Below are 288,358 nucleotides of genomic sequence, written 5' to 3'. Positions count from 1 at the left end.
ATCTCCAGACGAACGAGGTTTCAAAGATAGAAACAATTTACAATTATTCCTAAAATTCCTAAATTTAAATCGATCTCCAGAGAACAGCTCAGGAATAGGTATCTTAGGCTCTGACATAGGACTGCTAACAACAAAATCCTGAATGCCCTGCACACGTGCAGCAAGCTGATCCACACTAGTAATCAAGGTCTGAACATTCATGTCTGCAGCAAAGTTTCAAGCCACTCAGAGATAAAGGGGAAAAAAAAAACAAAACAAAAAAAAACTCAGAACTTCTTTTCTTTTAATCCCACTTCAGCAATGCATTAACTATTTATTGGCCTGGCATACTGTTATGGTCCCAATGGCAGGGGACCTCAGAGATTACCGCAAATTCTGCAAAACATAAATACTCACTCTTAGGGAAGTGGTAACTAGGCTGACCATATACCTGATCCTAGCGCAAACACTAACAGCAGCCGGGGAACGTGCCTACATTGATCCTAGACGTCTCGCACCAGCCGGAGAACTAACTAACCCTATCAGGGAAAATAAGACCTCTCTTGCCTCCAGAGAAAAGACCCCAAAGTAATACAAGCCCCCAACAAATAATAACGGTGAGGTAAGAAGAAAAGACAAACGTAAGAATGAACTAGATTTAGCAAAGAGAGGCCCACTGACTAATAGCAGAATATAGTAAGAAGACTTATATGGTCAGCAAAAAACCCTGCAAAATATCCACGCTGAATATCCAAGAACCCCCAAACCGACTGACGGTGTGGGGGGTGAATATCAGGAATCACATTTTGTACAAGCTGGACAAAAATAAGAACAATGCAAATGATCAAAAGTACGAAAGCAGGACTTAGCTTATCTTGCAAAGAACCAGGACCTGAAGACAGGAGCAAACAGAAGTGAACTGATTGCAATGATGCCAGGCACTGGACTGAGAATCCAGGAAGTTTAAATAGCAACACCCATGGTCTAACGAAGCAGGCGAGTACCAACCTGGTAAAAGACAATCCAAGTGCCAAATCACTAGTGACCACAAGAGGGAGCCAAAAGGTATAGTTCACAACACCTATCCTCTTACAATAAATTTACAAGGCTATTTATAATTTGTCTCCCCCTTCAAAATGATCTCAGGATTCTTCCCCACACACAATCTCTGATCCTCACAAGACTTCCTTCTTTACTCCGCTGTCGTATGTTCCTAACACAATCGCCTCCAAGATTTTTCCCGAGCATCCCCCATCCTCTGTAATTCAGTGCCTCAGCAGGTCTGATTGTCTCCCACATTTGGAATTTTCAGATGTAGCATCTCTTCATGAAGGCCTACAACCTTCATGAACCCCGCTGTCACCTAACTGCCACCGGAGCTGCTCCTATCTCCCAACCTACTGTCTTCTTCCCCATTACCTTGTTGATTGTAGGCCTATGTGGGCAGGGTGCTCTCCCCTTCTACACCAGTCTTTAAGTTTGTTCACTTAATTTTATACATGTTCTATGTATATTATATATTTTTAACCCTTTTCACATGAACAGCACCCTGGAATTAGTGGTGCTTTAAAAAAAAACAAACAACTAAATATGATAGTAATAATAATAAGTAACATGTCAATGATTCTTTGAGTTCCATAATTCCACGACTTTTAGCTTTTGGTGATTCAGTTTCAGTGCTGAAGAGTGCATGCACAAAGCGTTAATAAACCGTACACATATTCTGTATAATGAGACAGACAGAGTCCAAAATCTACAACTTTGCGTTCCATTTGGCATCAATTACAGAGGTGTCCATCTTTTTTGGCTAACACAATAGAGTAGTTACACTATTGTGTCTCCATCTGCTGTGCAAGTTAAAAGTGTTGCCTGGGCTTTTATGTAATGATGCTGGGTGGCTTGAGTTTGGTAAAAAATATGAAAATCATTGCTACTTACTTGCTGTCATACGCCTGAATGTTATATTGTGTCATTTTAACTCTCTTACTTTCAATTGATTAATTCTGAAAAGTTGCTACAGTCTGTATTAGAGATGAGCGAATTTGGATAGGTCCCTGCTTATTTGGCAAACTATAGTGCTTACCGAATAGGCTACAGTGAAAACCCGGATACATGGAGCGCGCCGGCTGATCAGCTGTTCATCACTGCAGGTGCATGTGAGGCATACAGTTATACCTGTCCCCAGCATTCTATAGCCTCTGTTCCCATATTAATAGTTTAGAAAGGTCAAATGTGATGACAGATTCCCTTTAAAACAATAAACATCAGAACATTTTTATGGATACTGAGGGCACATTCAATTCTCCTTGAATGTATTCAATGCAAGTTTTATTTTCCAGCTAAATTTGAGCAAATCTGCTGAATTAAAAATGGTGTTAAAAGTTACTTTTAAAGTCTGCCTGCCACATTAAAATAGTGTATTATCTTCAAAGTTAACTGTCTGAATTATTTAACCCCTGACTGTTAAGAATGAATTAGTTAAAACAAAAGTGTTGCTATGTTTCCTGGCACCTAGGTCAAGAATTCAGTTTGGTGTCCCCATAAGACAGTTTGTGTAGTCTTCATGTGACCAATCGTTGTGCGATTTGCACACTGTGGTGCAGTAACCAATGTTGCAGCCAGGGGGCGCTGTGTGTGTGTGCTTCAAGATGCGCTTGGATGCATAAATGTGATGAGACAAAGTCCGGCAGTAGTGTAAATGGCCGGTGTGTGTGTTGCAGAGGAAGACACTCTGTGCTGTCAGTCTGAAGTTAGGTTGGTGTGCTGGGACCTGTAGTTCCACAAGGAATTGTGTAGTTCTAATGGGAGACTGGCAGGGCTAGTTATGAGAGATGGGAGGGTCAAACTAGCCACACACAACGACACTCCCACCCAGGGGAGTGGTTACACCTAGATAATGTGACCAGGGTGTGGGTCACATGGTCAGACTGCATGGATCTGTTGGATCCATGTGCAAGGTCCTGGATGGTCGGTGTTGGAGTCTCCTGGTATGGAGAAGTCTGGAAGCACCTGAGACCGTGGACCTAGTGGACGGTCAGTGTTGGAGTCTCCTGGCAGTGGAGATGTCCTAGAAGCACTGAAGAGTGAGTCCTGCAATAGCCTGTGTGTTGGATTGTCCTGAAGTGGGCTGGACTCCTGGAAGCACTGCTGAGGCTATGGACTGAATGCTTGGGGTGTTGGATTGTCCTGCTATGGACTGGAGTCCTGTAAGCACCTGGTAAGAGTAAGTCCTGCAATAGCCCATGTGTTAGATTGTCCTGAAGTGGGCTGGACTCCTGGAAGCACTGCTGAGGCTATGGACTGAATGCTCGGGGTGTTGGATTGTCCTGCTATGGACTGGAGTCCTGTAAGCACCTGGTAAGAGTAAGTCCTGCAATAGCCCATGTGTTAGATTGTCCTGAAGTGGGATGGACTCCTGGAAGCACTGTTGAGGCTATGGACTGAATGCTCAAGGTGTTGGATTGTCCTGGTATGGGCTTGAGTCCTGCACGCACCTGGTAAGAGTGAGTCCTGCAATAGCCCATGTGTTGGATTGTCCTGGGATGGACTGGAATCCTGGAAGCACTGTTGAGGCTATGGACTGAATGCTAGAGGTGTTGGATTGTCCTGGTATGGGCTGGAGTCCTGCAAGCACCTGGTAAGATCATGGACTGATGGCCTGTGTGTTGAAAGTGCCTGTGATTGGACTTCCTGGAAGCGCATGGAAAGGCTGCATCTACAGAGCCTGAGACGGTTTCTGTGTTGGGGAAGCTACAGTTCCTACTGTGGGTCTGGACTATCTGAGGTGCCCTGGTCACAAGAACTGTGATCCCAGTGAGGCATTTTCCCTATGGACCAGCACTGGCAGGAGTCAGTGTGTGGAGCCAGAGCTCCTGAGAGGTAACCCCTGGTATGGGAAAAACCTGTAATATACGGCAGAGACGTATCTGCCATTGGAACAGACTGCTGGTGGTTAATATGTTCCGTTGATGCATACAATGAACTGTAATGAACTGTGCAGTCACCTGGTGACTGAAGAGATAAGGCGTGACTATTGAATGCTTCGTAAAGTCACACGTGTTAAAGTAACAGACTATGTGTAAGCTGGTGATGTACAACCTGACTTACGGTGCGGTTTATGATGCTTTAATAAACCGGAATGGACTTAATTGTGTGAGATATCGTGCCTGTATGTGTTATTCCCGTGCAAAGCGAGTGTCCCCCAAGACCCGAAGTAAGGGAAATGCTACAACACTTACAGCTGCTCTTCATAATTCTCTTAATGTTCATTGAAAAACTGAGATAATTTGGAAGAAAAACTAGTAGTCCCGTGATGATAAGAATGAAAATTGCATATGATTGAAGTTGCCATGTGATGACTGCTGGAACTAGTAAGGAGAGCTGAATCCTGAGTGTGAGTATATTGTGCTGTTAGGATTGGCATTCTACAGTGCTTCATTTTATAATTAAAGGGACTGTCCAGGTTTGAAATGAAAGTCTTCAGTCACTCTAGGTGACCGCAGGCTTCTTAATTCTCACAGTGCATGCACTGCACACTTTTACGTAGCTCCCTTTCCTGTGACAAGAGTGGACGGTCATGTGAGCACAAGTATGCAATTGTTATACTTCATGCCATATTCCAATTAGACGTGTTCATTCTCATTGAGTGATGCCACACATGTCTAGTTTGCATGTGACCGCATCTCTGCAAATCGCATACTTGTGGTTTTGTGACCTCCCACTCTCACTGCTGGGACCAGAAACCCTGACAGCATGCAGTGCACACTGTGAGAATTCAGAAGTCTGCAGTTACATAGAATGACTGCAGACTCATCACAAACTTGGACAACCACTTTATTGCACCGAACATTAATAAAAACGTAGTCACTTGTCAGACGGTACAACACTTTATTAATCAAGTCATGTATCATATAATTTTATGGATTGTTACATGTGCATAGGATCAGAACCAAAACCAGCACAAGAAACCATCACCAGAACCACCATCAGTACAGAAATACATCACTCTAAGCCCCATCATTACAGAAACACAGCATCACAACCCTCATCAGTTCAGAAATGCATCAGCAGAACCACCAGTAGTACAGAGATTTATCATCAGAACCACGGGTAGTACATACATTCATCATCCGAACCACCAACAGTACAGAAATACATATGTATAACCCCCATTAGTACTGAAACACAGTGTAATACTATTGTAGGAACTCGAGGATTCTGGTAGCGTGGGGCAATGAACAGACAGAGACGGGTTTCTTTAGTGCAAATAGTGTATTTGTACCACAGCAATAACACTCAAAACAATATACTGATTACCCGCAGTGACCTGCAATAAAACAAGTCCTTGAAACATAAACAGCAAATCGGCAGAGTTCTTAAGGCAGAGTCCTCGGCAAGGTGATCAAAAGGTGAGTGTGACAGGTGACGTGGTGCAGATCCAAAACACTGTCGGTGCAGAAAGAGTCAAATCCAGGTATGTAGTAAACACAGGGAAGTCCAGAACAAGTCCACAGGTTAATCCCAGGTGTGGCATGAACACGGGTAAGTCCAGAAACTAGTTCACAAGTTGATCTCAGTTGTGGCATAAACACGGGTAAGTCCAGAAACAAGTTCACATTAAAGTATTATACTGGTGTTGTTTCCAACAGCTCCCACCGGTGGGAGTAAATGAAGGATTAAATAACAAAACACAGTGCAGCAACTTAGTTCAAAAACACAGTTCAGAAACAGAGTTCTACCAGGAGGAGTGAACCAAGGGTTAAGTTTCAAGTCAACAGACTAAAGATAACTTAGAGAGTGTAGCTTACATATGCAGAGAATGTCCAGAGCAACGGGTAGAAGCTAAGCTTTAGGGGAACGGAAGCAGGATACTCCAGCAAAGAAGCTGACACCTGAGCCGGGTTTTAAACAAACGAACAGGAAATAGGGCAGACAAAAACAGCAAACTCCATCTTAACAAAGGGCAAGATTATTCACAAGGTGACTTGGAAAACCCGGAATACTGACATTACTCCCCCCCCCTAGAAACGGCCTCAGGACGATCCTGGACCAGGCTTGTCTGGGTATCTATGATGAAACTGAGCAATTTTCAGGGGAGCATTGATGTTACTTACTGGTTCCCAATAATCATTTTCAGGAGAGTAACCCTGCCATCTAACTAGATACTGAAGCTGGTTCCTATGAAGTCTTGAATCAATAATGTCCCGTACCACAAATTGTTCTTCACCATCAACCAACACTGGTGGAAGAGGAGGTACTTCTGTCCCAGTTTCTGCGAAGGAACACCCAATCTTAGATTCTAGGTGGACAACCAAACCGAGTCTCCTACCTTATACAAAGGTGCCGGTTTCCGGAATCTATCGTCTGACTTCTTGTAACGCTCCTGTGCTATGGTAAGGGAGTCTTTCAAAACTTCAAGATTATGTTGCAACACTGCCACTCTGTCTTGAACTGCCGGTACCGAAGTAGCAACCGGAGACCTAGGCAAAATATTTGGATGATATCCCAGATTGGCGAAAAATGGCGTTACCTTCGTGGAACTGCTCTGTGAGTTGTTATACGAAAATTCCGCTAACTGAAGTAGCTTCAGCCAATCATCCTGCAAATGACTGACGTAACAGTGTAGATATTGCTCCAAGGTTTGATTGGTCCGTTCAGTCTGCCCGTTGGTCTGAGGATGGTATGCAGAAGAGAAGCAAACATTAATGTAGAGCGCAGAAAAAAATCCTTTCCAAAACCTAGAGGTAAATTGTATTCCCCGATCAGAAATAATCTCATCTGGTACTCCATGCAGCCGGAAAACATTCTGGATAACCAGATCCACTGTCTCTGTAGCTGAGGGAAGACCAGTACAGGGAATAAAATGAGCAGCCTTCATTAAATGGTCCACTACCACCAAAATAGTATTTTTACCACCAGAGGTGGGTAACTCCACAATAAAGTCCATCGAAATAGACCCCCAAGGGCAAGATGGTACGGGTAGCGGCCTAAGAAGGCCAGTAGGTGAAACACGAGGAACTTTGTACCGGGCACAAACCTCACAAGAGCGGACATTGTCATTCACATCTTTCAAGCAGGTAGGCCACCAGAAAAAACAACTTAAAAATTCCTGCCTCTTCTGTACCCCCTGATGACCAGCCAATACGGAGTCAAGGACCAATTTGAGAATTTGAAATTTCACAGCCTCAGGGACATAAATACATTGATCTCTAAGCCATACACCATTCTGAAAGACAAGATTCACATTGTCAGGTGGGGCAGCAAGAAACACGTCACCATCATAGGCCAGCTTGATCTCCTCCCACAAGTCCCGTCCTGGAGCACTCCTATGAAATTGGCATCAGACAAGATGGTCTTAGACGGGGTCGCAGGCATGGAGTCCATTGTGTGGATTCGGGATAATGCATCAGCTTTCCCATTACGTGAACCTGGGTGGTACAAGATAATAAAATCAAACTGGTTCTAGCTTGTCGAGGAGAGAGACATCTGGCGGACTTAAGGAATTCCAAATCACGGTGATCTGTGAGCACTGCTACCTGTTGAGTTGCTCCCTGCAAATGATGTCTCCATTCCTTAAAGGCGGAAATGATTGACCAAAGTTCCTTATCTGCAATATCATAGTTCAGTTCAGCAGATGATAACCTGCGAGAAAAGAAGGCACACGGGTGCAGCAAACCTTTGTCTCCGGTTCGTTGTGAGAGGATTGCTCCCAGTGCACAGATCAGAAGTGTCCACCTCCACGACAAAAGGCAGTGCAGGATCCCGGTGTGTCAATATCGAAGCCATGGTAAAACAAACCTTGAGGCGGTCAAAGGCTCCCTGGGCTTGTGAAGATCATACAAACTTCTTCCCCTTCTTAGTGAGGAGAGTGATGGGACGGACAACTTCTGAAAAATTCCGGATAAAGCGTCTATAAAAGTTAGCAAAACCAATGAATCGTTGTACCTCTTTGATGTTTCCTGGTACCGGCCAATCTATGATCACCTGGATCTTGCTGGACTCCATATTCAATCCCTGGGGAGAAATAAAATAGCCTAAAAATTGAATTTTGGAGCAATGAAATTCACACTTTTCGAGTTTGATGTACAAATGATTATCTCTCAAACGTCTGAGCATGGTCTTGACATGTTCCTGATGTTCCTTTAGGGAATCAGAGAAAATCAAGATGTCATCCAGGTAAATTACTACATAATGATCCAGTAAATCCCTGAAAATATCGTTGGCTAAGTGTTGGAAAGCAGCAGGAGCGTTACAGAGTCCGAATGGCATCACTAAATATTCAAAATGTCCTTACCGACATCTGAAAGCTGTCTTCCATTCATTTCAGGGACGTATATGGAGTAAATTATATGCCCCACAAAGATCTAATTTGGTAAATATTTTAGCTTGACATACTCTCTCCAACAATTCAGGAATTAGCTGCAACGGGTACCTGTTACAAACGGTTACCTTATTTAGCTCCCGATAGTCAATGCAAGGTCTTAGAGTCCCATCTTTCTTCTTTACAAAGAATATGGGGGCTCCCGCTGGTGAAAAAGATGGTCGGATAAATCCCTTGGCTAAATTCTCATTTATATATTCTCGTAATGTCTTTAATTATGGAGCTGCCAATGGGTAAACATGGCCGAAAGGAATCGCTGCCCCAGGAAGCAGTTCTATGGGGCAGTCATATGGTCTATGTGGAGGGAGTTGGTCTTCCTTCCACTTGTCACAAATGTCTGAGAATTCCTGGTAAACCAGAGGGAAAGTAGATACCTGTATTGTTTCCTCCAAACTCTGGGTAACTGGAGCCGTTACCGTTGGACTGATGGTAGGACTACACTTTGGGAGGAAGGATATCTCCTTGGTTTCCCAATTGATGTTTGGATTTTGTGACCGTAACCAGGGAATTCCTAAAATTACAGGAAAATGAGGAGAATATATTAACATAAATGAAAGGGTTTCCTGATGGTCTGGTTCCATCTTACACTTCAGAAGCACCGTCTCCCGGTCTACTGGTCCGGAATCTAATGGAGAACCATCCACCTTTTCCATGGTGACTGGTGAGGCTCTTAGTTGTGTCTTAATACCATGTTCCCTGGCAAAAGAAGAATCCATGAAATTCCCGCCTGCTCCAGAGTCTATCATAGCAGAACTTGATATCCACTGTCCTTCCCACTAAATCTGAACAGGAAGAGAACAATGTGAATATTTCTCCCCTTGATCTTTAGGGGAAGTCGACATCACTGTTAGGGGAACCACAGCATCTAGATGTAAACTGGTCTCCGAAACCTCTGACTCAGTGTCCGTATTGTCATAATCCCCTACTGCCGCCAACACCTTATTAGGTCGCCTGGGACATTTAGGACAATTAATGAGGAAATGATCCGATTGACCACAGTAAAAACATAAGCGCTCACGAAAACGATATTCACGTCGTTCATTACTCTCACATTTTTGTAATGAGTCCACATGCATAGGCACCTCCTCAGCCTCCCGCGGGTTCTTGCTGGTAGTTTCCCTAGACGGAAGAGTAAAATTAGTGATGCGATTTAAAGCTGCCTATTTCTCTTGTCTGCGTTCAGTTAGGCAGATATTAGTATGCACACAGTGTTGTAAAAATAATTCAAACTCTTGTGCAGACTCTGAGCGAGCTAGCTCATCCTTGATTGTACTGGACAACCCTTTCTTAAAAATTGGTAATAAGGCATTGTTATCCCAATTGGTATCCACTACTAACCTCTTAAATTCAGTAATATATTCTGACTGAACATTTCCCCTGGCGTAAGGAAAGCAAGGCAGTTTCAGCGGATTCACGGCGGTTGGGATCATCAAACATTTGCGCCATAGCTGCCAGAAAATCATCCAAATTATTTAGATGGACATCGCGACTTTCAACCATAGGATTTGCCCAAGCCAGTGCCCGTGATGTCAACAACATAATAATACATAGTGCCTTAGATCTATCAGACTGATAGTAGGAGGCATGAACATCAAAGTATAATATGCACTGATTAACAAACCTGCGGAATTGACTTCGGTCACCATTAAACCGGAATGGAGGCAATTTAGGCATACTGGTGAGTGGTGTATGCCGAGCAGGTGAGGTCTCCTGAGCTTCTATCAAAGTACACAAATCTTGGAGAGCCTGACCAAACACCTGCACATTCTGGCCTGCCCGGGAGTCCATTTCTTTAATCTTATTTTGTACAGCCTCCACCTCCTGCTGCAAGGAGTTTGCAGGGCCCCAGAGACCTGGTCGTTGCAGTAAAGTCGCTCTGCCGCTAAGGGGAGTGATGGTACGTCTGATTTCACTAAAAGAGTTCACCTGACCAGGTATCACAGTCACACACTACACTTCACACTCCACCAGGGGGAGCAAAAGGTTCTATGTATTAGGCCACTCCTCACACTCTGGTAAAACTGGGGGTTGGATAGGAAGTTATGGAGAAGCTGACTGGGTTTTGCCCAGGTAACATCTAGGGAGAGAAGAGGTTGCTTGGGAAGATTCAGGGGGGTCCCTGTCAGGGGTGGGATCCTGACAGAGGCCTAGCAAAAGGACAGATCGTTACGGAGCCGTGCCTGCACCTCATTGCGGCGGCATCTTAGGAAAGGACACGAAGCGAAGGATATTGTGGAGAAGTGAGAAACGAGATCACAGCACAAAGGCGATAGAACCAGAAGGAGTCGTGCCCCGAGATCGGCAACATCCTTCTGAGGCGCGTAGCCGGCGGCCGGAACGCCGAGGAAGTAATAGACTCTACGCATTACTTTGAACTACGGCAGGGCGGTTAACTCTAGGTTGGCTGTCTCACCTTTTACACCTAATGAAGACAATGGAGGCAATTGTGGGAGAGGGGCGTCTCTAGGGTCCCTATAAAATAACTCCAGGCCTACCCCGTCATCCTATCCACATCATCTGGGGGACGGAGAGAAAGAACAGAAACATACACGACAGTTGTGAGGACTATCCCGTGGTGCACAGCAGGGAAGTACTACAACACCCAGGCGCTAGTAGGTAGGCTACTGATTTCCACCTGCAAAGGGAACTCTGGATGTGCCTTCGGACCGGCCGGTCTCAGCCAGCCCTGTTATCAGTGCTCTGGATTGCGGATGCCGAAGCCTTCAGTAAAGAGGTAAAGAGACTGCAACCCTGTGTCCTTGTTATTTACTGCGACCTACACCGTCACCTACATCTTTAATTGTTATAGATTAACTTGGCACACACGTGATGAAATGCAAGTGAGGTTTAATTCAGGAGTAGTGTTGAGCATTCCGATACCGCAAGTATCGGGTATCGGCCGATACTTGCGGATATCGGAATTCCGATACCGAGATCCGATACTTTTGTGATATCGGGAATCGGTATCGGGATTAATATCAATGTGTAAAAGAAAGAATTAAAATAAAAAATAGGGATATACTCACCTCTCCGACGCAGCCTGGACTTTACCGCCGTAACCGGGAGCCGTTGTACCTAAGAATGCGCGCTTGAAGGGCCTTAGATGAGGTCACTGCGCTCTGATTGGTCCGTAGCGGTCGCGTGACTGCTACGCGACCAATCACAAAGCCGTGACGTCACCTAAGGTCTTTCAAGCGCTTGAAATACCTTAGAAGACGTCCGCAGCTTCTGATTGGTCACGTAGCGGTCGCGTGACCGCTACGCGACCAATCACAAAGCCGTGACGTCACCTAAGGTATTTCAAGCGCTTGAAAGACCTTAGGTGACGTCACGGCTTTGTGATTGGTCGCGTAGCGGTCACGCGACCGCTACGAACCAATCAGAGCGCAGTGACCTCATCTAAGGCCCTTCAAGCGCGCATTCTTAGGTACAACAGCTCCCGGTTACGGCGGTAAAGTCCAGGCTGCGTCGGAGAGGTGAGTATATCCCTATTTTTTATTTTAATTCTTTCTTTTACACATTGATATGGATCCCAGGGCCTGAAGGAGAGTTTCCTCTCCTTCAGACCCTGGGAATCATACAGGATACCGTCCGATACTTGGTTTCCCATTGACTTGTATTGGTATCGGGTATCGGTATCGGATTAGATCCGATACTTTGCCGGTATCGGCCGATACTTTCCGATACCGATACTTTCAAGTATCGGACGGTATCGCTCAACACTATTCAGGAGAGTACATACAATAGACGTTTCGGTCATAGACCTTCATCAATGTACTAAATAAAAAGAAATAATAACAAAATAAATAAAGTATTTACAGTAGATTATACAACTATTGGTCTGATAAAGGTTTCAATAGCTAGAAAATAACGTACAACTTCAGGATTAACCGTATAAGGAATATAGCAATGTTTTGCAAGGTACATTATCATAAATGTCCTAACAATCATGCACTAGTAGTGTCTGTCTCAATGTAGTGACAAGGTGGCTATTTAATTGTGACTGTTGGGGTGAGATATGGATAGTTCAGAAGGTGCACTGAGAATTGGAAAATGAGGGGAAAAGGAAGACCTACCCTCTCTTAGAGAGATAACTTGTAAATGGATTTTAGGAGATTAACCTGGAAAAGTATACGTAAAATATACTCGGGTTATGGGTTGCCCTATGGAGTACAGTATTCTGTAGATAAAGAGGGTGAGGATTAACATACTGAATCGGTCTTATCACCCATCTGAAAATACCTCGAGAAAATCCTCACACCCCTAATTAAACAAACTCCCTCCTTCCTACTGGATACGGGAGCTTTTCTGAAACTCATAGATGAGCTTAAAATCATTCCAAAAGAAGCTTTTCTCGTCACGTTTGACGTAAAGGACCTATACACGTCCATACCCCATGAAGAGGGCATCACATCGGTCAGAAAGTTACTTTTGACTTCTGACTTAGACCCAGATCAGGTCAATCTCTGTTGTGAGTTACTCTCCATAGTACTCACCAAAAATTACTTTCTTTTTGAGGACAAATTCTACCTACAAATAAGGGGTACCGCGATGGGTAGTAACGCTGCGCCACCTTACGCAAATTCATACATGGCGGATTATGAAAACAGCACCATCTACGTCAATGACCTTTTTCGCACACACGCTATGTTGTGGAAAAAGTACATTGATGATGTATTCTGCATCTGGAATGGCCCACAGATAACATTGGAAACCTTTTTTGAATTCCTCAAGACATCCTGGCCAGGCCTGGATTTTACTGGAATGACTTATGACCAGCTTAGGATAAACTTTTTAGACACCATAATCATTAAAAATGAACAAGGTGAACTCTCCACAGATTTATTCATTAAACCAACAGATCGCAATAGCCTCCTCCACTATGACAGTTTTCACCCCACAAAAATGAAAGATTCAATTCCAAAATCACAGTTCCAAAGGGTCCATAAAATAGTCTCTGATGCTAAACTACAGGAAAAGCGATTAGAAGAGATGCGGACAAAATTTCTTGAGAGGGGTTATCCCCCCCATACTCTTGATGTCACTAAAATGAATCCTTCCGGAAGTCCGAGGGCAAATACAAAAGAACACATCCCTTTCGTTCATAACTACCACCCTCTAGCATGCCTACTCCACAAGTCCATACGACGCCACTGGCACATCCTTGGGTCAGCACACCCAGGGATTAAGGAATTCAACGAACCCTTTCTTCCATGCTTCCGTAGACCGCGCAATATACGTGACAAACTAGTTAGGGCAGATATAGGTAGTTCACAACCTACATCTAGACAACGTTTCCTCACCAACCCAAAGACAGGCACATTTCCATGCCTACAGTGCACACAGTGCAACAGCGTACAGAGAGGCACGACCCTTTACCATCCACATAATGGAAAGGAATATCCTATCAAAGGTTTCTTCACGTGTGATTCGGCATACGTTATTTACGTAATCAAATGCCCCTGCGGACTTTACTATGTAGGAGAAACAACACAACCCATCAAACAGAGGATTTCTAAACACAAATCCACGATAAGATGTAAAAATACTTTGTTACCCATTCCCCACCATTTTATAACCCAGGGCCATACCATTGCCCAATTAAGATTTCAAGTAATTGAGCAGGTGACACCATTACGCAGAGGGGGCGACAGGATATGCCTCCTGAAAAAGAGGGAGGCGTACTGGATACATGAACTACAGACTCTATCCCCAAGGGGCTTAAACAGAGACTATGATATCCAGTCCTTCCCATCCTAACTGGTGACATTACCGGAGAATCACTGCTACAACTGTCACATTGTATTATGGTTTTTACATGACCCTCTTATGATGATTGTAATGTCATTTACTGTATATGATTCTAACACTCATATCTCACTTTACAGAACCGTCTATATTAACATTGTCTGGGACCCACACCACTTCTATTGTCCCACAGATATCGGTCACCCTGGACAATCACTTATCACCACGCTTCTTCGTCTGAGCAACCTATCACCACTCTGAAAGCTAACATGCTGATTACGCACCGAATGAACTGAGTTGCATCCTTCACAGCGCATGCCCGAAGTGGAACGCATAGTCCCACCCACTTCAGTACAAGTGGAACGCACCATAGTCACACCCACATCGCATAGTCACTTCCGGATCTAGCACTTCCGGAAGCGCATCTCATCGCATTCAGCGCGCCCTTATAACTCCACTTCCACCATGGCCCTACCACACTCAGGACGAGCGATGGATACCGCGTCCAGACACCATACCTGTAGGTAAGCGACGCACTTCTCTGCTCACTGAGCACTTGGAGGATACTGTCCGTACCATTAGTATACTTATACCAGACCTGCCTTTATCCCCACAGTGCCACATTTTGGCGTTTATACTGAGCTGTACCTGATGACTAAACGGGGTATGTTAATCCTCACCCTCTTTATCTACAGAATACTGTACTCCATAGGGCAACCCATAACCCAAGTATATTTTACGTATACTTTTCCAGGTTAATCTCCTAAAATCCATTTACAAGTTATCTCTCTAAGAGAGGGTAGGTCTTCCTTTTCCCCTCATTTTCCAATTCTCAGTGCACCTTCTGAACTATCCATATCTCACCCCAACGGTCACAATTAAATAGCCACCTTGTCACTACATTGGGACAGACACTACTAGTGCATGATTATTAGGACGTTTATGATAATGTACCTTGCAAAACATTGCTATATTCCTTATACGGTTAATCCTGAAGTTGTACGTTATTTTCTAGCTATTGAAACCTGTATAAGACAATAGTTGTATAATCTACTGTAAATACTTTATTTATTTTGTTATTATTTCTTTTTATTTAGTACATTGATGAAGGTCTATGACCGAAACGTCTATTGTATGTACTCTCCTGAATTAAACCTCACTTGCATTTCATCACGTGTGTGCCAAGTTAATCTATAACGATATATGGTTTGGGCACCTACTTGTGCACCACCCTTAATAGTAGTGCCTACAGCTATCTTTCATATACTACATCTTTAATTGGGCGCCCCTTAGCAAGGCCACAGACCGGGTCAGGCCACCGTGACATCCCCAGAACTGAGAGACCCGGTACCGAGTACCCCGCTGCCATGCGTTTGGGGGCCGCTCCAAGTTAATCATAGCAAACAGTTTGTCTACCCGTGTCTTAGTCATTGTCCCAGCAGAATCCTCTGTAGGTTGGAGTATCCTGTAATACTATTGTAGGAACTTGAGGATTCTGGTAGCGTGGGGCAATGCACAGACAGAGACGGGTTTCTTTAGTGCAAATAGTGTATTTATACCACAGCAATAACACTCAAAACAATATACTGATTACCCACAGTGACCTGCAATAAAACAAGTCCTTGAAACAAACAGCAAATCGGCAGAGTTCTTAAGGCAGAGTCCTCGGCAAGGTGATCAAAAGGTGAGTGTGACAGGTGACGTGGTGCAGATCCAAAACTCTGTCGGTGTCAAATCCAGGTATGTAGTAAACACAGGGAAGTCAGGAACAAGTCCATAGGTTAATCCCAGGTGTGGCATGAACACGGGTAAGTCCAGAAACTAGTTCACAAGTTGATCTCAGTTGTGGCATAAACACGGATAAGTCCAGAAACAAGTTTACATTAAAGTATTATACTGGTGTTGTTTCCTACAGCTCCCACCGGGGGGAGTAAATGAAGGATTAAATAGCAAAACACAGTCCAGCAACTTAGTTCAAAAACACAGTTCAGAAACAGAGTTCTACCAGGAGGAGTGAACCAAGGGTTAAGTTCCAAGTCAACAGACTAAAGATAACTTAGAGAGTGTAGTGTTATGACCCCAATGGCGAGGGTCTCAGAGGAACGTGGAAGTCTGCAGAATAAAAAAATCCAGCTCATAGGGCAGTGGTAACTGGGTTGACCATATATCTACTCCTAACGCCAACACTAGAAGTAGCCGGGGATCATTCCTACGTTGATTCTAGATGACACGCGCCAGCCGGAGAATCTAGCTACCCCTAGTAGAGGAAAACAAAGACCTTTCTTGCCTCCAGAGAAGGGGACCCCAAAGCTGGATAGAAGCCCCCCACAAATAATGACGGTGAGGTAAGAGGAAATGACAAACACAGAAATGAACCAGGTTTAGCACAGAGAGGCCCGCTTACTGATAGCAGAATAAAGAAAGGTAACTTATAAGGTCAACAAAAACCCTATCAAAATCCACACTGGAAATTCAAGAACCCCCGAACCGTCTAACGGTCCGGGGGGAGAACACCAGCCCCCTAGAGCTTCCAGCAAAGGTCAGGATATAGATTAGGAACAAGCTGGACAAAAATACAAAACCAAAACAAATAGCAAAAAGCAAAAGGCAGACTTAGCTGATATAACTGGAACCAGGATCAGTAGACAAGAGCACAGCAGACTAGCTCTGATAACTACGTTGCCAGGCATTGAACTGAAGGTCCAGGGAGCTTATATAGCAACACCCCTAACTAACGACCCAGGTGCGGATAAAAGGAATGACAGAAAAACCAGAGTCAAAAAACTAGTAACCACTAGAGGGAGCAAAAAGCAAATTCACAACAGTACCCCCCCCTTAGTGAGGGGTCACCGAACCCTCACCACGACCACCAGGGCGATCAGGATGAGCGGCATGAAAGGCACGAACTAAATCGGCCGCATGAACATCAGAGGCGACCACCCAGGAATTATCCTCCTGACCATAGCCCTTCCACTTGACCAGGTACTGAAGCCTCCGCCTGGAGAGGCGAGAATCCAAGATCTTCTCTACCACGTACTCCAACTCGCCCTCAACCAACACCGGAGCAGGAGGCTCAGCAGAAGGAACTACAGGCACAATGTACCGCCGCAACAAGGACCTATGAAATACATTGTGAATAGCAAACGACACAGGAAGATCCATACGAAAAGATACAGGATTAAGGATTTCCAATATCTTGTAAGGCCCAATAAAATGAGGTTTAAATTTGGGAGAGGAGACCTTCATAGGAACAAAGCGGGAAGAAAGCCATACCAAATCCCCAACGCGTAGGGGCGTGGCTATGTAAACCAAGAGAGAGGACACACTTCGTGAGAGCTCCGGCCATCCTGAACATAATTCTGCCATAAAACCCCCTGACTCACCGATTGCACCGGCTGGAACGGTGCTCTTGGGACCTCAGGAGACCGGCGATCCCCAGAAATAGCGGTTCTGGAGCCCTGAGACGTCGGGCGGTGAAGCGGCCTGGACGGGCGGTAAAAAGCCCCTGGGCTGCGGTGGCCATCTTGGACGCGTGTGCCAGCAGGCAGGACGAGGTGCCGGCGGTTATCGGAGCCGGGTGCATTCCCCCTGCAAGCGGCGGAGCGTTCCCTCTGGAGGCAGCGGACAGCGGCAGATACCGATACAGAGTGGGAGCGCTGTGGAACGCTGAACTACAGGTGCTGGGTCTGGGGTGGCCGACGGCGCCTAGGGAGACGGCAGCCATCACTGCAGCGCATTCTCCAGCAGCGAGGAGAGCGGCGCTATACAGCAAGATCGCAGTATAACACAGGAGGTGATTACATTATTGAAATAATAAAGGGGTAGTGCGGTGTGATGCCCTGGAAGATTGGGCCCTGCACCCCCCTTATGTGAAAAACTCCTGTCTGTACCACAAACTTTGAAGGGATTAACCCCTTCCTCCCTGCTGCTCTGCCTGTGGAGGCTGTGGGCTGCTCTGGGGCACAGTACCTAGGTGGATCCTGAGCTGCTGCTCCTGTGAATATCTGCTGATCCCATTGTCTGATTGGTGATCTCTCTGGGATCTACTCCAGTGTTTAATTTTGCCTTCTGTACCGTGGACTCTAGGGGGATTGACCCCTTCCTCCCTGCTGTGCTGCCTATGGAGGCTATAGGCTGCTTTGGGGCATAGTGCCTGGGTGAACCCTGAGCTGCTGCTTCTGTAAATATTTGATAATTCTCTTATTTGACTGGTGATCTCCCTAGGATCTAACCCTGAATTTAACTTTACCAGATCGGCTACTGGAGAATAGACTAGCTATAACTATAACTGCGTAATCCTTCTGAGGGGTCCTTCTGCTAACCGCCATGCAACACTCTAAAGGAGCGGGGGCTGCCGAGAAATTAAAGAAATATTCCAGAGAAAGCACCCCTGATAATGTGCGCACTCTCAGAAATAATTCCACGCAACACCAACGGAAAAACTGGTCACCTGGCAGTAATGAGGAGGGAGAGCAGGACGAACTAACTCTCAAACAAGCGTCTGAGCAACTGATGCAGGCCATTTCCCTCACAAGATCCTCTCTTACTGAGAAAATAGAGGACGTGCATACTGAAGTTGGTCGCTTGCGACATGACATGCAGGCTATGAGAGGGCGCATCTCGGAGGTTGAAACAAGAGTGTCTCAGATAGAGGACACCATTTCCCCTATGGAAGCCAAGTTATCAAAGGCCACCGGGTCCGTGAACGCATGGAAACAAAAGGCAGATGATTTGGAAAATAGACTGCGCCGTAATAACATTCGAATAATTGGCCTGCCGGAGCGCACGGAGGGCCAGCAGCCTGAACAATTTCTAGAAGACTGGCTGAAAACCTCCCTGGGAGATGGGTTCTCCTCAACGTTTTCTGTGGAGAGGGCCCATAGAGTACCAACGAGGCCTCTCCCCGCTGGAGCCCCACCCCGGCCATTCTTGGCGCGTCTTCTTAACTGCAGAGACAGAGATGCGATACTCCGCCTGGCGAGGCAGAAGGGCCCTATTAAATTCAATAACGCCACTATATCAATTTTTCCGGATTTCTCTATGGAGCTCCAAAAGCAGCGAGTTCGATTTGTGGAAGTTAAGAAGCGGCTAAGGGATAAAAACATCCTCTATTCCATGCTCTACCCGGCTCGGCTCCGTGTTGTCCATGGGGGCTCTTCCCTGTTTTTTACAGATCCGGCGGAGGTAACCGAATGGTTACGTACATACAAGGTGTCTAATGTGCCGGACTCCTGAGCAATTTCTGTTATCCAATGGCAATACAAAATGGAGCTCTCCGTACGAGGTGTTGAGCTTACCAACAATACCGAACGCTGATTCCAGTGAGGGTATCCCCTTTTCTGATTGACTGTAGGAGTGACAGATTAAACTCCTCTACTGTTCAAGTTTTATTTTACTTGGGTTGTTATACCAGTTTTGACTTTTTGATGTGTTTAATAGTCGCCATTGATGATTCTGTGCTCTGCATGGTGTCCCTGATCTCTACACGAGCTATGGTGTATAATATTCCTTTTCTCAAGTGTAGCTATGGGGTCTGAGATTGTGTGTATGACTTGGAATGTGCGGGGAATTAAGACTCCCCGTAAAAAGATCAAGGTATTTTCACAAATTAAGCGATATCACCCCCATGTTGTAGCACTTGTGGAGACACATCTGACCAGGGACACAGCTAAGTGTACGCAAAAGCCATGGGTGCAGTGGTCCATTCATGCATTTCACACCAGCTACTCAAGAGGGGTTTCTTTGCTAATCCATAGAAATGTTAGATGGGAGGCCAGGGAGGCAAGACGAGATCCCGAAGGTCGCTTTGTTTTTGTTCACGCTTTTATTAACACGCGGGAATACGTGATACTGTGTATCTATAACCCACCCCCAGCTAATATATCGGTTCTCCGTATGGCAATGGGATTCTCCCTAAATTATCCTGACGCTAGTATTATTTGTATGGGAGATTTTAACTTAGTCATGGATAGTTCCTTGGATAAATTGAGACTGGGGGAAGGGATGTCTGGAGGTCCGTCTATTCAATCCTCTTCTCCATTGGCACTGTTTATGGGTGGTAGTGGATGGTTGGACTTATGGAGAATTCGTCACCCTGGGATAAAGGATTACACTTGCCATTCATCAACTAGGCGGTCTCTGTCTCGTATAGACTATATATTTGGGTCTAGTGAGTTGGCATTATGGGTAGATAGTATTGAGCATGGCAATAGGGGGATATCGGACCACAGTCCAGTTATTCTTAAACTTAAATATGGTCAACCAAATAATTTTATACCCTGGAAATTGAATCCCTTCTGGCTGAAATTAATAGATTCTAGCGATAGAACGGTGGATCAGCTGAACTGTTTCATCCTTACCCACCCAGATCCCTCAAATCTTGGTTTGTTTTGGGATACCTTGAAAGCATATCTAAGGGGATGTCTGTCCTCCACTATTTCTTATATTAAAAGAATAACGGCGGAAGGGGATGATGAGATGGAGCGACAGTTGAAGGAATCCGAGGCCGCCTATGTATCCAACCAAACTAGTGGCAACAGGGTAGCATGGCTCACTTCCCAAAGGTTATATACCCAACATATAGACACAAAATCCAAACGTAAATTGTTTTTTACCCGTCAATCATATTTCGAATTGGGGAATCAAGCCAGTAAACTATTGGCCTTTTTAGTACGCCAACACAACACATCCAATACAGTATTGCAGATTCGGGCACCTGATGGTTCATTGGTATCCTCTACTGAGGAGATCCTCCAGTGTTTTCATGATTACTATAAATCTTTATACAAGTCTGGTAGTGGTTTGGGTGTTACTGAATGTGTAGACTATTTATCGGACATAACATTCCCTTCATTAAGTCCAATTCAGCAAGCCTTTATGGAAGCTGAGTTTACTTTGGAGGAGGTTGAGCAAGCTATGGTGGACATGGCCACCGGGAAAGCCCCTGGACCTGATGGGTTCCCTATTGAGCTGTATAAGAAATATCGAGGTCAATTGGCACCACTTTTATTGAAAGTACTTAGGAGTATATGGGATGGAGAGACGATGCCCGAAACATTCTATGATGCAAACATTATTGTACTTAAAAAAGAAGGGAAGGATCCTCTGGAGTGTGGATCGTATCGCCCCATATCACTAGTAAACGTAGATTACAAAATTTTCACTAAAATATTGGCCACTAGACTAAATACGCTAATATTGGACCTTATACACCCAGATCAAACTGGCTTTATGCCCGGGAAAAGTACTTCTATCAATATCAGGCGAGTCCAATCGGTGATTCAGTACAGCTCTCTAGAGCCGGACAATAGTTGGGCACTGGCATCGCTGGATACGGCCAAGGCATTTGACTCTCTCGAGTGGCCTTTCCTGTCCGCGTGTCTGCAGAAATATGGTTTTGGAGAGAAATTTATTAGGGGGATTGACACACTGTATAGGAATCCCAAGGCGCGTGTCATCGTAAATAATTCCATCTCTGATTCTTTCACATTACACAGGGGAACCCGACAGGGATGCCCTCTATCCCCAGCTCTCTTCGCTCTTGCGATAGAGGCTCTAGCAATACGTATAAGATCTTCCACGGATATTAAAGGACTAAATATTGCAGATCGTACGGATACCATTGGCCTATATGCTGATGATATGATAATATTTATGGATAAAATAGAAGAAACTCTGCCTCAGGTGATAGCAACCATAGATAAATTTAGCAAATTTTCCGGCCTATATATAAATTGGGATAAATCTGCCCTGATGCCTCTATCCCATACTTCGGCTCCCTGTCTCGGGATTCCTACGTCGCTACCTGTGGTTTCCAAATTTAAATATCTGGGTATTTATATGTCTCAATACAGTCGGTTAGACCTACAACAAAATATTTCCCCACTGCTAGATTTGGTCAAGTCTAAATTTATAACCTGGAGTAGACTCCCCCTCTCTGTCGCAGGCCGCATTAATTTAATTAAGATGATACTGCTTCCCAAACTCAATTATTGCTTTCAGCATAGTGCTGTACCAATTCCCAAGTCATTTTTCGCAAAATTAAATTCCTTAATCACATCCTTTATATGGGGAAAGGCCAGGCCCAAACTCAAACTATCTATTTTACAGAGACCCAAAAAGGGGGGTGGGGCGGCTTTACCAGACCTCTATTTATACTACCTTGCCGGGCAGGCTAAGGCGATAAGTAAGTGGATGCCTAATAGTTCCCTACCTAATTCTGAGAGTCACTTAATTCATTCTGCCCGGATTGACTGCCCACTGGGATTTTTAGAGATGGAGAAAGTTGGTACCTGTCGTCTGTTACCTATGCTCAGGCTGGCGAGATTAATATGGCGACAATTAAAAAGAATTATTAAATTTATGGATGTCATAGCCGAGATGCCACTGTGGAACAATGGTTATATACCTGAATTACTAAATCACCCATCCACTGATTTCTGGGTCTCCCATGGTGTTCTCTCGGTAAGCGATGTGCATAGCCAGGGGATTTTTGTATCCTTTGAACAACTACGAAATAATCACAACATCCCTAGGTCTCAATTCTTCAGGTATTTACAACTAAGGTCAGCTTTTCAGTCACACATACGAAGTGTAGGTACGGATCGGGCGATCTCTTCTTTGCCTTTAATAGGTATCCTTAAATCGCAGGGTCCTCAAGGACTCATATCCTCTCTATATACATATCTTATATCCATGGGAGATGGGTCTGTCATCAATTCTGTCAAGGGGAAATGGGAGGAACTCCTTCCCGATGTACTGGGAGAGGAATGGGAGGATATTCTTGAGTCTTCAACTAAAGTGTCCCCTTCAATCAATAATAGAATGACCCAGTTATATATCACATATCAGGCCTATTTAACCCCGACGCGACTCTTTAAAATGGGCCGCTTACATTCGTCAGATTGTTTGCGTTGTCATGGGCCCGATGCTGATTTTCTTCATATGATTTGGAGGTGCCCTGTAGTTCTTCATTATTGGAAGGAAGTAACAACATTACTAACATCGTTATTGTCGATCCCTGTCCCGCTTGAACCGTTAACCTGTTTGTTCGGGGTGTGGGACACGGAGATCTGGGATCATTATACTGGGATCTTTCTCCGAGAGACGCTCTTTTTGGCAAGGAAGGTATTGGCGTTAAGATGGATGGGTGGCTCCCCCCCGACCCTTAGAGTTTGGATTGATCTGGTGAATTCAATTATCCCATATGAAAAAACAATGTATCAAAATAGAGGATGTCCAGGTAAGTTTGAGAAGATATGGGGCAGATGGAACTCTTCTTGCCATACTCTATAGTCTGCACTGACTGGACATCTATATAGGAGGATGGGCTCGTGGTTTTGGGGACATTGCTTGTAGAGCGGGATTTAAATGTTTTCTTTTGGCGACTTACTGTTACTGTTAGTGGTTAAAGTTGTTAAGTTGTATGATAGATATTTTTCTTATAAGGAACTGATGATTTACCATGCACATTTCATTACCTTTGTAACTTCTGATATGATGTCGTTTTACAACTATTTGTACTTCGTGGTATAATTGATGATAATTACCAATGTGTGCATTGTTTATCTATACTGAACTAATAAACGAATTTAAAAAAAAAATCCCCAACGCGTAGTCGGGGACCCACACCGCGGCGGCGGTTGGCAAAGCGCTGAGCCTTCTCCTGTGACAACTTCAAGTTGTCCACCACATGATTCCAGATCTGCTGCAACCTATCCACCACAGAATCCACCCCAGGACAGTCAGAAGGCTCCACATGACCCGAAGAAAAGCGAGGATGGAAACCAGAGTTGCAGAAAAAAGGCGAAACCAAGGTGGCGGAACTAGCCCGATTATTAAGGGCAAACTCAGCCAACGGCAAGAATGTCACCCAATCGTCCTGATCAGCAGAGACAAAACACCTCAAATAAGCCTCCAAAGTCTGATTGGTTCGCTCCGTCTGTCCATTAGTCTGAGGATGAAAAGCAGACGAAAACGACAAATCAATGCCCATCCTACTACAAAAGGATCGCCAGAACCTGGAAACGAACTGGGATCCTCTGTCTGACACAATATTCTCAGGGATGCCGTGCAAACGAACCACGTTCTGGAAAAACACAGGAACCAGATCGGAAGAGGAAGGCAGCTTAGGCAAAGGAACCAAATGGACCATCTTGGAGAAGCGATCACATATCACCCAGATAACGGACATGCCCTGAGATAGCGGAAGATCAGAAATGAAATCCATGGAGATATGTGTCCAAGGTCTCTTCGGGACAGGCAAGGGCAAGAGCAAACCGCTGGCACGAGAACAGCAAGGCTTAGCTCGAGCACAAGTCCCACAGGACTGCACAAATGACCGCACATCCCTTGACAAGGAAGGCCACCAAAAGGACCTGGCCACCAGATCTCTGGTGCCAAAAATTCCCGGGTGACCTGCCAACACCGAGGAATGAACCTCGGAAATGACTCTGCTGGTCCACTTATCCGGGACAAACAGTCTGTCAGGTGGACAAGACTCAGGCCTATCAGCCTGAAATCTCTGCAACACACGTCGCAGATCCGGAGAAATAGCTGACAAGATAACTCCATCTTTAAGAATACCAACAGGATCAGCGACTCCAGGAGCATCAGGCACAAAGCTCCTAGAAAGAGCATCGGCCTTCACATTCTTTGAACCTGGTAAATACGAGACAACAAAATCAAAGCGGGAGAAAAACAATGACCAGCGGGCCTGTCTCGGATTAAGGCGTTTAGCAGACTCGAGATACATCAGATTTTTGTGATCAGTCAAGACCACCACACGATGCTTAGCACCCTCGAGCCAATGACGCCACTCCTCAAATGCCCATTTCATGGCCAACAACTCCCGATTGCCCACATCATAATTTCGCTCGGCAGGCGAAAACTTCCTAGAGAAAAAGGCACAAGGTTTCATAACAGAGCAACCAGGGCCTCTCTGCGACAAAACGGCCCCTGCCCCAATCTCCGAAGCATCCACCTCAACCTGAAAGGGAAGTGAGACGTCAGGCTGGCACAAAACAGGCGCCGAAGTAAACCGGCGTTTCAACTCCTGAAAAGCCTCCACGGCAGCAGGAGCCCAGTTAGCTACATCGGAGCCCTTCTTGGTCATATCCGTCAAAGGTTTCACAATGCTAGAAAAATTAGCGATAAAACGACGGTAGAAGTTAGCGAAGCCCAAGAACTTCTGAAGACTCTTAACTGACGAGGGCTGAGTCCAATCAAGAATAGCTCGGACCTTGACTGGGTCCATCTCCACAGCAGAAGGGGAAAAAATGAACCCCAAAAAGGGAACCTTCTGTACACCAAAGAGACATTTTGAGCCCTTGACAAACAAAGAATTTTCACGCAAAATTTTAAAGACCAACCTGACCTGCTCCACATGCGAATCCCAATTATCAGAAAAAACCAAAATATCATCCAGATAAACAATCAAAAATTTATCCAGATACTTCCGGAAAATGTCATGCATAAAGGACTGAAAAACTGAAGGCGCATTGGAGAGCCCAAAAGGCATCACCAAGTACTCAAAATGACCTTCGGGCGTATTGAATGCGGTTTTCCATTCATCGCCTTGCTTAATGCGCACAAGGTTGTACGCACCACGAAGGTCTATCTTGGTGAACCACTTGGCACCCTTAATCCGGGCAAACAAGTCAGACAACAGCGGTAAAGGATACTGAAATTTGACAGTGATCTTATTTAAAAGCCGATAATCAATACAAGGTCTCAAAGATCCGTCCTTTTTTGCCACAAAAAAGAATCCCGCACCAAGAGGGGAAGAAGACGGACGAATATGTCCTTTCTCCAGAGACTCCTTGATATATGAACGCATAGCGGTATGTTCAGGTACCGACAGATTAAACAGTCTTCCCTTAGGAAATTTACTGCCTGGGATCAAATCTATAGCACAGTCACAGTCCCTATGAGGAGGCAGTGCACTGGACTCAGACTCACTGAAGACATCCTGATAATCAGACAAATACTCAGGAACTTCCGAAGGCGTAGAAGAAGCAATAGACACAGGCAGGGAATCCCCATGAATACCACGACAGCCCCAACTTGAGACTGACATAGCCTTCCAGTCCAGGACTGGATTATGGGTCTGTAACCATGGCAGCCCTAAAACAACCAAATCATGCATTTTATGTAAAACCAGGAAACGTATCACCTCGCGGTGTTCAGGAGTCATGCACATGGTAACCTGTGTCCAATACTGCGGTTTATTTGCTGCCAATGGTGTAGCATCAATACCCCTAAGAGGAATAGGATTTTCTAATGGTTCAAGAGTAAAACCACAGCGCTTAGCAAATGAGAGATCCATGAGACTCAGGGCAGCACCTGAATCTACAAACGCCATGACAGGATAAGATGACAGTGAGCAAATCAAAGTTACAGACAGAATAAATTTAGGTTGCAAATTACCAACGATGACAGGACTAACAACCTTAGCTATACGTTTAGAGCATGCTGAGATAACATGTGTAGAATCACCACAGTAGTAGCACAAGCCATTCCGGCGTCTATGAATTTTCCGCTCATTTCTAGTCAGGATTCTATCACATTGCATTAAATCAGGTGTCTGTTCAGACAACACCATGAGGGAATTTGCGGTTTTTCTATCACATTGCACCGAATTAGGTGTCTGTTCAGACAACACCATGAGGGAATTTGCGGTTTTGCGCTCCCGCAACCGCCGGTCAATTTGAATAGCCAGTGCCATAGTATCATTCAGACCTGTGGGAATGGGAAAACCCACCATAACATTCTTAATGGCTTCAGAAAGGCCATTTCTAAAATTAGCGGCCAGTGCACACTCGTTCCAATGTGTAAGCACGGACCATTTCCGAAATTTTTGGCAATACACTTCAGCCTCGTCCTGCCCCTGAGACATAGCCAGCAAGGCCTTTTCTGCCTGAATCTCAAGATTGGGTTCCTCATAAAGTAAACCGAGCGCCAGAAAAAACGCATCAAGATCAGCCAATGCCGGATCTCCTGGCGCCAGCGAAAAAGCCCAATCCTGAGGGTCGCCCCGTAAGAACGAAATAACAATTTTTACTTGCTGAGCAGAATCTCCAGATGAACAGGGTCTCAGGGACAAAAACAATTTACAATTATTCACGAAATTCCTAAACTTAAACCTGTCTCCGGAAAACAGTTCAGGAATCGGTATTTTAGGTTCTGACCTAGGATTTCTGATAACATAGTCTTGTATGCCCTGCACACGAGTAGCCAGCTGGTCCACACTTGTAATCAAGGTCTGGACATTCATGTCTGCAGCAAGCATAGCCACTCTGAGGTAAAGGGGAAGAAGAAAAAAAAAAACTCAGAATCTTCTTTCTTATAATCCCTCTTCTGCAATGCATTAAACATTTAATACAGGCCTGGCAAACTGTTATGACCCCAATGGCGAAGGTCTCAGAGGAACGTGGAAGTCTGCAGAATAAAAAAATCCAGCTCATAGGGCAGTGGTAACTGGGTTGACCATATATCTACTCCTAACGCCAACACTAGAAGTAGCCGGGGATCATTCCTACGTTGATTCTAGATGACACGCGCCAGCCGGAGAATCTAGCTACCCCTAGTAGAGGAAAACAAAGACCTTTCTTGCCTCCAGAGAAGGGGACCCCAAAGCTGGATAGAAGCCCCCCACAAATAATGACGGTGAGGTAAGAGGAAATGACAAACACAGAAATGAACCAGGTTTAGCACAGAGAGGCCCGCTTACTGATAGCAGAATAAAGAAAGGTAACTTATAAGGTCAACAAAAACCCTATCAAAATCCACACTGGAAATTCAAGAACCCCCGAACCGTCTAACGGTCCGGGGGGAGAACACCAGCCCCCTAGAGCTTCCAGCAAAGGTCAGGATATAGATTAGGAACAAGCTGGACAAAAATACAAAACCAAAACAAATAGCAAAAAGCAAAAGGCAGACTTAGCTGATATAACTGGAACCAGGATCAGTAGACAAGAGCACAGCAGACTAGCTCTGATAACTACGTTGCCAGGCATTGAACTGAAGGTCCAGGGAGCTTATATAGCAACACCCCTAACTAACGACCCAGGTGCGGATAAAAGGAATGACAGAAAAACCAGAGTCAAAAAACTAGTAACCACTAGAGGGAGCAAACAGCAAATTCACAACAGTGTAGCTTACATACACAGAGAATGTCCAGAGCCACAGGTAGAAGCACAGTAGAACAAGCAGCTGAGCTGAAGGGGAACGGAAGCAGAATACTCCAGCAAAGAAGCTGACACCTGAGCCAGGTTTTAAACAAATGAACAGGAAAAAGGGCAGACAAAAACAGCAAACTCCATCTTAACAAAGGGCAAGATCATTCACAAGGTGACTTGGAAAACCCGGAATACTAACACACAGCATAAAAATCCTCACCAGTGCAGGAATACATCCCAAGAACCAACATCAGTGAAGGAATACATCATGAGGACCACCATCAGTACTGGAATACATCACAAAAACCACCATCAGTACAGGAATATATCACCAGGACCACCATCGATACATGAATGCATCACTGGGATCACCATCAGTACATGAATTCAGCACCAGAGCAACCATCAGCACATTGTACATCAATTGTAATGTCAGTTCAGATCCATATACATTTGTATCACATCAACCTACAACATCCAGTATGTCCTTAACAATGCTAAGGACCTACTGGGAGTTGTATGTATCAGTCATCATCAGACTGCAGATCATACAGGAACCACTGTACCGATGAGAATTAGTCATTATCAGAAATAAACATTTATATCCAGGTATCTTATAGACGAGATTGTCTCTGATTGGAGTCGTTCTATTTCTTTTCTTCATCTTATCCAGAAACCATGATGACTTTTCAATGCCCAGCTCATCTCTGCAGACTTCCATCTTTTCCCGTCTTGTGCAGAACATCTCCCCACAATACCCGTAAAATCAGCAGTGTCATTATAATGCTTCCGAATAAAAATATCTGCCCTATGCTGTGTGCCTGAATAAATAATTGCTCCTCATTGGGTTCCCTACACAAAATATGACCCACACACTGTCCTTCTTATCATACATACCCTTCACACTACCCTTTCCTTTCCATACAGGACCCCATCTTGACACTCTCGTCTCGTACTGTGTCCCTCTTTACTGCCCAGTCTCTATACTGTGCTCCCTCATCACACTCCACCTCCTTGGCATTCTCTCCACTGCTTGCTGTGCCCTCACTCTGTCCCCTCCATGCTACCCCTCTCCATACTGCCCCCTCACACTTTCCAAACTTTATTCTGTACCCCCTCACATTTTTCTCATTGCATACTGTCTCCCCGCATTATTTCCCTCAATAATCTACTGACACATCCTCCCACTTGCCATACTGCTTCCAAAATCATCACCCTCTCGCTCACCATACTGTGTCCACACCCATCCCCTTCACTCCTCATATCATGTACACACACTATCCCTCCAACCTCCCCCAAACTGTCATACAGCTCCCAATACTATATCATCAAATTTATGCTCTCATTCCCCATACTGTCCTCAAATTTCTCATTCCCTCACTCGCCATACTGTATCCGCACCCATCCCCCTTGCTCACCATACTGTGTCCATACCATCCCTCACTCAGTGCCCATACTATGTTCACTTCCAATCCTCCCTCACTCTTCATACTGTTTGCACACATTCTCCCCTTGCTCCACAAAATGTGTCAGCACCCATCCTGCCCCCTCGCTTCCCATACTATATCCTCAAATTTACCCTCTCACACCCCATACTGTACTCTAATTTCTCCCCCCCTTGTCCACCATATAGTATTTACACCACTCCCCCTCTCTTATCATACTGTATCCATACCAACCCCCCTCGCTCCCCATACTGTGCCCTCAGAATTCCCCTCGCTCCCCATACTGTCTCCTCGCTTTTTTCCCCCTTTTGCTCCCCATACTGTGTCTACAGGTGCTCTCCCTTGCTCCCCTTACTGTGTCTGTATACATCCCCCACATCCTCTGTCCCCTTATAGTATATTTAAATGTCTTCCCTTCTGCCTCAATTACAATAAATCTTCGGTGTCTTCCGCTCCATTGGAGCACTTGTCACACCAAACTTTTGCTGCATATGTCGCGCCAAGGAGCGACATCAGCAGTGTGATCACATGCCCTGATCACACTACTGATGTTGGCATGACACGAAAATGCCGGCAGTCAGGGCTTCAATTCTGCTTGCGCCTGAAATTGTAATTATAGTTGCATAGTTACATAGGTTGAAAAAAGATCTACATCCATCAAGTTCAACAACTCTCCACCAATTTAACATTTTTTATTAAATTAACTAAAATCCATAATGAGGAAATCATTCAGCCCTTTTTTAAAGGCTGCTATTGTATCTGCCATTACTACCTTTTGTGGTAGGGCAGCCCACATTCTGACTGCTCTAACTGTAAAGAACACTTTCCTATTTAGCCACCGGAATGACCTTTGTTCCACATGTAATGAGTGCCCCCTGGTCCTTAGTATGGCCTTTGGAAGGAATAAGTCATGTGCCAGTTCCTTTGTACTGACATCTATACATGCAATGAGATCTCCTCACATCTTTTTTCTAAGCTAAAGAAGCCCTACTTTTCCAACCTCTCATCATATGAGAGGCATTCCATAGTTATGACCTAATGTACTCATTACACGAGATTTCTCGAGCATGCTCGGGGGTCCTCCGAGTATTTTTTAGTGCTCGGAGATTTAGTTTTTCTTGCCGCATGATTTACATCTGTTAGCCAGCATAAGTACATTTGGGGGTTGCCTGGTTGCTAGGGAATCCCCACATGTACTTATGCTGGCTAACAGATGTAAATCATTCAGCTGTAGCAAGAAAAACTAAATCTCCGAGCACTAAAAAATACTCGGAGGACCCCTGTGCATGCTGGAGGAATCTCGAGTAACAAGTATATTTGCTCATCACTAGTGAGCACAACTGCGCAAACGAGGGTTTGCTGCTGTACTGAGACAGGGTGGAGTAGGGTGAACATGACAAGCTGCTGGACTGTGAAAGAGGTGCAGGCAGAGATGTTACGTTGCATTGAGAAAGATGGGATGTGCTTGGTATGTAACATCAGTCAAAAACAGCAGGCGTGTCCAATTCCATATCAGCTGACAGGCTTTTAGTCACCCCAACTGTAGGGGGTAAACAAGTGGAGGTTCTTCGGCCACTTGTGTGACAGCACTTGCCACGGTGAGGGAGGAGTAAGAATCAGAACATGCAGTTGATCTGGTGGATGGTGGTTGGCGAGACCCGCTAGTCTGCATTTTAGCACAGTGACATTCCCAGATTAACGCATGTTGATCGCCCATGTGCCAGGTCATGCATGTAGTACTGAAATGATTTCATTTTTTTTACTCTACTAGGTTGTTTTTTAAAAAGTTGACAGATAACATGATTTTTTAGATTTCTGCCTGAAAAAAGACCCAAGAAAGGCAACTGCAGAACTGCAAAAGCTGCTGTCCACTGCCAGAGTTGGGCCTCAGGATGCATTGGTTGTTGTGGTTGCATAGCTCTGTGTCTATGTAGCCTCCTCATCTTCCTCCTCCTCCTCCTCCTCTGCTGAGCTACTCAGCTGCTTGCCTCTAGGTTTACACCAAGTATGATCTACTACCTCATCGTCATCCTCTCTGTTCTCCCACTCCTCGCCTTGAGAGTCACTCTCCTCCTATTCCTGCCTTGACAGCACAGTACAGTCCAAGTATCTGAGTCTCGTCACAAATGGATCACCTTCACCCAATGGGGTTAATGTCTGTTGACGAGGGTTTGGTTTATGCTTGGACCAAACTTCATACAGCCATGGGTCAAAGTGAGAAATAATTTGGCGATCAGTGCAGATGATTTCCTCCTCTTGACTCTGTGAATCTTTAGAGTAAACTTCCTATGTCCATGTTATACAATGTATGAAGAGATCTGCAGATTCAGCCATCTGTGGTTCCCAACAGTCATATGGGTGCTTGGAGAGTTGTGCTGTGAGGGGAGAAAAGGGTAATTGGGGTGCCACCACTGAGGACTGTATCGTGTGTGATCTACTGGAGCACATGTTCTTTCTGGCCCTCATCTACAAAGCGTACCATTGTACCAGCTGCCAAAGAAAGGGAGCAGAGTTGCCCGTCCAGTAACAGAAGTTGTAAAAATGCTGCGCAAAATCTGACTGCAGCAAAACAAAGCAACTTCTCATCCCCAATATCATACCTGTCTCACAACCCTAAACAGCTATTCAGTACTTTAAATCCTTTCCTGTGTCCACCAGCTCCCTCTCCCTCTCCTCTCATCTCAGCTGCATATTTTCCTCACCATCTGTGAACTTGACACAATAATGTCCCACCTCATTCCAAACTTTACCACAGTCTTCATCACAAGCCTAACCCACCTCTTCAACCTGGCACTAGCAACTGGTGTTTTATATCCTGATTGCAACATACCTCGATCACACGCATTTTCAAAAAGCCCACCCTTGACCCATCCTCTGTGTCTAACTATAGCCCTATATTTTTACACTTTTTAATATATTTTTTTCTCTATATTACATTATCCCATCCTGGGACATCACTAGATCATGTCAGATCGCTGATCTGATACTCTGCGCTGTAGAGTATCTCATCAGTATCTCACAGGCAGGGAAGGAGACGTGCCATCGAGAGCAAGCACTCACAAGCCACCTTCCCTGCAGGACCCCGAAGGATCCTGTGGCAACCTTGTGGCCGAGGTTCTCCATGGAGACCATAAAGACAATGCAATCACATTGCATTGTCCTGATGGAAGCGTGCAGGGAACTGATTCCCTGTGTGATGCTCCTCTACGCCGCTGTCACTATTGAGAGTGGCATCGGAGGGGTTAATTGCTAGTGTAACACCCCAGGTTCCGAGTTGTTACAGTGGCATTGCTTTCCTCATGGGAGAGAGTGATGTCACGCTTTTAAGCAAGGAAGGATCTTTCTTATCAGGTAATCATAAGCATGCAACATGTTTATACTCCAGGCCAGAAGGGGGAGCTCTGATCCAGCTTGTGGGTGGCTCCCTTATATATATTCTGGTCTGGAGGGAAAGGAGGTCAGTCAGTCTGTCAGGGGGACAGAGGAGAATGGATGAGAGGGGCCGTGCAGCCACAAGGGTGCTGCAGTTCCTGGAAACGGCAGAAGACGAAAGCACAACAGATTGTAGTGAGCGTGTAGGGGAAGTGAAGCGCAGGAGAGTGAAGAGCTGGGGGTTAGCTGCGACTGAGCTACCTCCCTACTGAGCGAGATACCGGTAGCCAGAAGATCGAGATGGTGAAGGACTACACGTCTCACAGCAGAATCTGGCAGGACAGCTGGATAACAAGTCACCTGTCCGAACTTACACTTGAGGACACAGTATCGCATAGAGTCCGTGTCGTGATAGAGACCCTGTAAAAAGGCTCGAGCTACCTGTCGTATGGGTAGTGTCCTACTAACCTGGAGGACAGAGAGAACGTGAGAACCTTTGAGAGGCTTAAGGCAGCAAGGGACTACACCACAGCACTAGAGGGAATGCTTCTAACCCCACCTGGTAAGGTGGACTCCCAACTCGCTTCCAAGCCAGCCAGACCACACCTGCATCCATAATCTGGTTCCCTGGACTGTGGCTGCCTGAATTCATCAGTAGACCAGGTAAAGAGACTGCAAACCTGTGTCCTCCGTTTCTTGCTACACCACCCACCATCTTTATCTATACACCGGGGCCTGGGGACCTGGCTTCACCTATGGACAGCCATACCATCCCTGCTGCCGTAGCATCCCACCAGAGGACCTCTTTAAGCAGTGTTGGTCACGCCTGACCGAGTACCTCATGTGGCGTCACAAACAAAGTTTATTCACAAAATCCCTTTAGAGACATTCCCTTTTACTTGGGCGCCCAAGGCCATAGACCAAGTCGCCGCCACCATGACACGTCCCCGTTAAGTACCAGACCCGGTACCGAGTACCCCTAAGCGCTGGTGTTCCACTAGCACTGATCATGGGTGTTGCTGCAGGCTGTCAGCTCTCACACATAGCTGATACCTGCCCCCGATCAGCGCAGCGCTGTACGTGAGCCAGCGCGATTATGCATATACTGCTGTTTGCAGGAAGGCAGCTCCAACAGTGCAGTATATGTTTGGCGCATGTTGGGAAGGGGTTAAATGGGGATAAACAGTACAGATAATGGCCAACTCCCACTCTAAGGGCAGCAAAATGCTGGCTGTAACATGGGCAAATGCCTTGACTGCCCACGCTAGAAACGCCCCTGGTTAAAAACAGATGAAACTTGGATGGTACACTGACTAATGGACCAGTCTGATCCGAGAATTGAATGAGGAAAGGACATGATCTGAGTCTCATGGATCGGCCACATATATGTGTGTATGGATTAGTTAAGCTCTGTGGGTTACTGTGTTTTTTAAAGAAAAAATACTACACACAGTACACGGATAGCCTTATACTGAATCTTTCCCACAACCCAATATTTCAAACTCCTCAGCTGCTCCTGCTCTATAATATGCAGCCTGTAGATTACAAAATATTTTTGAGCTGAGAGATTCCCTTTAAATGGCTGACAACTTTTTCCATATTTTATTTTTAGTACAGAGCAGAGCATATATAGATATATATAGGTAGTAAATTCAAACCTTTGCTACTGTGAAAAGGTTATACTGGTCTTGGGAATCCACCATTTATTTCTGTGTAAAGACCAGGAAAAGCAGCTTAGAGCATTTCAGCAATAAGCTGAGCACGGCATCTCAAGGGACACTGGGAATGAGGGAGGCAATGTATTTATGGCACTATCTGTCAGTCAGCGGACAGCTCTACAAGCTTCCCATAAAAATAACTCTGCTTTTTTCACTTCGCCCCAGGCTCTAAATTACCATTATTTGACACTGAATTTCATGATAGGCAACAGAAAAGTTCAGTCTAAAAACTTGAGGTTTTGCTCTATCTACCTATATTTCAACTTAATTTAAACGAGATGCCAACTGCTGCTCTTAATGGCTGACAGTGGCTAATTAAGAATGTAGATAACACAGTGGGAATAAAATCATGACTCTTAACAGATATACTGTGAAAATGACTTTCGCGTTTCATGGCTTTCAGTGAGTGACATGACAAACAGATGCTGGCTTTAGAACATGTTCCTTTGTTTTAGTAGCTTAACAATATCAATTTTAAGACACTGGTTAATATTTTTATGCACCTCTTAATATAATGTTTTGAGGACTGATGTGTATGATATTAGAGAGGTTGTTCCTCCTAGAAATCCTTTGTCCACATACCACATTAGGGCCCTTGGTGTCTGCTTTTATAGATCCTGTCACTAGTTCAATAGTGGCCAGTTGTTGCTTTTATTTTATTCCTGCTGTTTCCCTGAGTATTCCCTTTTTTTTAAAGAAAAAAAACATTATATGGTTCCACAGATGTGGTCTTTTTTATTTTGTGCTAATTAGACTTGATTGAACATTATGGAATTTGAGCAACTTGCGATTTGTTTCACACGATTTGCAAAAATTGTGCATCGCCATTTTAGACATTGCAGAAAGTCACAGAAGGCTGACATGACCATGGCTGCACAGGCTTCCTTCTAATGCCTTGTGGTTATCACATCACATGGTGTAGAGCAGCCAATTAGGAGGGACTATCATAGCCTGAATAAAAACCTAAGCAGGGATTGCAGCAGCCATTTTTGAGTGATTTTAGAGCTTACCAATAGAGACATGAAGGCAATCTCGAAAGCACTGAATAAATGCTCCTGTCAGTAATATGTAGAATAACTGTAAGAAGATGAGAATAGTAATCTGCAATTCAGAGTTGTAATCAACAGTGAGAGAGAGAGAGAGAGAGAGAGATAGGGCAAATAGCAATAGTAGTGCCAGTGTACTTGATTAATGATATTTTGTATCTGATAGATATTCTGATATATTTCTATTCAAATTACACACGATTTTCATCCTTCTTGCAGCAAAAAGCAGCACAATGTGCTGGGTGTCTATCTCTCCCTCTCTCTTTTTCATAACCAAATAAACAAATTCCGATACAGGGGTAGCACTGCTGCAGCCAGGCATGTCCTCTGAAAGCCGGAGGAGTGACTGCTCCAGTAAGGAGGGAAATAGGAGAGCAGGGCAGGCCAGACAGGTGCTGGTAGTGGGGGACTCAATTATTAGGGGAACAGATAGGGCAATCTGTCACAAAGACAGGGATCGTCGCACGGTGTGCTGCCTACCTGGCGCTCGAGTCCGACACATCGCTGATCGGGTGGACAGATTACTGGGAGGGGCTGGTGAGGACCGAGCGGTCATTGTGCACATTGGCACAAATGACAAAGTTAAAGGTAGGTGGAAGGTCCTTAAAGATGATTTCAGGGAATTAGGCTGCAAGCTGAAAGCAAGGACCTCCAACGTGGTATTTTCCGAAATACTGCCTGTACCACGTGCCACGACAGAGAGGCAACGGGAGATTAGGGAGGTTAATAAGTGGCTCAAGAATTGGTGTAGGAAGGAGGGGTTTGGGTTCCTGCAGAACTGGGCTGACTTCTCAGTTGGCTACAGGCTCTACGCTAGGGACGGGCTGCACCTCAATGGGGAAGGTGCAGCTGTGCTGGGGGAGAAAATGGCTAGAAGGTTGGAGGAGTGTTTAAACTAGGGATTGGGGGGGAGGGTATTCATTTTATAGGAGGGGAAGGTAGTGCAGATAGAAACCTGGGCACAAATAAGGAAGTTGGGGGTGGCGGTGGCATGGGGGGTGGGGTTAGAACAGTTAGTAATTTAAGAAAGAATAGAGGTACAGAGAGGAACATCAAGTGCATGTATTCTAATGCTAGAAGCCTCGCCAACAAAATGGATGAATTAGAACTAATGTTGTTGGAACATAATTATGATATGGTGGGGATATCTGAAACATGGCTGGATGAGAGCCATGACTGGGCTGTTAACTTGCAGGGCTATAGCCTTTTCAGAAATGACCGTACAGATAAGCGAGGGGGTGGGGTGTGTCTGTATGTAAAATCGACCTTAAAACCCATCCTGCGTGATAACATATGTGAATCTAATGAAAATGTAGAGTCCCTGTGGGTGGAGATAAGGGGAGGGGGAAAAAATAATAAATTACTAATAGGGGTTTGTTATAAATCTCCGAAAATAATGGAAGCAATGGAGAATATCCTCGTAAAGCAAATAGATGAAGCTGCGACTCAAGGAGAAGTCATTATTATGGGGGACTTCAACCACCCTGAAATAGATTGGGGAACAGAAACCTGCAGTTCCAGTAAAGGTAATCGGTTTTTGACAACTATGAGAGACAATTACCTTTCACAACTGGTTCAGGACCCAACAAGACGGGGGGCACTGCTAGACCTAATATTAACGAACAGGCCAGACCGCATATCAAATATAAGGGTTGGGGGTCACTTGGGGAATAGTGATCACAAAATAATAAGTTTTCATGTCTCCTTTAATAAGATGTGTAGTAGAGGGGTGACAAGGACACTAAACTTCAGGAGGGCAAATTTCCAACGGATGAGAGTGGATCTTGGTGCAATTAACTGGGACGATATCCTGAGACATAAAAGTACACAAAGAAAATGGGAGACGTTTATTAGCATCCTGGATAGGACCTGTGCACAGTATATACCATATGGGAATAAACATACTAGAAATAGGAGGAAACCAATATGGCTAAATAAAGCTGTAAGGGGTGCAATAAGTGACAAAAAGAAAGCATTTAGAGAATTAAAGGAAGTAGGTAGTGAGGGGGCATTAAATAAATAAAAAAAATTAAATAAATTCTGTAAAAAGGAAATCAAGGCAGCAAAGATTGAGACAGAGAGACTCATTGCTAGAGAGAGCAAAAATAACCCCAAAATATTCTTTAACTACATAAATAGTAAGAAACTAAAAAATGATAGTGTTGGCCCCCTTAAAAATAGTCTGGGTGAAATGGTGGATGAGGATGAGGAAAAAGCCAATATGCTAAATGACTTTTTTTCATCAGTATTTACAAAAGAAAATCCCATGGCAGCCAATATGACTAGTGATAAAAATTCCCAATTAAATGTTACCTGCTTAACCCAGCAGGAAGTACGGCGGCGTCTAAAAATCACAAAAATAGACAAATCTCCGGGCCCGGATGGGATACACCCCCGAGTACTGCAGGAATTAAGTACAGTCATTGATAGACCATTATTTTTAATCTTTAAAGAGTCCATAATAACAGGGTCTGTACCACAGGACTGGCGTATAGCAAATGTGGTGCCAATATTCAAAAAGGGGACAAAAACTGAACTCGGAAATTATAGGCCAGTAAGTTTAACCTCTACTGTGGGTAAAATCCTGGAGGGCATTCTAAGGGATGCTATACTGAAGAGGAATAACCTCATGACCCAGTATCAGCACGGGTTTACTAGGGACCGGTCATGTCAGACTAATTTGATCAGCTTCTATGAAGAGGTAAGTTCCGGACTGGACCAAGGGAACCCAGTAGATGTAGTGTATATGGACTTTTCAAAAGCTTTTGATATGGTGCCGCACAAAAGGTTGATTCATAAAATGAGAATAATGGGGATAGGAGAAAATATGTGCAAGTGGGTTGAGAGCTGGCTCAGGGATAGGAAACAAAGGGTGGTTATTAATGGAGCACACTCGGACTGGGTCGCGGTTAGTAGTGGGGTACCACAGGGGTCAGTATTGGGCCCTCTTCTTTTTAACATATTTATTAATGACCTTGTAGGGGGCATTCAGAGTAGAATTTCAATATTTGCAGATGACATTAAACTCTGCAGGGTAATCAATACAGAGGAGGACAATTTTACATTACAGGATGATTTATGTAAACTAGAAGCTTGGGCTGATAAATGGCAAATGAGCTTTAATGGGGATAAATGTAAGGTCATGCACTTAGGTAGAAGTAATAAGATGTATAACTATGTGCTTAATTCTAAAACTCTGGGCAAAACCGTCAATGAAAAAGACCTGGGCGTATGGGTGGATGACAAACTCATATTCAGTGGCCAGTGTCAGGCAGCTGCTACAAAGGCAAATAAAATAATGGGATGCATTAAAAGAGGCATAGATGCTCATGAGGAGAACATAATTTTACCTCTATACAAGTCACTAGTGCGACCACACTTAGAATACTGTGCACAGTTCTGGTCTCCGGTGTATAAGAAAGACATAGCTGAACTGGAGCGGGTGCAGAGAAGAGCGACCAAGGTTATTAGAGGACTGGGGGGGTCTGCAATACCAAGATAGGTTATTACACTTGGGGCTATTTAGTTTGGAAAAACGAAGGCTAAGGGGTGATCTTATGTTAATGTATAAATATATGAGGGGACAGTACAAAGACCTTTCTGATGATCTTTTTAATCATAGACCGGTGACAGGGACAAGGGGGCATCCTCTACGTCTGGAGGAAAAAAGGTTTAAGCATAATAACAGATGCAGATTCTTTACTGTAAGAGCAGTGAGACTATGGAACTCTCTGCCGTATGATGTTGTAATGAGTGATTCATTACTTAAATTTAAGAGGGGACTGGATACCTTTCTGGAAAAGTAAAATGTTACAGGTTATATATATTAGATTCCTTGATAAGGCGTAGATCCAGGGAACTAGTCTGATTGCCGTATGTGGGGTCGGGAAGGAATTTTTTTCCCCATGGTGGAGCTTACTCTTACCACATGGGTTTTTTTTGCCTTCCCCTGGATCAACATGTTAGGGCATGTTAGGCTATGGGTTGAACTAGATGGACTTAGGCTACTTTCACACTAGCGTTAACTGCAATCCGTCACAATGCGTCGTTTTGCAGAAAAAACGCATCCTGCAAAAGTGCTTGCAGGATGCGTTTTTTCTCCATTGACTAACATTAGCGACGCATTGCGACGGATTGCCACACGTCGCAACCGTCGTGAGACGGTTGCGCCGTGTTGTGGCGGTCCGCCGGGAGCAAAAATCGTTACATGTAATGTTTTTTGCTCCCGACGGTCCGCTTTTTCCGACCGCGCATGCGCGGCCGGAACTCCGCCCCCACCTCCCCGCACTTCCCCGCACCTCGCAATGGGGCAGCGGATGCGCTGGAAAAATGCATCCGCTGCCCCGTTGTGCGGCGGAGATAACGCTAGCGTCGGTGACCTCAGCCCGATGCACTGCGACGGGCCGAGCCCGACGTTAGTGTGAAAGTAGCCTAAAAATCTTCCTTCAACCTTAATAACTATGTAACTATGTAATGATGATTCACCATGAATTGAAATTTTTGTGAAAAATTTCAAATTTCAAAATATTATCATCTCTAATGCCAATTTTTATGGTCTTTATTATGGAGGCATTGCTCACAGGATTCTCCAGAGGTGTACCTTTAGGCTGCTTTACATTATGACCCTGTGAACAACACCCACCTGGAAAAGACCATAAAAATTTGCATATTGGGTACACAACAAGACCTGTAGCTTTGTAACTGTATGGTGGATTTTTAAAAAATGGAGTATTCAGGGGAGCAGTAAGAATAAATGAAAAGCAAAATTTGGCCACTTTTGATCAGGTGACAGGTCCTTTTTAAGTTGAAATGAGAAAAATGAAGCCCTTGTCATGCTACTAGTTATTAATTATGATATTGTTTTCACACCATTTACATTCAAAGCTTACATATAAATAATATGTATACCATAGTGTTACATGTTTACCATAGGGTGAAGGGGATATCAATACTAAGATTAAAATTTTCGCAATCTCCTTGTATAATTTGATGATTTGCTTTTCGAAGTTAGTGGAAAAATACTGTAAGTGTAAGGGACATATAATATTATAGATTTAAAAACAATTTAAAATATCATTTTAATGTTTAAGTGGAATGCACTGACTCTCCTTCACTACTATGCAACATCTGGTTTCTGTAGAAATTATAGTAAAAGAGCAGCACAGTCAGAAAAAAAAAGAAAAAAACACAGTTTGCATGCAAACATTTGGAAGACCGGCCCATCATCTTCAAGCCTAGTAAAAAAATTAAATAGAAGCTATACTCCAATAGTCATCTTAAATTTCCTGGAGTGTTGGTTCCACCTCCTTTTATGACATATTTATCTTGAAAACTGGGGCCCATTGATCGCTGTGTCAGAATTGTTTCCTCTGCTTCATTAGGTATACTTTTTCAAAGTCAAAATAGTCAAAGTCAAAATATCTTTATATGTTCTTGATACTGCATTATGAAGCTAGTGTCTTTACAGACTTGTACCTGCAGCGCCCCAGAGTCCTGGTCGTTGCAGTACTGTTGCTCCGCCACTAAGGGGGGCTATGGTACGTCTGATGGCACTGAAGGAGTTCACCTGACCAGGTATCACAGACACCAATACACTTCACAGTCTGGCCTCCAGGGGGAGCTAAGGGTGCTATGTATTAGGCCACTCCTCACAGTCTGGTAAAACTGGGGGTTAGATAGGAAGTTAGGGAGCAGCTGACTGGGTTGGAACCAGGCAACATCCTGTGGCAGAGGGTGTTGCAGGGGAAGATTCAGGGGGGTCCCTGTCAGGGGTGGGATTCTGACAGAGGCCTAGCAAACAGAAAGAATGTTACGGGACCGCGCCTGCACTTCATTGCGGCGGTACCCCAAGAAAGGACAAGAAGCGAATTTTATTGTGAAGAGTGAGAAACGAGATCAACGCAGCAAGGAGAAAACACCAGTAGGAGTCGTGCTGTAAGATCGAGGCAACATCCTACTGAGGCGCGTAGCCGGTGGACGGAAACGCCGAGGAAGTAATGGCTCCAAGCCTTACTTCAAACCAACGGCAGGACAGTCAGTTATAGGCGGACTGTCTCACCTAAATCACCTAAGCAGACATAGGGGGCAACAGTGGGAGAGGGGAGACTCTAGGGTCCCGGAAGAACTCCAGGCCTACCCGTCATACGGGTGCGTCCTAGCCATATCATCTGGGGGACGGAGAAGAACATCAGAACCAGTTGTGAGGGAACATTAGAAACAGACACAACAGTTGTGAGGACTATCCCGTGGTGCTCAGCAGGGAAGGACTACAACACACAAGCGCTAAAAGGAAGGCACAGATTTCCACCTGCAAAGGGAACTCTGGAGGTGCCATCGGACCGGCCGGTCTCAGACAGCCCTGTTAACCATACTCTGGACTGAGGATCCTGAAGCCTTCAGTAAAGAGGTAAAGAGACTGCAACCCTGTGTCCTCGTTATTCATCGCACCCTGCACCACACATCAGCACTCTCAACTTTTACTGGACGCCCCTTAGCAGGGTCTCGGACCGGATCTAGCCACCGTGACAATCCCAGAACTGAGACAGAGAGGCCCGGTACCGGGTACCCCTCGGCCCTGCGACAGTGGGGGCGCTCCAGTACCCATCTACTATTAATAGCATTACCATTTTGGGGGGGGGATTTTAATATCTGAGTGTGAGCAAAATACACTCTGTTCTATGCCTTTCAAACTCCAAATTAATGAGATTTATTTTGCGAGTGCTTGGTACATACAGCACAACCTTGTATGGTGTACTCAGGATTTCTGCTTTTTTTAAAACTTTGTTTTTACTTATTGAATAAAGCCTCTTATTTGGAAAAGTTAATTTTAAAATTAGATAGGCCATTGTATGTATGGAAACCTGTCTTCAAGTTTGGGAGTGAGGTGGCCGGTTTATTAATAAAGAAAAGCACATCATCTGCACAGGCTGTAATCTTGAATTGGGATCCGTGAGTACAAGGGCCCATAATATTCATGTTGGACTGGATTCTTCTCAGGAACGGCTCTTATGTTAGTATGAAAATTAAAGGAGATAGTGGGCTGTTGTGAATTCCGTTCTGGAGCTCCCTCCTGTGGTTGCTAATGGTATTTTTGTGAGTTCTACCCTTGGGCTCCCTCTGGTGGTTTCGAGTGGAACTGCTGCTCCTTTAGGTAGCTGTAGCAGCTGCCTTCACTAATCGCCTTGCCTGGGTTTGTTATTTAAACCTGCTCTGGGCTTTAGTTCATGCCAGCTGTCAATGTTCTTGGTTGGATTTGGTTCTCTCCTTGGATTTCTCATATGGCCTGTCCTTGTCAGCAAAAGATAAGTTTTTGCTAGTTTTTGTTTGTCCATTTGCTTGGACTCTATTGCTCTGCAAATATGTCTCTTTTTGTCCAGCTTGTCACTATGTCATATTCAGGCTAGCTGGAAGCTCTGGGAAAGCAGATTTGCCCCTCCACACCGTGAGTCGGTGTGGAGTTCATTTTTGTAAACTCTGCGTGGATTTTGCAGTTTTTAATACTGACCGCACAGGATCCTTTTCTCTCTGTCTATCAAGTTTAGTATTGGCCTCCTTTGCTGAATTCTGATTTCATTTCTGTGTATGTCATTTCCCTCTCCACTCACAGTCAATATTTGTGGGGGGCTGTCTTTCCTTTTGGGGTATTCTCTGAGGCAAGATAGCTTTCTATTTCCTTCTTTAGGGGTAGTTAGTTCTCAGGCGAAGAGGTGTCTAGGGAGAGTCAGGAACATCCCACGGCTATTACTAGTGTTGTTGTTAGGATTAGAGACTGCGGTCAGTAGAGATACCACCTTCTCAGAGCTCGTCCCATGTTGCGTTTTAGCCACCAGGTCATATCAGTGTGGCCTCTTAACCACCAGGTCATAACAGTACATCTGGCCCATAATGTGTTAAATGCATCTCAAAAGAGGGAAAAGAAAGTTCTGAGTCATTTTTTTTTCCTTTGTAGCTTGTTTTGTCTTTTTTTTCCCCTTAATCTCTGGGTGGTTCAGGATTTTGGTGCTGATATGGAGGTTCAGGGTCTGTTCTTGCACGTGGATCAACTCGCTGCAAGGGTAGAGAGTATTCAAGATTATGTTGTCCAGACTCCGGTATTAGAGCCTAGAATTCCTATTTCTGATTTATTTTCTGGGGATAGATCTAAATTTTTGAACTTTAAAAATAATTGCAGATTGTTTTTTGCTCTGAGACCCCATTCCTCCGGTGACCCCATTCAGCAGGTGAAGATTGTTATTTCTTTGCTGCGTGGCGACCCGCAGGACTGGGCATTCTCCATTGAGCCAGGAAATCCTGCATTGCTCAATATTGACGCATTTTTTCAAGCGCTCGGATTGCTGTATGACGAGCCTAATTCTGTGGATCAGGCAGAAAAAACTTTGCTGGCTCTGTGTCAGGGTCAGGAAGCAGCAGAAGTATACTGCCAGAAATTTAGAAAGTGGTCTGTGCTCACAAAATGGAATGAGTATGCCCTGGCAGCGATTTTCAGAAAGGGTCATTCTGAAGCCCTTAAAGATGTTATGGTGGGGTTTCCTACGCCTGCTGGTCTGAATGAGTCAATGTCTTTGGCCATTCAGATTGATCGGCGCTTGCGCGAGCGCAAGGTGGTGCATCATATGGCAGTGTCCTCTGAGCAGAGTCCTGAGCCTATGCAATGTGATAGAATTTTGACTAGAGCAGAAAGGCAGAAATTCAGACGTCAGACTGGCCTGTGTTTTTACTGTGGTGATTCTGCTCATGCTATTTCTGATTGCCCTAAGCATACTAAGAGGGTCCCTGGGTCTGTTACCATTGGTACTGTACAGCCTAAATTTCTCTTGTCTGTTACCCTGATTTGCTCATTGTCGTCCTTTTCTGTTATGGCATTTGTGGATTCTGGCGCTGCCCTGAACTTAATGGACTTAGAATTTGCCAAGCGCTGTGGTTTTTCCTTGGAGCCTTTGCAGAGTCCTATTCCCTTAAGGGGGATTGATGCTACACCATTGGCCAAGAATAAACCTCAGTACTGGACACAGTTAACCATGTACATGGCTCCAGCACATCAGGAAAATATTCGCTTTTTGGTGTTGCATAATTTGCATGATGTTGTTGTGCTGGGTTTTCCATGGTTACAGGTACATAATCCAGTGCTGGATTGGAGATTTATGTCTGTAACTGGTTGGGGTTGTCAGGGGATACATAGTGATATTCCTTTGATGTCAATTTCCTCGTCCCCTTCTTCTGAAGTTCCTGAGTTTTTGTCGGATTTTCAGGATATATTTGATGAGCCCAAGTCCAGTTCCCTGCCTCCTCATAGGGACTGCGATTGTGCCATTAATTTGATTCCTGGCTGTAAGTTCCCTAAGGGACGACTTTTCAATCTGTCTGTGCCAGAGCATGCCGCTATGCGGAGTTATGTAAAGGAGTCCTTGGAGAAGGGGCATATTCGTCCGTCTTCGTCACAGTTGGGAGCGGGATTTTTTTTATTGCCAAGAAGGATGGCTCCTTGAGACCCTGTATAGATTATCGCCTTCTCAATAAGATCACTGTCAAATTCCAGTACCCTTTACCTTTACTTTCTGATTTGTTTGCTCGGATTAAGGGTGCCAGTTGGTTTACTAAAATCGACCTTCGAGGGGCATATAATCTCGTGCGTATTAAACAAGGTGATGAATGGAAAACAGCATTTAATACGCCCGAAGGCCATTTTGAATATCTTGTGATGCCATTCGGGCTCTCTAATGCTCCATCGGTATTTCAGTCCTTTATGCATGATATCTTCCGGAATTATCTGGATAAATTCATGATTGTGTATTTGGATGATATTTTGGTTTTCTCCGATGATTGGGAGTCTCATGTGAAGCAGGTTAGGATGGTATTTCAGGTCCTTCGTGCTAATGCGTTGTTTGTGAAGGGGTCTAAGTGCCTCTTTGGAGTTCAGAAGGTTTCTTTTTTGGGTTTCATTTTTTCTCCCTCGGCTATTGAAATGGACCCTGTTAAAGTCCAGGCCATTCATGATTGGACTCAACCTACATCTGTAAAAAGCCTTCAGAAATTTTTGGGCTTTGCCAATTTTTATCGCCGCTTTATTGCTAATTTTTCTAGTGTGGTGAAGCCTCCGACCGATTTGACGAGGAAGGGCGCTGATGTGATGAATTGGTCCTCTGCGGCTGTTGAGGCCTTTCAGGAGCTTAAACGTCGTTTTACTTCTGCCCCTGTTTTGCGTCAGCCAGATGTTTCTCTCCCTTTTCAGGTTGAGGTTGATGCTTCTGAGATTGGGGCAGGGGCCGTTTTGTCTCAGAGAAATTCTGATGGCTCTTTGATGAAACCATGTGCTTTCTTCTCCAGAAAGTTTTCGCCTGCTGAGCGTAATTATGATGTCGGCAATCGGGAGTTGTTGGCTATGAAGTGGGCATTTGAGGAGTGGCGACATTGGCTTGAGGGAGCCAAGCATCGTGTGGTGGTCTTGACTGATCATAAGAATCTGATTTACCTCGAGTCTGCTAAGCGGTTGAATCCTAGACAAGCTCGGTGGTCTCTGTTTTCTCACGTTTTGATTTTGTGGTCTCGTATATTCCGGGATCTAAGAATGTGAAGGCTGATGCCCTTTCTTGGAGTTTTTTGCCTGATTCTCTGGGAGTTCTTGAGCCGGCTGGGATCCTCAAGGAGGGGGTGATTCTTTCTGCCATCTCCCCTGATTTGCGGCGGGTACTTCAGGAGTTTCAGGCTGATAAACCTGACCGCTGTCCTGTGGGGAAACTGTTTGTTACTGATAGATGGACTAGTAGGGTAATTTCTGAGGTTCATTGTTCGGTGTTGGCTGGTCACCCTGGGATTTTCGGTACCTGAGATTTGGTGGCTAGGTCCTTTTGGTGGCCTTCCTTGTCGCGGGATGTGCGTTCGTTTGTGCAGTCCTGTGGGACCTGTGCTCGGGCTAAGCCTTGCTGTTCCCGTGCCAGTGGGTTGCTTTTGCCTTTGACTATTCCTGAGAGGCCCTGGACGCATATTTCCATGGATTTTATTTCTGATCTTCCTGTTTCTCAGAAGATGTCTGTCATCTGGGTGGTTTGTGACCGTTTTTTTAAGATGGTCCATTTGGTACCGTTGCCTAAGTTGCCTTCCTCCTCTGATTTGGTTCCATTATTTTTTCAGCATGTGGTTCGTTTGCATGGTATTCCGGAGAATATTGTGTCTGACAGAGGTTCCCAGTTCATTTCTAGGTTTTGGCGGTCCTTTTGTGCTAGAATGGGCATTGATTTGTCTTTTTCTTCAGCATTCCATCCTCAGACAAATGGCCAAACGGAGCGAACCAATCAGACCTTGGAAACCTATTTGAGATGCTTCGTGTCTGCTGATCAGGATGATTGGGTGACCTTTTTGCCATTGGCCGAGTTTGCCCTTAATAATCGGGCTATTTCGGCTACCTTGGTTTCGACTTTCTTTTGTAACTTTGGTTTTCATCCTCGTTTTTCTTCGGGGCAGCTTGAGCCTTCTGACTGTCCTGGTGTGGATTCTGTGGTGGACAGGTTGCAGCAAATTTGGACTCATGTGGTGGACAATTTGACATTGTCTCAGGAAAAGGCTCAACGTTTTGCTAACCGTCGTCGGTGTGTTGGTCCCCGGCTTCGTGTTGGGGATTTGGTCTGGTTGTCTTCTCGTCATGTTCCTATGAAGGTTTCTTCCCCTAAGTTCAAGCCTCGCTTTATTGGGCCTTATAAGATTTCTGAAATTATCAATCCGGTGTTTTTTCGTTTGGCCCTTCCAGCTTCCTTTTCCATTCATAATGTGTTCCATAGATCCTTGTTGCGGAGATATGTGGTACCTATGGTTCCCTCCGTTGATCCTCCTGCTCTGGTGTTGGTTGAGGGGGAATTGAAATATATGGTGGAGAAGATTTTGGATTCTCGTTTTTCGAGGCGGAAGCTTCAGTATCTGGTCAAGTGGAAGGGTTATGGCCAGGAGGATAATTCTTGGGTTGTTGCCTCCGATGTTCATGCTGCCGATTTGGTTCGTGCTTTCCATTTGGCTCGTCCTGATCGGCCTGGGAGCTCTGGTGAGGGTTCTGTGACCCCTCCTCAAGGGGGGGGGTACTGTTGTGAATTCCGTTCTGGAGCTCCCTCTTGTGGTTGCTAATGGTATTTTTGTGAGTTCTGCCCTTGGGCTCCCTCTGGTGGTTTCGAGTGGAACTGCTGCTCCTTTAGGTAGCTGTAGCAGCTGCCTTCACTAATCGCCTTGCCTGGGTTTGTTATTTAAACCTGCTCTGGGCTTTAGTTCATGCCAGCTGTCAATGTTCTTGGTTGGATTTGGTTCTCTCCTTGGATTTCTCATATGGCCTGTCCTTGTCAGCAAAAGATAAGTTTTTGCTAGTTTTTGTTTGTCCATTTGCTTGGACTCTATTGCTCTGCAAATATGTCTCTTTTTGTCCAGCTTGTCACTATGTCATATTCAGGCTAGCTGGAAGCTCTGGGAAAGCAGATTTGCCCCTCCACACCGTGAGTCGGTGTGGAGTTCATTTTTGTAAACTCTGCGTGGATTTTGTAGTAATTTTAGTAATTTTGTGGATTTTGTGTGATTTTAGTAGTTTTTAATACTGACCGCACAGGATCCTTTTCTCTCTGTCTATCAAGTTTAGTATTGGCCTCCTTTGCTGAATTCTGATTTCATTTCTGTGTACATCATTTCCCCCTCCACTCACAGTCAATATTTGTGGGGGGCTGTCTTTCCTTTTGGGGTATTCTCTGAGGCAAGATAGCTTTCTATTTCCTTCTTTAGGGGTAGTTAGTTCTTAGGCTGTGAAGAGGTGTCTAGGGAGAGTCAGGAACATCCCACGGCTATTACTAGTGTTGTTGTTAGGATTAGGGACTGCGGTCAGTAGAGATACCACCTTCTCAGAGCTCGTCCCATGTTGCGTTTTAGCCACCAGGTCATATCAGTGTGGCCTCTTAACCACCAGGTCATAACAGTGGACATCCCTGACGTGTGCCATTACGAATAGCAAATTCCAAAGACAAAACCTCAATTACCTTTACCCTGGCAGTCGGTTTTGTTTACAGAGCAGAAATCCATTGAAGCATATTTGACTTTACGCCTATACTGCAGACTGTCTCATTCATGAAGATCCAGATTATCCTATCAAAGACCTTTTCTGAGTCAGTAGACGTAAGCATAAGTGGCTGAGTATTTACTTTTGCTCTGTGTATAAGGTTCTATGCCTTACTGGTATTATCTCTAGCCTCTCTCCCTCAAGAAGTTGCGCTTTTGTCACGACTCAGTTGTCAGGTGACCCGGTACCAGGGGCTCCTACCCTGCCCCTAACACTAGGAGGCACCCTATCTCACCTTATTCCCCGGGATACTTCTGAAGGTGAAGATGCCAGGGCCACCAACTTTGCCTTATCACCTGTATTCACCCTCCGTCAGTTCCCTTCCTTCACCCAGGAAAGAGTGGAGCAACCCGTGCACAGCAGCACACCAACCAGATGAACAAGGCAGCACATACAAGGTCAACTGAAAATACCAGGAATACAAATATTCACTCACATATAACAGGAGGAATGCACCAGGGAGTGGAGGATGGGGAAAAACCAAAGTAAGCAGAGGAAAGGGAATTATCACTCTTACAAACCCAAGCAACAGTCACAGATAAATCCACCAAACTCTTTCTCATATAACCACCAAACAACTCTCCTTCAAGCCATTCTGCATAAGCTAGCTCTGCCGATGTGTCTCAGTCAGGATCCAGATTATAAAGGGAATAGGGAATAGTGGCTAAATGTGCTCAGTTGAGAGCTCAGACTCCCAGAGATCCAACTTGGCTGATTAACCCATGTACTGCCAAAAGAAATTAACACCATTTTAAAAGAAGGTGAAGTGCTTCTTTTCAGCGCAGGAGCAAACAGACGCAGTAGTCTTCTGGCTCCTCTCTGTTGCATTAACCCCGTGTCAGCTTTGTGCTGACTTGAATTGAGGTAAACGTGACCAGTAGTGTTGAGCGATACCGTCCGATACTTGAAAGTATCGGTATCGGAAAGTATCGGCCGATACCGGCAAAGTATCGGATCTAATCCGATACCGATACCTGATACCAATGCAAGTCAATGGGACACCAAGTATCGGACGGTATCCTGTATGGTTCCCAGGGTCTGAAGGAGAGGAAACTCTCCTTCAGGCCCTGGGATCCATATCAATGTGTAAAAGAAAGAATTAAATTAAAAAATAGGGATATACTCACCCTCCGACGCAGCCTGGACTTTACCGCCGTAACCGGGAGCCGTTGTACCTAAGAATGCGCGCTTGAAGGGCCTTAGATGAGGTCATGGCGCTCTGATTGGTCCGTAGCAGTCGCGTGACCGCTACGTGACCAATCACAAAGCAGTGACGTCACCTAAGGTCTTTCAAGCGCTTGAAAGACCTTAGGTGACGTCACTGCTTTGTGATTGGTCCGTAGCAGTCATGCGACCGCTACGGACCAATCAGAGCGCCGTGACGTCATCTAAGGCCCTTCAAGCGCGCATTTTTAGGTACAACGGCTCCCGGTTACGGCGGTAAAGTCCAGGCTGCGTCGGAGAGGTGAGTATATCCCTATTTTTTATTTTAATTCTTTCTTTTACACATTGATATTAATCCCGATACCGATTCCCGATACCACAAAAGTATCGGATCTCGGTATCGGAATTCCGATACCCGCAAGTATCGGCCGATACCCGATACTTGCGGTATCGGAATGCTCAACGCTAGTGACCAGGATTTCTGCTTTATCAGCACATGTAGGCACTTTAAATAGACATAGGAAAAGTTCCCTCTGAACTATAAACTATGAGCCTGCTTAATCCCTTTAACCACTGCAAAAGGTCTTTTAAATACTTCCCTCTTTTCAAGAGACATGTTAAACTGCTCCCTAATGGATCCCTTATTTCATTCACAAAAGCAGTTCCCAACATGTGTCTCTCGGGTCTATTGGTCTATTCAATCTACAAGCAGATAAAATATATTTCTATCATCTCATATTTTTCTGATGTACATCATTTAAACTTTATGGATTGTTCCCTTAACTTTGTCACACCCTAATGTTACAGGATTTTACAGTACTCTTCCTCGGAGTTTAACTAATATTCTATCCCACATCTACTAATTACTAATTAGATATTCTTTTGATTGTCCCATTTACTACTGTAGTAATATGTGCAGTTACGTTTTTTTTCTTTTGCACTTGTCAATTCCTCAAGGTCTTCAACCTGTGGAATTACACCTGACCTGCAACTGTTGGGTGTCTGATAAAGGAAAACATGCTTCTTATCATTTTCTTAAACCGTTTTAGTATAGTTAATTCATTATTTAGTACTCAGTCATAGGGTTGAGCGACTTTCATTTTTTTAAGATCGAGTAGGGTTTTGGGAAACCCGATTTTGTCCAGAGTCGAGTCGAGTGCAGTCGGCCGATTATCGCTAAAAATCGGGGATCGACCGAAACACGAAACCCAATGCAAGTCAATGGGGAAGCATAGTCGGCAGTGAGTGGAGGCCAGGAAAACACCTACAGTGCCCATTTTAATGCCAAAAACATCCATTCTTGTTTCTGAAGCTTGCCAATCTTAATTAACTGTATAATAATAGTTGGGCATAGGGAATTGGGGGAAAGTTGTGGGGGGAGTAGGGCTGGCTCAAGTTTTTCGTGGGCCCAGGAAATGCGGACTACGTCACGGCGGTGTTGCAGGGAAAGGTAAGTATTTAAAAGTTGCAAGTGCTGTGATCCTGAGCAAGCAGGGGGGGGGCCCACTCGTTCGCATTGCCACTGGCACAGGGCCCCTCAAAGTACGGCGGTGTGTTTGCATGGCGGGGGCGCCTCCCACCAGCAGCGACACTTTTGCGTACTCTGAGGGGCCCTGTGCCAGTGACGTCGCCAACGAGTATGCCCCCCCACCTGATGAAGGAACCTGCACTTTCATCTGCACCTTCCTCTTTGTCCCTGTGTAAGGTGGTATAACATGCGGGAAGGGGAACCTTACTTTCAGCAGGGACAGATTCTGGCTGTGTAGAGTACAAGGGGAATGTAGTGGTCTAGGTCAATGTACCAGCAGACTCATTTAGCAGTGGCTGGGCAATGGGCAGGATGAGGAGGAAACAGATATAGGGCCAAAGAATAAAGTAGGCTACATGCAGTTCAAAATTGGTAACAGGACTAAACAGGCGGCATTGCTTTGTTCAGTGGAGTAGCAAACCCAAGAGCAGCAGACACTGTTTCAAGGGCCTAACCACACTAGTAGGCCAAATGCAGTTTAATATCTGATAGTATAGGGCGAAAGCCAGAATGTGGAAGCTCAGCTTTGTTCAGTTGAGGACAACACCAGGGAGGGGCAGACACCTTTAGTAGGCCGGAAAAGCCTATTGCATTTTTTAAAATGGTAATTTGGAGCAGAAGGTTGAAGCTCAGCTTTATTTAGTTGAGGGCAACACCAGGGAGGGGCAGAAGCCGTTAGTAGGCCCTAACCACCATTTTTTTTTTTTTTAAAACCACTTAATGAGAGCCGGAAGGTTGAAGCTCAGCTTTATTTAGTTGAGGACAACACCAGGGAGGGGCAGAAGCCGTTAGTAGGCCCTAACCACCATTTTTTTTTTAAAACCACTTAATGAGAGCCGGAAGGTTGAAGCTCAGCTTTATTTAGTTGAGGACAACACCAGGGAGGGGCAGAAGCCGTTAGTAGGCCCTAACCACCATTTTTTTTTTTTTTAAAACCACTTAATGAGAGCCGGAAGGTTGAAGCTCAGCTTTATTTAGTTGAGGACAACACCAGGGAGGGGCAGAAGCCGTTAGTAGGCCCTAACCACCATTTTTTTTTTAAAACCACTTAATGAGAGCCGGAAGGTTGAAGCTCAGCTTTATTTAGTTGAGGACAACACCAGGGAGGGGCAGAAGCCGTTAGTAGGCCCTAACCACCATTTTTTTTTTTTTTAAAACCACTTAATGAGAGCCGGAAGGTTGAAGCTCAGCTTTATTTAGTTGAGGACAACACCAGGGAGGGGCAGAAGCCGTTAGTAGGCCCTAACCACCATTTTTTTTTTTTTTAAAACCACTTAATGAGAGCCGGAAGGTTGAAGCTCAGCTTTATTTAGTTGAGGACAACACCAGGGAGGGGCAGAAGCCGTTAGTAGGCCCTAACCACCATTTTTTTTTTTTTTAAAACCACTTAATGAGAGCCGGAAGGTTGAAGCTCAGCTTTATTTAGTTGAGGACAACACCAGGGAGGGGCAGAAGCCGTTAGTAGGCCCTAACCACCATTTTTTTTTTTTAAACCACATAATGAGAGCCGGAAGGTTGAAGCTCAGCTTTATTTAGTTGAGGACAACACCAGGGAGGGGCAGAAGCCGTTAGTAGGCCCTAACCACCATTTTTTTTTTTTTTAAAACCACTTAATGAGAGCCGGAAGGTTGAAGCTCAGCTTTATTTAGTTGAGGACAACACCAGGGAGGGGCAGAAGCCGTTAGTAGGCCCTAACCACCATTTTTTTTTTTTTTAAAACCACTTAATGAGAGCCGGAAGGTTGAAGCTCAGCTTTATTTAGTTGAGGACAACACCAGGGAGGGGCAGAAGCCGTTAGTAGGCCCTAACCACCATTTTTTTTTTAAAACCACTTAATGAGAGCCGGAAGGTTGAAGCTCAGCTTTATTTAGTTGAGGACAACACCAGGGAGGGGCAGAAGCCGTTAGTAGGCCCTAACCACCATTTTTTTTTTTTAAACCACATAATGAGAGCCGGAAGGTTGAAGCTCAGCTTTATTTAGTTGAGGACAACACCAGGGAGGGGCAGAAGCCGTTAGTAGGCCCTAACCACCATTTTTTTTTTTTTTAAAACCACTTAATGAGAGCCGGAAGGTTGAAGCTCAGCTTTATTTAGTTGAGGACAACACCAGGGAGGGGCAGAAGCCGTTAGTAGGCCCTAACCACCATTTTTTTTTAAAAACCACTTAATGAGAGCCGGAAGGTTGAAGCTCAGCTTTATTTAGTTGAGGACAACACCAGGGAGGGGCAGAAGCCGTTAGTAGGCCCTAACCACCATTTTTTTTTTTAAAACCACATAATGAGAGCCGGAAGGTTGAAGCTCAGCTTTATTTAGTTGAGGACAACACCAGGGAGGGGCAGAAGCCGTTAGTAGGCCCTAACCAAAGTTGAAGGCCAAATGCAGTTTAATTTCTGATACTATAGGCCGAAAGCCAGAAGGTGGAAGTTCCGATTTAGACAGTGGAGGACAATTTGAATTAGGGACTGCAGACAGACTTAGTAGGCTGTCCCCTGTGGACCATGCATCCACCACATTAACCCATTGCGCCGTAATGGACACGTAATCTTCCGTGGCCATGCCTACAGGTCCATGCGTCTGTTGTCAGGTGCACCTTTGTACTCACAGATTGCCAGAGTGCATGGACAATGCGGTCTTCTACATGCTGGTGGAGGGTTGGGATGGCTTTTCTCGCAAAAGAAGTGTCGACTGGTTAGCTTGTAGCGTGGTACAGCGTAGTCCATCATGGCCTTATTAATAGTAAATAAAATATATAACTAGGCTCTATGAACTTTTAAATAGGTTCCAGGGGTACACGGGCAGCATTGGTGTGGTCAGTGGAGGAGTATTGCAAGTAGGGGCTGCAGACAGGCTATCAAAGGCCTAAAATAACAAACAGTAGGCAGTCATGGCAGTTTTACATCGGTTACATGGATACACAGGCAGGCACTCCAGGCAGCATTGTGCTCAGTGGAGGAGTATTGCAAGTAGGGGCCGCAGACAGGCTATCAAAGGCCTAAAATAACAAACAGTAGGCAGTCATGGCAGTTTTACATCGGTTACATGGATACACAGGCAGGCACTCCAGGCAGCATTGTGGTCAGTGGAGGAGTATTGCAAGTAGGGGCCGCAGACAGGCTATCAAAGGCCTAAAATAACAAACAGTAGGCAGTCATGGCAGTTTTACATCGGTTACATGGATACACAGGCAGCTAGGTGGTGAGTGGAGGAGTATTTAAAGTAAGGACCGCAGACAGGCTATCAAAGGCCTAACATAACAAACAATAGGCTCATGGCAGTTTTACAGCGGTTACATGGATACACGGGCAGGCAGCTTGGTGGTGGTGAGTGGAGGAGTATTTAAAGTAGGGACCGCAGACAGGCTATCAAAGGCCTAACATAACAAACAATAGGCTCATGGCAGTTTTACAGCGGTTACATGGATACACGGGCAGGCAGCTTGGTGGTGAGTGGAGGAGTATTTAAAGTATGGACCGCAGACAGGCTTCGAAGGCCTAACACAATAAAATGGGCTGGCTGTAGGCACTTTAAAATTGGTTCCAGGGGTACACGGGCAGCAGTGGTCTGGTCAGTGGAGGCCTAGTGGAAGTATGGACCGCAGACAGGCTTCGAAGGCCTAACACAATAAAATGGGCTGGCTGTAGGCACTTTAAAATTGGTTCCAGGGGTACACGGGCAGCAGTGGTCTGGTCAGTGGAGGCCTAGTGGAAGTATGGACCGCAGACAGGCTTCGAAGGCCTAACACAATAAAATGGGCTGGCTGTAGGCACTTTAAAATTGGTTCCAGGGGTACACGGGCAGCAGTGGTCTGGTCAGTGGAGGACTAGTGGAAGGAGGGAGCGCAGAAAGGCTTCAAAGGCCTAAAATAACAAACAATAGGCTCATGGCAGTTTTACAGCGGTTACATGGATACACGGGCAGGCAGCTTGGTGGTGGTGAGTGGAGGAGTATTTAAAGTAGGGACCGCAGACAGGCTATCAAAGGCCTAACATAAAAAAACAATAGGCTCATGGCAGTTTCACAGCGGTTACATGGATACACGGGCAGGCAGCTTGGTGGTGGTGAGTGGAGGAGTATTTAAAGTAGGGACCGCAGACAGGCTATCAAAGGCCTAACATAACAAACAATAGGCTCATGGCAGTTTTACAGCGGTTACATGGATACACGGGCAGGCAGCTTGGTGGTGAGTGGAGGAGTATTTAAAGTATGGACCGCAGACAGGCTTCGAAGGCCTAACACAATAAAATGGGCTGGCTGTAGGCACTTTAAAATTGGTTCCAGGGGTACACGGGCAGCAGTGGTCTGGTCAGTGGAGGACTAGTGGAAGTATGGACCGCAGACAGGCTTCGAAGGCCTAACACAATAAAATGGGCTGGCTGTAGGCACTTTAAAATTGGTTCCAGGGGTACACGGGCAGCAGTGGTCTGGTCAGTGGAGGACTAGTGGAAGGAGGGAGCGCAGAAAGGCTTCAAAGGCCTAAAATAACAAACAATAGGCTCATGGCAGTTTTACAGCGGTTACATGGATACACGGGCAGGCAGCTTGGTGGTCAGTGGAGGAGTAGGGACCGCAGACAGGCTATCAAAGGCCTAAAATAACAAACAATAGGCTCATGGCAGTTTTACAGCGGTTACATGGATACACGGGCAGGCAGCTTGGTGCTGAGTGGAGGAGTAGTGCAAGGAGTGTCTGTCCCAGTACTCCCAAAATATAAATAGATGTTAATGTCTCGCAAAACAACCAAAACAAAAAAAAAGATGGCATACTTAGGTACAGGGGTGGGCTCATCTGCTGTGTTTCTGACATAGTAATTTGGCAGTAACTATTTAATGGTGCCAATATAGGACACAGACACAGACTACTTTAAGTTGCATCATAGATGTCTACAAATTTGTATTGTCAGTGCCAGACATTGAATGATGTCAGCGAATAGACTAAAGATTGGTGGAGCTGTGCGACATAATTTTGCACGTAGTAGAGCCCAGTTTGAGCTGGGGTAGGGGGGAACTCTCTTGAGGCCGGCGGGACCGCCCCAGGGCCACTCATGTTACAACGGTGTGTCTGACGTTGGGTGCGCACCACCACCGCCAGAGACACTACATTGTACTATGAGGGACCCAGTAGCAATGCCGTCAACCAAAAGCGAGCACACCCACCTCTTCAGACAAACAGCAGTCTCACGGGTGCTTGCGCCAAGTCGCGATACCACGGCCCCGTGTGGGGAGTTTGGCCATTTAGGGAGGTGTAAACATGTCGTATGCTGTACAATCTGCAGCAGCAAATTAGACATTAGAAAAGTAATTCACAGGCAAGAGCTTTTCATAGGAAAGCTAGGTGTCGGCCGGGCAAGGTGGGGCAAAAGATTTTGAAATCCAGTTGTGGTTCATTTTAATGAATGTTAGATCGTCAACATTTTGGGTAGCCAGACGAGTCCTTTTTTCGGTTAATATTGACCCTGCAGCACTGAATACTCTTTCTGATAGGACACTTGCTGCCGGGCAAGCAAGCTCCTGCAATGCATATTCTGCCAATTCTGGCCAGGTGTCTAATTTGGAGGCCCAGTAATCAAATGGGAATGACGGTTGAGGGAGAACATCGATAAGGGATGAAAAATAGTTAGTAACCATACTGGACAAATGTTGTCTCCTGTCACTTTCAATTGATGCAGCAGTACCTGTCCTGTCTGCGGTCATAGCAAAATCACTCCACAACCTGGTCAGAAAACCCCTCTGTCCAACGCCACTTCTGATGTGTGCACCCCTAACACTCCTAGTCTGCTGCCCCCTGGAGCTCGTGTGAGAACGATCACGTGCGCTGTGTGCTGGGAATGCCTGAAGCAAACGGTCAACAAGAGTTGATTGTTTGGTTGCTAATATTAGTTCCAAGTTCTCATGTGGCATAATATTTTGCAATTTGCCTTTATAGCGTGGATCAAGGAGGCAGGCCAACCAGTAATCGTCATCGTTCATCATTTTCGTAATGCGTGTGTCCCTTTTTAGGATACGTAAGGCATAATCCGCCATGTGGGCCAAAGTTCCAGTTGTCAAATCTCCGGTTGTGATTGGTTGAGGGGCAGTTGCAGGCAAATCTACGTCACTTGTGTCCCTCAAAAAACCAGAACCCGGCCGTGACACGCAACCAATTTCCTGTGCCCCCGTGAAAGTTTCCGCATTAAAAATATACTCATCCCCATCATCCTCCTCGTCCTCCACCTCCTCTTCGCCCGCTACCTCGTCCTGTACACTGCCCTGACCAGACAATGGCTGACTGTCATCAAGGCTTCCCTCTTCCTCTGGTGCAGACGCCTGCTCCTTTATGTGCGTCAAACTTTGCATCAGCAGACGCATTAGGGGGATGCTCATGCTTATTACGGCGTTGTCTGCACTAACCAGCCGTGTGCATTCCTCAAAACACTGAAGGACTTGACACATGTCTTGTATCTTCGACCACTGCACACCTGACAACTCCATGTCTGCCATCCTACTGCCTGCCCGTGTATCCTCCCACAAATAAATAACAGCACGCCTCTGTTCGCACAGTCTCTGAAGCATGTGCAGTGTTGAGTTCCACCTTGTTGCAACGTCTATGATTAGGCGATGCTGGGGAAGGTTCAAAGACCGCTGATAGGTTTGCATACGGCTGGCGTGTACAGGCGAACGTCGGATATGTGAGCAAAGTGCACGCACTTTGAGGAGCAGGTCGGAGAACCCAGGATAAGTTTTCAATAAGCACTGCACCACCAGGTTTAAGGTGTGAGCCAGGCAAGGAATGTGTTTCAGTTGGGAAAGGGAGATGGCAGCCATGAAATTCCTTCCGTTATCACTCACTACCTTGCCTGCCTCAAGATCTACTGTGCCCAGCCACGACTGCGTTTCTTGTTGCAAGAACTCGGACAGAACTTCCGCGGTGTGTCTGTTGTCGCCCAAACACTTCATAGCCAATACAGCCTGCTGACGCTTGGCAGTAGCTGGCCCATAATGGGACAACTGGTGTGCAACAGTGTCATCTGCCGATGGAGTGGTTGGCCGACTGCGTTCTGTGGAAGAGCTGTAGCTTCTGCAGGAGGACGAGGAGGAGGAGGAGGGGGTGCGAACGCCTACAGCCAACTGTTTCCTAGACCGTGGGCTAGGCACAACTGTCCCTAAATTGATGTCGCCTGTGGACCCTGCATCCACCACATTCACCCAGTGTGCCGTGATGGACACATAACGTCCCTGGCCATGCCTACTGGTCCATGCATCTGTAGTCAGGTGCACCTTTGTACTCACAGATTGCCTGAGTGCATGGACGATGCGCTGTTTAACATGCTGGTGCAGGGCTGGGATGGCTTTTCTGGAAAAAAAGTGTCGACTAGGTAGCTCGTATCGTGGTTCAGCGTACTCCATCAGGGCTTTGAAAGCTTCGCTTTCAACTAACCGGTAGGGCATCATCTCTAACGAGATTAGTCTAGCTATGTGGGCGTTAAAACCCTGTGTACGCGGATGCGAGGATAAGTACTTCCTTTTTCTAACCAGAGTCTCATGTAGGGTGAGCTGGACTGGAGAGCTGTAGATCGTGGAACTTTCGGGTGTGCCGGTGGACATGGCAGACTGAGAGACGGTTGGAGACGGTATTGTTTCCGCCGGTGCCCTACATGCAATATTTCCTCCTACAAAACTGGTGATTCCCTGACCCTGACTGCTTTTGGCTGGCAAAGAAACCTGCACAGATACTGCCGGTGGTGCGGAAAATGGTGGCCTTACAGTGACGGAAGGGATGTTGCGTTGCTGACTAGCTTCATTGGCCGAGGGTGCTACAACCTTGAGGGACGTTTGGTAGTTAGTCCAGGCTTGAGAATGCATGGTGGTTAAGTGTCTATGCATGCAACTAGTATTTAGACTTTTCAGATTCTGACCTCTGCTTAAGCTAGTTGAACATTTTTGACAGATGACTTTGCGCTGATCAGTTGGATGTTGTTTAAAAAAATGCCAGACTGCACTCTTCCTAGACTCGGATCCCTTTTCAGGGATTGCAGACTGAGCTTTAACCGGATGGCAACGCTGTGCTCCAACAGGTTTTGGCTTTGACACGCGTTTTGGGCCAGATACGGGCCCGGCAGATGGAACCTGTTGCGATGTTGATGCCTGCTGCGGCCCCTCCTCCACCTCCGCTTCTGAACTACTGCCGCCTGCACCCTGTTCCCCCAATGGCTGCCAATCGGGGTCAATAACTGGGTCATCTATTACCTCCTCTTCGAGCTCGTGTGCAACTTCGTCTGTGTCACTGTGTCGGTCGGTGGTATAGCGTTCGTGGCGGGGCAACATAGTCTCATCAGGGTCTGATTGTGGATCTGTACCCTGAGAGGGCAATGTGGTGGTCTGAGTCAAAGGAGCAGCATAGTACTCTGGCTGTGGCTGTGCATCAGTGCACTCCATGTCAGAATATACTTGTAATGGGCATGGCCTGTTAAATGTTTCACTTTCTAAGCCAGGGACGGTATGTGTAAAGAGCTCCATGGAGTGACCCGTTGTGTCGCCTGCTGCATCCTTCTCTCTTGTTGTAGTTTTTGCTGAGGAGGACAAGGAAGCGACTTGTCCCTGACCGTGAACATCCACAAGCGACGCGCTGCTTTTACATTTACCAGTTTCGGAAGAGGAGGCAAAAGAGCTAGAGGCTGAGTCTGCAATGTAAGCCAAAACTTGCTGTTGCTGCTCCGCCTTTAAAAGCGGTTTTCCTACTCCCAGAAAAGAGAGCGTTCGAGGCCTTGTGTAGCCTGACGACGAAACTGGCTCCACAGCTCCAGACTTAGGTGGAATATTTTTATCCCCACGACCACCTGATGCTCCACTACCACTACCATCATTACCAGCTGACAATGAACGCCCACGACGACCTCTTGCACCAGACTTCCTCATTGTTTTAAAATCTTAACCAAAGTAACTTTATTTGTTGCTATCAAACAACTTACACGGTGAGCTATAACTTCAGTATGATTTCAATATCCCTTAACAGGTTGGTGAGACCACAAGGAAAATCAGGCACAATGTTACACACTCTGTTTTCTGTGGCACAAAATCACAGAGATGACACACACGCAGGACTGTCACTCAAGCACTAATGTCAATATTAATCTCCCACCTAATTTATTTATTTTTTTTTCTCAGGGAGACTTTAGAAACCAAATAATATTAAAAAAAAAAAAAAAAAAGGCTTTCTATGGCCCACAATTAGAGAGAGAGAGGTGGCACAACCAGGAGTCAAGACTGGCGCACAAGCTGAAAGGGCAATATTACTCTCCCACTGTTTTTTATGTTTTTTTTGTTTTTTTCAGGGAGACTTTAGAAACCAAATAATATTAAAAAAACCAAAAAAAAAAAAGGCTTTCTATGGCCCACTGAATGAGAGGGAGAGAGGTGGCACACCCAGGAGTCAAGACTGGCACACAAGCTGAAAGGGCAATATTACTCTCCCACTGTTTTTTTAGGTTTTTTTTTTTTTTTCAGGGAGAATTAGAAACCAAATAATATTAAAAAAAAAAAAAATAGGCTTTCTATGGCCCACTGAATGAAAGGGAGAGAGGTGGCACACCCAGGAGTCAAGACTGGCACACAAGCTGAAAGGGCAATATTACTCTCCCACTGTTTTTTTATGTATTTTTTGTTTTTTCAGGGAGACTTTAGAAACCCAATAATATTTAAAAAAAAAAATAAATAGGCTTTCTATGGCCCACTGAATGAGAGGGAGAGAGGTGGCACACCCAGGAGTCAAGACTGGCACACAAGCTGAAAGGGCAATATTACTCTCCCACTGTTTTTTTAGGTTTTTTTTTTTTTTTCAGGGAGAATTAGAAACCAAATAATATTAAAAAAAAAAAAAATAGGCTTTCTATGGCCCACTGAATGAAAGGGAGAGAGGTGGCACACCCAGGAGTCAAGACTGGCACACAAGCTGAAAGGGCAATATTACTCTCCCACTGTTTTTTTATGTATTTTTTGTTTTTTCAGGGAGACTTTAGAAACCCAATAATATTTAAAAAAAAAAATAAATAGGCTTTCTATGGCCCACTGAATGAGAGGGAGAGAGGTGGCACACCCAGGAGTCAAGACTGGCACACAAGCTGAAAGGGCAATATTACTCTCCCACTGTTTTTTTAGGTTTTTTTTTTTTTTCAGGGAGACTTTAGAAACCAAATAATATTAAAAAAAAAAAAAAAAAAAAAAAAATAGGCTTGCTATAGCCCACTGAATGAGAGATAGCACACACAGCAGTGGCACACAAGCCCTGACTGAGGCCAATATTTTTCTCCCACTGATTGATGTAGTGTTTTTGTGTTGAGGTAGAATTTAGAACACAAATCACGGAAAAAATAAATAGGCTTTCTATGGCCCACTGAATGAAAGGGAGAGAGGTGGCACACCCAGGAGTCAAGACTGGCACACAAGCTGAAAGGGCAATATTACTCTCCCACTGTTTTTTTATGTATTTTTTGTTTTTTTCAGGGAGACTTTAGAAACCCAATAATATTTAAAAAAAAAAATAAATAGGCTTTCTATGGCCCACTGAATGAGAGGGAGAGAGGTGGCACACCCAGGAGTCAAGACTGGCACACAAGCTGAAAGGGCAATATTACTCTCCCACTGTTTTTTTAGGTTTTTTTTTTTTTTCAGGGAGACTTTTGAAACCAAATAATATTAAAAAAAAAAAAAAAAAAAAAATATAGGCTTGCTATAGCCCACTGAATGAGAGATAGCGCACACACAGCAGTGGCACACAAGCCCTGACTGAGGCCAATATTTTTCTCCCACTGATTGATGTAGTGTTTCTGTGTTGAGGTAGATTTTAGAACACAAATCACGGAAAAAATAAATAGGCTTTCTATGGCCCACTCAGTGAGAGATGGCACACACAGGGATGGCACTGTAGCAGAAATGCCAATCTTAATCTCCCACAAAAAAAAAACAAAAAAAAAAAAAAAACTGTCCTACAATTACTATCTCCCTGCAGTAATGTAAGCCAGGTATGGCAGGCAGCAATAGGAGTGGACTGATGCACAAATTAAATAAAAAGTGTGGACAAACAAAAAAGATAGCTGTGCAGAAAGGAAGGAACAAGAGGATATGTGCTTTGAAAAAAGCAGTTGGTTTCCACAGTGGCGTACACACAGCAATACAGCTATCACGGAGCCTTCTAGGGCAGCCCAATGAGCTACAGCGCTGAGGGGAAAAAAAAAAAAAAATAGCTTCCACTGTTCCTGCACACCGAAGGTGGTGTTGGACAGTGGAAATCGCTGCAGCACAAGCGGTTTGGTGGTTAGTGGACCCTGCCTAACGCTCTCCCTGCTTCTGATGAAGCGGCAGCAACCTGTCCCTAAGCTCAGATCAGCAGCAGTAAGATGGCGGTCGGCGGGAACGCCCCTTTATAGCCCCTGTGACGCCGCAGACAGCAAGCCAATCACTGCAATGCCCTTCTCTAAGATGGTGGGGACCAGGATCTATGTCATCACGCTGCCCACACTCTGCGTTCACCTTCATTGGCTGAGAAATGGCGCTTTTCGCGTCATTGAAACGCGACTTTGGCGCGAAAGTCGCGTACCGCATGGCCGACAAGCACAGGGGTCGGATCGGGTTTCATGAGACGCCGACTTAGCCAAAAGTCGGCGACTTTTGAAAATGATCGACCCGTTTCGCTCAACCCTACTCAGTCATATTCATTTAGGAGGGACAGTCCCTCATGTCTGAGTAGAACTAGTCTATGGCTCCCATCTTGTCATAGTTTTTGCAGTTGCTCTCAGTCAGCCCCCAACCTGCTGATTTACTTTCAACCCCCCTCCTTACTTCATGTTGACAAAGTGGGGGAGGCGGAGAATTGTCTCTTCTAGCTACTACATGGGTCTTTGCTACAAAAGGCATAATAGGAGCATTTAGGACATTGGGCTTAGGTCTGTGTACCTCACTTTTTAAACAACTACTTCTCCATCCTGTATTTTGCACTCCACAAGCAATACATGTCCACTGTTCTGGTCTGTTATAGGAAGAATGTACTAAATATTCTGTCTAATTATGTCGGTCCAGTCCATTAGCAAAACACTTGAACTGAAGGTAGACCAAACTAACAGTAAAATTCAAACACAATTGTTAAAACAATGAAAATTCTAAAGATAAAAAGGGGAAACACTGGCGCTACAGGCAGTTGCTGGTGAAGAGACAATTGCTTACTGTAGAATACTGCTGGTGAATACAACAGGTTCTGTGTGGACCTGTTAGATAAGTAGTATAGATACTTGGTAAAAAAAAAATATATATATATAGTATTCACCTGCTCTGTCTACATTACATAAGCAAAAAATAAATGTGTGTAGTAAAGTGGATATAAGTTCAAAAAGCACTTACTCATTAGATCATCATTGATGATGAGGTAGATTTTTTGATAAACCCTTATAGGTGCTGGTAGAATCTTATTAAAGGATAAGAGAGAAAAAAAAAGCAGGTGCTTTTATGTTAATCAAATTCATAAATATAGTAGAATAGTGAGATATAGAATTTCTACTCACTTAGGTACTGAATGGCAATATGCGGTTGGGGACCTTTTGTGTCCACAATTATTACTGGTGTCGTGATAGCTAAAAGTGCTTTTTCCAAGGCTGAATGGTTCCTCCTGCTTAGAAGGATATACACCCTTTTACAAGTGTGATTCTAAATGTCTGTGATCCAGTTCTCACAACGTTGAGTATACTTACTACTGATAACTAGGGTTGAGCGACTTTTATTTTTATAGGATCGGGTCGGGTTTCATAAAACCCGACTTTCTCAAAAGTCGGGTTGAGTGAAATCGGCCGATCCTATAAAAAAGTCGGGGTCGGGGTCGGCCGAAACACGAAACCCAATGCAGTGCAATGGGATACTATGGTTCCCAGGGTCTGAAGGAGAGGACACTCTCCTTCAGGCCCTGGGATCCATATTTAAGTGTAAAATAAAGAATTAAAATGAAAAATATTGATATACTCACCTCTCCGACGCAGCCTGGACATCGCCGCTGGTAACCGGCATCTTCCATTCCTAAGAATGGTGCTTGAAAGACCTTTCGATAACGTCACGGCTTGTGGTTGGTCGCGGCCGCCCACGTGACCGCTCAGCGACCAATCACAAAGCCGTGACGTAATTTTCAGGTCCTAAATTCCTCATTCTAGGAATTTAGGACATGAGAATTACGTCACAGCTTTTGATTGGTCGCTGAGCGGTCACGTGGGCTGCCGCGACCAATCACAAGCCGTGACATCATCAAAAGGTCCTTCACGCGCTCATTCTTAAGAAGGAAGGCTGCCGGAAAGAAGCCGAGGGTGAGTATATTCCTATTAGGTATATACTCACCCTCGGACGCGCCCTGCTTCTTTCCAACAGCCTTCCTTCTTAAGAATGAGCGCGTGAAGGACCTTTTGATGACGTCACGGCTTGTGATTGGTCGCGGCGGCCCACGTGACCGCTCAGCGACCAATCAAAAGCCGTGACGTAATTCTCATGTCCTAAATTCCTAGAATGAGGAATTTAGGACCTGAAAATTACGTCACGGCTTTGTGATTGGTCGCTGAGCGGTCACGTGGGCGGCCGCGACCAACCACAAGCCGTGACGTTATCGAAAGGTCTTTCAAGCACCATTCTTAGGAATGGAAGATGCCGGTTACCAGCGGCGATGTCCAGGCTGCGTCGGAGAGGTGAGTATATCAATATTTTTTATTTTAATTCTTTATTTTACACTTAAATGTGGATTCCGATACCGATTTCCGATATCGCAAACATATCGGAACTCGGTATCGGAATTCCGATACCAGATTCAGAAGATCGACGACCTCATGGCCGACCCCACACAGGGGTCGGGTCAGGTTTCATGAAACCCGACTTTGCCAAAAGTCGGCGACTTCTGAAAATGGCCGACCCGTTTCGCTCAACCCTACTGATAACGTCAGGAGTGAAGCAAGGTTTCGTTGGTGGTGAGTATGTAAGTTGCCGTCAGGTGGTGTTTGAAGTAGGTTACTTTAAATAGAGACAGTTACCCGTGCATAAAAAAGGAGTGGCAATCTTCCTCCAGTGAGACAGTTAATAGTACTGATATATCACTGCTTATGCATGCATATGTAATTGGGCTGTACTCACTGTCTCGCTAGTATAGAGAGGAGCGGTTCCGAGGAATCTGTGTTGACGCTGTACCGCCGCCATAGCAGGACGGTGGGTTAGAATGATAGATGTGGCAAGAGCCACAAGACCGCGAAACCTCGCGTGCCCCGTCCGGAAGCAACGCTGAGGTAGCAGTCGGAGAGGTGGGCGGAGCTACAGGTGACATCGCCAAGCTACGGGGCCAGAGAGAGCAGGTGTGCTAGAGCAGCTAACCAACCAATGCATTTCAAGGGCTCTAGCCCTCTTAACCCTGACGAAGAGGGCTAGATCACAGACATTTAGAATCACACTTGTAATAGGGTGAATATCCTTCTAAGCAGGAGGAAACGTTCAGCCTTGGAAAAAGCACTTTTAGCCATCACAACACCAGTAATAATTGTGGACACAAAAGAATCACGGTCCCCAACCGCATATTGCCATTCAGTACCTAAGTGAGTAGAAATTCTATATCTCACTATTCTACTATATTTATGAATTTGATTAACATAAAAGCACCTGCTTTTTTTTCTCTCTTATCCTTTAAAAAGATTCTACCAGCACCTATAAGGGTTTATCAAAAAATCTACCTCATCATCAATGATGATCTAATGAGTAAGTGCTTTTTGAACTTATATCCACTTTACTACACACATTTATGTTTTGCTTATGTAATGTAGACAGCGCAGGTGAATACTATATATAATTGTTAAAACAAGCTTCCAACCTTCTGCTGCAGCTTTAGAATTCAGTTTTACTGGAAGGTCTATTTTCTCCTGAGATCCAGATGGTGTAATGCAGGTCTAATCCTGGGTTTCGGCACCAATTTCCATGAGCAAAATACGCTCTCTTCTATGCCCTTTAAGATTTGTTTTAAGAGTGCTTGGGAAATCAATACAGCACAGCCTTGTATGGTTTAATCAGGATTTCTGCTTTATTAGCGTATGTAGGCACTTTAAATAGTGTCTTAGACAAAGGAAAAGTTCCATTTGAACTATGAACCAATAGAAACTTTTAAGGGTGTAAATAGAAAGATGAAACTTCCCCACCCATCAGTGTTACTTGATCAATATGATACAAGGGTTACAAGTAGTGTTGAGCATTCCGATACCGCAAGTATCGGGTATCGGCCGATACTTGCGGGTATCGGAATTCCGATACCGAGATCCGATACTTTTGTGGTATCGGGTATCGGTATCGAAACAACATTAATGTAATAATGTGTAAAAGAGAGAATTAAAATAAAAAATATTGCTATACTCACCTCTCCGACGCAGCCTGGACCTCACCGAGGGAACCGGCAGCGTTGTTTGCTTAAAATTCGCGCGTTTACTTCCTTACGTGAAGTCCCGGCTTGTGATTGGTCGCGTGCCGCCCATTTTAAAATGCGCGCGTGTCCAGCCTCCCGTGACGTCACGGCTTGTGATTGGTCGCGTCGCCCATGTGACCGCGACGCGACCAATCACAAGCCAGAACGTAATTTTAAAATCCTGAAGGACCTGAAATTACGTCACGGCTTGCTGTGATTGGTCGCGTCGCGGCCACATGGGCGGCACGCGACCAATCACAAGCCGGGACTTCACGTAAGGAAGTAAACGCGCGAATTTTAAGCAAACAACGCTGCCGGTTCCCTCGGTGAGGTGAGTATAGCAATATTTTTTATTTTAATTCTTTCTTTTACACATTAATATGGATCCCAGGGCCTGAAGGAGAGTTTCCTCTCCTTCAGACCCTGGGAACCATCAGGGATACCGTCCGATACTTGAGTCCCATTGACTTGTATTGGTATCGGGTATCGGTATCGGATTGGATCCGATACTTTGCCGGTATCGGCCGATACTTTCCGATACCGATACTTTCAAGTATCGGACGGTATCGCTCAACACTAGTTACAAGTCAAGATGGATACCAAAGTCTTAAAATCGAATCTGTTCTCTCACATGGGTATTAGCACAGTTGGGATATTTGATTACATTTTATACACATCAATGTACTTTGACTATAATATACTCGTAGGTCCATGTGTTATATAATTTATGTGCTGTTTTAGTTCTTCTTAGGTGTCTTGTCTTATGTCATTTAATGATTTAAAAAAACATTGATATAATTATTAATATATTTAAAAGCAACAGCTGGCAGATACTAGACAGCGAGAGAGAGAGAGAGAGAAGGGGGAGGTGCAGCTGCAGTTTCTAAGTTTCCAAGTGTTCAAATGAGGAAGCATAATGGAAAGAGGCGATATGAAGTAGCACTGGGAGACTTCTGAGTATATTCACACCACAAAAGGAAACCCACTTTATCAGCATGGAGAGACAATATATGCATTTTCAGAATCCAGGAATATGAATTATGTCTATACATATGTTCTATTGCAGCTATCTTAGTTCATCAGTTTTATAATTGACTTTATTGCTGTAATCAGATTTTGACTACATAATGAAACAATAATACCATCTGTTATGTCAGATTAATGCGAACAAAATATATACATTAGAATAATATCCACACTATGTGCAATTCAATTATAATAGAGCCAAAAAGCTACATTCCATTAATTATAACCCTGCCTGTAATTATTATGTCATTTAACAGTAGGGGTCAGATATTAAATGCTTACAAAATATAGAAAGTGAATAACAGGAATTAATTGTAGGTATGATTACTGGCAAGTCTTTAAGCATTGAAGTTTTAATAATCATTTTAAACTATTTTGCAAGTGAAAATCTTCAATATACATTGTATACAGGTGCTTCTCACTAAATTAACTATCATCAAAAAGTTAATTTATTTCAGTTCTTCAACACAAAAAGTGAAACTCATATATTATATAGAGTCATTACAAACAAAGTGATCTATTTCAAGTGTTTATTTATGCTAATCTTGATGATTATGGCTTACAACCAATGAAAACCCAAAAGTCATTATCTCAGTAAATTAGCATAATTAAAAAACACCTGCAAAGGCTTTCTAAGCATTTAAAAATGTCCCTTAGTCTGTTTCAGTAGGCTCCACAATCATGGGGAAGACTGCTGACTTGACAGATGTCCAGAAAGCAAGCAGTCATTGACACACTCCACAAGCAGGGTAAGCCACAAAAGGTCATTGCTAAAGAAGTTGGCTGTTCACGAAGTGCTGTATCCAAGCATATTAATGGAAAATTGAGTGGAAGGAAAAAGTGTGGTAGAAAAAGGTGCACATGCCACCAGGATAACCGCAACCTTGAAAGGATTGCTAAGAAAAGGCCATTCAAAAATTTGTGGGAGATTCACAAGGAATGGACTGCTGCTGGAGTAATTGCTTCAAGAGCCACCACACACAGACGTATCCAGGACATGGGCTACAAGTGTTGCATCCCTTTTGTCAAGCCACTCATGACCAATAGACAACAGCATGGCATTAAGGGTAGCACGGTGGCGCAGTGGATAGCACAGCAGCCTTGCAGCACTGGAGTCCTGGGTTCAAACCCCACCAAGGACAACATCTGCAAAGAGTTTGTATGTTCTCTCCGTGTTTGTGTGGGTTTCCTCCGGGTACTCTGGTTTCCTCCCACATTCCAAAGACATACTGATAGGGAATTTAGATTGTGAGCCCCAACGGGGACAGTGATGATAATGTGTGCAACCTGTAAAGCACTGCAGAATATGTTAGCGCTATATAAAGATTATTATTTACTGAACATACATTTCAGTAGACCAACATTTCGGATTTTTAAATCATTTTTCAAGCTGGTGTTATAAAGTATTCTAATTAACTGAGATAATGAGCTTTTGGTTTTTATTGGCTCTAAGCTATAATCATCAACATTAACATAAATAAGATAAGCAAGTTGTATATGAAATGATCCCTAAAAAGCCAAAAGTTAAACACACATTTCCTTTATATTTTAGGCAAAATATACAGTATATATATTTTCATATTTTACATTTTAAAAATTAGAAAAAGGAAAATGGGAAGACACAAAGTTTTGGGCACTCTGCATGGTTAGCACCTAGTAGCACCCCATTTGAAAGTATCACAGCTTGTTTTGGGGATCATTATCATTATCTGAAATTCTATGCCTTTTTTTCTCCACACATACGGTACCTTTGATCATTGTGGCTAAAGAGCTCTATTTTAACCTCACCGATCCACAGAAATTGTTTCCAAAATGCATCAGGTTTGTTTAGATGTTCTTTTGCATACTTTTGATGCTGAATTTTATGGTGAGGATGCAAGACATGTTCTCTTCTGATGCCTCTTCCATGAAGGCCATATTTGTGCAGGTGTCTCAGGTGTCTCTGAACAGTATAACAATGTACCACAACTCCAGTCAAGTCTTTCTGAAGGTCTTTTGCAGTCAAGCAGGGGTTCTGATTTACCTATCTAGCAATCCTATGAGCAGCTCTCACTGAAATTTTGCTTGGTCTTCCAGACCTTATCTTGACAACCACTGTTCTTTTTAACTGCTATTTATTAATCACATTTTGAACTGAGGATAGAGCAACTTGAAAATGCTTTGCTATAATCTTACAGCCTTCTCCTGCTCTGTGGGTCTCCAGGTGCTTAGAAGAACCCAATGGCTGCTTTTTTTGGAACAAGGATAGAGGAGGCTGGATTTTTCTAAAACTGGGAAATTTGCATCACCTGACCTTTCCTAGCAATGATTGCGAACAAGACATAACCCCAACAGGCTAGTTAAGGTCTGAAACCTTGGTCAGTTTTATCTGAGCACACAAAGTCCAAACTGTTGCATTGGCACATTTTCATGTTTATAATTTTTAAAATGTAAAAGATGAAAATATATATTTTTTGCCTAAAATGCAAATGATATGTGTTATCTTTAACTTTAGGCATTTTAGAGATCATTTCATCACAGTCATTATGTTGTTAAAATCTATTAAATTAAATAAGAATTGTTGTGTAGGTGTACTGTGTGTTGAGACAGTTAAGCACCATTCACAAATCCAAGTGACACATCGAAGTGCTGTCAATTTTTTTCTCAGACAGCACACGGGCCTAAAGAGATAAAGTTATCCAAACACACATCCATCATTTTTAAAAACAGTCTCTGGTCCACGAGGCTCTGAGCATATTCCATTCTCATGTATTTTGTGGATCAGACTTAGCCATTAAAGTCTAGGGAGAGCCGTATAAAACATCTGGATGAAACATGGAAGTTAGACTTTATCCTTTAGTGTTCCAGCCTTGTTTCATCTCTTTTTTACTGATTCATTCGTAGGAGTCAATGAATAAAAAGAGTTCAGACAGTTTACCTGCTTCAGTGAAAAAAACATATGTGAAAAAACAAATGCAACTAATAAGTCACATGAGAAAAAAAAATCGATCCGTTTATCCATTTCTTTTGGGTGGTATGACCGGGTTCAAATGAGTGTATAGAAAATAGTCATTTTTTTGTCCTGAGAAAAATGACTTTTTTTTACATCCATTTTGTCTTTCTAATGTCAGTTTTTCATATCTGTATTACTATTTCATTCATATATCCATATTACTATTGCATCCGTATGTCAGCTTTTAAATCCCTATGCCATCTGTATGTTGCATTTGTACAGCCACATGGCTTTGTTTTTTACATGAATAAATGAATAAATAATTAAAGTTATTACATTTTCCTATCTTAATAATTGCAATGAAGGTGTGAAAAATGCATGACGTATGGATGATAACCCGTATATAATCCATTTCTTGCACAAAAATGGGCTTATAATGGCTACACTATAGCTGCAGTTTTATACACTTAAAACAAAGTGTATATTTCAAAAGGTTGTCACAACTAGAAAAGACTGAAGGGACATAGCAAGTTTTTGCCTGTCATACAGGTTCCCAAATGCATTGGCGCCTTGTAAAGAAAATGTAATGAAAATTAAATAGTTATGCATTGGGAGCCTGCCCTTAATGTTAACATGACCGCAACAAGCAAGTAAACAAATCTTAATTGTTAAAATTTGCATTACCTTGTGATTTCATAATCATTAAAGCATTAGACTACAAGTCTGCAGGCACTCTTACGTGACTGCAGATTTGTTAGGATTTTGTGACTCTTATGTGACTGCATCCTGTGAGCATTATCTGATGCCAGCGCCGGGAGATTGTGATTTACAATTTCCGGCTAAGTTCTGACTAGATATATTCGGCCTCACTCCGTACACTTGCATTGAATGAGGCCGCATACATCTTCTCGGCACATGACTGCATGTATGCAAATCATATATTTGCAGTTTATGCGCCTGCTACTCCTGGCGCCAGCAATTGACAATCCTTGCAGTACGCATGGCAACCCCTTTAAATGAAAATACATTGACATCTGTGTCTTATATTAGTGACAAAACATTTAGATCCATTCTCTGGGAGGCTCCAGTTGGTGCTTCGGACTGCTATGTCAGGCTTCATAGCAGATATTGCCTGAATAATTGGAATTGACAGGTCTCCTCTTTTAATTTTTGAAAACTTGAAGAACATTAAAAATGATTAGAAAATTGAACATGGGGGCGTGGCCTGAAGGAGAATTGTGACGGTAGCATCCTTCTGAAGCTCTGCCTGCTTGAGTCTGTAATGAAGATTTAAAGCAGAAAAAAGAAGACCTGGAAGTAAAAGTTCTTCTTGGAAGCCTTTAAGAACTTCCCTAGATCACTTTGGATCACATTTGAGCCATTTGACATACAATTATGCTTAATAACGGGAAAAAAGAGGAGCCTGGTTCCAAGCAGGCATCGCCTCTGAAGGAATGAAGTTACTCAAAAGCCATCTCTCCTCTCAAGTCTGAAACTCCCTCAAAGAGCTGTACTGACAGCCAGGAAAATGCGGTGCCACCTACCCAAGACCCAAAGGTTCCTCTGAAGAAGGAGCCATTACCCCGACTCCATGGCACTGGGCGTGCAATAAAAATGCAAGGGGAAGAGTTATATGGTATTGATTTATGACGCCACCCGTGGTGTTCCACTAGGGATGGCCGACGCTGCGGTACAGGTCCACTGGGGCCGATGGTGATGCAGCAAAGATGGTACAGCTCTTCACGGGTAAAGCGGAGCCCCAGGGCAGTTATAACAGTCGGTTCAGGGGGTGATGAAAATTGTGGTGCAGAGAATAAGCAAGGGACGCAGAAAAGTGCAGTTTTCTTTACCTTTACTTCTTGGTAGATGAATATGCAGTCCGGGGTACCAGCTACAGATTACAGCAGGAGTCTGGATAGCTTGGAAGCATTCAGGGGTTCCACCTTACTAGGTGGGGTTGGAGGCCTTCCTGCTGTGCTCTATTTTTGGGTCCCTGCTGCCTGTAGCTAGCTGCGCCATCTCCTGCATGTTGGCTTCGACCTGTATGGCAGACTTCGTGAGCCTATCACAGGCACTGCCTGTTCACTAGCAGCACTGGGCTCTTGGTCTGATGCAGTGCCTCCGGGTGTTCAGTGTGGTCAGGGAGCTTGCATTCCCCTGACCTTCAGATTCGTCTGTCGGGGCGTACAGCACTTGCACAGCCAAGGACTCTGGCGTCCTTCTTGTCTCCTCTCCTGAGTCAGCTCTGATGCAGCTGCAATTCGCCAGAGCCCTTGTCTCCACTCCTCTCTTTCTCCTCCAACTAACTTCCTAACAGCCTAAACTCACTCCTCCTCCTGACCAGAGAGAGCAGCTCCCCTGAAGTCGGGTCTAGAGCTCCCCCTTCTGGCGTGGAGCAGGAATTGTGATGCTTGCTGTGTATTACTTGGCATGGGGACCTCTTCCTGATTCCAGGCATGACATCACCCTTCAGAGGGAGGCAATGTCATCATGGCATCCGGACTCTGGGATGCCATATTCCCCCCAGTTAACTTCAGTATGTCCCAGACTGAGAAAACATAACAAGAACAGTTCATAACAGCAATAAATGAAAATCTACAAAGTCTTAAAAATGTAAAAATTATAAAAACCCAAAAAGAAAAACAATAACACAGTTATTGCAGTGCATAGTCCTTACGTTGCCATCCAGTAATTGTCTTTATCCATGTACCTGGAGTTTGGCTGGTGGGAACTGCCTTAGTCCACTTTGTGTGTCAACCCTGGGTGTGGCTACAGGGCACTCTGTAGGTGAGCATGGTTTTCGGCCACGCTGGCGGCTTATTTTCAAGGCCAAGTCAGGGTAACTATTTACAAGTAAGGTCCTAGACACACATAGTCCTGTTGCCCAACTGTCCTTCAACAGGTTATTATGAATATTTAAAAGTTTAAACAGTAAGTTTCTGTAGGCTCTCATGCTTAACAGTTGCAATTATAAACATAATTAACTTATTTACATTTTAGTCCCTATACCGGGCTGGGACCTGGCGTCTCATACTATGGGTGGATCTACGCAGTACTGGTATCTCTAATGACCTAGCTTGGTCTAGTGTGTTTGTTGTTGATGTTGTGGACCCACTAGTGTCTGTGCTACTGCTAGGCCTGCATTTTACTGGTAAACTGGGCAGCCATCTGTGACTTCTTAGACTCACCATGGGTCTGACAGATTCACAGCTAGCAGGTGCTAGAGTTTCGCGTTCCACTGCAGATGTGGCATCTGTTACTGGATGTGCTGATCCTTGGGAGTAGCTGTCCTATATTGGAGATGAACCCCGAAAGAAGAATCCATGGAGGTGTTGGAACCTGTTCATTTAAGCTTAAATCGTTACTAAAACAAAAAGTTTTTTGAACATTTAATCGTTTGTCCAAATTAGCACTTGCACATGAGATGATGCCATGACACTTGTTTCTCCAATTTATATATTGTGATTCACATATGTTATGACGTCACATTGTTATTATATATTTTATTATTTTTTATTTTTATACTGTTTTCTTTCGCACATGTCACTTTGTTGCACTGCGTCACTTTATACATTGATAGATTTGGGATACTTCTCTTTTATGAGAAAATACACTTTTATTCATACGGGTTTCTCCATCAATTCTTTGGATCTTGTATAGGGAGGTCTGTGCTTTTTTCTCCATATATTTATTTTCAGTTAATTTTTCCGGCATGTGCGCATTTTCATTGTGGCAGGTATCCTGATGCATCCCAGCGGGCCTCCATAATGTCCTATGGGTGATATGACGTCATGGGCAATTGCCCTTCGCCCGTAGTGACATGCATGCGGCTTGCGGGGATGCGTCTTCTTTTGGGGCCTGGTGCACTTTGGATAAGCGCCATTTATTGCCGGAAGTTTTCTGGGTATAGGCGGCGCTCGCATGTTACTCTTACCACTATTGCGTTATACTGCCGTGGGTTTACATGTTGCTGCGCATGCGCGAGGGCTCACATTGTTGTGGTCATACTTATCTATGCATGGACTGCTCACGCCAATTTGTGTGGGCGTGTCACGTGACGGGGGAGTATTTTGACTCACCTGGGAGAATATGTTGGGCGGAGTTTGATGCCATTCACATCATGTGTTGACCCTGCTGTTATGCTACTGCGCATGCGCGGACATTGACTTATGGCCATGACCACACATGGTGTTGGCATGCGGGCGATGTGCGCTTGCGCCACCTACATCAATTAGTAATAGGGGGAACAGCTGCTCCTGCGATATAAAGGCATCCGTTTTTAACACACACACACAGCCCCCGGAAGAAGCCCACGCGAAACACGTGTCGGGGCTACTGCGGAGCACACACTGGCAGATACTAACATGGGTAAGATGAACGGTCTTTAAAGGGATTTCCTGTTACTCTTTATACCTTATCTTGTGCACTATTGGATTGAGGGGTATTTATGCCCATGATTAGTGTTGAGCGATACCGTCCGATACTTGAAAGTATCGGTATCGGAAAGTATCGGCCGATACCGCAAAGTATCGGATCTAATCCGATACCGATACCCGATACCAATACAAGTCAATGGGACTCAAGTATCGGACGGTATCCCTGATGGTTCCCAGGGTCTGAAGGAGAGGAAACTCTCCTTCAGGCCCTGGGATCCATATTAATGTGTAAAATAAAGAATTAAAATAAAAAATATTGCTATACTCACCTCTCCGACGCAGCCTGGACCTCACCGAGGGAACCGGCAGCGTTCTTTGCTTAAAATGCGCGCTTTTACTTCCTTCCGTGACGTCAAGGCTTGTGATTGGTCGCGTGCCGCCCATGTGGCCGCGACGCGACCAATCACAGCAAGCCGTGACGTAATTTTCAGGTCCTCAATGCCTAATTCTAGGCATTCAGGAATTTAAAATTACGTTCCGGCTTGTGATTGGTCACGTCGCGGGCGTGACATGGGCGTGTCATGGGCGACGCGACCAATCACAAGCCGTGACGTCACGGGAGGCAGGAGACGCGCGCATTTTTAAAATTACGTCACGGCTTGTGATTGGTTGCGTGCCGCCCATGTGACCGCGACGCGACCAATCACAGCAAGCCGTGACGTAATTTCAGGTCCTGATGCCTATTTCTGCATTTCTGCAACCAATCACAAGCCGTGACGTAATTTTAAAAATGCGCGCGTCTCCTGCCTCCCGTGACGTCACGGCTTGTGATTGGTCGCGTCGCCCATGTGACCGCGACGCGACCAATCACAAGCCGGAACGTAATTTTAAATTCCTGAATGCCTAGAATTAGGCATTGAGGACCTGAAAATTACGTCACGGCTTGCTGTGATTGGTCGCGTCGCGGCCACATGGGTGGCACGTGACCAATCACAAGCCGTGACATCACGGAAGGAAGTAAAAGCGCGCATTTTAAGCAAAGAACGCTGCCGGTTCCCTCTGTGAGGTCCAGGCTGCGTCGGAGAGGTGAGTATAGCAATATTTTTTATTTTAATTCTTAATTTTACACATTAATGTTGTTTCGATACCGATACCCGATACCACAAAAGTATCGGATCTCGGTATCGGAATTCCGATACCCGCAAGTATCGGCCGATACCCGATACTTGCGGTATCGGAATGCTCAACACTACCCATGATGTATGTGGAAATACTGACATCCAGATTCATGCTTTGCCATGTGCACTAGGCTATATTTAGACTGTACTGTATAGGGCAGTGCTTTATATTAGAGACACCCCTGTTGACTAGTTCATCAACCTATTCTGTTATTACAGCTGTAGTGCTCTTTCTACACATGAGTTGACGTTTGTGCTTTTTTATGTTTGTCTCTATAAATTGATTATTATTATTGTAAGAATTTTGTATCTATTAATAAAATATAGATTTTATTATGATTGGTTTGGACATACGCTCCTTTAGTTTTGTGTAGGATCCACTTTGTGTGTCAACCCAGGGTGTGGCTACAGGGCACTCAGTAGGTGGGCATGGTTTTCGGCATCGCTGGCGGCTTATTTTCAAGGCCAAGTCAGGGTAACTATTTATATTTAAGGTCCTGGACACACATAGTCCTGTTGCCCAACTGTTCTTCAACAGGTTATTATGAATATTTAAAAGTTTAAACAGTAAGTTTCTGTAGGCTCTCATGCTTAACAGTTGCAATTATAAACATTATTAACTTATTTACATTTTAGTCCCTATACCAGACTGGGACCTGGCGTCTCGTACTATGGGTGGATCTACGCAGTACTGGTATCTCTAATGACCTAGCATGGTCTAGTGTGTTTGTTGTTGATGTTGTGGACCCACTAGTGTCTATGCTACTGGTAGGCCTGCATTTTACTGGTAAACTGGGCAGCCATCTGTGACTTCTTACACTCACCATGGGTCTGACAGATTCACAGCTAGCAGGAGCTAGAGTTTCGCGTTCCACTGCAGGTGTGGCATCTGTTACTGGAGCCGATGGGTCTAGAGTCTCTGCTGCTTCATGTGCAGTAGGCTGGGGAAAGATCAGGACAGGTACTACGATGGCTTGATTCACCTCCGTCCAAGACTTGGGAAAGTCTCCAATAATGGTATGGATCTTTTCTTACACCTCTTCTATGGGTTGAGAGGCATCTTGGTCTTCCTCTTTGTTTCTCAATTGGTCAGGGCATACTTTCAGATGATCCCTCAACACTGCTGCTGAGGTCTCTCCTCCATCCTTACTGATGAGGCATACCTTGTTATTATCAAAGTTTGAAGGCATGACAGTGTATGGTTCAGCCTCCCACTGATCGTCCAGTTTGTGCATCCTCCTCTTTCTTTTGAGGACCTGTTCTCCCAGTACTAAAGGAGTTACCGGAGTTTGTTGGTTGTAGCTCTTTTTGTGTCTCTGTCTTGCCTGGGACAAACTTTTCTCTACACATTCTTGCACTTTGCGGTATTGCTGCTGCCGCTCTGTATCCCAGTCGGCATCAGGTCGTGTCATCTCAGATGTTACGACTCCCATGTCCAAATCATTGGGTAACTTGCCATGTCTCACCCTCATCAGGTAGGCTGGGGTGAGGTTGGTGGAGTTTTTTCCGGGATATGATTGTATAGATCTAACAGATCCAGCAACTTCTCTGGCCACAGGTTTCGCTATTCCAGGGCAAGGTCTTCAACAGGTCAATTACCAGCTGGTTCATTTTCTCGCACATGCCATTTGTCTGCGGATGGTATGGCGTTACACTGATTTCCTTGCAACCGTACAGGTTACAGAACTCCTGGAACTTCTGCCTCAAAGGCTGGGCCTGGGTCAGTGAGCACTTTTTAAGGGTAACCGTACTGTCGACAAAAGTGTTCTTGAAATGCTTTGGCTGCTGTCTTTGAGGTTTGGCCTTTGACAGGCACGACTACCAGGTACCTTGAGTAATGGTCAACGATGGTCAGAGCATAGGTGTAGCCAGTAGGGTTGAGCGAAACGGGTCGGCAATTTTCAGAAGTCGCCGACTTTTGGCAAAGTCGGGTTTCATGAAACCCGACCCCTGTGTGGGGTCGGCCATGAAGTCGGCGATCTTCTGAATCTGGAATCGGAATTCCGATACCGATTCCTGATATGTTTAAGATATTGGGAATTGGTATCGGAATTCATATTTAAGTGTAAAATAAAGAATTAAAATAAAAAATATCGCTATACTTACCATCTGATGTGCCCTGGTACTAAGCGGGAACCTTCCTTCCTTAGAATCAGCCTTCCAGGACCTTGCGGTGACGTCGCGGTGACGTCGCGGCTTGTGATTGGTCGCGCGGTCGCCCATGTGACTGCTCGCGCAACCAATCACAAGCCGCGACGTCACCGTGACATCACCGAGGGTCCTGGAAGGGCTGATTCTTAGGAAGGAAGGCTGCCGGAAAGAAGCAGGGCGCGTCCGAGGGTGAGTATATACCTAATAGGAATATACTCACCCTCGGCTTCTTTCCGGCAGCCTTCCTTCCTAAGAATCAGCCCTTCCAGGACCCTCGGTGACGTCACGGTGACGTCGCGGCTTGTGATTGGTCGCGCGAGCGGTCACATGGGCGGCCGAGCGACCAATCACAAGCCGCGACGTCACCGCGACGTCACCGCAAGGTCCTGGAAGGCTAATTCTAAGGAAGGAAGGTTCCCGCTTAGTACCAGGGCGCATCAGATGGTAAGTATAGCGATATTTTTTATTTTAATTCTTTATTTTACACTTAAATATGGATCCCAGGGCCTGAAGGAGAGTTTCCGCTCCTTCAGACCCTGGGAACCGTGGGAAACCCAATGCACTGCATTGGGTTTCGAGTTTCGGCCGACCCCGACCCCGACTTTTTTATAGGATCGGCCGATTTCACTCGACCCGACTTTTGAAAAAGTCGCGTTTCGTGAAACCCGACCCGATCCTATAAATGTAAAGGTCGCTCAACCCTAGTAGCCAGTCCTACTCGGAGTCAACTTCACGTGATCCAAAGCTACCAGTTCAAGCGGCTACTTTGTGATGATCGGCTGTAATGGAGCTCGCTGGCTGTTACGGTATTTCCATCTCTGTTTGCATGGAACACATTCTCGACACCATTTCTCGATTGCTTTCCTCATGCCAACCCAGTTGAATCGCTCACATAGCAGGACTTCCAGCTTCTTCTACCCGAAGTGCCCTGCTCCATTGTGGTATGCTTCCAAGACCATTGGTGCATTCCGCTTCGGGACTACCACCTGCCAGACCAGTTCATGTGTTTGGGAGTTGACGCTTCTCTGACACAGCTTCCCCTCATAGATGATTAGCTTGCCCTTCTCCTTCCACAACTGTTGTGTTTCCTGTGGAGCATCTGGACCAGGGTGTGAGTCAGCTTGTGTCAGCAACTCCTTTACTAGGTGGACTGCTGGGTTGCTGTCCTGCATCTCTGCCCATCCATGGTGGGGCAACAGGTTAAACGTGGCCTCTTGCATGACATAGTGCTTGTCTCTTATGCAATAGGAGCACTGGGCCGCCTCGTGGCAGTGGAAAGCTGGTAACTCGATTTCTTCTAGCTCTTCTGGGTCTTCTTCCCCGGGGCATCCTGGACAGCGTATCAGCATTAGCGTTCTTATGCCGCGCTCAGTACTTGATACTAAACTCGTAGTTGGACAGCCGGGCCATCCATTGCTGTTCCAATGCACCTAGCTTTGTGGTTTCCAAGTGAGTCAGTGGATTATTGTCCGTGAAAATGGTACACTTCACTGAAGCCAGGTCACAGCCCAGACTATGGCAATAAACTCCAACTTGAAGGAACTATAGTTGTCGGGGTTCCTTTCAGTGGGACGAAGCTTCCTGCTGGCATAGGCAATCACTCTCTCTTTGTCGTTCTGCACTTGTGACAGCACTGCTCCCAATCCCACATTGCTGGCATCAGTGTAAAGTATAAATGGTTGGACATAGTCAGTGTAGGCCAGGACTTCATCTCCTGTGAGAGCCAACTTCAACCAGTTGAAAGATTCTTCTATACTGTTGTTCCACTCGAATGGAGGACTCTTGTTCTTGGCCTTCTTGGGTTGGCCCATGAGGAGGTCTTGCAGGGGTGCAGCTATCTTGGTGAAGCCCTTGATGAAGCTCCGGTAGTAGCTTACCAACCCGAGAAACTGCCGTACTTCTTGAATGGTGTTGGGTTTTGGCCAGTCCATGATAATGATGACTTTGTCAGGGCCTGGTGCCACACCTTCTGCGCTTACTACATGGCCTAGGTACTGCATCTTGGGCTTCAAAAAGGTGACATTTGGACGGCTTCACTTTCAGGCCAAAGTTGGACAGGGCTTCGACCACCTCGGTCAGGTGATTCAAGTGCTCTTGGAGAAGATGATGACATCATCCAGGTATAATAGAACCGTTTCGAAGTTCTTGTGCCCTAGGCAACACTCCATCAACCTCTTGAACATCCCCAGTGCGTTGCAAAGTCCGAATGTCATGCAGTTGAACTCGCATAATCCCATGGGTGTCGTGAAGGCAGTCTTTTCTCTATCCGCCTCTGCCATGGGAATCTGACAGTACCCACTGGTGAGATCCAAGGTGGAGAAATAGCTAGCAGATTTCAGGGCAGCTAATGACTCCTCAATTTGTGGTAATGGCCTCTTTATGTGTTATGCAGTTTATCTGCCTGTAATCAACACACATCCTCATTGTACCGTCTGTTTTCTTAACGAGGACTAACGGAGCTGCCCAGGCGCTACAACTATCTCTGATGACCCTGATTTTTTCATCTACCGTAACATGCCCTTGGCACACTGGTAGTGGATCGGGGGAACTGGGCGGTACCTTTCCTTAATGGGTGGATGGTCTCCAGTGGGGATATGGTCTTGAACCCCTTCTACCTGCCCAAAGTCTTGTGGATGTTTGCTAAATACCCGTTCATACTCTTGAACCACCCGGTAAATCCCTTTTTTTGGTGTGACAGGGTGGAGTCAAGGCCTATGTGCAGCTTCTGACACCAATCCTCTAGCTGTTCTGCAGAGCCATTGTCCTCCGCTTGGTTGGACGGGACCATGGGTTCTACTGCCTGTATTGCATTGTTATTGACAGTGAACAGCTTAGCAACCATGGCATACTGAGGTAGTTTGACCTCTTTCCCCCCATAATTTAAGATGCATACAGGTACGCTTCCTTTGCAGACATCTACTACCCCTCTGGCTGTCAGGATAGTAGGCCTGCTGTCTGAGTACACGGGTTCTACCAGTGCCTGGTATGTTGTGAATTTGGTTTTTGGGCTCCCCCGGTGGTCACTGGTGGTACTGGACTTGTGTGCTTCACTTTCTCTGTTCACCTGTTTCCATCAGGATATGGGTGTATCCTATTTAGCCTTGCTGCTCAGTCATTCTAGTGCCGGCCATCAATGTAACCAAAGCCTTTCTGTTGCATGTTCCTGCTTCTAGACTACTATCAGCTAAGTTGGACTCTTAGTCCTAAGTTTGTTTTGCATTTTTTGTTCCAGTTCACAGTTATGTTATTTTTCTGTAGCTGGAAGCTCTTGTGGGCCGAAATTGCCACTCCGGTGTCATGAGTTGACACATGAGTCTTAAAGTAATTTCGGGATGGTGTTTTAATAGGGTTTTCAGCTGACCGTGAAGTTCCCTATTGTATCTTCTTGCTATCTAGTAAGCGGACCTCGCTTTGCTGAACCTACCTTCATACTGCGTATGTCTTTTCCTCTGAACTCACCGTCAATATATGTGGGGGGCTTCTGTCTCCTTTTTGGGGGAATTTCCCTAGAGGTAAGCCAGGTCTGTCTTTTCCTCTATTAGGGTTAGTTAGTCCTCCGGCTGGCGCTAGGCGTCTAGGGATAAACGTAGGTACGCCACCCGGCCACTGTTAGTTGTGTGGTAGGTTTAGCTCACGGTCAGCTCGACATTCCTGGACCATCACCCAAGAGCTAGTCTGTTGTTTAAGTTCTCTGACGTTCCCTTGCCATTGGGAACCATGACACTGGTAATCTTGACCCCTGATACCTATAGCACCTCGACACCAAATTAACATTTCAGTTCTGGGAGAGATTACAAAGGGGAATGGGTCACTCACCCTCACACTGCCGATTTCTCCACCAGACAGCTCTACCTGTTGCCTCTGCATCAGGGCTTTGATTTCTTTCTGCAGGACTCGCTGCTCACTGGAACTGGCAGTTTCAGCTACCTGTTGCTGTAGAACAATATTCTCGCCAAGACAATTTTCTATCACATTGGTATGTAGGGTCATCATTGGGTTACATTCTTGCTGATCAATATCTACAATTATCAGACCTTGGACCTTCAACTCTACTCGCCCCACCTTAATGGTCACCTCTTTATACCCCACAGGTGACTCATTCATCATTATCTGGGTTGCAGGTAATATCAGAGTCAGTCCAGTACCATTTGTAAAGGATATATGATATTGTCATCACCTGGGAGCCAGTGTCCAGTAAAGCGTTCATTGGGATGCTATCAATCACAACTGGGAGACTGGTCATCCTCCAATGTACTTGTCTTGCCAACTTTGTGGGCCCTGTTGTCTTACTCCTGGGGGTTGGCCCTCTGCCCCAGGGGTTGCTTGCTTAAATTACAGAATTTTGCGATGTGCCCCTTCTTGTTGCAGCAGTGACAGATGGGTCATAGCTATCATTGTCTCTCCCTCTGGTCGGTGGGATTCTCCTCTGTCGTCACCATGAGACGTCATCTGGACTGGAGGCCAGCTGGATCTTTTACTTTGAGGATGATTCTTGCATAGACTGCACAGTTTGGGTCAGTGTAGCCTCACTTTTGGTTAACTCCTGGACCTGGAGATGTAGTTCTGCAAAAGGGTCATTATCTAGGGTCTGTGCATCAGCTTCAATGGGGGTCTGGGGAAAAGATGCCGCCTCCTGGTAGTATGTAATTGCTGGGCACCTAGGGGGCGCTATGCAGCTGGGATTTGGTTTATGCAGCACTGGCCAAGATTTGCTTGACAGTTCTTTTATCAGTGTCCAGCCAGGATTTTACCTCCCTCTGGGCCACACCAGTTAACTGGCCAGTGAGTATGGGGGTACACTTCAAACAAACTACATAGTCTCTCCTTGAAATCGCTCAGAGTGTGCGACTCCCCTGAGTACTGCGGTAACCAGGCTGCTCCTGGTATGTACAGCATTGATAGTGGCATTATGGAGGCTGCGGCTGTGGCCACCACTGGATCTACACCCAGGTTGGACAGTTTCCTCCCCCTAGTGAACCTTTGCCAGGTTCTGAGTTTCTGCTGGCTTATCAGTCTGCTGCTCCATAGTCGGGATGAATCGAGAGCACAGGGGTTCCGGGTCGGGGCCTTCTGCTTCCCACCAGCTGATGTCAGAGCGCGGGGCAGGGCTTCTTTTCGCACCCTTTCTGCTTCTCACACGCCAGTTAAATAAAGTTTATGGCACACAGGACCTGGTGGTACCGGGCTGTGAGATCCTGTTCGTGACGCCAATTTGCGATGCCCGTGATGGCCGTGGGGTACTCGGAACTGGGTTAGACAATTCTTTGGAGAAGTCACAGGGCCGTGACTCAACTCCGTGGCCCTGGGCATGCAATAAAAATGCAAGGGGAAAAGTTATATGGGATTGATTCATGACGCCACCTGTGGTGTATGGCTAGGGAAGGCCGGCGCTGTGGTTCAGGTCCACTGGGGCTGATGGTGATGCAGTAAAACTGTACAGCTCCCCACGGGTAGAACAGGGCCCCAGGGCAGATATAACAGTTGGTTCAGGTGGTGGTGAACGTTGTGGTACATAGAATGAGCAAGGGATGCAGAAAAGTACAGTTTTCTTTACCTTTACTTCTTGGTAGATAAACATGCAGTCCGGGGTACCAGTTACAGATGACAGCAGGAGTCCGGCTAGCCTGAAAGCATTCAGGAGTTCCACCTTACCAGGTGGGGTTGGAGGCCTTCCTGCTGTGCTCTATTTTTAGGTCCCTGCTGCCTGTAGCTAGCTGCAGCCCTCTCCTGCGTGTTGGCTTCGACCTGTATGGCAGACAGCGTGAGCCTATCACGGGCCCTACCTGTTCACTAGCAGCCCCGGGTTCTTGGTCTGCTGTGGTGCCTCCGGGTGTTCGGTGTGGCCAGAGAGCTTGCAATCCCCTGCCCTCCAGATTCGGCTGTATAGCACCCGCACAGCCAAGGAATATGGCGTCCTTCTTGTATTTTGTGTGACATATCTGTGATTTAAGGGCATAAAAACTGCAAAATGTTCAAAATTTTCGCAAAATTTCCATCAAAGAAATTTTACAACTGTCATGAAGTACAATATATCACGAGAAAACAATGTCAGAATCACCAGGATCCGTTGAAGCGTTCCAGAGTTATAATCTCAAAGGGACAGTGGTCAGAATTGTAAAAATTGGCTCGGTCATTAATGTGCAAACCACCCTCGGGGGTAAAGGGGTTAAGAGGCACTCTGCTTGAAAAGAAGCTAAACACTCAAAGGCTGCCGTCACACTAGCAGTATTTGGTCAGTATTTTACATCAGTATTTGTAAGCCAAAACCAGGAGTGGGTGATAAATGCAGAAGTGGTGCATATGTTTCTATAATACTTTTCCTCTAATTGTTCCACTCCTGGTTTTGGCTTACAAATACTGATGTAAAATACTGACCAAATACTGATATTGTGACAGCAGCTAAATTGTGATGTAATTGCTTATATTTTTAGATCCTCCTTAGACAAAAAAGGCAGGAGTGATTACGACAACCAGAGATGCTGTCTCTTTTCAATTATTAGAGGAAATTACTGATACTAATGGCCAATTGCACATTCTTATCTGTGTGATCGATATGATCACTTACACTCTAGTTAATTTGTACGCTCCTAATCGTGGACAAATCACATTTCTAAACAAACTATTGAAAAAAATCCAAAAACATTACAAAGGGGATTTAATTATTTTGAGGGATTTTAATATTATTCCTGGACAAGTAATGGATACAACAGCCACACCCAGAGCTAAAATGTTCACCTTTCAAAACTAGATCATCGAACAGCAATTGTTTGATGTATTTAGATGTCTGAATTCTTTATCTAGGAAATTTACATACTATTCTGACAGACATCAAACTTTTTTGAGATTTGATTTGGTTTTAACCAATATCACTTCTTTTCAGAGATATAAGGACATCAACATAGGGAACATTTCATGGTCTGATCACGCACAAATACATTTTTCGATGTCACTAGAGGTATTCTTATTCAGTTAAAAGCTAATCTCAAAAAGCAAACTAGGGAAAATATTCAAAATGTATCACAAAAAATAACAGAAGAGAAAAAATCTACAAATAAATCCCTCTGAAGAAACACATTCTAAAATTATAAGTTTAAGAGCAGAATTGAAAACTTTGCTGTTGGAGGATTATAACAAAGTAATTAATGCAATCAAACTAAACCACTACTACTCGTATAATAAAATTACTAGGCTCATGGCCAATAAAGATAAACAGTAATTCTTGAAATCTAGAGTTTTAGCTATCAAAAACGCAGGTAATTCCTATCTTCATCCTCAAGATATAGCAGAACAAATCACATTATTCTACTCCTCTCTATGCAATCTAAAGGACGCCTCTTCTACTCCACAACCCAACTGTAATGAAATTAACCAATTCCTCACTAATATTAGGGTACTGTCACACTCTGCAACTTTCCAACGATCACGACCAGCGATACGACCTGGCCGTGATCGTTGGAAAGTCGTTGTGTGGTCGCTGGGGAGCTGTCACACAGACCGCTCTCCAGCGACCAACGATGCCGAGGTCCCGGGTAACCAGGGTAAACATCGGGTTACTAAGCGCAGGGCCGCGCTTAGTAACCTGATGTTTACCGTGGTTACCAGCGTAAAAGTAAAAAAAAAAAAACCGTACATACTCACATTCCGGTGTCCTTCAGGTCCCTTGCCGTCTGCTTCCCGCTCTGACTGAGTGCCGCCGTAAAGTGAAAGCAGATCACAGCGGTGACGTCACCACTGTGATCTGCTCTTACTTTCCGGCCGGCAGTCAGTCAGAGCGGGAAGCAGACGGCAAGGGACCTGAAGGACACCGGAATTTGAGTATGTACGGTTTGTTTTTTTTTACTTTTACGCTGGTAACCACGGTAAACATCGGGTTACTAAGCACGGCCCTGCGCTTAGTAACCCGATGTTTACCCTGGTTACAAGCGAACGCATCGCTGGATCGCTGTCACACACAACGATCCAGCGATGACAGCGGGAGATCCAGCGACGAAATAAAGTTCCAAACGATCTGCTACGACGTACGATTCTCAGCGGGGTCCCTGATTGCAGTAGCGTGTCAGACACTGCGATATCGTATGGATATCGCTGGAACGTCACGGATCGTACCGTCGTAGCGATCAAAGTGCCACTGTGTGACAGTACCCTTAGTCTTCCTCAACTCAATTTAGAACAAATTAATCAGCTAAACTCACTTGTTACCACAGATTAAATAAATTCAACAATCCATAAATTAAAGGAAAATAAGTCACCATGTCCAGATGGGTTTCCTAATATTATAAGATATTTAGTCAACATCTCTAATCTCAATTAACGTTCAATGTTCAACCATGCAGTCAATGAGACTGATTTTCCCAAAGAATCTCTCCAAGCTACTATAGTCATGATTCCAAAACAAACATTTAACTCCATGTTTGCCAACTTTGAAAAATTTGGGTTTAAAGGGCAAATTCTAAGAGCCATCTCTGCTTTATACTCCTTCCCATCGCCAAAAGTATCTGGTAACAGTAATTTCTCTAATTACTTCATATCTAACGGTACTCGGCAAGGGTGCCCGATATCCTCATTACTCTTTACCTTGATAATAGAGTCTTTTGCTGAACCTATTAGGTCTAATCATTTAATAATAGGTATTGGTGCAAATTCTAGACAGCATAAAATAGGACTCTTTGCAGATGATGCACTAATTACACTTTCAGATCCTATTAATTCATTACGAGCAGTTTCCTCAGTGATTTAGTCCTTTTCCTTGGTTTCTCATTATAAAATAAATATAAAGAAATCAAAAATACTGGGCTTTTTCATAGATTCCAGCCTAAGAAAATTGCTGAAAATGAATTTCTTTACTCATGTGAGAAATTTTGTATTCCTTATTTGGGGATAACAATTACTAATCCAAGCTACAAAATCTTAGAAGAAAATCTACGTAATATTCAGAAATCCATACAAGATGACATAGACAACTTTGATAAATCCGATGCATCTTGGTTAGGCAGGATTATTCTTTTTAAAATGATGATCCTTCGTGAGCTCTAATAAATATTTTGGACTATCCGCATCCAATTCCCTAACCATTTAATTAATAAACTACATAAACAATTATCCAGTTTTATATGGCAATTTAAACTCACAAATATCTCAAAACATTCACTGTTTAAACATAAGAAAAATAGTTAAATCGGCCTACCAAATAGCTATGCTTCTAGTATCATTCTTCAAAGTAGATACTGGTTACTTGAATCCGTCAAACCTGGCTGGATGGAACTTGAAAAAACTTCTAATAATAATTCCTCTTTGTCATCATTGATAATATCCCATTTATTGGATCCCTCTTTTCCTTTACCTAATCACTCTTTGATGAAATCTACTATCTCACTTTGGAAAAAGCTTTATACAGTAGAACCTCACAAACTAATAAATGTACCATTAATCCAATTAATTCCAACAAACTTTCTATCTCAATTTTTCATACAGCTCTACCAAATTTTTCATGAAAAAATGGGAAAAGTTTGGAATTCTAGACTGTTCTTCACTTATAACGGGGCCGAAATTAGACTTGATTATAAACATGCAGTCACTAAAAACCCTATACAATCTTCCTGATGAAGAACTCTATAGTTTTCGAGAGTTAAGAAAATATACTAGATATAAATTATCTTTACCTTTGACCCTTTCGAGAGAAATTATTACACTTTTAGAGAGTTCTGTGAATAACTCAATTTGAAATATGGAATATGAAGACTGTCTATTTAATTTTTAACTCTGATGTCTCTTTTGCAAAACTGAAATATAGGTGGAGATGGGAAAAAGATCTAAATAATAATTTCCTCCTAGGTTAAATGGGAAAAAGCAGTGGAACTACTGTACAAATCTAGTAGCGCAAACTTACATGAAAATTATTTTAAAATTTTATCTAGGTGGTTCTACAATTCCTCTAGACTTAGCCCCTTAATGACTGCCAATACATCTTTTTACTGACCTAAGACATAAGAGACTTGCATCCCCATACCAGTGACAATCCAGCAGCTGTCGGCTGTACACTATAGCTGACAATTTTCTGCATCAGCCACGATCAGTGTTTGCTGCTGTCAATAATGACTACATCATATAAATGGCTAACAGAGTGTGGTCGCTCCCTCTTTATCCCCATTGATGCACTGAGATCATGATTGTGTGGTCCTGATGTTTGCCATGGCAATTCATGGCCAAATTACGGACTTCGAATCTGCCGGCTATAGTGACCTGTTCAGAAGTTACCGACATTTTGGTGGTAAAAATACTATCACGATCCATTTTTGGATTCGTGGCAGCTCTGGTTCCACTCTGTTTTAAATGTAGCTTTTTTCATTTCAGGACCAGCGAAGGTTTTTCCCTGCTGGCAATCTGCTGTAACTGCAGAGTTGCTGGGTCAGCTGATGTGGGTGGTGACCACTCCCACCATCCTTTAAATGGTCACCTGATGCATCAGCTCACTGTCAGTGACAGAGTTTCTCTATGCAGACCAGCCGTGCAGTTGCAGCTCTCTGGTGTCAGCTATTTCTGGTGTTTGGAGTCCTGTTTCTGTGTCATCTGTGGTGTGGATCTTGGCAGCGGTGTCTGGAAGCTAAGTGTTGTGTTTATTCCTTGTCCCTTTCGTGTTTTTCATTGTCCCCTCTATGGTACTATCTGCAGTGATGAGGATAGCACCCCTTGCCGGCCTGTGCACTAGCCAGGGCAGTGCTAGGTGACAGCAAGGGATGATGTTCCTGACTGCAGTGGGGGAAAGATCCACTTAGGGCGCAAGGCGAGTGCAGGGACAGGCTCAGGTTTGAGCTCAGGTGGTGACCATTCCCCATTTCCCTATCAGTAGGGCCTTCCTCTCCCCTATACTACCCAGTTCCATCCATTGATCGACCCCTGTGGGGTCATTACAGTGGGTACAGAAAATATTCAGACCCCTTTAAATTTTTCACTCATTGTTTCATCTTGACTGAAAAAAAGCAGAAATGTAGAAATTTTTGCAAATTTACTAAAAAAGTATTCAGACCGTTTGCTCAGACACTCATATTTAAGTCACATGCTGTCCATTTCCTTGTTATCCTCCTTGAGATGGTTCTACTCCTTCATTGGAGTCCAGCTGTGTTTAATTAAACTGATAGGACTTAATTTGGAAAGGCACACACCTGTCTATATAAGACCTCACAGCTCACAGTGCATGTCAGACCAAATGAGAATCATGAGGTCAAATGAACTGGCCAAGCAGTTCAGAAACAGACTTGGAAGAAGTTTGGGACAACCAGAAGTCTTCCTAAACCTGGCCATCCAGCCAAAATGAGCAATCATGGGAGAAGAGCCTTGGTGAGAGAGGTAAAGAAGAACCCCAAGGTCACTGTGGCTGAGCTCCAGAGATGCAGAATTGTGGCAAGGCACAGATTTGGCTAAGGTTACAACAGAATTTCTGCAGTACTCAAGGTTCCTAAGAGCACAGTGGCCTCCATAATCCTTGAATGGAAGAAGTTTGGGACCACAAGCAGTCTTTCTAGACCTGGCCATCCAGCCAAACTGAGCAATCGTGGGAGAAGAGCCTTGGTGAGAGAGGTAAAAAAGAACCCCAAGATCACTGTGGCTGAGCTCCAGAGATGCAGTAGGGAGATGGAAGAAAGTTCCACAAAGCCAACTATCACAGCATCCCTCCACCAGTCGGGCCTTTATGGCAGAGTGGCCGAACAGAAGCCTCTCCTCAGTGCAAGACATATGAAAGCCCACATAGAGTTTGCTAAAAAAACACATAAAGGACTCCCAGATTGTGAGAAATAAGATTCTCTGGTCTGATGATACAAAGATAGACCTTTTTGGTGATAATTCTAAGCGGTATGTGTGGAGAAAACCAGGTACTGCTCATCACCTGCCCAATGCAATCCCAACAGTGAAACATGGTGGTGGCAGCATTATGCTGTGGGGGTGTTTCTCAGCTGCAGGAACAGACCGACTGGTTGTCATTGAAGGAAACCTGAATGTGGCCAAGTACAGAGATATCCTGGATGAAAACCTCTTCCAGAGTGCTCTGGACCTCAGACTTGGCCAAAGGTTCACCTTCCAACAAGACATTGACCCTAAGTACACAGCTAAAATAACAAAGGAGTGGCTTCAGAACAACTCTGTGACCATTCTTGACTGGCCCAACCAGAGCCCTGACCTAAACCCAATTAAGCATCTCTGGAGAGACCTGAAAATGGCTTTCCACCAAGGTTCACCATCCAACCTGACGGAACTGGAGAGAATCTGCAGGGAAGAATGGCAGAGGATCCCCAAATCCAGGTGTGACAACTTGTTGCATCATTCCCAAGAAGACTCGTGACTATACTAGCTCAAAAGGGTGTCTTATGACCTTTCTTACCTCTAGTTATTTGCATTCTGCACTTTATCCCTCCTCATTTAAGCATATTTGCTTTTTTATATATTTAGAGTTTATCAGGGCAGGCTACTGTAATTTCTATACATACATTTGGACATAATTTAGTTATCTGCTCAGTGCTGGCTTTTTGTCCATTTTTGTTCTGTTTGTTTGCATCTTCCTTTTTTAAGAATTTTTTTAATCATATGTTTCAATAAAATCATTTATTTTTTATATAAAATTTTCTGGGAGGGCTAATTCTTTGTATAGGTTCTTTCTGTCTCATTTAAACCCTGAGTCAGCCAGATCTAAACATCCTGTTCTGTCCAAACCGGCACCAATATCCAGTCTACCCATGATGTCCTGCCAGTGACTCCAAGTCTGTGTCTGTGTTTCTGACTATTGATGTCAACTGCTGTAGTACTGGGGACTGCTGTAAGGAAGTGAAGGATGATGCTCCCTTTTTCTTAATGTATATATATATTATTTTGGTACTGCTACACTTATAGTGTATTACCATTGCCTATTCAATTTGTACTAATACATCGCTTGGTGTATTACCATCAGTGTTATATGTATATTGTTTACATTGTATAGGGTGTCATGATCTCCATGGCCAGAGAACTAGCATAAGCCTCAATAGGAACAAGCTCTTGGAAGATGTAACTGTACTGACCATGAACTAAACCTACCGCATCATCTAGAAGTAGCCAGGTAGCATGTCCTACTTTTTATCCCTATATGCCCAGCGCCGGCCGGAGAACTAAATAATGCTAGCAGAGGGAAATATAAGACCTGACTCACCTCTAGAGAAATGCCCAAGAAGGAGACAGAAGCCCCCCACATATATTGGCGGTGATATGAGATGAAACAACAAACGCAGCAGGAAAATAGTTTTAGCAAATTTGAGGTCCGCTTTCTAGATAGCAGAAGACAGAAAGCATACTTTCATGGTCAGTAGAAAACCCTAACAAAACACATCCAGAAATTACTTTAGGACTCTGGCATTAACTCATAATACCAGAGTGGCAATTCCTGATCAACAAGAGCTTTCCAGACACAGAAACGAAACTGCAGCTGTGAACTGGAACCAAAATACAAAAACAAAACATGGACGAAAGTCCAACTTATCTAGTAGATGTCTGGGAGCAGGAACAAGCACAGAGAGGCTTCTGATAACATTGTTGACCGGCAAGCATCTAACAGAGAAACCAGGTTATATAGCGACACCCAGATCTAATCAGAACAGGTGAACAGGGAAGATGATGTCACAAGTTCAATTCCACCAGTAGCCACCGGGGGAGCCCAGAATCCAAATTCACAACAGTACCCCCCCCTCAAGGAGGGGGCACCGAACCCTCACCAGAACCACCAGGGCGATCAGGATGGGCCCTATGAAAGGCACGAACCAGATCAGAGGCATGAACATCAGATGCAGTGACCCAAGAATTATCCTCCTGGCCGTATCCCTTCCACTTGACCAGATACTGGAGTCTCCGTCTGGAAACACGGGAATCTAGGATTTTTTCCACAACGTACTCCAACTCACCCTCAACCAACACCGGAGCAGGAGGCTCAACGGAAGGCACAACCGGTGCCTCATACCTGCGCAATAACGACCGATGAAAAACGTTATGAATAGAAAAGGATGCAGGGAGGTCCAAACGGAAGGAAACAGGGTTAAGAATCTCCAATATTTTATACGGACCGATGAACCGAGGCTTAAACTTAGGAGATGAGACCCTCATAGGGACAAAACGAGAAGACAACCACACCAAATCTCCAACACAAAGCCGAGGACCAACACGACGGTGACGGTTGGCAAAAAGCTGAGTCTTCTCCTGGGACAACTTTAAATTGTCCATCACCTGCCCCCAGATATGATGCAATCTCTCCACCACCGCATCCACTCCAGGACAATCCGAGGATTCCATCTGACCGGAGGAAAATCGAGGGTGGAACCCCGAATTACAGAAAAACGGGGACACCAAAGTGGCAGAGCTGGCCCGATTATTGAGGGCGAACTCCGCCAATGGCAAAAAAGCAACCCAATCATCCTGGTCAGCAGACACAAAACACCTCAGATATGTCTCCAGGGTCTGATTAGTCCGCTCGGTCTGGCCATTAGTCTGAGGGTGAAAAGCAGACGAAAAAGACAAATCTATGCCCATCCTAGCACAGAATGCCCGCCAAAATCTAGACACAAATTGGGTTCCTCTGTCAGAAACGATATTCTCAGGAATACCATGCAAACGAACAACATTTTGAAAAAACAGGGGCACCAACTCGGAAGAAGAAGGCAATTTGGGCAGGGGAACCAAATGGACCATCTTAGAAAAACGGTCACACACCACCCAGATGACAGACATCTTCTGAGAAACAGGCAGATCTGAAATAAAATCCATCGAGATGTGTGTCCAAGGCCTCTTAGGAATAGGCAAGGGCAACAATAATCCACTAGCCCGAGAACAACAAGGCTTGGCCCGAGCACAAACGTCACAAGACTGCACAAAGCCTCGCACATCTCGTGACAGGGAAGGCCACCAGAAGGATCTTGCCACCAAATCCCTGGTACCAAAAATTCCAGGATGACCTGCCAATGCAGAAGAATGTACCTCAGAGATGACTCTACTGGTCCAATCATCAGGAACAAACAACCTATCAGGCGGACAACGATCCGGTCTATCCGCCTGAAACTCCTGCAAGGCCCGCCGCAGGTCTGGAGAAACGGCTGACAAGATAACTCCCTCCTTAAGAATACCTGTGGGGTCAGAGTTGCCGGGTGAATCAGGCTCAAAACTCCTAGAAAGGGCATCCGCCTTAACATTCTTAGAACCCGGTAGGTACGATACCACAAAATTAAACCGAGAGAAAAATAATGACCAGCGCGCCTGTCTAGGATTCAGGCGCCTGGCGGTCTCAAGATAGATCAAATTTTTGTGGTCAGTCAATACCACCACCTGATGTCTGGCCCCCTCGAGCCAATGGCGCCACTCCTCAAACGCCCACTTCATGGCCAAAAGCTCCCGATTCCCAACATCATAATTCCGCTCAGCGGGCGAAAATTTACGGGAAAAGAAGGCACAAGGCCTCATCACGGCGCAGTCAGAACTTTTCTGCGACAACACTGCCCCAGCCCCGATCTCAGAAGCGTCGACCTCAACCTGAAAAGGAAGAGTCACATCAGGCTGACGCAACACAGGGGCAGAAGAAAAACGGCGCTTAAGCTCCTGAAAGGCCTCCACAGCATCAGGGGACCAATTAGCAACATCAGCACCCTGTCTAGTCAAATCGGTCAATGGCTTAACGACATCCGAAAAACCAGAAATAAATCGACGATAAAAGTTGGCAAAGCCCAAAAATTTCTGAAGACTTTTAAGAGAAGAGGGCTGCGTCCAATCACAAATAGCTTGAACCTTGACAGGATCCATCTCAATGGAAGAGGGAGAAAAAATATATCCCAAAAAGGAAATTCTCTGAACCCCAAAAACGCACTTAGAACCCTTGACACACAGAGAATTAGACCGCAAAACCTGAAAAACCCTCTTAACTTGCCGGACATGAGAGTCCCAGTCATCCGAAAAAATCAGAATATCATCCAGATACACTATCATAAATTTATCCAAAAAATCGCGGAAAATATCATGCATAAAGGACTGGAAGACTGAAGGGGCATTAGAAAGACCAAAAGGCATCACCAAATACTCAAAGTGGCCCTCGGGCGTATTAAATGCGGTTTTCCACTCATCCCCCTGCCTGATCCGCACCAAATTATACGCCCCACGGAGATCAATCTTAGAGAACCACTTGGCCCCCTTTATGCGAGCAAACAAATCAGTCAGCAACGGCAATGGGTATTGATATTTAACCGTGATTTTATTCAAAAGCCGATAATCAATACATGGTCTCAAAGAGCCGTCTTTTTTTGACACAAAGAAAAAACCGGCTCCTAAGGGAGATGACGATGGACGAATATGTCCCTTTTCCAAGGACTCCTTTATATATTCTCGCATAGCAGTATGTTCAGGCACAGACAGATTAAATAAACGACCCTTTGGGTATTTACTACCCGGAATTAAATCTATAGCACAATCGCACTCCCGGTGCGGAGGTAATGAACCCAGCTTGGGTTCTTCAAAGAAGTCACGATAATCAGACAGGAACTCAGGGATTTCAGAGGGAATAGATGATGAAATGGACACCAAAGGTACGTCCCCATGAGTCCCCTTACATCCCCAGCTCAACACAGACATAGCTCTCCAGTCAAGGACTGGGTTGTGAGACTGCAGCCATGGCAATCCCAGCACCAAATCATCATGTAGATTATACAGCACCAGAAAACGAATAGTCTCCTGGTGATCCGGATTAATACACATAGTCACTTGTGTCCAGTATTGTGGTTTATTATTAGCCAATGGGGTGGAGTCAATCCCCTTCAGAGGAATAAGAGTCTCCAAAGGCTCTAAATCATACCCACAACGATTGGCAAAGGACCAATCCATAAGACTCAACGCGGCGCCAGAGTCGATATAGGCGTCCGTAGTAATAGATGACAAAGAGCAAATCAGGGTCACAGACAAAATAAATTTAGACTGTAAAGTGCCAATGGGAACGGATTTATCAAGCTTTTTAGTACGCTTAGAGCATGCTGATATAACATGAGTAGAATCCCCACAATAGAAACACAACCCATTTTTCCGTCTAAAATTCTGCCGCTCGCTTCTGGACAGAATTCTATCACACTGCATGTTTTCTGGCGTCTTCTCAGTGGACACCGCCAGATGGTGCACTGGTTTGCGCTCCCGCAGACGCCTATCGATCTGAATGGCCATTGTCATGGACTCATTCAGACTTGCAGGCACAGGGAACCCCACCATAACATCCTTAATGGCATCAGAAAGACCCTCTCTGAAAGTAGCCGCCAAGGCGCACTCATTCCACTGAGTAAGCACAGACCATTTACGGAATCTTTGGCAGTAAATTTCAGCTTCATCTTGCCCCTGCGATAGGGACATCAAAGTTTTTTCTGCCTGAAGTTCCAAATGAGGTTCCTCATAAAGCAAGCCCAAGGCCAGAAAAAACGCATCCACATTGCGCAACGCAGGATCCCCTGGTGCCAATGCAAAAGCCCAATCTTGAGGGTCGCCGCGGAGCAAGGAAATCACAATCCCAACCTGCTGTGCAGGGTCTCCAGCAGAACGAGATTTCAGGGACAAAAATAACTTACAATTATTTCTAAAATTCTGAAAGCTAGATCTATTCCCTGAGAAGAATTCCGGCAAAGGAATTCTCGGCTCTGATACCGGAGCATGAACAACAAAATCTTGCAAACTTTGTACTTTCGTGGCGAGATTATTCAAACCTGCAGTTACACTCTGTAGATCCATTATAGACAGGTGAACATAGAGCCATTCAAAGATTAGAAGGAGAGAGAAAAAAAAAAAAGACTGCAGCATAGACAGACTGGCAAGTGATCCAATTAAGAGCACACTCACAACTAGAGAAAAAAAAAAAAAAAAAATTCTCAGCAGACTTCTTATTTCTCTCCTTTCTCAGCCAAGGATTTTAACCCTTTAGTGGGCCGGTCAAACTGTCATGATCTCCATGGCCAGAGAACTAGCATAAGCCTCAATAGGAACAAGCTCTTGGAAGATGTAACTGTACTGACCATGAACTAAACCTACCGCATCATCTAGAAGTAGCCAGGTAGCATGTCCTACTTTTTATCCCTATATGCCCAGCGCCGGCCGGAGAACTAAATAATGCTAGCAGAGGGAAATATAAGACCTGACTCACCTCTAGAGAAATGCCCAAGAAGGAGACAGAAGCCCCCCACATATATTGGCGGTGATATGAGATGAAACAACAAACGCAGCAGGAAAATAGTTTTAGCAAATTTGAGGTCCGCTTTCTAGATAGCAGAAGACAGAAAGCATACTTTCATGGTCAGTAGAAAACCCTAACAAAACACATCCAGAAATTACTTTAGGACTCTGGCATTAACTCATAATACCAGAGTGGCAATTCCTGATCAACAAGAGCTTTCCAGACACAGAAACGAAACTGCAGCTGTGAACTGGAACCAAAATACAAAAACAAAACATGGACGAAAGTCCAACTTATCTAGTAGATGTCTGGGAGCAGGAACAAGCACAGAGAGGCTTCTGATAACATTGTTGACCGGCAAGCATCTAACAGAGAAACCAGGTTATATAGCGACACCCAGATCTAATCAGAACAGGTGAACAGGGAAGATGATGTCACAAGTTCAATTCCACCAGTAGCCACCGGGGGAGCCCAGAATCCAAATTCACAACAATAGGGTAAGTGTAGTGTGTAGGATTTGCCACTAGATGGGGGCATCCTAGTATACACAATTTACAGTTCGTGGATAGAGTTAGCATAGGGTTAATACCGTAGGAGGGGCTGCTGCTTGGTAAGACAGGGAATAGTGGTTGGAACAATTCAGTAGGGTCGGAGCCCACAAAGGGTTCACATGGGCTATAGACCCAAGACACATCAGCAGTTCCGTAAAGAGGAAGAGTCAGGCTTAGCCATCCACAACAACAGGTCTGTGCAGCAAAGGACCCTAAGCAGCGTTAGTATGTGGCAGCTCCTTGCATGGGTGGACACTCTAAGGACCGGGGTGAAACGGTCAGAGGACCCCACAGAAACAGTGAGTACAGACAGAAGGAACTTGGCATCTACACATAGCACAGTACAGAAAGGCAGCTTACTCTCCCAGTGGCAACTGACTCTGGTAATTAATGAACTTGAGTCTGGAGCAAAACAGACTGAGGGATGCTTAACCGTAGTGGAGCCATACAGAGAGTATCTGGAGGAACCATCATTGATGGTCTGATCCTGGCCCGTGCTTTGTAACCGTGAGAGAGGTACAGGGAAAGACAATGAGCAATTCCCTGTGGGACCTGTTGCAAATGCTGTAGAGACCTCAGATGTGCTAAGTACAGTATCTAGTAAAGATGTTCTTGTTGAAGTTACAATGCACTGTGTCTCAATTATTGTAAGTCTGCCTAGAGAGGGTCTCCAACAGCATAGGGAAGATCCAGAAGGAGCCGGACCTGAGGACACAAGTATGCTGACTCATAGACATAATTTACCTGTGAGGGGAGGACAAGGTACAGAAACCCCGGTGTCCTCGGCCATGACTACTTCCCTGGCCAAACCTTACACTACCCAGGAGTGGTACATGGTGACTACCTGCAGCTCAATCCTTTCTCCAATATCATGGACTATTGTGAAAACCAGGTAGCTGCTTAGCCATGACACTCCATATTAAGCCTGGCCTGTGGCGCATGACCTAGTGAATTCATTGCGCCTGCTGCCCTGAGACTCAAACGCTCAGGTTTAGTGTTGAGCATTCCGATACCGCAAGTATCGGGTATCGGCCGATACTTGCGGTATCGAAACTCCGATACCGGGATTCCGATACTTGCCGCGTATTGGATACCGGAATCGGAAGTTCCCAGATTCAAACTGCACGAATTCAGCCAATGAGAATGATTCCAAGTGTGGGCACATCCTGTTCAGCATGGAGGGCATGAAACTACTGGCAAGGCTGTGATTGGCTGCTGAAATGATGTCATGATGCAGTTTAAAAGTCGCTGGCGCCATTTTTCGCTCACTCTGCTGTGAATTCAGTTAGTGACAGGACGCTGTTTGCTGACTGAGGGCCAGTTTAGAGATAGCGATTTGCTTCTTTGTGCTTTTCCAAGGCTAATTTAGCAACCGCTGTGTTCACCTACTAATCACCTTGCTTTTGCCTTGCAGCGCTGTTTTCACAGCGATCTGCAAGGTCTGTGTGTGTGTGTGTGTGAGTGCAGCCCACTCTCTAGTCTGTGTGCAGCCATAGGCCATCCATAGCTGGTTGTATTCAGTTCAGGGAGGGTGGTTCATTGCCTCATACTGTTCTTTTTTTTTTTTTTTCAAGTAGTGTAGTCTGCTGCTCATTTTTTCTAATAATTCCTATTAGTGACTTTCCACCCGTATCCAGCTAACTTGTGGAAAAACACTACATAGGATAAAGTAGAGGAGGTTTTTTGGGCCTTGCAGCGCCGTTTACGGCTGTCTGCACGGTCTCCGTGTGACTGCAGCTCGCCCTGTAGTCTGTGAGCAGCCATAGCCTGGTTGTATCCAGCTCAGGGTTGTTCACTGCGTCATACCGTAAAATCAATTTTCCTTTTGTTTTAAGTAGTGCAGGCTGCTGCACATTTTTTCAAAAAATTCCTATTAGTGTCTTTCCACCCGTATCCAGCTAACTTGTGGAAAAACACTACATAGGATAAAGTAGAGGAGGTTTTTTGGGCCTTGCAGCGCCGTTTACGGCTGTCTGCACGGTCTCCGTGTGACTGCAGCTCGCCCTGTAGTCTGTGAGCAGCCATAGCCTGGTTGTATCCAGCTCAGGGTTCTTCACTGCGTCATACCGTAAAATCAATTTTCCTTTTGTTTTAAGTAGTGCAGGCTGCTGCACATTTTTTAAAAAAATTCCTATTAGTGTCTTTCCACCCGTATCCAGCTAACTTGTGGAAAAACACTACATAGGATAAAGTATAGGAGGTTTTTTGGGCCTTGCAGCGCCGTTAACGGCTGTCTGCGCGGTCTCCGTGTGACTGCAGCTCTCTCTGTTGTCAGTTCAGCCCCCAAAAAATAAATAAATAATAAAGTTCACCAAACACACCACTTTACATTTGTGTAGGCCACATTAGCTCATATTAAAGTCTAGTCCACACTTTAGAAAATTATTGTTTCCTATACCTGTTAGGACTCGGAGCTTTTCAGGAATAAGCACACAAAGCCGTTAGTACTTTTCTGCTTATCTTTATCAGTCAACCAAGATGAAGAAGGCAGGGAGTAAGGCACGTGGGCGTGGGCGCGGAGCAGGGAGAGGACGTGGGGATTCTGTGCCTGCTGCGGGCACCGGTGACTCCTCAGCACCCAGTTTCACCAGGGAACAGTCCTTCATGCGCAGCTTTGTCGCAGAGCGCCGTACACCGCTGCTGCGTGAAGACCAAATTGAAGCCGTTGTCGGATGGATGGCAGCTAACGCATCGACTTCAATTAGTGCCACATCCTCTCAGACACAGAGCACTGGAGAGCAGCCATCTGTCTCTTCACCACCTGCTAAATTGGCCAGGCAGACAGAGAGCCCAGGACAGGAGCCGTCTCTACTTCTGTTCTCTGAATCTCTTGGCTTGGAAACAGGGAGCCAGCCAAGCAGCATTGGAGAAATGGAAGAAGAGGCAGGGTGCAGTGATGCCCAACAGCTTTTTCTCTCTTCCTTTAAGAGGCGGGTGGGCCAGTGCCTCCGGTCACCACATCGCAGGCCGCATCCGCTGATGATGACACTCAGGTGCCACTTTCTGGTGCGTGCTCTGCTGCTGAGACTATCCAGGAGGAGCAGTTGGTGGCAGAGGGTAGTGTAGATGATGAGGTCCTTGACCCATCATGGCGTGAGGGACAGGAAGGTGGTGGGAGCAGCTCCAAGGAAGAGATTCCTAGAACGGGCCAAAGAGGTAGAGGGAGGGGTAAGACTGCGCAGCCTGTAGCCTCCACTTTGGCACCCGTTAGGAGCATGTCTGTTCCAAAAGCCAAAAAGGGCGCTCCCAAGACTTGCAGTGTCTGGCCCTTTTTTGACACAGTTGCAGATGACATTTGCTATGTCAAATGCAAGGTGTGTCATCACAAAGTCAAAAGAGGTCGAAATGTCAGCAACCTCAATACCTCCAACATGTGGAAACATGTGCGCAACAGGCACGCGGCGGAGTTAGAAAAACACACTGAAGAGCTAGGCCAACCAACAGCGGCAGCTACCACCTCTTCAGCTCGTGTTGCCTCTTCCTCCAGCTCACACGCAGCTGGTTCGGCTTCCTCCCAGGATCGCCGTGGAAGAACCTCTGGCCCTGTTGTCCAGAGACCCACTGTAATTCCACCTGCAGCACCACTTTCCCAGTCATCCACACACTCCCAGCCAAGTCTACAGCCATCGGTAGTACAGGCATGGGAGAAAAGGCGGCCTTTCTCGTCAAACCACCCACAAGCACAGGCTCTGACTGCAGGCATTGCCAAACTTCTGTCACTGGAAATGCTGTCATTCAGGCTGGTGGAGACTGACAGCTTCCGTGACTTGATGTCATTGGCAGTCCCACAGTACAATGTGCCCAGCCGCTTTTACTTCAGCAGGCAAGCTGTCCCTGCTCTGCACAAGCATGTGGAGGGACACATAAAACACGCGCTACTGAACGCCGTCAGTAGCAAGGTCCACCTCACTACCGATGCGTGGACCAGTCAACATGGACAAGGGCGATACCTTTCCCTCACTGCCCATTGGGTTAATGTCATTGAGCCGGGTACAGATCGTGCGAGTGGCGCAGGACGTGTGCTGCCCACTCCAAGGATTGCAGGAATCCATTCTGTACGCATTGACTCCTCCTCTTACACCAGTTCCTCAGAATCATCGCTGCAGGAGCCGTCACAGTCCACCTCCACATGGACCCGTGATGAACGTTTACCTGTTACGACCGACATGAGCACAGCCGTGGCCAAACGTCAACAGGCCGTCTTGAAATTAATTTCTTTGGGGAATCGAAGCCACACAGCGCAGGAGCTCTGGAATGCCATCAAGCAGGAGAGCGATGTGTGGTTTGTGCCAGCGAATCTCCAGCCAGGCATGGTAGTGTGTGATAATGGCCGAAATCTGGTGGCAGCTCTGGGCCTCGGCAACCTCACTCACATCCCATGTCTGGCACATGTGCTCAATTTGGTCGTGCAGAGTTTTTTGAGGGACTATCCGGATCTTGATGCACTGCTGCACAAGGTCCGCCTAGAGTGTGCTCACTTGCGGCGTTCCAGCACGGCAAAATCGCGCATTGCGGCTCTGCAGCGCCGACACCGCCTGCCGGAACATCGCATCATATGTGACCTACCTACCAGGTGGAATTCCACGTTACATATGTTGGAGCGGTTGTGTGAGCAGCAGCAAGCTGTAATGGAATACCAGCTGCATCAGGCGCAAAGAAGTCGCACTCCGCGCCGTTCAGACTTCACAACCACAGAGTGGGCCACTATGAAGGACGTCTGCCAGGTTTTGCGTCCCTTCGATTATTCCACGCGGATGGCGAGTGCAGATGATGCACTAGTCAGCATGACTGTCCCCCTTATCTGCCTGCTTGAAAAATCACTGCAAGCGCTAAGGGATGATGTTGTGGAAGAGGTGGAGGATGAGGATTCACCATTTTCATCATCTTCTGGACATTCAGCGCCACGTGGTTCCTCACAAACGCGTAGGCAGGGGACACTTTGTGAGGAGGATGAGGAGGAGTCAATGGAGGAGGAAGACATCCGTCCAGAGGAGAGAGTTACACAATTGTCCAGTACTCAGTGTGTACAGCGAGGGTGGGGTGATGACGAGCGGGCAGAGATCACGCCTCCAGCAGGGGACAGCGTTTCTTGGCCAGTTGGCAGTCTGCAGAACATGGTGGTTACATGCTGCAGTGCCTGAGAAACGACCGCCGCATCGCCCACATTCTCAACATGTCTGATTATTGGGTGTTCACCCTCCTCGATCCTTGCTACCGGGACAACGTAGAAAGCCTCATCACACCGTTGAACCGGGAGCGAAAAATGCGGGAGTACCAAGACACACTGGTGAATTCCATCATCTTCTCCATTCCAACTGAGAGAAGTGCTGCTAGTGCATTACAAAGCAGCTCAGTGCGTCCAGGCAGTGGAGGAGGCTCTGCACAAAGAGGGAGCAGAAGCAGTGCCTCTGCCCAAGGCAAGACCAGTATGGCCCAACTGTGGCACAGTTTTTTGTGCCCGCCACAAAAGTCTACACCATCACAGATGGCTCCAGTCAGCAGGAGGCAACGGTTCCGTCAGATGGTGACAGACTACATGTCTTGCCCTCTTGCTGTACTCCCAGACGGCTCTTCCCCTTTCAAGTTTTGGGTCTCAAAGCTGGATACATGGCCAGAGCTAAGCCAGTATGCATTGGAGGTGCTGGCTTGCCCTGCGGCTAGTGTATTATCGGAACGCGTCTTTAGTGCTGCAGGTGGTGTACTAACTGACCGTCGCATGCGACTATCCTCTGATAACGTTGACCGGATTACTTTCATGAAAATGAACAAGGCCTGGATCTCGCAGGAATTTGCCACTCCTCTTCTTGATTAAATAATTAGGTGACTGTCTACAGTATCCAGGTCTCCTGTTGTGTTCATCTTTCTACCACCTGAACTTAAATTCCTGGGCTCCAACACCGCCAGTTGAGGCTCAGAAGTGCCGTCTGCACAGTCAAAACATACGACCCAGTGTTATTGGGTTTCAGTAACGTCAGCTGATCCCCAGCTGTGTAGCCGGAAATGTGTTCTGCGACCGCCACGCTGACACAACAACTGAAATGTAAGGGAACCTGTCCCCCCCCAAGGCGTTTGTTACTGAAAGAGCCACCTTGTGCAGCAGTAATGCTGCACAAGGAAAAGGTAGCTATTTTTGTTTAGCTCCTTGCACACGCAGAACTTAACACTTATAAAATGTGTCCACTGATACCGTGAGACCGTCCCGGAGGTGGGACTTTCCTTTGTAATATGACGCAGCACAGCTGTCATTCCTACCCCCTTGGCGCCGTGCCCCAGCTCCTCAGCGTTGTTTGATTCCGTCCCGGAGCCTGCGCTGTTATGTTATCCCTTGGCCAGGCACACTTAGCGCTGCCCCTCTTCTGACATCATTTGGTGTCAGGCTGACTGCGCCTGTGCGGCTGCGCTGGCCGAGAGCCCGCCTCGCAGTGTCTTCTGATTTAATCCCACTGCGGGCCTGAGATCCATGGACATGCGCAGTGCATATCTGAACCTCCGCCTCTCACTCATCTCCCTACGCCTTCTTCAGACTGTGCGCCGTCAGCTGATCCCTAATAGCATGCCACGGCCGTGACGCCGCACAGTCTGAAGAAGCCGTAGGGAGGGGAGTGAGAGGCGAGGATATGCACTGCGCATGGCCACGGATCCCAGGCCCGCGGTGGGATTACATTAGACGACACTGCGAGGCGGGCTCTCGGCCAGCGCGGCCGCACAGGCGCAGCCAGCCTGACACCAAATGATGTCAGAAGATGGGCAGCGCTAAGTGTGCCTGGCCAAGGGATAACATAACAGCGCAGGCTCCGGGACGGAATCAAACAACGCTGAGGAGCCGGGGCACGGCGCCAAGGGGGTAGGAATGACAGCTGTGCTGCGTCATATTACGAAGGAAAGTCCCACCTCCGGGACGGTCTCACGGTATCAGGGGACACATTTTATAAGTGTTTAGTTCTGTGTTTGCAAGGAGCATAATGAAAAGAGCCACCTTTTCCTTTTGCATCCTTTGTGCTGCACAAGCTGGCTCTTTCAGCTACAAACACCTTGGGGGGGGTTAAAGGTTCCTTTCGACTTACTCCAATCAGGCTTCGGCCTACACTGTGTTCCTCTGCTGCTCCTCCTGCTGTCCCTGGGCTCCAACACCGCTAGTTGTTGCCTGGTAGTGCTGTACACACAGTCAACAGTCGCTCCTCTGTTATTGGGGTTCAGTAACGTCAGCTGTTCCCCAGCTGTGTGTGTGGCAATCCCTCCTCTCTCCTCCACCTCCTCCTCCTGCTGTCCCTGGGCTCCAACACCGCTAGTTGTTGCCTGGTAGTGCTGTACGCACAGTCAACAGTTGCTCCTCTGTTATTGGGGTTCAGTAACGTCAGCTGTTCCCCAGCTGTGTGTGTGGCAATCCCTGCTCTCTCCTCCACCTCCTCCTCCTGCTGTCCCTGGGCTCCAACACCGCTAGTTGTTGCCTGGTAGTGCTGTACGCACAGTCAACAGTCGCTCCTCTGTTATTGGGGTTCAGTAACGTCAGCTGTTCCCCAGCTGTGTGTATGGCAATCCCTCCTCTCTCCTCCACCTCCACCTCCTGCTGTCCCTGGGCTCCAACACCGCTAGTTGTTGCCTGGTAGTGCTGTACGCACAGTCAACAGTCGCTCCTCTGTTATTGGGGTTCAGTAACATCAGCTGTTCCCCAGCTGTGTGTGTGGCAATCCCTCCTATCTCCTCCACATCCTCCTCCTGCTGTCCCTGGGCTCCAACACCGCTAGTTGTTGCCTGGTAGTGCTGCACGCACAGTCAACAGTCGCTCCTCTGTTATTGGGGTTCAGTAACGTCAGCTGTTCCCCAGCTGTGTGTGTGGCAATCCCTCCTCTCTCCTCCACCTCCTCCTCCTGCTGTCCCTGGGCTCCAACACCGCTAGTTGTTGCCTGGTAGTGCTGTACGCACAGTCAACAGTCGCTCCTCTGTTATTGGGGTTCAGTAACGTCAGCTGTTCCCCAGCTGTGTGTGTGGCAATCCCTCCTCTCTCCTCCACCTCCTCCTCCTGCTGTCCCTGGGCTCCAACACCGCTAGTTGTTGCCTGGTAGTGCTGTACGCACAGTCAACAGTCGCTCCTCTGTTATTGGGGTTCAGTAACGTCAGCTGTTCCCCAGCTGTGTGTGTGGCAATCCCTCCTCTCTCCTCCACCTCCTCCTCCTGCTGTCCCTGGGCTCCAACACCGCTGGTTGCCTGGTAGTGCTGTACGCACAGTCAACAGTCGCTCCTCTGTTATTGGGGTTCAGTAACGTCAGCTGTTCCCCAGCTGTGTGTGGCAATCCCTCCTATCTCCTCCACCTCCTCCTCCTGCTGTCCCTGGGCTACAACACCGCTAGTTGTTGTCCAGAAGTGCTGTCCGCACAGAGCCAAACACCTCGCCAATGTGTTAGTGGGGTTCAGTAATGCTTGCTGCTCCCCTGCTGTGTATACGGCAATGTGTCATGCGACCGCCACGCAGGCACAACAACTTAAATTTAAGGGAACCTGCCCCCCCCCCAAGGCATTTGTTACTGAAAGAGCCACCTTGTGCAGCAGTAATAATGATGCAAAAGGAAAAAGTGGCTCTTTTTGTGGTGCTCCTTGCACACGCTGAACTTGACACTTATGAAATGTGTCCCCTCACACCGTTAAACCGTCCGGTCGGAGGGACTTTCCTTTGTCATGTGACGCAGCACAGCTGTCATTCTTACCCCCTTGGCGCTGTGCGCCGCCTCCTCAGCGTTGTTTGAATCATGCACACATTTTGCACTGCCCATCTTCTGACATCACTTGGAGTCAGGCTGGCTGCGCCTGTGCGGCCGCGCTGGACGAGATCCCGCCTCGTAGTGTCTTCTGATTTAATCCCACTGCGGGCCTGTGATCCATGGACATGCGCAGTGCATATCTTAACATCCGCCTCTCTCTCATCTCCCTCAGCCTTCTTCAGACTGTGCGCCGTCAGCTGATCCCTAATAGCATGCCACGGCCATGACGCCGCACAGTCTGAAGAAGCTGGAAGGAGGGGAGTGAGAGGCAAGGATATGCACTGCGCATGCCCATGGATCACAGGTCCGCAGAGTGATTACATTAGATGACACAGCGAGGCGGGATCTTGGCCAGCGCAGCCGCACAGGCGCAGCCAGCCTGACACCAAATGATGTCAGAAGATGGGCAGCGCAAAATGTGTGCATGGACAAGGGCTAACATAACAGCGCAGGCTCCGGGACAGATTCAAACAACGCTGAGGAGGCGGCGCACGGCGCCAAGGGGGTAAGAATGACAGCTGTGCTGCGTCACATGACAAAGGAAAGTCCCTCCGACCGGACGGTTTAACGGTGTTAGGGGACACATTTCATAAGTGTCAAGTTCAGCGTTTGCAAGGACCATAATTAAAAGAGCTAAGTTTACCTTTTCCAGCATTAGTGCTGTACAATATGGCTCTTTCAGCTACAAACCCCTGGGGGGGGGTTAAAGGTTCCCTTTCAACTTGCTCCAGTGCAGGCTTCGGCCTACACTATGCTCCTCCTGCTGACCCTGGGCTCTAACACCGCCAGTTGGCGCCGAGATGTGCTAGCTGCACAGAGAAAAACACCAGCCAATGTGTCAGTGGGGTTCAGCAACGCCAGCTGTACCCCTGCTGTGTAGCCGGCAACGTGTCCTGCAACAGCCACGCAGACACAAAGCTGCCGCCAGTGCAGGCTTCGGCCTACACTCTGCTCCCTCTCCTCCTGCTGACCCTGGGCTCTAACACCGCCAGTTGGGGCCCGGTACTGCTAGCTGCACAGAGAAAAACACCAGCCAATGTGTCAGTGGGGTTCAGCACCACCAGCTGTTCCCCTGCTGTGTAGCCGGCATCGTCTCCTGCAACAGCCACGCAGACACAAGAACTGAAATTGAAGGGAACTTGTCCCCCTCCCCCAGGCGTTTGTATGTTTCACAGCCACCTTGTACAGCAGTAATGCTGCATGTGTGCAAGGTGGCTCAGAAACTTATTCCCCTTGCACACGTGGAACTGAACACGTCTAAAATGTGTCCTCTGTGACCATTAAACCGTCCCTGAGGTGTGACTTTCCTTAGTAATTACACGCTGCAACCCCCTTGGTAGCGCTGCCCGTCTTCTGGCATCATTGTTTGGCTGGCTGCGCCTCTGCGGCCGCCCTGGCCCACACAACACCCCTCGGTGTCTTATTTATTTTGACTGCGAGGGTGTGATTGGTGGGCATGAGCAGTGCATATGTTCGCCTGTCCCTCATCTCCTTCGGCCTTCTTCAGACTGTGCAGCTTCATGGCCGTGGCATGCGACAAGGGATCAGCTGACGCCGCACAGTCTGAAGCAGGTGTAAGGACCCGAGTGTGAGAGGCGAACATATGTACTGCGCCAGGCCATGAATCCCAGCCCCGCAGTGTTTTAGCAATGTAAAGACACTGCGGGGCTGGGATTCATGGTCATCGCGAACCGCACCGGCCAACATTAAATGATGTCATAAGATGGGCAGCGCTAACAGCGCAAGGCCAAGGGATAACACGACAGCGCAGACTCCTGTGCAGCAAATAACGACGCTCAGGAGGCCGCGCCCAGCACCAAGGTGGGATTTTTGACAGCTGTGCTGCGTCTCATTACAAAGGGAACTCACGCCTCCAAAACAGTTTGACTGCTTAAGGGCCTAAATGTTATACGTGTTTCTTTCTGCGTGTGCAAGGAGCAAAATTAAAAGAGCAACCTTTGACTTGTGCAGCATTACTGCTGCCCAAGCTGTGGCTCTTGTAGTTTGTAACCCCTGAGGGGGGGTTAAAGGTTACCTTTAAAATCGGTTCAATTAGGCTTCGGCCTACACTCTGCTCCACCTGCAGAGCCCGGGCTCCAACACCGCTAGTTGCTGTCCAGAAGTGCTGGCTGCACAGAGAAAAACACACGCCACTCTGTCAGTGGGGTTCAGCACCGCCAGCTGTTCCCCTGCTGTGTAGCCGGCATCGTGTCCTGCAACAGCCACGCAGACACAAAGCTGCCGCCAGTGCAGGCTTCGGCCTACACTCTGCTCCCTCTCCTCCTGCTGACCCTGGGCTCTAACACCGCCAGTTGGGGCCCGGTACTGCTAGCTGCACAGAGAAAAACACCAGCCAATGTGTCAGTGGGGTTCAGCAACGCCAGCTGTACCCCTGCTGTGTAGCCGGCAACGTGTCCTGCAACAGCCACGCAGACACAAAGCTGCCGCCAGTGCAGACTTCGGCCTACACTCTGCTCCCTCTCCTCCTGCTGACCCTGGGCTCTAACACCGCCAGTTGGGGCCCGGTACTGCTAGCTGCACAGAGAAAAACACCAGCCAATGTGTCAGTGGGGTTCAGCACCACCAGCTGTTCCCCTGCTGTGTAGCCGGCATCGTCTCCTGCAACAGCCACGCAGACACAATAACTGAAATTGAAGGGAACTTGTCCCCCTCCCCCAGGCGTTTGTATGTTTCACAGCCACCTTGTACAGCAGTAATGCTGCATGTGTGCAAGGTGGCTCAGAAACTTATTCCCCTTGCACACGTGGAACTGAACACGTCTAAAATGTGTCCTCTGTGACCATTAAACCGTCCCTGAGGTGTGACTTTCCTTAGTAATTACACGCTGCAACCCCCTTGGTAGCGCTGCCCGTCTTCTGGCATCATTGTTTGGCGGGCTGCGCCCCTGCGGCCGCACTGGCCCACACAACGCCCCTCGGTGTCTTATTTATTTTGACTGCGAGGGTGTGATTGGTGGGCATGAGCAGTGCATATGTTCGCCTGTCCCTCATCTCCTTCGGCCTTCTTCAGACTGTGCAGCTTCATGGCCGTGGCATGCGACAAGGGATCAGCTGACGCCGCACAGTCTGAAGCAGGTGTAAGGACCCGAGTGTGAGAGGCGAACATATGTACTGCGCCAGGCCATGAATCCCAGCCCCGCAGTGTTTTAACAATGTAAAGACACTGCGGGGCTGGGATTCATGGTCATCGCGAACCGCATCGGCCAACATTAAATGATGTCATAAGATGGGCAGCGCTAACAGCGCAAGGCCAAGGGATAACACGACAGCGCAGACTCCTGTGCAGCAAATAACGACGCTCAGGAGGCCGCGCCCAGCACCAAGGTGGGATTTTTGACAGCTGTGCTGCGTCTCATTACAAAGGGAACTCACGCCTCCAAAACAGTTTGACTGCTTAAGGGCCTAAATGTTATACGTGTTTCTTTCTGCGTGTGCAAGGAGCAAAATTAAAAGAGCAACCTTTGACTTGTGCAGCATTACTGCTGCCCAAGCTGTGGCTCTTGTAGTTTGTAACCCCTGAGGGGGGGTTAAAGGTTACCTTTAAAATCGGTTCAATTAGGCTTCGGCCTACACTCTGCTCCACCTGCAGAGCCCGGGCTCCAACACCGCTAGTTGCTGTCCGGAAGTGCTGGCTGCACAGAGAAAAACACACGCCACTCTGTCAGTGGGGTTCAGCACCGCCAGCTGTTCCCCTGCTGTGTAGCCGGCATCGTGTCCTGCAACAGCCACGCAGACACAAAGCTGCCGCCAGTGCAGGCTTCGGCCTACACTCTGCTCCCTCTCCTCCTGCTGACCCTGGGCTCTAACACCGCCAGTTGGGGCCCGGTACTGCTAGCTGCACAGAGAAAAACACCAGACAATGTGTCAGTGGGGTTCAGCAACGCCAGCTGTACCCCTGCTGTGTAGCCGGCAACGTGTCCTGCAACAGCCACGCAAACACAAAGCTGCCGCCAGTGCAGGCTTCGGCCTACACTCTGCTCCCTCTCCTCCTGCTGACCCTGGGCTCTAACACCGCCAGTTGGTGCCCGGTACTGCTAGCTGCACAGAGAAAAACACCAGCCAATGTGTCAGTGGGGTTCAGCACCGCCAGCTGTTCCCCTGCTGTGTAGCCGGCATCGTGTCCTGCAAAAGCCACGCAGACACAAGAACTGAAATTGAAGGGATCCTGTCGCCCCACCCCCAGGTGTTTGTATGTTTTACAGCCACCTTGTACAGCAGTAATGCTGCATGTGTGCAAGGTGGCTCATAAACGTATTCTCCTTGCACCCGTGGAACAGAACACGTCTACAATGTGTCCCCTGAGACCATTAAAACGTCCCTGAGGTGTGACTTTCCTTTGTAATGACACGCAACGACCCCCTTGGTAGCACAGCCCTTCTTCTGACATCATTGTTTGGCTGGCTGCGCCTCTGCGGCCGCCCTGCCCGACACAACGCCCCTCGGTGTCTTATTTATTTTGACTGCGAGGGTGTGATTGACGGGCATGAGCAGTGCATATCTTCGCCAGGCTGTCACTCAGCTCCTTCCGCCTTCTTCAGACTGTGCGGCTTCATGGCCGTGGCATGCGATAAGGGATCAGCTGACGCCGCACAGTCTGTAGCAGGTGTAAGGACACGAGTGAGAGGCGAACCTATGTACTGCGCCAGGCCATGAATCCCAGCCCCGCAGTGTGAAACACTGTAAAGACACTGCGGGGCTGGGATTCATGGGCATCGCGAACCGCACCAGCCGACATGAAATGATGTCAGAAGACGGGCAGCGCATGGCCAAGGGATAACGCAACAACGCAGACTCCTGTACATCAAAATGCGATGCTCAGGAGGCCGCGCCAAGCACCAAGGTGGTATTTTTGCCAGCTGTGCTGCGTCTCATTACGAAGGGAACTCCCGCCTCCAAGACAGATTGACTGTATAAGGGCCAAAATGTTGTACGTGTTTCATTCAGCTTGTGCAAGGAACAAAATTAAAAGAACAACCTTTGACTTGTGCAGCACTACTGCTGCATAAGGCGTGGCTCTTCTAGTTTGTAACACCTGAGGGGGGGTTAAAGGTTACCTTTAAAATTGGTTCAATTAGGCTTCGGCCTACACTCTGCTCCACCTGCAGAGCCTGGGCTCTAACACCGCCAGTTGGTGCCCCGAAGTGCTGGCTGCACAGAGAAAAACACCTCGCCAATGTGTCAGTGGGGTTCAGCACCGCCAGCTGTTCCCCTGCTGTGTAGCCGGCATCGTGTTCTGCAACAGCCACGCAGACACAAAGCTGCCGCCAGTGCAGGCTTCGGCCTACACTCTGCTCCCTCTGCTCCTCCTGCTGACCCTGGGCTCTAACACCGCCAGTTGGTGCCCGGTACTGCTAGCTGCACAGAGAAAAACACCAGCCAATGTGTCAGTGGGGTTCAGCACCACCAGCTGTTCCCCTGCTGTGTAGCCGGCATCGTGTCCTGCAAAAGTCACGCAGACACAAGAACTGAAATTGAAGGGATCCTGTCGCCCCACCCCCAGGTGTTTGTATGTTTTACAGCCACCTTGTACAGCAGTAATGCTGCATGTGTGCAAGGTGGCTCATAAACTTATTCTCCTTGCACCCGTGGAACAGAACACGTCTACAATGTGTCCCCTGAGACCATTAAAACGTCCCTGAGGTGTGACTTTCCTTTGTAATGACACGCAACGACCCCCTTGGTAGCACAGCCCTTCTTCTGACATCATTGTTTGGCTGGCTGCGCCTCTGCGGCCGCCCTGCCCGACACAACGCCCCTCGGTGTCTTATTTATTTTGACTGCGAGGGTGTGATTGACGGGCATGAGCAGTGCATATCTTCGCCAGGCTGTCACTCAGCTCCTTCCGCCTTCTTCAGACTGTGCGGCTTCATGGCCGTGGCATGCGATAAGGGATCAGCTGACGCCGCACAGTCTGTAGCAGGTGTAAGGACACGAGCGAGAGGTGAACCTATGTACTGCGCCAGGCCATGAATCCCAGCCCCGCAGTGTGAAACACTGTAAAGACACTGCGGGGCTGGGATTCATGGGCATCGCGAACCGCACCAGCCGACATGAAATGATGTCAGAAGACGGGCAGCGCATGGCCAAGGGATAACGCAACAACGCAGACTCCTGTACATCAAAATGCGATGTTCCGGAGTCCGCGCCAAGCATCAAGGTGGTATTTTTGCCAGCTGTGCTGCGTCTCATTACGAAGGGAACTCCCGCCTCCAAGACAGATTGACTGTATAAGGGCCAAAATGTTGTACGTGTTTCATTCAGCTTGTGCAAGGAACAAAATTAAAAGAGCAACCTTTGACTTGTGCAGCACTACTGCTGCATAAGGCGTGGCTCTTCTAGTTTGTAACACCTGAGGGGGGGTTAAAGGTTACCTTTATAATTGGTTCAATTAGGCTTCGGCCTACACTCCTCTCCCCCTGCAGAGCCTGGGCTCTAACACCGCCAGTTGGTGCCCCGAAGTGCTGGCTGCACAGAGAAAAACACCTCGCCAATGTGTCAGTGGGGTTCAGCACCGCCAGCTGTTCCCCTGCTGTGTAGCCGGCATCGTGTCCTGCAACAGCCACGCAGACACAAAGCTGCCGCCAGTGCAGGCTTCGGCCTACACTCTGCTCCCTCTCCTCCTCCTGCTGACCCTGGGCTCTAACACCGCCAGTTGGTGCCCGGTACTGCTAGCTGCACAGAGAAAAACACCAGCCAATGTGTCAGTGGGGTTCAGCACCGCCAGCTGTTCCCCTGCTGTGTAGCCGGCATCGTGTCCTGCAAAAGCCACGCAGACACAAGAACTGAAATTGAAGGGATCCTGTCGCCCCACCCCCAGGTGTTTGTATGTTTTACAGCCACCTTGTACAGCAGTAATGCTGCATGTGTGCAAGGTGGCTCATAAACTTATTCTCCTTGCACCCGTGGAACAGAACACGTCTACAATGTGTCCCCTGAGACCATTAAAATGTCCCTGAGGTGTGACTTTCCTTTGTAATGACACGCAACGACCCCCTTGGTAGCACAGCCCTTCTTCTGACATCATTGTTTGGCTGGCTGCGCCTCTGCGGCCGCCCTGCCCGACACAACGCCCCTCGGTGTCTTATTTATTTTGACTGCGAGGGTGTGATTGACGGGCATGAGCAGTGCATATCTTCGCCAGGCTGTCACTCAGCTCCTTCCGCCTTCTTCAGACTGTGCGGCTTCATGGCCGTGGCATGCGATAAGGGATCAGCTGACGCTGCACAGTCTGTAGCAGGTGTAAGGACACGAGCGAGAGGCGAACCTATGTACTGCGCCAGGCCATGAATCCCAGCCCCGCAGTGTGAAACACTGTAAAGACACTGCGGGGCTGGGATTCATGGGCATCGCGAACCGCACCAGCCGACATGAAATGATGTCAGAAGACGGGCAGCGCATGGCCAAGGGATAACGCAACAACGCAGACTCCTGTACATCAAAATGCGATGCTCAGGAGGCCGCGCCTAGCACCAATGTGGTATTTTTGCCAGCTGTGCTGCGTCTCATTACGAAGGGAACTCTGTCATGAATCCCAATGGCTAGGGATAGCAAGGGACAAGCAAAGTAATACAAAGTATCGGACGAGCTCTAGGGTGATGGAACCTGGGCTGACCGCTGCCCTACGCCTGACAAACGCAACTAGAGATAGCCAGGGAGCGTGCCTACGTTGGTTCTAGACGCCACGCACCAGCCTAAGAGCTGACTAGTACTGCAGAGAAAATAAAGACCTCACTTGCCTCCAGAGGAATGAACCCCAAAAGGTATAGTTGCCCCCCACATGTATTGATGGTGAAATGAGAGGAAGGCACACACATAGAGATGATATATATAGGTTCAGCAAATTGAGGCCCGCTGTAAACTAGAAAGCAGAACGATACAAAAGGGGTCTGAGCGGTCAGCAAAAAACCCTAATCAAAAAAACCATCCTGAGATTACAAGAACCCATGTGCCAACTCATGGCACATGGGGAGAACCTCAGTCCACTAGAGCTACCAGCTAGCATAGAGACATAATAAGCAAGCTGGACAAAAAAACCAACAACTGAAAATCAGCACTTAGCTTATCCTGAAAGATCTGGGAGCAGGTAGGCAGGAACCAAACAGAGCACATCTGAATACATTGATAGCCGGCAAGGGAATGACAGAAAGGCCAGGTAAAATAGGAAACACCCAGCCTCTGATGGACAGGTGGAAACCAAAGGCCGCAACCCACCAAAGTCACCCAGTACCAGCAGTAACCACCAGAGGGAGCCCACAAACAGAATCCACAACAGAACTCCCGCCTCCAAGACAGATTGACTGTATAAGGGCCAAAATGTTGTACGTGTTTCATTCAGCTTGTACAAGGAACAAAATTAAAAGAGCAACCTTTGACTTGTGCAGCACTACTGCTGCATAAGGCGTGGCTCTTCTAGTTTGTAACACCTGAGGGGGGGTTAAAGGTTACCTTTAAAATTGGTTCAATTAGGCTTCGGCCTACACTCTGCTCCCCCTGCAGAGCCTGGGCTCTAACACCGCCAGTTGGTGCCCCGAAGTGCTGGCTGCACAGAGAAAAACACCTCGCCAATGTGTCAGTGGGGTTCAGCACCGCCAGCTGTTCCCCTGCTGTGTAGCCGGCAACGTGTCCTTCAACAGCCACGCAGACACAAAGCTGCCGCCAGTGCAGGCTTCGGCCTACACTCTGCTCCATCTCCTCCTCCTGCTGACCCTGGGCTCTAACACCGCCAGTTGGTGCCCGGTACTGCTAGCTGCACAGAGAAAAACACCAGCCAATGTGTCAGTGGGGTTCAGCACCGCCAGCTGTTCCCTGTTGTGAACTCCGTTTTCAGGCTCCCTCTTGTGGTCACAGATGGTATTGTGTGACTTTGGTTTTTTGGCTCCCACTGGTGGTTTGGTTTATTATCCTGCGGGTCTGCTGGATCAGCTGCCTCGTTATTCACCAGGGAGGCTCCTATTTAGCTCTGCTTCACTTCCACTTGTTGCCGGCTGTCAATGTATTCAGTGCTATTCTGATTAATCCTGATTATCTCGTTTTCTGCCTCTTCAGGATAAGCTAAGTTCTGTTTGAATATTTTTTGCTCATCTGCCTGCAATATGATTTCTGTGTATGATGAGTCTAGTCCAGCTTGCTAACATGTGATTTCTTTTTGCTGGTTAGCTCTGGGGTACGGAGTTGCTTCCCCCGCACCGTTAGTTGGTGCGGGGGCTCGAGCAATCTCTGCGTGGATATTTTGAATAGGGTTTTTTATTGACCGCACAGTTTCCTTCCTATTTTCTGCTATCTAGTATTAGCGGGCCTCATTTGTTAAATCTGATTTCATCTCTGCGTTTGTGCTTTCCCCTTAACTCACCGTTAATATTTGTGGGGGGCTATTCTATATCTTTGGGGGCATTCCACTGAGGCAAGTGAGGGCTTACTTTCCCTCCAGGAATAGTTTTTCAGGCCGTGACGAGACGTCTAGGATTTTTAGGTAACGTTCCACGGCTGCCTATAGTTGTTTGCGGATAGGATCAGGTTGCGGTCAATCTAGTTACCACTTCCCCAGAGCTAGTAGTCTGTTCAGTTACTTAGCTAGTCCGACCTGCGATCCTTGCCACTAGGATCATAACAGTACAGCCGGCCTATAAAGTGTTAATTGTATGGCAGAAGCAGGAGAAAAGAAGCTTTGAGATTTTTTTTTTTTTTGCTGCCGTGTGTCTAGCTGCTGTGTGTCTGGCTTCTCTCCTCCTCTTAATCTTGGTGTGGCTCTGAGTGCAGCTGCTGATATGGATATCCAGAGTTTAGCCTCCAGTGTAGATCATCTTGCTGCAAGGGTACAAAGTATTCAGGATTTTGTTGTGCACAGTCCTATGTCAGAGCCTAGAATACCTATTCCGGAGTTGTTTTCTGGAGATATATCTAGGTTCCTGAATTTTAAGAACAATTGCAAGTTGTTTCTTTCTTTGAAACCTCGTTCCTCTGGGGATTCTGTTCAGCAAGTTAAGATTATTATTTCTTTCTTGCGTGGCGATCCTCAAGATTGGGCTTTCGCATTGGCTCCAGGGGATCCTGCATTGCTCAGTGTGGATGCATTTTTTCTGGCCCTTGGATTGCTCTATGAGGAACCTAATCTTGAGAACCAGGCTGAAAAAGCGTTGTTGGCCCTCTCTCAGGGGCAAGATGATGCAGAGGTGTACTGCCAGAAATTTCGGAAATGGTCGGTGCTTACTCAATGGAATGAGTGTGCCCTGGCTGCAAATTTCAGAAAAGGTCTTTCTGAAGCCATTAAGAATGTCATGGTGGGGTTCCCTTTTGCCTGCAGATCTGAATGAGTCAATGACTCTGGCCATTCAGATTGATCGGTGTTTGCGGGAGCGCAAACCTGCGCACCATTTGGCGGTGTCTTCTGAACAGACACCTGAGTCTATGCAATGTGATAGAATTCTGACCAGAAGTGAACGGCAAAATTATAGACGGCAAAATGGGTTGTGCTTTTACTGTGGTGACTCAGCTCATGTTATCTCAGCATGCTCTAAGCGCACAAAAAAGATTGATAAATCTGTCACCATCGGTACTTTACAGCCTAAGTTTAATTTGTCTGTTACCCTGATTTGTTCCCTGTCATCTTACCCGGTTATGGCTTTTGTGGATTCAGGTGCTGCCCTGAGTCTGATGAATTTGTCATTTGCCAGGCGCTGTGGTTTTGTTTTGGAGCCTTTAAAATTCCCTATTCCACTAAGGGGAATTGATGCTACACCATTGGCTACGAATAAACCTCAGTACTGGACACAAGTGACCATGTGCATGACTCCTGTTCATCAGGAGGTGATTCGCTTTCTTGTATTGCATAATTTGCATGATGTTGTCGTGTTGGGCCTGCCATGGTTGCAGACTCATAATCCAGTCCTGGATTGGAAAGCAATGTCTGTGTAAAGTTGGGGTTGTCAGGGAATTCATGGCGACGCTCCTGTGGTGTCAATTGCTTCATCCACTCCTTCTGAGGTCCCTGCGTTTTTGTCAGATTACCAGGATGTATTTGATGAGCCCAAACTCAGTTCTCTACCTCCTCATAGGGATTGTGATTGTGCTATAAATTTGATTCCTGGTAGTAAGTTTCCTAAGGGACGACTTTTCAATTTGTCAGTGCCGGAGCATGCTGCTATGCGGAGTTATATAAAGGAGTCTTTGGAGAAAGGACTTATTCGCCCCTCCTCCTCCCCTCTTGGTGCGGGGTTCTTTTTTGTGGCTAAGAAGGATGGTTCCTTGAGACCTTGTATTGATTATCGCCTTCTAAACAAAATCACGGTCAAGTTTCAGTATCCTTTGCCATTGTTATCTGATCTGTTTGCTCGCATTAGGGGGTCTAGTTGGTTCACCAAGATAGATCTTCGTGGTGCGTATAACCTTGTGCGTATTAAGCAGGGTGATGAATGGAAAACTGCATTTAATACGCCCGAAGGCCATTTTGAGTACTTGGTGATGCCTTTTGGACTTTCTAACGCTCCTTCTGTCTTTCAGTCCTTTATGCACGACATCTTCCGCGAATATCTGGATAAATTTATGATTGTGTATCTGGATGATATTCTGTTTTTTTCGGATGATTGGGAGTCCCATGTTAAGCAGGTCAGGATGGTGTTTCAGGTCCTGCGTGCCAATGCTTTATTTGTGAAGGGCTCAAAATGTCTTTTTGGAGTCCAGAAGGTCACTTTTTTGGGTTTCATTTTTTCTCCTTCTGCTATTGAGATGGACCCAGTCAAGGTTCAGGCTATTCATGACTGGACTCAGCCTACATCTGTTAAGAGTCTTCAGAAGTTCTTGGGTTTTGCTAATTTTTACCGTCGCTTCATCGCTAATTTTTCTGGTGTTGTTAAGCCATTGACGGATTTGACCAAGAAGGGTTCTGATGTTACTAATTGGTCTCCTGCGGCTGTGGAGGCCTTTCGGGAGCTGAAGCGCCGGTTTTCTTCGGCTCCGGTCTTATGTCAGCCAGACGTCTCCCTTCCTTTCCAGGTCGAGGTTGATGCTTCTGAGATTGGAGCGGGGGCTGTTTTGTCGCAGAGAAGCTCTGATGGCTCTGTGATGAAGCCATGTGCTTTCTTTTCAAGAAAGTTTTCGCCTGCCGAGCGGAATTATGATGTTGGTAATCGGGAGTTGTTGGCTATGAAGTGGGCATTTGAGGAGTGGCGACATTGGCTCAAGGGAACTAAGCATCGTGTGGTGGTCTTGACTGATCACAAGAATTTGATTTATCTCGAGTCGGCCAAGCGGCTGAATCCTAGACAGGCTCGTTGGTCGTTGTTTTTCTCTCGTTTTGATTTCGTGGTCTCATACCTGCCTGGTTCGAAGAATGTGAAGGCTGATGCTCTTTCTAGGAGTTTTGTGCCTGACTCTCCTGGTGATTCAGAGCCAGCTGGTATCCTCAGAGAAGGGGTGATTTTGTCTGCCATCTCCCCAGATTTGCGACGAGTGCTGCAGGAGTTTCAGGCGGATAGACCTGACCGTTGCCCACCGGAGAGACTGTTTGTCCCGGATTGATGGACCAGCAGAGTTATTTCCGAGGTTCATTCTTCGGTGTTGGCAGGCCATCCTGGGATTTTTGGTACCAGAGATTTGGTGGCTAGGTCCTTCTGGTGGCCTTCCTTGTCGCGGGATGTGCGTTCCTTTGTGCAGTCTTGTGAAATTTGTGCTCGGGCTAAGCCTTGCTGTTCTCGTGCCAGTGGCTTGTTGTTGCCTTTGCCTGTCCCGAAGAGGCCTTGGATGCACATTTCCATGGATTTTATTTCAGATCTCCCTGTCTCTCAGAGAATGTCGGTCATTTGGGTGGTGTGTGATCGTTTTTCTAAAATGGTCCATTTGGTGCCCTTGCCTAAGTTGCCTTCCTCCTCCGAGTTGGTTCCTCTGTTTTTTCAAAATGTGGTTCGTTTGCACGGGATCCCTGAAAATATTGTTTCCGACAGAGGATCCCAGTTTGTGTCTAGATTTTGGCGGACCTTTTGTGCTAAGATGGGCATTAATTTGTCTTTTTCGTCGGCCTTCCATCCTCAGACGAATGGCCAAACCGAGCGCACTAATCAGACTTTGGAAACCTATTTAAGATGTTTTGTTTCTGCTGATCAGGACGACTGGGTGACTTTTTTGCCATTGGCCGAGTTTGCCCTTAATAATCGGGCTAGTTCTGCTACTTTGGTTTCGCCTTTTTTTTGTAATTCAGGGTTTCACCCTCGTTTTTCCTCGGGTCAGGTGGAGTCTTCTGACTGTCCTGGAGTGGATGTTGTGGTGGATAGGTTGCATCAGATTTGGAATCATGTGGTGGACAATTTGAAGCTGTCACAAGAGAAGGCTCAGCGCTTTGCCAACCGCCGTCGCTGTGTGGGTCCCCGACTTCACGTTGGGGATTTGGTGTGGTTGTCTTCTCGCTTTGTTCCTGTGAAGGTCTCCTCTCCTAAGTTTAAGCCTCGGTTTATCGGTCCTTATAAGATTTTGGAAGTCCTTAACCCTGTGTCATTTCGTTTGGACCTCCCGGCATCGTTTGCTATTCATAATGTGTTCCATCGGTCGTTGTTGCGGAGGTATGTGGTGCCTGTGGTTCCTTCGGTTGAGCCTCCTGCCCCTGTGCTGGTTGAGGGAGAATTGGAATACGTGGTGGAGAAGATCTTGGATTCTCGTATTTCTAGACGGAGGCTTCAGTATTTGGTTAAGTGGAAAGGCTATGGTCAGGAGGATAATTCCTGGGTTGTCGCCTCTGATGTTCATGCGGCCGATTTGGTTCGTGCCTTCCATGTGGCTCACCCTGATCGCCCTGGGGGTTTTGATGAGGGTTCGGTGACCCTCCTCAAGGGGGGGTACTGTTGTGAACTCCGTTTTCAGGCTCCCTCTTGTGGTCACAGATGGTATTGTGTGACTTTGGTTTTTTGGCTCCCCCTGGTGGTTTGGTTTATTATCCTGCGGGTCTGCTGGATCAGCTGCCTCGTTATTCACCAGGGAGGCTCCTATTTAGCTCTTCTTCACTTCCACTTGTTGCCGGCTGTCAATGTATTCAGTGCTATTCTGATTAATCCTGATTATCTTGTTTTCTGCCTCTTCAGGATAAGCTAAGTTCTGTTTGAATATTTTTTTCTCATCTTGCCTGCAATATGATTTCTGTGTATGATGAGTCTAGTCCAGCTTGCTAACATGTGATTTCTTTTTGCTGGTTAGCTCTGGGGTACGGAGTTGCTTCCCCCGCACCGTTAGTTGGTGCGGGGGCTCGAGCAATCTCTGCGTGGATATTTTGAATAGGGTTTTTTATTGACCGCACAGTTTCCTTCCTATTTTCTGCTATCTAGTATTAGCGGGTGTCATGCTCGCGCCCAGACTGGTTGGCGCGGGCGTGCGGGGGAGTGGCCCCACTGGACCACAGACCAAACCTCCCTGGAAGGGGCGTAACTAAGTAGCTTCCTAGGTGTTCGCTGGAGCCTCTGATGGTGAGGTCAGACTTGTGCAATAGGAAGCTACCAGGTACCACTCCAGGGTGGAGTCTGGTTGTGGCTGCTGATCCCACCGGGGAACGGAACATAGACAAGCAAGCGGGCACGGCTGGCACATAGGCAGGCAGACGGGTACAACAGGAACACTGTCAGGCAGGCGGGCACGGCTGGCTCTCTGGTAGGCAGGCGGGTACGGCTGGCTCTCTGGCAGGACTGGTGGACAAGACTGGTACACTGGAAGAACCGGTAGGGACCGGTCTGCAGGCAGGTATGTAGAACGGGTAAGAACCTGTTCAGACACGAGGACCTAGGAATAAGTAGATAAAGGCCGCAAGAGCGGATGCAGAGCGAAAGCACAGGAGCTAGAGCCAAGAACAGAAATGCAGGAGGCGGAGCCAAGAGCAGGAGGCGGAGCCAAGTGCAAAACCGCTGGAGGCGGAGCCAAGTGCAAAACCGCAGGAGGCGGAGCCAAGAGCTGGAGGCGGAGCCAAGTGCAGACAGGCAGAAGGCGGAGCCAAGAGCTGGAGGCGGAGCCAAGTGCAGACAGGCAGGAGGCGGAGCCAAGAGCTGGCGGCGGAGCCAAGTGCAGGAGAAGTAGAACCGCAAAGAGCAGAGCCAGGTAGAACCGCAAGGAGCGGAGCCAGGTAGAACCGCAAGGAGCGGAGCCAGGTAGAACCGCAAGGAGCGGAGCCAGGTAGAACCGCAAGGATCGGAGCCAGGTAGAACCGCAAGGAGCGGAGCCAGGTAGAACCGCAAGGAGCGGAGCCAGGTAGAACCGCAAGGAGTGGAGCCAGGTAGAACCGCAAGGAGCGGAGCCAGGTAGAACCGCAAGGAGCGGAGCTAGGTAGAACCGCAAGGAGCGGAGAGGTGCTGCGGGAGGGATCTCTGCAGCAAAGCTGAGCAGAGCCACAAAGAATGTGGAGAGAAGCTGCAGCAAGGGATAACTGCAACAGCAGAAGATAAGCTGAGCAGAAAGGAGCAGAAACGCAGAAGTGAGGAGCAGAGGTAAAGTAACAAAGGTTCAGAGCAGGCAGAGCTGCAAGAGTGCGGAGTGAAAGCAGACTGAGAATACAAGGAAAGACAACAGGGAAGGAAGCCAAAGACTAGGAGACAGAGATAAGACTAAGTACAGACAAGGCAATGGAACAAGACACAAGGACAAAGACACTGGGACCAGGATATACTGCCTCCTGGTGGGCGGACAACAAGACCAAGGAAATAACACAGAGAATCCTCCGGAGAGGGAGTAACTCAGAGAAAGGCCAGGCAAACTCAGAAGCAAGACACTAACTGAGCTAACACATTGCACAGGCCCAGACCACTGGGTGGAGCTGAACTAAATACTGGAGGTCTCCTGGCAATTGGTCAGGAACAGATTGGACAGATGCACCTGATTCCTATAAGAACCAGAGAGTTCAGGTGCCGCCCCTCTATACACAGAACTATGAAGCATGCAGAGAGCAGAGACACAGAACACGGAGCTGGCAAGAAACAGAAACCACATCATGGCCTGGAGCAGTGGGTAAGATAGTGTGAGAAATGCGAGGCCATGCCGTGATGCCAGCAGAGTTGTTACAGTACCCCCCCCTTTACGGCCCCTCTTCTTCAAGCCAGCCAGAATAACTTGTAGAAGAAGGATGGGAGCACACATAGTCCAGGCCAACATGACATCTTCAGGGTAGAAGGCGGCAGGAGGGTCACCAGGTATCTCAGACAACAAAGTCTTTTGGTACTCAACAAGGTTAGCTTCCACAATGAGCAGGACCACCTCCTCCAGGTACATAGGTAACAGGGACTTGAATGCTGCCGTCTTAATATCTTCACCAGCCAGACACTTGGAAACTGGAAACCGTCTCATTGAATTCAAATTTTGCCCAACAGGTAGTAGAGAAGCTCCCGGATACTGAACACAGGAAAAGTCACTAGAGATGAGTGTGGAGAGCATCAGCTCCACCGGGCCAAAGAAAAATTGAGGTGAACAAACTTCTGTCTTGAAATCTTCACCAGCCGGCCACAAGGACGCAGAAGTGAGGAGCAGAGGTAAAGTAACAAAGGTTCAGAGCAGGCAGAGCTGCAAGAGTGCGGAGTGAAAGCAGACTGAGAATACAAGGAAAGACAACAGGGAAGGAAGCCAAAGACTAGGAGACAGAGATAAGACTAAGTACAGACAAGGCAATGGAACAAGACACAAGGACAAAGACACTGGGACCAGGATATACTGCCTCCTGGTGGGCGGACAACAAGACCAAGGAAATAACACAGAGAATCCTCCGGAGAGGGAGTAACTCAGAGAAAGGCCAGGCAAACTCAGAAGCAAGACACTAACTGAGCTAACACATTGCACAGGCCCAGACCACTGGGTGGAGCTGAACTAAATACTGGAGGTCTCCTGGCAATTGGTCAGGAACAGATTGGACAGATGCACCTGATTCCTATAAGAACCAGAGAGTTCAGGCGCCGCCCCTCTATACACAGAACTATGAAGCATGCAGAGAGCAGAGACACAGAACACGGAGCTGGCAAGAAACAGAAACCACATCATGGCCTGGAGCAGTGGGTAAGATAGTGTGAGAAATGCGAGGCCATGCCGTGATGCCAGCAGAGTTGTTACAGCGGGCCTCATTTGTTAAATCTGATTTCATCTCTGCGTTTGTGCTTTCCCCTTAACTCACCGTTAATATTTGTGGGGGGCTATTCTATATCTTTGGGGGCATTCCACTGAGGCAAGTGAGGACTTACTTTCCCTCCAGGAATAGTCAGTTTCTCAGGCCGTGACGAGACGTCTAGGATTTTTAGGTAACGTTCCACGGCTGCCTATAGTTGTTTGCGGATAGGATCAGGTTGCAGTCAATCTAGTTACCACTTCCCCAGAGCTAGTAGTCTGTTCAGTTACTTAGCTAGTCCGACCTGCGATCCTTGCCACTAGGATCATAACAGTTCCCCTGCTGTGTAGCCGGCAACGTGTCCTGCAAACGCCACGCAGACACAACAGACCTACAAATGCCTCCAGTGAAGGCTTCGGCCTACACTCTGCTCCCCCTGCTGACCCTTTGCTCCAACACCGCTAGTTGGGGCTCTAGGAAGACAAGCTTGAATAGGTCCCCATCCTGGTTCCAGCACCGTCAGCTGGTTCCGGGCAGAGCCTTTGGCTTAGGTGCCTCCTTCTGGGTATCCGAGTTCCACCAACGTCAGGTGGTCCTTGGTAGTGCTTTCAGGCACGGGTACCTCCTGCTTAGTAACCGGGTTCCAGTAACGTCAGCTGGTCCTCGGTAGTTCCATTGGCTTTTGGACCTTCGGCTACCCATCCGGGTTCCAGTACTGTCAGCTGGTTCTCGGCAGTGTCTTTTGCTCTTGTACCTTCTGCTCCCCATCCTGGTTCCAGTACCGTCAGCTGGTTCCGGGCAGAGCCTTTGGCTTAGGTGCCTCCCTCTGGGTATCTGAGTTCCACCAACGTCAGGTGGTCCTTGGTAGTGCTTTCAGGCACGGGTACCTCCTGCTTAGTAACCGGGTTCCAGTAAAGTCAGCTGGTCCTCGGTAGTTCCATTGGCTCTTGGACCTTCGGGTAGCCATCCGAGTTCCAGTTCCATCAGCTGTTTCTCGGCATTTTCTCAGCCTTCTTGTACCTTCTGCTACATTTCCAAGTTCAAGACCCTAAAGACGACGACCCGGAAGACCACCCCTAAGATGACGACGACACCAGAGACGACAACCACTGAGATGACGACGACCCTGGAGACGATGACCCTGAAGACCACCCCGATGACGACGACCCCGGAGACCAGGGCTGGCTCCAGGTTTTTGAGGGCCCCGGGCGAAAAAGTCTCAGTGGGCCCCTCCTTTAACACATACCACAATTCATGATCGCACATACACTAGCCATGTAGCATATAACACAGCCCACGGAGTATATAACACAGCCATGTAGTATATAACAGCCCACGTAGCATATAACAGCCCATATAGTATATAGCATAGCCACATATTATATAACACAGCCCACGTAGTATATAACATGGCCCACGTAGTATATAGAACAGCCGTGTAGTATATAGCACAGCCCACGTAGCATATAACAGCCCATATAGTATATAGCACAGCCTATGTAGTATATAACATAGCCATGTAGTATATAGCACAGACATGTAGTATACAGCACAGCCCCCCTCCCCCCAAGAATGGCCCCATAGTCCAGTACTCACTGTTATTGTTACAAAAAAAAAACACTCCAGTCCTCACCTCTCAACGTGCCCGCGCTGCTCCCTGCTTCGGTTTTGGCGGCTGCCGCTGCACTGCCTGACACACAGCGTGTGCGCGATGATGTCATCGCGCACCCGCAGCGGCAGTGTCAGAGGCAAAGTGGGGAATGATGGGAGAGGGAGCGTCAGCTGACGCTCTCTCCTCCATCATTTACTTTGAACTTTACAGGCAGACGCTGGTATAGTTCAATGCGGCGGCGGGGGAGTTGGCGCTGGCGACAGGCGGGCCCTCCTGTCTCACAGAGGCCCCATAGCGGCTGCGTGATGTGCCGCTAGCTGAGGGCCCCTGGGGGAGCGGGGGCCCCAGGCAGCTGCCTGCCCCTAACGCCGGCCCTGAATGGGCCCCCCTGTCTCGCCAGGGCCCCGGCACTTGCCCGGGTGCGCCGGGTGCTGACGCCGGCCCTGCCGGAGACGACGACCCTGGAGACGACGACCCTGGAGACGACGACGACATGGGAGACCGAGAAGCAGAAGAACAAGAGGCTACAGAACAAAGAGCAGAAGAACATTAAGCATAACACTAAATATCAGAGCAAAAGATATTATCTAAATTATAAGCAGAAGAAGACTAAGCAGTGTATGGGGGTGAGTCCATTCCTCCTCGTGGTGCCCCTGGATAAAGCCTGATGCTGCAGGCCAAACTGAACGCGGACAAATGTAACTCTTTTGTGACAGGCAGAATGGAAGGTGTAATCTTCAAACTTTTATAGATAACAACTACGGGAATGCCTGTCACAAATAAGAATATGATGAAGAAGTTGAATATGAAGAAGATAATAGTTAAATAAAAAGAATATGAACAATGTAAAAAAAAAAAATTATAGGTAGAAGATGAAGATGAATAAGGTGAAGATAGTTGATGTCAAAGAAGCTGATAATGAGGATAATGAAGAAGAAAGTGTGGGAGAAGTAAAAAAGAAGGTGAAGGGCGTGGCGTGGAAGTAGTGAAACATCAATATCTGACAAAATAAAAAAAAAAATAACATAGTCAAAATCTTTCTAACGCCGAACGTCATAAAAACAAAACAAAATCCTGCTATTCTATTTGATTGGGATAAACCTCTGTGCCTTTAATGTCTCCGCCACCTCCCCCAATACATCCTACATTATTCTTAGTTGTTTTCCTTCATGTAGAATGAACCTACAAGGAAAGAAAGGGTTTATTTTAATTCCGATATTTTCGTCCCATTGACTTGCATTGGGATCGGGTATCGGTATCGGATTAGATCCAATACTTTGACGGTATCGGCCGATACTTTCCGATACCGATACTTTCCGATATCGGAAGGTATCGCTCAACACTACTCAGGTTGAATGTTGTAGTAGGAAAAAAAAATTACCCCAAACAAATTCAATAAAAATTAATATCTTTATTAAATAATACAGAAAAATATATTTAAAAACATTTAAAAGACAAATGAGTGGGGATTATGAAAGACAATGAAAGAACAGTACTCTGGATGAGTAATAACATTCCCAGGTGACAACCAGCTCCCACTAAAGTTGGATCTTCAGAAACAGTAGCCCATTCCTCAGTTGAAGCCTTTCCCACTGCCGGGGGATCTGCAGAGTCCCCGGTGACAGAGCATCTCTCTCTTTCTGACTGGGGATTTGCTTTAGCGTTACCCACTGTCTCATTTGAGCGAGTTCCTCATATTCTAGCTCTAACCGGACCAACTCATCACGGGTCCGTCCCAGTATGCATTCTTGAGACACTACCTGCACCTGCACCTTCATAGCTGCCACCATCCTGACAGAATTCCGGAACTCAGGGACTTTTTCAGCCTCCAGGTCTTCATCTCGGTTTTGCCCAGGTTTCCCATGTGTCACTCTGGATAAGGCGTCTGCATTAGTATTCTCAGTTCCCCTCTTATAGGCGATTTTATATCAAAACTTCACCATTTGAACCACCCAGCGCTGCTCCAGGGCACTTAGTTTTGCATTTTCCAGGTGGGCTAAAAGGCTATTGTCAGTGCGTACCAGAACTTCAGAGCCAGACAAGTATTCGGCAAACTTCTCCATCATGGCACACACTAATGCCAACAGCTCTAGTTTGAATGAATTGTAATTGTCTGGATTCCTTTTGGAGTCATGGAGAGACTGACTCACGTAGGCGATTACTCATTCTTTTTCTTCTTGGATCTGTGACAGCACAGCTCTGAGTCTATGCAGGCTTCCATCAGTGTGGAGAATAAACGGTTGTGAGAAATTGGCATAAGCTAACACTGGCACTTCAGTCAAAGCCATCTTCTGAGCTCGAAATGCTTTCGCCTGGCGTTCTCCCCAAGAAATAGTTCTGTTTTTCGCGCCAGATGGCACACCCTTCAAAAGTTCTAACAGCAGGTTCACTATGCAGGTAAAGTTCTTCACGAATTGCCGATAATACCTGTTAAGCCCCAAGGTAGGCCAATCCTGTACTGCAGCAATTTTCTCACGGGATGGTCTCACTCCTTCAGCAGAGACAACACGTCCCAAGTACTCAATTGGGGTGCGAAACAGATGACACTTCTGAGGTTTCACTTTCGAACCATGTCTTTGTAGGCAGCTCAACACCTGTTCCAGTCTTTGGAGATGTTCTTCGAACGAGGCAGCATACACGATGATATCGTCTAAATAGATGAGAGTGGCCTCAAAGTTCAAATTGCCTAAACAGCTCTCCATCAATCGCTGGAAAGTACCAGGAGCATTAGGCAGGCCAAATGGCATCTGGTTGAATTCATATAGACCCATAGGGAGTATAAAGGCCCTCTTGGCTCGGTTCTGATTAGACATTGGTACTTGCTAATAGCCGCTAGCTAGATCTAACAATGAGAAGTATTTTGCGCTTCCTAAGGCAGACCAAGATTCTTCAATCCTTGGTAGCGGGTAGGAATCTAACACAGTGCAAGCATTGAGTTTACGATAGTCCACACAAAAACGCAAAGTACCATCTTTCCTCCTCCGCAGCACGATGGGAGCAGCTCACAGGCTCTGTCTCTCTCGGATGACACCACTCTGTAACATCTGGGTCAGCATCCCCTTCACCTCTTGGTACATTTGCAGTTGAATATTTTGGTACCATTCTCTTAGGGGTGCGGCATTTCCAGTCAGAATCTCGTGTGTGATTGCTGTTGTGCAGTCAAAATCATACTCTTGAAATGCAAACACATCCTGATATCCCCGTAATGAAGCTTCTACCTGCTGGACCTGTTGCGGTGTAAATTCTGTCAATTCGGCCCGCATATGCTCTAGTATATGGCACCCCTCCCGCAGGTGCTGAAGTTCTGGAACTGAAGACGTATCTACAGCCATGGTCAAAGGATCTCCTTGTTTCACCATCAATTGTACAGCCTGTGGTGGTATCAGTTCTACCGGCATGCCCACAATTTGCACTACTTCACTCTCAGATGGGAGCGTAACATTACTTTCTCCTAAATTAACACATTGTACTGGGACCATCCCATCATGGACAGTGGCTAACGTTGGCGTAATTAAGAGCCCTGTTGGTAGTTGTTCCATAATAGCTGGTTCTAGTTGTATCTCGACTTCTTCCAGAGGGGTACATCTTCCCATCACTAGAGGTCTCTTTGGCTTGGGCCATACGGATTAGCTGCTGAAACACTCTCCTTTGGGGAGTGCAAGGGCTCCACTGTTCACCACTCCCTTCCGATCCAGGTCTTTCCCGCAGACAGTTATTTGCATCCAGACCACCCCTGCAACCGGGATGGGCAAGTTATTGGCAGCCATCAACTTTATCCCTGGGCCCCATTCAGGCCGCATTGCCTCGTGGAAGTGTCGTCAGAAGTATGTTTCAGGCATTGTGGTCACCTGCGAGCCAGTGTCTACCAGACAACGTACAGCCTGACCATCCATTTTGGCCCAGACGAGAGGACACAAACAGATGAGATTTGTGGGACTTCTGATACTCCTTCTTGACTGTTCAGGCTCAGGGTGGTGTCCTCCAGGCTCAGAGCCTCCTAGTTTAACGGATGGCATTGAAGAGGCCTACTCCGTCATGTGCACCCCTGAGCCAAATGTTCACCACAGTTGTAACACATAGGGAGTTCCTCTCGGTGGGGCGTTCTTGTTTCATGATGAGGTTCACAACCATTTCTGCCCCCAGGCGGATTGGATGAAACTGCTGTTTTTTTTTAATCAGCCAACTCTACTCGTCGTATATCCTGAATTTCCTTCCGCAGCTCTTCCACCCATCTCAATTTGGTGGCCATTATCACAGATACCTCTCCGCTCCGGACCTTCCCAGTTAGGACTGTCACCCCCTGTTCCTGCTCGCGCGTGCGTGCCTCGTTCCCCACCTCGGAAAAGGTCATGCTTTGATTTACCCACAAGTGCACTCTCAAAGCTTGTTTCAACAGCAAGTCTTGCAAGCCTGTCACCAACTGATCCCGCAGCAGTATGTCAGTAGACCCTATGCCGTGTTTTCTAGTAATGGCAGTATGGATCTCCTGTAGAGTGTTTATATACTGAGTCACCGTCTCCCCCTCCCTTTTGCGCCTGGTAAAATAAGCGCATACTTAACTCCCTTACATCCGTGGTGTCTCCATGGGTTTCCTCCAATATTTGTAACACTTTGTTAATGGTATCCCGTTCCTGGGGGGGGCGCAGCATTACAGAATCCCTCACCTCTCCATCTAAAGCCATCATGGCAACCTTTGCTTCTAATGCAGGGGTCAAGGGGTGCATCCTCGTCATCCCCCTGACACGCTCAGTTCAGCTCCATAACATGGTATTGTTCCCAGTAAACTTGGGTAGGTTGCTCATCATTGCCCCCAGGGATATGCTGGACCTGGGGCCCACCCCAACTGCTTGGTCTTCCGCCTCCATGCTGTTGGACTTCATCCTGCTGACCACTCCAAATGTGAGCAGATTGAGGGATGCAGTAACGGACAAGAGGCAGATCAAGAGTTAACAGATTTATTAAAAGGGGTATACTTCACGCAGCGAGGTAATGGGTTAAGCAGGGGGTAGGGGAGGTGATATTAGCATGGTATGATTGCAGGGTGAGGTAACAAAATAAGCAACTGTTCATGAAAGGATTAACTTATCAGTTCACCGGTTTCCTGGCTGCAGAGCATTGGGTTCCATTGGTGGCACCTATGCAACTGGCACGTGATGACTCCAGTGTCGTCCTGAAGAAGCTGGGGGTCCGGTTCCCAGTGATGACGGTGAGTCTCATTGTACCGAGTAGGGTCCTGGATCCAAGGTTCGTCGTACAGGGTGCAGCACAGTCTATAACACCGCTGGAGCATGACTCAGCTCAGCAGTAGTAAACGGGTGAGGGATGGCACAGTTCTATATAAGTCACCCAGTCTGTCTTAGGCGGCACATGCGCACAAACCACTAGCCTGGAGCATATGTAGCTTTCGGTCACGGGAGACAAAGGGCACACGGTCCACAGTGTACCTGGACACAGGGAATCTACAGTGCGAGCCTGCGCTATCACGATGCTCAGAGGATGGAGTACCAACCTTCCCCTGCTGCTTGCTCTGTCTTCCCGCCAAGTCTGCCCTGCCTTTCCCATGCACAGGACCTTTTATCATCATCACACCCCCTACTGTCAAGTGCAAAGGTCAGTCCGGGTTGGAAAGCTTTCCCCCGGGCAACAATGGTGACGGCCCGGACAGTTCCGGAATCGGCGCAAGAGAGGTACCCCCGGTCCGGTCCATCTTCTTACACAGTAAAAATTGATTATGCATAGAGTAATGACTCTCACATGACAATATCTAACAATAAGACACATAAAGTAGCACTCTGTAGTGCTATAGCATGCAAACATGAAATATGAAAATTGAATTGCATTACTGCACTAGAAAATATGAAAAATTGAGAATGCTAAGCACATAAATTGGCCAATTCATGTGTACCCGGCAGCCACGATAAGGCGACTCTCAATGCCAGGACGTGCCTAATGTGAATCCTGTCTTAGACTAAAGTCTACATCTCTATGGTTACGTAGGATCCAGGTGTAATTAAAACCGCCTGAGGCTGAGGGGTGGACTGCTCAGTCAGAGAGATAATGAATAAAAATATCAAAAGAATGTCCTTCACTTCCAAAGAGAAATCAGGTGGGAACAGGTGCTTACTAAGAGTAGCCATCTCCATATACAACTAAACAAATAAAGTAGCACTCTGCAGTGCTATAGCATGCAAACATGAAATTTAAAAATTGAATTGCATTACTGCACTAGAAAAAATGAAAAAATGAGAATGCCTAGCGCATAAATTGGCCAAATCATGTGTACCCGGCAGCCACGATAAGGCAACTCTCAATGCCAGGACCTACCTAATGTGAATCTTCTCTTAGACTAAAGTCTACATCTCTATGGGAAGGTAGGATCTTGCTGTAATTAAAATCACCTGAGGCTGAGGGGTGGAATGCTCAGTCAGAGAGCTAATGCATACAAATATCAAGAGTGACCCTCACTTCCAAATAGAAATCAGATGTGAACAGTTGCTTACTAAGAGTAGCCATCTCCACATACAACTAAATAAATAAAGTAGCGTTCTGTAGCGCTGTAGCATGTAAACATGAAATATGAAAATTGAATTGCATTACTGCACTAGAAAATCTGAAAAATTGAGAATGCTAAGCGCATAAATTGGCCAATTCATGTGTACCCGGCTGCCAAGATAAGGCGACTCTCGATGCCAGGTCCTGCCTAATGTGAATCCACTCTTAGAGTAAAGTCTACATCTCTATGGGAAGGTAGGATCCTGTTGTAATTAAAACTACCTGAGGCTTAGGGGTGGAGTGCTCAGTTGGAGTGTAATGCATAAAAATATCAAAAGACTGACCGTCACCTCCAAACAGAAATCAGGTGAGAACAGGTGCCTAATAAGAGTAGCGATCTCCATATACAACTAAACAAATAAAGTAGCATTCTGTAGCGCTATAGCATGCAAACATGAAATATGATGATTGAATTGCATTACTGCACTAGAAAATATGAAAAATTGTGAATGCTTTATGCATAAATTGGCCAATTCATGTGTACCCAGCAGCCATGATAAGGCGACTCTCGATGCCAGGACCTGCAGAATGTGAATTGGCCAATTTACAAGCTAAGCATTCTCAATTTTTCATATTTTCTAGTGCAGTAATGCAATTAAATTTTCATATTTTATGTTTGCATGCTATAGCGATACAGGGTGCTACTTTATTTGTTTAGTTGTATATGGAGATGGCTACTCTTAGTAAGCACCTGTTTACACCTGACTTCTGTTTGGAAGTGATGGTCAGTCTTCTGATATTTGTATTCATTAGCTCTCTGACTGAGTGCTCCACCCCTCAGCCTCAGGCAGTTTTAATTACTGCAGGATCCTACCTTCCCATAGGGATGTAGAATTTAGTCTAAGAGAGGATTTACATTAGGCAGGTCCTAGCATCGAGAGTCGCCTTATCGTGTCTGCCGGGTACACATGAATTGGCCAATTTATGTGCTTAGCATTCTCAATTTTTCATATTTTCTAGTGCAGTAATGCAATTCAATTTTCATATTTCATGTTTCAATGCTTTTGCACTACAGAGTGCCGCTTTATTTGTTTAGTTGTATATGGAGATGGCTACTCATTCCAGCCCTAACCCATCTCTTCAACCTATTGCTATCTTCTGGTATCTTCCCCTCTGCCTTCAAACATGCCACCATCACACCCACCCTCAAAAAAGCAAACCTCGACCCAACTGCTATGACCAGCTATCACCCCATATCAGTGCTCCCGTTTGGTTCAAAACTCCTTGAGCAGCATGTCCATGCTCAACTTTCCTCCCACCTCTCATCTAACTCTCTCCTTGACAACCTCCAATCTGGCTTGCGCCCCCACCACTCCACCAAAACTGCCCTGACCAAAATTACTAATGACTTACTCACAGCCAAAGCCAACAGACAGGTCTCCATCCTCTTCTTTCTCGACCTGTCCTCTGCCTTTGACACAGTCAACCACTGCCTACTGCTACAGATTCTTTCTTCCCTTGGCATCAAAGACCTTGCCCTGTCCTGGATTGCCTCATACCTTTCCGACTGCACATTTAGCATTTCCCACTCCCATACTACCTCCTCATCCTGTTCTCTCTCTGTTGGTGTCCCTCAAGGCTCTGTCCGGGGGCCCCTACTTTTTTCCATCTATACCCTTGGCCAAGACAACTCATAAAGTCCTATGGCTTCCAGTACCACCTGTATACAGATGACACTCAGATCTACCTCTCTGGCCCAGATGTCACCTCCCTGCTGTCCAGAATCCCAGAGTGTCTATCAGCCATATCCTCCTTCTTCACCTCTCGCTTCCTAAAACTCAATTTAGACAAAACCGAACTCATCATCTTTCCTCCATCTCGTGTATCTCGCCTACCCGATCCATCTATTATGATAAATGGTATCACGCTCTCTTCCGCACCTGTAATCCGCTGCCTCTGAGTAACTCTCAACTCTGCCCTGTCTTTCAAACCGCACGTCCAAACTCTTGTCACCTCCTGTTGCCTCCAACTCAAAAATATTACCAGAATCCATCCCTTCCTCAGCCCTCAATCTACTAAAACTCTTGTGCATACCCTCATCATCTCCCGCCTCGACTACTGCAACACCCTCCTCTGTGGCCTCCCCTCCTCTGTGTTATCCAACCTCAGTACTGGAAACAAGGAGATTAAGGTGCTTAGTGCTGTGCAATCTCAGTATACAGGTCTATTAAAACCTCAGTAGTTCATAACTCAGTAAACATCAGCAGTACCTCAATGTGCAAATAATGCCTAAATGAACAATTAAATGACTAGAAATAAAGTGCTTAGTGCTGTATACAGGTCATTTAGTGCCTTAATCACTCTCTCAGGACCCAGTCTTGCAGTCCCAACGTGGCAATGTGTCATCCAGTGCCCCATGAGGGGCATTTTGCATCAGACTTCATCAGATCGGGTTCACGATCCATCAGTGTAACATTACGCACTGTGGGCATTACCTAGTGAATGCATTGCTCCTGCTGCCCTGAGACATGCTCATGTGACGAGACCAAGACATTAATGTTTAAACTGGGGAAAATTATAAAAATAAAAGGGTTTCACATCTTGTTGTACCCGCTTTTTCATTCAACAAAAATGCTGCAAAAACTGATAGGAAAGTTTTTGCTGCTTTTTTGCACTTACTCATTGCTTTCTATGGGTAAAAAAGGTGAAAAAACGCTGATAGAAATGACATGCTGCAGTTTTCAAAAACACAGCTGTTTTCCACTTCAGTCAGGATACAAAAACAATGTATGATTTCTGAAATGTCATAGCTTTTGCTGTTACTGTGAGAAACATCTTTTAATTTGCATAAAAAATGCAGCACAAACTCAATGAATGAACATAGCCTTAAAGTTTTCTACTAAAACAATTCTGGCTTATTTCAGTTTATGCGCATCACAAGGAGATTAAAACATTACACAATGTGCATTCAGATCAATAGTTTATCTGTAGAAATGAATTAATCTTTGGAAATTCAAATTCACCAGCTACGCTGAATTTTTCCCCCAAATTTTATTTGTGACAAATTTATGCTCAGCAAATCTCATCACCGAAGCTGCTCCCCCTGTCGACATGAACTCATATGAACTCTTGAGCGTGGGAAAATCAGCTGGCATTTTCCCAGACTGAAGAGTTCATATGAGTTCATGCCGCCAGGGGGCGCCGCTTTGGTGAGGGCACCGCTAGTCACCAAAGCTCCGTTCCCTGCATTTCATTCATTCCCTAGTCATTTACAGCCGGGAACGGCCACATTAGCAGAGCTCCAGGTTGTAAAATGTAAATGCCCCCAGATATGGATTACTATGTGGGACTTGACTTTACGGCAGACAGGTATGGGATATTGTTGCTTTTTTTATTTTGGAATTTTTTACAGGAGAACGAGGGCTTTGCTTGGATTGAGAGTACAAAAAAAGATGTTAAAACCTGTGTGTTTCATTAATTCTTTAAAAGACTTTATTCTTAATAAGTGTGTGTATTTTTAACCTTTTCAGACTATTGGATTCATAATGGATAGGTGTCTTATTGACACCTCTCCATTATTAACCAGGCTTAATGTCACCTTATAATAGCAAGGTGATATTAACCCCTTATTACCCCATATGCCAATGCTACAGGGCAGTGGGAAGAGAGAGGCTATGTGCCGGAATAGGTGCATCTTACAGATGTGCCTTTTCTGGGGTGGCCGGGGGCAGATGTTTTTAGCCAGGGGAGCCAATAACCATGGTCCCTCTCTGGGCTATTAATATCTGCCCTCAGTTCACTGGCTTTCCCTCTCTGGCAGAGAAAATTGTGCGGGAGCCCACACCAGTTTTTTTTGTGAATTAATCCTTTAATTTAACACCTACAGCTCCCAAATTTTACACACACACACTACTAACATTATTAGGGAGGGATATATAAAAATATAACGGATATGCAATAGTTTACTGTATGTAAACCATGTCTCATATCCTGTCGGGTTCTGCAATGATTTAGCAAAAGCCGACAATTGAATTATCGGCTATTCTGCTATCTAACTCTCTATGCAGTATAAAAATATATATATATATACAGTGTATATATATATATATATATATATATATATATATATATGTGTGTGTGTGTCAGTGACATATATATGTATATACACTCACCGGCCACTTTATTAGGTACACCATGCTAGTAACGGGTTGGACCCCCTTTTGCCTTCAGAACTGCCTCAATTCTTCGTGGCATAGATTCAACAAGGTGCTGGAAGCATTCCTCAGAGATTTTGGTCCATATTGACATGATGGCATCACACAGTTGCCGCAGATTTGTCGGCTGCACATCCCAAAGATGCTCCATACAAGGCAGGATGGATCCATGCTTTCATGTTGTTTACGCCAAATTCTGACCCTACCATCCGAATGTCGCAGCAGAAATCGAGACTCATCAGACCAAGCAACGTTTTTCCAATCTTCTACTGTCCAATTTCGATGAGCTTGTACAAATTGTAGCCTCAGTTTCCTGTTCTTAGCTGAAAGGAGTGGTACCCGGTGTGGTCTTCTGCTGCTGTAGCCCATCTGCCTCAAAGTTCGACGCACTGTGCGTTCAGAGATGCTCTTAGGCCTACCTTGGTTGTAACGGGTGGCGATTTGAGTCACTGTTGCCTTTCTATCAGCTCGAACCAGTCTGCCCATTCTCCTCTGACCTCTGGCATCAACAAGGCATTTCCGCCCACAGAACTGCCGCTCACTGGATTTTTTTTCTTTTTCGGACCATTCTCTGTAAACCCTAGAGATGGTTGTGCGTGAAAATCCCAGTAGATCAGCAGTTTCTGAAATACTCAGACCAGCCCTTCTGGCACCAACAACCATGCCACGTTCAAAGGCACTCAAATCACCTTTCTTCCCCATACTGATGCTCGGTTTGAACTGCAGGAGATTGTCTTGACCATGTCTACATGCCTAAATGCACTGAGTTGCCGCCATGTGATAGGCTGATTAGAAATTAAGTGTTAACAAGAAGTTGGACAGGTGTACCTAATAAAGTGGCCAGTGAGTGTATATATATCTATACTATGTGTAGACATTTATTTTATCTATGCTGTTTTAAGCTGTCAATATGATTTTACTGTACACCGCACTGAATTGCCGGCTTTTCTAAAGGACACCGGTGCGTATTTCTGGCAAGTCACACTGATGGTCCGTGTGGTGTGCAAGTTTTTCTCGCACCCATAGACTTTCTTTGGCAATTCTCAGCCGATATATGGTGCAAATAGCAGCATGCTGCGATTTCTCTTGCACGTATAACACAGCCGAGAAAACAACAGATGATAGGAGCTGCCAAATAGATTAACATTGGTCCGAGTGCTATGCGCTTTTTAACGCATAGCACTCGTCCGTATTATACGGTAGTGTGACTCCGGCTTTACACACTGAGGTCTCCTATGAGAGTATTAAACCACTCATGAGCTCTTTAATAGAACACACCCTTAGTGTTCAAGAGACATTAACATATCTGGCTAGGGGAAAATGGATGGCAGCTAGTGATAATTAATCCCTTAAAGGGAACCTGTTGCCCCCAAAATCGAAGATGAGCTAAGCCCACCAGCATCAGGGGCTTATCTACAGCATTCTGTAATGCTGTAGATAAGCCCCCAATGTATCCTGAAAGATGAGAAAAAGAGGTTAAATTATACTCACCTGGGGGGCGGTCCGATCCGATGGGCATCGCGGTCCGGGGCCTCCCATCTTCATAGGATGACATCCTCTTCTTGTCTTCACACTGGTGCTGCGGCACAGGCGTACTTTGTCTGCCTTGTTGAGGGCAGAGCAAAGTACTTTCAGTGCGCAGGCGCCGGGCCTCTCTGACCTTTCCTGGCACCTGCGGGCTGCAGTACTTTGCTCTGCCCTCAACAGGGCAGACAAAGTAAGCCTGCGCCGGAGCCGCAGCATGAATACAAGAAGAGGACGTCATCGTAAGAAGATGGGAGGCCCCGGACCGCGACGCCCATCGGACGGGACCGTAATGGGACCGCCCCTGGGTGAGTATAATATTGAGTATAATATAACCTCTTTTTCTCATCTTTCAGGGTACATCGGGGGCTTATCTCCAGCATTACAGAATGCTGTAGATAAGCCCCTGATGCCGGTGGGCTTAGCTCATCTTCGATTTTGGGGGTGACAAGTACCCTTTAACCCCCAGAGGTATTTTCGTTTTTTGCTCCCCTTCTTCCCAGAGCCATAACTTTTTTATTTTTCTGTCAAAATGGCCATGTGAGAGCTTGTTTTTTGCAGGATAAGTTGTACTTTTGAACGACACCATTGGTTTTAACATATCGTGTACTGGAAAACAAGAAAAAAATTCAAAGTGCAGTGAAATTGCACAAAAAGTGTGATCCCACAGTTGTTCTTTATTTTGCTTTTTTACTATGTTCACTAAATGCTAAAATATGATTTTCCAGGTCATTACAAGTTCATAGACACCAAACATGTCTAGGTTCTTTTTTATCTAAGTGGTGAAAAACTTTGTTAAAAAAAAAATTGCGCCATTTTCCAATACCTGTAGCATCTCCATTTTCCGTAATCTGAGTGTGGGCTTATTTTTTGAGCGCCGAGCTGACATTGTTAATGATACCATTTTGGTCCAGATATGATCTTTTGATCGTCTGTTATTGCATTTTAATGCAACGTTGCGGCGACCAAAAAACCGGAATTCTGGGTTTTGACTTTTTTTTCTCGCCACGCCGCTTAGTGATCAGGTTAATACTTTTTTTGATTGATAGATCGGGCAATTCTGAACACGGCAATACCAAATATGTGTATGTTTGATTTTTTTAAATTGTTTTATATTGAATGGGGCGAAAGGGAGGTGATTTGAACTTTTATATATATATTTTTAAATATTTTTAAAAACTTTTTTTTTACTTTTTGCATGCTTCAATAGTCAGTATGCGAGACTAGAAGCTGTCATAACCCGATCGCCTCTGCTACATACAGGCGATGATCAGATCGCCTGTATGTAGCAGAATTACTCACTTGTAATGAGTGACGACCACCGGGCAGTGCTCATAGCATATCCAGCAGTGACAACCATAGAGGTCTGCAGGATGCCTCTTGTTGTCATGCCAACCTATCGGTGACCCGAGATCACGTTAGTTACGGGGGTCACTGATGGGCGGATTTCCGGTGCAGTTGCCGGAAGCGCATGTTAAATGCCGCTGTCAGAGTATTACTTCTGATGTCAGAAAGGAGTTAACTGTGGTGTTTGGGTGACTTGCACATGTCTAATATTGGACCATTACAACAAGAAAGTGTAAAAAAAAGATATTTTTGCAACACACATACTTTGTGAAGTAAACAGTTTTATTTGAATTTCTGGATTGTGGAGACTTTTTGTCACTGGGTTACCGCAACAGAGTGGAGCCAGAGGACCGCAGTGTCCGATTACTCCTACTCAGGTGCTGAGAAGAAGCACTTCTCCGTCATATTGAATGTGTTTATTTCTTCTGGCAGAACAGGGGTTAATCGGCCATGTTGGGAATCCCTGTGCTCCGTTGTGCTTGGCTAGCCACTCCTTTCCCCTATGTTATCTGGGCTCTGCTACTAATCCTCATCAGTGTTAGCTTTTGCTGCATGACTAATGAAGGGAAAGGAGTTGGTATGAGAAGAAGAGCTGGAGGAGTTATTAGCGACTGTCGCTTGGTTTGTATGCATGGTAATTCCTTATCCTTCTCTATTTTGTTTTTTTTCCCCTTCCTGCACACCCCGGAGGATTTGTCTGTTATATGTGAGTGAATATTTTGTGTCTGGAATTTTCAGTTAACCATTGCCTGTGTTGCCATGTTTGTCGGGTTGGTTTACTGTGGTGCACAGCAGCACCCTCTCTTCCCTGGGTGGGGGAATGGAAAAGATGGAGAACTAACCTGGGAGATAGGGCAAGGGCTGAGGCCTTATCATCTTCACCATCTGAAGTATCCCAGGGGAGCAGAGCGAGCTATGGTGCCTCCTAGTTTTAGGGTCAGGAAAGGAACCCCTGGTCCTGGGTCACCTGACAGCTGTGTTGTGACATTAGCTCTGATCGCTACCATTTTCTCTGACCCATGATGGATACAATCTCTGCTCTGACAGGACAATTGCAGCAGCTCAGTCCGGAGGTGGCGGGTTAATGTACGATGGTATTGCAACACCCTGATATATTTGGTGTGGGACTCCCATCTCCCCTGTAAACCACAGTGGAGCCCAAGATCAGGTTGCTGGGCAGATTCTCTGGGGTGTGTGACAAGTTTGTTGTTTTCCAAGAGGCCTGTAAACTGTACTTCAGGTTACGTCTGGTTTCCTCAGGTACAGAGAAGCAACGTGTGGGGATAGTTATCTCTCCTTTAGGGGCATCCCTTTTATGGACCTGGTGGTTAGGAGCACCCAGAATGACCTGATGGTTAAACTATCACACAGGACAAGCTCTGGGAAGTGGGAGCTCTGCTGACCGCAAGCCTAATCCTATCACACACACACTAGAAATAGCGGTGGAGCGTACCTAACTCTGCCTAGACGCCTCTTCACAGCCTAAGAGCTAACTACCCCTAAAGATAGGAAATAAAGCCTACCTTGCCTCAGAGAAATTTCCCCAAAGGAAAAGGCAGCCCCCCACATATATTGACTGTGAGTTAAGATGAAAGTCACAAACATAAGAATGAAACAGGTTTCAGTAAAGGAGGCCAGACTTCACTAAACAGACTGAGGATAGAAAAGGTATCTTTGCGGTCAGCACTAAACACTACAAAAAGCACGCAGAGTGTGCAAAAAGACCCCCGCACCGACTCACGGTGCGGAGGTGCCACTCTGCCTCCCAGAGCTTCCAGCTAGCAAGGCAATATCATGATAGCAAGCTGGACAAGAAAACAAAGATCAGCAAATAAACTAGCAGGGACTTAGCATGCTGGAGTAGACAGGTCCTCAGAAGGATCCAAGAGAGCTTTGAACCAGTACTAGAACATTGACAGCTGGCATCAAGTAACGATCTGAGTGGAGTTAAATAGAGCAGCCAGCCTTGGACCAAACGAGGTCAGCTGAGGAAGGAACCTCAGAACCAGCAGCTCCACTCACAGCCACCAGAGGGAGTCCATGGGCAGAACTCGCCGAAGTACCATTCATGACCACAGGAGGGAGTTCGAGAACAGAATTCATAACAGTACCCCCCCTTGTGGAGGGGTCACCGAACCCTCATCAGAGCCCCCAGGCTGATCAGGACGAGCCAAATGAAAGGCACGAACTAGATCGGCAGCATGAACATCAGAGGCAACAACCCAGGAATTATCTTCCTGACCATAACCCTTCCACTTGACCAGGTACCGAAGTTTCCGTCTCGAAATATGAGAATCTAAAATCTTCTCCACCACATACTCCAACTCCCCCTCAACCAACACCGGGGCAGGAGGGTCAACGGAGGGAACCATAGGCGCCACATATCTCCGCAACAACGACCTATGGAACACATTATGGATGGCAAAAGAAGCTGGAAGGGCCAAACGAAATGACACAGGATTGAGAATTTCAAAAATCTTATAAGGACCAATGAAACGAGGTTTAAACTTAGGAGAAGAAACCTTCATAGGAACATAACGAGACGACAACCAAACCAAATCTCCAACACGAAGTCGGGGACCAACACAGCGACGGCGGTTAGCGAAACGTTGAGCCTTCTCCTGGGACAATGTCAAATTGTCCACTACGTGAGTCCAAATTTGCTGTAACCTGTCCACCACAGAATCTACACCAGGACAGTCCGAAGGCTCAACCTGCCCTGAAGAAAAACGAGGATGGAAACCAGAATTACAGAAAAAAGGCGAAACCAAAGTAGCCGAGCTGGCCCGATTATTAAGGGCGAACTCAGCCAAAGGCAAGAAGGACACCCAATCATCCTGATCAGCAGAAACAAAGCATCTCAGATGTTTCCAAAGTCTGATTGGTTCGTTCGGTTTGTCCATTTGTCTGAGGATGGAAAGCTGAAGAAAAAGACAAATCAATGCCCATCTTAGCACAAAAGGACCGCCAAAACCTTGAAACAAACTGGGAACCTCTGTCTGACACGATGTTCTCCGGAATGCCATGTAAACGAACCACATGCTGGAAAAATAATGGAACCAAATCAGAGGAGGAAGGCAATTTAGGCAAGGGTACCAAATGGACCATCTTAGAAAAGCGATCACAAACCACCCAGATGACCGACATCCTTTGAGAGACAGGGAGATCTGAAATAAAATCCATGGAAATATGCGTCCAGGGCCTTTTCGGGACCGGCAAGGGCAAAAGCAACCCACTGGCTCGAGAACAGCAGGGCTTAGCCCGAGCACAAGTCCCACAGGACTGCACAAAAGAACGCACATCCCGTGACAAGGAAGGCCACCAAAAGGATCTAGCCACCAAATCTCTGGTACCAAAGATTCCAGGATGACCAGCCAACACCGAACAATGAACCTCAGAGATAACTCTACCAGTCCATCTATCAGGGACAAACAATTTCTCCGCTGGACAACGGTCAGGTCTATCAGCCTGAAACTCCTGCAGCACCCGCCGCAAATCAGGAGAGATGGCAGACAAAATTACCCCCTCTTTGAGAATACCAACCGGCTCAGGAACTCCCGGAGAATCAGGCACGAAACTCCTTGAAAGGGCATCAGCCTTCACATTCTTAGAACCCGGAAGGTATGAAACCACAAAATCGAAGCGGGAGAAAAACAGCGACCATCGAGCCTGTCTAGGATTCAACCGCTTGGGAGACTCGAGATAAGTCAGATTCTTGTGATCCGTCAAGACCACCACGCGATGCTTGGCTCCTTCAAGCCAATGTCGCCACTCCTCAAATGCCCACTTCATAGCCAACAACTCTCGATTGCCCACATCATAATTGCGCTCAGCAGGCGAAAACTTTCTAGAAAAGAAAGCACATGGTTTCATCACCGAGCCATCAGAACTTCTTTGAGATAAAACAGCCCCTGCTCCAATCTCAGAAGCATCTACATCGACCTGAAACGGGAGCGAAACATCTGGCTGACACAACACAGGGGCAGAAGAAAAACGACGCTTCAACTCCTGAAAAGCCTCAACGGCCGCAGAGGACCAATTGACCACATCAGCACCTTTCTTGGTCAAATCAGTCAATGGTTTAACAACACTAGAAAAATTAGCGATGAAGCGACGGTAAAAATTAGCAAAGCCCAGGAATTTCTGAAGGCTCTTCACAGAAGTAGGCTGAGTCCAATCATAAATGGCCTGCACTTTAACAGGGTCCATCTCGATAGTAGAAGGGGAAAAAATGAAGCCCAAAAATGAAACCTTCTGAACTCCAAAGAGACATTTAGACCCCTTCACAAACAAGGAATTAGCACGAAGGACCTGGAACACCATTCTAACCTGCTTCACATGAGACTCCCAATCATCCGAAAAGACCAAAATATCATCCAAATATACAATCATGAATCTATCCAGGTACTTTCGGAAGATGTCATGCATAAAGGACTGAAACACAGATGGAGTATTAGAAAGCCTGAATGGCATCACCAGGTACTCAAAATGGCCCTCGGGCGTATTAAATGCTGTTTTCCATTCATCGCCCTGCTTAATACGCACAAGATTATACGCGCCTCGAAGATCTATCTTGGTGAACCAACTAGCCCCCTTAATCCGAGCAAACAAATCAGACAGTAGCGGCAAAGGGTACTGAAATTTGACCGTGATTTTATTAAGAAGGCGGTAATCTATACAAGGTCTCAGAGAACCATCCTTCTTGGCCACAAAAAAGAACCCTGCTCCCAACGGTGACGACGACGGGCGAATATGCCCTTTCTCCAAGGACTCCTTTATATAACTCCACATAGCGGCATGCTCTGGTACAGACAAATTGAACAGTCGGCCTTTAGGAAACTTACTACCAGGAATCAAATTAATAGCACAATCACAATCCCTATGAGGAGGTAGGGCACTGGATTTGGGCTCATCAAATACATCCCGGTAATCCGACAAAAACTCAGGGACTTCAGAAGGAGTGGAAGACGAAATTGACAACAATGGAACATCTCCATGTACCCCTTGACAACCCCAACTGGACACAGACATTGATTTCCAATCCAATACTGGATTATGGACCTGTAGCCATGGCAAACCCAAAACGACCAAATCTTGCAGATTATGCAACACCAAAAAGCGAATATCCTCCTGATGTGCAGGAGCCATGCACATGGTCAATTGAGTCCAGTACTGAGGCTTATTCTTGGCCAAAGGCGTAGCATCAATTCCTCTCAATGGAATAGGATACTGCAAGGGCTCCAAGAAAAAACCACAGCGCCTGGCAAACTCCAAGTCCATCAAATTCAGGGCAGCGCCTGAATCCACAAATGCCATAACAGAATAGGATGACAAAGAGCAAATCAGAGTAACGGACAAAAGAAATTTAGGCTGTACCGTACCAATGGTGGCAGACCTAGAGAACCGCTTAGTGCTCTTAGGACAATCAGAGATAGCATGAGTGGAGTCACCACAGTAAAAACACAGCCCATTCTGACGTCTGTGTTCTTGCCGTTCAGCTCTGGTCAAGGTCCTATCACATTGCATAGGCTCAGACCTCTGCTCAGAAGATACCGCCAAATGGTGCACAGCTTTGCGCTCACGCAAGCGTCGATCGATCTGAATGGCCAAGGACATAGACTTATTCAGACCAGCAGGCGTGGGAAATCCCACCATAACATCCTTAAGGGCTTCAGAAAGACCCTTTCTGAAAATTGCCGCCAGGGCACATTCATTCCACTGAGTAAGCACAGACCACTTTCTAAACTTCTGACAATATACCTCCACTTCATCCTGACCCTGACACAAAGCCAGCAAGATTTTCTCTGCCTGATCCACTGAATTCGGTTCATCATAAAGTAATCCAAGCGCCAGGAAAAACGCATCCACATTACGCAATGCAGGATCTCCTGGCGCAAGGGAAAATGCCCAGTCTTGAGGGTCACCACGTAACAAAGAAATAATGATTTTTACTTGCTGAATGGGGTCACCAGAGGAGCGGGGTTTCAAAGCAAGAAACAGTCTACAATTATTTTTGAAATTCAGGAACTTAGATCTATCCCCAGAAAACAAATCAGGAATTGGAATTCTAGGCTCTAACATCGGATTCTGAACTACATAATCTTGAATGCTTTGTACCCTAGCAGTGAGTTGATCCATACAAGAGGACAGACCTTGAATGTCCATATCTACACCTGTGTCCTGAACCACCCAAAGATTAAGGGGAAAAGAAAGACAAAACACACTGCAGAAAAAAAAAATGGTCTCAGAACTTCTCTTACCCCTCTATTGAGATGCATTAACACTTTATTGGCCAGCTGTACTGTTATGGACCTGGTGGTTAGGAGCACCCAGAATGACCTGATGGTTAAACTATCACACAGGACAAGCTCTGGGAAGTGGGAGTTCTGCTGACCGCAAGCCTAATCCTATCACACACACACTAGAAATAGCGGTGGAGCGTACCTAACTCTGCCTAGACGCCTCTTCACAGCCTAAGAGCTAACTACCCCTAAAGATAGGAAATAAAGCCTACCTTGCCTCAGAGAAATTTCCCCAAAGGAAAAGGCAGCCCCCCACATATATTGACTGTGAGTTAAGATGAAAGTCACAAACATAAGAATGAAACAGGTTTCAGTAAAGGAGGCCAGACTTCAATAAACAGACTGAGGATAGAAAAGGTATCTTTGCGGTCAGCACAAAACACTACAAAAAGCCACGCAGAGTGTGCAAAAAGACCCCCGCACCGACTCACGGTGAGGAGGTGCCACTCTGCCTCCCAGAGCTTCCAGCTAGCAAGGCAATATCATGATAGCAAGCTGGACAAGAAAACAAAGATCAGCAAATAAACTAGCAGGGACTTAGCTTATGCTGGAGTAGACAGGTCCTCAGAAGGATCCAAGAGAGATCTGAACCAGTACTAGAACATTGACAGCTGGCATCAAGTAACGATCTGAGTGGAGTTAAATAGAGCAGCCAGCCTAGGACCAAACGAGGTCAGCTGAGGAAGGAACCTCAGAACCAGCAGCTCCACTCACAGCCACCAGAGGGAGTCCATGGGCAGAACTCGCCGAAGTACCATTCATGACCACAGGAGGGAGTTCGAGAACAGAATTCACAACACATCCCCAGGCATGGGCATTTTTTCTCCCGTCTGACTCACAGTCACATCAAACGGTGGAGGGATTTTTTCAGGCACTGGGCCTGGTGTATGATGTCCCTGATCAAGTCTCTTTAGCTGAGTCCACATTGCGCCAACTTCAGCAAGGAGACCGCCCAGCCGAGAAATATTTCTTGGAGTTCTGGAGGTGGGCCACGGCTACCAAGTGGAATGACCCCACACTACGTATTCTGTTCTGTGAGGGGTTTACAGTAAGGGTGAAAGATGCTTTAGCTTTGTATCAGACCCCTGACTCCCTTTAGGCAGCCATGTCTCTGGCGATCCGAGTTGATTGTCATCTTTGCCAGAGACATTGGGAGTCACCTCTGGGTGCAGAAAGTCCGGGGTTGAGGGAGGTCAGCATTGAGCCTACTGAGGAACTCATGGAGGTGGGTGCGGCATCACATTCTGGTAAATTGTCTGTTGTCTGGCATAAAGGGGTGTGTTTTCTTTGTGGTAAAAAGGGCCGCATCGTGGGCACGTGTCCTTCCTGACCTCGTATTAAACAAATCACCAGAAAACAGGAGGGCCCGGGTTGTGGGGAGGCTAGCAACCCGGGTGTACATGTCACCTCTGTGGCTAGGACACAGTTTTTTCTACCAGCCGTAATGCACATGGGTGGAATTAAGGTGGACATGTCTGCATTTCTGGACAGTGGGGAGGAGTAATTAGCGACTGTTGTTTGGTTTGTACACGTGGTAATTCCTTATCCTTCTCTATTTTGTTTTATTCCCCTTCCTGCACACCCCGGTGGATTCCTCTGTTATATGTTAGTGAATATTTTGTGTGTCTAGAGTTTTCAGTTAACCTTTGTCTGTGTTGCTATGTTTGTCGGGTTGGAGTACTGCTGTGTACAGTAGCACCCCCCTCTTCCCTGGGTGGGGTAAAGGAACAGACGAAGGGCTAACTTAGGCGATAAGGCAAGCACGGAGGCCCAGGGATCTCCACCATCTGAAGTATCCCAGGGAGCAAGGCAAGCTAGAGCGCCTCCTAGTATTAGGGCCAGGAAAGGAGCCCCTGGTCCCGATACACCTGACAGCTGTGTTGTGACACTTTTTTTTTTTCGCAATGTGGGCACATAGCCTTAATAGTAAACCGAATGCAGGTTAATAAGGTGCTGTTATTGCAGTATATCACAGATCAGTCATCTCAATGTTACACTGACTATGCAGGTACTGTACCTCTCTATCATTTGAACATTTGGATTACTATTCACAGACTGAAACTAAAACTGTAATTTTCAATGTGCTTCAGCGATGCAGCTGTACAACGTAACTAGATTTAGGTTTTTTTCTAGCCCTCTATATAATAAGCTATGCATTATGACCTTTTATCCCTAGGCTATAAAGTTCTACAATGACACTGCATGGACTGTTGTCATCTTTTTTAGTTTCTGTGATAGTCCCCCCTCATTTGCGCCGCTAAACCATGTGATGTGATTATTGAAAAGCACCACCTGGAAGCCTGCACAGCCTCATGTTTTGAGCCTGCTTTCTGGCTACTGCATTCTTCAGCAGTTTGTGAAATGGTGCTGTGAATTTTATTTTGCGATCCTTGAGAATAGACTCGAAAATGGTTCTAATTTGTGGGGACCTGTTAATTTCAGGAAATTTAGCTCAAAGATCGATCCACTCATCTGTAATGGTCTGTGTAGTGCAGTAAAGGGCAGGTTTAACAGGACAAAAGATGACATTTGTAACTATTACTCACTATGGAAAACAGATTCTCATCAAAAGGTATGTGAAAATAGGTTTGCAAACAAAGTCCCTAAATTCGCAGTGTTTCTTAAAATTCTCCATCAGAACATTTTCAATTTTTGTTGAATAATGTGGATCTTTCATCAGACTTTGCTGCCCTTTTGTGCCAATTTGAATAACAGGTGCACAGTCTTGCTCAAATACTAAGATAAAGAGAAATAATCGGATGGCAGATCCACCTTATCTACAACTAACTTCTTAAGTATGGCATCCAGAGTATAAACTTATCATTTTCATGATCATTTGTTTGCACATTTGTATAGCATTTTGCAGGGGCTACACATGCTAAATAAAAACAACAAAATAAACATTCCAACATGTTCATATGATTTTAATGCAATTTCAATATTACTTTATGAAATCCTATTAAGTTGCTCAGACACAATGTGGTTTATTAGGAAAAATATGGCAAACAGCTGCTGAGATAGGGCAGTAGGGAGGATATAGCCCTACATGACTATTACCAGATTAGTCTCGCAAGTGAATCTATTCCAATAAAAATCATATTGATAAAGTGCTAATTAAGCAGTTCCCTAACATGATCATTAAAAAGGTACCAATTATTGCCTTGCAGGCAGACATGATCATGGGCTACTGTAACTAACTTCAGATTCTTTCCTGTAGTAGGAAATATTCAGCCAGGCATATAGTAACATTAATCAATTTCTCTTCCTCCAAGGCCAGTAATGCAAGCCTTCTATTCTATAACATGTCCTTGGTGCCTTTGTACAGAAATAAAAAATATTGAATGTATTTCAGCACTAAACTGAGACAGATATGAAAACATAGCAAGTTTAGAAGACCTAGTAATGCTGACAAAAGAAGCTACGTGCCATTGATGAAATCTGTTCTTGGAATTCTCTAATAGTACCAATTATTTTGCCACTATACTATTGTATGTCAAGTATTAGTGAAGAACTGCCACCATCATCTGCATCAAAGGCTATACAGATATACAAGGAATCTCTTGTGGGTTCCATCCGTAAAGTTAGGAATATTGTCCTCTATAAATAATGTTTCATACAGAATTCAGGTGAAAAATCTTATGTATGGCTCTGAATCAAATTGTATGAATACAGAGATATAGCTGAAATATGACTTTGTCAGGGGTATAAGTGAAGGTGTTTGGTTGTAACTGCCTCATTTAAGTTCATCAAGAAATTTGTAGGCAACACAGATTGTATCTGCTGGAAGGGAAACGCTTCACTCAGAAGTTCATTGGCTTGATGATTTCACAGTTTTAGGTATAATTCTGAGTTACAAATCCTAGCAAATGGGCTTCGGTTGGTCCTGATTGTGGCAGTTCTTTTTTTTCCTCTCTTCATATCTGTCCCCACTTTCACCTTTGCCTTGGTACTCAACTTGACAGTGTGCTCTGCGACTCGCCAATGTCTCAGTCTGAATCTTAGGAAGCACTACTATGATACTGATCTCTGGCACTTTCTCTCCTTATCTCCATTATGGCATGCTAGAACACTGGCTGGTAGTTCTCCTATCCATGGCTCTTCTGCAATGCAGCTGATTCTTGGTTACCTTTTAAGTCAAACTGCATATCCAGCAGAGCAGATGACTCTACTTCCACTGAACAAGGTTTCACTATGTCGAAAACTCTCACTCTTTATCATTGTTCTCAATGTACACTGCGCCATGTGTGTCAGTAAATAATTTTTCCAATGACCAACACCCAGAATAACAGCCTCTAGCAATATGGCACCCAATGTATGTCATTTGCCATGATGAGTCTATTACGTGAGGCCAACACCAGCTTCTTAAGTGCAACTACCACCAAATACAAATGTGCATATAATGCCTATTTCATCTGAGCTTCAACTAAAATAGCATTAAGCCATGCAAGAAAAAACTTATTAGTACTGGATTTACTTTGCTATATTATTGGCTTAATTATAATCCTCCACTGTACCAAGTAACACACTGTGACTGTCACAACTCTGTTGCCAGGTGTCCTGGAACCAGGGACTCCTTCCCTGTCAGTAACGCTAATGGCGACCTAACTCGCCATGTTCCCCGGATTACCTCTGATGGTGAAGATGCTGGGGCCATGTACCTTGCCTTAGCTCCTGAATATGCTCTGAGTCTGTACCCTTCCCCCACCCACAGAAGAGGGGAGTAGTAATATACTGTAGTACATCAACGAGACTAACAAGTTAATACGAAGAGGTATAACAAAAAATACCAAACAAACAAGTATACACACATATATAACAGATGAAAGCACCGGGAACTGGAGTATGGCATTAAACCAAAGTAGGAGAACAAAGTGAATAATCACACACTCAAAATTTAGCAACAGTTACAGATAAATCCACCTATAATAACCAACAACAACCTCCAACAATGCAGTATAAGCTTTGACAACTTTGACAATGAGGGCTAGCCAGGGCCTAGATTATATAGGAGATGGGAGTGACTAACAGTGCACAGCTGAGCCTTAACGCTCCAGGAGCTCTCAACTGAGCAGATTAACCTCTGCATTGCTAAAATAAATTTCCATTGTTTAATAAGAAGGTGAAGATCTTCTAAAAAGTGCAGGAATAGGAGAAATAAGACACTGCGGTCTTCTGGCTCCTATATATCGCAGTACACCCATGACCCTGACTCTCCAAATCGTACAGCATCTTATGTGTGGACCTGAAGTCACACAGTCCCTATTAGGGTGGGCCTGATGAATACCCCACACAGTAAAGCTCCACATAATTCTATAGATGATCTATTATGGTGATTACACTTGAGGAGGCACTTTTGTTCTGTAATAGAGGCTCTAAAATGAGTTTATCAATGTTAAAAATAATTCTTAAATTGACTCTGTCAGCAGGTTCTTGCTATTTTTTCTGAGTAACATAATGTATGGGATAGAAACCCTAATTCCTGCGATGTGTCACTTACTGGGCTGCTTGTGGTAGTTTCAATAAAATCATTATTTTATCATCAGGAGATTTTCAGTAGAGGACTAGTAGCCTCATGCCATGTAGTCCTTTGAAACTTTGCCGCCATCAATGTTTAGCAGATTTATGTCAATGTACAGTATAAACAGAAAGCAGCCAATCAGTGATGTGGGTGGGGTTATGCACAACTCAGTGTTTAGAGCACTGCTAGATCTGCAGCAGAGAAAACAATGATTTTATCAAAATGACAACACGCAGACAATGAGAGATATATCACTGGAATCGGGGTTGCTACTCTTACATCCTTAAATTAATCTGATTGGTAAACAGTGTAACGTAAAAAAAATCAAAATGCCAGAATTACGTTTTTTTGGTTGCAGCAACAATGCAATAAAATGCAATAATGCAATAAAAACATTGTATCTACCCCAAAATGGCATCAGTAAAAACGTCAGTTCAGGGGGCAAAAAAGAAACCCTCACCCAGAATAAAAGTGAGAATGTTATGGGTCTCGGAAAATGATTTTTTTTTGACAAATTTTTGAATTTTTTTTCACCCCTTAAATAAAAAATAAACTGGTGAATTTTACCATATCGTGAACATGGTAAAGAAAAAATCCAAAACACCATTGTTGAATTGTACTTCTTTTCAATTTCACCACACTTGAATTTTTTTTTCCTGTTTTCCTGTACACTATATGGTAAAATCAATGATGTTGCTCAAAAGTAAAACTCGTCCCACAAAAAAAAATCCTCACGTGGCTATATTGACTGAAATATAAAAAGTTATGGCTCTTGGAAGAAGGGGATTAAATAACAAAAGCAAAAAATGGAAAATCGCCCCAGGGTGAAGGGGTCAAGCACAGAAAAAAACAATAAGCCCAAACCCCCTATGTCTTCACTTTAATTCATTTGGAGAAGTACAGAATATTTCTTTCACCGATTCAATATTGTTGTGGTATCCTATCACATACTTGAGGTATTGAATCGTTAAGCATTACTTACAGGAATATGATACCTTTCAGAGTCGCCATACGTTGGCACTCAGCATGTCTAAAGGTCTGGAATACATCAAAATCATTACCTTTTCTTTCAAGAAATTCCATTTCCTCACATAGATTTATACAGATCTGATACTTTTCCTGCAAATATCATACTTTTTTTTTTCAAAAGAGAAAAAAAGGATTTTCTATATTTCTTTTTAGCACCGTAGGCACTCGCTGTAGAGTATATGTCAGGAAATATGCCTTTTGTTCCATGATACTTCACAATGTCCTTCTTCTTTGCCTTGCTCTTTGGCCCCAATAAAGAAGCACAATGTACCACAGGCAGCTCAAATCGAAAGTGCCACGGAAAAAGCTGATTCTAATTCTCGCTGTCCATAGCCTGCAGAAGGCAAACAAAGAAGAATAAACAGAGTTTTAATGGACGGGATTACTGAAGTAGGTTGTTAAAACAGCCAGGATAACAAAAGCCAATGTTTGCAATGAAAAGACACCCGTTAGGCTTCATAAAACAGAAGTCGGAGCCGCATGAGTTTGCCAAGCAAGGATTTCTTCACTTCTGCTTAATTAATTCTAAGATCTGCTGAAAACACTTTTCCTCTCTGATTTTGCTGTAATTGCAGCAAGGAGCAATTAACAAAAAGTGTTTTATTGTTGTGCCTTCATTTTTTAAAGACTATTGCCCAGTTTATGGCCCGTAGTGTTTGACAGCTAAGTAAGAGTTGTTACTACTGTAATGAGCACATTATTACAAAGGGTAGTGACTGACCTGTAATAGAGTGCAGGGTAGAGTATGTCACCACAGAACAGACAGACCAACTGTTGAGGGGAATTTATTAACAGGAGTAAGATTCTCCTCGCAGGGAGTAAACAGGGGGCTAATAGAGATAAAGCAAACAGTAAACAGTTAAGCGGAATCAAAATGGTTAACGAGTGTTCTTGTAACTTATCAGTTCAGCGAGGTCCTGACTGGAGGGTCCTTATTCCAATGTGGGTACAGTCACCAGCAGCACTTGAGATCCTGAAGTCTCTCCTCTGTCTCCTGGGAATTGGAGACTCCGCGGTTAAGTCTTTGCAGTCTTTTCTCCCAGTGAAGCTGGAAGCAGGAAGTAACCCAGCCACTCTGCTGCATGAGTCTCTGTATATTAGCTTGGCAGTCTTTCTGCAGTAGCAATGCTACACACACTGAGCAGTTTACTTTGTCACACTCAGGGGTCCTGGCTTGTCACTGCGGTCACCGGGGCTGCACGCTCAGGTCACTGTAAGGGGATATGTCTTCTCTGATTACGGAGGCTTCCAAGTCCACACTATCACATCCAGCCTTCACTACGGCTGGTATCTCAGCCTCAGTGCCCTCACGGGGAGCACTCTCTTTCAGGGAGCGCGGCGCTGCAGCCTGCCCTCTCTATGGTGTGCTGTCACCTCTTTCTGGTGCGCTCTGCTCTCCCACTCTTTACTGACCACACCCCTCTCTCTTCCTCTCTGCCCCTAGCAGTCACATAGTCCCTTCTGTCCAGGGTAGAAAGTCTTCCCCCAACAACCCAGCTGTCTGACTAAGTGGTTCCAGGTAAAGAGCAGGGAAAGCAACCTCCTTACAGACCCTATAAAACTTTTTCTTACTTCGACTTCTTTGCCTTTTTTTAAACTATCAATTTAAACAAATTTTATGATAAATTTCATAGTCCGTGACATAGGAACAGCGATGATTTTACAAGTATAGTGGTCAATGGGGTTTAGACATCTAATTTCGTTAAATTTTAGAGAACAATATTTAAATTGTCTCCTCAGAGAGGAAGAGGACTAGAACTCTAGTGCCATCTATTGGAAGTAGCAATCCTAACAGTCAATGTCCGACATTGACTGTTAGGATTGCTACTTCCAATAGGTGGCACTAGAGTTCTAGTCCTCTTCCTCTCTGAAGAGACAATTTCCATATTTCCCAGAGGAGCATTGCGACTTTAAGTCTCCTCATCTCGACATGCTTAACATGTCACTCTCCGCAAGGAGAAACGATACTTCTTAAATCCCAGAGAAAAATATTGAAAGCAGTAATGTAATTAAAAGAGTTCAGGAGCGTAGCATGGGTTGCCGGAGCCTAAAGCAAGGTACAGATTATACCCCCGGGTCCTGTGCCCTAAGTACCTCTTAACAGATATTATGCCTCATACTGCCACATTTAAAAAGTATTAATGCCTCCTTAGTCCTTAGTACCACTTAAAAAGTAATGTTATAATTGCATGTCCCCTCCAAGAATAATAATGCCACTTTTGTGTCACCCTCCTCCCCTTTCACAAAAAAAAAAGTTTATACTCAAAAGCCCTTGTGGTCCCTTCCATGCTGTGTTCCCAAATGTGTTGTCTGGTAAGCAAAAATGTTTTTTAAAAAAGCTCAGAATGAGCTAAAAATAAATGCACAAGAAGCAATACTCACCTTACTGTTCCCGTTTTGTTTTCTTTCCAAGACTGTCCAGTTCCTCTCTGGTCTCATGTTCCTGCTACAATAATGATATCCTGCCCATTTAAAGGGCTTGAACATTTGGTGAATTATTACTTGTTAGTAGATTTCTTTGACAATAATGTGAACAAAAATTGTCTCCCCTTTGGGACTTTCAAAGAAAAGCAGTAATCTGTGAGGACACCACATTCTGAACAGTGCTACCATCAGGGAAAGTGAGGATTCCATGGTTCACATTTAAAGGGAATCTGTCAGACTCAGCAGGTGTTTGCTGTGGAATGTGAAAGCTGAGTTGCAGCGATGTATAGTCACAGATGTGTCCAGTATTACAGCTCAGTTGCAGGATCTGGCAAAACAGCTATGTTGCATACAAAGCGGGATCTCGTAGATAATGAAGAGGATGCTGCGCTCTCCATAGTGCTACGGCCTCTTTATATAGCTGATGGACTGGGATGCAATAAATCAGATACCAACTGAACTGATATTGATGACCTATTCTACAGAAATGCTATCAGTTTAACCCCTTTACCCCGAAAGGTGGTTTGTACTTTAATGAACAGGCCAATTTTTACAATTCTGACCACTGTTACTTTATGAGGTAATAACTCTGTCACACTTCATCGGATCCTGGTGGTTCTGAAATTTTTTAGTGACATATTGTACTTCATGATAGTGGTAAAATTTCTTTGACATGACTTTGTGAAAAAAATGGAAATTTGGAGAAAATGTTGAAAATTTTGCAATTTTCAAACTTTGAATTTGCATGCCCTTAAATCACAGAGATATGTCACACAAAATAGTTAATAAATCACATTTCCCACATGTCTACTTTACATCAGCACAATTTTGGAACCAAATTTTTTTTGTTAGGAAGATAAAAGGGTTTAAAGCTGACCAGCGATTTTTCATTTTTCCAGCAAAATTTGCAAAACCATTTTTTTAGGGACCACATCACATTTAAAGTCACTTTGAGGGGTGTATATGACAGAATAATACTCAAAAGTGACACCATTCTAAAAACTGCACCCCTCATGGTGCTCAAAACCACATTAAAGAAGCTTACTAACCCTTAATGTGCTTCACAGCAATTAATGGAATGTGAAAGGAAAAAATGAACATTTAACTTTTTTCACTAAAATGTTATTTTAGACCCCATTTTTTTATTTTCACAAAGGTAACTAGAGAAATTGGACCCCAAAAGCTGTTGGCAAGTTTCTCTTGAGTATGCTGATACCTCATATGTTGGAGAAAACCATTGTTTGGGCACACGGTATGGCTCGGAAAGGAAGGAGCACCGTTTGACTTTTTCAACGCAAAACTCGCTGGCGCTGAGAGCATGCGCCAAGTCTCATTTGGAGAGCCCTTGATGTGCCCAAACAGTGGAAACCCCCTAGTAGTGACCACATTTTGAAAACTAGACCCCTTAAGGAACTTATGTAGATGTGTGGTGTGTTGTGAATTCTGTTGTGGGTTCTGCTCTTGGGCTCCCTCCGGTGGTTATAAGTGGTAGTGCTGCTGTTTGTCCTTCACAGCAGTCATCAGGTGCTTCCACTTTGGACGGGGCTATTTAGTCTGGCTTCACCCTTTAGTGAGTGCCAGTTGTCCATTGTTTTTCTGGAGGATTCACATCTCTGCTTGGTTTCTCCTGCTGGATTGTCCAAATCATCAAAGATAAGTCCTGGCTTTGTTTTTGCAGTCCACATGCGGTGGACTTTATAGTTCAGTGAATTGCTATGTTTTTTCTTGTCCAGCTTTGTCTGTGTAAGGATTTATTCAGCCAAGCTGGAAGCTCTGGAGTCGCAGAGTTACCCTCCATGCCTTTAGTTAGGTGTGGAGATTTTTGTATTCTCTGTGGTGGATTTTTGTAGTATTTTAATACTGACCGCACAGTACTCTGTCCTGTCTTTTCTTTCTAGGTAGCGTGGCCTCCTTTGCTAAATTCTGTTTTCAGTCTGCGTTTGTAATTTCCCTCTCCTCTCACAGTCAATATTTGTGGGGGGCTGTCTTTCCTTTGGGGATTTTTTCTGAGGCAAGATAGTTTTCATGTTTCTTTCTTTAGGGGTAATTAGTCCTCCGGCTGTGACGAGGTGTCGAGGGAGTGACAGGAACATCCCACAGCTACTTATAGTTGCGGTGTTAAGTTCAGGGTCTGTGGTCAGTATAGAGGCCACCTACTCCAGAGCTCGTCCATGCTGCTCCTAGGCCACCAGATCATAACAGTACAACTGGCCAACAATGAGTTAACCGCATCTCAAAAGAAGGGAAAGTGCTGAGCCATTTTTTTTTCTGTATTCTGTTGTGGGTTTTTTCCCTCTTCACCTCTGGGTGGCTCAAGAGTTAGGCGCTGACATGGATGTTCAGGGACTTGCTTCTCGGGTGGATCAACTTGCTGCTAGAGTACAGGGTATTTCTGATTATATCGTGCAGACTCCTGTTTTAGAGCCTAGAATTCCTACCCCCGATCTGTTTTTTGGGGACAGGTCCAAATTTTTGAGCTTTAAAAATAACTGTAAACTGTTTTTTGCTCTGAAGCCCCGTTCCTCTGGTGATCCCATCCAGCAGGTAAACATTGTCATTTCTCTGTTGCGTGGCGACCCGCAGGATTGGGCATTTTCCCTGGAATCTGGGAATCCGGCCTTGCTTAATGTAGACACCTTTTTTCAGGCGCTTGGGTTATTGTATGATGAACCTAATTCTGTGGATCATGCTGAGAAAACCTTGTTGGCCCTGTGTCAGGGTCAAGAAGCGGCAGAATCATATTGCCAGAAATTTAGAAAATGGTCTGTGCTTACTAAGTGGAATGAGGATGCTTTGGCGGCAATTTTCAGAAAGGGTCTTTCTGAATCTGTTAAAGAGGTTATGGTGGGCTTCCCCACGCCTGCAGGTCTGAGTGATTCTATGTCACTGGCCATTCAAATTGATCGGCGCTTGCGTGAGCGCAGAGTTGTGCTACTATGGCATTGTCTTCCGAGCGGAGTCCTGAGCCTATGCAGTGTGATAGGATTGTGTCTAGAGCTGAACGCCAAGGATTCAGACGTCAGAATAGGTTGTGCTTTTACTGCGGCGATTCTGCTCATGTTATTTCTGATTGCCCTAAGCGTGCCAAGAGAATCGCTAATTCCATTACCATCAGTACTGTACAACCTAAATTTCTGTTATCTGTGACCCTGATCTGCTCATTATCGTCCTTCTCTGTCATGGCATTTGTGGATTCAGGCGCCGCTTTAAATTTGATGGACTTAGAATTTGCCAGACGTTGTGGTTTTCCCTTACAGCCTTTGCGGAGTCCTATCCCTTTGAGGGGTATTGATGCTACACCATTGGCTAAAAATAAACCTCAGTTTTGGACACAGTTAACCATGTGCATGGCGCCAGCCCATCAGGAAGATTGTCGTTTCCTGGTATTGCATAATTTGCATGATGCTATTGTGCTGGGGTTTCCATAATTACAGGTACATAATCCGGTGTTGGATTGGAAATCTATGTCTGTGACTAGTTGGGGTTGTCAGGGGGTTCATGATGACGTTCCTCTGATGTCAATTTCCTCCTCCCCCTCTTCTGAAATTCCTGAGTATCTGTCAGATTTCCAGGATGTTTTCGATGAGCCCAAGTCCAGTTCCCTTCCACCGCATAGGGACTGTGATTGTGCTATTGACTTGATTCCAGGCTCTAAGTTTCCTAAGGGCCGACTTTTCAACCTGTCTGTGCCTGAACATGCCGCCATGCGGAGCTATGTAAAGGAGTCTTTGGAGAAGGGGCATATTCGGCCATCTTCTTCTCCATTGGGAGCAGGGTTTTTTTTTTGTTGCCAAGAAGGATGGCTCCTTGAGACCCTGTATTGATTATCGCCTCTTGAATAAGATCACGGTCAAATTCCAATACCCTTTGCCTTTGCTTTCTGATTTGTTTGCCAGGATTAAGGGGGCTAGTTGGTTTACTAAGATTGACCTTCGAGGGGCATATAATCTTGTTCGTATCAAGCAGGGTGATGAATGGAAAACTGCGTTTAATACGCCCGAGGGCCATTTTGAATATCTTGTGATGCCATTCGGACTCTCTAATGCCCCATCTGTGTTTCAGTCCTTCATGCATGATATTTTTCGGAATTATCTTGATAAATTCATGATTGTATATTTGGATGATATTTTGATTTTTTCAGATGATTGGGAGTCTCATGTGAAACAAGTCAGGATGGTATTTCAGGTCCTTCGTGATAATGCCTTGTTTGTGAAGGGGTCTAAGTGCCTCTTTGGAGTACAGAAGGTTTCTTTTTTGGGCTTCATTTTTTCTCCATCATCTATAGAAATGGATTCGGTTAAGGTTCAGGCCATTCATGATTGGATCCAGCCCACATCCGTGAAGAGCCTTCAGAAATTTTTGGGCTTTGCTAATTTTTATCGCCGTTTCATTGCCAACTTCTCCAGTGTGGTTAAACCCCTGACCGATTTGACGAGGAAGGGCGCTGATGTAGCTAATTGGTCCTCTGAGGCTGTTTCTGCCTTTCAGGAGCTTAAGCGCCGATTTACTTCTGCCCCTGTGTTGCGTCAGCCGGATGTTTCTCTTCCTTTTCAGGTTGAGGTTGACGCTTCTGAGATTGGGGCAGGGGCCGTTTTGTCTCAGAGGAATTCTGATGGTTCCTTGATGAAACCGTGTGCCTTCTTTTCTCAAAAGTTTTCGCCTGCGGAACGCAATTATGATGTCGGCAATCGTGAGTTGTTGGCTATGAAGTGGGCATTTGAGGAGTGGCGACATTAGCTTGAGGGGGCCAAGCACCGTATTGTGGTCTTGACTGATCATAAGAATCTGATTTACCTCGAGTCTGCCAAACGGCTGAATCCTAGACAGGCCCGATGGTCCCTGTTTTTCTCCCGTTTTGATTTTGTTGTCTCGTATCTTCCGGGTTCTAAGAATGTTAAGGCTGATGCCCTCTCGAGGAGTTTTTTGCCTGATTCCCCTGGGATTCTTGAGCCGGTTGGTATTCTGAAGGAGGGGGTGATTCTTTCTGCCATCTCCCCTGATTTGCGACGGGTTCTTCAGGAGTTTCAGGCTGATAAACCTGATCGCTGTCCAGCGGGGAAACTATTTGTTCCTGACAGATGGACTAGTAAAGTGATTTCTGAGGTTCACTGTTCTGTGTTGGCTGGCCATCCTGGGATTTTTGGTACCAGAGATTTGGTTAGTAGGTCCTTTTGGTGGCCTTCTTTGTCACGGGATGTGCGTTCTTTTGTGCAGTCCTGTGGGACTTGTGCGCGGGCCAAACCTTGCTGCTCCCGCGCCAGTGGGTTGCTTTTGCCTTTGCCGGTCCCTGAGAGGCCTTGGACGCATATTTCTATGGATTTTATTTCGGATCTTCCTGTTTCCCAGAGGATGTCTGTTATCTGGGTGGTCTGTGACCGGTTTTCTAAGATGGTTCATTTGGTACCTTTGCCTAAATTGCCTTCCTCTTCTGAGTTGGTTCCGTTGTTTTTTCAGCATGTGGTTCGTTTGCATGGCATTCCGGAGAATATTGTGTCCGATAGAGGTTCCCAGTTTGTTTCTAGGTTTTGGCGGTCCCTTTGTGCTAGGCTGGGCATTGATTTGTCTTTTTCTTCCGCATTTCATCCTCAGACAAACGGCCAAACCGAGCGAACTAACCAGACTTTGGAAACTTATTTGAGATGCTTTGTGTCTGCCGATCAGGATGATTGGGTGGCTTTCTTGCCATTGGCCGAGTTTGCCCTTAATAATCGGGCTAGTTCGGCTACCTTGGTTTCACCATTCTTTTGTAATTCTGGGTTTCATCCTCGTTTTTCTTCAGGGCAGGTTGAGTCTTCTGATTGTCCTGGGGTGGACTCTGTGGTTGACAGGTTGCAGCAGATTTGGGCTCATGTTGTGGACAATTTGGTGTTGTCTCAGGAGGAGGCTCAGCGTTTTGCCAACCGTCGTCGGCGTGTGGGTTCCCGGCTTTGGGTTGGGGATTTGGTCTGGTTGTCTTCTCGTCATGTTCCTATGAAGGTTTCTTCCCCGAAGTTCAAGCCTCGGTTTATTGGTCCTTATAGGATTTCTGAGATTATCAATCCAGTGTCTTTTCGTTTGGCCCTTCCAGCCTCTTTTTCCATCCATAATGTTTTTCTTAGATCTTTGTTTCGGAAATATGTGGTGCTGTGGTTCCCTCTGTTGATCCTCCTGCCCCGGTGTTGATTGATGGGGAGTTGGAGTATGTTGTGGAGAAGATCTTGGATTCTCATTTTTCAAGATGGAGGCTTCAGTATCTTGTCAAGTGGAAGGGTTATGGCCAGGAGGATAATTCTTGGGTTGTTGCCTCCGATGTTCATGCTGACGATTTGGTTCGTGCCTTCCATTTGGCTCGTCCGGATCGGCCTGGGGGCTCTGGTGAGGGTTCGGTGACCCCTCCTCAAGTCGGGGGGTACTGTTGTGAATTCTGTTGTGGGTTCTGCTCTTGGGCTCCCTCCGGTGGCTATAAGTGGTAGTGCTGCTGTTTGTCCTTCACAGCAGTCATCAGGTGCTTCCACTTTGGACGGGGCTATTTAGTCTGGCTTCACCCTTTAGTGAGTGCCAGTTGTCCATTGTTTTTCTGGAGGATTCACATCTCTGCTTGGTTTCTCCTGCTGGATTGTCCAAATCATCAAAGATAAGTCCTGGCTTTGTTTTTGCAGTCCACATGCGGTGGACTTTATAGTTCAGTGAATTGCTATGTTTTTTCTTGTCCAGCTTTGTCTGTGTAAGGATTTATTCAGCCAAGCTGGAAGCTCTGGAGTCGCAGAGTTACCCTCCATGCCTTTAGTTAGGTGTGGAGATTTTTGTATTCTCTGTGGTGGATTTTTGTAGTATTTTAATACTGACCGCACAGTACTCTGTCCTGTCTTTTCTTTCTAGGTAGCGTGGCCTCCTTTGCTAAATTCTGTTTTCAGTCTGCATTTGTAATTTCCCTCTCCTCTCACAGTCAATATTTGTGGGGGGCTGTCTTTCCTTTGGGGATTTTCTCTGAGGCAAGATAGTTTTCCTGTTTCTTTCTTTAGGGGTAATTAGTCCTCCGGCTGTGATGAGGTGTCGAGGGAGTGACAGGACGGCTACTTATAGTTGCGGTGTTAAGTTCAGGGTCTACGGTCAGTATAGAGGCCACCTACTCCAGAGCTCGTCCATGCTGCTCCTAGGCCACCAGATCATAACAGTGGTGAGCACTTTGAACACCCAAGTGTTTTACAAAAGTTTATAATGTAGAGCCGTGAAAATAAAAAAATCTATTTTTTCCACAAAAATTATCTTTTAGCTACAATTTTTTATTTTGACAAGGGTGACAGGAGAAATTGGACAACAAAAGTTGTTGTGCAATTTCTCCTGAGTACACTGGACCTTATATGTGGGAGAAAACTATTGTTTTTGCACACAGCAGGGCTCGGAAGGGAAGGAATGCCTTCCATGTTTTTGTTGTAGCCCAGTACACAGTCTGGTTTGGTGACCTGTGTAGAGGAACCTCATATAGTTCTGAGGGTGATGCCATCACCATGTGTGTTGGTCAAGAAAAAGACATCCCTCTTGTCCTTGACCACCAGTAGATGGTCGCTACATTGGGCTCTGCCCAATTAGTGTTTTCCAGAGGCCTCTCTGATTTTTGTGGACAGTCCAGCAGGGTGCGGTTTCTCGTGCAGAGAGGGACTTGAAGAGTGGGAAGCTGGTATAAAAGTTATTCACATTTGATACTGTTACCTCTCACGGTCAGTCAGAAGTTGAGTTCACAAGATGGTGCCAGGGGGAGAGCTAAAGGTGCCGACTAGTAAGTGTAGTACTAGGAGCAGAGAACTTAGGTTAGTGGCACCACTCCAGTGCTGAAATAAAAGTCTTTATGTGGCCAATACAATGGCAACAATACCACATGTATATACTACGTTTATTGTGTACAATTATTTAATAAAACGCTTTTTCCCACCAGTTTCAGAGACCCATAACTATGGGGGTTTTTTTGAGAACTTGGGGGAGTGGGGGTGGTGGAATGGGTTTGGGAAGCTGTAGTTTTCACTGGTGATAACTTTGGGTACATACCACTTATGGTATGTGGAAATTACATTTTCGGGGGGGGGGCAGATCCCGCTATGGAAACTGCTATGGAAAAACTCTAATGAAAGAATACTTGCACTTAAATTTAAAAAAAAAAACACTTGCTGTGGAAAGTTCAGGGCCAAAAGTTTCCCTTTGGCCCTGAGGAAGTGGCAGATTGCCACGAAACGCATCGGCACAATAAAGCTTTTAAGAACATTTCCATTGTTGTGTGGTCAGCGCGGATACAAGAAACCCGGTCTTCTTCTTCCTTCTTTGTGATATTAATAAATATGAAATACATTAACCTCTTTCCCACCCTTTGACGTGGGCTCACCTCTGGTGCTGAGCCCACGTCTTTCCCGGCAAACGTCAGCTGTTTTGAACTGCTGACATGTGCCTCTAACAGCCGCATGTGGAATCGCGATCCACCCACGGCTGTTAACCTGTTAAATGCCGCTGTCAATTTCTGACAGATGCATTTAACTCGCGCTTACCGGAAACTCATAGGAAATCCCTCCCATCGGTGACCCCGTCAAGTGATCGCGGGTCACCGATAGGTTGGCATAACAACCGGAGGTCTCTAGCAGACCTCTATGGTTGTCATAGCCGGAATGCTATGAGCGCCACCCGATGGCCAGTGCTCATAGCAAGTGAGCATTTCTGCTGCACTCAGGCAGTCTGATCATACAACTGCAGCTTCTAGTCTCCCATGGAGACTACTGAAGCATGCAGAAAGTAAAAAGAAAGTTTTAAAAAATATTAAAAGATAAAAAAATCTAAAAGTTAAAATCAACCCCCTTTCACCCCATTCAAAATAAAACAACAAAAAAATTCAAACATACACATATTTGGTATTGCCGCTTTCAGAATCCCCTGACTTATCAATATAAAAAAGAATTAACTTGATTGGTAAATGGCATAACGAGAAAACAATTCAAAATGCCAGAATTACTTTTTTTGGTCGCCGCTACATTGCAATAAAATGTAATAACGATCAAAAGATCTTATCTACACGAAAATTGTATCAATAAAAACATCAGCTTGGCACACAAAAATAAACCCTTACCCAGTCCCAAATCATGAAAAATGGAGACACTACATATCTCGGAAAATGGCGCCTTTTTTTTTTTTTACCAAAGTTTGGATTTTTTTTTACCCCTTAAAAAAAGTGGTTTAAAAAATCAGAACTTTGTAAAAAAAAAAAATGAAACTTCATTTCTGTCGCCATTTTCTTAGATCCCTAAAAGTTTAATTATATATTAAATTGGCCAATAGTCACATGTGAATTGGAGCCAAGCAGAGAAGGATTGGGCAAGTCGGATTTCCAATGGCTGATTCTTTTATTCTCCAGGCAATAAGCTGCTGCCAGAAGAAGACTCTGGAGGGGACAGAGGAGTCTCACAGGAGATGTAATATAGAGAACATAGTAGTGCTTGGCCAAAGAATCTTATCTGTCGGCTGTCCAATGCCTGTGGGGGGAATTAAAGGGATTTTACCAAGCTTGACAGATATCCCCTATCAGAGTATAGACAATAACTTGCCGATTGTTGGGTTTCCAACCACTGGGGCTCATACCGTTCCTGAGAATGGGGCTCTGAAGTGGCCCATGTGAGTGGAGCTGAGGTTGGGCATGAACACCTACACTCCACCCATGTCCAACAGAAGTGCAGAAGATAAGAGGGTTGTACTTGCCTCTTTATAGCACTTGCATTAAGAATAAATGAAGAGGAGGTACGCAAACTCGACTTTTGCTCCTTTCAGAAATGACCCTCCAAAACCTTCTTCTCAGGATTGATGAAGTTCCCAGTGGGTGGCCACCAGTGAGCGGAAAGTTATCCCATATTCTGAGGATAGGTATACTTGGTATGACACTTTAAAACACTTCCTGAGATACAATACACAGTATCACTCCAGCTGCACAGTAAAGGCTCCCATACACAATATATTACCAAAAGAAAGGGCCATACATTATAAGCTCATCCATAAATGTATCAACATTAAACCAAAAAAAAGCAAAACATGGATCTCAGAGCAATTAAAAAAGGAAATTTGTATTGATGATCATAGCAAAAACAATTTTATCATCATATAAATAAATAGAAACAAAACACAAAAAGGATATAGCGACACACAATATAGATGGTAGTTGGCCGATCAATGTGTCCAGTAAACAGCCGTCTCAGATGACTCTCCCATACACAGAAGCTCTTGTTCAGCCCGTCACGCTTACATTTTCTATGATAAAGCTGCCAGCTGTTATGTTGGTTCATCTTCGGGAGAACAATACGTTAATAACTCTCCAAAGAACGAATGCTTCCTAAGGCAGTTATATCTGAAAAAACTTGGTATATTTGCCTGCCTCAAAAAACTGTGTGCACAAAGCCTTATATGCAATGTCTCTGTAAGCAGAATCTCATGTGAAATGTGGGTTGACACCAAGCTGCTGTTCATCTGAAATGGCCTGTATTTTGCATGTACTCACCCATAGATGTACTAATACATATTAATCAAAGGGGGTTGCACAGAACTTAGATATTGATGGTGTACCTTTATCCTTTGAGTAAGTTATCCATATATCAGATGGTTTGGCGTCTGACACCCCATGTTTAACTGTACACAGGTCTCTCTGCAGCCAGAAGTGAAGCAGATTAGATCTCCATACACTGTGTAGGGTTCCTCTCATACACATACATGTACGCTCATGTGTTCTAAGCAAACAATGAGGTGGGGGCACCAAAGAGCATTTTTGCACAGGGCACCACTTAGCCTAAGGCCAGCCCTGCATACAGCACTATTTTTCTGCATCCTCACATCGAACTCAACAAATTCCGTTATACATCATGGGGATCTTCTAAGAGGTATTGGCACAGTATTGTGGTTTGGGTCAAAAATAGATGCCACAATGCAGATGGTTGAGGGCATCAACCCTTTTTAGCGTTAGCTAAAATACAAAATTCTCTCATGCTGTGCTTAAACAAACCTAATAAATTGTCTGCTGTGCAGTAGAGAACAGGCACAAACTTTTAAAGCAGCATAGGTTTAAGCCTAAAACTGGTTTTCAATGCAAGGTAACACTTAATATTTGTAAATTAATCCATTTTTCCCATGTGAAAAGTGTCCATATCCCAAAAGCACTGCTACACTGTAATAATGAAAAATAAAAAAAAACAATACATGAAAAACAAGAAAAACTCTTCATATGGTACAGTGCAAGGATCATCTTATAATGAAATGACTAACGTTTCAGAGAAACACACTGCGATGCTGTTTGTTAAAATTCGAGTTTGAAAAAGTAAAAAAATAATTTGAAGAAAGATCCACATCACTCTAGACCTTTATACAAATTGTACTTCTCTAAAAGGCTAAAAGCAGATTCTGCTCATGAAGAAGAACTTTGCTCAGATGAGCGGTGACGTGACCTTTAATGGAAAAGAATTGTATTGGGAGATTTGTGAAGGGTGGCATTTAATTAGATCCTCTGTGGAACAGAAGAAATAAATCTAATGTGTCTATTTTCATACAAGACTGGACTTTGGTGTCTCGATGGTGTTTTGTTGCTCTTTTTGCAATATTATATAAAGGCCATTTTTCATTATGTCGGTTGAGCTAGTTTTATACCAACATTTTGTATTTTTTATGGTATCTAAGGCATTAGCCATGTCTTTCAGTCTTCTGGTGTAAATACACTGAAAAATATGTTGTCTTGTCTTAACGTCATATTTATAAAACCTTATTATAATATTACTATACTATGACTACATTAATATGATAATATTTCTTCCTTCACTGTTCCAGTGAGACCACCCTAGTCATCCCTGCTGGTTTTGGTGACTTGCCCTGCAGTAGTGCCATACATGCCCACATTACAGCTGCAGCCAATCATAGCTCTCATATACAAGTGCTTCTCACAAAATTAGAATATCATCAAAAAGTTAATTTATTTCAGTTCTTCAATACAAAAAGTGAAACTCATATATTATATAGAGTCATTACAAACAGAGTGATCTATTTCAAGTGTTTATTTCTGTTAATGTTGATGATTATGGCTTACAGCCAATGAAAACCCAAAAGTCATTATCTCAGTAAATTAGAATACTTTACAATATCAGCTTCGAAAATGATTTTAACATCCGAAATATTGGCCTGCTGAAATGTATGCTCAGTAAATGCACTCAATACATGGTCGGGGCTCCTTTTATATCAATTACTGCATCAATGTGGCATAGCATGGAGGCGATCAGCCTGTGGCACTGCTGAGGTGGTATGGAAGCCCAGGTTGCTTTGATAGCTGCCTTCAGCTTGTCTGCAATGTTGGGTCTTGTGTCTCTCATCTTCCTCTTGACAATACCCCATGGGTTAAGGTCAGGCATGTTTGCTGGTCAATCAAGCACAGTAATCCTCTTTTTAAACCAGGTATTGGTACTTTTGGCAGTGTGGACAGGTGCCAAGTCCTGCTGGAGAATTAAATTTCCATCTCCAAAAAAAAAGCTTGTCGGCAGTGGGTGTCGTGATCCTATGGTAGTTTTCGGACTGACGTGCCAGGTGTTAATTACTTGTGGCCTCTTTCTGGTTCTGGGAGGGCTTTTTATAGGCTTAGTTAGCTCGAGTCCTTGTCAGTTATACTCCTGCCCTCGGCTGTGTTAAGTTGACCCTGGTGTTTTGTGCGTTTGTGCCTGCTCTGCATGAATATTTCCTGTTGCAGATCCGGTCTGTCCCCCACTTTGCTATTGCCTTTCGATTCTATACTTTGTTGTTTGGTTCTATTGTTTATTGACTCCGTCTTGACACGTAACTACATTTTTGTCTCACTCCTTTTGTCCTGCGCTGTCCTGTTACTGACCTGACAAAGTACAGAATCAACAGGCAATAGCAAAGTGGGGGACAGACTGGATCAGCAACAGGAAATATTCACGCAGAGCAGGCACAAGGCACAAACACACAAAACACCAGGGTCAACTTAACTCAGCCAATAAAACACAGTGGACCTAATCCAGCAGATGACATGGCTCCCCAAACCATCACTGTGTAGAAACTTCACACTAGACCTCATGCAGCTTGGATGTTGTGCCTCTCTACTCTTCCTTCAGACTCTGGGACCTTGATTTCCAAATGAAATGCAAAATTTACTTTAATCTGAAAACAACACCTTGGACCACTGAGCAACAGTCCAGATCTGTATCTCCTTGGTCAAGGTAAGATGCTTCTGGCTTTGTCTATTAGTCATGAGTGGCTTGACACAAGGAACGTGACACTTGTAGCCCATGTCCTGGATATGTTGGATATGTCTGTGTGTGGTGGCTCTTGAAGCAATGACTCCTGCAGCAGTCCACTCCTTGTGAATCTCCCCCAAATTTTTGAATTACATTTTCTTAACAATCCTTTTAAGGCGGCGTTCATTCCGCTTGCTTGTGCACCTTTTTCTATCACACTTTTTCCTTCCTCTCAACTTTCCATTAATATGCTTGAATACAGCAATCTGTGATCAGCCAGCTTCTTTTGCAATGACTAGTGATGAGCGAGTATACTCGTTGCTCGGGTTTTCTCGAACACTCTTGGGTGACCTCCGAGTATTTATGACTGCTCAGAGATTTAGTTTTCATCCCGGCAGCTGAATGATTTACAGCTACTAGCCTGCTTGATTACATGTGGGGATTCCCTAGCAACCAGGCAACCACCACAGGTACTTAGGCTGGCTACTAGCTGTAAATCATTCAGCTGCCATGATGAAAACTAAATCTCCGAGCAGTCATAAATATTCGGAGGTCACCTGAGCGTGCTCGGGAAAACCCGAGCAATGAGTACACTCACTCATCACTAACAATGACCTTTTGTGGATTACCCTCCTTTTGGAGTGTGCCAATGACTACCTTCTGGATATCAGTCAGCAGTCTTCCCCATGATTGTGGAGCCTGCGGAAACAGACTTAGGGACCTTTTTAAATGCTTGGCAAGCCTTTGCAGGTGTTTTTTGTTAAGTAGTCTAATTTACTGAGATAATGACTTTTGGGTTTTCATTGGCTGTAAGCCATAATCACCATTAACATAAATAAACACTTTAAATAGATCACTCTGTTTGTAATGACTCTATAATATATGAGTTTCAATTTTTGTATTGAAAAACTGAATTAAATTCACTTTTTGTTGATATTTTAATTTAGTCAGAAGCACTTGTATGCGGGTATCAGTGCAGAAGCTAATGCTTGGCTTCATGTATGGCATGTTATCACTGCAGGACAAGTGATCAAAACTAGTGGGGATCACCCAAGCGGTGACACTGGGTTAACAAGCGAGTGATGATTTTTTTTCTCATCAGTTTAATTTTTCACTTTTTTTAAGAATATATCTTTACACTTTGTTCCTTAATCAATAAATAAAGGTATTCTGTATTTCGTCTTTGAATTCAAAGAGCTATTGCATTTTTATTTTTTCATCAATTTAGCTATAAATGGATGTGGGTTTTTTTAATTTTACAAGACAAGTTGTTCCACCATTTTGGGATACAAGTTATATTTGAAGAATCAACGCCGAAAAAACAAAACAAAAGTAAACAGCAATTCCGCAATTGTTATGTGCAGTGAAAAGGATATCTTAACCCTATTTTAATAGTTGGCAGATTATTTTTTACACTTTATTTTAAAAGTTTTTAGGTTTTAACACTTTTCAATGATAAAACCATGTTTTATGGAAACTTGGCGCTTTCCATAAGGTATAATATTTTTATTTTTCTGATGGTGAAGCTGCAGGAGAGCTCATTTCTTTGCTGAACTATTGTTTTCTTGGTACAATTTTAGCCATCTTAACCCTGTCATGACCTTGCAATTTTCTGTCTTTTCTTATTTCATTTTTTCCTCCCCTTCTTCCAAGAGCTATAACTTTTTTGTTTTTCTATCAGTACGGCCATATGATGTCTTGTGTTTTGCGGGATGAGTTATTTTTGAATGATGTATGACTCTCCAGGTCAGTACGAGTACGCAAATACCAAATATATATAGTTTTTGTAGAGGTGAAAGTGGTGAAATATAATTCGGAAATTTGTTACAAAATTCATTTTTGCTTGTGTTGCCATTTTCCAAAACCCTTGACGTTTTCATTTTTTGGGATCTGGGTCTGTGTGAAGGCTTATTTTTTTGCATTTTATTGCAATGTTACGGCTGCATAAAAAAAAATTAATTTTGTTGGTTTTATTTTTTTCTCGTTACTCCTTTTACAGATCAGATTAATTTATTATATATTTTGATAGATTTGACCAAAAACATGTTTTTTTTATTGGGTTATTTTTAGTGGTGCATAAGTGGGGTGATTTGAACCTTTGTGTTTTTTTTTTACTTTTTTAGATTTTTACTGTATTTGTTAGTCCCCTTAGGGGACCTGAAGCTGAGATTGCTTCTGCTATACATAGCAATGCATCAGCACTTCTATGTATAGAGAAAATCACGATCTTCTATAAACGCTGACCATGGACTGGCTTTCACATGAGGATTGTAACGACAGGCATGGAGTCATCAGCAGACTCCCGGCTGTCATGGCAACCCGTCGAAGCCCGCGATCACATCACTGGCGCATCAGTAGGACTGTGGAATAACGTGACAGCCTGTTGGCGCGTGTTAAATGGCGTTGTCAGAGATTGACAGCGGGATTTCACAGGTTGACAGCTGTGAGTGGATCGGAGCTGTTAGAGGTACATGATGGCTGATCAAATCAGCAGCTATGTTTGGGGAAATATGCGGGCTCAGCGTGCGAGTCCTCATCAAAGGCAGGGACAAGTGCGTCAAAGGGCGTGAAGGGGTTAAAGTGCATATAATTTGTCAATAAATTTGTATTTTTTTGGTGAGGAGTTGGAAAAAACAATAATAATAGTACACTATGTAGTGAAAATAATAAATAGTCTTAATTCTATGGGTGGTGACAATTGCAAAGGTACAAATGAAACCTTACTGAATAAAATTTGACTTTTTTTCTCCCCAACTAGGGGACTTGAAGCAGTGATCATTTGATCATTTGTACAATAATTTGAAATATATAGTATATGGTATTCCAAAGCATGCTGAAATCATAGGTAATTCTTAGTTCAGCAATTTCAGCAGGGGTCTGGATATTCCCCATGCAATCTTATGAGCACAGTGAGTAGTATTCACTAGATGATAATGATGGATATGTCTGTCATGATGCAGGAACTTACACCTCCTCAAAAGGGGTATTTCTATAATTCAGGGATAACAGATAAAATGGTAAAATCCTGACTTCTTACAGGTGACACTTGGAGCATCTCATGAGCTTACTGCACTCAAGGGGTGCTGTATTAAAGGGAACCTGTCACCTCGTTTTGCCGCTATAAGATGCGGCCACTGCCTTTTGGGGCATTCTATAATGCTGTAGATAAGCCCATGGTCTTACCTGAAATATAAGAAAAATACATTTTATTATACTCTTCCAGGGAAACGGTCCGGTCCAATGGATGTCGCAGGTCCGGGTCCAGTACCTCCCATCTTGATTTGTGCCACGCTCCTGCGCAGGCGTACTGATTTGCCCTGTTGAGGGCAGAGCAAAGTACTGCAGTGCGCAGGCGCCGTGAAAGATCAGAGAGACCCAGCGCCTGCGCACTGCAGTACTTTGCTCTGCCCACAACAGGGCAGATCAGTATGCCTGCACCGGAGCGAGACACGTAGCAAGCAGGATGATGACATCACATGAAGATAAGAGGTGCCGGACCCGGACCTGCGACACCCATCTGACCAGACCGCCCCCTGGGTGAGTATACTTGTTTTTCTTCTCTTTTAGGTTGGATCGGGGGCTTATCTACAGCATTATAGAATGCTGTAGATAAGCCCCGAAAGGCAGTGGCCGTATCTTATAGCGGCAAAATGAGGTGACAGGTTCCCTTTAAGGTACGTACAGCTATGTCCATACGACAGCAGTCTGTTAAAATGATATAAAGAAAGCTTGTGAACAGTGACGTAACGTGAAGCCCTTCGGTCCCAATGCAAAATCTCCAAAAGGGTCTGCAATAGAATTGGTTTTCTCATATGGGCAAAAGGGACCTTTTGGACCTACCTAGGCTGAACCTGCCACCTCTATTTTGCCCTGAATGTCAGTACTACTTCATTTGTCCACATAGTAGTGAACAGCTTTTTCTGTGTTAGTTTTTCACAGTTGTAACCATCAGTTCCTAAATGTGGGCAAGACTCACATGCCTTCTGTATGAATACTGATAACATTTAAAGGAAATCTGACAGCTAAAACATGCTGCCTGATCCATGGGTAGAATGTATCAGATCGTGGATGCACGTTTTCAGCAATATATGTTTAACTGCGTAGTTTCAGAGAAAATCATACTTAAATTGCTGCTGGCCACAGAGGGGTCCATGGCGGCTTCTCTCAACTGTCCTTGACTGATGAGCCACTACTCTCATGGAGGGAGAAACCTGTCTCTCTAGGGCAGCCATCAGTGAGAACCTGCCAGGGAACAGCCTGTCAGACTAGTCTTCGGTGCAGCTTGGTCTTTCTCATCTTTTAAACTATGTTTTTCTCTGAAATGCCGCAGTGTTTAAGAGGTAAACATATATGGCTGAAATCTTGCAGACAGGGCCTGATACATGCGACCCGTGGATCAGATCAGGAAGCATGTATCAGCTGTCATGTTCCCTTTAAACATATTTTTGCATAGAAAAACTGAATCAGATCATAGAAAATGATATATCTCCTAGCTCAACATCTTCACTATATCATATGCTACTCTCAGAGAGGGTAGAATAGGAGATATGAAAGAACGCTTTATTAACCCCTGTGAGACAGTGACTCATGTCACAGGTAGGGGTTGCTGTGTCTTCTCCCCATGTTGTGCATGCAGACGGATGAAGTCCATAGGTGTGCATGGGAGTCACGGATTTCTGATCCGGGTTTTTCCATGTGGCTGAAGGCCACAGGTTTGTGTGTGCTAAAAGCCCTGCAGTAAGAGGTATGGGTGTGTCAGGTGAGTGAGGTGCACGTCAGTGTCAGTCTGGTGTGTGCTGGTGTGCAGAGCACTGGCTGAGTGCATGGAGGCACAGGTCAGCGGAGCCAGCACCATGGGCAGCTGAATAGCCTGGCACCCGCAGCATATACAGCGGTGCAAGTCGTCCATGGTACTGGTCTCGGATGTGGACAGTCCTGTGCCCTGAGGTGGATGTCCTGTGCCTGGAGTCAGATGTGGACAGTCCTGTGCCCAGAGGTGGATATCCTGTGCCCGAAAGAGACAGATGTGGACAGTCCTGTGCCCGGAAGTGGATGTCCTATGCCCGAAAGAGACAGATGTGGACAGTCCTGTGCCCGAAGGTGGATGTCCTGTGCCCAAAAGAGGACTAGCATGTGTAATGATTGCAAACAGGTGGATATGGTGCCCGGCTGCTATCCGGAGGATAGCCTGGGCTGTGTATGACTGTGTGAGTAAAGAGACTGTATGAGACTGTGATACAGTGATGCAGGACACCCACGGGAACTAGTCAGACGGGGCTAGCGTGTGTAGTGTCTGCACTATATGAGGCTGTGTATATGGAAACTGTAATATGGCGCGCGGTCGCCCAGGGAAACTGGACAAGGGAAGTCGAAGTCTGGCCGGTTTAGGGACTGTAAATCTTAAGCCATATCATATGTATGGCTATGATGCAGCGCCCCAGAGTCCTGGTCGTTGCAGTAATGTCGCTCTGCCACTAAGGGGAGTGATGTTACGTCTGATTGCACTAAAGGAGTTCACCTAACCAGGTATCGCAGACACACACTACACTCCACACTCTGGCCACCAGGGGGGGTGGTTCTATCCATTAGGCCACTCCTCACACTCTGGTAAAACTGGGGGTTGGACAGGAAGTGAGGGAGAAAGGAGCTAGGGAGAGCTTGAGAGAGGACCTGTCAGGGGTGGGATCCTGACAGCGGCCTAGGACAGACAGAACGTTACGGAGTCGTGCTTGAGTCATATAGCGGCAGACTCCTAAGAGAGGACACGAAGCGGAGTATATTGCGGAGAAGTGAGAAGCGAGATCACAGCACAGAAGAGATAGAACCAGAAGGAGTCGTGCCCTTAGGACCGTGGCAACATCCTTCTGAGGCGCGTAGCCGGTGGCCGGAGCACCGAGGAAGTAAGAGACTCTACGTATTACTTCAAACAGCAGCAGGACAGTTAACTATAGGTTGGCTGTCTCACCTAAATCACCTAACGAAGACAAAGGAGGCAGTTGTGAGAGAGGGGCGTCTCTAGGGTCCCAGAATAACTCCAGGCCTACCCCGTCATACGGGTGCGTCCTAGCCATATCATCTGGGGGACAGAGAGAGTGTCATGTCGGACGCTGTTCAGACCAGGTCGTTCGACAGACAGCGGTAATTCCGCTTTTGACCACTATTTGCTCATTGGCGTCGGCTAGATTTTATGTAGCTGTTCCGGGGTTAATTTACCTGATCCTCGGATTGGAAGCTGGGCCATGCCCATTGCCTTTAAATAGTTCTCCTGATCATTGGGCATCGCCGATTATAGCTTCTGTCTTGTGCGTTGCTATCTCAGTCCGGAGTGGAGAGCTGGTTGTTGGAGATTCGTTGCTGGTGGTGTATTTTCCTTAGTCTTATTTACTCCTTCCTATATTTGTATTTATTTCACCCTGCACATTTATAGTGTATTCCTGAGTGACTGCGGCGTGGTGTATATTTTACTTTATCCTTGTCTGTGCTAACTGTGGGTATTGGTGTATTACCTCTTCACTGGGTGGTGTGCGGTTGGTTTCAGCCTAGGGTTGAAACAGGAGACAGGGTGAGGGTCGAGGCCTGGACATGCACACCATCAGTGTAAACTCAAGGTAGAGGGTCAGTCTGAGGGAAATTGCAGGGGCCCGGGTTATTAGCTCTCGCTCACCCAGTCTCCCCGTGACATTATAATCAGCCCAAAAAAAAAAAAAGGGTTTTTTTTTTTTCCTCTTGTCATGGATCCCATGACTTCCATAACCTGCCAGTTGGAGGCGCTGTCCCTACAGGTCACTGAGTTGAGGGGGGCAGTTCAGCAACAGGGACTAGCAGTATCTAATGTGCAAGCTGGAGCGACAGGAAGAGTTGCTGAGCCTAAATTCCCTTTGCCTGAAAAATTTGCTGGGGAACGCAGTAAATTTGTTTCTTTTCGTGAAGCTTGCAAACTATATTTCCCTATGCGCCCGATCTCCTCGGGTAATGAGGCTCAGCGTGTGGGCCTGGTGTTGTCATTGTTAAGCGGGGATCCCCAAGCATGGGCGTTTTCTTTGCCATCTGATTCTGCTGCATTTAACTCTGTGGAGAGTTTTTTTTCTTCTCTTGGGAAAATCTACGATGAACCTGACAGAATGGCTCTAGCAGAATCTAAGATACGCACTATTCGCCAGGGGGAGCGAGTTGCAGAGGATTACTGTTCTGAATTTCATCGCTGGGCAATCGATACACAATGGAATGATCCAGCATTGTGGAGTCAGTTTATTCATGGGGTTTCTGGAAGGGTTAAAAAAGCCCTTCTGATGTACGAGACTCCTGCTTCTCTAGATTCCGCTATGAGTCTGGTTGTCCACATTGATCGCCGTTTGCATCAGGGGGAGCATGAGACACCGCCTATGGGAGAGGGTTTAGGTTCACGTGAGGTTGCTGCAGGTGAGCCCACAGAACCTATGCAAATCGCAGGAGTATCACATGTTAAGAATTGGGCCCCTGAGCTCAGGAAGCAAGGAGCCTGTTTTTACTGTGGTAAAACTAGTCATTTTATTAACATCTGTCCTCTGCTGTCTAAGAAAGACGCAACGGCGGAAAACTTCTAAGCTCAGAGGGTGTGGAGGAGACCAATCTGAGCTTATGTATATCCTCCATGGTGGTTTCTCAATGCATGCTCCCTGCTAAGGTTTTTATCGCTGGCAGTGAGCTGCCAATTACTGTTTTTGTGGATAGTGGTTCAGCCACAAATCTCATTGATGAGGAGTTTGCGCGCACAGCAGGTTTTAGGATTGAAAAACTGTCTCATCCTATCCGTGTGGTCACCATCAATGCTGCTCCTCTCTCTCAGGGGGAGATTACTGAATTTGTGGCTGAGGTGAAACTCCACATTGGGGTTCTACATTCCGAGCGGGTTACATGTAAGGTGCTCAGGAATCTTCCTGCTCAGGTGGTTTTGGGTTTTCCTTGGTTGTCCATGCACAACCCGGTAATTGACTGGAAAACTCAGGACATAATTCAGTGGAGCGAGTTCTGCCTGGAGAATTGCCTGGCCACATGTGTGGCTGCGGTGACTTCAAGCGTTCCGGAGTCACTTCTGGATTTTGTGGATGTGTTCTCTGAAAAGGGTTGTTCAGAGTTGCCGCCACATCGTCCCTATGACTGTTCTATCAGGTTTAAACCAGGGGCCAAGTTACCTAAAGCAAGGATGTTTAACATCTCCGATCCGGAGAGACAAGCGTTAAAAGATTATATTGCTGAAAGCTTGGGCAAAGGGCACATCAGGCCGTCATCCTCGCCGGTGGCAGCAGGGTTCTTCTTCGTGAAGAAGAAAGATGGCGGATTACGCCCGTGTTTGGATTTCAGGGAGTTGAACCAGATTACGGTTCGTGATCCATACCCGATGCCACTGATACCAGATTTGTTCAACCAGGTGGCGGGTGCTAAGTGGTTTACCAAGCTTGACCTCAGGGGGGCGTACAACCTCATAAGAGTCCGTCAAGGTGATGAGTGGAAGACGGCTTTTAATACCCCTGAGGGTCATTTTGAAAATTTGGTGATGCCTTTTGGGTTGACTAACGCACCTGCAGTGTTCCAACATTTCATCAATGATGTGGTCTCGCATGTTTTGGGGAAATTCGTTATCGTGTACCTAGATGCTAGATGACATCCTCATATATTCTTGCGACCGTGATGCTCATTTAAATCATGTCAGGCAGGTGTTACAGCTTCTCAGAGAGAATAAGCTGTATGCTAAACTTGAGAAATGTGTATTATCTGTTCCAGGAAAGAAATATATCTCGGTACCGTGTTAGCCAGTAGATAGAAAATATTTAGAATTGAGAGTCCTCAGTGGTTGATACCTTTTAATGGCTAACTGAAAAGATGGTAGCAAATTGCAAGCTTTCGAGACTACATATGTCTCTTCATCAGGCAAAGACTAAACTCTGGATGTGCCTTCGGACCGGACGGTCTCAGCCAGCCCTGTTAGCAGTGCTCTGGATTGTGGATCCCGACGCCTTCAGTAAAAAGGTAAAGACACTGCAACCCTGTGTCCTCGTTATTCATCACGCCTTGCACCACGCACCATCACCTTTCATTGGACGCCCCTTAGCAGAGTCACTGACCGGGTCTAGCCCCCGTGATGACCCCAAGACAGAGAGGCCCGGTACCGAGTACCCCGCGGCCCTGCGTCTGGGAGCGCTCCAATGAACTGGTGTGAACTGAACACTGATAATATACACTTAAGTTAGAGTATATGCATTTGTGTGAATTGGACTTTAATGCTGTGAGGAAACTGTTATGACCCCAATGGCAGGGGGTCTCAGAGACAATAGCGAAGTCTGCAAACATAAAACCCAGCTCATAGGGCAGTGGTAACTGAGCTGACCATATACCTGAACCTAGCACACAAATAACAGCAGCCGGGGAACGTACCTACGTTGATTCTAGACGTCTCGCGCCAGCCGTTGAACTAACTAACCCTAGCAGGGAAAAGAAAGACCTTTCTTGCCTCCAGAGGAAATACCCCAAAAAGTAAGGATACAAGCCCCCAACAAATAATAACAGTGAGGTAAGAAGAAAAGACAAACGCAAGAAATGAACTAGGTTTTAGCAAAGAGAGGCCCGCTAACTAATAGCAGAATATAGGAAGATGACTTATATGGTCAGCAAAAACCCTCACAAAAACTCCACGCGGAATATTCAAGAACCCCCGAACCGTCTAACGGCACGGGGGGAGAACATCCGCCCCCTAGAGCTTCCAGCAATATAAGGAATCACATTTAGTACAAGCTGGACAAAAATAAGAGCACAGAAAATAACCAAAAACAAGAAAGCAGGACTTAGCTTAATTTTGCAAAGAACCAGGACCAGCAGATAGGAGCAAACAGAAGGATCTGATTACAACGATGCCAGGCACCAGACTGAAAATCCAGGAAGTTCAAATAGCGACACCCCTGGACTAACGAGGCCAGGTGGATACCAAGCAAGGGAAGGAATATCAAAGTGTCATATCACTAGTGACCACAAGAGGGAGCCAAAAGGTCTAATTCACAACAGTACCCCCCCCTTAAGGAGGGGTCACCGAACCCTCACCAAGACCACCAGGGCGATCAGGATGAGCAGCGTGAAAGGCACGAACCAAATCGGCCGCATGCACATCAGAGGCGACCACCCAGGAATTATCCTCCTGACCATAGCCCTTCCACTTGACCAGATACTGAAGCCTCCGCCTGGAGAGACGAGAATCCAAGATCTTTTCCACCACGTACTCCAACTCGCCCCCAACCAACACCGGAGCAGGAGGCTCAACAGAAGGAACCACAGGCAAAACGTACCGCCGCAACAAAGACCTATGGAACACGTTGTGAATGGCAAACGACACAGGAAGTTCCAAGCGAAAGGACACTGGATTAAGAATTTCCAAAATCTTATAAGGACCGATGAAGCGAGGCTTAAATTTAGGAGAGGAGACCTTCATAGGAACAAAGCGAGAAGACAGCCACACCAAATCCCCAACGCGAAGTCGGGGACCCACACCGCGGCGGCGGTTGGCAAAACGCTGAGCCTTCTCCTGTGACAACTTCAAGTTGTCCACCACATGATCCCAAATCCGCTGCAACCTATCCACCACAGAATCCACCCCAGGACAGTCAGACGGCTCCACATGTCCCGAGGAAAAACGAGGATGGAAACCAGAGTTGCAGAAAAATGGCGAAACCAAGGCAGCGGAACTAGCCCGATTATTAAGGGCAAACTCAGCCAACGGCAAGAAGGTCACCCAATCATCCTGATCTGCAGAAACAAAACATCTCAAATAAGCCTCTAGAGTCTGATTTGTTCGCTCAGTTTGGCCATTAGTCTGAGGATGAAAGGCAGATGAAAACGACAAATCAATGCCCATCTTAGCACAAAAGGATCGCCAGAACCTGGAAACAAACTGGGATCCTCTGTTAGACACGATATTCTCAGGAATGCCGTGCAAACGAACCACATTCTGAAAGAATAACGGAACCAGATCAGAAGAGGAAGGCAGCTTAGGCAAGGGCACCAAATGGACCATCTTGGAAAAGCGATCACATACCACCCAGATGACAGACATGCCCCGAGACACTGGAAGATCCGAAATGAAATCCATGGAAATGTGTGTCCAAGGCCTCTTCGGGACAGGCAAGGGCAAAAGCAACCCGCTGGCACGAGAACAGCAAGGCTTAGCCCGAGCACAAGTCCCACAGGACTGCACAAATGACCGCACATCCTGTGACAAGGAAGGCCACCAAAAGGACCTAGCCACCAAATCTCTGGTGCCAAAAATACCCGGATGCCCTGACAACACCGAGGAGTGAACCTCGGAAATGACTCTACTGGTCCATTTATCAGGAACAAACAGTCTGTCAGGTGGACAAGAGTCAGGTCTATCAACCTGAAATCTCTGCAACACACGTCGCAAATCCGGAGAAATGGCCGACAAGATTACACCCTCTTTAAGAATACCAACTGGCTCTGAGGCTCCAGGAGAGTCAGGCACAAAGCTCCTAGAAAGAGCATCAGCCTTAACATTCTTTGAACCAGGCAGGTACGAGATCACGAAGTCAAAACGGGAGAAAAATAATGACCAACGGGCCTGTCTAGGATTCAGGCGTTTAGCAGACTCGAGATACATCAGATTTTTGTGATTAGTCAAAACCACCACACGATGCTTAGCACCCTCGAGCCAATGACGCCACTCCTCAAATGCCCACTTCATGGCCAACAACTCCCGATTGCCAACATCATAATTCCGCTCAGCAGGCGAAAATTTCCTAGAAAAAAAAGCACATGGTCTCATTACTGAGCAACCAGGGCTTCTCTGTGACAAAACGGCCCCTGCACCGATCTCAGAAGCATCCACTTCAACCTGAAAGGGAAGCGAGACATCAGGCTGACACAAAACAGGCGCCGAAGTAAACCGGCGCTTCAGCTCCTGAAAAGCCTCCACGGCTGCAGGAGCCCAGTTAGCAACATCAGAACCTTTCTTGGTCATATCCGTCAAAGGTTTAACAACGCTAGAAAAATTAGCGATAAAACGACGGTAGAAGTTAGCAAAACCCAAGAACTTCTGAAGACTCTTAACCGACGTGGGCTGAGTCCAATCATGAATAGCTCGGACCTTGACTGGGTCCATCTCCACAGCAGAAGGGGAGAAGATAAAACCCAAAAAGGGAACCTTCTGCACACCAAAGAGACACTTTGAGCCCTTAATAATCAAAGCATTGTCACGCAAAACCTGAAACACCATCCTGACCTGCCTTACATGGGAGTCCCAATCATCAGAAAAAAACAGAATATCATCCAGATAAACAATCATAAATGTATCCAGATACTTCCGGAAGATGTCATGCATAAAGGACTGAAACACTGAAGGAGCATTAGAAAGCCCAAAAGGCATCACCAAGTACTCAAAATGACCTTCGGGCGTATTAAATGCAGTTTTCCATTCATCTCCCTGCTTAATGCGCACAAGGTTGTACGCACCACGAAGGTCTATCTTGGTGAACCACTTGGCACCCTTAATCCGGGCAAACAAGTCCGACAACAGAGGCAAAGGATACTGAAATTTAACAGTGATTTTATTCAGAAGTCGATAGTCTATACAAGGTCTCAAAGATCCGTCCTTCTTGGCCACAAAGAAAAATCCCGCACCAAGAGGGGAAGAGGATGGACGAATATGTCCCTTCTCCAGAGACTCCTTAATATACGAACGCATTGCGGTATGCTCAGGTACAGACAGATTAAATAATCTTCCCTTAGGAAACTTACTACCTGGAATCAAATCTATAGCGCAGTCACAGTCCCTATGAGGAGGAAGAGCACTGGACCTGGACTCGCTGAATACATCCTGATAATCAGACAAATACTCAGGAACATCCGAAGGAGTAGAGGAAGCAATAGACACCGGCGGGGAATCGCAATGAATTCCCTGACAGCCCCAACTTGACACAGACATAGCCTTCCAATCCAAAACTGGATTGTGAGTTTGTAACCATGGCAGACCCAAAACGACCAAATCATGCATTTTATGCAAAACAAGAAAACGAATCACCTCTCGATGTTCAGGAGACATGCACATGGTCACCTGTGTCCAAAACTGCGGCTTATTTTCCGCCAATGGCGTAGCATCAATACCTCTCAGAGGAATAGGATTAACCAAAGGCTCCAGAACAAAACCACAGCGCTTGGCAAACGACAGATCCATAAGACTCAGGGCAGCACCTGAATCCACAAACGCCATAACAGGATAGGAAGACAATGAACAAATTAAAGTCACAGACAAAATAAATTTAGGTTGCAAATTACCAATGGCGACCGGACTAACCACCTTTGTTAAGCGTTTAGCGCATGCTGATATAACATGTGTAGAATCACCACAGTAGAAACACAACCCATTCTGACGTCTATGATTTTTCCGTTCAATTCTAGTCTGAACTCTATCACATTGCATTAACTCAGGTGTCTGTTCAGACACCACCACCAGAGGATTAGCGACTATGCGCTCCCGTAAACGCCGGTCAATTTGAATAGCCAACGCCATGGAATCATTCAGATTTGTAGGAACGGAGAAACCCACCATCACATTCTTAATGGCTTCAGAAAGGCCATTTCTGAAATTTGCGGCCAGAGCACACTCATTCCACTGAGTAAGCACGGACCATTTCCGAAATTTTTGGCAATAAACTTTAGCTTCATCCTGGCCCTGAGAGATAGCCAGCAAAGCTTTTTCTGCCTGAATTTCAAGATTGGGCTCCTCGTATAGCAACCCAAGCGCCAGAAAAAACGCATCAACATCTGCCAAAGCCGGATCGCCTGACGCTAACGAGAAGGCCCAATCCTGAGGGTCGCCCCGTAAGAAAGAGATAACAATTTTTACTTGCTGAGCTGAGTCTCCAGACGAACGAGGTCTCAGAGATAGAAACAATTTACAATTATTCCTGAAATTTCTAAATTTAAATCGGTCTCCAGAGAACAATTCCGGAATAGGTATTTTAGGTTCTGACATAGGACTGCTAGTAACAAAATCTTGAATACTCTGCACACGAGCAGCAAGCTGATCCACACTAGTAATCAAGGTCTGGACATTCATGTCTGCAGCAAGGCTCCAGCCACTCTGAGATAAAGGGGAGGAAAGAAAGAAAAAAAAAAAAAACTCAGAATTTCCTTTCTTATAATCCCACTTCTGCAATGCATTAAATATTCACTTATGGCCTGGCATACTGTTATGACCCCAATGGCAGGGGGTCTCAGAGACAATAGCGAAGTCTGCAAACATAAAACCCAGCTCATAGGGCAGTGGTAACTGAGCTGACCATATACCTGAACCTAGCACACAAATAACAGCAGCCGGGGAACGTACCTACGTTGATTCTAGACGTCTCGCGCCAGCCGTTGAACTAACTAACCCTAGCAGGGAAAAGAAAGACCTTTCTTGCCTCCAGAGGAAATACCCCAAAAAGTAAGGATACAAGCCCCCAACAAATAATAACAGTGAGGTAAGAAGAAAAGACAAACGCAAGAAATGAACTAGGTTTTAGCAAAGAGAGGCCCGCTAACTAATAGCAGAATATAGGAAGATGACTTATATGGTCAGCAAAAACCCTCACAAAAACTCCACGCGGAATATTCAAGAACCCCCGAACCGTCTAACGGCACGGGGGGAGAACATCCGCCCCCTAGAGCTTCAAGCAATATAAGGAATCACATTTAGTACAAGCTGGACAAAAATAAGAGCACAGAAAATAACCAAAAACAAGAAAGCAGGACTTAGCTTAATTTTGCAAAGAACCAGGACCAGCAGATAGGAGCAAACAGAAGGATCTGATTACAACGATGCCAGGCACCAGACTGAAAATCCAGGAAGTTCAAATATTGACACCCCTGGACTAACGAGGCCAGGTGGATACCAAGCAAGGGAAGGAATATCAAAGTGTCATATCACTAGTGACCACAAGAGGGAGCCAAAAGGTCTAATTCACAACAGGAAACACATTAAAGAGACTTTTGTGCTGGAACTTTGTGGGTCACTGCCTCTTCACTACGTATGATGCTACTACAATCATACATATGGTGGAAAGAATGCGGGCAGTGTGAACTGAGGTATACCCCAAAGTGTGCTGCATTGCGTTGTGCAAAATCTGGTGAAAAAATTTTTTCAAGACCGCTTGCTGTGGCTCGGCGGGGCCACGAAGATTGAAGGCTTCTGGCAGTAACTTGGTGGGGTTACGAAGATTTGCTGTGGATTGGTGGTCCCACGAAGTCTGCACAGCAGGAGCTGCAATTCTGGCAGCAGCAGCAAGAGGCGCTGCAGTTGCAGCAGAGAATGTGTTTATGTACTGTGTCGGGCATAGAACCCGAAAATGTTAAGATACCTGCCATAGGGGTCACCAAATTAGGGTCAGAGTGTAATCCCGATAGGCTCCCTCTAGAGGTGTTGGCAGGAGAAACTGAAATTGTTGGGCGGGGATGTCACAGGGCCTCGCGCCCATATGGGGTAAAAAGTGTTGAACCCCACAGGTATGAACAGGGGGAGGATATGTGAGGCAGTTACTCATGTCACAGGTAGGGGTCGCTGTGTCTTCTCCACAGGTTGTGCATGCAGATGGATGAAGTCCATAGGTGTGCATGAGAGTCACGGATTTCCAATCCGGGTTTTCCATGAGGCTGAAAGCCACAGGATTGTGTGTGTTAAAAGCCCTGCAGTAAGAGGTATGGGTGTGTCAGGTGTGTGAGGTGCACATCAGTGTCAGTCTGGTGTGTGCTAGTGTGCAGAGCAGAGACCTGTAGAGTGCTGGCTGAGTGCATGGAGGCACAGGCCAGCGGAGCCAGCAGCCAGGGCAGCTGAATAGTCTGGCACCCACAACGTATACAGCGATGCAAGTTGTCCATGGTACTGGTCTCGGATGTGGATAGTCCTGTGCCCGGAGGTGGATGTCCTGTGCCCAAAAGAGGACTAGCATGTGTAACAATTGCAAACAGGTGGATATGGTGCCCAGCTGTCCTCATATCATCACAGGTAACAAAACTAAATCAATTCATATTCTGTGGATTTGGAGCGCTTGCACCTCTGCATAATACTAATTCTATTAATTTTTTATGAATTAATCTTCCTTTAATATGGTACAGTTGCATGACCATTTGCACATATACCATAGCGCGAGTAAAATATAATATTTTATCTATCTGGAGTTTTTATACCTATGTGGTTTAGGGTCTTACTCGCAGCTGGCTTTTTTGTGCTAATACAAATGCCGCTATACTCCTACCTCTGCCTAAAAAAAGCTGTTTTAATTTTTTAAGAATATATATTTTTTAAGAATATATTTTTAAAATGTAATCATGTAATGCACTCACCGTTTCCTCATTCAGAAATTTAAAAAATGAACAACTTTCCTCCTGCAAATAAAAAGACTAATTATTTAAACTGTATGATAAATGCCAAGAATAAAAAATTTAAACAATGGAATTTCCATTTTTCTATCTATATCAATTTTAACCCCTTAGTGACAGAGCCAATTTGGTACTTAATGACCGAGCCAATTTTTACAATTCTGACTACTGTCACTTTGAGGTTATAACTCTGGAACGCTTTAACAGATCCTGCTGATTCTGAGACTGTTTTTTTCGTGACATATTGTACTTCATGTTAGTGGTAACATTTCTTCGATATTACTTGCAATTATTTATGAAAAAAATGGAAATATGGCGAAAATTTTGCAATTTTCAAACTTTGGATTTTTATGCCCTGAAATCAGAGAGATATGTCACAAAAAATAGTTAATAAATAACATTTCCCACATGTCTACTTTACATCAGCACAATTTTGGAAACAAAATTTTTTTTGTTAGGGAGTTATAAGGGTTAAAATTGACCAGCAATTTCTCATTTTTACAACACCATTTTTTTTTAGGGACCACATAACCAAGTGTGACACCATTCTAAAAACTGCACCCCTCAAGGTGCTCAAAACCACATTCAAGAAGTTTATTAATCCTTTACGTGCTTCACAGGAACTGAAACAATGTGGAAGGAAAAAATGAACATTTAACTTTTTTTTGCAAACATTTTACTTCAGAACCATTTTTTCTATTTTCACAAGTGTAAAAACAGAAATTTAACCATAAATTTTGTTGTGCAATTTCTCCTGAATACGTCAATACCCCATATGTGGGGGTAAACCACTGTTTGGGCACACCGCAGAGCTTGGAAGAGAAGGAGTGCCGTTTTACTTTTTCAATGTAGAATTGGCTGGAATTGAGATTGGACTCCATGTCGCGTTTGGAGAGCCCCTGATGTGCCTAAACAGTGGAGACCCCCCCCACAAGAGACACCATTTTGGAAACTAGACCCCTTAAGGAAATTAACTAGATGTGTGGTGAGCACTTTAAAAACCCCAGGTGCTTCACAGAAGTTTATAACGTAGAGCCGTGAAAATAAAAAATCACATTTTTTCTACAAAAATGATCTTTTTGCCCCCAAATTTTTATTTTCACAAGGGTAACAGGAGAAATAAGACCACAAAAGTTGTTGTGCAATTTCTCCTGAGTACGTCGATACCCCATATGTGGGGGTAAACCACTGTTTGGGCGCACCGAAGAGCTTGGAAGAGAAGGAGTGCCGTTTTACTTTTTCAATGTAGAATTGGCTGGAATTGAGATCAGACACCATGTTGCGTTTGGAGAGCCCCTGATGTGCCTAAACAGTAGAAACCCCCCACAAGTGACCCCATTTTGGAAACTAGACCCCATAAGGAATTTATCTAGATGTGTGGTGAGCACTTTAAACCTCCAAGTGCTTCACAGAAATGTATAAAGTAGAGCCGTGAAAATAAAAAATCCTTTTTTTTCCTCAAAAATTATTTTTTAGCCTGCAATTTTTTTATTTTCTCAAGGGTAACAGGAGAAATTGGGCCACAAAATCTGTTGACCAGTTTCTCCTGAGTATGCTGATACCCCTTATGTGGGGGGGCACTGTTTGGGCACCCATCGGGGCTCGGAAAGGAAGGAGCGCCGCTTGGAATGCAGACTTTAATGGGATGGTCTGCGGGCGTCATGTTGCATTTGCAGAGCTCCTGATGTACCTAAACAGTAGAAACCCCCCACAAGTGACCCAATTTTTGAAACTAGACCCCCCAAAGAGCTTAGATGTGTGGTGAGCACTATGAACCCCCAACTGCTTCACAGAAGTTTATAATGTAGAGCCATGAAAATTAAAAAAATCATATTTTTTCCACAAAAATGATTTTTCACCCCCAAATTTTTACTTTCACAAGGGTAAAAGGAGAAATTGGACCCCAAAATGTATTGTGCAATTTATGCTGAGTAGGCTGATACTCCATATGTGGGGGTAAACCACTGTTTGTGCGCATGGCAGAGCTCGGAAGGGAAGGAGCGCTGTTTTGGAATGCAGACTTTGATAGAATGGTTTGCAGGCGTTATGTTGCGTTTGCAGAGCCCCTGATGTACCTAAACAGTAGAAACCCCCCACAAGTGACCCCATTTTGGAAACTAGACCCCCCAAGGAACTTATCTAGATGTGTTGTGAGAACTTTGAATGTCCAAGTGCTTCACAGAAGTTTATAATGCAGAGTTGTGAAAATAAAAAATATTTTTTTTTTCCACAAAAAAGATTTTTTAGCCCCCAAGTTTTTATTTTCACAAGGGTAACAGGAGAAATTGGACCAAAAAAGTTGTTGTCCAATTTATCCCGAGTACGCTGATGCCCCATATGCAGGGGTAAACCACTGTTTGGGTGCACGGCAGAGCTCAGAAGGGAGGGAGCACCATTTGACTTTTTGAGCGCAAAATTGGCTGTGGTGTTTGGAGACCCCCTGATGTACCTAAACTGGGGAAAACCCCCAATTCTAACTCCAACCCTAATCCCAACCCTAATCATAACCCTAATCAGAACCCTAAATCCAACACACCCCTAATCCTAATCTCAACCCTAACCTCAAACCTAACCCTAATCCCAATACACCCCTAACCCTAATCCCAACCCTAACCTTAACCCTAATCCCAAACCTAACCCTAATCCCAAACGTAACCCTAATGCCAACCCTAATTCAAATCCTAACCCTAATCCCAACTCTAACTTTAGCCGCAACCCTAGCCCTAACTTTAGCCCCAACCCTAGCCCTAACTTTTGCCCCAACCCTAACTTTAGCTCCAACCCTAACCCTAGCCCTAACTTTAGCCCCAACTCTAACCCTAACCCTAGCCCTAACTTTAGCCCCAAACCTAACCCTAACCCTAAATTTAGCCCTAACCCTTACCCTAACCCTAATTTTAGCCCCAACTCCTCTAGCTGCCGGCTGGCAGATCATGGCGGGCGCACTGCGCATGCGCCCGCCATTTTCTTACCGGATGAAGAAGCCAGCGGGCAGGAGGGGACGCAGGAGGACCCAGGGACACCGGTAAGTATAACAGGGTCCCCAAATCCCCCTATTTCTCGGTCCTCTGATGTGCGATCACATCAGAGGACAGAGAATTACACATCGCTTTTTTTTTTTTGCGGTCGCCGGTAAATAGTTAATTACCGGCGATCGCAAAACAGGATCCGTAAAAACCGACCCCGATCATGTTCTTTGGGGTCTCGGCTACCCCCGGCAGCCGAGACCCCAAAGATCTTCCGGGTGCCGGCCGGCGGGCACACTGCACATGCGCCCGCCATTTTTTGGCCGGAACAAGATGGCGGCGCCCATCAGGAGCCACGAGGAGCACCGGAGGAGACAGGTGAGTATCGGGGGGCGATCGGGGACCCCATTTTACTGTCCTCTGATGTGCGATCACATCGCAGGACAGAGAAATTACATGGGAAATCGCTTTTTTTTTGCGACAGCCGGTAAACGGTTAATTACCGGCGATCGCAACCCGGGGGTCGGTAAAAAAAAAACCCGAATCATGTTCTCTGGGGTCTCGGCTACCCCCGGTACCCGAGACCCCAGAGAAAATCTGACTCTGGGGGGCGCTATTCACTTTTTCCACAGCGCCGTTTATTAACGGCGCTGTGGTTTAAGTGCCCTTAACTGCCGCTGTTAAAAGGCGTATCAGCGGTCGTTAAGGGGGTCGTATCGTATATACACAAAAATGGTATCAATAAAAACTACAGCTCATCACTCAATAAACAAGCCCGCATACAAACCCATCAATGCAAAAGTATAAAATTTATGTGCCTCAGAATTTTTTTTAATAAAGTTCAGATTTTTATTCACTTACATGTTTGGTATCACCAAAATCATACGGACGTAGAGAATCCTATTGCCAGGTCATTTTTACAGCAATATAAAAACTAAACTCCCCAATCCCAAGCATGGTAGAATAGCATTATTTCTTTACTTTTGAATCGCGCTTTTTTCCCCATTTTTCAGTACAATATATGGTAAAATGAATGGTGTGGTTCAAAACTACAACTCATCTCATAAAAAAAGGCCTTCATAGGACTAGGTCAAAGGAAAAATGAAAAAGTTATGACTCTTGAAAGAAGAGGAAGAAATAACAAAACAGTAAAAAATTAAAAATCGACAGGTTGTGAAAGGGTTAAATTATATTGGCATCAATTTAATGTTATAAATCTCTATGAAGAGACCTATCACTAGTGGTGGCTGCCGGTATCCAGCTCAATGGCAGTAAGGACAAGTATACTGTGCAATGAACTCTTTATCAGGAAGGCAGAATTCATATAAAGATATATTTAATAAAAAAAATTTTTTAACCTAAGAGCAAAATTATAAAATTATATTGAAATAGATTATATTATATGGCCTACTGCTTAAGGGTAAGTTCTTACAATCAGTTTTTGTTGAGTTTTTAATTCTGAGTATTTTCACTGTGCAAAAAGAGTTTCCGCAAAGTGGATGGTATTTGTGGAAATCTCATGCTCACTGTGCTTTGTTTTTTTACAGAGTGTAAACTCACCTGCAATGTTTAAGAAGTCAATAGTTTTTTTAGGGTACGCTGAGTTTTATATGCAGCTTCACCCCATGGAATTTCATTACAGACAGTAAAGCAGATAGAATATGCATATGCATTTTGGCTGCATTTCCACTTAAAAAAATCACTAAAAATGCATGTCTTCTGCATATTAATGTATCAATACAGTTTTGCCAAAGTCAAATACAGGGCTGGACTGGGACTTAAATTCAGCCCTGGCATTTTTAAGAACACAGGCCCACTTCTTGTAACTTCTGTAATCTTGCTCTCTAGATAGTCTAAGTACAGGTCAGCAGCAGCATACAACAGAGATGACGCCCGACCAGCCTCACTTTAAATACAGCAGGAGAGCAAATAAAATGTTTTGTATGGGGGTAAACCGGGGGTCAGGAGGAGTCAATATACATGTCAGTGTAATGCAGCACAGAAGTGATAAAGGTGGCAGAATTTGTTGAAAGACTCAAACACTGGTGATAAGTTCCCTTTAAAAATAGACTTGTTTCCACAAAACAGCAAAACAGGGCAGTAAAATGCAAGCTACAAAAGTAAAGGGTGGGCAACCTGGGGGGGGGGGTCGTTATTCTGCAGCGGTACAGTATATACACACATATACAGTGCATGTGTGTATATATATATATATATATATATATATATATATAGGTTAAAAAGTTGGAACAGCACCAAACACAGTACTTTAACAAAGTGCACGCATCCCCAGCCAGCAATCTCAGAAGGCTCCTTGCAAAAGTAGAAAAAAAAAGGGGAAACAGCACAGCAGGCTTCCAGACAAAAAAAAAAGTGATGTTTACTGCCCAAATGGCGTGGCGACATTTCGGACATATTCCTTCTTGAGAAAGGATTGTATCCTAAACATCACCACCACATTTGGGCAATAAACATCACTTTTTTTTTTCTGGAAATCTGCTGTGCTGTTTCCCCTTTTTTTCTACTATATATATATATACACACACACACACTCACATACAGTACATATACAGACACATAAGGTGCATATATATACATATATAGATATATACACACAGTACACATATATATATATATACACATACACAAATTACAGACACATAACTTGCGCATATACACACTTTACACATTGAGCATATACATATACACTCACTCCTTTCTGCAGGCAGCTGGATTGCTTCATGTGACATTAATTTCTAGGAGCAGGGGATTTCAGCTCCATTGCTAGGGGTTGCACACACAGGCCTGAGCCCTCCTGTCGCCCTCAGCCCTGCATCCTCCAGCACTGATCCTCTGGCCCTCAGCCCCGCCTCCTCCAGCATTGATCCTCTCACCCTCAGCCCTGCATCCTCCAGCACTGATCCTCTGGCCCTCAGCCCTGCATCCTCCAGCACTGATCCTCTAGCCCTCAGCCCTGTATCCTCCAGCACCGATCCTCTGGCCCTCAGCCCTGCATCCTCCAGCACCGATCCTCTAGCCCTCAGCCCTGCATCCTCCAGCACTGATCCTCTGGCCCTCAGCCCTACATCCTCCAGCACTGATCCTCTCACCCTCAGCCCTGCATCCTCCAGCACTGATCCTCTCACTCTCAGCCCTGCATCCTCCAGCACTGATCCTCTCGCTCTCAGCCCTGTATCCTCCAGCACTGATCCTCTCACTCTCAGCCCTGCATCTTCCAGCACTGATCCTCTCACTCTCAGCCCTGCATCCCCCAGCACTGCTATTGGAGGAGCTCAGCGTTGTAATCTTCCATAATCTTGTTTTCCTCACAGCACTGGCCCCGCCCACCTCCTCTCATTGGTTTCTGTAGCTCCCCTGCTTAATTTTATTGGCTGGGTGCTACAGAAAGCAGCTGTATCTGGTGCAGCCCCTAGGAGAGGTATGTAAATTATCCCCGGCCATGAGCAAGAGCTGGGAGATAGCCCGGGTATAAATGCCTCCCTGCCCCCAGCCCAGCTTACCTCCACTCTTCCTCCCATCCTGTCCCACTGCTGATGTTTGCATAAAAAGAGCAGTTGAGGCCGCGCCTCCTGAGCGGCTCCTGTACTGTCATCACATCAAAGGGGCTCCTGCAGAGGGAGCGGCCCACAGCAGGTGGCAACCCCTCTGGCAAATGCCAGAACTGCCCGATGGCCAGTCCGGCCCTGGTCAAATACCAGGAAGTATCAAAAACAAAGAAGCTTAATTTCACACATGATATACCAAAAAGAGACAAAAACTGCCATTTCAAAAGCATAATAGAATAAAGTCAAGAAGCCTTCTTTACCTACAATAGGTGCAGAAATGCAGCATCAAAAATTAACCAAATACTCCTCTGAGGGCGGTTTCACACGTCAGTGCCTCCTGTACGTGTAGTGACAGTTTTCTCACGTACCGAAGACACTGACACACGTAGACCCGTTCAAATGAATGGGTCTATGCACCGCTAGCCACGAAGCTCCGCCCCATGCATTTCATTCATTCCCCAGTCGTTTACAGCCAGGAGCGGTTGCATTAGCAGTGCTCCCGGTTGTAAATGTAAATGCCCCTAGATAAGGATTACTGCGTGGGACTTGAATGTATAGCAGACGGTATGGGATATTGTTGCTTTTTTATTTTGGAATTTTTTTTACAGGAGAATGAGGGCTTTGCTTGGATTGAGCATGCAGTAAAGGTATTAAACCTGTGTGTTTCATTAATTCATTAAAATACTTTTTTCTTAGTGTGTGTTTTATTAACTCTTTCACAACTGTGGGATTAGTAATAGGTGCCTTATTGACACCTCTCCATCACTAAGCTGGCTTAATGTCACCTTACAATAGCAAGGTTACATTAACCCCTTATTACCCCATTTGCCAATGCCACAGGGCAATGGGAAGAACCAGGCAAAGCTCCATAATTGGTGCATCTAATGGATGCGCCTTTTGTGGGCAGCAGTGGGCTGCTTTTTTAAGGCTGGGGGAGCCCATATCCATGCCCCTTACCAGCATGAGAATAGCAGCCCGCACCTGTGAGTTTTCCAAGTTTGGTTGGAAAATATAGGGGGGGACCGCACATCGGGTTTTCTTTCATCCCTTCTCCCCTGCTCGTGCTGCTTTCGGCCAAGCAGGGGAGAGCAGATGACAGCCAGCTTCAGCACCACACGCAGGGGACAGCAGCTTACTGTAGCGCTGCTTCCCAGCGGCCATCCATGTGGTCCTGATGCGGCACACGGGCTGCACGTGTGCCACACGGATGTACCACATGAGCACACGGATATCTCCGGTACCAATTTTTCTGGTGCCGGAAATATCTGACCATAGCCTAAATCAGGTTTTTGTGTTAAACGTATTTTTTAAAATTTTCTTTGCCAATTTTTTCCCCTATAACACAATCTGTATTAACCCGTTCACCCCAGAGCCTGTTTTCACCTTCCTCCCCAGCCAAATTTTTACAATTCTGACCATTGTCACTTTGAGGTAATAACTCTGGAATGCTTCAACGGATATGACTGATTCTGAGAATGTTTTTTTGCAACACATTGTACTTCATGATAGTGATAAACTTAGGTTGAAATTTTTTGCATTTATTTGTAAAAATATTGGTATTTTGGCAAAAAATTTGAAAATTTGGCAATTTTCAAACTTTTAATTTTTTTTGCCCTTAAACCAGATACCGTAGTTACTACACACATAATAGTTAATAAATACCATTTCCGACATGCCTACTTTAGGCTGTGTGCCCACTATCAGGAATAGCAGAGTTTTGGAAGCAGCGCATTTGCATTTGCACTGCATCCAAAATGCTGCGTTCTACATTGCAAACAGAGAGGATGGGATTTATAGAAATCCCATGCTCACTGTGCTTCTGGGTCACCCGCCAGGGCCTGGGGGTACTTGGTACCGGGTCTGGTCATTGCTAAAGGGGTGGTCACGGTGGCGGCGACCCGGTCTGTGGCCCTGGGCACCCAAGTAAAATGGATAGATTTTAAAGGGAGTTGTAAAGCAATAAAACCTGTGGTACTTGATCAGGGGTGACCGATGCTGCTTAAAGGCATCCTCTGGGGGTGATGGTATGGCAGCAAGATGGTATCACTTTCCACAGGTGAAGCTGGGTCCCCAGAGCTCCCGGTGTGCTGGGCAGGGATGGTGTGGTGTTGGTAATAAATGGAGGACACAGGATTGTAATGTCTTTATCTGGTTGAATCAGGCCACAGTCCAGGGTACCAGCAACAGGTGGTGATGTGGTCCGGCCGGCCTGGAGGCAATGGTGGATCCCTCTCCCAGGTGAGGTCCGTAAGCGTTCCTGCTTGCGCTCGTCTGGGAGGTCCTTGCTACCTGTGGCTCCCTGACAAATTCCTCTCTTCCCTGTCCTGGGACAGTTACCCGTATGGTGGGCAGTGCGAGCCTTTTCATAGGGTCTCTAGCACGACCCTGGCTCCTCGTGTACTGCTGCACCTTCAGGTGGGGGTGAGGGCAAACTACATTAAGTCCCTTGCCCTCCGATTCTGCTGTGCGACCTAAAGTTCAACACAACCTTGGGCTCACGGTGCCCGGATCCTGTACTTCGGCTCAGAGGATGCCCGGTCACAGTTCCCCTCTAAGCCCTTTCCTTCTCCTTTGCTCTTTTCCTCAGATGCTCACTAATATTCCAACCCTTCAGGTTATCTTCCGTTCCTGGAGCTGCAGCTCACACGTGGCTGCACGGCCCCACTCTCTGCTCTTCTCCAACTCCTCTCTCTTCCACTGTCTGCTAAAAACTAACTAACTCCTCCTCCAGACCAGAATACATATATCTGAGGGGAGCTACCCTGAATCCGGGTTCACAGCTCCCCTTTCTGGCCTAGATTCAGAATGTGTTGCATGTAGGTGCTTTACCTGGTAAAGGGAATCCTCTTTGCCTCAAAGCATGATATCACCCTCCCCGAAATGAAGGCAACATCACTGTAACAACCGGTTACCTGGGGTGTTACACTCCCCCCATTAACTCCAGTACTCCCGGACTGGGAAAAGAAAAACAACAATACAGGTTTAAGATGTAAACATTTTTGGACATGCATGTTAACAGGTTTAATGGGCAAAACCTAGGCTTCCCTTTATGGGAGATACTTGGCTTGAACGTTACATAACTCATAATTACAAAAGTATAGATCGATGAAAAATGCAAACATTTTAATATAAGGTGTCCTTGTGCACCAATAATAGCAATAATGCGGGGGACCCGTCATAAACCCCCAACTTTGGCCTTGAGGGGGCTACAAGGCATAACTTCTAGACCTGGTCTTCAGCCACGCCAGATGGTTTTTCTTCAGTCTGTAACACAACAACAGGGTAAACAGGGGTTCCACACACGCTGCCGGCGCGTGTTAAAACCAATAAGGGGCACTTTTAGAGGTGCCAACTATTTACAAGTGAACGCTCTCAGGTAAGCACTGTTCATTACCCTACCGTCTTTTTAAACTGTAAGAAACATCAAATAAACATAATCAAAATATAATCAACAATATTTTCAAGCAGGTAAATGTCTCTTTATTTTCTTTTCCAGGGCAGGTCCTGGTGTCCACAGCTTCCTGACTGGGAAAATTCTTTGGTATATGTCACAACTGGTGACTCCATAGGAAACAGTCCATCAACAGGGGTTTGTGTAGCCTGGTTATGCACCCCACTTTTAGTGGCTACATAGGTATTAGCACGTTTCTCTGTGCACCTTTTAACATGTAGGGCATAATATCCCCTTTCACCATGGTGCCGGATAAAGGTTACTTTGTCTCCTGGGTACAGGTCACGGTCAGGGTGTCCCTTTAAAAGGTGTGACTCCACATCTCTGCGGTTTACAAACAGTTCTGTATGCTCTCCATGCTCTCTAATAAATCCCCATCCTCTATCCAGGTTAAATGAAAGCACAGTTCCTTGTCTAATTTGTCCTCAATCCACGGGTCTAGTTTTGCGGGACCAGGCTTTAGCCAGCATATTGCGTTCCTCCATAGCTTCCTATTTAGCTCTACGCTCCTTTTCTTCTGTGGCAAGTTTTAGTATTTGCTGTCTGCAGTATTCCTCTTTTTCTAATATTTTTACACTATTGGCTGCTGCTTGGGCCTCTACGGGGAATCACATTAGGTCCGTTTTAGGGTGCTTCAAGCGTATGGTCTCCTTCTGTCTGCACGCTTTCAGGGGCGAGGGTTCTGGACTAGCGGGTCAGTAAGTGTATCCCCCATGTCTGTTATGCGGTCCCAGGTTATGGCTATTGCTGCCTGGCCAGGCGTTAAGGTTGGTGGGGGGTGCTAGGGGTTCCACCAGGGTTTCCTCAGCTATCGGGGCAGTTTGCATACCTGTCTCTCCAGTGCCGGTGTCCTTTTCTGCCTCCGCTGGGGTCAGGTGCACTGGTTGCAGGGCCTGGTGCTGCAGTGTTATCATCTCCTTCTGCAGCGTCTCACTTTCCGACTTCGCTTGGGTTAAAGGTGCGGGCTCCAGGTCTTTCGTCGGCGCCGCCATCTTTTTCAGCAGTGCCTCTCTTTCTGGCTCCGTCAGGGTTGTGAGCACTGGAGATGAGGTCTGAGGCTGTGCGGTCGCCATCCTCCTGATCAGGGACTCCTTCCACTGCTGTCATCTGGGTCTGCAGGAATCGTCGGGTCAGCTCCTTCATCTCTGCCCCGAGGAGCTCCGGATCCAAGGTGGCCATCAGGTCCGAGGTTTGTTGTGGCTGACCGGGGACATCTTCTCTGGTGTTGGCAGGTCTTGACGGCTCTCAACTGCTGTCCACCATCGCTCTCACCGGGTAGCGTGCAGCCATGCTGTGGCCATGCTTTCCCACGTCTTCCTCCTTCTTTTCACTTCGTAGGCGGTCTCTGCTCCACTTTCCCACTGGTCATCTCTGGGAGGCGGATCCACCATCCCAACTGATATGTTTTGTTCGCATTAAAGTCTCTGTAGAGGGTGGGTACAGCTTTTGCATCGGTTCTTGAACTCCACCCATGGCAACACATCTTCTCGTTCTCTATCCGCCTCGTGGTGCAATAATGGCGGCCATTAAACAATCTCACACAGTATAACAAAGTCCATGGCGCACAGGACCCGATTTTTTGGGTCGGTTCATCCTGTTCGTGACACCAAGTTAGGTCACCCGCCAGGGCCTGAGGGTACTCGGTACTGGGTGTGGTCGTCGTTAAAGGGGTGGTCACGGTGGCGGTGACCCGGTCTGTGGCCCTAGGTGCCCAAGTAAAATGGATAGATTTAGGGAGTTGTAAAGCAATAAAAGGTCATGACATCACCTGTGGTACTCGATCAGGGGTGACTGATGCTGCTTAAAGGGGTCCTCTGCAGGTGATGGTATGGCAGCAAGATGGTATCGCTTCCCACAGGTGAAGCTGGGTCCCCAGGGCTCCTGGTGTTCTTGACAGGGATGGTGTGGAGTCTGTAATAAATGGAGGACACAGGGTTGTAATGTCTTTATCTGGTTTACTGGTTGAATCAGTGGTGATGTGGTCCGGCCCGCCTGGAGGCAATGGTGGATTCCTCTCCCAGGTGAGGTCCGTAAGCATCCTGCTCGTGTTCATCTGCAAGGTCCTTGCTGCCTGTGGCTCCCTGACAAAATCCTCTCTTTCCTGTCCTGGGACAGTTACCTGTATGGTGGGCAGTGTGAGCCTTTTTTATAGGGTCTCTATCATGACCCGGGCTCTTCGTGTACTGCTGCACCTTCAGATGTGGGTGTGGGCAAATTACATTAAGTCCTTTACCCTCCGATTCTGCTGTGCGACCTAAAGTTCAACACAACCTCGGGCTCCCGGTGACCAGATCCTGCGCTTCGGCTCAGAGGGTGCCCGGTCACAGTTCCCCTCAAAGCCCTTTCCTTCTCCTTTGCTCCTTTCCTCAGATGCTCACTAGCATTCCAACCCTTCAGGTTATCTTCCGTTCCTGGAGCTGCAGCTCACACGTGGCTGCACGGCCCCACTCTCTGCTCTTCTCCAACTCCTCTGTCTTCCACTGTCTGCTACCAACTAACTAACTCCTCCTCCAGACCAGAATACATATACCTGGGGGGAGCTCCCCAGAATCCGGGTTCAGAGCTCCCCCTTCTGGCCTGGATTCAGAATGTGTTGCATGTAGGTGCTTTACCTGGTAATGGGAATCCTCCTTGCCTCCAAGCATGATATCGCCCTCCCCAAAATGAAGGCAACATCACTGTAACAACCGGTTATCTGGGGTGTTACACTTCTATTTACCGCTGCGTATACTCACATGCAGTGCCAGTTTACTTCTTTTTGTGTGTTGCCTGAATTTAGCAGACCTCTCAGAGCACTAGGCCTACACCTGTCACTCATCCACCTGTTACTGATCAATGTTTACACTAAAAATGCAGGTCCAAGCCCTGTCCCATGCATCCATGCTGCGCGATTCTACTATTTGTACTCTGGGTCAATTGATGCCACTTTTCCTTGTGTCTGCCCCTAATTTGAGCTGTTTTAGCTGCTTTTTAGCCCCCTGAAGGTGTTATCTATGCAGGTTTAGCTTCCCATTGAAATAGTTGAGGTTCGGGTATGTTCGACGAACCATTCGGAGAACATGTTCGGCGAACATCGGAACGTTTGCCAAACCAAACCTTGAAAGGTTCGCTCATCTCTAGATATTAGATGTGTATAGAGGTGCTACCTGTCTTTGTAATTCTGTTGTTAATAATATGGAGCCTTGCTGCAATCTCTTCCTGAAAGAATAGGAAATGTGAATCTATAAAGTCCTAGTGGTCAGTGTGAAAATGTCTAGATTACTTTTTTATAAATTTATTTTTTCTTAATTGGGACAGTACTATGAAAAAACATTTTAAATTAAAATCTAAATGTAGCACAAAAACTAATTTAAACAATGTCATTTTCTGATGAAACACTCCCTTTAAAGTTTTTTTTTTTTTTTTTATCAAAATAGCTAAAATTATTAAAACCCAATAATACCAATCAGGATTGCTGTGGAAATTCATAGTTTCAGTGGTTTCCATTACAATCTATCATCAGGATGGAGGCAGATGATTAAAGCAGTTTAGTGTCTGGTGTTCAGACTATGGAATAGAACATCTTAGCTGATGCAATTTATAAAGCAGACATCTCTCCTGATTGCTTACCTTTGCTGAATTTAATATTTGGAGGAATTTTTCTGGTTTGAACACATTTTTGTGGTAAGGTATTTTGTAATTCACATTATATAGAAGAATTAAGCAACCATTAACATTTTTATTGTGCTTGTATCACTATAATAAAATCTACATTTATTGCATATATTTTATTTCATATTAATAATGTGTTTGTGATTTATTTTATATTTTTAATCATAGTAAATGTAAAACTTGTTAAACCTGGCCCTGAGCATATCACCTCCCAATGGTGATTTGTCATGTTCTCTGCTTCCTTTAATAAGCACGCCAAGGGAGAGCTAAAGATACCATATAAATCCATATTTCATGTCTGGTTTGACTGCTATTGAGATATGTAAGTCAGTCTAATAAGATTTTCTTCTAATTTACAGTTATAAAGTATTGCAGTGAGTCTACTTATGCTTGGAGTAATCAATATAATTCACATAAATTGTAAGGACAGACAGAGTGCTACTGTGAGAGAAGAATAGCTAGCGATCTATTAGTTTCAAATTCATAACTATAATAGAAAAATACATAAAGAGATTTTACTTTAATTTACATATTATTGTGGGAATACATGTCAATATATTTACTTTATCATGAGGAAGCTACATTCTAGCAAAATTGGTTGAATGGCACTATGGAGTGAAAAATGACTTACCGTATATACTCGAGTATAAGCCGACCCCCCCTAATTTTGCCACAAAAAACTGGGAAAACTTATTGACTCGAGTATAAGCCTAGGGTGGAAAATACAGCAGCTACCGGTGATTTTCAAAAATAAAAATAGATGCTCCATACCGTTCATTATTGCCCCAAAGGAGGTTCCATATAAAGCTGTGCCATATATAATGCTCCATACCATTGATTATTGCCCCATAGATGCTCCATATATAGCTGTGCCATATAGAATGCTCTGCACCGTTCATTATGGCCCCATAGATGCTCCTTATAAAGCTGTGCCATATATAATGCTCTGCACCATTCATTATGGCCCCATAGATGCTCCATATACAATGCTCTGCACCGTTCATTATGGCCCCATAGATGCTCCATATAAAGCAGTGCCATATATGCTCTGCACTGTTCATTATGGCTCCATAGATGCTCCATATAAAGCAGTGCCATATATGCTCTGCACCGTTCATTATGGCCCCATAGATGCTCCTTATTAAGCTGTGCCTTATATGCTCTGCACTGTTCATTATTGCCCCATAGATGCTCCTTATTAAGCTGTGCCTTATATGCTCTGCACTGTTCATTATTGCCCCATAGATGTGCCATATAAATCTGTGCCATATATAATGCTCTGCACCGTTGCCCCATAGATGTGCCATATAAATCTGTGCCATATATAGTGCTCTGCACCGTTGCCCCATAGATACTCCACATAAATCTGTGCCATATATAACGCTGCTGCTGCAATAAAAAAAAAAAACATACTCACCTCTCTTGCTTGCAGCTCCTCAGCGTCCCGTCCCGGCGTCTCTCTGCACTGACTGATCAGGCAGAGGGCGGCGCGCACACTATATGCGTCATCGCGCCCTCTGACCTGAACAGTCAGAACAAGAGGACGCGAAGACAGAGCGGCGCCCGGCGGGTGGAACGTGGACAGGTGAATATAAAATACTCACCTAGTCCCGGCGCTCCTGGCGCTCCCCCTGCCTGTCACACTGTCTTCGGGTGCCGCAGCTCTTCCTCTGTCAGCGGTCACTGGCACCGCTGATTAGAGAAATGAATAGGCGGCTCCGCCCCTATGGGAGTGGAGTCCATAATCATTTCTCTAATGAGCGGTCCCACGTGACCGCTGAACAGGGGAAGAGCTGCGGCACCCGAAGACAGTGTGACAGGCAGGGGGAGCGCCAGGATCGCCGGGACTAGGTGAGTATGCCTCAGCGCCCTCTCCCCCTCACCCGCCGACCCCACCGCCGACCGTGACTCGAGTATAAGCCGAGAGGGGCACTTTCAGCCCAAAAATTTGGGCTGAAAATCTCGGCTTATACTCGAGTATATACGGTAATCCTTTTACAACCCTAACACTACTGCTCCTATCTGTAGGTTATCTGTAGGTTAACAATAAGGGTTATAAAAAGTGGAGAAATATGAAAACCTCTGCTATGGAACCCATATATGATGGACACCAATGGCGGCGAATTGATGGCATTGAATATTATTGGGTTCATCGAGTTTCCCTCATGGTGGCAAGCTAATGAAATATTACAACAGGATAAATCAGAACCCTCAATATGAATGGACGGCATAATCATGTTGATTTAATTCTAGTGATGTCTTCAAAGATGCAAGGTTCAAATACAATACTTCTAAAATGTATTATCTGTAAAGGACAAACATCTTTTAAAGCGTATATTTTTACAGAAGATCTCACATTGACATCCCAGGTTCATTTGCAAGATTTTGGCATCGGCATATGGATGTCATATGCGTCAAGCATAAGTGTTGCCTCTGTTCTGGCAGACAAGGTAAATTTCATGGATTATATGGATGACAATACAGCAATAAGCAATATGTGTGACACCCCAGGAGTCTGGTTGCCACAGTGGCATTGCCTCCCTCACAGGGAGTAATGTCATGCCTGGAAGCAAGGAGGGGTCAACTTACCAGGTGTCAGTAGGAGCAAAGTAGAGCAGAACCTGGGGAGTGGAGCTGTGATTAAACTCGCCCCAGAGTTTTGGAACCGGATACCAGGTGTCTGTGGTTGCGTGGGTACTGAAGTCCCAGCAGATAAATCCGGAGGGCAGGGGACTGCAGGTCTCCTGGCCCGATCTAATACCCAGCGGCACAGCAGCATACCAGAGCCTGGAGCCGACTCAAAGGAGCGGCACCTGTGATAGGCTCGAGCTGCCGACAATGCGGGCAATGGTTAGTTTTTAAAAACAGAGAGAGACAGTTAGCAGCAGAAGGGTGAGCTGTTAGGCAGCAAGGAAAAAGGGAGAACAGCGCAGAAGGCCTTCGTATCTACCTGGCCAGGTATATCCAAAAATTGCTTCCAGGCTGCCCGGCTCTCCATTACGATCTGTTACCAGTACCCCGGTCTGTATTATCACCCATCAAGTAAAGGAAAAGAAAACTACAGCCCTTGTGTCTTTCAGTGATCTCTTGCGCCCTGAGTCCTGCACCACAAGGTACACGAAGCCTGACATAAGCGGAACCGGTAGCCCTGGGTCCCCGCTCCACCTGTGGTGCGCAAAACCATCCCATCTGCGTCATCGTCAGCCCCAGCAGTCTCCTTTAGCAGCATCGGTCATCCGATGCCGAACACCACAGGTTGCGTCACGTTAAATCCCATATACATATTCCCCATTTTACGGCACAGCCAGGGCCACAGAGTCAAGTCATGGCCACATGACTTCCCCAAAGAACTGTCTGACCCGGTTCCGAGTACCCAACGGCCCTGGTGGCTTCAGATGATCACCACAGTTAGATCTTATATTTTGGGACAGGTTGACTTCATGAAACCTAAGTAAACCTAAGTTGACTTCATGAAACCTAAGTAAACATTCTTACTTTAAGCTTTTGTGACTATTAGAACCTCAATTAACAATGTGGTTATCTATTTTTTATAAGGTTAAGTTTCCATAATGAATGAACTAGTGAGTTGTCTCTGACATTATCTATTTTCTTGGCCCACTATACTATGCATGAACTTAGGCACTGAATACTGACTATTACCGCATATGGATATCTGCATGGAATCTCACCTACTGTGCAGTTTACGGTGTGACATTTTCTATAGACTTTCTATGTGTCTTTTATAATGATTTTCTAATGTTGCAAGATAGTGTTTCCATGCATAGTTCCCAATCGGGACTGAACTAGGTCATTTATTTTTATGTTTCTTTCCTCCTATTTATGTCTCACCATTTATGCACATAGACATATTATTGTGTAACTGTGCATTATTACGACTATATGTAAATTCTATGAGCGTCAATGTCATATGATCCTAGAATGCTGCCATGTCTGGGACCTCATTAAGGGAGGTTGTTAACATATACTTAGTGTACACCTTAGACTCTTCTACCCTCGCTTTTTTTCATCTCTAATAATTGCTCATTGTTTTCCCGCCTATAGCTGGCTAGCTATATCCAGGGCCAGCAGGCGATAGCCGTCGCGGAGTGGGGGCGCCAAATAATCTATCAGGGTGCCAACCTCCACTGATAGGAAGGGACAGCAGGCCAGTGTAGGGTCAGTTTATCAGGATAGGTGCACCTACTAGATTTTTGTTGTATCTAAATTATACTTTTTCTGTATTCACTGGGAAGTGGTATTTTTAAATATATTTAATAAAATTTATATTTTTAAGGGGTTTATATGTTACAAGGAGTGGTCAAGTGGCAACCTGTGAAGCTCTAGTGAACTCCATGCCCAAGAGAGTGAAGGCAGTGCTTGAAAATAATGGTGGCCACACAAAATATTGACACTTTGGGCACAATTTGGCCATTTTTACTTAGGTGTGTACTCACTTTTGTTGTCAGCGGTTTAGACATTAATGACTGGGTGTTGTTTTTTACAAGACACACCAAATTTACACTGTTATACAAGCTGTACACTGACTACTTTACATTGTATCAGAGTATCAGATCTTCAGTGTTGTCCCATGAAAAGATATAATAAAATATTTACAAAAAATGTGAGGGGTGTACTCACTTTTGTAATATACTTTACATGACACAGACCGGTCAGACATCTTGTGGATATGTGTTAGACTAACTTTTTAATTACAGAATACTGCAATAATTGGGCAGGTTTACAAATATTTACTTTTATTGTTAACTTAGAGTTAGACAACCATAAAATGCACCACATTTATCACAGTGGTTCGTGTTGACTTTTGATGCATTTAGCACAGTAAATCCCCTTTTGTAATAAATGTTATACAGTTTTATTCATATTGTATATTTATACTGTACGTTTAATTTCATGCAGTTTTTACATTTTAGATGTTTAAAACACATGTATATTATTATTGTATTTTTGAATGCAGCACGTTGAACACAGCTGCCATTACTAGCAAGATCACATATGCCAGAAAATCTCCTACAGCCACAGTCCTAAAAATTATATATGAGAAAACTTGTGCTATGTCATTTTAGACTTTATATTTTCGCTTTAAGGCCCCGTCTCACTAAACGATTTACCAACGATCACGACCAGCGATATGACCTGGCCGTGATCGTTGGTAAGTCGCTGTGTGGTCGCTGGGGAGCTGTCACACAGACCGCTCTCCCCAGCGACCAACGATCAGGGGAACGACTTCGGCATCGTTGAAACTGTCTTCAACGATGCCGAAGTCCCCCTGCAGCACCCGGGTAACCAGGGTAAACATCGGGTTACTAAGCGCAGGGCCGCGCTTAGTAACCCGATGTTTACCCTGGTTACCAAAAAAAACAAACAGTACATACTCGCCTTTCGGTGTCCAGGTCCCTTGCCGTCTGCTTCCTGCTCTGACTGAGATCCGGCCGTACACTGAGAGCAGAGCGCAGCGGTGACGTCACTGCTGTGCTCTCACTTCTCACTGTACGGCCGGCAGTCAGTGAGAGCAGGAAGCAGACGGCAAGGGACCTGACGGACATCAGAAGGCGAGTATGTACTGTTTGTTTTTTTTTACATTTACGCTGGTAACCAGGGTAAACATCGGGTTACTAAGCGCGGCCCTGCGCTTAGTAACCCGATGTTTACCCTGGTTACCAGTGAAGACATCGCTGGATCGGTGTCACACACACCGATTCAGCAATGTCAGCGGGGCCTCAACGACCAAAAAAAGGTCCAGGCCATTCCGACACGACCAGCGATCTCGCAGCAGGGGCCTGATCGCTGGTACGTGTCACACATAGCGAGATCGCTATGGAGGTCGCTGTTGCGTCACAAAACTTGTGACTCAGCAGCGATCTCGCTAGCGATCTCGCTATGTGAGACGGGGCCTTTAGATTTGCAGAAATTATCAGATGTTTTAGAGGTTCTTAAAACTAAATAATGTGGTAGTGGAGCTAATGTAAAAGCGTTTAAAGGAAAATTAAATTAAGGGGTAAAAAGATATTAATTTAAAACTAACTCAAGGAGTGCAACTAAAGTGGGTTATACAAATTCAGAATATTATTTCACTTCTAAGCAGTGAAGCTGGTAAAGCTTTTTAACGTATATATTGTAAAAATGTCTGCTTTAGTTATAAAGCATTACCTTGACCATTGGAAAACCTTGGCCCCGAGAAGAAATTTACAATCACCTGCCAAAAGTATCTGACTCTAATTTAATCCATGTCAATATTTACTATACAGTATTTCTAAAATTGCTATATATTATATAATAATTTTCGTAAGTGTATATTCACCATTCACAATGTCTATAAAGATTCCTCCTGTTTATCATAATCTGTAAATTAACAATATGAACAGAGATCTCAAGTGTAGCATAGCGTTCATGATGAGATACTCACAAGTATTAACTTGCACTAAGTTGTATAGGAACTCTCAAACGGGAAAACGGCTCTAAATAAATATGTTGTGGGCACTACCAGCTCCATCACAGCCATGTCAAGTAATGGAATGGCCGTGTAGGACGGTGCAAGGCAAGACCCGGCCTGGCAGTAAAAAAAAAAAAAAAATACAATTAAAAAAAACTGTGTGGTTGCCGATCACCTTCATTTTTAAAGTTAGCTGAGGGAAAATAGACAGCTGTGAGCTGTTATTTTTAGACTGGGAAGGGCCAATATCCATGCAGCTTCCTAGCTTATAAATATTATTATTGTTATTAAAAATAGGGGGGACCCTAAAAAAAATCACGTTAGGTCCTCCCTGTTTTTAATAACCAACTAAGGCAAATATTGTGAACAAAGTGTAGTTCTGGTACTACTACTCCCATAAAAGCTCTGCACATAGTGCAAAGCCTTCCAAAAATTACAAGCAGAGTCATCCATATACCCCTGAATGCCCCATAAGAAAATTAAGAAAGTGTAGTTGTGGTTCTTCTACACTGATAAAAGCTTTGCACACATTGCAAACCCAGAAAAAAAATAAGCAGGGTCATCCCTATACCCTTGGAGGCAACAAATGGAGGGCCCTCTTCCAAATATTGAAGATTAAAAACACTTCATGTGCTGCTGTCATCTGGTGGTGTGGAAAAGCAGGAGCTAATACAGGCTTTGTTTATTTTTTATTAGAGTGAGCCTGTCAGCATTTTCCATTGACAGGTGAAAATGCATGTCTGTTATGACCCCTCAGTGGCACTAAAAACTTGCTCAGACAAGTTGCTAGTGCAGCACAGCACAGAACCTCCAAGGCCAGCTTTGAGACTCAATAGTTGAAGGCAGCAGAGAAATTAGGGAGTATGTTGGTTTTGTCAGCCAAGTATTCCTTGACCATCTATAAAAACCTTTCCCTCCTTGTCAGAAATACCAGGTCATCAGGAATGGAATGCGGGGAGGGTGTCATTAAATTGGCACAGTCCTTTGACAGTGTACCCTTGCCTTTGCTGTACCCTTAATGTGTCTCCCTTGTCTCTCCTTCTTAGTTGGGCAAGGAAGCTTTCCCTCTTCCACTAGCGTTGTCTGATGAGATTTTTTCAACATTTTTTCCACAATAGCCCTCTGATATAGCACCATTTTAGAAGAGCTCTCCACCTCCGGATGGTGAGATTCAAGGTTCTCCTTGTAGTGTGGCTCTAACAGGGTGAACAGTCAGTACTCTTTTTTTGGCCAAGATGAATACAATGCAACAGTCACGGGAAAGGCAGAAGTACATAAAGTTGGTCATATGTGCCAAACTCCATACAGCCAACATTTTGCTGTCTCCACCATGATGACAACTCTCCTTCTCCTCATCCTCCCTCTCTTACTCCTTACCCCCCTCCTTAGCTCATCCACTTAGAGATCAAGCTTGTGTGGGTACTTGCCTCTGTTGCGCTAGCAACCAGCTCCTGTTCTTCCTCATCAGCCTCCACCTTCTCATTGTTTTACAATCTGCGCTGAACAAATGAGATGAGGCTAGACTGTGTAGTATCTTCCTGTCTCATGTCTTTCTCCATCTCCACCTGGTCTGCAAGCAAAGCTTCATGTTTAATTGTCAGCAGCGACTGTTTAAGTAGGCACAGAAGCGGGATTGTTGCGCTGATTATGGACTCACCATCTTTTGTGGAGTCCTCAAAGTCTTGGAGAACCACACAAATGTCAGACATTGAAGGACACTCTTCAGTTGTTATGTGCGGAGGCTGACAAGAATACCAACGGACGTGTTGGAGCTAGTATTGCACAACTGGCCTCTGCTGCTCACAAAGCCACCCATCAGCCCAGGAGCAGATCTGCATAGCTGAATGCTCATTAAAAGTGAAGTTTTGGTAAGTGAAAATTAAATTATTTTGAGAAGGAAGTTATTATGAGACCGGTATTAACAACTCCTAGTTGAGAGATAGTGCCCAACTGCATAAAGCCCCTTCATGTGTGGAATTGATGAATATAAGGCTTACACATCAATGCTCGCCAGAATACATTACGTGTCAAAAGGGGTGACCTCCAGCATAATCAGCAAGTCCGTGATGTCTCTTGTGTAGGATTGCAAAGCCTGTACGAATGGTCTGAGTATTTGATTATTTGATCAAAATAAAGTCTAAGGTTTTGGCATAAGCTCCCAATCCTAGAAAGTATAGGACATGTATGGACCTATCAGAGGAGAAACGCATCAGGAGGCACTCAGGGCTACTTAGACTACTTACGGCAAGTCCAACTTAGGGCAAGCTGTGGACCACCTTTGTAAGGGCGGAAGTCATGGGTCGTATAGGGCTACTGTATATCATTTAGGGCATATTAGGGCTCTTTGCTCTGCTCTTTCCAGATCTGATGAGGATTCATATTGTGACAAATCTAATAGAGGACTCTCTGTCTACCCCATGGAGAACATATATGGGGTGAGAGATTTCCATACTTTATATTTTAGTTTATATCACGAGATGTTACAACTACATAATCTCCCTGTTTCATATGCGTTTAATTGACCACTGTCATATTAGGCATATATGTGGATTTATATCAGATCAAGTTTGTTTTTTTTCACAGGTTTATTCACCAATCTAGTACCCGAACCAAACTTTTTCATAAAGTTTGGCCTAACTCGACGGACCTGAACATCCATGTCTCCACTCTTCCCTAATACTGACGTGTGAATGAGGCCTAAATATGTGGCTAGTGTTCCATGTCTGGACTTATTATAATGATCTTGCAATAAAATGTTCTATTTTTATTGGGACTAAACTGTGTCACTGGATGTCCTTCTTTATAAATGCTGCATTGCATTTGCTTGCACACATGAAAAAGTTAGAAACTTTATTTAAAAGAAATAGCTTCACCAGTATTGTATTAACAGAAACACACTGCAAATTCCATTAATTTTAAATCAGCCTGTCTGCAATTTACTTTGTTAATTTTTTTTTTCAAAAGTTACCTCTGAAATAAATATTCTTCACTTACAAAGAACAAGGTTATGTTTGAAGTTTGATACAGCAATGCTGGTAGAATTGTGCCTTCCCTTCAAAGATATCTTTACCCTTTGGGTTTTCTTCTGTTCTTTGCTCTTGAGGCTCACAATGTATACATCGTACTTTAGGAAAAGCCGCTGCGTACAATGTGATAATCTTTGTAAGTTATAGAGACATGATGTCAGGTAGCCTTCCACAAAGCTCTCCTTGAAAAATATTACCTGCATCATATTGCAGAGCAAAGGTGGAAAGGTGAATAAAATAAATACTAATTGGAAAAAAATTGCCCAGTTGTAAAAGTAAAAATGTAATAACCCCAACTCCCACTCCAAAAACCTTCAAAGACTTTAACCACTTTACCACCCAAGTCTGTTTCCACGGTAATGACCAGGCCAATTTTTAAAATTCTCACCAGTGTCACTTTATGAGGTAATAACTCTGGAACACTTCTACGGATCCCACTGATTTGGAGATTGTTTTTTTGTGACATATTGTACTTCATGATAGTGGTAAAATTTCTTTGATATGACTTGCATTTATTTGTGAAAAAATGAAAATTTGGCAAAAAGTTTGACAATTTTGCAATTTTCAAACTTTTATTTTTTATGCCCTTAAATCGGAGAGGTATACACATGTTAAAAAATTGTTGGTACCCCTCATTTAATGACAGAAAAACCCACAATGGTCACAGAAATAACTTGCATCTGACAAAAGTAATAATAAATAAAAAACTTATGAAAATGAACAAATGAAAGTCAGACATTGCTTTTCAACCATGGTTCCACAGAATAAAAAAAAATAAAACTTATGAAATAGACCTGGACAGAAATGATACCCTTAACTTAATATTTTGTTGCACAACCTTTTGAGGCAATCACTGCAATCAAACGATTCCTGTAACTGTCAATGAGACTTCTGCACCTCTCGACAGGTATTTTGGTCCACTCCTCAAGAGCAAACTGCTCCAGTTGTCTCATGTTAGAAGGTTGCCTTTTCCAGACAGCATGTTTCAGCTCTTTCCAAAGATGCTCAATAGGATTTAGGTCAGGACTCATAGAAGGCCACTTCAGAATAGTCCAATGTTTCCTCTTAGCCATTCATGGGTGTGTTTAGCTGTGTGTTTTTGGTCATTATCCTGTTGCAAGACCAATGACCTGCGACTGAGACCAACCTTTCTGACACTGGGCAGCATATTTATCTCTAGAATCCCTTGTTAGTTGTCATGCTGCTGCAGTGCAGTATAACGCAGTCTCAACCAGAGGGAGCTTGTGAGGGAAGTGAGACTGCACACAGAGAAGCACAGCGCAGACAGGAATAAACCCTGGAACGGATCATGACAAGGGGGGCCATCGGACCCCCAGGTTTCCGAGGATATCGTGCATGAAATGCCCGGGCCAATCGATCAGCATGGACAGATCGCACCAGGACCCAAGATCGATCCTCAGGACCGTAACCCCTCCAATGGACCAAATACTGAAGTGAACTGCAGACAATGTGAGAATCCAGATCCGTTCCACTTCATACTCGGTCTGACCATCCACAGAGACAGGAGGTGGAGGGGATGGAGGCCCAGCAGAGTATGGTACAAATGACTTAAGAAGGGACTTATGGAACACATTGGGGATCCGAAGCGACAGAGGAAGCTGTAAGCGAAAGGCTACTGGATTGACCACCTCAATAATCTCGTAAGGACCAATAAACCTAGGACCTAATTTAGCAGAAGGAACCTTAAGACGAATGTTCCTGGTAGACAACCACACTTTACTCCTAACAGAAATATAGGTCCCACAGACCGTCGCTTATCCACAAAACGTTTCTGTCTGCCCTGAACCTCCCCAATGTTCTTCTGGACCTCCCTCCACACCTCCCCCAATCGTTGCACTGCCATATCAGCCCCTGGACATCCTGAATCCAGCCTAGAAAATTCTCCAAAATGGGGGTGAAAACCATACTTACAGAAGAATGAGGATGTGCCCGTGGAGTGGTTAATCCGATTGTTAAATGCAAACTCAGCCACGGGCAACAAAGAACACCAATCATCCTGCTGAGACGTAGCAAGACACCTCAAAATCTTTTCAAGAGACTGATTGGTCCTCTCCATCTGACCGTTGGTCTCAGGATGGTAAGCAGAGGAGAAGGTCAAACAACTACAGAATCTTTTACAAAATGCCCTCCAAAATTTGGACACAAATTGTACCCCTCTATCAGAAACCACATTCAAAGGCACACCATGCAGCCGTAGAACGTGCTCAACAAACAGCTTTAGATAATGTTTCAGCATTAGGCAATCCTGCCAGAGGTACAGAATGCACCTGTTTACTGAATCCGTCAACCACTACCCAGATTACAGTTTTGCCATTAGAAGGAGGAAGATCAGTGATAAAATCCATGGACAAATGAGTCCAAGGTCTATCCGGAATTGGCAATGGCACCAATTCCCCGGCCGGCCATGGGAGCTCTTAGCATGGGCACAGGTATCACAAGCAGACACAAACACAGTGATATCAGAGGTCATGGAGGACCACCAAAACAACCTAGCAAATGCTTTCCGGGTGGCTGAGATCCCTGGGTGTCCACTGAGAGCAGAATCGTGGAACTCCCGGAGAACCCTTAACTGGTACTGAACCGGGACAAAAAGCTTATTGTCAGGCAAAGAGGGAGGAGCAAGAGACTGAGCCTTCCGAATCTCCTGCTCCAATTCAGAGGATACCCCTGCAACAACCACCCCGTGCTGAAGAATAGAGGAAGGAGGTTCGGGGGGTGATATCGGATCAAAACTGTGAGATAAGGCATCAGCCTTGACATTCTTGGAACCAGGCCGAAAAGTGATTGAGAAATGAAAACGAGAGAAAAAAGCGACCACCTAGCCTGTCTAGGGGTTTGGCAGTTTCAATATAAGACAAGTTCTTGTGGTCAGTAATCACCGTGATCCGATGAACCGCCCCCTCCAAAAAATGCCTCTATTCTTCAAAGGCCAATTTTATGACCAATAACTCCCGGTTACCAACATCATAGTTCCTCTCTGCAGAAGAAAACCTCTGGGAGAAAAAGGCACATGGTCTTAAATTGGTCAAAGTAACCGGTCCCTGAGACAACACCGCCCCTACTTCCACCTCTGATGCGTCCACCTCTACAATGAATGGTTCAGATGGATCGGGCTGAACTAATACAGGAGCAGAGATAAAACACTTTTTTAATGTAATAAATGCTTCAACTGCCAAGGATGACAAAACTTTGAGATCAGCCCCCTTGCGAATGAGATCAGTGAGTGGCTTGACTACCTGAGAAAACCCCTTGATGAATTTCCGATAATTGCGAAACCCAGAAAATGCTGCAACCCCTTGAGGTCTCTGGGTTGCACCCAATCAACAATGGCCTGTACCTTTCTGGGATCCATCCAAAACCCATTGGCAGAAAGGATGATCCCCAGAAGTCCCCTAGACACAAAACAAACATTTCTCAGGTTTAGCGAACAGAGAATTTCCCCGTAACCTGTGAAGAACAGCACGTAAATGACCAATGTGGGATTCCTTGTCAGGTGAGAAAACAAGGATATCATCCAGGTATACAACCATAAAGCGCCCAATAAAATCAGAAAAAACATCATTCATGAAGTTCTGAAACACAGCGGGCACGTTTGTGAGACCGAAGGGCATGACCACATTTTCAAACAGACCCTCGGAGGTGAGAAATGCGGTTTTCCACTCATCCCCTTCCTGAATGCGGATAAGCTTATATGCTCCCCTAAGATCGAGTTTGGAAAACCACTTAGCCCCAGACGATTGGTTATAGAGATCAGGAATGAGTGGGAGAGGGTAGGTATTTCTCACCGTAATTTTATTTAGTTCCCGGAAATCGAGGCATGGACGTAAACCACCATCTTTTTTCTTGACAAAAAAAAATCCCGCGGCCATAGGTGAGACAGAGGGACGAATGTGACCTTTACGTAGACTATCAGAGATATAGTTTTTCACAGCAGTATGTTCTGGACCAAAAAGATTGTACAAATGGGCTTTGGGCAATTTAGAACCCGGAATAAGATTGATGGTACAATCATAAGGACGATGGGGTGGTAAGACCTTAGCCTCTTTTTCGGAGAACACGTCCCCAAAGTCCTTTAGGTACTCCGGAATACCCTCCGGACTAATGACAGACACAAATACAGCAGAAAGACGACCACTGGAACAACTAGGACCCCATTTAACAATATCACGAGATCCCCAGTCTATAACAGGATTATGCCTCTGCAACCGGGGGAACCCCAACACCAGTCCAGCAGGAAGATTATTCATAACATAACATGAAATTCGTTCCTGGTGCAAGGAACCCACCTTGAGGAGGAAATCCTCAGAGACAAATTTAAGGACGTTTTGAGCCAACGGTGTCTTATCTATGGCAACGATATGGATGGGAGTCTCTAGCCTATCTGTCCCTAACTTTAACTTGGACACCAGACTAGAGTCAATGAAGTTCATGGAAGATCCACAGTCCACAAACGCTGAAGTGGATGCAAAACCACCTCCATAACGCAGTTCCACCTTTAACAAAACTTTTTGAAATGATGAAAATGGTACCTAAGAGTCTGGATGACCTCCTAGACATCACCCAGACTTGGCAACTTGTTACTCGATGGACAAGAGGGGCAGTACTTCTTTCAATGTCCCGGCTCTCCACAATAAAAACATAATTTCCCATCACATGGCCGTTTCCTCTCCTTCTCCTTGAAGTTGGTGGCACCAACTTCCATAGTCTCCTTGAATGACATCACCTCAGACTTGGCAGGCAATACAGGAATCTCATGCTGGATAATTCCTCTCCCGTAACCTCTGGTCCATATGAATGGCCTGGGTCATGGCCTTCACCAGGGAACTGGGTGGCGTATGAAGGGCCAGCGTATCCTTGAGATAATCAGAAAGTCCTCTCTCAAACAGGCATCTCAAAGCAGAGTGACCCCAAGACATCTCAACGGACCACCGCCTAAACTCAGAACAATACCGTTCAGCAGTGAGTTCATTCTGGGAGAGACTCATGATCATGTCCTCTGCTACCCTGACCCGGTCTGGTTGATCATAAATCAGTCCCAAAGCCCCAAATAATCTGTCCACAGAAACATATTTAAGGGCAGAAGCAGGTAAAGAGAGCCCACGACTGAGGTCCTTCCTGCTGTAAGGAAATGATTATCCCCACCTGCTGACTCTCATCTCCAGAAGATCAGGGTCTAAGAGAAAAAAAGCTTGCAACTGTCCTTAAAAGTATGGAATCTCTCCCTCTCCCCAGGGAAGGTATCTGGGAGCTTGAATTGTAGGTTCAGGAGAGTGCAATGAGACATCAATAGTGTTAGAGTGCTGTCAGTCTGCAACGATTTAACTGTGTCTGAAAGCTCCCTTTGCAGGTGGTTATGAGAGGAGGACAAGGCCCTCTGTTCCACAAACAGGTCTTGTATCATAACTGTCAAACTGTCCATTTGATCTGCCAAGGTATGGAGCAGATCCATAGCAAACAGAGCAGAGAAAAAAAATGCAGAATTCCCCTTAAATGTATGGTCAGCTATAAAGTCATGCTGCTGCAGTGCAGTATAACGCAACCTCCACTAGAGGGAGCTTGAGAGGGAAGTGAGACTGCATACACAGAGAAGCACCACAGGCCAGCAGCACAGGCACCACCAAGTGGCGAGAGAGTGGTCAGACAAGCCGGGTCAAAATACAATCAGAAGTTGAAGTACAAGAAGTGATAAGCCACAAACGTGGTCAGAACAAGCCAGGAGAATCAGCAGCGGTCAGAAACGGATAAGACAGAGTCAGAAAACAGAAGCGAGTCCGAAATACGAGCCAAGTCAGGTACCAGAGAATCAAACAGACAAACAGAGAAACGATGGGAAAAAGGCAGACAGAGGGAGTTAACAGGGACGGGACAAGTCAGGGTTCACAGAAGGACAAATCAAGAGCTACCAGAGTCAGGTTCACACGCCGAAGGCAGAACTATAGCTGACACTGCCAGCAAGAATCATGGGAGCTAAATAGCAAACCTGAACCCATAATGAGGCAGAGCAAAGTTAACCCTTGACATAATCCGCCCGGAAAAAGGGCAGACAGGAATAAACCCTGGAATGGATCATGACAATAGTCTTGAGATTTTGTTGTACCCTGCACAGATTCTAGACACCCTGTGCCAGATGCAGCAAAGCAGCTCCAGAACATAACAGCCTCCTCCATGTTTCACAGTAAGGATAATGTTCTTTTCTTGACATGCTTCATGTTCCAGTCTATGAACATAGAGCTGATGTGCCTTACCAAAAAGTTGCATTTTTGTCTCATCTGTCCATAGGACATTCTCCCAGAAGCTTTGTGGCTTGTCAACATGCAGTTTGGCAAATTCCAGCCTGGCCTTTTTATGATTTTTTTTTTGAACAATGGTGTCCTCCTTCGTCGTCTCCCATGAAGTCCACTTTGGCTCATGCGATCTGACACTGATGTTCCTTGAGCTTGAAGATCAAATTTAATCTGTATAGAATTTTTTCTGGGCTCTTTTGTTACCATTTGTATTATCCATCTCTTTGATTTGTCATCAATTTTACTCCTGCGGCCACGTCCAGTGAGGTTGGCTACAGTCCCATGGATCTTAAATTTCTGAATAATATGTGCAACTGTAGTCACAGGAACATCAAGCTGCTTGGAGATGGTCTTATAACTTTTACCTTTAACATGTTAGTCTATAAATTTCTTTCTAATCTCCTGAGGCAACTATTTCCTTTGTTTCCTCTGGTCCATGTTTTGTGCGATATACACCATGTCACCAAACAACACAGTGAATATCTGCAGCTCCATATACAGGCCCACTCACTGATTCCAAGATTGAAGACACCTGTGATGCTAATTAGTGGACCCTAGGGTTGAGCGAAACGGATCGGACAATTTCAAAAGTCGCCGACTTTTGGCAAAGTCGGGTTTCGTGAAACCCGACCCGATCCCAGCGTGGGATCGGCCATGCTGTCGGCGATCTTCGTGCCAAAGTCGCGTTTCATATGACGCTTTCAGCGCCATTTCTCAGCCAATGAAGGTGGACGCAGAGTGTGGACAGCGTGATGACATAGGTCTCGGTCCCCACCATCTTAGAGAAGGGCATGACAGTGATTGGCTTGCTTTCTGTGGCGTCACAGGGGCTATAAAGGGGCATGCACGCCGACCGCCATCTTACTGCTGCCGATCTGAGCATAGGGAGAGGTTGCTGCAGCTTCGTCAGAAGCAGGGATATTGTTAGGGAGGAAAGATTAACCCCCAAACCGCTTGTGCTGTAGCGATTTCCACTGTCCAACACACCTTTTCTTTGCAGGGACAGTGGAGGATAGATTTCTGTGCATCAGCTCTGTAGCTTATAAGGCTCCCTGATAGCTCCATTGCTGTTTGTACGCCGCTGTGCAAACCAACTGCTTTTTTCAAAGCAAAAATCCTGTTGCTTCTTTCTGCACAGTTCTCTTGTTTCTTTGTCCACACTCTTGTGTGCAGCAGTCATTTTTATTGCTGCTATACTTGTCCTTTTACCATTGTAGGGAGATTGAAATTCTACTACAGCCCTTGTATTTTTTTATATATCTGCCAGCCACTTTCCGCCAATCAAACTGTGTAGTGTAATACAGTGGGCCTGATTTTTTCCTGCATTCTCACACACATAAAAAGGGAGATTTATATTGCCACTGAGTGCATCTGCGTCAGTCCTGTTTGTGGCATATCTGCCAGCCACTATCTGCCACTCAAACTGTGTAGTGTAATACAGTGGGCCTGATTTTTTCCTGCATTCTCCCACACATATAAAAGGGAGATTTATATTGCTGCAGCGGCCCCCAAGTGCAGGGCAGCGGGGTACTCGGTACCGGGTCTCTCTCGGTTCTGGGGATGTCACGGTGGCCTGACCCGGTCCGTGGCCCTGCTAAGGGGCGCCCAATTAAAGATGTAGGTGACGGTGTAGGTCGCAGTAAATGACGAGGACACAGGGTTGCAGTCTCTTTACCTCTTTACTGAAGGCTTCGGCATCCACAATCCAGAGCACTGCTAACAGGGCTGGCTGAGACCGGCCGGTCCGAAGGCACATCCAGAGTTCCCTTTGCAGGTGGAAATCAGTAGCCTACCTACTAGCGCCTGGGTGTTGTAGTACTTCCCTGCTGAGCACCACGAGATAGTCCTCACAACTGTCGTGTATGTTTCTGTTCTTTCTCTCTCCGTCCCCCAGATGATATGGATAGGACGCACCCGTATGACGGGGTAGGCCTGGAGTTATTTTATAGGGACCCTAGAGACGCCCCTCTCCCACAATTGCCTCCGTTGTCTTCATTAGGTGAAAAAGGTGAGACAGCCAACCTAGAGTTAACTGCCCTGCCGTTGGTTCAAAGTAATGCGTAGAGTTTATTACTTCCTCGGCGTTCCGGCCGCTGGCTACGTGCCTCAGTAGGATGTTGCCGATCTCGGGGCATGACTCTTACTGGTTCTATCGCCTTTGTGCTGTGATCTCGTTTCTCACTTCTCCACAATATCCTTCGCTTCGTGTCCTTTCTTAAGATGCCGCCGCAATGAGGTGCAGGCAGGGCTCCGTAACGATCTGTCCTTTTGCTAGGCCTCTGTCAGGATCCCACCCCTGACAGGGACCCCCCTGAATCCTCCCAAGTAACGCTCTCCTCTCACTAGATGTTACCTGGGCAAAACCCAGTCAGCTTCTCCCTAACTTCCTATCCAACCCCCTGTTTTACCAGAGTGTGAGGAGTGGCCTAATACATAGAACCTTTTGCTCCCCCTGGTGGCCAGAGTGTGAAGTGTAATGTGTGACTGTGATACCTGATCAGGTGAACTCTTTTAGTGCAATCAGATGTACCATCACTCCCCTTTGCGGCAGAGCGACGTTACTGCAACGACCAGGACTCTGGGGCGCTGCATTGCCACTGAGTGCATCTGCGTCAGTCCTGTTTGTGACATATCTGCCAGCCACTTTCTGCCACTCAAACTGTGTAGTGTAATACAGTGGGCCTGATTTTTTCCTGCATTCTCCCACACATAAAAAGGGAGATTTATATTGCCACTGAGTGCATCTGCGTCAGTCCTGTTCATGGCATATCTGCCAGCCACTATCTGCCACTCAAACTGTGTAGTGTAATACAGTGGGCCTGATTTTTTTCTGCTGTCTCCTACCCATAAAAAGGGAGATTTATATTGCCACTAAGTGCATCTGCGTCAGTCCTGTTTGGCGTATATCTGCCAGTCACTTTCTGCCACTTATACTGTGTAGTGTAATACAGTGGGCCTGAATTTTGCAGCAGTCCCCCACACATATAGAAAGGGAGATTTAAATTCACAACAAGTTTACATACACCTTCTACCTTGTTTTACAGTACCATATAACGGTTGTTAGTTTGGTTACATTTTCCTAAGAATGAGGAAGTCTGGTGGAAGAGGTCATGGCCGTGGGCGGTCATTACCAGCTGGTAATGATGGTGGTAGTGGTGGTAGTGGGAAAAGCAAAATAGCACCTAAGGCTCGAATTGTTGAGCCAGCGTCATCGTCTGGCTACACAAGGCCTCGAAGGCTCCGTTTTCTGGGAGTAGGAAAACCGCTTTTAAAGGCGGAGCAGCAGGAAAAAGTTTTGGCTTTCCTTGCTGACTCAGCCTCTAGCTCTTTCGCCTCCTTTTCCGAAAGTTCCAAATTTTAAAAGCAGCGAGTCGTCAGTGGATGCTCACGGTCAGGAACAAGTCGCTTCCTTGTGTCCTTCACCCAAAGCAAAAGTGAAGGATGCAGCAGGCGACACTACAGTTTACTCCATGGAGCTCTTTACACATACTGTGCCAGGGTTAGAAAGGGAAATAGTTCACAGCCCATTACAAGATGAATCGGACATGGAGTGCACAGATGCACAGCCACAGCTAGATTACTATGCTGTTCCATTGACTCAGATCACAACATTGCCCTCGCAGTGTACTGAGCCAGAATCTGACCCTGATGAGACTATGGTGCCCCGTCCCGAATGCTATAGCACCTTACACGGTGACACAGAGGAAGGTGCACAGGACATTGAAGAGGAGGTGATAGATGACCCAGTTGTTGACCCCGATTGGCAGCCATTGGGGAACAGGGTGCCGCTGGCAGTAGCTCTGAAGCGGAGGAGGATGAGCCGCAGCAGGCATCAATCTCGCAACAGCATGAGCATCCCACTAATGCGTCTGCTGATGCAAAGTTTGACGCACATCAAGGAGCAGGCATCTGCGGCCGAGGAGGGAAGCTTTGATGACAGTCAGCCATTGTCTGGTCAGGGAAGTCTCCGGGACGAGGTGGCAGATGAAGAGGAGGAGGAGGATGATGGGGCTGAATATTTATGGGAAGAGGATGCTTCTCAGGGGGCAATAGAAACTGGTGGCATTGCAAGGTCAGGTACAGGGTTTTCAAGAAAGTGCTCCTCAACCCAGCACAAGCAGTGAATTGACACCTGGAACTTTGGCCCACATGGCAGAGTATGCCTTGTGTATCCTAAAACGGGACCCCCGCATTATCAAAATGATGGCCGATGACGATTACTGGTTGGTCTGCCTCCTGGATCCACGATACAAAGGCAAATTACAAAATATCATTCCACATGAGAACCTTGAGCAAATATTGGCTACCAAACAAGCAACTCTTGTAGACCGTTTGGTTCAGGCATTCCCAGCACACAGTGGCGCTGATGGTTCTCACACGAGCTGTAGGGGGCAACATGGCAGAGGTGCTAGAGGTGCACAAAGCCGAAGTGGCATTGGACAGAGGGGATTTCTCACCAGGTTGTGGAGTGATTTCGCAATGACCGCAGACACGGCAGGTACTGCTGCATCGATTAAAAGTGACAGGAGACAGCATTTGTCCAGTATGGTTACCAACTATTTTTCCGCCATTATGGATGTTCTCCCTCACAGGTCATTCCCCTTTGATTACTGGGCATCTAAACTAGACACCTGGCCCGAATTGGGAGAATATGCATTACAGGAGCTCGCTTGCCCAGCTGCTAGTGTGCTCTCAGAAAGAGTCTTCAGTGCTGCTGGTTCCATACTGACCAAAAAAAGGACACGTCTGGCTCCCCGAAATGTTGATGATCTAACCTTCATTAAAATGAACCAATCATGGATTTTGAATTATTTTGCCCCGCCTTCCCCTGCTGACACGTAGCTTGCCAGAAAAATTTCTTGTTTTTGGCCTCCTCTTACTGACTGCTCCAATTCCGCCATTTGCAGGTGCCGAATGTCCACCATAGGTCATTTGAATACCTCCCTAAATGGGCTGACTCCCCCCACAGGGCCGTGGTCACAACATGGTGCAAGTACCCGTGCGAGTGCCGTTTGCCTGGACAGGTGGGTGTGCCCACTCTTGGGCCATGGCACTGGCACAGGGTCCCTCATAGTACAATGAAGTGTCTCTGACGGTGGTGGTGCACAATCAACGTCAGACACACCGTCGTAATATGAGGGGCCCTGGGCCAGTACCGCCGCCCATGAGAAAGTGTTCCCCCCAGCTCGAACTGTGCTCTACCACTTGCAAAACTTACCTCTCCCTGCCCCACCACTGTGTAGTCTGTGCTGTTAAATCCTTAAATGGCACTGCCATAACAAATTTGTTGCAATGATAGATGATAGTAAAAATATACAGGGGCCCTGGCCTCCATTTAGACCCCTTAATACTTTGCGCCAACTACCCCTGTCTGCAACTCTGCAGAGGAGCCCACCCCTGTACCTCGCTATGCCACCAGTTTTTTTATGACCAATTCCTTGGCTGACATTTAGCCCACTTTAGTATTTTGGCCTACTAACTGTGTCAGCCACTTCTAACAGTTGACCCCTGCTGAACAAAGCTATGCCAGCTCTGTACTCCTGTTACCAATTGTGAACTGCATGTAGCCTACTTACTTATTTGTGCCTAGTAACTGTATCGGCCTCTCATAACAGTTGTCCTCCCACGCTGAAACAAGCTAGGCTGCCTGGTTATTCCTGCTAGAAGTTTTGAACTGCATTTAGCCACCTTTTTTATGTTAGGCCTCTGTCTGTCTGTCTGTCTGTCTTCGCCACACATTACAACTGTCCCCCCCTGAAACAAGCTAGGCCGCCTGGTTAGTCCTGCTAGCAGTTTTGAACTGCATTTAGCCACCTTTTTTTAGGTTAGGCCTCTGTCTGTCTGTCTGTCTGTCTGTCTGTGCCACACATTACAACTGTCCCCTCCCGAAACAAGCTAGGCCGCCAGGTTAGTCCTGCTAGCAGTTTTGAACTGCATCTAGACACCTTTTTTTTTAGGTTAGGCCTCTGTCTGTCGGCGCCACACATTACAACTGTCCCCCCCTGAAACAAGCTAGGCCGCCTGCTGAGTCCTGCTAGCAGTTTTGAACTGCATTTAGCCACCTTTTTTAGGTTAGGCCTCTGTCTGTCTGTCTGTCGGCGCCACACATTACAAGTGTCCCCCCCCGAAACAAGCTAGGCCGCCAGGTTAGTCCTGCTAGCAGTTTTGAACTGCATTTAGACACCTTTTTTTAGGTTAGGCCTCTGTCTATCGGCGCCACACATTACAACTGTCCCCCCCCCTGAAACAAGCTAGGCCGCATGTGTACTCCTCTTACCAATCTAGAACAGCATTTAGCCGACTTATTTATTTTGTCCTAGTAACTGTGTCAGTCTCTCACAACAGTTGTCCTCCACCGCTGAACCCAGCAAGGCCGCCTGTGTACTCCTGTTACCAATTGTGAACTGTATATAGCCTTCTTTTTTATTTTACGCCTACTCAGTGTGTCAGAGCCACTAATTACACTTGTCCTCCTCCGCTGAACCACGGTATGCCGACTGTGTACTCCTATTACAAATTTTGAACTGCAATTAGCCACCTTTTTTAATTGTAGGCCTACTCTGTCTGTCTGAGCCACTTATTACAGTTGTCCTCCGCTGAACAAAGCTATGTCGCCTGTGTACTCCACTAACCAATTTTGAACTGCATTTTGCCTACTTTCTTATTTAGGCCTACTAACTGTGTCTGCCTCCCATTACAGTTGTCCTCCACTCAACAAAGCTGAGCCTCAGTTTTCATCCGATGTCAGATATTTAACTGCATTTGGCCTACTTGTTTGGTTGGGCCTACTAATGGTGTCTGCCGCTCCTTGCTTGTCTCCTCCACTGAATATAGCTGAGCTTCAATCTTCAGGCTTTCGGCCTATTTCAAATAAGAAACTGCATTTGGCCTACTTGTTTGGTTGGGCCTACTAACGGTGTCTGCCGCTCCTTGCTTGTCTCCTCCACTGAATATAGCTGAGCTTCAATCTTCAGGCTTTCAGCCTATTTCAAATAAGAAACTGCATTTGGCCTACTAGTTTGGGTGGGCCTACTAACTGTTTGCCACTCATTACAGTTGTCCTCCACTGAACACAGCAATGCCGCCTGTTTAGTCCTGTTACCAATTTTGAACTGCATTTAGCCTACTTTATTCTTTGGGCCTATATCTGTGTTTCCTCCTCATCCTGCCCATTGCCCAGCCACTGCTAGATGAGTCTGCTGGTACATTTACCCATACCACTACATTCCCCTTGCACTCTACACAGCCAGAATCTGACCCTCCTGAAAGTCTGGTTCCCCTTCCCGCATACTATACCACCTTACACGGGGACAAAGAGGAAGGTGCAGATGAAAGTGCAGGTTCCTTCATCAGGTAGGGAGGGCATACTCATTGGCGACGTCACTGGCACAGGGCCCCTCATAGTACGCAAAAGTGTCTCTGCCGGTGGGAGGTGCCCCTGCCGTCAAACACACCGCCGTACTTTAAGAGGCCCTGTGCCAGTGCCAATGCGAACGAGTGGGCCCCCCTGCTTGCTCAGGATCACAGCACTTGCAAAGTTGAAATACTGACCTCTACCTGCTCCACCGCCGTGACGTAGTCCGCGTTTCCTGGGCCCACGAAAAACTTGAGCCAGCCCTACCCCCGCTACAACTTTAGCCAAATGACCCCCAATTTTCAATGCCTAACTATTATTATAAGGTAAATTAAGATTCACATGCTTAAGTGACAAGAATTGATGTTTTTGACATTAAAATGGGCACTGTAGGTGTTTTCCTGTCCTCCACTCACTGCCGACTTTGATTCCCCATTGACTTACATTGGGTTTCGTGTTTCGGTCGATCCCCGACTTTGCGCGATAATCGCACGATTTCACTCGACTCGACTTTTGACAGTCGGGTTTCGCGAAACCCGACTCGATCCTAAAAAAGTAAAAGTCGCTCAACCCTAGTGGACACACCTTGAGTTAACACGTCCCTTTTGTCACATTATTTTCAGGGGTACCATCATTTCTGTCCAGGCCCATTTCATGAGTTTTATTTTTTTTTATAAATTCTGTGAAAGCATGGTTGAAAAGCAATGTCTGACTTTCATTTGTTCATTTTCATAGATCTTTTATTTATTATTACTTTTGTCAGATTCAAGTTATTTCTGTGGCCATTGTGGGTTTTTCTGTCATTAAACAAGGGGTACCAACAATTTTGACCACGAGTTTATCATATAAAATAGTTTATAAATAACATGTCCCACATGTCTACTTTACATCACCATAATTTTTGAAACATTTTTTTTGTTAGGAAGCTATTAGGGTTAAAAGTTGACCAGCAATTGCTAATTTTTCCAACAAAATTTGCAGAACTATATTTTCAGGGACCACATCACATTTGAAGTGACTTTAAGGGGCCTATATGGTAAAAAACAGCCAAAAGTGACACCATTCTAAAAACTGCACCACTCAAGGGGTTCAAAACCACATTCAAGAAGTTTATTAACCCTTCAGGGGCTTCACGGAAAGTTTTAGAATGTGAAAGGAAAAAATGAACATTTAACTTTCTGTCACAAATTTTTTTACTTTAGACCCAATTTTTTTTATTTTTGCAAAGGTAACAGGAAAAAAATGGATGCAATAATTTGATGTGCAATTTCTCCTGAGCATACCACTACTCCATATGTGGGGGAAAACCACTGTTTGGGCATAGTTGGGCTCGGAAGGGAAGGAGCCCCATCTGACTTGAATGTAAAAATGGCTGGAATAATTAGCGGACATCATGTTGGGTTTGGAAAGCCAGACAAGTGACACCATTTTGGAAATGAGACCTCTCAAGGAACTTATCTAGATATACGTTGAACCCCGTGAATCACCAGGTTCTTCACTGAAGTTTATAACGTAGAGCTATGAAAATAAAAAATCAAATTTTTTCCACAAAAATGATCTTTTAGCCCCAAAGTTTTTATTTTCACAAGGATAACAGGAGAAAATGGACCCCAAAATTTGTTGTGCAATTTCTCCAGAGTACGCCATTCCCCTGAAGGAACTTATCTACATGTGTGGTGAACCCCCAGGGGTTTCACAGAAGTTTATAACGTTGAGCCATTTTTAAGCTCCAAATATTTCACTTTCACAAGGGTAGCAGGAGAAATTACATTGTGCAATTTGTGGGGAAAGCTACTGTATGAGCGCACAGCAGGGCTTGGAAGGGAAGGAGCACCATTTGACTTTTTGAATGCAAAATTTGCTGGAATAATTAACGGATGCCATATCACACTTGGAGAGCCCATGATGTGCCTAAAAAGTAGAAACCCCCCCCCACAAGTGACACTATTTTGGAAATTTGATGCCTCAGGAAACTTATCTAGATGTGTGGTGAGCACCTTGAACCCCTAGCTACTTCACAGAAGTTTATAACATTGCTGTACCTTATGGCCTGTCAGCCCTGCAAACACAAGTTACTTAGATCATGCACATGACATTGGGTCACCATGGAAACAATCGGAACCCATCGATGACATTGCGGTGTCGCCAATCCAAGGGCAGAGGAGTTTTCTTCACAGTGATCGCAGCATTTAGGGGGTTAAAGTACCGGAAGCGGCGGGTGCACTGCTCCTGACACTGAGAGACGGGTGTCAACTATCAGAATCAGCTGACACCTGGCTGCGATTGCGCTCGCACAGCCTCTGTGCGCACAAAATCACCTGGTTGTATCCATACGTCCAAGGTCGGTAAGTACCAGGAGACGCTGATTCAGAGATGTATCACTTCCTGGGCTGTATGCTGTGTTTTGATAAAACTATTGTTTTATCAGCAGGAGATTATCTCTAGAGTTGTGCGAATTTTTCTAAATTCGGTTCTGATTACGATTGGCTGTGAATATTGTATTTGCAATATTCGCTGAACACAGCTGAACATCATTGGAGTCAATGGGAGTAGAAATGAACGAATATGTTTGGATTTGATCGTCAAACAAATTCGGCACAAATAGGGTACTAAAATGGCATGAATATGGCAAATTCAGATTTGGCGACCGATTCCGAACATATTTGCTCAACTCTAATCACTAGAGGAATAATGAACCTGCATCGTAAGCTCGGCATAACCCCACCCCCCAACACTGATTGTCAGCTTTCTGCCTATGCAAAGTGTACACAGAAAGCTACCAATCAGTGGTGTGGGCGGGTTATACAAAACTCAGCATGAAGAGAACTGGTCGATCTGATAGCTGATAAAACAGTGACTTTATAAAAAGAAATTAACAAATGATACAGAGTCTTTGCCCCTAGATCATGCTGCTCTCAGAGTGGGTAGTAAAAATGTATGACAGATTCTTTTTAACACTTTAGGAAACTTTCAATCGGTCTGTCTGACATATGAAGCTTACACTGCCCACAGTATTAAGAACTTTATTTCTGTTTATTATAATGCGCTTAGTCTCCATAAATTTATAATTTTTATCAATAATCACTCACTGCCTCTACTAGGTCTCACAAATTAAATTCCCTATCAATATGTCTTAGTATTGATTTTTAGGCTTCATTCAGACATCAGTGTTTTTTTCCATACAAACACTGATGCAAAATACTGACCAAATACTAACTTGTGAATGAGGAATATGAAAAGAAACCCACGCAAGCAGAGAACAAGCATACAAATTCTATACACTTGATGCCATTGGTCTGAATCAGTAGTTCAAAAGTATTCTGTTTTTGCTCTTATTTTATTTCAGCTGCTTCTCTGATTATTCTAGATTTTTTATTTTTAAAAAATCCAGCTTACAGTTCCAGAGATATGGGCTTTTTATTTAGTGCAAATTTTTATTGTCTTTGCCATGTGAGCAACGCCTTCTTGGTAAAAGTCGGTAAAAAATGGCACTAAATAAAAAGGGCCATATCTTTGGAATGGATTTAAGAATATGCAAGAAGCAACAGGGGTAACAAAAGAAGAACACTTTTTTTTCTCCCCTGTGAAAAGTTCTCTTTTACACTGACAAGCAGTCCACTACTTGCTTCAAATGTGAAACTACCATAATTTTATAGACAATCATTTTGGCTATCTCGTACATAAATTTGACTTGCAATTATTTAGCATATGATTAGTTATGCAAGTTCTTGTCATGCAACTGCATTGTTACTGTTCTGCTCCTAAAAATCAAAATTTTAATTTTAATTTTGTCAGTATTTTGCAAATCCACCTTTGGTTTTCAACACTTCCTGGATCCTTCTGGGCATGCTCTCAATCAGATTTAAGCAGATCTCTACCGAAATTAGATCCCTGGTCACTTCTACACGTTTCCGAAGTTGGTGCATTGTGGTCGACTCACTTGGGTATGTATACAGCTTTTTCTTCAACTCTACCCATAAATATTTGATTGGGTTGAGCTCTGGGGACTGCGGGGACCAATAAAACACCTCTACTTCATTGTCATTGAACAATTTCTTCACTAAGCTCTATGTATGCTTCGAGTTGTTATCTTGCTGGTAAACTATGTCGTCCTTTTCATACTAATAGTACTCGAGTGTACAAAGTAACTCATCTTGTAGGATATTCACATATAGCTCAGAGTTGAGACCACCATCAATCCTGGGTGAGGTATCCAACACCATTGGCTGTGAAACAACCCCACATCGTCAGGCTTTCTCCACCGAACTTGATAGTTCCTTCAATCCATTAGCCCCTTTTTCCCTTGTTTCTTTCAGACCCATTTGCACCCATCAGAGCCTAGTCTACTGACTTTTGTCTTATTACTCCAAATCTCCCATTTCCAGTCTTCTACTGTCCACTTTTTTGCAAACTCTAGCCAATGCTTCTTATGATGATATTGAAGTCCAGTTTTCAAGACCTTTCTTCGGATCACCAGTCCTGACTTGTGTAGCATGTGCCACATGGTGCTTGCATGATTGTCTGTGATCTCCTATTATTATGATGCATACGAGCCACCTCCTCTGTTGTGTTTGTCACACCAGAACTGAAGAACTGATAGACCTTGTGATGCACTGACTTATTGACTCTGAAAATTTGCCTGGACGTCCACCTCTTGGCTTTTGAATGAGTAGATGTATTTCATTTCATATTCTTCCCACTATCATGGCACTCACATGAGGCAGTTTGGCAATTTTCTTGTCTGAGAGACAGCTATCGATGAGCTGGATGATGCTGTTTCTCTTTTCTTGTGAAATCTTCTTCATGATTGCTCCTCGATTTGAACCAGTGACCTTTCACTTGGGAATCAACCTAATAACACACCAAGCTATTAGGGAACGTAAGAACAGGTTGTAAGTTGTAGTATACGGGAAGAAAAAGATTTTTTCACAACCAGGAGCAAAACAGCAACAATGCGGTGACACGGCAAGAATTAGCATAGCTAAACATATGCTAAATAGTTGAAAGTCAAATTTACAGGTGCTTCTCACAAAACTAGAATATCATCAAAAAGTTAATTTATTTTAGTTCTTCAATACAAAAAGTGAAACTCATATATTTATATAGAGTCATTACAAACAGAGTGATCTATTTCAAGTGTTTATTTCTGTTAATGTTGATGATTATGGCTTGCAGCCAACGAAAACCAAAAAGTTATTATCTCAGTAAACTAGAATAATTAACAAAAAAACACCTGCAAAGGCTTCCTAAGCGTTTAAAAATTTCCCTTAGTCTGTTTCAGTAGGCTCCATGTTGTGAAATTGGATTCTGGGCTCCCCCGGTGGCCACTTGTGGAATTGTACTTGTGTGCATCATCCCCTCTGTTCACCTGCTCCTATCAGGATGTGGGAGTCGCTATATAACCTTGCTCCTCTGTCAGTTTCATGCCGGTCAACAATGTAATCAGAAGCCTTCTGTGCATGTTCCTGCTACTAGACAACTCCTAGCTAAGTTGGACTTTTGTCCTTGTGTGTTTTTGCATTTTGTTCCTGTTCACAGCTGCTGTTTCGTTACTGTGTCTGGAAAGCTCTTGTGAGCGGAAATTGCCACTCTGGTGTTATGAGTTAATGCTAGAGTCTTAAAGTAATTTCTGGATGGTGTTTTGATAGAGTTTTCTGCTGACCATGAAAGTGCCCTTTCTGTCTTCATGCTATCTAGTAAGCGGACCTCGATTTTGCTAAACCTATTTTCATACTACGTTTGTCATTTCATCTAAAATCACCGCCAATATATGTGGGGGCCTCTGTCTGCCTTTTGGGAAAATTTCTCTAGAGGTGAGCCAGGACTGTCTTTTCCTCTGCTAGGATTAGGTAGTTCTCCGGCTGGCGCTGGGCATCTAGGGATAAAAAACGTAGGCATGCTACCCTGGCCACTTCTAGTTGTGCGGCAGGTTTAGTTCATGGTCAGTATAGTTTCCATCTTCCAAGAGCTAGTTCTCATATATGCTGGGCTATGTTCTCTCGCCATTGAGAATCATGACAGCTCCACAATCATGGGAAAGACTGCTGACTTGACAGATGTCCAGTAGGCAGTCATTGACACACTTCACAAGGAGGGTAAGCCACAAAAGGTTATTGTTAAAGAAGCTGACTGTTCACAGAGTGCTGTATCCAAGCATAGTAATGGAAATTTGAGTGGAAGGAAATAGTGTGGTAGAAAAAGATGCACAAGCAACCTTAATAACTGCAGCCTTGAAAGGATTGTTAAGAATAGGCCATTCAAAAATTTGGGGAGATTCACAAGGAGTGGACTGCTGCTGGGGTCATTGCTTCAAGAGCCACTACATAGAGATGTATCAGGACATGGGCTACAAGTGTCGCATTCCTTGTGTCCAGCCACTCATGATCAATAGACAATGCCAGAAGCGTCTTACCTGGGCCAAGGAGAAAAAGAACTGGACTGTTGCTCAGTAGTCCAAGATGCTGTTTTCTGATGAAAGTAAATTTTGTATTTCATTTGGAAATCAAGGTCCCAGAGTGGAGAGGCACACAATCCAGTCTGCTTGAGTTCTAGAGTGAAGTTTCCACAATCAGTGATGGTTTGCGGAGCCTTGTCATCTGCTGTTGTCGGTCCACTGTGCTTTATCAAGCTCAAAGTCAGTGCAGCCGTCTACCAGGAAATATTAGAGCATTTCATGCTTCTCTCTGCCGACAAGCTTTTGGAGATGGAAATTTCATTCTTCAGCAGGACTTGGCACCTGCCCACACTGCCTAAAGTACCAATACCTGGTTTAAAAACAACAGTATCACTGTGCTTGATTGGCCAGCAAACTCGTCTGACCTTAACCCCATAGAGTCTATGGGGTATTGTCAAGAGGAAGATGAGAGACACCAGACCCAACAATGCAGACAAGCTGAAGAGCAACCGGGGCTTTCATAACACCTCAGCAGTGCCACAGGCTGATCGCCTCCATGTCACTCCGCATTGATGCAGTAATTAATGCAAAAGGAGCCCCGACCAAGTATTGAGTGCATTTGCTGAACATACATTTCAGTAGGCCAATATTTTGGATTTTAAAAGAATTTTTCAAGATGGTGTTATAAAGTATTCTAATTTACTGGGATAATGACTTTTGGGTTTTCATTGGCTGTAAGCCATAATCATCAACATAAACAGAAATAAACACTTGAAATAGATCACTCTGTTTGTAAGGACTCTATATAATATATGAGTTTCACTTTTTGTATTGAAGAACTGAAATAAATTAACTTTTTGATGATATTCTAATTTTGTGAGAAGCACCTGTATGTATGAGATAGCCAAAATTATTGTATATAAAATGATCTCTTATACTATCCCCTTGAAAAAGTTAATGCGAAATGCATGTTGGAATACTTGCTATTGCCACTCAGGTTGCATATGCTTCAATCTTCCTTTATTTTGTGTCTGCAATACTTTATTATTAATTTATTATTAGTTGCTGTGTCAATATATCTCATTTATTTTGTTCTATGAATTTCTGCATTGCACTTTACTTATGCATAATATTTTTTTGAATATTTGTTAGATTATCATATCTGACCATCTATATTTACTAGTCCTTACATGCACTTTGCTCAGTCTTTACATAGCACCTTATTCATATCACCAAATAAATGTGTCATATCAATACTTGAAAGGCTCTGTGCCTCTTATATTTATTGTAAACCATTTGGTCTTATTTCTATACAATGAAGTGACCAATCCAGATTGACCCTTTATCTTATTGTGTATTTCATACCTGTGGAGAAACGGGGTCTGTGGGTGCTCTCGTGCGCTGGCCCGGCTGTCTTTAGCAAGACTGCATGGACCATGGCTCATACCATTGAACACCCGCTCTATCTCCCAGTGGGCAATACACTACACAGACAACACGGGGTTAAGGTAAAACAGTGTGGCAATACTTTATTGAACCACAACACACAATAGCAAACAGAACAATCCCACCAATTACCCCAAGATGGTGCAGATTACAGGGCCTCACCCTTCCGCTGACTCGCCGAGATAATGGTAAATGTTACGTCCGAGCTCCCAGGGTCGCTACTCCATCTTTGGATGCACGCAGAGAGGAGGTAACGACAAGCGTAGGGAGATATCCGAGAGCAGTCCTGTGTTCTTCAGCCGGGTCCGACAGACCCTCGGCTAAGATCCTGAAGAGTCTTTACAAGGTCAAAAGCCAGTTGACATGATGTCAGAGCTCCCAGGGTCGCTACTTCATCTGTGGATGAACGCACAGAGAAGAGGTAATGGCAAGCATAGGGAGATGACCAAGAACTGTCCATAGAGTCCATACAAGGTCCAAAGCCAGTTGACACGAGAGTCACCACCTGGCTTATCTGACCATCTCCATGGAGCCAGGCGACCAGCGGGTCCCAAACCTGGCTTTCTCCAAACATATCCATGGTTCAGAGATGGTCACTGGATCAGATCTGTGTCCTTCCAACCGGAGCCGAAAACCACTAGGTTGTTTCCTATAGAATCATAGATCAGTGTCCCTCGTGATGGTGCCATGATGAATTGGCTGCAGTCCTTTCTCCTGTCTGTTGGGTGGTTTGCAGAATATCCGGCTGGTGGCTCTGTGTTACTTCAGTCTCCCAGGATGTGATCTCTGAGTCTTTTTATACCCAAGGCATGTAAGCTAATTTTAGAATTAGCCAGGGTCCTTCAGTCCAACATCAAGATAAGGTAAACAATGGTGATGGGATCAAGGTAGCACTATTAGCATATCAGCACACATCAATAAACAAAGCTTAACACACTCTATGTACAGTCACTATTACAGACTTAAGGTACCGTCACACTAGGCGATATCGCCAGCGATCCGTGACGTTGCAGCGACCTGGATAGCGATATCGCTGTATTTGACACGCAGCAGCGATCTGGATCCCGCTGTGAAATTGCTGGTCGCTGCTAGAAGGTCTGCACTTTATTTGGTCGCTAGGTCGCCGTGTATCGCCGTGTTTGACAGCAAAAGCAAGGATACCAGCGATATTTTACACTGGTAACCAGGGTAAACATCGGGTTACTAAGCGCAGGGCCGCGCTTAGTAACCCGATGTTTACCCTGGTTACCAGCGTAAACGTTAAAAAAACAAACAGTACATACTCACCAGCGCGTCCCCCAGCCTCTGCTTCCTGACACTGACTGAGCGCCGGCCCTAAACTGAAAGTGAAAGCACAGCGGTGACGTCACCGCTGTGCTGTTAGGGCCGGAGCTCAGTCAGTGTCAGGAAGCAGAGGCTGGGGGACGCGCTGGTGAGTATGTGCTGTTTGTTTTTTTAACTTTTACGCTGGTAACCAGGGTAAACATCGGGTTACTAAGCGCGGCCCTGCGCTTAGCAACCCGATGCTTACCCTGGTTACCCGGGGACCTCGGCATCGTTGGTCGCTGGAGAGCGGTCTGTGTGACAGCTCTCCAGCGACCAAACAGCGACGCTGCAGCGATCGGCATCGCTGTCGCTATCGCTGCAGCGTCGCTTAATGTGACGGTACCTTTACACAGTATGTTAGATAGTATATCAGTTAGCAAGTCTGTCTTCTTGACCCACCAGACATAAACACTTAAATTCACAAGCCAATATACAGATAAAAAGCCAGTTCTTTTGGTTTGCAAAAACATGGTTGTCTGGGAAATTAAGATACAATTTGGTTTCTTCACAATACCTTATTGTCACGATAGGACTGGAGAGTAAACTGCGACCAGGGGCACCTTTCCTGGCTCTAGCACTAGGGGGCGCCATAACTTGCCCTGTTCCCCGGGATACCTCAGATGGCGAGGATGCCGGGGCCTCCACCCTTGCCCTGTCTCCTCATTGCTGCCCTGTGTCTATCCCCTTCCCCCACCCCGGGAAGAGAGGCGCTACCATGTACCGCAGTACACCAACCCGGCAGACAGGGGAACAAAGACAAGGGTAAAAGAAAATTCCACTCACACAAATATACGCTCACGAATAACAGAGGATTCACCAGGGTGTGAAGAACGGGGCAAGAAAATAAGGCAGATAAGGATGAGGAATTTCCAAGCGTACAAACCAAGCAACAGTCGCACAATAAACTCCTCCAGCTATCCAGACCCCAGCTCTTCACTCTCCACGTCTATCTAGCAAGTGCTAACTCAGACAAGGATCTGGCCAGAAGGTCTAGCTTTTATAGGAGAGAGGAGTGGCTAACCAAGCACAGCTGAAAGCAGGGATTAGCACATGGCCGATTAACCCCTGTCCTGCTGGAAGAAAGCAAATATTTAATACACCGGAGAAGTGCTTCTTCTCAGCGGCGAAGTCGGAGCCATCAGACGCTGCGGTCTTCTGGTACTGCTCTGTCGCGGTCCCTCAGTGACCGCTTGACCGCATGAATTGATTATGGTATTTTTAAAAAATTAGATATAATTTTCTTGCACTGCACTTTTCTTATGGTATTTATTGTTGGCCATTTGCATAGTACTTTCACTATATTAGCATGGTGTCCCCTACTTTATATTGCAATGTTGTTTTTATGCATGGCACTATACTTGAAGTACATCCAGGAAGGATCTTCACAATTTTTTTTCTTACTGAAGTAGCATACTCTGCATTTGTTTCTCATTTTAATATTCATGTGTGTCTATTGTTCTTTGTTGACATATTTTATGCAATTGGGCACTGGCTTCCTTTTCTCTTGTAGGTATTTTATCCTTGTTATAAGATGGCATGGCAAGTTGGACACCGAACTGCCACTCAATTCATTCTTTGCGTGGCCAAGGGAAAACGCCAAGAGTGAAACTCAGCAGAAAACGATGCACAGATCAAGCTTACAAGTGGTTGGGCTGATCAACAAGTTATTATCACCTATCAAATGGATACGTGACAACTTGCTTTAAGCAGACAACCCAAAGCTACGATTCTGGACCCTCATCATTGGAAAACCATTCTCTCAAATTTTGTTTGCTCTCATAAGCTGCTACGAGGTGTGGGTGGTTTATTAGAGCAGTAATGCAATGTCATATATTACTATGTTGCCAGTGAACCACAATTGTGGTAAACAAGGGTAAAATATACCTTTTACGGAAGATAGCGTCCCACATTTACTGAGACTGTTATATTTATTACCAGTCAGAGTGTCGAGAATAGCTGGAAAATGTATCAGTGCACACCTATGGATGCATTTTGAAATGTGAGACAAGCAAGTAATATTAAGTTTGCATGCCTGCCATGAGCAGGTATAGCATTGCATCATCAATTTGCACCAATTGTATAAATTTGACAAGTCACACAAAAATTGCACACATTTTGAGCAAGATCTGATGCAAATTAGAACAAAAACATAGGATTAGGCTTGAGAATTAAAAGCTTGCCATATTTACTTCCCCTACTTTTTTCTATTTATCGTATATGTTGAAACTTAAAAATTAGAATTATGTTTCCAAAGCTAATGATGGCAGCTGCAGAGAAATACAAAATAATTAGTGATTCAGTAGGAGATCCTGTCAGAGAAGGGACACACTCACTCAATATGACTAGGTTGTTTGCGTGGTTAATAACGTACAGACTGCCAACTTCAGTCAGTAGCTGGAACACATTACAAACAACTTTGTGGGTGACACGGGCCTCTATTAATGTGTCTGACTTTGAATATGTCATGTCACTAGCATGTTAACATTTCTAATATAATGCAAAAACATTAAATCACAGAAACACATTGTATATACCGTATTTTCCAGCGTATAAGATGACTTTTTAACCCCTGAAAATCGTCTCAAAAGTCGGGGGTAGTCTTATACACCGGGTACTGCATGTGCAGGGAGCGATCCTGGATGGTTCCCAGGGTCTGGAGGAGAGGAGACTCTCCTTCAGGCCCTGGGATCCATATTCATGTAAAAAAAAGAATAAAAATAAAAAATATGGATATATTTACCCTCCGACGGCCCCCGACTCTCAGCGGTGCAAGCGGCGGCCTCCGTTCCTAAGCGAAGGACCTGCGATGACGTCCCGGTCGCGTGACCGCGACGTCATCACAGGTCCTACATATGGATCACAGGGCCTGAAGGAGAGTCTCCTCTCCTCCAGACCCTGGGAACCATACGCACCGCACACGCCGTATAAGACGACTGGTCGTATAAGATGACCCCCGTCTTATACGGCGAGTATATCCCAAACTCCATATTTTATATGGAAAAGTTGGGGGCCGTCTTATATGCCCAGTCATCTTATACAGCAGAAAATACGGTATCTAATATGTGCCTATCATGCTATGAAGAATCAAAGAATTAAGAGTGACATGCAATAGAACAATATATGTACAGTGGGGACTGAAAGTATTCAGACCCCTTTACATTTTTCACTCTTTGTTTCATTGCAGCCATTTGGTAAATTCAAAAAAGTTCTTTTTTTTCTCATTAATGTACACTCTGTGCCCCATCTTGACTGAAAAAAAACAGAAATGTAGTAATTTTTGCAAATTTATTAAAAAAGAAAAACTGAAATATCACATGGTCATAAGTATGCTCACTTGTCCGTTTAGTTTAGTGGCTAGTGTGAACATGTGCTTACAGGCTGCATTCACAACAACTTACAGTGAGTACGAAGAGTATTCAGACCCCTTTAAATTTTTCACTCTTTGTTTCATTGCAACCATTTGGTAAATTCAAAAAAGTTCATTTTTTCACATTCATGTACACTCTGCACCCCATCTTGACTGAAAAAAAACAGAAATGTAGAAATGAAATTTTTGCAAATTTAATAAAAAAGAAAAACTGACACTCATATTTAAGTCACATGCTGTCCATTTCCTTGTGATCCTCCTTGAGATGGTTCTACTCCTTCATTGGAGGCCAGCTGTGTTTAATTATACTGATAGGACTTGATTTGGAAAGGCACACACCTGTCTATATAAAACCTCACATCTCACAGTGCATGTCAGACCAAATGAGAATCATGAGGTCAAAGGAACTGGCCAAAAAGCTCAGAGACAGAATTAGAAGAAGTTTGGGACAACCAGAAGTCTTCCTCCTGACGAAACTGCGGGGGCAGTGAAACGCGCGTCGAGGTGCGCTACGGGACCACTGACACCGCCCACACTCCACCATGGCTGCAGGTATGATATACATGTATCATGATATCCTCCATTAATGTCCACTATATCACTTGGGGGCATTATTATCATCTTGATATCAGGCATACAGCGCTTTACACTGCAGGGTGAGTTTTTTGTTTAGTAATAGGTTGTGCATTTTGTGGCAGCATTTTATGTAATAGCATATTACTACTGGCGGCATTTATCCACACTGCCATTTGGATATGCACTTTATGTGGGCTCCCATATTTTTGGGTGCCACAACCCTTTATCGCGTTGTTATATATCTACTCTATGACCTTGTAGTATTATAGCGTGTTTATTGTGCCCTACCTGCGCACGGGGTGTTTGGTGTTTGGGCGGTATATGGTGGCCCCACCGGCTCTCTTCATAGTACACAGCCGATCCCATTTCCTCCCCTAGGTATAGGGTATTGTTATTTCATATGTTGTATGTTTATATTTTTGTATACTGTATATTCCTGATGGGTATTTAATAAATTTATACATTTATTCATACATGTGTACCTTCTGTTGCTCTCTATTGGTTTATTTGATATAGTTGAAGGGATCACGCAGTGATCACATGTGGGCTTTTCGCTGGTAGTTGTCAGAAGTCTTCCTAAACCTGGCCATCCAGCCAAACTGAGCAATTGTGGGAGAAGAGCCTTGGTGAGAGAGGTGAAGAAGAACCCCAAGGTCACTGTGGCTGAGCTCCAGAGATGCAGTAGGGAGATGGGAGAAAGTTCCACAAAGTCAACTATAACTGCAGCCCTCCAGCAGTTGGGCCTTTATGGCAGATTGGCCCGACGGAATCCTCTCCTGAGTGAAAGACATATGAAAGCAGTATGTGTGGAGAAAACCAGGCACTGCTCATCAATTGCCCAATACAATCCCAACAGTGAAACATGGTGGTGTTAGTATCATGCTATGGGGGAGTTTTTCAGCTGCAGGGACCGGACGATGGGTTGTCATTGAAGGAAAGATGAATGCGGCCAAGTACAGAGATATTCTGGATGAAAACTGTTGTGAATTCTGCTCTTGGGCTCCCTCCGGTGGTTGTTAGTGATAGTGCAGTGGTCTCTGGATTATAGGCCAGGGCAGGTGTTTCTGCTTATTGCAGCTCTATTAGGTATTTAGGTTTGTAGGATCCATCAATCCCTGCCAGTTGTCCATTGTATCTTGGAGGGATTGCATCTCTGTCTGGCTCCACTGCCCTGCTGTCATTTCAGCTAAGATAAGTGCCTTGTTTTGGTTCTCTGTAGCACGCATGCAGTGTGCTTTTATGTGCAGTGCAATCTATTGTGTTTTTGTCCAGCTTGACTTGTTTTGATTTTTCTGTCATGCTGGTTTCTCTGGAGATGCAGATATACATCCTATGTCTTTAGTTAGATGTAGTATATAGTATTTTCTGCTGTGGAATTTTCTAGTGTTTTAATACTGACCGCTTAGAACTCTGTCCTATCCTTTCTATCTAGCTAGAAGGGCCTCTTTTGCTAAACTCTGTTTTTTCTGCCTGTGTACGTATTTCCTCTTAAACTCACAGTCAATATTTGTGGGGGGCTGCCTATCCTTTGGGGCTCTGCTCTGAGGCAAGATAGGATTTCCCATTTCCATCTTTAGGGGTATTTAGTCCTCCGGCTGTGTCGAGGTGTCTAGGCCTGGTTAGGTACATCCCACGGCTAATTCTAGTTGCGGTGTCAGTATTAGGAATGCGGTCAGTACAGGTACCACCTACTCCAGAGATAGTCTCATGCGGCTCCATGGTCACCGGATCATAACAGAAAACCTCTTCCACAGTGCTCTGGACCTCAGACTTGGCCAAAGGCTCACCTTCCAACAAGACAATGACCCTAAGCACACAGCTAAAATAACAAAGGAGTGGCTTCAGAACAACTCTGTGACCATTCTTGACTGGCCCAGCCAGAGCCCTGACTGAAACCCAATTGAGCATCTCTGGAGAGACCTGAAAATGGCTGTCCACCAACTTTCACCATCCAACCTGATGGAACTGGAGACGATCTGCAAGGAAGAATGGCAGAGGATCCCCAAATCCAGGTGTGAAAAACTTGTTGCATCTTTCCCAAGAAGACTCATGGCTGTACTAGCTCAAAAGGGTGCTTCTACTCAATACTGAGCAAAGGGTCTGAATACTTATGACCATGTGATATTTCAGTTTTTCTTTTTTTAATAAATTTGCAAAAATTACTACATTTCTGTTTTTTTTCAGTCAAGATGGGTTGCAGAGTGTACATGAATGTGAAAAAATGAACTTTTTTGAATTTACCAAATGGCTGCAATGAAACAAAGAGTGAAAAATTTAAAGGGGTCTGAATACTCTTCGTACCCACTGTTATGGTACCATCACACAGTGGCATTTTCATCGCTACGACGGCACGATTCGTGACGTTCTAGCGATATAGTTACGATCTCGCAGTGTCTGACACGCAGCAGCGATCAGGGACCCTGCTGAGAATCGTACGTCGTAGCAGATCGTTTGAAACTTTCTTTCGTCGCTGGATCTCCCGCTGTCATCGCTGGATCGTTGTGTGTGACAGCGATCCAGCGATGCGTTCGCTGGTAACCAGGGTAAACATCGGGTTACTAAGCGCAGGGCCGCGCTTAGTAACCCGATGTTTACCGTGGTTACCAGCGTAAAAGTAAAAAAAAACAAACAGTACATACTCACCATCTGATGTCCGTCAGGTCCCTTGCCGTCTGCTTCCCGCTCTGACTGACTCCCGGACGGAAAGTGAGAGCAGATCACAGCGGTGACGTCACCGCTGCACTCTGCTCTCACTGTACGGCGGCTGTTGTGAATTTGGATTCTGGGCTCCCCCGGTGGCTACTGGTGGAATTGAACTTGTGACATCATCTTCCCTGTTCACCTGTTCTGATTAGATCTGGGTGTCGCTATATAACCTGGCTTCTCTGTTAGATGCTTGCCGGTCAACAATGTTATCAGAAGCCTCTCTGTGCTTGTTCCTGCTCCCAGACATCTACTAGATAAGTTGGACATTCGTCCATGTTTTGTTTTTGTATTTTGGTTCCAGTTCACAGCTGCAGTTTCGTTACTGTGTCTGGAAAGCTCTTGTTGATCAGGAATTGCCACTCTGGTATTATGAGTTAATGCCAGAGTCCTAAAGTAATTTCTGGATGTGTTTTGTTAGGGTTTTCTACTGACCATGAAAGTATGCTTTCTGTCTTCTGCTATCTAGAAAGCGGACCTCAAATTTGCTAAAACTATTTTCCTGCTGCGTTTGTTGTTTCATCTCATATCACCGCCAATATATGTGGGGGGCTTCTGTCTCCTTTTTTTGGGCATTTCTCTAGAGGTGAGTCAGGTCTTATATTTCCCTCTGCTAGCATTATTTAGTTCTCCGGCCGGCGCTGGGCATATAGGGATAAAAAGTAGGACATGCTACCTGGCTACTTCTAGATGATGCGGTAGGTTTAGTTCATGGTCAGTATAGTTACATCTTCCAAGAGCTTGTTCCTATAGAGGCTTATGCTAGTTCTCTGGCCATGGAGATCATGACAGTTTGACCGGCCCACTAAAGGGTTAAAATCCTTGGCTGAGAAAGGAGAGAAATAAGAAGTCTGCTGAGAGTTTTTTTTTTTTTTTTTTTTCCTCTGTGCTCTTGATTGGATCACTTGCCAGTCTGTCTATGCTGCAGTCTTTCTTTTTTTTCTCTCTCCTTATAATCTTTGAATGGCTTTGTGTTCACCTGTTAATAATGGATCTTCAGAGTGTAACTGCAGGTTTGAATAATCTCACCACGAAAGTACAAAATTTGCAAGATTTTATTATTCATGCTCCGGTATCTGAGCCGAGAATTCCTTTGCCGGAATTCTTCTCAGGGAATAGATCTAGCTTTCAGAATTTTAGAAATAATTGTAAGCTATTTTTGTCCCTGAAATCTCGTTCTGCTGGAGACCCTGCACAGCAGGTTGGGATTGTGATTTCCTTGCTCCGCGGCGACCCTCAAGACTGGGCTTTTGCATTGGCACCAGGGGATCCTGCGTTGCGCAATGTGGATGCGTTTTTTTTGGCCTTGGGCTTGCTGTATGAGGAACCTCATTTGGAACTTCAGGCAGAAAAAACTTTGATGTCCCTATCGCAGGGGCAAGATGAAGCTGAAATTTACTGCCAAAGATTCCGTAAATGGTCTGTGCTTACTCAGTGGAATGAGTGTGCCTTGGCGGCTACTTTCAGAGAGGGTCTCTCTGATGCCATTAAGGATGTTATGGTGGGGTTCCCTGTGCCTGCGGGTCTGAATGAGTCCATGACAATGGCCATTCAGATCGATAGGCGTCTGCGGGAGCGCAAACCAGTGCACCATCTGGCGGTGTCCACTGAGAAGACGCCAGAAAGCATGCAGTGTGATAGAATTCTGTCCAGAAGCGAGCGGCAGAATTTTAGACGGAAAAATGGGTTGTGTTTCTATTGTGGGGATTCTACTCATGTTATATCAGCATGCTCTAAGCGTACTAAAAAGCTTGATAAATCCGTTTCCATTGGCACTTTACAGTCTAAATTTATTTTGTCTGTGACCCTGATTTGCTCTTTGTCATCTATTACTACTGACGCCTATATCGACTCTGGCGCCGCTTTGAGTCTTATGGATTGGTCCTTTGCCAATCGTTGTGGGTATGATTTAGAGCCTTTGGAAACTCTTATTCCTCTGAAGGGGATTGACTCCACCCCATTGGCTAATAATAAACCACAATACTGGACACAAGTGACTATGTGTATTAATCCGGATCACCAGGAGACTATTCGTTTTCTAGTGCTGTATAATCTACATGAGGATTTGGTGCTGGGATTGCCATGGCTGCAGTCTCACAACCCAGTCCTTGACTGGAGAGCTATGTCTGTGTTGAGCTGGGGATGTAAGGGGACTCATGGGGACGTACCTTTGGTGTCCATTTCATCATCTATCCCCTCTGAAATCCCTGAGTTCCTGTCTGACTATCGTGACGTCTTTGAAGAACCCAAGCTTGGTTCACTACCTCCGCACCGTGAGTGCGATTGTGCTATAGATTTAATCCCGGGTAGTAAATACCCAAAGGGTCGTTTATTTAATCTGTCTGTGCCTGAACATACTGCTATGCGAGAATATATAAAGGAGTCCTTGGAAAAGGGACATATTCGTCCATCGTCATCTCCCTTAGGAGCCGGTTTTTTCTTTGTGTCAAAAAAAGACGGCTCTTTGAGACCATGTATTGATTATCGGCTTTTGAATAAAATCACGGTTAAATATCAATACCCATTGCCGTTGCTGACTGATTTGTTTGCTCGCATAAAGGGGGCCAAGTGGTTCTCTAAGATTGATCTCCGTGGGGCGTATAATTTGGTGCGGATCAGGCAGGGGGATGAGTGGAAAACCGCATTTAATACGCCCGAGGGCCACTTTGAGTATTTGGTGATGCCTTTTGGTCTTTCTAATGCCCCTTCAGTCTTCCAGTCCTTTATGCATGATATTTTCCGCGATTTTTTGGATAAATTTATGATAGTGTATCTGGATGATATTCTGATTTTTTCGGATGACTGGGACTCTCATGTCCGGCAAGTTAAGAGGGTTTTTCAGGTTTTGCGGTCTAATTCTCTGTGTGTCAAGGGTTCTAAGTGCGTTTTTGGGGTTCAGAGAATTTCCTTTTTGGGATATATTTTTTCTCCCTCTTCCATTGAGATGGATCCTGTCAAGGTTCAAGCTATTTGTGATTGGACGCAGCCCTCTTCTCTTAAAAGTCTTCAGAAATTTTTGGGCTTTGCCAACTTTTATCGTCGATTTATTTCTGGTTTTTCGGATGTCGTTAAGCCATTGACCGATTTGACTAGACAGGGTGCTGATGTTGCTAATTGGTCCCCTGATGCTGTGGAGGCCTTTCAGGAGCTTAAGCGCTGTTTTTCTTCTGCCCCTGTGTTGCGTCAGCCTGATGTGACTCTTCCTTTTCAGGTTGAGGTCGACGCTTCTGAGATCGGAGCTGGGGCAGTGTTGTCGCAGAAAAGTTCTGACTGCGCCGTGATGAGGCCTTGTGCCTTCTTTTCCCGTAAATTTTCGCCCGCTGAGCGGAATTATGATGTTGGGAATCGGGAGCTTTTGGCCATGAAGTGGGCGTTTGAGGAGTGGCGCCATTGGCTCGAGGGGGCCAGACATCAGGTGGTGGTATTGACTGACCACAAAAATTTGATTTATCTTGAGACCGCCAGGCGCCTGAATCCTAGACAGGCGCGCTGGTCATTATTTTTTTCTCGGTTTAATTTTGTGGTATCGTACCTACCAGGTTCTAAGAATGTTAAGGCGGATGCCCTTTCTAGGAGTTTTGAGCCTGATTCACCTGGCAACTCTGACCCCACAGGTATTCTTAAGGAGGGAGTTATCTTGTCAGCCGTTTCTCCAGACCTGCGGCGGGCCTTGCAGGAGTTTCAGGCGGATAGACCGGATCGTTGTCCGCCTGATAGGCTGTTTGTTCCTGATGATTGGACCAGTAAAGTCATCTCTGAGGTGCATTCTTCTGCGTTGGCAGGTCATCCTGGAATTTTTGGTACCAGGGATTTGGTGGCAAGATCCTTCTGGTGGCCTTCCCTGTCACGAGATGTGCGAGGCTTTGTGCAGTCTTGTGACGTTTGTGCTCGGGCCAAGCCTTGTTGTTCTCGGGCTAGTGGATTATTGTTGCCCTTGCCTATTCCTAAGAGGCCTTGGACACACATCTCGATGGATTTTATTTCAGATCTGCCTGTTTCTCAGAAGATGTCTGTCATCTGGGTGGTGTGTGACCGTTTTTCTAAGATGGTTCATTTGGTTCCCCTGCCCAAATTGCCTTCTTCTTCCGAGTTGGTGCCCCTGTTTTTTCAAAATGTTGTTCGTTTGCATGGTATTCCTGAGAATATCGTTTCTGACAGAGGAACCCAATTTGTGTCTAGATTTTGGCGGGCATTTTGTGCTAGGATGGGCATAGAATTGTCTTTTTCGTCTGCTTTTCACCCTCAGACTAATGGCCAGACCGAGCGGACTAATCAGACCCTGGAGACATATCTGAGGTGTTTTGTGTCTGCTGACCAGGATGATTGGGTTGCTTTTTTGCCATTGGCGGAGTTCGCCCTCAATAATCGGGCCAGCTCTGCCACCTTGGTTTCCCCGTTTTTCTGTAATTCGGGGTTCCATCCTCGATTTTCCTCCGGTCAGATGGAATCCTCGGATTGTCCTGGAGTGGATGCGGTGGTGGAGAGATTGCATCATATCTGGGGGCAGGTGATGGACAATTTAAAGTTGTCCCAGGAGAAGACTCAGCTTTTTGCCAACCGTCACCGTCGTGTTGGTCCTCGGCTTTGTGTTGGAGATTTGGTGTGGTTGTCTTCTCGTTTTGTCCCTATGAGGGTCTCATCTCCTAAGTTTAAGCCTCGGTTCATCGGTCCGTATAAAATATTGGAGATTCTTAACCCTGTTTCCTTCCGTTTGGACCTCCCTGCATCCTTTTCTATTCATAACGTTTTTCATCGGTCGTTATTGCGCAGGTATGAGGCACCGGTTGTGCCTTCCGTTGAGCCTCCTGCTCCGGTGTTGGTTGAGGGTGAGTTGGAGTACGTTGTGGAAAAAATCCTAGACTCCCGTGTTTCCAGACGGAGACTCCAGTATCTGGTCAAGTGGAAGGGATATGGCCAGGAGGATAATTCTTGGGTCACTGCATCTGATGTTCATGCCTCTGATCTGGTTCGTGCCTTTCATAGGGCCCATCCTGATCGCCCTGGTGGTTCTGGTGAGGGTTCGGTGCCCCCTCCTTGAGGGGGGGGTACTGTTGTGAATTTGGATTCTGGGCTCCCCCGGTGGCTACTGGTGGAATTGAACTTGTGACATCATCTTCCCTGTTCACCTGTTCTGATTAGATCTGGGTGTCGCTATATAACCTGGCTTCTCTGTTAGATGCTTGCCGGTCAACAATGTTATCAGAAGCCTCTCTGTGCTTGTTCCTGCTCCCAGACATCTACTAGATAAGTTGGACATTCGTCCATGTTTTGTTTTTGTATTTTGGTTCCAGTTCACAGCTGCAGTTTCGTTACTGTGTCTGGAAAGCTCTTGTTGATCAGGAATTGCCACTCTGGTATTATGAGTTAATGCCAGAGTCCTAAAGTAATTTCTGGATGTGTTTTGTTAGGGTTTTCTACTGACCATGAAAGTATGCTTTCTGTCTTCTGCTATCTAGAAAGCGGACCTCAAATTTGCTAAAACTATTTTCCTGCTGCGTTTGTTGTTTCATCTCATATCACCGCCAATATATGTGGGGGGCTTCTGTCTCCTTTTTTTGGGCATTTCTCTAGAGGTGAGTCAGGTCTTATATTTCCCTCTGCTAGCATTATTTAGTTCTCCGGCCGGCGCTGGGCATATAGGGATAAAAAGTAGGACATGCTACCTGGCTACTTCTAGATGATGCGGTAGGTTTAGTTCATGGTCAGTATAGTTACATCTTCCAAGAGCTTGTTCCTATAGAGGCTTATGCTAGTTCTCTGGCCATGGAGATCATGACAGGCGGCACTCTGTCAGAGCGGGAAGCAGACGGCAAGGGACCTGACGGACATCAGATGGTGAGTATGTACTGTTTGTTTTTTTTTACTTTTACGCTGGTAACCACGGTAAACATCGGGTTACTAAGCGCGGCCCTGCGCTTAGTAACCCGATGTTTACCCTGGTTACCAGCGAACCTCGGCATCGTTGGTCGCTGGAGAGCGGTCTGTGTGACAGCTCCCCAGCGACCACACAACGACTTACCAACGATCACGGCCAGGTCGTATCGCAGGTCGTGATCGTTGGTAAATCGTATAGTGAGACGGTACCCTAAGTTGGTGTGAATGCAGCCTGTAAGCACATGTTCACACTAGCCACTAAACTAAACAGACAAAACCCAAGATAAAAACAGAAGTAAACACCCTGCAGTAAAACAATTGCCAGCAATAGTGCATGAAAATATTATAGGGTGCTTAGTTAGCATAATTTGGATAATTACATGAAGATTTTACAATTTTTTATCAGGTTATCAAATGCAGCCTGGGCCGAGCTCTGTGTGATTCAGGGGTCCTCATATCCATCCATATCCTCTTCCTGTGAACAAAGGGAAAGCTGTCAGTCAGCGGCAGCTGGAGCCTGTGGCTCGTAAATACACAGGACTCCACAGCAGGTAAATGGGATGACAAGTCTTAACCTACAAGTCTACAGTCACTGAATATGACTGAAGACTTGTGAATCCTCACATCGTGTGCACACTGTGAGGATTCTCCAGCATTGAGAGGTCATGTGACTGCATGTATGTGATATACACACTACCGGCCACATTCTGATTAGCTGTGTGTATTAAGGGAGGCCGGAAACAGCCTAGTCGGAATGTGGCTGGGAGTGTGTATGCAGCTCCCCAGAGTCCTGGTCGTTGCAGTATTGTCGCTCTTCCACAAGGGGGAGTGATGGTACGTCTGATGGCACTAAAGGAGTTCACCTGACCAGGTATCAGTCACACACTACACTTCACACTCCGGCCACCAGGGGGAGCAAAAGGTTCTATCTATTAGGCCACTCCCCACACTCTGGTAAAACTGGGAGTCAGATAGGAAGTTAGAGAGAAGCTGACTGGGTCTTGCCCAGGTAACATCTAGTGAGAGGAGAGCGTTGCTTGGGAAGACTCAGGGAGGTCTCTGTCAGGGGTGGGATCCTGACAGGGGCCTAGCACAAGACAGATCGTTACGAAGCCGTGCCTGCACCTCATTGCGGCGGCATCCTAAGAAATGACAAGAAGCGAAGTATTTTGTGGAGAAGTGAGAAACGAGATCACAGCACAAAGGAGATAGAACCAGGAGGAGTCGTGCCCCAAGATCGGGAACATCCTTCTGAGGCACGTAGCCGGCAGCCAGAACACCGAGGGAGTAATAGGCTCTACGCATTACTCTGAACTACGGCAGGGCAGTTAACTCTAGGTTGGCTGTCTCACCTTTACACCTAATGAAGACAACGGAGGCAATTGTGGGAGAGGGGCGTCTCTAGGGTCCCTATAAAATAACTCCAGGCCTACCCCGTCATACGGGTGCATCCTATCCAAACCATCTGGGGGACGGAGAGAGAGAGAACGGAAACATACACGACAGTTGTGAGGACTATCCCGTGGTGCTCAGCAGGGAGATACTACAACACCCAGGCGCTAGTAGGAAGGCTACTGATTTCCACCTGCAAAGGGAACTCTGGATGTGCCTTCGGACTGGCCGGTCTCAGCCAGCCCTGTTAGCAGTGCTCTGGATTGTGGATGCCGAAGCCTTCAGTAAAAAGGTAAAGAGACTGCAACCCTGTGTCCTCGTCATTTACTGCGACCTACACCATCACCATCTACTCATCAAGGGAAGCCCTGGGGACATACTTCACCTGTGGGAAGTTACACCATCTAGCTGCCATTCCATCACCCCAGCGGACCCCTAGCAGCGTCGGTCACCCTGACCGAACACCACAGGTGGCGTCACGAACACTTGACAAACTCTCACCTACACCTTTAATTGGGCGCCCCTTAGCAGGGCCATGGACCGGGTCGGGCCACCGTGACATCCCCAGAACTGAGACAGAAGGGACCCGGTACCGAGTATCCCACTGCCCTGCATTTGGGGGCCGCTCCATGTATATCACATACTTTACATACTTGTGGTTACATGATCTCTAGACTCCTGCTCCTGACACTGACATCTGGAGAATCCTCATAGCGCGCAGTGTGCGTGATGTAAGGATTCATAACTCTGTAGTCACCGAGAGTAACTGCAGACTTGTAGTTAAAGACAGGACAACCCCATTAAAGTGCAATTTTATAAAATTATAGTATAAGGACATGTGACACAAACCTTATAAGGGTAAATTTCACTACGATTATGTTACCCGTCATAGCGCAGCATAAATCTAATGACAGATTTGATTAAACAGTCATTCACAAAATCACAAATTATCCCCTATACATAGGGTAGCAGAAAACCTAAGATCTGGGCTCTGCACCTTCATCTTGAATGAATTGTGATTTTGTAAATATTCCTTAAAGCAAAAAAGTTCAGCTATAAAGTTCCATTTTATTTTCCACTGATATAATCCAAAAACGGTATCTCATAGAGAAGTGTAATTGAACTTGTGTGATGTAGAAGAGGCTGCAAATGTGTAATAGGAGGAGGCTGGATTTTCCCCCTAGCGCAGCGTTACTCCCAGCCCAGTGATATTCAGGATTTCTTATAACACAAGACAAATTCCCTGGTGAGAAACTATAAGGGTATGGCTCCACGGTCCGGAGGGGCGGCGGTATCGCCGCAGCGGCGAAGCCGCTCGGCGCTAAGCCCCGCCCCCTTTCTGGGACGCGATGGTGCCGGATGTGTACAGTACACATCCGGGATCATCGCACCCCTCGCCATAGGGCCCTGTCATATGCCTTGCGGGGACGCTGCGTCCCCGCAAGGTGTACGGACATGCTGCGATCTGAAAAGACGCGCAGCATGTCCGGAGTCGCAGGGCCGCCGCGTGCGGGTTTCCACGCATAGTGGAGACGGGATTTCATAAAATCCCCTCCACTATGCTGGAACATCTGGACGCTGCTTGTTTGACGCTGCAGCATCAAACAAGCAGCGTTTACTTACCGTGGAAACATACCCTAAGGGCTTATAGTCATCTGCGTAGAAATCTGATTAGTGCAAACTGATAAAGAAATTGTACTGCACTCTGACCAATGTTATTCATTGATGTATCTGCACTTTTTTTACTCAGCTGGAATCTAGATGAGCACAAAAAAAAATCTCAGCATGGTGCGAATGGCCGAGTATATCGGACGAGACTCACCAATGCAAGTCAATGGATGCAAGAAAAAAAACGGACGACCCCTGCAGACTCCATTGACGGGATGTCAGGCCTGTTTGAGGTTAGCACAGGGGAAGGGATATGTCCAACTCAGGAGGAGATCCAGCGACGGCCGCAGCCACAGCCCCCATGATGCCACCAGGCCCTGCGGTGGCCGCAGCCCCTATGAACTGGCCGGACCCCGCCGCAGATACAGCTCCCATAATGTTATTATCCATGCCCTATATACCTAGAGTGGCCTGGCTGCCACAGTATTCGGGGGAGTCCCACCTTCTAAGTGACTTTAACCCCTTCATGACCCCAGCTTTTTTCAGTTTTGCGTTTTGATTTTTCACTCCCCTCCTTCCCAGAGCCATGTTTATTCTCCAGGTCATTACGAGTTCCTAGACACCAAACATGTCTAGGTTATTTTTTATCGAAGTGGTGAAAAAAAATTCCAAACTTTGCTAAAAAAAAATAATTGCGCCATTTTTCAATACCCATTATTCATAATCTGGGGTCGGGTGATGGCTTATTTTTTGCGCGCCGAGCTGACATTTTTAATGATACCACTTTTGTGCAGATATGTTCTTTTGTTCGCCCGTTATTGCATTTTTGTCATGGTTCTCAATGGCAAGAGAACGTAATTAAGCATACAAAAGGACTAGCTCTTGGAAGATGGGAACTCGAGCTGACCATGAGCTAAACCTACCGCACAACTAACAGTGGCCGGGTAGCGTGCCTACGTTTTATCCCTAGACGCCCAGCGCCAGCCGGAGAACTGACTGACCCTAGCAGAGGAAAATACAGACCTGGCTTACCTCTAGAGAAATTTTCCCCAAAAGGCAGACAGTAGCCCCCACATATATTGGCGGTGATTTTAGAGGAAAATGACATACGAAGTATGAAGATAGGTTTAGCAAATTGAGGTCCGCTTACTAGATAGTAGGAAGACAGAAAAGGGAACTTCACGGTCAGCTGAAAACCCTTTTCAAAATACCATCCTGAAATTACTTTAAGACTCTAACATCAACTCATGACACCAGAGTGTGTTGTGAATTTGCTTTTTGCTCCCTCTAGTGGTTACTAGTTTTTTGACTCTGGTTTTTCTGTCATTCCTTTTATCCGCACCTGGGTCGTTAGTTAGGGGTGTTGCTATATAAGCTCCCTGGACCTTCAGTTCAATGCCTGGCAACGTAGTTATCAGAGCTAGTCTTCTGTGCTCTTGTCTACTGATCCTGGTTCCAGTTATATCAGCTAAGTCTGCCTTTTGCTTTTTGCTATTTGTTTTGGTTTTGTATTTTTGTCCAGCTTGTTCCAAATCTATATCCTGACCTTTGCTGGAAGCTCTAGGGGGGCTGGTGTTCTCCCCCCGGACCGTTAGACGGTTCGGGGGTTCTTGAATTTCCAGTGTGGATTTTGATAGGGTTTTTGTTGACCATATAAGTTACCTTTCTTTATTCTGCTATCAGTAAGCGGGCCTCTCTGTGCTAAACCTGGTTCATTTCTGTGTTTGTCATTTCCTCTTACCTAACCGTCATTATTTGTGGGGGGCTTCTATCCAGCTTTGGGGTCCCCTTCTCTGGAGGCAAGAAAGGTCTTTGTTTTCCTCTACTAGGGGTAGCTAGATTCTCCGGCTGGCGCGTGTCATCTAGAATCAACGTAGGAATGATCCCCGGCTACTTCTAGTGTTGGCGTTAGGAGTAGATATATGGTCAACCCAGTTACCACTGCCCTATGAGCTGGATTTTTGTACTCTGCAGACTTCCACGTTCCTCTGAGACCCTCGCCATTGGGGTCATAACAAGAGTGGCAATTTCAGCTCACAAGAGCTTCCAGCCTCAGAAATATTCAATCACAGAGAACTGGAACAAAAATGCAAAACAAACTTAGGACAACAAGTCCAACTTAGCTGATAGTAGTCTAGGAGCAGGAACATGCAACAGAAAGGCTTCTGGTAACATTGTTGGCCGGCATAGAAATGACTGAGGAGCAAGGCTAAATAGAAAACTCCCACATACTGATGGAAAACAGGTGAACAGAGGAGATGAAGCACACAAGTGCAGTACCACCAGAAACCACCGGGGAAGCCCAGAAACCAAATTCACAACAGTACCCCCCCCTCAAGGAGGGGGCACTGAACCCTCACCAGAACCACCAGGGCGATCAGGATGAGCCCTATGAAAGGCACGGACCAAATCGGAGGCATGAACATCAGAGGCTGTCACCCAAGAGTTATCCTCCTGACCGTAGCCCTTCCACTTGACCAGATACTGAAGTCTCCGTCTGGAAACACGGGAGTCCAAGATCTTCTCGACAACGTACTCCAACTCACCCTCAACCAACACCGGAGCAGGAGGCTCAACGGAAGGCACAACCGGTACCTCATACCTGCGCAACAATGACCGATGGAAGACATTATGAATAGAAAAAGATGCAGGGAGGTCCAAACGAAAGGACACAGGGTTAAGAATCTCCAATATCTTGTATGGGCCGATGAACCGAGGCTTAAACTTAGGAGAAGAAACCTTCATAGGGACAAAACGAGAAGACAACCACACCAAGTCCCCAACACAAAGACGAGGACCAACACGACGACGGCGGTTGGCAAAATGCTGAGTCTTCTCCTGGGACAACTTCAAATTGTCCACCACATGCCCCCAAATCTGATGCAACCTCTCCACCACAGCATCCACTCCAGGACAATCCGAAGACTCCACCTGACCGGAAGAGAAACGAGGATGAAACCCCGAATTACAGAAGAAAGGAGAAACCAAGGTGGCAGAACTAGCCCGATTATTGAGGGCAAACTCCGCCAAGGGCAAAAAGGCAACCCAATCATCCTGATCCGCAGACACAAAACACCTCAAATAAGTCTCCAAGGTCTGATTAGTTCGCTCGGTCTGGCCATTAGTCTGAGGATGGAAAGCAGACGAAAAAGACAAATCAATGCCCATCCTAGCACAGAACGCTCGCCAAAATCTAGGCACGAATTGGGTTCCCCTGTCAGAAACGATATTCTCCGGAATACCATGCAAGCGCACCACATTTTGAAAAAACAGAGGAACCAGCTCGGATGAGGAAGGCAATTTGGGCAAGGGAACCAAATGGACCATCTTAGAGAAACGGTCACACACCACCCAGATGACAGACATCTTCTGAGAAACAGGGAGATCAGAAATAAAATCCATGGAGATGTGAGTCCAAGGCCTCTTCGGAATAGGCAAAGATAACAACAATCCACTAGCCCGAGAACAACAAGGCTTGGCCCGAGCACAAACATCACAAGACTGCACAAAACCTCGCACATCTCGCGACAGGGAAAGCCACCAGAAGGACCTAGCCACCAAATCCCTGGTACCAAAGATTCCAGGATGACCTGCTAATGCAGAAGAATGGACCTCCGAGATGACTCTACTGGTCCAATCATCAGGAACAAACATTCTACCAGGCGGGCAACGATCAGGTCTATTCGCCTGAAACTCCTGCAAGACCCGTCGCAAGTCTGGGGAAACAGCAGATAATATCACTCCATCCTTAAGGATACCTGTAGGTTCAGAATTACCAGGGGAATCAGGCTCAAAACTCCTAGAAAGGGCATCCGCCTTCACATTTTTAGAACCTGGTAGGTAAGAAACCACAAAATTAAACCGAGCGAAAAATAACGACCAGCGCGCCTGTCTAGGATTCAGGCGCCTGGCAGACTCAAGATAAATCAAATTCTTGTGGTCGGTCAATACCACCACCTGATGTCTAGCCCCCTCAAGCCAATGACGCCACTCCTCAAAAGCCCACTTCATAGCCAAGAGCTCCCGATTACCAATATCATAATTTCGCTCAGCGGGCGAAAATTTACGAGAAAAGAACGCACAAGGTCTCATCACGGAGCAGTCGGAACTTTTCTGCGACAAAACCGCCCCAGCTCCGATTTCTGAAGCGTCAACCTCAACCTGAAAAGGAAGAGCAACATCAGGCTGACGCAATACAGGGGTGGAAGAAAAGCGGCGCTTAAGCTCCCGAAAGGCCTCCACAGCAGCAGGGGACCAATCAGCAACATCAGCACCCTTCTTAGTCAAATCAGTCAACGGTTTAGCAACATCAGAAAAACCAGTTATAAATCGACGATAAAAATTAGCAAAGCCCAAAAACTTCTGAAGGCTCTTAAGAGAAGAGGGTTGCGTCCAATCACAAATAGCCTGAACCTTGACAGGGTCCATCTCAATGGAAGAGGGGGAAAAAATGTACCCCAAAAACGAAATCTTTTGAACCCCAAAAACGCACTTAGAACCCTTTACACACAAGGAATTAGAGCGCAAAACCTGAAAAACCCTCCTGACCTGTTGGACATGAGAGTCCCAGTCATCCGAAAAAATCAAAATATCATCAAGATACACAATCAAAAATTTATCCAAATAATCACGGAAAATGTCATGCATAAAGGACTGAAAGACTGAAGGGGCATTTGAAAGACCAAAAGGCATTACTAAATACTCAAAATGGCCCTCAGGCGTATTAAATGCGGTTTTCCACTCATCCCCCTGCTTAATTCGCACCAAATTATACGCCCCACGAAGATCAATCTTAGAGAACCACTTGGCCCCCTTTATTCGAGCAAACAAATCAGTAAGCAGTGGCAAAGGATACTGATATTTAACCGTGATTTTATTCAAAAGCCGATAATCAATACACGGCCTCAAAGAGCCATCTTTTTTAGATACAAAGAAAAAACCGGCTCCTAAGGGAGATGATGAAGGACGAATATGTCCCTTTTCCAAGGACTCCTTAATATATTCCCGCATAGCAGCATGTTCAGGCACAGATAGATTAAATAAACGACCCTTTGGAAACTTACTGCCCGGAATCAGATCTATAGTACAATCGCAATCTCTGTGCGGAGGTAGTGAACCAAGTTTAGGCTCCTCAAAAACGTCACGATAATCAGATAAAAATTCCGGAATCTCAGAGGGAATAGATGACGAAATGGAAACCAAAGGTACGTCCCCATGAGTCCCCTGACATCCCCAGCTTAACACAGACATTGCTTTCCAGTCGAGGACTGGGTTATGAGATTGCAGCCATGGCAATCCAAGCACCAACACATCATGTAGATTATACAACACAAGGAAGCGAATAATCTCCTGGTGATCCGGATTAATACGCATAGTTACTTGTGTCCAGTATTGTGGTTTGTTACTAGCCAATGGCGTGAAGTCAATACCTTTCAGAGGTATAGGAACTTCCAGAGGCTCTAAATCAAACCCACAGCGTTTGGCAAAGGACCAATCCATAAGACTCAAAGCGGCGCCAGAGTCGACATAGGCGTCCGCGGTGATAGACGATAAAGAGCAAATCAGGGTCACAGATAGAATAAACTTAGACTGTAAAGTGCCAATTGAAACAGACTTATCAACTTTCTTAGTACGTTTAGAGCATGCTGATATAACATGAGTTGAATCACCACAATAGAAGCATAACCCATTTTTTCGCCTAAAATTCTGTCGTTCGCTTCTGGACAGAATTCTATCACATTGCATAATCTCTGGCGCCTTCTCAGTAGACACCACCAAATGGTGCACAGGTTTGCGCTCCCGCAAACGCCGATCAATCTGAATAGCCATTGTCATGGACTCATTCAGACCTGTAGGCACAGGGAACCCCACCATAACATCTTTAATGGCATCAGAGAGACCCTCTCTGAATTTCGCCGCCAGGGCGTACTCATTCCACTGAGTAAGCACAGACCACTTACGAAATTTTTGGCAGTATATTTCAGCCTCATCTTGCCCTTGAGACAGGGCCATTAAGGCTTTTTCAGCCTGAATCTCTAAATGAGGTTCCTCATAAAGCAACCCCAAAGCCAGGAAAAACGCATCCACATTGAGCAACGCAGGATCCCCTGGTGCCAAAGCAAATGCCCAATCCTGAGGGTCGCCCCGGAGCAAGGAAATTACAATCCTGACCTGCTGTGCAGGATCTCCAGCAGAGCGAGATCTCAGAGACAAAAATAATTTACAATTATGTTTGAAATTCTGGAAGCGAGATCTATCCCCAGAGAAAAATTCAGGTAAAGGAATTCTAGGTTCAGATGTAGGAGCATGAATAACGAAATCCTGTAAGCTTTGAACCTTCATAGCGAGATTATTCAAACCTGTAGCAAAACTCTGTGGATCCATATTAATCAGGTGAAATCAGAACCATTCAAGGATTAGAAGGAGAGAGAGACGAAGGCTGCAGTAAGCAGAGATGCTAGAGAATCAACTAATGAGCAAACTCAGGAAAAAAAAAAAAAAAAATTCTCTGCAGACTTCTTTTCTCTCCTTTCTTCTGCCAATTATTTTAACCCTTGGCCGGCCAAACTGTCATGGTTCTCAATGGCAAGAGAACGTAATTAAGCATACAAAAGGACTAGCTCTTGGAAGATGGGAACTCGAGCTGACCATGAGCTAAACCTACCGCACAACTAACAGTGGCCGGGTAGCGTGCCTACGTTTTATCCCTAGACGCCCAGCGCCAGCCGGAGAACTGACTGACCCTAGCAGAGGAAAATACAGACCTGGCTTACCTCTAGAGAAATTTTCCCCAAAAGGCAGACAGTAGCCCCCACATATATTGGCAGTGATTTTAGAGGAAAATGACATACGAAGTATGAAGATAGGTTTAGCAAATTGAGGTCCGCTTACTAGATAGTAGGAAGACAGAAAAGGGAACTTCACGGTCAGCTGAAAACCCTTTTCAAAATACCATCCTGAAATTACTTTAAGACTCTAACATCAACTCATGACACCAGAGTGGCAATTTCAGCTCACAAGAGCTTCCAGCCTCAGAAATATTCAATCACAGAGAACTGGAACAAAAATGCAAAACAAACTTAGGACAACAAGTCCAACTTAGCTGATAGTAGTCTAGGAGCAGGAACATGCAACAGAAAGGCTTCTGGTAACATTGTTGGCCGGCATAGAAATGACTGAGGAGCAAGGCTAAATAGAAAACTCCCACATACTGATGGAAAACAGGTGAACAGAGGAGATGAAGCACACAAGTGCAGTACCACCAGAAACCACCGGGGAAGCCCAGAAACCAAATTCACAACACATTTTACTGCAATGTCGTGGCGACCAAAAAAGCGTAATTCTGGCATTTCTAATTTATTTCTCGCTACGATCAGGTTAATCCTTTTTTTATTGATAGATTGGGCGATTCTGAACGCGGCGATACCAAATATGTATATATTTGATTTTTTTTATTGTTTTATTTTCAATGGGGAAAAAGGGGGATGATTTAAACTTTAATTTTTTTACTAGATGGTGGCCCGATTCTAACGCATCGGGTATTCTAGAATATGTATGTTCACGTAGTATATTGCCCAGTGATGTAGTATATTGCACAGCCACGTAGTATATTGCCCAGTGACGTAGTATATTGCCCAGCCACATAGTATATTGCCCAGTGACGTAGTATATTGCCCAGTGATGTAGTATATTGCCCAGCCACGTAGTATATCGCCCAGTTACGTATATTGTCCAGCCACATAGTATATTGCCCAGCCACATAGTATATTGCCCTGCGACGTAGTATATTGCCCAGCGACGTAGTATATTGCCCAGCGACGTAGTATATTGCCCAGTGACGTAGTATATTGCCCAGTGACGTAGTATACAGCACAGCCACGTAGTATATTGCACAGCGACGTAGTATACAGCACAGAGCCACGCAGTATAATGCCCAGCCACGTAGTATATTGGGCAGTCACGTAGTATATTGCCCAGCTATGTAGTATATTGCCCAGCCATGTATGTCACAGGTTAAAAAAATAAGAAATAAACATATACTCACCTTCCGCAGGCGCGTTGTAGTTCTGTCGTCTGTGTGGGGTGCAGGCGGCAGCTTCCGGTCCCAGGGTGTGATGATGTCGCGGTCACGTGACCGTGATGTCATGGCAGGTCCTTCTCGCGCAGGCGCGCAGGACTTGTGGTGATGTCGTGGTCACATGACCGTGACGTCATGGCAGGTCCTTCTCCCAGACCATTCTTGCCACCGGAACGTGCCGCTTGCATGGACCGGTCACCGGAGCATCGCGAGGAGCCGGAAAGGCGGCGGTAGGTGAGTATATAATGATTTTTTATTTTTTTATTGTTTGTAACATTAGATGTTTTTACTATTGACGCTGCATGGGCTGCGTCAATAGTAAAAACTTGGTCACACAGGGTTAATAGTGGCGGTAACGGAGTGAGTTACCCGCGGCATAATGCAGTCCATTACCGCTGGCATTAACCCTGTGTGAGCTGGGAGTGTGGAGCGGGCGCCGGGCACTGACTGCAGGGGAGTAGGGAGGGACTAATCGGACTGTGGCCATCGCTGATTGGTCGCGGCAGCCATGACAGGCAGCTGGCGAGACCAATCAGCGACACGGGATTTCGGTGACGGACGTTGCCGACAGAAAGACAGACAGAAAGACAGAAAGACGGAAGTACCTCTTAGACAATTATATATATATATAGATAGATAGATAGATAGATTTTTTTCAGATTTTTTAAAACATTTTTTTTACGTTTGCCATGCTTCAATAGCCTCCATGGGAGGCTAGAAGTTGGCACAACTCGATCGCCTCTGCTACATAGGAGCGAAGCTCAGATCGCTTCTATGTAATAGAATTGTTGCATTGCTATGAGCTGTTAAAAACAGCTGACATGTCCCGAATTTGATGTGGGCTCACCGCCGAAGCCCGCATCAAAGCAGGGGATCTGACCTCGGATGTACTATCCCGTCCGAGGTCAGAAAGGGAGAAGAGTTAAAGAGAGACTCTGCAGCCTATTTGAAATGTACCTCCTGTTGGAACATCAAAAGGTCAACATCCTAACTGGTCAATTAATTGGTGCAGCACAAAGGGAAGTAAAATCCTGGCTGGATACTGAAAAAGGGACTGTTAAGTGTTGTGAATTCTGCTTTTGGGTTCCCTCCGGTGGTAGTAGGTGGTAAGGCAGTTGTCCCTGGGTTGCAGTCCTGGTCAGGTGTGTCTGCTGATTGCAGTTCTGACTGGGGTATTTAGGTGTGCAGGATTCATTAGTCCTTGCCAGTTGTCAATTGTTGTTGGGAGGTGTTGGACCTCTGCCTGGTTCCTCCTGCCTTTCTGCCAAATCAGCAAAGATAAGTGTCTGGTTTTCTTTTCCTGTGGCACACATGCTGTGTGCTTCACAATTCAGTGCTCTTCTTTGTGTTTTCTTGTCCAGCTTAGACTGTGTCAGTATTTTCTCAGTCTTGTTGGATTCTCTGGAGTGGCAGATATACATTCCATGTCTTTAGTTAGATTGTGGAACTTTTTGTATTATCTGCTGTGGATATTTTTGGAAGGGTTTTAATACTGACCGCCTAGAAATCTGTCCTATCCTTTCCTATTTAGCTAGAGTGGTGTTGTGAATTAGACTTTTTGGCTCCCTCTTGTGGTTACTAGTGATATGACTCTGGGATTGTCTTTCCTCAGTTTGGCACCCACCTGGGTCGTTAGTCCAGGGGTGTTGCTATATAAACTTCCTGGATCCTTAGTCCAGTGCCTGGCATCGTTGTAATCAGATCCTTTCTGTTTGCTGCTGTCTGCTGGTCCTGGTTCGTGCTAAATTAAGCTAAGTCCTGCTTCTTTGTTTTTTGGTTATTTGCTTGCTCTCATTTTTGTCCAGCTTGTACTAAATGTGATTCCTGACCTTGCTGGAAGCTCTAGGGGGCTGGTGTTCTCCCCCGGGCCGTTAGACGGTTCGGGGGTTCTTGAATATCCAGCGTGGATATTTTGATAGGGTTTTTGCTGACGATATAAGTCATCTTACTATATTCTATTAGCTAGTGGGCCTCTCTTTGCTAAATACCTAGCTCATTCTTACGTTTGTCTTTTCCTCTTACCTCACCGTTATTATTTGTTGGGGGCTTGTATCCAACTTTTGGGGTCTTTTCTCTGGAGGCAAGAAAGGTCTTTCTTTTCCCTTCTAGGGTTAGTTAGTTCTCCGGCTGGCGCGAGACGTCTAGAACCAACGTAGGCACGTTCCCCGGCTGCTGCTATTTGTGGTGCTAGGATTAGATATATGGTCAGCTCAGTTACCACTGCCCTATGAGCTGTTTTTTTGTGTTTGCAGACTTAGTAATTATTTCTGAGACCCTCTGCCATTGGGGTCATAACAGTGTGGCCTCTTTTGCTAAATCCTCTTTTCTACCTGCGTGTGTCTATTCTTCTCCTACTCACAGTCATTATTCGTGGGGGGCTGCCTATCCTTTGGGGGTCTGCTCTGAGGCAAGATAGCACTCCTATTTCCATCTTTAGGGGTATTTAGTCCTCCGGCTGGGTCGAGGTGTCTAGGGTGTGTTAGGCACACCCCACGACTACTTCTAGTTGCGGTGTTAGTTCAGGATTTGCGGTCAGTACAGGTTCCACCGACTCCAGAGAAAGTTTTCATGCGGCTCCAAGGTCACCAGATCATAACAGTACAACTGGCCCATAATGAGTTAAATGCATCTCAGAAGAAGGGAAGAAAGGTGTTGACCCATTTTTTTTTCTGCAGTCTGTTTTGTCTTTTCTTCCCTCTTTATTTATGGGTGGCTGAGGAGTCTTGTGCCAGCATGGATGTTCAGGAATTAGCTTCTCGTGTAGACCAGCTTGCTGCTAGGGTACAGGGTATTTCTGATTATATTGTTCAGACTCCTGCTTTAGAGCCGAAGATTCCTACTCCTGATTTGTTTTTTGGTGATGGGTCCAAATTTTTGGGTTTTAAAAACAATTGTAAACTGTTTTTTGCTCTGAGACCGCGATCCTCCGGTGATTCCATTCAGCAGGTTAAAATTGTCATCTCCCTGCTGCGTGGCGATCCACAGGATTGGGCATTTTCCCTGGAATCTGGGAATCCGGCCTTGCTTAATGTAGATTCCTTTTTTCAGGCTTTAGGATTATTATTAGTGTTGAGCGATACCGTCCGATACTTGAAAGTATCAGTATCGGAAAGTATCGGCCGATACCGGCAAAGTATCAGATCTAATCCGATACCGATACCCGATACCAATACAAGTCAATGGGACTCAAGTATCGGACGGTATCCCTGATGGTTCCCAGGGTCTGAAGGAGAGTAAACTCTCCTTCAGGCCCTGGGATCCATATTAATGTGTAAAATAAAGAATTAAAATAAAAAATATTGCTATACTCACCTCTCCGACGCAGCCTGGACCTCACCGAGGGAACCGGCAGCGTTCTTTGCTTAAAATGCGCGCGTTTCCTTCCTTCCGTGACGTCACGGCTTGTGATTGGTCGCGTGCCGCCCATGTGGCCGCGACGCGACCAATCACAGCAAGCCGTGACGTAATTTTCAGGTCCTCAATGCCTAATTCTAGGCATTCAGGATTTTAAAATTACGTTCCGGCTTGTGATTGGTCGCGTCGCGGTCACATGGGCGACGCGACCAATCACAAGCCGTGACGTCACGGGAGGCAGGAAACGCGCGCATTTTAAAATTACGTCACGGCTTGTGATTGGTTGCGTGCCGCCCATGTGACCGCGACGCGACCAATCACAGCAAGCCGTGACGTAATTTCAGGTCCTGTATGCCTAATTCTGCATTCAGGACCTGAAATTACGTCACGGCTTGCTGTGATTGGTCGCGACGCGGTCACATGGGCGGCACGCAACCAATCACAAGCCGTGACGTAATTTTAAAATGCGCGCGTTTCCTGCCTCCCGTGACGTCACGGCTTGTGATTGGTCGCGTCGCCCATGTGACCGCGACGCGACCAATCACAAGCCGGAACGTAATTTTAAAATCCTGAATGCCTAGAATTAGGCATTGAGGACCTGAAAATTACGTCACGGCTTGCTGTGATTGGTCGCGTCGCGGCCACATGGGCGGCACGCGACCAATCACAAGCCGTGACGTCACGGAAGGAAGTAAAAGCGCGCATTTTAAGCAAAGAACGCTGCCGGTTCCCTCGGTGAGGTCCAGGCTAAAACGGAGAGGTGAGTATAGCAATATTTTTTATTTTAATTCTTTATTTTACACATTAATGTTGTTTCGATACCGATACCCGATACCACAAAAGTATCGGATCTCGGTATCGGAATTCCGATACCCGCAAGTATCGGCCGATACCCGATACTTGCGGTATCGGAATGCTCAACACTAATTATTATATGATGAACCGAATTCTGTGGATCAAGTGGAGAAAACCTTGTTGGCCCTGTCTCAGGGTCAAGAGGCGGCAGAATTGTATTGTCAGAAATTCAGAAAATGGTCTGTGTTGACTAAATGGAATGATGATGCTTTGGCGGCAATTTTCAGAAAGGGTCTTTCTGAATCCGTTAAAGATGTTATGGTGGGGTTTCCCATGCCTTCCGGTCTGAGTGATTCTATGTCTCTGGCCATTCAGATTGATCGGCGCTTGCGGGAGCGTCAAACTGTGCGCGCTGTGGCGTCGTCCTTAGAGCAAAGCCCCGAGCCAATGCAGTGTGATAGGATTTTGTCTAGAACGGAACGACAAGGATTCAGACGTCAGAATAGGTTGTGTTATTATTGTGGCGACGCTTCTCATGTCATTTCAGTCTGCCCTAAGCAGACAAAAAGGATCGCTAGTTCATTTACTATCAGTACTGTACAACCTAAATTTCTGTTATCGGTGTCCTTGATCTGCTCATTGTCATCATTTTCTGTCATGGCGTTTGTGGATTCAGGCGCCGCCTTGAACTTAATGGATTTTGAGTTTGCCAGGCGTTGTGGTTTTCCCTTGCAGCCTTTGCAGAACCCTATTCCTTTAAGGGGGATTGATGCTACACCTTTGGCTAAAAATAAGCTCCAGTTTTGGACACAGGTGACCATGCACATGGCGCCAGCCCATCAGGAAGATTGTCGATTTCTGGTGTTGCATAATTTGCATGATGTTATTATGCTGGGTTTTCCGTGGTTGCAGGTACATAATCCTGTGTTGGATTGGAAATCTATGTCTGTGATTAGTTGGGGTTGTCAGGGGGTTCATAATGATGTTCCTTTGATGTCAATCTCCTCTTCTTCCTCTTCTGAAATTCCAGAGTTTTTGTCTGATTTTCAGGATGTATTCGATGAGCCCAAGTCCAGTTCCCTTCCACCGCACAGGGACTGTGATTGTGCTATTGACTTGATTCCAGGCAGTAAGTTTCCTAAGGGCCGACTTTTCAACCTGTCTGTGCCTGAACATACCGCCATGCGGAGTTATGTTAAGGAGTCTTTGGAGAAAGGGCATATTCGGCCATCTTCTTCACCGTTGGGAGCAGGTTTTTTTTTTGTTGCTAAGAAGGATGGCTCCTTGAGACCTTGTATTGATTATCGCCTCTTGAATAAGATCACGGTCAAGTTTCAATACCCTTTACCTTTGCTTTCCGATTTGTTTGCTAGGATTAAGGGGGCTAGTTGGTTTACAAAGATTGACCTTCAGGGGCATATAATTTGGTTCGTATTAAGCAGGGTGATGAATGGAAAACTGCGTTTAATACGCCCGAAGGCCATTTTGAATACCTTGTGATGCCATTCGGGCTCACCAACGCTCCATCTGTTTTTCAATCCTTCATGCATGATATCTTCCGGACTTATATTGATAAATTCTTGATTGTATATTTGGACGATATTTTGATTTTTTCCGATGATAGGAAGTCTCATGTGGAACAGGTCAGGATGGTATTTCAGATCCTTCGTGACAATGCTTTGTTTGTGAAGGGGTCTAAGTGTCTCTTTGGGGTGCAGAAGGTTTCTTTTTTGGGCTTTATTTTTTCTCCCTCATCTATGGAGATGGATCCGGTTAAGGTTCAGGCCATTCATGATTGGATTCAACCCACGTCCGTGAAGAGCCTTCAGAAATTTTTGGGTTTTGCAAATTTTTATCGCTGGTTCATTGCTAACTTCTCCAGCGTGGTTAAACCCTTGACTGATTTGATGAAAAAAGGCGCTGATGTGGCGAATTGGTCCTCTGCGGCTGTCTCTGCCTTTCAGGAGCTTAAACGCCGATTTACTTCTGCTCCGGTGTTGCGCCAACCAGATGTTTCTCTTCCGTTTCAGGTTGAGATTGATGCTTCTGAGATTGGGGCAGGGGCCGTTTTGTCTCAGAGGGATTCTGTTGGTTCTTTGATGAAACCGTGTGCCTTCTTCTCCCGCAAGTTTTCGCCTGCTGAACGCAATTATGATGTCGGCAATCGGGAGTTGTTGGCTATGAAGTGGGCGTTTGAGGAGTGGCGACATTGGCTTGAGGGAGCTAAGCACCGTATTGTGGTCCTGACCGATCATAAGAATTTGATTTACCTCGAGTCTGCCAAACGGCTGAGTCCTAGACAGGCTCGATGGTCCTTGTTTTTTTTCCCGTTTTGATTTTGTGGTTTCGTATCTTCTGGGTTCTAAGAATATTAAGGCTGATGCCCTTTCTAGGAGTTTTTTGCCTGATTCTACTGAGGTCCTTGAACCGGTCGGCATTCTGAAAGAAGGGGTGGTCCTTTCTGCCATTTCCCCTGATTTACGGTGGGTTCTTCAGGAATTTCAGGCTGATAGACCTGACCGCTGTCCTGTGGGGAAATTGTTTGTTCCTGACAGATGGACTAGTAGAGTGATTTCTGAGGTTCACTGTTCTGTGTTGGCTGGTCATCCTGGTATTTTTGGTACCAGAGATTTGGTTGGTAGGTCCTTTTGGTGGCATTCGTTGTCACGTGATGTGCGTTCTTTTGTGCAGTCCTGTGGGACTTGTGCGCGGGCCAAGGTTACTTTTGCATTGCCGGTCCCTGAGAGGCCCTGGACGCATATTTCTATGGATTTTATTTCTGATCTTCCGGTTTCCCAGAGGATGTCGGTTATCTGGGTTGTTTGTGACCGGTTTTCTAAAATGGTTCATTTGGTGCCTTTGCCTAAATTGCCTTCCCCTTCAGAGTTGGTTCCATTGTTTTTTTAGCATGTGGTTCGTTTGCATGGTATTCCGGAGAATATTGTGTCCGACAGAGGTTCCCAGTTTGTTTCTAGGTTTTGGCGGGCCTTTTGTGCTAGGCTGGGCATTGATTTGTCTTTTTCTTCTGCATTTCATCCTCAGACAAATGGCCAGACCGAGCGAACTAATCAGACTTTGGAGACTTATTTGAGATGCTTTGTGTCTGCCGATCAGGATGATTGGGTGGCCTTTTTGCCATTGGCTGAGTTTGCCCATAATAATCGGGCTAGTTCGGCTACTTTGGTTTCGCCTTTTTTTTGTAATTTTGGTTTTCATCCTCGTTTTTCTTCTGGGCAGGTTGAGCCTTCTGACTGTCCTGGTGTGGATTCTGTGGTTGACAGGTTGCAGCAGATTTGGGCTCATGTGGTGGACAATTTGGTGTTGTCTCAGGAGGAGGCTCAAAGTTTTGCTAACCGTCGTCGGTGTGTTGGTTCCCGGCTTCGGGTTGGGGATTTGGTTTGGTTGTCTTCCCGTCATGTTCCTATGAAGGTCTCTTCCCCTAAGTTTAAGCCTCGGTTTATTGGTCCTTATAGGATTTCTGAGATTATTAATCCGGTGTCTTTTCGATTGGCGCTTCCGGCCTCTTTTGCTATCCATAATGTCTTCCATAGATCTTTATTGCGGAAATATGTGGTGCCCGTTGTTCCCTCTGTTGATCCTCCGGCCCCTGTTTTGGTTGATGGGGAGTTGGAGTATGTGGTTGAGAAGATTTTGGATTCTCGTTTTTCGAGGCGGAGGCTTCAGTACCTTGTCAAATGGAAGGGTTATGGCCAGGAGGATAATTCTTGGGTTTTTGCTTCTGATGTCCATGCTGCTGATCTGGTCCGTGCCTTTCATCTGGCTCGTCCTGATCGGCCTGGGGGCGCTGGTGAGGGTTCGGTGACCCCTCCTCAAGGGGAGGGTACTGTTGTGAATTCTGCTTTTGGGTTCCCTCCGGTGGTAGTAGGTGGTAAGGCAGTTGTCCCTGGGTTGCAGTCCTGGTCAGGTGTGTCTGCTGATTGCAGTTCTGACTGGGGTATTTAGGTGTGCAGGATTCATTAGTCCTTGCCAGTTGTCAATTGTTGTTGGGAGGTGTTGGACCTCTGCCTGGTTCCTCCTGCCTTTCTGCCAAATCAGCAAAGATAAGTGTCTGGTTTTCTTTTCCTGTGGCCCACATGCTGTGTGCTTCACAATTCACTGCTCTTCTTTGTGTTTTCTTGTCCAGCTTAGACTGTGTCAGTATTTTCTCAGTCTTGTTGGATTCTCTGGAGTGGCAGATATACATTCCATGTCTTTAGTTAGATTGTGGAACTTTTTGTATTATCTGCTGTGGATATTTTTGGAAGGGTTTTAATACTGACCGCCTAGTAATCTGTCCTATCCTTTCCTATTTAGCTAGAGTGGCCTCTTTTGCTAAATCCTCTTTTCTACCTGCGTGTGTCTATTCTTCTCCTACTCACAGTCATTATTCGTGGGGGGCTGCCTATCCTTTGGGGGTCTGCTCTGAGGCAAGATAGCATTCCTATTTCCATCTATAGGGGTATTTAGTCCTCCGGCTGTGTCGAGGTGTCTAGGGTTTGTTAGGCACACCCCACGGCTACTTCTAGTTGCGGTGTTAGTTCAGGATTTGCGGTCAGTACAGGTTCCACCGACTCCAGAGAAAGTTTTCATGCGGCTCCAAGGTCACCAGATCATAACAGTTAAGCAAATATTAGCAAAACTGAAAGACACTTTTGACACCTGCATTGCTGCAGAAATTAAGATGAGGTTCTTTGGGTGCAAGCAAAGGGTGCAGGACAGTATATGGGACTATGCCCTTAATCTGGACCAGGAGGCACTGTGGGCCATTAAGCAAGTTGATCCGAACAGCGTGAAGGATGGTGACAAACTGATAAAGGAGCAGTTTATTGAGGGACTTCTGTCCAGAACCCACAGAACATAGCTGCGCATCCTGGCCCTGCAAAACCCTGACCTGGACTTCACACACTTTAAAGATAGGGCCATCCGGGTGCTGCATGAACCAAATTCCAGCCGCACAGCACCCCCTAGGCACCCAGCAATTACACACCACCAGGAAGCGGCATCCTTTCCACACACCCTGGTGGAAGCCAACGCGCAGACCCTAGATAATAACCCCTCAGCAGAACTGCGCCTCCAGGTCCAGGAACTGCCCAAAAGTGTAGCTGCACTAGCCAAAACTGTGCAGTCCCTGCAAGAGTCCCCAAAGGAAAAGATCCGGCTAACTTCCAGTCCAGATGATGTCCCCTGGCGATGGCAGAAGAGGATTCCATCGATCAGAGGAAGTGACAATGACCGCTACTATCAGGACAGATGACCCATTTGTTGCTGCTGCAACCAGGCAGGACACATCGCAAGATTCTGCAATTTAAATGAGCAATCCCTGAGGCAGAGGGCCAAACCCCAGGAGTAAGATGACCAGGCCCACAAAGCTGGCAAGCCAAGTACGTCGGAGGATGATGGGTCCTCCCAATTATGATTGACCGCATCCCAATGAACGCTTTACTGAAACCAAGATCAACCTCTACCAAAATGATGGAAAGAGAAAAGTATGGCGAAGGCGTGGTACAGCTCATGATCCAAAGCATACCACATCATCTGTAAAACACGGCGGAGGCAGTGTGATGGCTTGGGCATGCATGGCTGCCAGTGGCACTGGGTCACTAATGTTTATTGATGATGTGACACAAGACAGAAGCAGCCGAATGAATTCTGAGGTATTCAGAGCCATACTGTGTGCTCAGATCCAGCCAAATGCAGCCAAACTGATTGGTCATCGTTTTCTACTACAGATGGACAATGACCCAAAACATGAAGCCAAAGCAACCCAGGAGTTAATTAAAGCAAAGAAGTGGAATATTCTTGAATGGCCAAGTCAGTCACCTGATCGCAACCCAATTGAGCATGCATTTCACTTGTTAAAGACTAAATTTCAGACAGACAGGCCCACAAACAGCAACAGAAAACCACCGCAGTGAAGGCCTGGCAGAGCATCAAAAAGGAGGAAACTCAGCGTCTGGTGATGTTGTCCATGAGTTCAAGACTTCAGGCAGTCATTGCCAGCAAAGGGTTTTCAACCAAGTACTAAAAATGAACATTTTATTTAAAATTATTGAATCTGTCCAATTACTTTTGGTTCTTTTAAAAACAGGGTGGCACATGTTAAGGAGCTGAAACTCCTAAACCCTTCATCCCATTTTAATGTGGATACCCTCAAATGAAAGCTGAAAGTCTGAACTTCAACTGAATCTGAATTGTTTTGTTTAAAATTCACTGTGGTAATGTCTATAACCAAAATTAGAAAAATGTTGTCTCTGTCCAAATACATATGGGCCTAACTGTATGTAATCCCTATCTGATGTATTTAAAAACCTGGTCATACTGTATGTATAGTACCTGTATGAGCAGGATTCAGAAAGGAAATGTCCAATGTGGACATGTAGCATAGAATGGCTTTTACTGTATGTGCATGGCTTACAGGGAGGGGTGGGAACCTCCCTAGTCTTGTAGAAACAAGAAAACAATTGGATAAAACAAACACATGAGCCATGCACACAGTGAACAGGCCTGTAGGGACACCGTTCACACCACCAAGAAACTGAATAAGAATGCCTACCCATTACCAAGAATTGAAGAGTCATTAGTTGCTTTAAAATCTGCTAACTATTTTTCCACCTTAGATCTCAGTAGTGGGTATTGGCAGGTGGCAGAGGCGGATAAAGAGAAGACCGCCTTCACGACACCAATGGGCCTCTCTGAATTCAACTACATGCCGTTCGGACTTTGCAATGCACCAGGGACATTCCAGAAGATGATGGAGTGCTGTTTCAGGCACAAGAATTTTGAAACCGTTCTGTTGTACCTGGATGATGTCATTGTCTTCTCCAAGACCTACGAAGACCACTTGAAGCACCTGGCTGAGGTGTTTGAAGCCCTGTCCAATTATGGCCTTAAAGTGAAGCCCTCCAAGTGCCACCTGTTGAAGCCCAAGGTGCAGTACCTTGGTCATGTGGTAAGCGCCGAAGGTGAGGCACCAGACCTTCACAAAGTCACCATGATCAGGGACTGGTCAAAACCTGGCACAATTCATGAAGTACGGCAGTTCCTCAGGTTGGTAGGCTACTACCGAAGATTCATCAAGGACTTCACTAAGATAGTTGCACCCCTGCAAGACCTGTTAGTGGGCCAATCCAAGAAGGCCAAGAGTAAGAATCCTCCGTTTGAGTGGAACGACAGGCTGGAATGATCCTTCACTCGGTTGAAGTTGTTTCTCACAAGAGATGAAGGACTGGCCTACCCTGACTATGACCAACCATTTGTACTCTACACAGATTCCAACAACGTGGGATTGGAAGCCGTGCTGTCTCAGGTGCAGAAAGGCAGAGAAAGAGTGATTGCCTTCGCCAGCAGGAAGCTTCATCCCACCGAAAGGAATTCTGACAACTATAGTTCCTTTAAGCTGGAGTTCCTCGCCATAGACTGGGCAGTAACAGAGTGATTCAATCACTACCTGGCTTCTGCAAAGTTCATCGTTTTCACGGACATCAATCCGCTGACTCACCTGAAAACGGCAAAACTAGGTGCATTGGAACAGCGATGGATGGCCCGGTTGTCCAACTATGAGTTTACCATCAAGTACAGTACATTTAAAAAAAAAAAAAAAAACACGAAAAAAGGATATGCATAACACTGGGATCAACCATCAAAATAAACAACAACTTTGTTAATACAAGGCATATCAAAACAAGACATACATTTAAAAACATTTATAAAACCCAAAGAACAGCATATGGCTAGTAAGCCATATGCTACCCCCCCAGACAGATGGAAATAAATGCCAATGAGCACCACACAAAGTCTAATATCAAATACAAAACAAGGCACATATATACAATTTCAGATATGCAAACTCATCCACTGCCAGCTATACTCTATGGGCTTAAATTACAGCTTGTGTGCAACCTTATCAGTGCTTACAGAATGTGTATAGCACTGCCCAGAAGCCTGGGACTAGGATAACCCCATTCTAAATCAAGGAGTACCACACAGAGGCAGCCGAACACTTACACAGAGGCATATAGCCCAGAACCCAAAGATAAGGACAAGTCCAGGAGACCTGAGGCTCAAAAAAAGTGCCGGGTAGGGATGAGAAAATGCAATATAAGGTGCTCGTGCTGGGAGGGACTGAAGGAGGGGTTATCCTAGTCCCAGGCTTCTGGGCAGTGCTATACACATTCTGTAAGCACTGATAAGGTTGCACAAAAGCTGTAATTTAAGCCCATAGAGTGTAGCTGGCAGTGGATGAGTTTGCATATCTGAAATTGTATATATGTGCATTGTTTTGTATTTGATATTAGACTTTGTGTGGTGCTCATTGGCATTTATTTCCATCTGTCTGGGGGGGTAGCATGTGGCTTACTGGCCATATGCTGTTCTTTGGGTTTTTTAACCCCTTCATGACCCAGCCTATTTTGGCCTTAATGACCTTGCCGTTTTTTGCAATTCTGACCAGTGTCCCTTTATGAGGTAATAACTCAGGAACGCTTCAACGGATCCTAGCGATTCTGAGATTGTTTTTTCGTGACATATTGAGCTTCATGTTAGTGGTAAATTTAGGTCGATAATTTCTGAGTTTATTTGTGAAAAAAACGGATATTTGGCGAAAAGTTTGAAAATTTCGCAATTTTCACATTTTGAATTTTTATTCTGTTAAACCAGAGAGTTATGTGACACAAAATAGTTAATAAATAACGTTTCCCACATGTCTACTTTACATCAGCACAATTTTGGAAACAAATTTTTTTTTTGCTAGGAAGTTATAAGGGTTAAAATTTGACCAGTGATTTCCCATTTTTACAACAAAATTTACAAAACCATTTTTTTTAGGGACCACCTCACATTTGAAGTCAGTTTGAGGGTTCTATATGGCTGAAAATACCCAAAAGTGACACCATTCTAAAAACTGCACCCCTCAAGGTGCTCAAAACCACATTCAAGAAGTTTATTAACCCTTCAGGTGTTTCACAGCAGCAGAAGCAACATGGAAGGAAAAAATGAACATTTAACTTTTTAGTCACAAAAATGATCTTTTAGCAACAATTTTTTTATTTTCCCAAGGGTAAAAGGAGAAACTGGACCACGAACGATGTTGTCCAATTTGTCCTGAGTACGCTGATACCTCATATGTGGGGTAAACCACTGTTTGGGCATACGGCAGGGCTTGGAAGGAAAGGAGCGCCATTTGACTTTTTGAATGAAAAATTGGCTCCAATCTTTAGCGGACACCATGTCGCGTTTGGAGAGCCCCCGTGTGCCTAAACATTGGAGCTCCCCCACAAGTGACCCCATTTTGGAAACTAGACCCCCCAAGGAACTTATCTAGAAGCATAGTGAGCATTTTAAACCCCCAGGTGCTTCACAAATTGATCCGTAAAAATGAAACAGTACTTTTTTTTCACAAAAAAATTATTTTAGCCTCAATTTTTTCATTTTCACATGGGCAACAGGATAAAATGGATCACAAAATTTGTTGGACAATTTCTCCTGAGTACACTGATACCTCACATGTGGGGGTAAACCACTGTTTGGGCACATGGTAAGGCTCGGAAGGGAAGGAGCGCCATTTGACTTTTTGAATGAAAAATTATCTCCATCGCTAGCAGAGACCATGTCACGTTTGGAGAGCCCCTGTGTGCCTAAACATTGGAGCGCTCCCACAAGTGACCCCATTTTGGAAACTAGACCCCCCAAGGAACTTATCTAGAAGCATAGTGAGCACTTTAAACTCTCAGGTGCTTCACAAATTGATCCGTAAAAATGAAAAAGTACTTTTTTTTCACACAAAATTTCTTTTAGCCTCAATTTTTTCATTTTCACATGGGCAACAGGATAAAATGGATCCTAAAATTTGTTGGGCAATTTCTGCTGAGTACGTTGATACCTCATATGTGGGGGTAAACGACTGTTTGGGTGCATGACAAGGCTCGGAAGGGGAGGCGTGCCATTTGACTTTTTGAATGGAAAATTAGCTCCAATCGTTAGCGGACACCATGTCGCGTTTGGAGAGCCCCTGTGTGCCTAAACATTGGAGCTCCCCTACAAGTGACCCCATTTTGGAAACTAGACCCCCCAAGGAACTTATCTAGATGCATAGTGAGCACTTATAACCCCCAGGTGCTTCACAGAAGTTTATAACGCAGAGCCGTGAAAATAAAAAATAATTTTTCTTTCCTCAAAAATGATTTTTAGCCCAGGATTTTTTAATTTTCCAAGGGTAATAGGAGAAATTGGACCCCAAATGTTGTTGTCCAGTTTGTCCTGAGTACGATGATACCCCATATGTGGGGGTAAACCACTGTTTGGGCACACGGCAGGGCTCGGAAGGGAAGGCACGCCATTTGGCTTTTTGAATGGAAAATTAGCTCCAATCATTAGCGGACACCATGTCACGTTTGGAGAGCCCCTGTGTGCCTAAACATTGGAGCTCCCGCACAAGTGACCCCATTTTGGAAACTAGACCTCCCAAGGAACTAATATAGATGTGTGGTGAGCACTTTGAACCCCCAAGTGCTTCGCAGAAGTTTATAACGCAGAGCCGTGAGAATAATAAATGTGTTTCCTTTCCTCAAAAATATTTTTTTAGCCCAGAATTTTTTATTTTTGCAAGGGTAACAGGAGAAATTGGACCCCAAAAGTTGTTGTCCAGTTTCTCCTGAGTACGCTGATACCCCATATGTGGGGGTAAACCACTGTTTGGGCACATGCCGGGGCTCGGAAGGGAAGTAGTGACGTTTTGGAATGCAGACTTTGATGGAATGGTCTGCGGGCATCACGTTGCATTTGCAGAGCCCCTGATGTGCCTAAACAGTAGAAACACCCCACAAGTGACCCCATTTTGGAAACTAGACCCCCCAAGGAACTTATCTAGATGTGTGATGAGCACGTTGAACCCCCAAGTGCTTCACAGAAGTTTACATCGCAGAGCCGTGAAAATAAAAAATCATTTTTCTTTCCTCAAAAAAGATGTTTTAGCAAGCAATTTTTTATTTTCACAAGGGTAACAGGAGAAATTGGGCCCCAATGTTTGTTGCCCAGTTTGTTGTGAGTACAGTGATACCCCATATGTGGGGGTAAACCACTGTTTGGGTGCACGTCAGGGCTCGGAAGGGAAGTAGTGACATTTGAAATGCAGACTTTGATGGAATGGTCTGCGGGCGTCACGTTGCATTTGCAGAGCCCCTGATGTGCCTAAACAGTAGAAACACCCCACAAGTGACCCCATTTTGGAAACTAGACCCCCCAAGGAACTTATCTAGATGCATAGTGAGCACTTATAACCCCCAGGTGCTTCACAGAAGTTTATAACGCAGAGCCGTGAAAATAAAAAATAATTTTTCTTTCCTCAAAAATGATTTTTAGCCCAGGATTTTTTAATTTTCCAAGGGTAATAGGAGAAATTGGACCCCAAATGTTGTTGTCCAGTTTGTCCTGAGTACGATGATACCCCATATTTGGGGGTAAACCACTGTTTGGGTGCACGTCAGGGCTCGGAAGGGAAGTAGTGACATTTGAAATGCAGACTTTGATGGAATGGTCTGCGGGCATCACGTTGCATTTGCAGAGCCCCTGATGTGCCTAAATAGTAGAAACACCCCACAAGTGACCCCATTTTGGAAACTAGACCCCCGAAGGATCTTATCTAGATGTGTGTGGTGAGCACTTTCAACCCCCAAGTGCTTCACAGAAGTTAATAACGCAGAGCCGTGAAAATAAAAAATCATTTTTCTTTCCTCAAAAAAGATGTTTTAGCAAGCAATTTTTTATTTTCACAAGGGTAACAGGAGAAATTGGGCCCCAATGTTTGTTGCCCAGTTTGTTGTGAGTACAGTGATACCCCATATGTGGGGGTAAACCACTGTTTGGGTGCACGTCAGGGCTCGGAAGGGAAGTAGTGACATTTGAAATGCAGACTTTGATGGAATGGTCTGCGGGCGTCACGTTGCATTTGCAGAGTCCCTGATGTGCCTAAACAGTAGAAACACCCCACAAGTGACCCCATTTTGGAAACTAGACCCCCCAAGGAACTTATCTAGATGTGTGATGAGCACGTTCAACCCCCAAGTGCTTCACAGACGTTTACAATGCAGAGCCGTGAAAATAAAAAATCATTTTTCTTTCCTCAAAAAAGATGTTTTAGCAAGCAATTTTTTATTTTCACAAGGGTAACAGGAGAAATTGGGCCCCAATGTTTGTTGCCCAGTTTGTTGTGAGTACAGTGATACCCCATATGTGGGGGTAAACCACTGTTTGGGTGCACGTCAGGGCTCGGAAGGGAAGTAGTGACATTTGAAATGCAGACTTTGATGGAATGGTCTGCGGGCGTCACGTTGCATTTGCAGAGTCCCTGATGTGCCTAAACAGTAGAAACACCCCACAAGTGACCCCATTTTGGAAACTAGACCCCCCAAGGAACTTATCTAGATGTGTGATGAGCACGTTCAACCCCCAAGTGCTTCACAGACGTTTACAATGCAGAGCCGTGAAAATAAAAAATCATTTTTCTTTCCTCAAAAAAGATGTTTTAGCAAGCAATTTTTTATTTTCACAAGGGTAACAGGAGAAATTGGGCCCCAATGTTTGTTGCCCAGTTTGTTGTGAGTACAGTGATACCCCATATGTGGGGGTAAACCACTGTTTGGGTGCACGTCAGGGCTCGGAAGGGAAGTAGTGACATTTGAAATGCAGACTTTGATGGAATGGTCTGCGGGCGTCACGTTGCATTTGCAGAGTCCCTGATGTGCCTAAACAGTAGAAACACCCCACAAGTGACCCCATTTTGGAAACTAGACCCCCCAAGGAACTTATCTAGATGTGTGATGAGCACGTTCAACCCCCAAGTGCTTCACAGACGTTTACAATGCAGAGCCGTGAAAATAAAAAATCATTTTTCTTTCCTCAAAAAAGATGTTTTAGCAAGCAATTTTTTATTTTCACAAGGGTAACAGGAGAAATTGGGCCCCAATGTTTGTTGCCCAGTTTGTTGTGAGTACAGTGATATCCCATATGTGGGGGTAAACCACTGTTTGGGTGCACGTCAGGGCTCGGAAGGGAAGTAGTGACATTTGAAATGCAGACTTTGATGGAATGGTCTGCAGGCGTCACGTTGCATTTGCAGAGCCCCTGATGTGCCTAAACAGTAGAAACACCCCACAAGTGACCCCATTTTGGAAACGAGACCCCCCAAGGAACTTATCTAGATGTGTGATGAGCACGTTCAACCCCCAAGTGCTTCACAGAAGTTTACAACGCAGAGCCGTGAAAATAAAAAATCATTCTTCTTTCCTCAAAAATTATGTCTTAGCAAGTAATTTTTTATTTTTGCAAGGGTAACAGGAGAAATTGGACCCTAACAGTTGTTGCCCAGTTTGTCCTGAGTACGCTGGTACCCCAAATGTGGGGGTAAACCACTGTTTGGGCACACGTCGGGGCTTGGAAGGGAGGGAGCACCATTTGACTTTTTGAATGCAAGATTGGCTGGAATCAATGGTGGCGCCATGTTGCGTTTGGAGACCCCTGATGTGCCTAAACAGTGGAAACCCCTCATTTCTAACTTCAACACTAACCCCAACACACCCCTAATCCTAATCCCAACTGTAGCCATAACCCTAATCCCAACCCTAACCCCAACACACCCGTAACCCTAATTCCAACCCTAATCCTAACCCTAATCCCAACCCTAACCCTAATCCCAACCCTAACCACAACTGTAACCCCAACACACCCCTAACCCTATCTGTAACCCTAACCACAAGCCTAATCTTAACCCTATTTCCAACCCTAGCCCTAATTCCAACCCTAACCCTAAGGGTATGTGCCCACGTAGCGGATTCGTGTGAGATTTTTCCGCACGACTTTTGAAAAATCTGCAAGTAAAAGGCACTGCGTTTTACCTGCGGATTTACAGCAGATTTCCAGTGTTTTTTTGTGCGGATTTCACCTGCGGATTCCTATTGAGGAACAGGTGTAAAACGCTGCGGAATCCGCACAAAGAATTGACATGCTGTGGAAAATACAACGCAGCGTTTCTGCACGGAATTTTCCGCACCATGGGCACAGCGGATTTGGTTTTCCAAAGGTGTACACGGTACTGTAAACCTGATGGAAAACTGCTACGAATTCGCAGCGGCCAATCCGCTGCGGATCCGCGGCCAATCCGCTGCGGATCCGCGGCCAATCCGCTGCGGATCCGCGGCCAATCCGCTGGGGATCCGCATCCAATCCGCTGCGGATCCGCATCCAATCCGCTGCGGATCCGCGGCCAATCCGCTGCGGATCCGCGGCCAATCCGCTGCGGATCCGCATCCAATCCGCTGCGGATCCGCGGCCAATCCGTTGCGGATCCGCAGCCAATCCGCTGCGGATCCGCATCCAATCCGCTGCGGATCCGCGGCCCATCCGCTGCGGATCCGCGGCCAATCCGCTGCGGATCCGCGGCCAATCCGCTGCGGATCTGCATCCAATCCGCTGCGGATCCGCGGCCAATCCGCTGCGGATCCGCGGCCAATCCGCTGCGGCTCCGCAGCAAAATCCGCACATGCCATAACCCTAACCCTACCCCTAACCCTACCCGTAACCCTAACCCTAGTTCTAACCCTAACCCTAGTTCTAACCCTAACCCTACCCCTAACCCTAACCCTACCCGTAACCCTAACCCTAGTTCTAACCCTAACCCTAGTTCTAACCCTAACCCTAGTGGAAAAAAATATATATATATTTTCTTTATTTTATTATTATCCCTATCTATGGGGGTGATAAAGGGGGGGGTTTATTTATTATTTTTTTTATTTTGATCGCTGTGGTAGAACCTACCACAGCGATCAAAATGTACTTGAATGGAATCTGCCGGCGGGCGTACTGAGCATGCGCCCGCCATTTTGGAAGATGGCGGCGCCCAGCGAGGAGACGGCCGGACACCGGTAGGATCGGTAAGTATGAAGGGGTGGTGGGGGGGTGGATTGGAGCACAGGGGGGGTGATCGGACCACAGGGGGGAGCGGACAGCAGGACGGGGGAGCGGGCAGGAGCACGGGGCAGCGCAGCACAGGACGGAGGGGACCGGACCCCATAACGGAGGACTGGGGGGGCGATCGGTGGGGTGGGGGGGGCTCACATCAGTATTTCCAGCCATGGCCGATGATATTGCAGCATCGGCCATGGCTGGATTGTAATATTTCACCTGTTTTTTAGGTGAAATATTACAAATCGCTCTGATTGGCAGTTTCACTTTCAACAGCCAATCAGAGCGATCGTAGCCACGGGGGGGTGTAGCCACCCCCCCTGGGCTGAAGCACCACTCCCCCTGTCTCTGCAGATCGGGTGAGATTGGAGTTAACCCTTTCACCCGATCTGCAGGAGCGCGATCATTCCATGACGCATACGCTGCGTCATAGGTCGCATTGGCACCGACTTTCATGACGCAGCGTATGCGTCAAAGGTCGTGAAGGGGTTAAATGTTTTTAAATGTATGTCTTGTTTTGATATGCCTTGTATTAATAAAGGTGTTGTTTATTTTGATGGTTGATCCCAGTGTTATGCATATCCTTTTTTCTTGGTTTTTTTTTTTTAAATGTACTGTTCTATATGCATATGGTTGATCCCTCATTTATTTATAGCTGTGGTGCCCGCTACTTCCTTTGTGTACCATCAAGTACAGTGTGGGGCACAAAAGCGCAAATGACGATGCGCTAGCCAGGATGCCCAATTTACCAGAAGAGGGAGAAGATCCGGAAGCACTCGAAGAAATCAAGTTACCAGCCTTCCACCGCCCCGAGGCAACCTAGTGCTCCCATTATGTGAAGAACAAGTACAATGACAAGTGAGAAGCCACACTGAACCCATTGCCCCACCCTGTATGGGCAGACACACAGGATAGTGATCCAGCGGTCCGCCTGGTAAAAGAGCTGTTGATACAAGCTGATTCACACCCTGGTACAGATGCTCCACAAGAGACCCAACAGTTGTGGAAGGAGAAGGGCAAACTGTTTATCTATGAGGGTAAGCTGTGTCGGAGGAATATCGACCCAAGTACTCACGAGCTGGTTGGCAGGTGGTAGTCCCAAGGCGGGATGCGCCAATGGTCTTGGAAGCGTACCATGATGGAGCAAGACTCTTCGAATTGAAGAAATTAGAGGGTCTACTTTGTGAAAGATTCTACTGGATTGGCATGAGAAAAGCCATTGAGAAGTGGTGCCGAGAATGTGGCCCCTGCAACCTGCGCAGGAAACACCGTAACAGCCAGAGGGCTCCCTACAGCTTATAGTCACCAAACAGCCACTTGAACTGGTAGCTTTGGATCATGTGAAGCTAACCCCAAGTCGTTTAGGCTATGTCTACACCCTGACCATAGTGGACCATTACTCAAGATTCCTGGTAGCTGTGCCTGTCAAGGTTGTCAACCACATGGTTACCCTGAAAATGTACTCACTGACCAAGGCCCAGCCTTAAAGTAGCAAGTTCATACAATGGCACTGGTTAGCCCACATGGCTTAGAGTCCTTTTTCTTAATCCTTTTAGCAAAGACTTTCAGTCCAGGAGATATGCAGCCTCCACACACCCAGCTCTGGAGTCCAAATCTCCAGACAAACCCAACACTAACGAGCTACAAGGCTGTTTTTATCCTCTGCACTCCACTTTGCCAGTGACTTTGTCGCTATATATATATATATATATATATATATATATATATATATATTTATTTATTTATTTATTTATTTATTATAATACATATATATATAAATATATATATAATTTGCCACTAGGCACTTGAGAGCACGTGCCTAAGGGCACCAGGTTGCGGGGCACGGCACCTGAGCTAGGGTTTTTTTTTTTAAAGTCCAGGGCGGTCAGCCCTCCCACACACTTCAATCGTTACTGAACTTTGCAGCCTGACCCTGGACACAGCCCGCTCCTTCGCTGCCCCATGTTCCCCAGCAGACATCTGCTCTGCACCTCTGTGGGCACCGCAGCTACTTACATGTCCTTGGCCGGTAAGTTCTTCCCTTCCACTACCCGAATGAAGAGGGTGCTCCGTCTGGCCATGGCTGTGGGGGAAGAGAGTTCAGCAGCCAGCTCCCATCCTCATCCTCCTGGCTCCGGTTAGCAGGTACTGCTGTGGCTGCAAGGAAATATCAATCAGACAGCAGCCAGCGGCGGAGGAGCCCAGGGGGAGGGGAAGGAATGCTCACTGCGGGTTCTGGGTGCAGAGTCTTATGGCCTTTTATAAGCGAAAGTGCTGATTTCTCTCGGTGTAAATGCACATAAGGAAATCACAAGTTGTGCACTTCAGACAAAAGAACTGGTCAATTCTGCTACCTATACATGTTTCACTTGTTACTGTTTGTATGGAATGTGGAGAGCAGAATAAATACAATGTAAGGCAGTTTCCCCCATACAAATCAGTATTCACTCAGCTTTCCTCCATACAAAACAGTATCCACCCAGCTTTCTCCCCCATACAAATTGGTATCTACTCAGCTTTCCTCCATACAAAACAGTATCTACCCCACGCTCAATCATACAAATCACTATTCACTCTGCTTTCCCCTATACAAATCATTATACACTTACAAATACCACCACACCATGGCCAGACCACATAGTACCACCACATAGTGACTGAATATTACAATACTGTAAGGAGAGAATGGAGACCCGGAGACTGTCTGTCCCATGCTACGCCGTAGCCTGGAGCCCTCATTATCATAGGAATATGTCAGTTAATAAATTGTTTTTCTAAAGCTTTATTGTGTAGTTTTAGGTCATAGAGGGATGGTTAGGGATGAGCTAGCAAGTTGCAGGGATAAGTAATGATGGCTAGTTATGGACATGTGCGGTACTTGCAGTTTTGCACTTGTGATGAGACGAAAAAAACACTGCTAGCAGCGGTTTTTTTCCGCTGCTGTAAGTACCACATTTGCCGGATTGCGGCAAAACCGCAAGTGCCGCACATGTCCGCAAGTCCCATAGGGAATGAATGAAGCCGAACGCAGTGTTGCCGTAAGTGATCCGTTACGTGGCAGAAGCGGAAAAACTGCCGGATCTGCCGCGAATGGCAAAAATCGCTGATGTGAAAGTAGCCTAAGTCACTGCCGACAGTGTCTGCATTAGTCATATTCACCAATGGGGGAGGCAGCACTAAAAGTGCCTAGGGCAGCATAAACTCTAAATACGACCCTGTCTATTCAATTCCAATATCTCCAAGCAGAATTTGTGGCATACTCCTAAATCTGTAATATACTTCAGCGAGATATATTTCATGTTTCTCTTGAACTTAATCTTTGCTGTGAGGCGGATCTATATCTTTACTAATCATTGATAAATGTAAGAAAATATCTATTCTTTTCAGAAGTTTGAGTACTCATTGGACCACAAACGTCTGTGTGTATTATGTCCAGTAGCTGTTCTGATTTTGCAGCACAATTTTTAGGAAAGGATTTTCTTGACAGTTAGTACATTTAATTGTCTGATTACACAGATCGACAGTAATACCATCAGCAAGTTGTTTTTTAACTAACTTTTTTATTGCTTGTGGGTCTTTATGTGCAAGACTCCTGTTTCCATGCATGGATACAATTCTTGTGCTGTTCTTGCTTAGCTGTGTCTACACTTTGCTTTCATTTTAGCTGGTACAACTCATATTTGATTTTTCCTTCTGAATTCATATACTGACCATTAGCCAAGATCACTTTCTGTAACTTACTTTGGTCAAGGTTAGAGAAGAAGCTTCTGTAATTAGTTATATGATGAGTTGCCCTAGAGTCTATACACCAGTCATGCTTTAATGAACTTGCATTAAAAGTAAATGAAGCTTCAGTACTTGACATGCCATATTCTTCAGTAATGTCACTTTTAATCCTTTGATGATTGTTTTGTTTTTTTGTTTTCAGCTGATTCATTCTATCTTTCCAAATTTTTCAGTCAGCATTTAGGTGGCGTGATTTCTTGCATACAAAAACTCAAATGTTTCCTTCATATGACTTTTCTATTTGGGTAGATATTGAATTTTTAAAGCAGATTTTGCTTTGGATACCCCACTGCTGCTTACACTTTCTGTCTTTTGCTTATACTCATCTACAAGCTTTCCTCAGACATACTCCAGTGTAGTAGTAGGGAAAACAGGAAAAAGGAAGAGCGCACAATAGCGTTTTAAATGTTAAAACATTCCAGAAACCAACATGGATCTGCTCACCTGGTGGTGTTGCAACAGAGCAACATGTATCAAACGCATATATCAGCTGCTGCAGGACACGAGTCCAAAGGACTTAGAGAAAAAACATATCTGGGTGAATTGTCTAGGTTTTTGTCCTGATGAAGAGGTCCTGTGTTGACCTTGAAATACGTTGACTTTGTAAACCTGCTAAAAATAAAGTTTTCAAGGAAAATATTTGTTGGATATAATTAGCAGCGCATCCAGTGACACTTCACCTGGATATGTTTATACTCCAATGTAATCTCATTATCTGGGCATGCATCTAGTGCAGTCATAAGTGTGTCATAGATTTCTGGTAGACCACTTAGCAGTAGTGCAGCAACATGGAAATCCTTTAGATCTTCACCAATGATCCACAATTTCTGGAGTATTTTTTTTCTAATCCTGCATATCTCTTCCCTTATTTAGTTTAGCCTGATACAGCTTTCTCATTAAATAGAGCTTATTGCTCAGATGTATCCTTTCATCCACTTTCTGTAGCTGGTCCCACACTTCTTTTGCAGTTTCAAATTTACATACATGCACAATCTAGTGAAATAGTGTTTTGTGCCTTTTGATCCTTCTCTACCCAGTCTTTAGGTAGTGGGTCAGGTCTAAACTACTGTGTGTATTTTCATGTACCTATTTTTATCGGTAGCATCTTTACCTTGAATTTCCAGGATTTGGCACAGTGAGCTTCACAAAGTTGCTGCTGGCGGCCATCTTTGCTTCTTTATCTTAGCACACTCTGGGCCCATAACCTGTTGGCAGCGGATTAATCTCTGTACTGTCAAGCTATTCAACAGTGAACATGTGTTCATTCTGGAACACAGCTTACAACTGTTATTTCTTATAGCTTAGGATTTTACCATCTTGTCTGTCAGCATGCAAAGTGAAAGTAAAACTGCGGTTCACCTAAGCACACACCAGGAACTTCCTGATTTTATTTTTTTAAGAGTGCTTTACTTGCAATATAACATTATTGCTGGAGACAGAAACTCATTATTAAACAGTAGCAAATACTAGGTGTTGCATTATATACAATAATAAGCATTGTTCAAGCAGTTGGCAATATTTTAATAATGGGAAACTTGATGATAGGTTCCTGTTAATAATTTGTTTAACATAATTCCGAATATATGCCTCTCAACAATATGAAATTAATTTGCATTATGTCAATATTCTGGTATAAGTTAGTTTTACACATCCGTTATATTTTATCAAAATAAGCAGGTGTTGTAGTATGATTCCTTCACTTATGAAAGGTGAGCTCATTGATGCAGCGTACAGATGGTGAGGATATTCACATCTGCAAAAAATATTGACATGTAATAATAATAACATTAATTAATCTCATAATATTCAAAATCATCCACAAATGCTCACTGAATTCCCATAGGTAAACCTGGCAGATGTGAGGTACCATGAGCATGGAAGCAGTCACATTCACTCACAGGCAATATCTATAACATCATTTCTATATAGGTTATTATTTCTAAATATTATATCAGTATACAGTATCTCTTCTCTCTGACACTATACATTTTAAATTACAATTTAAAACACATTTTCAACCAGTTTTGGCTAATTGCAATAAATATAAAATGATTTGATGACTTTGACAGGAGACAATTGTAATGGCCAGATGACTGTTACAATATCTCCCAAAAAACAGATTTTTTGTAGTGTTCCCATAATGCTGTGGCTAGTACCTATCAAAAATAGTCAAAGGGTCAAGGAAGGACATGATCCTCCAAATTGTCCAGCATTTGTATATAGGTGGTTTTTAAATTGCTTTTAACCACTTGTTTTTGTCTGATATTTTGACAGTTGTCATGATGACGATATGGATGGGCAAAAGGAGAAGAAAGAAGTGTAGCTCATTATCATTGGTTTATGTTATCTGTAATACTCAAGAAAGCCCTCCCCTTGAGAAATACAGGGGGGTCTCATGAGAACACAGACCCTACATGTTAAGGCTATAAAAATAAACCAACAGAAACAACATGGACCCCACATACGACGTGTGCAGGTGTAGACAAGTAGTTACCTCTACCCATGTATGTGTCAAGGAACAATGACGTATACTCCGAATAATTCAATATTAAACAAAAAAGGGAGTTCTATACGGATATAAAAATATATGTTTTTATTCTAACAATAATTAAAAGACATAACATAGTCCAAAAAAAATGTAACAGTACAATAGTAGAAGGAAGGAGACCCTAGTACAAAAACATCCGAGTCACAGGCAAAAAAAGAGAGAGGTAAAAAACACCATGGTATATCTATATAAATAAGCACCAATGTCAGCGCATACAAGTATGGTATAGGTATTTTATAGTACTGATGTCCATGTGGACAAGTATCTACCATACTTGAATCAGTTGCAGTGCAAGTCTAATGCAAAATTGCTTACCCATGGTGAAGTAGTTGTTTGCCTGGGACTCTGAATATCCCCTGACGCGCGTTTCACGTTGCTTTTTCAAAGAGGGAAAAGTATCGGAGTAAGGACATGCAGGACCTGTTGAAGCACATCATGCGCGAAACGGCCGTCGTCCGGTTCACCCACGCACCCTCTCGTTTTACCTGCAGCCCGAAAGGCATGTCCTTACTCCGATACATGGAAGAATAAAGGATTTTTAATTCATCACTTGGTGAGTGCCACCTTTTCTTCTTTTCTTTTTGGATATTTAATACGAAGTACTGTTTGGTAGAGCACCACAGCGCGATTGTTTTCCACCGCTGGTCCGTTTGCCATGAGAGACTCAGATTGTTGCAGTAAATTGCTTACTTGAAGACCATCTAAAACCATTTATCCTGGTGCCGTCATACTTTTTTCTTTTATATGGATTATATATATTACTCACTATGTTGGTAGATAGGTAGATTTGTGTTACTGATTTGTTCAATATATATAGCGATTCCCTCAGCTACAATACAGGTATTAGATTTGTATCAGACATATGGGTTACTATATCCATGTCCGAACATCTATCTATGTGCTGGTGATACCTGTTTCCAGCTTTGTGGTGGTTGGGTACCCTGATATATAGTATCTCATCAAGTAATATTGTATTATGTATTTGTTTTAAATTTGTAATAAAATATATGTTTTACTATTTATATCTAAGATTCTACTCCTTCAATTTTTTTCTCTATTGGTGTGCATATATATTTGCTGATGAAGGGATCAATTCATTGTGAATGAGGAATTTATTGGTTATCTCTAATTAACTCAGATGTTGCCAAAAAACATCAGAAGCTTGCAAGCACACAACATCATTATATGGGCAGTCAGGAATTGTTTAAAGGCATAGTAATCTTAGTGTATGTAAACTTTGGACTTTGCAGTTTGTAATAATAATGCCTTAAAACATTCTCTCTCTCTCATTATTCTGGCATTTGGCAGATATTAATAATTTTGGTAATCCTAATTGACCTAAAATGGGAAACGTTTATTTTGATTTCGTGTCAGATATTAAGAAAAACATGCATATGTGTCTTTTTATATAGTGTATGTAAACTTCTGGTTTTAACTGTATACTGTATATATACACATACACATACAGAAACACAACACATATACATACATACACACATACATAATTAGAGCAGAAACTGAGATTTAAATCATGTATACAGGACAGGAGAAGTATTCACAACGTACACTGCTTGACAAGATATACTGTGTTAAGGAATATAGAGTGGAGCTGTGTATACACACTATATAGTGTAGAAATATGTGCCAGTGTATATAGTGTGAATTCCACACTATATACTAAATACACAGCAACATACTATATAAACATCTGTACACTAGTACAGGTGTTTCTCAAAAAACTAGAATATCATTAAAAGTTAATTTATTTCAGGTCTTCAATACAAAAAGTGAAACTCATATATTATATAGAGTCATTACAAACAGAGTGATCTATTTCAAGTGTTTATTTCTGTTAATGTTGATGATTATGTCTTACAGCCAATGAAACCCCAAAAGTCATTATCTCGGTAAGTTAGAATACTTTATAACAAAAGCTTGAAAACTGATTTTAAAATCCGAAATGTTGGCCTACTGAAATGTATGTTCAGTAAATGCAGCTGATACTTGGTCGGGGCTACTTTTGCATCAATTACTGCATCAATGCGGCATGGCATGGAGGCGTTCAGCCTGTGGCACTGCTGAGGGGTTATGGAAGCCCAGGTTGCTTTGATAGCAGCCTTCATCTGCATTGTTGGGTCTGGTGTCTCTCATCTTCTTCTTGACAATGCGTCATAGATTCTCAATGGGGTTGAGTTCAGGCGAGTTTGCTGGCCAATCAAGCACAGTGATACTGTTGTTTTTAAACCAGGTATTGGTACTTTGGCAGTCTGGACAGGTGCCATGTCCTACTGGAAAATTAAATTTCCATCTCCAAAAAAGCTTCTGAATAAAGACCCTGTGTGCGTGCGCTCGAACAAGGGCCATGTTGGTTCGCATCCACTGTGCACACACACAGGGTCTTTATTCAAAAGTTTTAAGGGGTCGGCAGCCAACTTTGCAGCTCAGATCCACCAGTTCACCCGTCATATGCCCACCTTGGCAGTTTGCCAGTAGGGGCCTGTCTTAAGGTATTGACATTATCAGCTTGAAAGGATTTTGAAAATTCATTACATTATTGCAACAGTACCAATACATTTATAGGAACTCATACAAAAGTAAACTTAATTTTACTCTAATTTCATTATGCCTTCAATTAAAAGATTTCAAGATAATGTAGACAGTGTAGTTTATAATGGTTTCTGCTTGTCAAGCTTATCTCTTTATTTACAATATGATATTACTAAATAGGCTAAAGAGGATTAATTTGGAAAGCCGTATCCTAAAATTATGGATTATTCAAATCACTTATTGGTTTTTAATCTATTTCATACTGCTTTACTTTTTCACAAACCATAAGGACAAAGTTTATATATTTTATGCTTGACCTTTATGTTAGGCAGATATTGCCTTTAGTTTATTAAATATGTATGAGGGACTGAAACAATTTGCTCCAGAGAACAACTTTAAACTACTAAACCTCAATGCAAAATCTTTAGCAAGCTCCCCTGCTACCTGTTGGCAGATATGCAACAGATACAGACTTATTTGTGTGCAGGAGGAGTTTACATTTTTCTGACAGTAGATGGCAATGTTGTTACTGTTATATGCTTAGTTGAATGTAATGCATATACTTGTTGTACTTTGGTTTCACTTTCTCTCTGATAAAAGGTCCTTCAGACTTCCTGTTATGCTCTATTAAGAAGCTGATGCATGTACGTCATGTTCTGTGTAGATAAAACTTGAATTACCCCCAAATAATCTACTCTCACAAGTGTCTCCGGTGATAAAACAGTGCAACACTACCAAACATAAGTTATAGCAGTTGTCATCCCATAAGGGAAAGGGAACTTTTAGGGGTCGCTCACATTAGCATATAAATCAGATGAGTGCCATGTGGGAAAGCATTGCATTGCATCTGACCAATGTTAGCAAATGAGTCTGTGCTCATCGACGAGTTTTTCCTCAGCTCTAATCGGACTTTGGAAAAAAGCGCAGCATGCTGTGAGTGGATGAGAGAATCAGATTGCACTTCCAAGTGCAAGTCAATGAGTGTGAAAAAAAAATCTCACAGGACACGGACCATATGTGTGCCATCTGATTTATATGTACACATGTCAAAGGAAATCTGACATTTCATCAGACAAGTACAGTAAATTCACAGCCCCATCCATTAGAATAGATAGATTAATAGACATATATATAATGTGTTCGGAAAGTATTCAGAACCCATTAAATTTTTCACTTTTTGTTTCATTGCCGCCATTTGGTAAATTCAAGACAGTTAATTTTTTTTCTCATTAATGTACAGGTCCTTCTCAGAAAATTAGCATATAGTGTTAAATTTCATTATTTACCATAATGTAATGATTACAATTAAACTTTCATATATTATAGATTCATTATCCACCAACTGAAATTTGTCAGGTCTTTTATTGTTTTAATACTGATGATTTTGGCATACAACTCCTGATAACCCAAAAAACCTGTCTCAATAAATTAGCATATCAAGAAAAGGTTCTCTAAACGACCTATTACCCTAATCTTCTGAATCAACTAATTAACTCTAAACACATGCAAAAGATACCTGAGGCTTTTAAAAACTCCCTGCCTGGTTCAATACTCAAAACCCCCATCATGGGTAAGACTAGCGACCTGACAGATGTCAAGAAGGCCATCATTGACACCCTCAAGCAAGAGGGTAAGACCCAGAAAGAAATTTCTCAACAAATAGGCTGTTCCCAGAGTGCTGTATCAAGGCACCTCAATGGTAAGTCTGTTGGAAGGAAACAATGTGGCAGAAAACGCTGTACAATGAGAAGAGGTGACCGGACCCTGAGGAAGATTGTGGAGAAGGACCGATTCCAGACCTTGGGGAACCTGAGGAAGCAGTGGACTGAGTCTGGTGTGCAGGAAATGGGCTACAGGTGCCGCATTCCCCAGGTAAAGCCACTTTTGAACCATAAACAGCGGCAGAAGCGCCTGACCTGGGCTACAGAGAAGCAGCACTGGACTGTTGCTAAGTGGTCCCAAGTACTTTTTTCTGATGAAAGCAAATTTTGCATGTCATTCGGAAATCAAGGTGCCAGAGTCTGGAGGAAGACTGGGGAGAAGGAAATGCCAAAATGCCTGAAGTCCAGTGTCAAGTACCCACAGTCAGTGATAGTGTGGGGTGCCATGTCAGCTGCTGGTGTTGGTCCACTGTGTTTCATCAAGGGCAGGGTCAATGCAGCTAGCTATCAGGAGATTTTGGAGCACTTCATGCTTCCATCGGCTGAAATGCTTTATGGAGATGAAGATTTCATTTTTCAGCACGACCTGGCACCTGCTCACAGTGCCAAAACCACTGGTAAATGGTTTACTGACCATGGTATTACTGTGCTCAATTGGCCTGCCAACTCTCCTGACCTGAACCCCATAGAGAATCTGTGGGATATTGTGAAGAGAAAGTTGAGAGACGCAAGACCCAACACACTGGATGAGCTTAAGGCCGCTATTGAAGCATCCTGGGCCTCCATAACATCTCAGCAGTGTCACAGGCTGATTGCCTCCATGCCACGCCGCATTGAAGCAGTCATTTCTGCCAAAGGATTCCCGACCAAGTATTGAGTGCATAACTGAACATTATTATTTGATGGTTTTTTTGTTTGTTATTAAAAAACACTTTTATTTGATTGGACGGGTGAAATATGCTAATTTATTGAGACAGGTTTTTTGGGTTATCAGGAGTTGTATGCCAAAATCATCAGTATTAAAACAATAAAAGACCTGACAAATTTCAGTTGGTGGATAATGAATCTATAATATATGAAAGTTTAATTGTAATCATTACATTATGGTAAATAATGAAATTTAACACTATATGCTAATTTTTTGAGAAGGACCTGTACACTCCTTCAATGTCAGTCAGTTGTCCTGTCCCTGCAGCTGAAAAACACTCCCATAGCATGATGCTGCCACCACCATGTTTCACTGTTTTGATTGCATTGGGCAAGTGATGAGCAGTGCCTGGTTTTCTCCACACATACCACTTAGAATTATCACCAAAAAGATCTATCTATCATCTCATCAGACCAGAAAATCTTATTTCTCATAGTCTGGGAGTCCTTCATGTGTTTTTTAGCAAACTCTATATGGGCTTTTATATGTCTTGCACTGAGGAGAGGCTTCCGCTGGGCCACTCTGCAATAAAGGCCCGACTGGTGGAGGGATGCAGTGATAGTTGACTTTGTGGATCTTTCTCCCATCTCCTTACTGCAACTCTGGAGCTCAGCCACAGTGATCTTGGGGTTCTTCTTTACTTCTCTCACCAAGGCTCTTCTCCCACAATTGCTCAGTTTGGTGGGACGGCCAGGTCTAGGAAGACTCTTTTTTTTCTCAATATTATTATATTATATACACTCACTGGCCACTTTATTAGGTACACCTGTCCAACTTCTTGTTAACACTTAATTTCTAATCAGCCAATCACATGGCGGCAACTCAGTGCATTTAGGCATGTAGACATGGTCAAGACAATTTCCTGCAGTTCAAACCGAGCATCAGTATGGGGAAGAAAGGTGATTTGAGTGCCTTTGAACGTGGCATGGTTGTTGGTGCCGGAAGGGCTGGTCATACAGTACATACAGTACAGACCAAAAGTTTGGACACCCCTTCTCATTTAAAGATTTTTCTGTATTTTCATGACTATGAAAATTGTACATTCACACTGAAGTCATCAAAACTATGAATTAACACATGTGGAATTATATACTTAACAAAAAAGTGTGAAACAACTGAAATTATGTCTTATATTCTAGGTTCTTCAAAGTAGCCACCTTTTGCTTTGATGACTGCTTTGCAATTAACAACATCATTTAAAATAGTGCTGACTATTGGGCTGCCACTCTGTTAGATACACGTTATAAAACCAAATTTTGCCAGATGCCTCCTGCCCTGGAAAGGGACCAGCGAATGCTGGAGTATTGAAACAATCTTTTACACAACCTTAAAAGAAGTTTTCCCCAAGACAGCAGTGAGGCACCCAGTGTGCATCGCAGCTCTAGACTTCAAACCTCCGGCACGTCAGTTCGTCAACGTCCAAACATTAGCAGCAGTAGTTTAAGTGGCAGAGGCAAATTCTGTGAGTCTTTAGACACATTTTTTAGACCAGCTCGTCCACCAGTCCAAGTCTGACATGTGGTGAACGACTAGAGAGGATGGTGAAGGAGTATCTAGAACTAAATATCAATACCATCAGGGAAGGATTGGACCCTTTTACATTTTGGTCTTTGGTTACTTACAACCCAGTCTGTCCATGGGTTGTGAGTAACATCACACTTTGTATATGAAGTTAATTTTAGCCTTGATATGCTTTTTACAAAAGTTTTGCATTAGTGACTTTGAACCCCTAGCACAATCTCAGCTTTATTAATAGCAATGGATGTTACTGCGACTTTAGTTCCCTGCTTCCCCCTAGTGACAATATGAGGTTATAGTAATCTGCAATTTAGCTGATGTCATCAACCAGTAAAAATATATAAGTGTAGCAGACAGATGCATCTAGTCACACCAATCACCAGCATGTGCTGGCCAATTCCTTTCTAGCAGACTAGAAGAAAAACCAATGCAGTATTGGAAGTTAGGTCATTTTTAATGCCTCCGACATCTAAAATATGCTATAGGTATGGGAGCCTATAATGGTATTCCAGCGAGAGGATTAAGCAGTCACTCATATCCTACTAATGCTGACATCTCTGGACTCTGCTGATATCCAAAGCAATAAAATGCAGTTGATAACGCCACACAAAGTGTTAGGGTACCGTTACACTAAACGATTTACCAACGATCACAACCAGCGATACGACCTGGCCGTGATCGTTGGTAAGTCGTTGTGTGGTCGCTGGAGAACTGTCACACAGACAGCTCTCCAGCGACCAACGATGCCGAAGTCCCCGGGTAACCAGGGTAAACATCGGGTTACTAAGCGCAGGGCCGCCGTAAAGCACAGCACAGCGGTGACGTCACCGCTGTGCTCTGCTTTTACTTTACGGCCGGCGCTCACAGTCAGTGCGGGAAGCTGACGGCGAGGGACGTGACAGACACCGGAATGTGAGTATGTAGTGTTTTTTTTTTTTTTACATTTACAATGGTAACCAGGGTAAACATCGGGTTACTAAGCACGGCCCTGCCCTTAGTAACCCGATGTTTACCCTGGTTACAAGCGAACACATCGCTGGATCGGTGTCACACACGCCGATCCAGCGATGACAGCGGGTGATCCAGCGACGAAATAAAGTTTCAAACGATCTGCTACGACGTACAATTCTCAACGGGGTCCCTGATCGCAGTAGCGTGTCAGACACAGCGAGATCGTATGTATATCGCTGGAACGTCACGGATCGTGCCGTCGTAGCGACCAAAGTGCCACTGTGAGACGGTACCCTAAAGTGTGTAAAGTAGTGATTGACAGTCAGTGATTGTAGTGATTGCAGGAGGAGAAAGACTTGTTATCTATTTTTGCATTAATTATATTGTATGATTTAGCAAAAAAGCAAATAATGTAATAAAATTTGTAAGAAAAAAAACAAGGTCGTTTCTATTTCTAAAAGAAAACAAGGTCTGTACATTACATTTTTACACTGATCTCTTGGGGCTTTTCAAAAGTGAAAAAAAAAATAACATAGGGATCATAGCACATGTTTTGATCCAACTCTGAAACTTAATTTCCACTTTATGGCAATATGATTTTTTTTATTTTATAATATACAGCTCTGGCAAAAATTAAGAGACCAGCACATCAAAACCCTGTCATGGGCAGCCCAATCTCTAGACCTGAACCCCATTGAAAACCTCTGGAATGTAATCAAGAGGATGATGGATAGTCACAAGCCATCAAACAAAGAAGAACTGCTTACATTTTTGCGCAAGGAGCAGTGTGAAAGAGTGGTGGCAAGCATGCCAAGACGCATGAAAGCTGTGATTAAAAATCATGGTTATTCCACAAAATATTGGTTTCTGAACTCTTCATTAGTATTGTTGTTTTCTTTGCACTTTTGTGGTCTGAAAGCACTTGTTTGTTTTTTTTATTTTGACTACTTCTACTTTTCAGAAAAAAATACAATTTATTGCTTGGAAACTTGGAGACATGTTGTCAGTAGTTTATAGAATAAATGAACAATTTACATTTTACTCAAAATATACCTATAAAGAGAAAAATCATACAAACTGAACATTTTGCAGTGGTTTTTGCCAGAGCTTTATATAGTTTTACCTGATCATTCAACCAGGGGCATAAAGATCAAGGTAGCAGAGGGGGCGACAAATACCAGGTCCATGGTGTCTAGGGGCCTGCTGACGCCAGTGCTGTTTGCAGTTGAATGTGTGTTCTCCTGCAATCACTATACAAGCTAGGGACCACTCAGAAGCTAGCAGCTGACATCACTGCCATCTACTGCCCACCCACGTGTGCTTGCTATGGAGAATGAAGAACAGGCTAGGATGGGGCCCAGGGCAGAGGACATTATTACCGGAAAGAGCCAGGACAGGATACTTTATTTCAGATTGGAGGTTACTAATATAGGATCTGTGCCAGGACAGTGGTATATATTACAGGACAGAAGACATTATTCCAGGTTAGGGGACAAGTCATAGGACAACATTACAGTGGCCTAGACTGCTGGTGGGGGCCCAGGCATCAAGACCCATAGCTAGGGTTGAGTGATACCGTCCGATACTTGAAAGTATCGGTATCGGAAAGTATCGGCCGATACCGGCAAAGTATCGGATCTAATCCGATACCGATACCCGATACCAATACAAGTGAATGGGACTCAAGTATCGGACGGTAAATCAGCCCTTTCTGTCCTTCTATATGGGGTTCTGGAGGGGGGGGAGAGAGTGGGCGGTGCGTGGGCGGAGACTGCGTGTCTCTGTGCGGGCCTGCCAGGGATCTCATTCTATGCGGCCGGCATGTATGCCCAGGCTTGATGCGGCGTGCCGGGGCTTGATGCGGCGTGGGAGGGCTCTGCGGCATGCTGGGGGGGTCTATGCGGCGTGAGGGGGTCTAAGCGGCGTGCTGGGGGGTCTATGCGGCGTGAGGGGCTCTCTGCGGCGTTCTGGGGCGTCTATGCGGCGTGCTGGGGGATCTATGCGGCGTGAGGGGCTCTCTGCGGCGTGCTGGGGGGTCTATGCGGCGTGCTGGGGGGTCTATGCGGCGTGCTGGGGGGTCTATGCGGCGTGCTGGGGGGTCTATGCGGCGTGCAGGGGTCTCAGCGGCATGCGGGGGTCTCTGCGGCGTGCTGGGGGGTCTCTGTGGCGTGCGGGGGTCTCTGCGGCGTGGGGGGGGTCTCTGCGGCGTGGGGGGGGTCTCTGCGGCGTGCGGGGGTCTCAGTGCGGGCATCGTCCGATGGGACTACAAGTCCCATCGGGCTATGCCTGCTACACTGACAGTGATTGACACATTAGCCAATGATGGGACAGTAGTAGTCCCATCATCCGGCTAATGTGTTGAATGAAAAAAAAAAAATACTCCATACATACATTCTACATAC

This window comes from Ranitomeya variabilis, chromosome 3, assembly GCF_051348905.1.
Source record: "Ranitomeya variabilis isolate aRanVar5 chromosome 3, aRanVar5.hap1, whole genome shotgun sequence".
In the NCBI taxonomy this organism is placed as follows: domain Eukaryota; kingdom Metazoa; phylum Chordata; class Amphibia; order Anura; family Dendrobatidae; genus Ranitomeya; species Ranitomeya variabilis.
The sequence above is the reverse complement of the archived record's forward strand: the minus strand, read 5'-3'. Positions refer to the sequence as shown.